Below are 288,358 nucleotides of genomic sequence, written 5' to 3'. Positions count from 1 at the left end.
CTCCGTATGCTTTAACCACCATAACTAGAGGGAGTCTCAGGGTAAAAGATGTTTGTCATTTGCAGAAGGAGCTGAGAGTTAGGACAGATTTTTCTAGGAGGTATGGCTGAAACTTGAAAAATCAGAAACAAATTCCCTGTATGCCAGGGACTGCAGAGTGAAAAATCTCCTTGAGCTTTGTAACTGGATGACTCATTCTGGAACCTGGTGCATTCATAATGCAGGGCAAGAAGGCTGCTTCTTAAGATCATGCCCTGCTGTGCAAGGAACCCTCCTTCTCTGGGAGCATGTTTTATTTCTTTGGTGAAAATTCCAAGGAAGAGAAGGCAATCCCATTTCTAGGATACTCTGGAGAATAACCGTTTAAAAGGTGCCATTAATGCTCCAGCACTCTAAGGCTACCCACTGAATTCTGAATTGTAAGCCTGCTGAGAACTCTCTCAGTGCAAATGCACATCTCCAGGTGAACCAGTCCGGTTTTAGGGAAAGAAAAAACAAAGGAAGAAGTGTAACGCTAACGATAAAAGTTTTCCTATTAGCATTGACAGCTGTGGTTAAATGGATCAAAGGAAATATTTGCCTTTGGAGAGAGATGTGTGGACAGCAAACCACAATTCTGAAGACAATCCGGATGACAAAATGAAGTTATTTACTATTCATGGAAGCTGAGCCTCTGAGTGGCAAAGTTTGCAAAGATCATGTCCTGTAATGGAAACAAACCCCTGAAAGCATGCCTGGGGGAATCCCACAACACATAAAAGCAAAATATAGCTGAGAGCTAGTAATGATGAAAAGATGACCTGTGGCCCCTGGGCATAGCTCTGGTACAGAGGAACACTTTATTAGCTTGAGATAAAAAAGTACATCAAATGATTTACTCTCCCTCTGTCCTGTCTTGCTTCTTCTGAGTGTAAACATCACCTACAGAGAGCAAAATACTCGAGGAGGGCTCTGATTGGAATGATGCGATTGAATTATGTGTGAACGTGTCACAGAGAGGATATAAATGCAATGTATGCCTGGCTATGAAACTAGAACAGGAAATGTGTGGTGATAAAGGTACCAGGCATGAGCATCAGTCGACAACTGACTCTACCTGTCACGAATTAACAGTGAGGATAGTTCCGAGCCATAAAAAAATGTCAATTTGCCTCAGTTTTCCCATCTGTCAAATGGAAATTAGATTAACAGCTATAGAAACAAAACATGTATAGTTAAAAAAAAACAAATAGAAAGCTTCCTGTCCCTTACTTAAAACTGTGAATTATGCTGAAACTCAAAGGAAGTTTCATAAATTTATTCCCATAGCCTCTATGTCTATTAGAGTTGTGATTTATATGGTACATAAATACACAAAATCATGAAATTTACAAGTAAATGGCATGTACTTCTCAGCTGTTATACTGGGTAAGGTAACCCAGATGCAGAAAAACAAATGTTGTGTGTTCTTTCTTATTTGTGGATTCTAACTGGAAGTCTTCAGGAGTGAGTCTATAACCTAGAGTGACCACAGGAAATAGAAAATAAAAACAGACCATGGTACAAGGAGGCTCTAGAGAGGAGAATCGTAGACTACAGGTGCTATGAAGGAGGAAATGAAAAAGTGGACAATGAGGTGGGACTTGAAATGGGGAAGGGTAGAGAGGGAAACACAGGAGGGAAGGAGAAGGGGGGATAAATGATACTAAGGACGTTTGAAAACCCATAGGGAATCATACTATTTTGTTTACCTAAAATTGTGCACATGTACACATACGTGTGTGTGTGTGTGTGTGCAAACCATGTATGTATATATAAAATAGAGGTATGTAACTTGAGGTGTTAATGCTTACCCCAAGAGCCATAGACTATGAAACAAAATTCCATACCAGGTATGGGTCCTGGTTTGTGGTCCTGGTCAAAGGCATTTAAGGAGCTCCTTAAATGGTACATACTATTGTCATTGCCCTCTAGCCTTCCAGAAATCTAATGTAAGTTCCTATTCCTGAAGATACCACATACTGCAGAGCCAGGTCCTGGAGGGATCACAGTGGCTCTGGCCTCAAAGCTGGCTCCCTGAAGATTAGCATTTATAGTGCCAGTCCTATGTAAACTACAAACGGAGAAAAGTAACCAATACTCCAGCCCAGCATGATGCCTATGAACCACAGTAATGACCAACATAGTAACAGTGCAACTAGAGGTAATAGTGACACTCCTTTCCTGGCTGTACCCACAGCTGTCTAATTAGAGTCAAGGCTCATTCAGCAGGAATAGATCATGCCTGGTACGAAGTGTCCAGAAAACTACTCATGGCTAGTGAGATCTTGGAACCTAAAGGAGAACCTACTACTGCTACTTTCCTGAGGCAATATAAAATTTAACTATAGCCTAAATAGTTGTTCTTATACCCACAGGTAAGTGTAGCTCTCCACTCTCACAAAAGAAGCTTCTTATTGCAGCAGACGGGGGCCATGATGGAAAGCCACAAAGAACTGAGCCTTGGATCCCCAACACCAATTGATAAAACCAAACCATAATCCCTACACACAAGTCTCAGGTAACATTATAGAAGAGAGGGTGTGATGATTATAAGAGTCGGAAGATCAAGACATCTGCTGTGAGATTGTAGATAGATAGATAGATAGATAGATAGATAGATAGATAGATAGATAGATAATGACCAGAGAAGCTGTATTCAGGAAGTCTCAATAATATAACATAATAAACAAGATCTGAACAATAGCATCAATTGACCTGCCAATAGGGTTGGAAAAAATCATACAGGTATCTAACTCTAACGAAGGGTTAGACTGAGAGAGGGAGACACGGTCTTCCCGAGGGATGAGTCCTCTCATTAGTTACCTAATACCAAGTTGTCAGCCCTGAAAGCAAATGCACATGTGAGGCACCATATTAGTCATTTATACATATAAATATATATCTGTGTATGCAACAATAATAATTAAACAATAATATGCCTTGGATCTGGGGAGTTGGAAGCACAGAGGAGGGACTGGAGGGAACAGAGCATGGAAAATAACATAAATACACTCCACATATATGATGTTTTAAAAATAAATTAAAAACAAATAAGTAAGGTTGTTGAATAAATATACAATAAACTGCTCTTTAGTCACCGAGTCACACAAGAATTTTCCCATAACACAACCCAAATTCACATGTTTTCAAATGTCAAGTGGAATCAGGGATACTTTCACTGACTTCTAGTTTGAGTATGAAAGCTTATTTAAGTAAGAAGCATAAAATCAAAATTACATCTTGGTATGCCATAAGATAAAGGGATAGGGAAAATCTGTTTGTTAAAAATAGCTTAAAATGGACAAGTCTAGTAGACATTCTGAAATCACGTTGCTTCTTAGTGTTATTAATGGCATAAAATTAGGCTGTCAAGTCTTGCTTTATGAAGTCAGTGAGGAGGAGAAAGAATCACAAGGGACGAATCACTGTCATTGGCAGAAAGCTACCTGGCAGTCTAAGAATGAAGTTCACTCTTCAGGGCATGTACTTCTCAGCTGTTATAAATATGCAGAATGTCTCTGTCAGCAGGCTCAATAAAGAAGCTGCCCTCACCAATATGGTGTTTGTAAGGAGCAGGCAGCTGCTCACGAGGAGAGGGAACAAAGACATTTTGTTTCTAATTATTGTCACTTTGCCTTTTAGTTCAGCGGAGCAATTTCATCACCAGCAAGACAGAGAAGATTCTGAATAGTGGAGTAGCTAAACAAAGTCTCTCCAATTCAAGGAGACATGGCTCTTAAGGGCAGAGGCTACCATGAGTCTGGTTTACATGGAGTCAGGAGCTTAGCCTATTGTGTTAGGAAGTATTTTGAACATTGAAAAACTTCCCTGTGGGCTGGTGCTGAAATCTGTGCTACCAATGCATTTTCTCAGAGGCCCACTGGTTTATCAATCCTTGTAGTGTGCACAGTGTAAGTAGGGGTCTTTGGGATGATCTGTGTCTTTTATAAGTAGTGTAAAATAGCTATTTTTCTGGATCCATTTTTCTCTCTGCTCCTGCGATGAACTATAACTTACCTTACTTACACTCTTGGCATAAGGATCAGAAAATGATTCACAGATATATTTATATCTGAGAATACCCCAGGTTTTCTATCTGTCAAGTCATAACAGCAGTGTAGCCATGTTTCTGTAGCAGTCAGATTACGGCTGTCTTTTTCACCCCAGGTCTGAGATAACTGACCCTTTTGCAGCTCTAAAGTCTCAGAACTCCAAGGGCTGGAGCAGAAAATAAATGGCGATTTCTACCTAAGCAGTCTCCATGGACTACTAAACAAATAAAGGGGATGTAAAGATTGCCAGAGATCATGTTCTTGTCATCATTTTTGAAAAAGCTATAGCTATTGTCCTAGAATCTTTCATCAGAAGCCACAGAGCTGATACTCAGCCCAAAACCATGACCCATGAAAGTTCCTGTAGTATCATGGAGGATACTCAAAGTCAAATGCAAAGGACACATTGTTAATTGGATAAATAAACATAGCATAAAGGTATAAAACGAAAGAACACACTGTCTAATTTAAAACATTTCTTGACAGTGTCTCTATTTGCCATTTTCTTGTTCTACCACTGACTGACTCCAGACATTGAAGGGGCCGTGAGATGGAAAAGACAGTTTTAAAGATGCTGATCTTCAGATGGGGCCCTCTCACTGGAAAGACTCAGACACTCTTCCAAATAGAAAAATGGCTACTTGGCAAAGGTCAAAATGCATAAATAAAAGGAGAAGACTCAGCTATCAAATTTAATTCAGGGAAGAGCTCTGAGGTTCCTGATGCTTATTCTGGGTGTACTGAAATTTAATTTACCTGTATGCAGAATTGTGCTGCAAGAGACCATAGTAATATAATTCTGTAATTAGTACCAGGAAATAGCTCTCCTTGGACTCCACTTAAATGACAGCTAATTCTAAACACTACATTTTCTCATTGGTGCACACAAATTTTATGAGACTTTCAGTAAGCTATTTCCATGTTTATCCATTTTTTTTCACGTCTTCTCTTTCCTTCTAACCATAAGGATATTTTTTTAAAAATGAGTGCCTTATGCTGACCTCTTGAGAATCTCTTAAGAATTCCTCTTGCAGGGACTTAAATGGTCTCTACCTTCTAATACCTGAATATGTCCTCCATGTCTTACTCTACTCCCTAAGCAGTACATGGTTCAATCTAAACAAATCAGTCAGGAGAGAATCATTTATATTGAGAAGCTTTATCTGGCTAATAGCATCTATGGTGATTGGTATTTTATTCACACCCAAGTTAAGGCAGAATGCTTCAGTAATGATCTTCCTATTACAATTGTTACTGTAAGTTCTCTAGAACCAGAAGGAAGTTTAGTTTTAAAAGCCTTGTTGTACTATCATCTAGAATACTGTTACATTGTAAATACTGTTTTTCAGTTTTTAGTATGTGTTTTTTATTTGTCTATCTGGATTTTCTGTTGTCAATGTTTTTGTTTGATTGTTTGTTTAGTTGTCCAGATAGGGTTTCTTGGAACCCAGGCTGGCCTTGAACTAACTATGCAGCCAAGGCTAGTCATGGACCCCTAAACTTCCTGCCTCTGTCTTCCAAGTACTAGGATTATAAGCACTGGACATCAAGCCTAGTTTGCCTGTCAGCCTTTGACTGATTAACCAAATGAATAAATTACATAAGCAAATTAATAAGTCAATGAACTTGCTTTGGTCTAGAAGAATTAGCTCAATCAGGGAAGTATGGGTTAACTTAGGTCATAAAAAAAGGAGTTTTAACTCCATGTATTCACCATGTCTTTGCCAGTCATACAACCTAAGGTTGAATAATTTGCAATGTTCCCATGACAACCTTGTTCCAAGGATGCTTTTGTGGAACCTCCTTCCTTTCAAGCATACATTACAACTCCAAGCTTGAATTAAAGTGAAGGCTAATTGAACAGAAGTGGATCATATCTTCATTTCATTATCCTTGTGAATTATTTTTGTTAAAATTTCTAAAATTCTGTATGAGTCGATGGTAATATTGGCTTTTTCTGTGTTCTCAACCATTAGACTGTGTACTCCACAAAGACCAGGACATTTACTTGTTGTATTTAATTACATGTTACATTCATCCATTAACAGTGCCTTGCAGACAATGACCACTAAGTAATATTCCTTCATTTGTCAATGTCCCATCTATATCACTTAGATACAACACTGATGCTGTTGATATGAGATTCTTTGCCTATTTTCACTCCTTGAAATTAAACTAGATACTTCATTTTCTAAGAATGTATTCCCTGTTCAAAAGCTGTTTTTGAAAAGAACACTATACAGTATCCAGTGAAGTCATTTAGTCATGTTTGGAATTCTTGCTTAGTTATCCTTTGTGACACATTGAAAGGCTCTACCCCCAGGTTCTGGAACAGGAAGATGTCAAGGCAAGACAGAAGAATTATTAGAGTCACATTAGAACTTCTGTGAACCATACCTTTTGTTTTTATTCAGAGGGAGAAGCTGCTGTTCGCCGTCGGACTTGCCTCAGATACACAACACCAGTAGAGATGTCCCTATTTTCTTGTCCTTAGAAATTTGCTTTCTATCTCATTTATTAAGTTCAAATGAACCCCATGGAGCTGTGTGCCTGCAAAGTTAAAGACAAACAGATAAATACTATCAGACTTGCCACCTTCTGTTGCTGCCTCATAGATTTAACCACAAAACAACAGAACAAGATATATTCCCGTGGAAACAAGCCCTCCAGTGAAACAAACATGCATCTAATAAGAAACCAAAAAATTCTGAGCAGGGTAGAAAAGTACAAAATGGCATAGGTGGACAATCTTTCTAAGCAAGAAGATAATTGTAATTCTGCAGGGATGCTTGCCCTAGCCCCAGACCAAGCAGATGCTCTCTGAACCTTCGCTATACTCTGCTCTGCATGTCCCTGAAATCAGTGCTTAGAGCTTGGGGGGAGGTTCTTCAACTTCTCACCAATCATGCTTGACATCCAGTTGGTACACCTTTCAGGAGGTGTCTATCTGAGACTCTCTAGGTCAGCTGTTCTCAGTCAGGAGAATATCAGTATTTAGATGTTGCCTAGGGTTGTCATACGAGTTACGTTGCATAGTCTGGAAACCCTGGGATATCTTATTTGCCAAAGGGACTGGGTTTTCACATGTACCCATGTCCTTTAAGGGAGGTGCATTCAATCTGAAATTAAAAAAACTAAATCCTTACAGCCTCTCACTTGCTGGGTCAATTTTAAGACCCTAGGAGGAATCTTGCTATTGCTCTGACTTAGTTGTCTTTTCTGTATGATCAATAAAGCTGCTATATTCACCTATTTCACCTACAATTTCACAGTATCTCCCTTTGGTTATGCTGCCACCTTTAGAGATGTCCAAAGGTAGATCAAACCAGTGATAAGTTAGTTCAAGTCTAGTGAAGTTTGTCTGTCTATGGTAATCTGGAGCATTAATGATTTTTAAGATTATTTGGTTACTGTGCACATTAAATGCAACTTAAAGACCAATATTGATTTGCAAAGAAAAAAATAAATTTTCTCCATTGTAAATATCAAGCGTTACTCTTTTGGTCAACCCTAGAAAATGAGACTTAATCACACATCTTCTCCATAGAGTGTGATGATTGCCAAAGATCAGTGTAGGCAAGAAATATGTAAAAACACATCACAGATGTGTCTCAGGCATTTTGTCAATAAAGACTTAATGCTCCCTTTTCAAATCTTTTGGGGTTTTGTTCATTTTTTTCTTTTACTTTTTGACCTGTTTTCAAAATGCATACTTTGTTGTGATTTTGCTTCCATTGAAAGTTTAACCTTATTTTGATACAATTATGCTACTTTTTCTAAAGGACTCCACAGAATGATACAACATTCAGTCTCTGTAGAACTGAAGTTTGCCTTTGCTGGAGAAAACTTTTTAAAAGAAAACATAGATTAATGCTCTGTTCCACAGATCCAAATTTCAGGTCTTTCAGAATAGCACAAGGGGCCTCCTCTACAAATATAGAAAAAATGAAACTCACCTAGAGCTAAAGGAATATTAATGCACTCCCTCCCTGCCTCGGGACTTAGCCTAGGAAGCCCTGGGGAGTCAGAAATGTGACATTATATGATGTTCTGTGGTTTGGTTTCCTTAGGCAATCAAAAATAATATAGACAGAATTCTCAGAAAAGTTGTTCTCTACAGAGCAACATTTTTATAGTGAAGATGCTGGACAGCTCACCAGGGATGTGATCCAATACATTCTCCAGAGAGGGTAGAGAAATGGCTACGGGAAAGCCATAAGGAGTTGGCAGGAAGAACAACCAGAAGCAGACTTTCTAAAAACTCCATTGGCAAGCCCCACAGTAGCCAAGGGCCAAAAGGCATTCTACTTGTGCTATTGATCTACATGCTGCCAGAAGCAGAGGGAGATCTCAATGCAGAAAGCAACAATTCTCAGTGAGAACCGTATCCCTTTTTGTGACTGGTTTGGAAATTTGTGGGAATTTTTTGTTGTAATTATTGCAATAATGGTGAAACACTCGACTTTATTGGGAAAGATTTTAGATAATTTCCAATGTACACAACAGTCAGGGCTACTAAAAATCTACTCTGTGCTCTGCAGTGGTTTATAAAGCTCTGCTGGATACGACACTGAATGGGTGATAACACCGCTTACTATTTGAGCCCTGTCACATAAACATAAAGTACTTGTTTTAATATACACTGAATGTGATACTGTGTAAAGATGAAAATTTGTTTATAAATTCCCCAAGGCTCATCACCTCACAATACCATGGCCCTGCAGTCAAAAAACAATGTGCCAGTTCTGTTACAAATAGACTGTATCTGATTTATTCTGAGTATACGCTTGTGACATTTATAGGGTTTGTGCTCACACACAATATTTACTTCAAGAACACTTGCTACAATTTATCAAATTTAAGAAAAAAACTTTCTAAGGTTATTATGGGTCTGAGGTTGCTCAGAGTTTCATCATGACCACAAATAAATTGCAGTAAGATGAGTCTTCTTATTTAGGTCCTGGCATCCTCCTCTACCAGGACTGGACCTGAAAGAGGTCCCAAGACAAGGCTGTGTCATCTCAGGGGTTATAATAAAGGCAAAACCCACAAATGACATGTATTTTGTTTAGATGTAAGCAGAGTCTTATTTTAACATATATGTCTTGCAGTTATTCTAATTGTCCTTTTTAGCAAGGTAAGCAGGTTTGATTACAAAAGCAGAACTAGCAGATAGTCATATGATCAAATTGTATAAGATCAGTCCATTTAAGAATAGTCCTCAACATCAGGGGAAAGGGAAGTAGGCTGACAGGGTATACACTCTGTTCAAGGTGGTGGTTGTGGCGGAGTGTGTGTGTGTGTGTGTGTGTGTGTGTGTGTGTGTGTGTGTGTGTGTGTGTTGTGTGTATCTTACGTTTAGTAATTAAAATTAAAATTAATGTCAACCAATGCTGAGTCTTCAGGCCTGTTCTTCACAAGTATGTGCAAGTGTATATTTCATTATTCATTTATGATGGTTCTTAAACATTTAGATGCTGTATAACAATGCAAAGATATTACTTAATTTACTTAGTTATTTTCTCCAAATAAAATAAGGTTCTCAAAGAAAGAATAAAAATTGACAAGACCAAGAAGTAATGGTAAAATCTGAAATTGTAACTGGAAGAGTTGGACTATTGTCTCAGTTAATTCTTGTTTATATGACTTTTTGACTAAGTCTGTTAATAATTAACATGGACATCAGTTTAAGCCTTCTGGTATAGATAGAGCAATTAGGATATGAAAAATTCAGTTATTTATGGCTTGTCTAGAAAGTCTTAACTGTCATAAGAACAGGCATACATTGTGATTATCTCTATTTGCTTGGCCACCATTTTCTTTATTGGAATTTTAAAAAATATTAACATGTTATGAATTGCTTCACTTTTATTTTATATGGTATTAAGTATATACTATGGAGTTTATAAGAACTAAGTAAACATATGACTTACATTATATATAATTTTTACATAAATCTAAAAAATAGGGTTTATGGAAATTTTTACTATAAAAAAATGAATGTTGATTTGGACAAAGCTGCAAACACAATCAGAACATTTGGCAAAGGCATTCATAAATGGGGGCTAGCATGGGACTTCCCTGAATAAACAGATACTTTGAGTGACATGGATGTTTAGCAAAAGCATCTCCAACACAAGAGAAGTTTAATTCATATTTGACAAATGGATGCATGAATTTAAAATAAAAGTAGGCTTCACAATCCCCATGTACTCTATTTTGGTTTTGCTTTTCTCTGTGCTTGTTTGTTTTGCTCTGTTTTAAGTGAATGACTCATTAAATAGAACAGTAGTTTTAAAGTTTGCCACCACATAAGAACTGCAAGCCAATGGGAAATACTCAACATTTACCAATCACCCCCTTCCTGACCCTAGATTGGCCCAGGGAAGTTCCATAGAGCATTTTAAGGCCAATTTTAAAATAAAATTTTGATGAAATAATAGAAGCAGCTCTCATATGCTAGGTTTTAAAAAAAAACATAAATTCTCTGTAGTTTCTGGTAACCCAAAAGTAACTAGATTGGGCTAGATATGCATTAGTCAAATTATTTGTCTTTGTAACAGAACTCAAAATCCAACCTGGCCTTCTCCATTTATAATCACAGACCTTTCTCATTTCCCATTACCAAGAACTGCACCAAGGTTCCCCTTAACACAGTGAAAATTGCTTTACCTATGTGTGTGTGTACAGTCCTGTGTGTGCATGAACAATCATATCTGTACATAATACATACTCTTCACAAAACCATGCTTCCCTTACCAATAATAGAAATAATATCTGAGCTTTGAATAGTGCATTTTGGTAAACATTTTTAAATGTCATCATATTCCTCTGTAACAGTATAAAAGTAATGCTGAGAGAAATAAATAAGACCCAGAAGACTGTACCCCCTGAAACTCATGTCCACAGGTACCCAGTAATTTTCTTTAAAGATCATTGGCTAAATGAATGCTCTAATCTGTGTGATTAGACAGAACCGCGGAGATGTTCTGTCTTCAAAGTGGTTAACCCTAAAATCATATGCATATAAGCAACATAAAAAATCACGCTTGGTAGAATGTATGTATATATTTGTGCATTTATGCAAACCTATTAAACTACAATGTTGAGGAAAAAGAGAACATCAATCTGATAATGGATAAAGTCTCAGATGATGAGCTTGAATGAGGGGACATAGGTCAGAGAGAGCAAAGGGAATGGAGAAGTGATGGAATTAGATTTTAATTAAAATTAAAATCCATACATAAAAAATTCCTATTAGCTTTCCATAATACCAACTGTGGTGGTTATAATTTAAAATTATAGCCTAGCTTAAAAACATCACAGATTCCAACAACACACAAGAGGAACAACAGCGAAAATATTTGTTAGAGCAAAAAGAAGTAGCATAGGCTCTCTATTTATATGTTTTCAGAAGGTTTTCCTTGAGCCTTAAAATGGCCACCCTACTTAACAGAACCAATGGCCAGGCAAGATTCTTCTATCTATATACCAAGAAATGAATAAAAGAGAACGAGTGAACAGAAGTGGATTTTTTGATGTAAACATGCTTTAATCTTTCTTTCGCACGGGCAGCTGAGGAGAGGCAGAGACAACACCATGCTTCAGTTCAGCTTTTCAGCATGGCTGGTTCCAGATGCTAGGATTACTTGGGAAATGTAATTAGTTTCAATTAACTAACATCTGGCCAAACATAAACATTATATTTGAGATTCAGGTAAAGGAGAGCTCATTTCTATAGGGCAAGCTTGTTTATATAATGGGTTGAATAAGGTTGAAAATTCCTGTTTAGAGGTTGGGGAGATGGCTCTGGGAGTAAATTGTATGCTGTTCAAGCATGACAACCTAAATTTGGATTCTCAGAAGCCAGGCAAACACGCATGTGCACCTACCCCACCCCCACCCACCACAAACACACACACACACACACACACACACACACACACACACACACACACACACACAGAAATCCTATGTAGAGCACTGAGAAAGAGCTAGGCTAATAGAAGTTTCTTTAGGGAGCTACCAGCCAACATTGTAATGCCCGCTCCATGAAATCCATACATGATACTGCTTGGATGACCAAAAAGCAGAGACTAGATAACCCAGAAACCCAGTACTAGTACTATTACTAGTAGTAGTCTTTAAAACAACTTCTAGTAGTCTTTAAAATAAAAGAAGTAGGGATAAAATGATTCCTGATAATATTCTGCTACACTCATAGGTCCTATGAGGTTTTATTCAGTCACTATCAGAAAAGCTTCCTCCCACAGCATATGGGTAAAAACACAGATACCCACAGCCAGATATTATTCAGAGACAGAAAGTGACCTTGGAACATACAGCTCTAAGTGGAAAGTCTTCATCAAATTCCCCCCTTCAGAGCTCAGGCAACTCTATAAAAGAGGTGGTGAAAATGTGTATAAGAACCAGAGGGGATGGAGGACAAAGGAAAACAAGTCTGTCTAAATCAACATATTGTAACTCACATATGAACTCAAGCTATAACAGCACTGTCTACACCAGGTCCTCTGCATATATGTTATTATATGCAGTTTAGAATTTGTTGGGGGCTCCAAGTGTGTGAGCAAGTGAATTTCTGATCCTTGTGCCTTCCCTTGAATCTTCTTTCTGTTCATTTGGGTTGTCTACATGTAATAGGTTTTGTTTTATTTCGATATATTTCATTTTGTTATATTTTGTTGCTACATCTTCAAAGCCTGTTCTTTCCTAATGAGAGACAAGCAGGGAGTGGATCCAGATGGGAAGGGAGGAGGTAAAGGGGGAAGGGGAGGAGTAGATGGAGAAGAAACTGTAATCAGGATATATTGTATGAGAAAAGAATGTAATTTCAATAAAAGAGGTAAATTTTCTGTGATTTTTCTCCATCTCTAGGTTTCTGGATTAGTTTCCAATAGAATTACGGGAGCCAAAAATCAGTCGCTGTAATACCTAGTCATATTCAAGCCAGGAAAATACCAATTCAGCTGTATTCTAAGCAAGTCACAACCCAAGACAAGAGTTTGCCTATTTCAAGGAAAAAAATCATTCTAAGTCTTATATTAAATAAACAAATAGCAAATGATTAGCTGAAATAGGATTGGCTTATCTAGAGCTTGGCCTTAAGATAAATTTTACATTTGGAACTGTACATCAAAATATAGATGACAAGTCTTTCAATCAATGAGTCACAGGTATAGATCACCCTGAGTGCACTCTCAGTGTAATCGTGACTCACTTCCTTCCTAGAGCCTGGTTTGCTCCTGTGCTTATGTACACATCAGCAGGATCCACTTTTCTTCTAACTTGAGACCTTAGAGGTTGTACAACTGTCTGTGGGCAGAATATTGTCAACACAGAAATGAACGTTTGATCTGTAGCTATAATAATTCATATTTTGTAAGACACACATGTGGAACCTTTGGATTCCTTTTTGTTACCGTGTTTATAATATTCAGATACACATAACTTTAATTGTAATGCTTAGTAAAGAATCGACTGAAAGTGCTCTGTCTCAATGGTTTGAAATCATGATGCTTATAGAACTGCGATCACCTACTAAATACAATAAAGCCTTTGCCATTCTGTTCTTGCTTTTATACCACAATAAAAAATAGACTAAAAACAGATAGCATGTTGGCTTTTTCCAAAGTACCATTTTTACTTTTCATATTCTACGTGTATAAGACTTCTATTAATGACAACTTTCTCTTTTATTTTTGGAAGTGTAGATGTTTATTAATATTATTTTATTGAAAAATATTTTCCTACAGAATATTCAGAGCTTGCATGTCTGTCCACACAATTTCTCCTACATCCTCTACTTCCCTATCCATACAACTCCACATCATTCCATGTTCTCTCTTTTTTGGGTTGTGAGACTAGCCTTTAACGGCTGAGCCATCTCTCCAGCCCCATGTTCTCTCTTTCAAAGAAAATAAATGCAAACAAGAAACACACATCCAAAAACCTCCTACAAAATTAGAAATCAAAGTATGCAAGCAAAAGACCAATAAGATAAAAAAAATGTCCAAACAACGCAATATGAGACAAAAAAGTCTACAAAAATACCATGGAATCCATTTTGTGTTGGCCATCTAACATGGGGCACGCAACCTACTTTGAATTGTGGTAATTCAGACTCTGTTGGAGAAGACTAATTTTTCCTTTTTAGGCATGTACTTACCAGTCACAGATAACTTCCTGATTAGCGGTGACAGCTCATGTTCATTTGCCCCTCTCAGCCTTGGGACCCAATGTGGCTTAAGCCTGTGCTGCCAATCCCTGGGGGTTCATATATGCCTTAGTCGTGTGTCTGTAAAATACTATTTCCTTAGAGTCATGTATCAACTTGTAGTCTTATAATCTTCCTGCCTTCTCTCCTTCCTAGGTCATTAAGCCCTGAGGTGGACATCAGAAGATGTCTTATGTCAGACTGAGTGCCCTGGTATCTTTTCTCTCTGTCCAACTGTAAGGCTCTGAGTAGTTTCCACCAAATGCAGGTAGAAGCCTCTCTGGTTATGGTTAAGAGAGACAGATATTTATGGCTATAGCAGAATGCATTGGCAGTCATTCCATTGCTGCTTTTCTTTAGAGGAACAATGGTATTTGGTTTTCCCACAGAGCCATCTTCTATCCATTCTCATGTTCTTGGCCACCTGAGTACTTACAGCATTAGTTCCATCTTGTAGAGTGGACCTTAAATCCAAGCAGAGAGTGGTTTGCTAATCCCACAACATTTGTGCTACTATAGCATGTCTTGTTGATGCTGTTATCAATAATTTTCCATCACTGAACCTGAACTGTACCCCTGGGACTTTTAACCCACCAAAGTGTGAGCAAATACATCTTTCTTTTCTTTCCAAGTAACCCAGTCTATTACCAGTATTTTAATATAATGATGAAAGGCTAACAAATTAAGTCTCCTTTTATCAGTTATATGGGAAGAAACTAAGACTGCTGATTAATTTTATGAAAAATCTTCTGTATCCATACAGATTATAAGTCTTGCAACCAAGCTGCTTGCTTTACAGAAAATACTGCAGTAAGTGTTAACCAAAAGAAAACTAGTCCAGACAGACAAACTGTCTGGAATTTATATCTCTGTAACAGAATCCAGCTTCATCTTCAAAGATATTGAACTCAAAAACTCACCACAGCAGCCTCCATGGGATCCCTGCTATTAAGAACAGACATTTCAGAGTCATGGACTCAAACTCCCAGCCAAAAACACTGCTGTTTCTAATCCCATCTCATTCTCTACCCTGCTTGAACCTCACCCCCTCCCAGTCTACAGCTTATCATTTGTAGCAGTGGTGTTCAGATTGGGTTACTGAAACCCCAAGATTTTTCTGGAATTACCTCAGTGATCCCTGCTGGGGAGAGGGAGGAACTAATAAATCCTGGATGGAAAAATATGAATTGTTGTCTAACCTGTACTCTCAACACATGAGTTGTTTCCCTTCTTAAAACAACAGAAATACCTTCCCAAGACACAGACTCTTCTGCTACCCTCTTTATCTTTATAGTCCAGTAGCACGTTGCGCAAATCATGCTGCTCTGTTATGTTTTTGTTTGATCCCCATTGTTTCCTCTATGGAGAATGTCCCGCCCACTTCCCTCTGCCAAAGTAAGATCACTCATATGTGTCATGTCATTCCATATGACACTCTAGGACAAAGTAAATGTTCATCCTTCCCACAGTTTATTATCCAAAATATATCTACCATCATGGCACAACAGGTCATTATGATCTTTGGTTTAGTGTTCCAAGTTCATTTGCAAAGGAAGCGTTGGGCTCACTTCCCTGTCCCAGTAACCAGGGCAGGTGTTGACATTAGCATTCAATAGACACAAGTGCAGAACTCACCAACAAATGCTAGCTGAAAGGAAGAAAAGGAGGAGAAAGGCAATAGATGAATGTTCTTCTTTAGCTCCCAGAATATGCTAACTTCTCTGTATACATATCCCATTTGAGCTTTACTGGAACTCTCTGAAAAGAGTTTACAGTTCCCAGTTTAAAATAAGTGGAACTGTGGATCATAAGAGTTTGGCAAATCATGTGGAGATGGTATGAAGGAAGGAGGTGAAAAAATTTTGATTTCAGTGCTACTTGTCTTCAAACTCTTAATGCAACAGCACACATAAATAACATGTCAATATGAATTAAATTGCAACAGCAAAGAAGTCTCTCTAAGGGAGCATTCACACTATGAAATTATACCATAATATTTCAGCTTGTTTCAATTTTCCAAACTTAACTATCAGCCAAGATTAAAAATAAAACATGCTTTTCAAAGAATAGCGGTCTATCTCTAAGTATATGCAACCGACCCAGTCACTTTACTAAACATTTATTTAGCACATACTAAATGCAAGTCACTGCGCAAAGCCTTGGGGAAGATATAAAATGAGGAAGGTATGGTCCTTGCCCTTCAGGGGCTCATAATCTAAAAACATACATTAGCAACCCTGCATGTAGGCAGATGGCAATAAGTGCTATAATCGAGGCACTTACAATGTGCTAAGGAAGTATAAAGCAGGGACATATTAATTCCAAATGTGGAGTAATAAAACACCTTGGTAAATGTATCTTTCACTACACACCAACAAAAGTCTTTTATGACCCAAGCCAAAGGATATATTTCTTCGTAAAATACCAGAGCTTATTCAAAAAGAAAAAAAAACCTAATAGACATGGCTTTTGTGAGAAATAATAGAGTTGAGATACAATGGAAACAGGCTTACCTGTATGTGTTTCCCACCGCAAATGGAAGAAATCGTTGGGTCTGCTATTTAAAGTGCTTTCAGTCTATTCAGACGAGACCACACGTGTATCTGACTACAAAACTCTGCCCTTCCATTCATGGCATTCCTTTTCAGCTCACGTGTGCACTTGCAGAGAGATTCCAAAATAGGTTTGTAGAAGTTTCAGCTATCAAAAGAAACATCTGACCTAACCAAGGAAGGATAAAGGCAAGATTTTTTTTTTCATTTTTAATTTTAAGCAAGAAGCAACTATGTCTTAGCTCGTTGATACCTTGCTTCCAAGTGCTCAAACAACAGTGAGTAAACAAAGCCGTGATGCTAAACAGATTCCGCTCTGTGCTAAGCAGATTTATGACACACCAACACTGCTGTAACAGCTTACTGGTTAGACTGGGAGAAAAAGTGGAAGCCCAGCAAATGCAGAAGATCACGCAGAACAGTATCAACAGGAGACCCTTGCTTCAGATGTCCATGCATGCTGTACAAACACACACACACACACACACACACACATACACAAATGTTATTCCCCTTAATAATATTGCAGAGTGAAGAAGCCCTATGGAACATATGAGTACATCACTCACAAACTACTTTCAAGAAGTTAAGAGCTTTCTTCGTGAAAATATATTCATAGGAAAGGTGCAAAAGAGCAAAAGGTCAATGCATTATTACGTCTAAAAGCCATCTTCCTTGTAGAATATGCATTTCATAGAGAAAAAACAAGCTGGGATTTGCCAAAAGCTACTGAGCCGGCAAAAGGTTTTGTTGTGTGAAATCTCAAATCTACTTTAGAGAGAACAAGAACCTGATCAGAAAGTATCTATGACCTTCTTCCCTCCCAATTTCTTCCAGCCCCATCTATTTCAATTACTCCATCTCTCAAGGATCCTCAATCTTGCATTATATAATTTTGGCTTCCCTTAGTTTCAGATCTGAAAATGTTCTTTGTGGATTGAGAGAGAAAATATGTTACTAAAAACATTATAATTGTCATTGTTCTTTTTTTCCTTTTCTTTGGGAATGACAAGCAGTTCATATTAGACTTATTCCTTCTCCTATATTTAATATAAATTTTGTGGCACCTAATTCCACAAGAAATATGTTTAGTGTTACCAGCTATATACTGTGTGTGTGTGTTTCCTGAAAATATATAGTTTTTTCTAATGCAAATCCTACATGTTTGATGGAAATCATTTTTTCTCAATTTCTTTTATTTTTCTTTTCTTTTTTTTTTTTTTTTTTTTTTTTTTTTTTTGGAGCTGGGGACCAAACCCAGGGCCTTGTGCTTGCTAGGCAAGTGCTCTACCACTGAGCTAAATCCCCAACCCCCTTTTCTCAATTTCTTGGCAGCTTCCTCTGAAGATGATGCCTGTGATAAGATTGTGGGACTTCAACTATCCTTTGTCTTGAGTCTACCCCCGAAAAAGATGAGATATCATAAACATGAAAAGAAAACCAAGCTCTTCCTGGGTTGTGAGGCTGCCTGCAGAGGTTCTCTGCTTTCTGCCATCGAAGTCTTGCCTACAGGACTCACTGTCACTAGACAAAACTGGCTCTTATCAAGTCAACAAGTCGCCCTCCTTCTGAGGTGCCATTACTTAGCAGGCGCATTTGTAGCTCATGTGTCCATGAGCAAAGTACATTGGTAAATTGGTTATTTTAATATTCTTATTTATTTTTTGTTTGCTGTTTTACTAGACACTTAGGTATAAGAGGGTATCCCTATTAGACTCCAACATGACTTTTGCCCTTTAAAACCTTCCCATGGCTTGTAAAAGATACTTTTGATTCTCTTCTCACTTCACTGATTTTTTTGTCTATTGTTTTAAAGAATTACCCTTTCAGCATTTGACATAATCTACACTCCTTCATGGTAAAGGTCCTGGAGAGATTAGCGATTAGGAATACAAGGAACCTTCTATAATAAAGGCAGTTTATAGCAAGACCATAGCCAATATCAGCTTAAATAGAAAGTCAAAACAAGTCTACTTAATCAGGAGCAAAACAAGGTTGTCTGCACCCTATATGAGGAGTACTTGAAGTCTTATGTAGTACAATAAAACAACTCAAGGAGATCAAGGAGATACATATTGGGGAAAGAAGAAGTCAATGTATCTTTATTTAAGTAGTGACCCAAAAATTCTACCAGGTCCTAGAGCTTTCAACAAAGTAGCTGGATACAAAGTAGCTCAAAAACAAAAACAAAAACAAAAACAACAAAAACAAAAACAAACAGTAGCCTTTCTATATACAAATGACGAAAAGACAAAGAAACAACACCTTTTACAGTAGTATCACGTAATATAAAATTTCTTGGGGGTAACTCTAACCAGGCAAATGAAAGAATTGTATAATAAAAAATTCAAGTCTTTGAGAAAAGAAATTGAAGAAGTTATCAGAAGATCGAAAGATCTCCTATGCTCATGTAAGATTAACATATTAAAAATAGCCATTCTACCAAAAGCAACCTACAGATTCAATGAAATTCCCACCAAAATTCCAAGACATTCACAGATATTGATCAGATTGGCTTCATATACAAATACACACACACACACACACACACACACACACACACACACACATGCCCACACATACACATGCACACACAAAACAAACAAACAAGAAACCCAGGAGTAGTTTGTAGAGTTTGTAACTATACATTTGGCTACTTTACTGGATTCTTATACCTACCATTTCTCTACCTGATCCCTTCCAATCCTACAACACTAGGTAGACAAGAAAAGAAGTTTGGAGGGGGGCAGGGTATAGACCTCTTTAGACTAAGTCCTGCTGATTAGTAGCATCGAGTTCCTTAGAGTGAGTCCAATCTTCTTCACAGAATATCACAAACCAACAACCAGAAATCCAGCAAACAGCAACAGGAAGGACAGCAACCATCAATCCAGAAAACATCAAAAGCAGTAAGCCACCATCAAAAGCCGCAGTGGGAACCTGCAGTAGCAGGGGAAGCAGCAGGTACCTCAGCCTCTCTAGGCTCTGGCATTTTTACACCCTCTCAAGAATCCTCAGAATTCCAAATGTAAACGATCTTCAGCGGTCAGAATCAAGCCCCTGTCAGAGCACGAGACATATCATAGTTAGCTGCTGTGGACAATCTGAAGAATCCCCACATCCCACACCTGGGATTAAAACAAAAACACATTTACATAGCATAACTGTTTGGGGTTTTTTTTGTTTGTTTGTTTTGTTTTTTTTTCTTTTTTTGAGAAACCAAAATTCTCACTACCGTAGCTAAAACAACCCTGAATAGCAAAAGAACTGCTGGGAGTATGACTATTTCTAGTATCAAGCTGTACTACAAAGATACAGTAATAAAAACACCATGATGCTGGCACAAAAACAGACATGTTGATCAATAGAACAAAATTAAAGACAGAGCCATAAATCAGCACAACCATGAACACCTGATTTTTGATAAAGAATTCAGAAACACAAAAACACAGAAGCTGGAAACAAGACAGCTTCATCAACAAATGGTGCTGGTCAAATTGGATGTCTGCATGTAGAAGAATCTAAACAGACTCATCACTTGGTCAAAATCCAACCCCAAATGAATCAAAGACCTCATTATACACTGAACCTCAGTAAGAAAAGATGAGGAATAGGCTTGAACTTATTGGCACAGGAAAGGACCTTTTGAACAGACCACTATTATATTAAGCACTAAGATCAACAATTAATAATTGGGACCTCATAAAACTGAGAAGCTTCTATACAGCAAAGGACAATCATTTGGACAAGGAAGCAGCTTACAAAGTGGGGAAAATATGTAGTTTTACCAACTATACTTCAAATAGAGTTAATGTCTAAAATATCTAAAGAAACTAGGTACCCAGAAAACAAATAATCCAAATGAAATACTGGGTACAGATCTAAGCAGAGAATTCTCAAACGAGGACACTCAAATGACTGACAAATACTTTGTTCAACATCCTTAGCCATCAGGACAATGCAAATCAAAACTAAATTGAGATTTCATCTTTAACTTGTCATCTTGACTAAGATTAATAAAACAAATGACAGACCATGCTGGCAAAAATGTTGAGTTAAAGGAAAGCTCATTCATTGATATTTGGAGTACAAACTCATATATAGCCAGTATGAAAATTAGTGTGGTGATTTCTCAGGAGGATGGGAATTAATCTACCTTAAGATCAATATACACCATCTTGGGCATATATCCGAAGGATGCTTTATTCTAAAACAAAGGCATTTGCTCAAACATATTCACTGCTGCTCTATTCATAATAGCCAGAAATTGGAAATAACCTAGATGTCCCTCAACAGAAGAATGTATAAAGAAATATTATACACTTAACAATGGACTATTACTCAGACATTTAAAAATTATGACATGGAATTTTCAAGCAAATAGATGGAACTAGAAAACAATCAACCAGAGTGAGATATTTCAGACATAGAAAGATAAATATTAGCTTATATGTGGATATTAGCTGTTAAGTCAAAGTTAAACAAACAACAATCCATAGAACAAACTATTTAGGGTATGCATAGAGTAAGGGACTAGAGAGTGCAGATAAATCTCATTGGGAAAGCAAACTAGAATAAATAATATGGATAGATGGAATGAGGGAACTGAAACTAGAGAATCAAGTGAAGAGGGAATAAGGAGAGAGGGTTAATAGAGGGAATAAAGGGAAAGACAACCAAAATTAAAGGTCATTGGAAGGTAGTATGGAAACCTAATACAGTAGATGCTTCCTAAGATATATATAAAATATATGAAAGTGATCTAAATGAAATCACCAAATAAAGGGAGAGACAGTGTCATACCCTGCCATCTCTTATCACCAAATGAAGTTTCCAGTACCAGGATTGAGTTACACTTTATTGAATTGTTGAACAAGAAGACTCATAGGAATCCCCAAATAACTCAGGCTGTTGCCAAGACAATGGGTTGCTCTCTGCAAACAGACAGCAAGGCCTACTTGCCAAAGATAACATGTATATCACTCATCAAACATGAAGAAGTCAAAAGCAAAAGTGAACCATAAACACCAAGCCAGCCACCCTGTGATCTCCAGTGCTACCCTATGTGAAAGATATACAGGGCAATGGTGGCAAAACACGTGTGGGGAAACCAACCAATAACAGACTTGAAATAAGGCTCACTCTATGAGATGGAACCCGTACCTGACAGTGTTTGGAATAACCAAGGACCAGAGACTAAATAGCCCAGGGACTCAAGCTATCTAATATTGGTGATAACAAGGAAACATTATAATAAATAACGCCTAATCATATTCCTCCATACTTATAGATCAGTGCCTGTTCAACTATCATCAGAGAAGGTTCATCCTGCAGCAGATGGGAAAAATACCCAAAGCCAGACATTTCACAGAGAAAAATAAACCTTGGACATAAAAACCTTAATGGGATATCTCCATCTAATCCCTTCCCTCAGAGATCACAGAAACCCATAGAAGAGGAGACAGGAAGGGGGTGGAAGGAATGGAGGACACCCAGAGAACAGGTCTCTCTGAGCAAAGTTCACTAGAAACCACAGAGACTGAAACAGCAAGCACAGAGCATAAATATTAGCATATATACACACATATATATATTATAGCCTCTTCATTTAGTGTTTTTATGGGACTCCTGAGTGGGTGAATGAGTGTCTCTGGCTTTTGTGACTTCGCTTAGACTTTTATCTGTTGGTGTGTCTTGCCCGACTTCAACGTGATAGTTTTTGCTTTATCTTATTTATTTTATTTTGGCATCTTTTGTTATTGTCTCTTTGAAACTTGTTTTCTAGTGAGAGACAGAAAGGGAGTGGATTCAAATCGGAGGGGAGGTAGGAAGGAACTAGGAGGAGTAAAGAGAGGGGAAGCCATAATCAAGATAAATTATGTGAGAAAAGAATCTATTTTCAATAAAGAGGAAATGTGTAAGCAAACCTTAAGCTATTATAATGAAATATATTTTAATATAAACATGTTAGTTTTGTTATGATTCTTTCCATAATAAAATAGCAAATTCACCAGAAATTCCTTTTCTAACAAACGTGTTATGTTGAATATACTATTTTGTTCATTCCTTTCTCTCCCTCCTGCTCTCACTCTTTCTACATGTATACATATATAGTTACAGAATGTCTTATAGCATATAATTTACTTTATATACATATACATTCATTCATATGCAAAATACAAAGTAGATATAATTATGCATATGTACTTGTGCATGCATACAGAGACTCTGTTATGCTATATGAATAAAAATGATGTCTTGAGGAGAAAAATACATTATAAATTACCTATGATTGCTGTTATTGTTATAGGCTTATTTCTCTTCTTTAGTGGTAAAAAGCAATTCATATAAGCTGATGCTACTTTTTCATAATCATTTTGTCCTTTAATATAGTCTGGTAGTCTTTGTGCTACATAATAATATAGTTCTAAAATAATCTCAGTTTTAACACGATATCCTTCAGTTCTGATTGAGTCTTCCTAGCTCTTATCAAAGTAACATGTTCATACAATGCCTCACAAATTGTAGACTTGGTCCTACTTGGTGATGCTATTGTGAGAGGTGCTAATGCTATATAAGGTGGAGGAAGTAGGTCATTGATGGTGAAGTTATCTACTCACTGAGACCAATCATAATCAGTTTCTCTCTCTCTCTCTCTCTCTCTTTCTCTCTCTCTCTCTCTCTCCTCTCTCTCTCTCTTCTCTCTCTCCTCTCTCCTGTGTCCTGAGAAGCTCTTCCTCTACAATCTTCCACTGCTATGATAGTCTACTACCCAAATACCTAAAACCAATAAAGTATATACTAAACCCTTTGAAACTGTGAGTAAAATAAATCTTTTCTCTTTGGTACCTACAGGACGCTCACTATCTTGTCACTATATGGAATAAATCAGCTTGTGATTTGCAATTAAAACAGCCATTAAAAAGGCATTTGGCCTCAAAAAGAAAAAAGCGATTTATAAAAAACAGGAGTGATAAAATAAAAGGAGGGTGGGCGATCTTAGGTGTGTGTCGTGCAGTTCACTGTGTCCAAGCACTTTACAACAATTTATTTAACTCACCAACAATTTTCAGGTCATGGTTTATATAGCCTCAGTGAAGCAGTTTTCAGGAAATGCTCCTGCTGGTTATGAACGCTCAGTCTACTGCTGACATGGCATGACATTACATGAACATGAATAGCAAACAGAACAGACATGGAATATTCAGTGTCTCTAGGGGAACAAAGCCCATGGTACCAGGAGAAAAAGAGGTGAGGGTGTGAGAAACAACCAAGAAAGTAACTGACACTGGTGGAAAAGTGAAAATCTCACAGAGGATTCAGTACTAGGCCTGGAACATGAGGGTATGACTGAGATGAGCTGATAGTGAGTAAAATCTGCAATTCTCTTTTAAAAATTTTGATATCGAGGGGCTGGGGATTTAGCTCAGTGGTAGAGCGCTTACCTAGGAAGCGCAAGGCCCTGGGTTCGGTCCCCAGCTCCGAAAAAAAAGAAACAAAAAAAAATTTTGATATTATAGTATATAATTGATATAATAATATCAATATAATATGATAACAGTATAATTATATCATTTCCATCTTCCTTTTCTTCCTTTAAACCCTCCCTAATAATCCCTCTTTGATCTCTTTCAAACTTAGGGTCTTTTAAAAAGTTAATTGTTATTACATACATATATGTTTATTCAAAACCCAATCCTAAGCTGTTCAATCTGTAAAATGTTACTTGTTCATATTTTTCCAGGAATGACCACTGGATGATTGCTTAGTGTGTTCTTCCCGGAAAGACTGTTTCTCCTGCTCTCAGAATTCCTTAGTTGTCTGTAGTTCATGGGTAGGGTTGAGGCCTCCTTGTCTTTCCCCATTAGAATGTCTATCTTTATAGTCCTTTTAGGCTCATGTTTAGGCTTATGTTTGGAAGTGTTGGTACGACTTTATGACTATAGATTCAAACATTGCTAGGAGACACAAATTCATAGAAAATGTCCTGATTTTACAAGCTCTTTGCCCTGCCTTCCAAATGATTCCTGAGACCTTGGGTATAAAGGATGGATAGCTGGTGAATTCATTGGGACTGGGTTCTACAGTTCTGCATTTTAATTAGTTGTGGTTTTCTGTAAAAGACTCCTATAAACACAAACAACCAACCTCTCATGGTGCAGTGGTGGCATAAGTACCTTGGTGTTATCCAGCAGCTTTTTAATTGGATTCAAGACCCACTCAACAAAGGGAAATCATGCCTGATACTGGAAGCCTAGACTACCCATGGCTAAAGAAGTCATGGATATCGGACAGAAACCTGCAATTATCACTTTACTACAGCACTATAGTAGAACAATCAATTTACATTCAATCACAACTAGCTTACAAAGAAATGAAAACACAGCCTATGGTTATTTTATTTGGCTTTGACAATTACTGTGGGGGTAATCCCTAATCTACTTTTCTAACTGTTGGCCTGGATACCTCCCCAGTGATGTACCCCAAATACTTGCTGTTTTTCCTAGCCATGTGCTCATGGTATATCTCCTCTCATGGCTCCTCCTGTCTCCTCATTCGCTCTTTCTCTTTTTCTCAAGCTCAACCAGGTAACTAAAAACCCCACCTACCTATCACCACCACTAATTGGCTGTAGCCATTTGCATTCAACCAATAGTTTTAAATTAAGGAACAAAATTTGCACAGCAAAAGCTGGTAGATGTGGAATTCACCAGTAGGCCTAGACATTAAGCTACAGAATTTATCATTACAATACATAACAACAGACCATACCTCAACACAGTATAATTCCCAGTTGCAAGTTAAATATTTGTCCTCATACCCATAGGTAAGTATAGTACACACCGTCATCAGTGAAACTCTTCTTTGCAAAAGAAATTGCAATTTTTTAGACTAGTTCTTATGTGTTTATGTTTCATTTCACACACACACACACACACACACACACACACACACACACACACACACATATATATATATATATATATATATATATATATATATATATATTCAACCTTTCAATTCAAGGGCAAGTTATTACTGTTAAAAAATTAAAGAAAACTAAGTATATTCACAATACAAATTTGCTTTTTAGAAAAATGATTGAAGAGATTATCTTTATCACAATTATAAAAATTTACATGTCAGTAAACAGTTTTAATTATATATGTGTGTGTATAATATATATGTATAAATATAACCAAGAGGTCTAAAATGAAGTTGCTGCAATAGATAACATATGACCTTTCATAGCATTCACATTATAACAACTCATTTGAACATTGATGCAAAGTATGAGATTTCTCCATGGCTATTGATTACCAGACATACTGCCCTTCAAGCAAAAATGATGAATATAAAGAAAATATAATTAAAAGTTCATGAAGTCAGAGGCTGAGCTCAGTACTCAGAGAAGCTTAAACTTGTATTATAGATATGATTTCTCTGTCCTCACAAACCTTAACCCTCTTTAAATGTAAAAAAAAAAAAAGTTTGTCACACAGTGACAGCTGCCTCTGCATGGTCTTCACACGTGCTCCCTGAACAGCATGTAACTTTATCCCTACATTATTCAGCAGTGTGCAGTCATGGAGTCTTGTATTGAGGGGGACTTAAGGATTAGCTCAGAGTTTCTTCACTTATCTGCCTTATGTTTTAAAGCAAGTTCTTAATTATATCACTGCCTTTAACTCCCTCCAGGACTTTCCATTTTTAATGTATGAACTCTTTTTTCGAAAAATAACAAATTCATGATCTTAAAACCCATTCTAGAAACTCAAGAAGCTGATGGAATTGAAAGAATGGAATTTATTTAAAGCATGGCTAGGTCAAAAGCAACTTTCCACTCATACCAGACAGTATACAAGTTTTAAACTTTTAGTGAATATGAACATTTTCATAGAGATGAAATGAGTAGCAAATTCTCATTTTTGTTAAAGCAGGATTTTAAAATACCGGACCCAGTTGCTATTTTGCTTGATGTTTAGGCATTTTCTCATCTTATATGTTGAGGAACAAGTTTAGACTTTGGAAAACACAGCCCCGGTTTCGATCTAGATTTCATCTTCATTGGTGACTTGGTGTCTTGAGGGGACTGCTGTCCAAAAACTACAGCTCATTTTCCTAATACTAGCAAAGCTTTGAACCACATAATTGAGAATGAAAAATGAATACACAAATTCAACTTGCTAGAGCTTGTATTACCAATCAGAGAAGCAGAGAACAAGAAGAAAAAGTGAAAGTGGCCTTTTCCCTGTGGTTTTGTAATCTAAAGCTTAAGATTTAGAAAAATTACCTTAACTTCCATTGACACAACAAGGAAACTGATTCAGGAATCTGGCAAGGAAGGAGTGTGGCCTTGCACACTCGCACCCTGGCTACTGCTCAGTCTGAGCTGTAACACATGGCCATGTAGATATTTTCTCTAAGATCATGTGCTAAGTTCATTTTGCACACTACTGGGCAATATTTGTTCTGCAGAGACAGAAACTTTTGAGGTCGTTGTACTCATGTGTTAACACAGACTGGGGACAAAGGGTGCACAAAGAAATTGTCCCTAGAATTTCCCATCTTTCATCTGTTACATCAGAGACATCAGTGAAGGTAAACAACTGTATTCGTTTGTTTCACGTTGCTGTAATAAACACAGTGACCAAAAGCAACTTGGGACAGTGGGGGCTTTGCCTTATTTCATCTTACAACTTGCAGTCTGTCATGAAGAAAAAGAAGTCAGGGCAAGAGCTTGAGACAGGAACCTAGATGTAGAAACTGAAGCAGATGTCATGGAGAAGTGCTGCTTATTGGCTTGCTCAGTTTGCTTTTTGAAAATACAACATAGGAGGATCTCTTGCCCAGAGATGGTATTGTCCTCCATGAGCCAGTCCCTCTCACATAAATCATTGATTAAAAAATATCCCACTGACATGCTCACGGACTGTCTGATAGGAACAATTCTTCAGTTGAAATTCACCCTTCCGTATATTTCTAGTTTGTGTCAAGATGATTTAAAAAACCTAACCAGCACATTTTCCCCTGATATTACCAGGGAGAGAACCCCAATATAATCTAATACAGGCAGAGAGAAAGAAAGAAAGAAAGAAAGAAAGAAAGAAAGAAAGAAAGAAAGAAAGGAAGGAAGGAAGGAAGGAAGGAAGGAAGGAAGGAAGGAAGGAAGGAAGGAAGGAAAGAAGGAAAGAAGGAAGGAAGGAAGGGAAGGAGGAAAGAGGGAAGGAGGGAGGTACGGAGGGACGGAGGGAGGGTAGAGAGAGAGAGGGTGAGAGGAAGGAAGCCCTCCTTGTTGCTTGGGGAGTCTTCACTCTGTTAAGTGTACCACCCCCACCATAGGTATCTGCTTGGCTTTCTGTCTCTGTCAACTTAACTCTTCTTCATAAACTACCTCCTCTCTTCAAACCCCAAGTAACCTCCCTCCAAAGAGCAATTAATCTGTATTACCCTTCTGCAGACTCATGCAGTCACAGTGGTCACTGACAACATATAAAACTGTCATCAGGTGAGCGCCATCAAGGAGGCCCAGAGTGCCTGTCAAAAGTAGCTCCTGGAATTTAGCCTGGAGCCTAAAATTGCTCTAGATTATAGGAGCTCTCCCACTCTGAGGGAATTCTTACCTAGGAGTTTCCTTGAGGATTAACACTTTCTAAAACAGCGTCCTTGGACTCCTCACAGGGGAAGCAGCTGCCTATTCATTTGTCCATAGTATTTAATCTCCTTGAGTATGAGTTCCTAGTATGATCTATTATCATAATCCCAGAGGGAATGAGAGTGTTACCTGTTAACGCCATTAAAGAACACCCCACGGCAAGTAGCAAGATGCTATTCTACAGCAAGATTGTGACTGTTAGAAACCCCAGTCTTGTCAGCATTTCTTGTTTCTTGGAACCACCACATATCTTTGCACTGCTGGTCTGAGAACAGTGCTGGGAGGTTTCCACAGGGCACTGTGCCCTGTTCAGAGTTCTTTCTCCAATTCACAAGTGTTTTAGGTACTAGTGTAGTTTCATAAATCATATCAGTCTATTGACCTTTAGAATTTTGGTCTTTTTCTGACATGCTGGTAAATAAATTTAAAAAGAACCAGAGGCAGTAAATCCTCAGTATGCATCTCAGAGAGGAACACTGAAGGCATCTGGCCTAGCCTGGGAAGAGCGAGTGCCCTCATCTCTGCTCACATTCCTCCCAAAGGGTAAGCAACAGAAAAAGTGGACCAGGACCAGTCTCTTCAGCTCAGAACAGAATAGGGGACAGGATCCATGAGGTACAGTTAATAAGCCAGCACAGAATGCTTGCTGTAAGTATATATTTTATTTTTAAAAAAAAGGAAAGGAGAATTACACAACGAGCCTCTAAAAGGGAAAATAAGAGTGAAAATACTTATTCTCTGTATCCATTTATTATTATCATTATTGTGTTTTACACTCCAGATTTGATTCCCCTCCTGGTCCACCCTCTGACTGTAACACATCCCATACCTCCTCCTATCCATTTTTATAAAGCCTGTAATTTCTATACCAACTATAAATTAATACGGAATATGGAATCTTATAAAATACCATTTATGAATACTTGGTAGTAAAAAAAATAATAAACATCACCCAGCTCATCAAATAAAAAGCCAAAATGGACAATCAAAAGATTGTCTTGATTGACGTCTGCACTTACTGAAATCTGGCAGAGTTTATGCATCATGGAGTAAAAGTTATCCACATACTCCTCGAAATGAACAAACAAATAAATTGGCTCAAGCAGCAAGCAGAAAGAGCATAGCACATCTGTTGTCTTCCCATATTCTTATATATGTTGTTTAGCTCATTCACTTAAAAAATAAAAAACAAAAAACAAAATTAAACAATGCAGAAACTTATCAGAGTACTAAAATACTTGTTCTTAAATGATAGAAAGCAAAGGGAAGAAGGATAAATGCAAAGGCCATAGAATCTTATGAAGCAAGCCTGCTTTGTATGTGATGTTGGATTCTGGAGAAGAACACAGCAGCATGACATTCTTATAATATTCAGGATACATTTTTATCTCTGGGTCATTCTTAATACTTTGAATAAGAGGCTTATCACCTGGAAGACTGAGAAGGAAGAATAGGAAATGAAAGAGACATTTCTATAGAGAAAGCAGAAGGAAGAGGTGTTGCCTCTTGAAAGGAAAAAGGCAAAGAAAAGAAAAGAACCATCAGAATAAGAGAGGAGACGTAGATGTTTCCATTTCCTTTCACAAATTCCACAAACTCATGGCATCAGAAGGAATTAAGGGGAGGAGGGACATGCTACAGCAGCAGATACATGCAGATGTATTTAGAGGAATTCAAGAGCATGCAGGCTAGAACCTCCCCTATCTTTTACCAAAGTGGTTGAGTGGGGTAGTGGGGGAATGGGAGGGAGGCTGTTACTGTAAATTTGATACAAGCCTTGCTTTTGTCATGGCTTTGTACTCAACATGGTTCACAGAGCTCTCTTTACAATAGCTTTGTCTTATCCTTAGGTCGTACACACTCCAGATGAAACCACAGTGAAACACAAGAGCCTCTGTAAGAGCCTCTGTGTCATGTGTTAGGGGACAATAAGGAGAGCATTTGTAGACTCAAGTCCTGACAAGCCAGTGGACCAGGTAGGGTAGGCTAAAATAGACTAGGTGTCAACATGGAGGCGTCTGAAATTCTGGCTTCTCTAGAAAATGAATTTCTTTTTTTCATTGTTTTTTTGCAAATGAATTTATGTCCACAGACATGCCCCTAAATTGCCTGAGGTTGGTTGCCTTAATGGAAACCTGGCTCTTGCTGGAGGATACTCCTTTATCTCCTCTTCATAATGCTGCCTCATATTATAACCTCAACAGTGTATATCTCCAGCTTATCAAACACCCAACTCACCCCACTGGTCCCGGAACCCACAGACCCTAAAGGAGCCTGGCCTTCTTGTTTGTTTGTTTGTTTGTTTGTTTTTGACATTTCCACAAATAGTGCTTATATAATACGACAGATAGTGCTTTCAATAGACTCTTTTTTTTAGGACTTTGATCTGCTCTTTAGTGATGGCCTGTTTCTATAAATAGTCATAAAAAGAAACACTTAAGTTTTACCTTCCCCTTCACAGTGAGTCTGGAGCATAGAGATTAGACTGGCCAACTTGGCAGTGAAATCTAAGGATCCGCCTGTCTCCACTTCCCTAGCACTGGGACTATCACATTGGAGTCACTGAATCCTTACCTCACATTTGGGTGCTGTCGATCCTACCTTAGACACTTGAGTTCAGACACCAAACACTTGACTTACTGAGCAATCTCCCTAATTTTAATTTAAAAGTTTAATTATAACAGATAAAAGACCAAGTTCTTAGAGGATTTTCTTGGATATTGGTTTGACCAGTTTAGTCAGAAGCTGATAATGAGCTAAGCATGTGCCTCAGCAGTTAAGGGAACAGCTTCTCTTGCAGAAAGCATCGATTTGGTTCCCAGTAACATCAAGCCACTCACCTCCTCCTCTAAGTTCAGTTGCAAGGGATCTGATGCCCTCTTCTGTTTCTGCAGGTACCTGCATGTGTGTAGTACACATGTGTGCATGCAGGCACAGACACGCACATAACATAAGTAAATAAATCTTTTAAAAAGAAGCTGATAAATGACATTTTTCCTAGGGTCGATCTAAGTGAAGTTTATGATCACCTTAAAAATTTTGCTGTATTCAGCACTGAAGGGTTTATCTGTTACATCAGCTGGTAGTGTTTGAATGTCTTGACCCGTGTTAACCCGGGCAAGAATGCAGCACTCTGTTTAGCATACAAGAAAAGGCTACAAGAGCATCAGAAAGAACAAGAGAATAATATAAGAGGTCTACCTAGCTTTGCTATACTCTGAAAATATGCCAAGTCTCGACAGAAAGATTCTGGATGAAAACTAGCCCCTAATATAGGTCAATGCATTTTAAAAGACTGTGTTCACATAAAATGGCCAGGAGCCTCTTTGAGGCTTTTGTGTGTATAACAGATCTTCCTGAGTGTGTTTCTTTCATTGTTTTCTTCTGATAACCCCAGCTATTAGCAACTCTGTAGTACTCCTTATTGTTATAGCCTCACTACAATAATGTATAGTGCGTTGGCTCTTTATGTAATGTTGAGCTTCATGCTTCTTTTTTTTCAATTTATTATCTTTTTTTTATTAACTTGAGTATTTCTTATATACATTTCGAGTGTTATTCCCTTTCCCGGTTTCCGGGCAAACATCCCCCTCCCCCCTCCCCTTCTTTATGGGTGTTCCCCTCCCCATCCTCCCCCACTTGCAGCCCTCCCCCCAACAATCTAGTTCACTGGGGGTTCAGTCTTAGGAGGACCCAGGGCTTCCCCTTCCACTGGTGCTCTTACTAGGATATTCATTGCTACCTATGAAGTCAGAGTCCAGGGTCAGTCCATGTATAGTCTTTAGGTAGTGGCTTAGTCCCTGGAAGCTCTGGTTGCTTGGCATTGTTGTACATATGGGGTCTCGAGCCCCTTCGAGCTTCATGCTTCTTAATGCTGCTTGCTTTGAGCAGCTTCATGGGAAAACAGCTGGGCGGTCACACAGGCCATACACTTAACTTACCAGTCTAATGCTCTTTTGCCATCCTCCAAATATTTGTCAGGATTTAAATAAGATCACTTGTTCTTATTTGCACCGAACTTCACAAATTGAACAGCTAACAGTGCTTTAGTGCTTCTACTAATTACAATTACACACACAAACACCCACACTGTACACACACATATGTATGCATGTGTGCGTGAGACACAGTCAAGCATGCACATACACACACACACACACACACACAGTGACAAAGTGACAAAGATTTTCTCTTTGACCCACTTTAGTAGGGGCATCTGTATGGTTTCCTGTCAACTAGGACTTGATATTGGTCCCTTCCATGGTTTGTATTTTTTAGTTTGTCTCTCACAGCTCATGTGTTGAAAATGTTTTTCCTCAGAATACAATATGAGACATGAGGTGGAACTCAGAGGATTTAATTCAGTTATTGGGGTGCTGCTCTAGGGAGGGACAAAAGCAGGTTTCAGGAGACTCTTAGTTGTCAATGAGGAAGTGATGACAAAAGACAGGCTCCATGTTTGGGCTTCTCCCCTCGTGGTTGCTCCTTCTCATACCTGCACTTACCCTAACATGAGTCTGCCATGAGGCCTTCACAGACAGGAGCTGTGCCAGTGCTAGGCCCTCAAAGCTGCAGAATGTATGCTAAATGCAATTCTTCATCAGAAGACCATGGAGCTTCAGCATTTTATTTTAGCAATAAACACACTAATACAGCCCCCATCCTACTTGGATCTTCCATTCAATTCACAAAGAATTCTGCAATTGAATTTAGAAAATATTCCCCACCCTTAACAGATCAATATTCTACTCTCAATAGTCAAATTCTGGACCCACCTTTATCAAGACTCGTATTTGCCAACTTCAGGAGTTTGGGTGAAGAATGTGCTTAACATCCCCAATAAGTTCAGTCTGTGAGCTCCCAAGCACTCGTTGGTTGTGGTGTCTGAGGGATGTCATAGCATCTCTAGGACTTGCAGCCTTTCTGAAGGAAGTGTCTCACTGAGAGTAGGCTTTGAGGGTGTATGGCCTTCACCCGATTTCTCATTCATTCTCCCTGTCTCATGTTTGCAGTAAAATGTGATCTCCACGATTTCTGTTCATGCAGCCTGCTGCCATGCTCCTACCCCCTTCCTCAATCCCCCCCACACACCATTGTAGCCAAAAGCCAAAATATACTGTCTCTTTTATACACTGCTTTTAGTCATAGTGTTTTATCCAGCAACAGAAGGATAATTGATAGACCAACTATTTCAAGAATGCCTAGAACTGCCATCTCTTCTTGCAGATTTCCTGTGGACCAGCCCTAATACTCTTCAGTTTACATGGCTTTCCTGTGTTCAGGGCTGAGTCCAATGCCTCTCTCCTATTGCATTATTTGAATTAAACTTTACTTAACATTTTATAAGAGTCACATTTTTTTCTTTAACAGCATATACATTCATCACACACATACACACACACACACACACACCACGCACTCACACACATGCATTTTTATTTGATTTCATTGTGTCCCTTTTAGAGAACTACTGCCACTTGGTAAAGTTCAATGTGCTTATTCTTGATATATGTTTAGCACCATATCAAATATTTATATACATCATTCCATTTAACTTTGGTACATTTTAATAATAAGGTTGTGTTATTCCAATAGACAGGAAGTCAATATAGGACAGAACTAAGACTGAACTAAGGTTTGATCCACTGCAGTCTAACTTTTACTTTTGTTAGGCTACTGAACTCTTTACAGTAGACTTTAGGTTTTACGTTAAAAGAAGCAGAAGCAGAAACTCCTTGTACCCTGATCTACCTTCTGCTAACAACCAACACTGCTTCACTTACTCACAGGCCCACTGTGCAGTCCATACGACTATCAGAGCCACAGGTAGCCATAACCTTTCTGAGTGCAACATAAGGCCACATGGCCTCTGGAAGAAAAACCAATCTGTCTCACATTGTACTCAACTAACATTCTGAGGTAGCCATGGAAACTAAAATCTATTCACAATATTCCCCTTAATCTTCCTAAATATCAAAATTTGACTCACTTGGTTGTTTAACATTCCAAACATAATGCTATAGGAGTTGAAGATGAATTATTAATCAGAGCCTGAAAAAAACATAATTACATATTTATAAAAGTAATCCCTATCTTTGGTTCTACAGTTGGAGAGAAGAAAAGGCAGCTGAGTCTCTGAGAGAGGACCCAGCTGGCAGCTCCTCTCATTGCAGTCAGAAACAATTGCAGATGCGATGGCTTTTAAATATGCTTAAAGTGCACATTTAAAAAAATACTTTGATAGTTCCAAAAATTCCACTGAGCAGTATTAATAAGCTATAATTTTATTTACATCAATCCTTTAGTATCAAGCAGAGGCCATTTACTTTAAAAAAATAAAAAAATTGGTAAATTTCTGCCAAAATCTTGAATTCACTGCTCTAAACATGCTATTCTATGTATTTCTTTCTGAGAGTAATAAGGCAAAAGCATCCATATGTCTACCAGAGAAAAAACAAACAAAACACAAAAAACAAAAACCTTTCTCCATACTTATTCCTGTCTACTGAGGAGACTCCATCCAATCCGTGTTCCTTATCCTTGTCTTCCGGGAATGAAGCATGAGCTCCCTATCTTTTACAGTTGCGTTCAAAGTATGGTCCATTATGACAGGAAAGACAAGGCCACAGGGGCTTGAAGCACTGTCTCGTATCCAACCACACCCAGCAGAGAAGGGTAAACGCCATTTTGCTTTTCAGTCCCCTGTCTCCATCAATATGATCTGGGATCCCAGTTAGGGGAAGGCACCACCTTGTGTGCAGTCTTCCCACATGATTAAACCTACAAGATACCTTATAGGCATGCCCAAAGACTCCCAGGTGACCCCAGATCCCAGAGGGATAACTAACCAACACAGAGCAATGTCTCACGCCACCTTTTCACTTACTGATTAGAAGACACTGATAAGGTAAGACAAAAGTCTAACAATAAATAATAATTATTTATCATGCTTCCTTTTCTTATGATCAGATAGAACCTCAAGGGGATATTTATTCCAAATTTTGAGAGTGATTTTCTCTATTCGTCATAAATGACACAACAATTATTTTGTCACTGTATGTTGAATGTCACCACAGTCTTGCACCTTTGACAGTTACTTGTTAGAATCACCTGGCAAATGATTCCCATCTTTCCAAAATCACTTCCCTCCGAAACAGCTGCCCTTAAGAGCCTCTGCCTACTTCCATCAGCCTTCAGTAATCACAGTGGGGAATCAAGTTGTTTTAACCTCATGATGGTCTGTTCATACTGTCTTATGACAACCTAATATTAAAAAAAAAATGTTGTTTGAAAATGGTGAAGAAAACAGAAAATGCCTAGGAAGTGTTGCGAGTTACTCTTGTGCCTATTGTATTCTTTACATTCTGTGTCATGGATCAAATCCCTAGAATTATTAGCTGACAATTTGACAGTGGTACCAACTCATAGAGATTGTGAAAAAGATCTCATGACTGAATAGCAGCATTGCTGGGAGCGTGCTCCTGTTGTGCATGCGGGCAATGTTAGAGTGCATAACCAACAAATTAGTATCTGAGGAAACATCTCCAGAGTGTTCTTTCTGACTTTACAGTGGAGCCATGTTCGAAGGGAGGCAGAAATAAATTTCCTGTGTTTACATATACTACTCATACAATTAGATGACAGTTAATTCTATCATTGTGGTCGCATTAAATTAGAGCTTGGTTTGGAACAAATAAGGTCACTTACAAACTATTTACAGTACTATTCTGAAAGCACTGTTTGAGGCTCCCTCCAGGAAGAAGGGTCCCTCTGAAGTCCAGTTCGTATCCTTTATCCCTTCAAAACTGTACATGTAATTACAGCCCATAAAGTATGTCCTAGAACCAGTTATGATGGCAGAACCACCCCTTACAGGCGTTCGGCCTTCTGGAAGTCTCAGTTTTATCTAAGCTAGTAAATCCTACTTATGAATTTACAGGTAAAGAGTCTTAAAAATGTTGGCAATAAATTAATTTTATAAAAGGATGAGTTTTAGTGTTCTTAATATATATGTGTTTGAAATAATAAAATGTTTATCTATAAAATAAATTATGAGGAATGATCACTCAAATATTAAATTCTCATCCTCTTCTTAAACTAAATACCACATTTCACACTAACAAAATAATGACTAAATGTTCATAACTATCGTGTCATTTTATATATTCTGGTGAAGTGGAAGATTCTGGATATGTCAGGTGATTCAGACTCACATGGTGTTTTGCTGATACGGACTTGTGGTTTTTTTTTTTTTTTTGCTAAGGGAAGAGACAGAATAAATAGGACTCAAGGGACAGTGATGGCATTCTTCCACAGCTAGCTTTGCAAAATTTCGTTGGTCTCTTCACTTTGTTGAAAGAGGCATGACAGAGAACTTCTCCTGGTGTCCTATCTGGACCTGGTTGCCCTTGCGGACTCATGCTATTTGGTAATGGATGGTGCCACCTCTGCTGATTGGTGTTGGGAAACCTGATTCTACCAAACTACATTGCTGGTATCCTGACAACAAAGCTTAGAATTGCAGCAAAGAACTACTTCTAAATAGGTCCACATCACCTTGTCCCATTCACTGTCTTTTCTCCCTACCTTGGCTAGAAGTGAGGGTTGAAGCATTTGCAAACACTTATTAAAAGTAGGTTTTTAAAAAGTCTAAGCCTACCTTCTGGAATCAATTTTGTCCATGACTTTGATAATGGTGACTTTTTCTTTTCCTTTGTAAGTTCTATTAAAAGTTATTTCTCTCTTGAGATATTATTATATTAACCAAAATTATTAGCAGTGGGTTAGCATATATAGTATAAATGAGTAACTGAAAATATAGGCCCCTAAGAGTTCTGAAAACTCTCTATGAGGCATGGGTGTTAGGTTCTTCGGAAACAAAGCCAGCACCACAGAAATGATAAAGATGAAGAATGTTTGTTATCTTGTTTACCCATGGTCAAATACTTAGCAAAACAACTTAAATGGAGGAAGTAATTATTTTGGCTCATGATTTCAGAGGGGTTGTTCTACAGTTGTTTTGCCCCATACACTGAGTCAAAAAAGAGTGCAAGTGGGGAAGTGTGTTAAAGAAGTACCTTTCACCTCGTGGTGGACAAGAAGCACAGAGAAGAACAAAGTCTGTGGAACTGCTGTGACCTTCAAAAGCCAAACATCAACTTCCTCCAGTTAAGCCTCAAAGTCTCTGCCACCAACAGCTAGGGACCTGAGATTCAACACATGACTCTCTATGAGGCATCCCCTACTCAAAACATATATCATAGACTTACATAAGGAAGTCGTGGGAACTTCCTACTGCAGGTTCTACACTATATACATACTAACAGCCTAGACAGAAGGCTTCAAGTCCAAGCTTCAAGCTAAATTAACAAATCAAGGATGGGTGTTTTACTGCACATGTGCTACTTAAATATGCAACGCTATAAGGACTCAAAATACTTATGAAGATTTATTTACTTAAAAATGAGCAACAATTACCTCCAATAACAGAAACCATAGTGTAAGTCTGAGAGGACATCTAAATCCACAAGCCAAGCTTTGAGATAAAACATATGACTGCTTTCCAAACAGTTTAAATATTGCACACCTCTACAAGAATTATTTCCATCCCATTCATTGAGAAATTGGGACTACGTATATGTATTGTTCATTACAAATGGTGAAATTTTAACAAATTAGTACATTCATTTTATTTATATGGTCTAATCATCTGTTGTTTGTAGTTTACAAAATGGAAAGAGAATTTAATTTAACGTCTCACCAGTTTGGCCACTGATCTGGATTCTATTATATGCCAGTCATTTTGATAATATTTGCTCATAGAAAACAAATATAAAACTTGTCCTTGAAGGATCTATAAACTCATTTGTATGAGTACTCACCCACAGCTTATGACCGTGATGCAGCTTCACAAATCCCAAGAGTGAACAGAGAATGAACAGAGAAATTAAATAAATCACAAAGGCCAAATCAAACTAAGCAAATCTCTCTTCTCACTGAGTTTTATAATAAATTCCACAAGGTCATCTGATTTAGTCTGAGAACCTGGGATTATAGTAATGTTATATACTAACCTCCCCTGTTAAGCAAACCCTGTGTTCTCCCTATTCACTTTATAACAAGGCAGGATGGCGCAATCGGACAGTCTCACTGGTTGGAAGAAAGATAACCGGGTATCAAAGGAGTCATGAGTCATGGCTGGTTTGTTTCATGCTTCTAAGAGGACAAAAGTTTGTTTCTGAAATTCTTACTGGGGATGAAGTTGTAAAGTTGATTGGTACAACTAGGAAATTATAAGCAAGAGGACCTTTCTGAACACAAGGCAAGAATACATACCTGATATTTTGGACTCCTACAGTATGTTTCATACACAATAAGTTGTACTTCAAAGTGACTGCTCTCTTTGCTTTGAATTTACTCCACCATGAATTGTATCCTATGAATAAGAGAGTCTGACGAATGTAATTTTCAAGGTCTGTTTCTGAAAGCCTCCCCATCTTTTTCCTCTTGCACTTTTCCAATACCGAACAATTCTTAAACATAAGACCAAACCTTCTTCCTTGATTAAAACACCCATGACCAGAAACCAGAGCACATCAAATCAGGCCTAAGTTTAGTTTCATACTTAGTTAATCTGCATCCAGTTTGAGATTTCAAGACTATGGTTAAGTATAGAAATTAAAAAAAAAAATCACTGACTGAAAAAGGTCTGTTTTCTTTGCCAAGATTGTCTTTAAACCATAGAGAAAGCAATATTTTCACTGTGATTTCTAACCTCTGCCTCAGAAGTCACTCCATAAAGTGTATCCACACTGTAATAAACAACAGAACATAATAAATGACCTTATTTTCAGATTTACAATGAGTGTTTCCAAAGTTTATAGAGTTCTCACTTAAACCCAGGATAACAAAAACTATTCTCAACAATAAAATAACTTCCGGAGAAACACCATCCCTGAACTCAAGCTGTAGTACAGAGCAATAGTGTTAAAAACTGGTATTGTCACAGAGACAGACAGGTAGATCAATGGAATAGGATTGAAGACATAGAAAAAAGATAAGATGGATGAAGCTAAGAAGTACATACTGACAGGAACCGGATACAGACCTCTCCTGAGAGACACAGCCAGAACATGTCAAATACAGAGGTGAGTGCTAGCAGCAAACCACTGAACTGAGAATGGGACCCTCATTGGAGGAATTAGAGAAAGAACTGAAAGAGCTGAAGGGGCTTGCAACGCCATAACAACAACAATGCCAACCAACCAGAGCTTCCAGGAACTATACTACTACCCAAAGACTGTTCATGGACTGACCCGGGGCTCCAACTGCATATGTAGCAGTGAATAGCCTAGTAAGAGCACCAGTGGAAGGGGAAGCCCTTGGTCCTGCCAAGGTTGGACCTCCAGTGTAGAGGATTGTTGGGGATGGGTGGATGGGGAAGGGAACACCCACATCGAAGGGGAGGGGGGAAGGGCTAGGGGGCTGATGGACAGGAAACTGGGAAAGGAAAAAACATTTGAAATGTAAATAAGAAATACCCAATTTAATAAAATGGAAAAATTAAAGAGCTAACAAAAAATGAGAAAGAAAAATATTTTAATTGTCAAAAATTATTCTTTGAAAATTTTATAAATGTATTCAATAAAATACATATCCTCAAAAAAAAGAAAGAAAGAAATGAACCCACCTACTTATGGTCTCTTGATCTTTGACAAAGGAGCTAAAATCATCCAATGGGGAAAAAAAAGATAGCATTTTCAACAAATGGTGCTGGTTCAATTGGAGGTCAGCATGTAGAAGAACGCAGATCGATCCATTCTTATCACCCCATACAAAGCTTAAGTCCAAGTGGATCTAGGACCTCCACATAAAACCAGATACAGTGAAACTAATAGAATAGAAAGTGGGGAAGAGTCTCAAACACATGGGCACAGGGGGAAATTTCCTGAACTGAAAACAATGGCTTATGCTATAAGATCAACAGTAGACAAATGGGACCTCATAAAACTGTAAAGCTTCTGTAAGTCAAAGGATACAATGGCAACCAACAGACTGGGAAAAGATCTTTATCAATCCTACATCCAATAGAGAACTAATATCCAATATATACAAAGAACTCAAGAAGTTCGACTCCAGAGAATCAAATAACCCTATTTTTAAAAAATGGCATATAGAACTAAACAAAGAAATCTCAAGTGAGGAATGCCGAATGGCCGTGAAGCAGAAATGTTCAATACCTTTAGTCATCAGGACAATGAAACAGCCCTGAGATTCCACCTCACACCAGTCAGAATGGCTAAGATAAAAAAAAAACTCAGGTGACAGCAGATGCTGACAAGGAAGTGGAGAAAGAGAACACTCCTCCATTGTTGGTGGGATTGCAGACTGGTACAACCACTCTGGAAATCAGTCTGGAGGTTCTTCAGAAAATTGGACATTGCACTACCTGAGGACCCAGCTATACCACTCCTGGGCATATACCCAAAAGATGCTCCAACATATAACAAAGACACGTGCTCCACTATGTTCATAGCAGCCTTATTTATAATAGCCAGAAGCTGGAAAGAACCCAGATGCCCTTCAACAGAGGAATGGATACAGAAAATGTGGTACATCTACACAATGGAATATTACTCAGCTATCAAAAACAATTATTTCATGAAATTCTTAGGCAAATGGATTGGACTAGAAAATATCATCCTGAGTGAGGTAACCCAATCATAAATGATAATGATAACCCATGATAATGTACTCACTGATAAGTGGATATTAGCCCCAATGCTCAGAATACCCAAGATAAAATTTATAGACCTTATAAAACTCAAGAAGAAGGAAGATCAAAGTGTGGATACTTCAGTCCTTCTTGGAAGGGGGAACAAAATTCTCGCAGGAGGAACTATGGAGACAAAATGTGGAGCAAAAATTGAAGGCCATCCAGAGGCTGCTACACCTCAGCATCCATGCCACAGTCACCAAACCCAGACACTATTGCGGATGCCAAGAAGTGCATGCTGAGAGGAGCCTGATATAGCTGTCTTCTGAGAGGCTCTGCCAGAGCCTGACAAGTACAAAGGCAGATGCTTGCAGCCCTTTAACGGACTGTGTACAGGGACCTCAATGGAGGAGTTAGAGAAAGGACTGAAGGAGCTGAAAGGGTTTGCAAACCCATAGGAAGAACAATATCAAACAACCAGAGCTCCCAGAAACTAGACCACCAACCAAAGAATACACATGAAGCGACCCAGGTCTCCATCTGCATGAGTAGCAGAGGATGACCTTGCTCTGCATCAATGGGAGGAGAGGCCTTGGTCCTGTGAAGGCTGGATACCCTAGTGCAGGAGAATGTCACAGCAGGGAAGCAGGACCGAGTGGGTGTGGGAGCACCCTCATAGAAGCAGGGGGAGGAAGGATGGGATAAGCAGTTTCCAAGAGGAAACCGGGAAAGGGGATAACATTTGAAATGTAAATAAAGGAAATATGAAATCGAAAACTATTTTTTAAAAAAAGAATTATACAACTGAATCAGCTTGTTAAGATTTTCCAATGCTCATGCTAAAAGTATGTTTGTCTTACATTAAGGCCATAAACAAACCAAATCTTAATAGATTTAAAAAAAGAAACATTTAAAAATAAATTTTAACCCAGGAAAATATACGATTATTTAATCAATATAGATTGCACTAAGCCCCATTTATTCATTCAATGACTGTACATTCAGCAAGTCTCTGCTGAGCAGCCCCCTCAGATCTATCCTCTTCTAGGTCTAGGAATAGTACAAACAAGGAAACCCAGGAATGACCCATGCTAGTTTTGAATTAACATCCTATCAGACAATGACATACTGAATAAATATACAAACATCAAATAATAATCAATACCAAATGCCAAAATATGAAAGGTAGACAAATGAAGTAATGAAAGGGGACTGGGAGTTTTAAAATGACTACAGAGAAAGAGAACCACTACAGAGGGGTCAGATGAGCAAACCATTGACCATATAGAAGCTGTAAGCATTAAATGCCTATTCTGGGCAAAGAAGTCAGACCAAGAAACAGAAAGAAAAGATTTGAGGGGTGAAGAGGAATAAGAGCAACAGACAAGAGTGAGTGAGAAGCGGGAGTGATTCTGAAGAAACATACTGAGACTGCATCAGGGTTTACTCCCAGAGAGGAAAGGTAGCTTTGATGGGCTTTAATCAAAGGGGCAACATTATTTGTCCTGGGAATCCTTGTGGCTGCTGTGAGTAGTGGGAAGTTTTAAAAAGACCATGACAGTGCTACCTTGCTGTCCAGGACTGTCAATCAGAACTTTGTGCTTATTTTCTTCTCTGAAGAAAACTTCCAACATCTGTTTCCTCCTGTGACAAAACCCGCAGCGTCCCTATCACATCTTCCAAAGGGAAAGTCATGCACAAACAGCAAGGCAGCTTCCGGTATGTTAAGAGTCATTCCATCAACTTAGCAAAGGCTCCCTCTGGGCATAAATGCTTCAAAAGTGCTTCTTAATTGCATCTAATTAAAGAGCATGTAAACAATCTTAATTTGAGATGTCTGTGTGAGGACGGTTTTTAATTATTTAATATTAAATTTAAAACCTCTGCTCTATAAGTGGATGGTTTTTTCCCATATGAAAGGTTGATATAGCAACATTCTCTGGGCTAGACATATGGTGAAGTTGTTTCATAGCCAGGAAAAAACAAGCGATTTAAATCTGGTCCGTGCATAGGATTCCATTACATCTTATCAAGTACAACATCATGTATATTTAAAGTTTAGGATTACCATAAAAATATTTTGAAACATCTTTTTGTTTGAAGATTGGAAGCCTTTTAACCTACAAATTGAATCTCGGTAATAATACAACTAAATAGAAAGCTCTTGTGGTGAATTACTAGTATGTTGTTAATACATTAGTAGAATGTAATAATTGTTTCTAATATTTCTAACCTGAGGTATTCGGGTTCATCATAAGAGTTTCTGGAGTTGGAAAATCTGTGTCATCAGGCTAAAAATATTGTTTGTATATGCGTGCATGTGTACGTATACTTTATTTTTTTATTATGAGAAGGTGGTTATGGATTTTGCTAGGATTTCCGAGAGCACATTTACTCAAGAAATTCATACATGATATAATCAGTATGAGGAAATCATTACAATTACAGCAAGTGAATAAGCTGATATTTTACTATTTATTCTGAAAATTTCTTTAGTCTCCTAAGCACAGAACTCTACTGTAACAGCAAAGAAACTATGCCATGCTCTTATGCTCCCAGAACTTGTGCCTTTCACTAAAACATAACTGAAATCCACATACATCATTTCAGGAGCTAGAGCAGTAAACTAAAGTTCAGTCCATTGAGTGAATACAACAATTAAACAAAAAGCAGGAGCATTACATGGTCCTCTGGTGGCATAAACGTGAGCAGGTTCATGTCATAGGAACTAGGATGCTGTCTCATGCTTGCCTACTCTTCTCTGCTACTATGCAATATATCTGCCCACATATTGACTGCCCACCTTCAGCAAACTTATAACTCTTGCTTCTCCAAACATTAGAGTACAACTGGTTTGAAATTAGAGTGAGATCCATGCAGTCGCTCTGATTCATCAACCGTCTTCAAGCTTCAAAAACAATCTGATTCCTTCTCTACTTCTCAAGACTCCATCAGTTTTCTAAAGAAAAGGATTTGAGATTACTATTTTGGATTCTCATTACGTTGTACAATCCTGTCCATCAAAGCTGCCCTTTAGAACAGGGAATGAAGCCCCTCAAAAGACAGTTACACAACACAGGCTGACTCATCCAACCCACTTGTGTATCTCAGTAATCTAACTGTCCTGCATGATTGGTATTGGTTTGGTCTTTAGTTTATGAAGTAACTAGGATATAATTAATATTTTGTAAATATTAGCATTTTGCAAAATACTTCCTCCCATAAAGTTTATAATCACTCTTATTAAACAGCTACTAATGAGGTGTCCCCTTGTACTAGACAGCTAAATAAGTAAAGATAGACATTCTTCTACTCAGGTATATTCTTGTGTTCTAGTCTTCTATAATGAAAAATATTCATTATACCATGAAAAGGATGTGGCAAATGGGTGATACATACAGAAGAGCTAGTTCGAACATACTTGACATCAGAGTTATGTCAGTTTTCAAGACATGACTTTTGGATGTAGCAAAAGTATTTTCAGCAACATGCATCCAGGTAGCTTTGCTAATACCAAACCTTTAGTAAATATCGCATACTTCTATATAACATCAAATTTGGATGTTCTTATATATTAGTGATGCTAGAATATTTTACCTTATACTTAGTGTCATTTTTAATTAACATATTTTATTGATTACTTGGAAATTTCATACATAATACACCCTGATTACATTCACTTCCCAGTCCTCCCAGGTCTACCTCCAACTCCTGTGACCTCCCTCAAAACAAAAGAAAAAGAAATAAGAAAAAAATACCAAGTCCAATTTGTGTTGCCTATATGTTCTCATGGTCAAACTCCCAACGGCCAACCCTTTAAAGAAACCACTGGTGTTTTGACAATTCATGTGTCAAATTGGCTAGGCTGTGGCACCCAACTATTTTGCCATATATCAATATGTGTTTCTGCCAGGGAATGTTTTAGGCATGATTAACATTTAAATCAGTAGATGTTTTAAAAGCAGATTATCATTCGTATTGTGGGTGAGCATCATCCATTGAAAGTCATAAGAGAAAATATTGAAGTTCACCAATGAGGAGAGTTCACTTTGGCTCAGACTGCCATGACACTCAGACTTGAGATGTGCTTATTAGTATATACAATTTGTTATGTGTTATGCATACATATATACACCAATAGAATGTATATAAAATTGGATATACAGATAAAATATATATTGGAATTTAAATTTGGATACATAATATACATACATATCGCTACAATTGGAGAAATGCACACACACACACACACACACACACACACACACACACACACACCCTTTGTGTTTTTCCTGAGAAACCTAACTAACACAGAGTTTGGTACTGAGAGTGGTTCTTAGACATAAAGCATCTCAAGGATGTGATTTCTAAATCAGTCCTGAGACTTATGAAGTTGGTTCTTGACTCTAATTAATTTTTTATGTTACTAATGACTTCATTTCTGATAATTGACTACTGACAGGTCATAGTGTCATGTGGTCACAGATATATGTGAAGTATTGCCCCTGGCTATACTTAATTAAATACTTATAGAAGTAAAATTCTAGGTGACCATGTATTTGATACATTAAAACAGTTTTGACAAAATAATTAATATAAATGGATTGGCTTGTCACTCTTAATTATACTATAAAATGGAGAAGGATAGTGATGAGTTCAGAAATTCAAATTCACAGCTTATGTAGCACATGTATTACCTAAAAGTTTATGTCTGCCCTGAGAGGCTCTTTTATTTCACAGAACAATAGAGCAGTGATTAGTTAAAACTAATCTGAGAATCTCATCTGCAAATTATCAAATGCCAGCACAAATTGGATGCCCACCTGCACCTGGTAACTTCTTGTTATGGAACACTGAAAATTAGAGTGGAAACACGTGCCTCATTCTAGAAAATCTCTGCCCTGTGCTCTTAGTTTCAGTTGAGGATTCTTTGTTAGAAGTTGCTCTCGTCTCCAACTAAGAGGCTTAGACATTCTTTACCTTCATTCTCTCCACAGTCTACACAGTCTATCAGCACTACCTCTAACCCTTACCTTCAACACTCCAATTTCAACAGTCCCAGAAAAGTGTATGTATAGCATGGACCCTATGGACGCTACTCATATATATATATATATATATATATATATATATATATATATATATATATATATATGAGAGAGAGAGAGAGAGAGAGAGAGAGAGAGAGAGAGAGAGAGAGAGAAATCCAAAGGCTTATGGAGTTGAAAGATTGGTCTAGATTTAAGACCTATTCATCTACCCAGTAGTTTTCAAATGACAGACATCTTCAAATGCTAAACCAATAAGATGGTGAAAAATTAGCTTGCTAGGGGCATAATACAGTGAGACCTACTGCCCCTTAATTGGAAACCTAACTACAATGGAGAATCACTACACATTTAGTGTCAGATGGAAAAAAAGCATTTAATCACCAAAGGGAAGAAGACTGTGGTACTCAGAATAGTCTAGTTGGTTGAAGCAATTCTAGAAGTAAACTAGGTAGTCAACTGAACTCTTACTTCGTCTCTCAGAGTGGCAGTTTTGAATCAAATGACCGAAATGTTCAATGATAAAAACACAGCACCCCAAAGATTATTCTCTTTCTAAGAATAGTACTGAGTAGTACTGTAGCATAAAAAAAAAGTGCCCCAATCAGTTTTCTAGAACTGTGGCTGCCTTGAGGAAATAGTCTACCTTCATTGTTTAAAAAGGAAATTGAGAGTCAGTAAATTAAAGTAATTTCGAAGTCTATACATTATACAGTTATATAATCCTATGAGTTTAAACTGGAAATAATTCCAGACTCCTGATTGCTTAATCTGCTAACTTCTAGCAGATGGCATAACCTATATAATATCTGCTCTATATTTTGAGAGAGTATGCCATAGAATTTAAAATTTATTTCTACATATATTTTTACTTTAATTATACTCCAATAATTATGAGAAGAATGTTAATTCTAGTGTCCTAACAAGTGGTAATAGTAAAGTTTCTAATAAAATTGACTTGATGGAGTGGTCAGTTGAAAGCAGAAGGGAAACAGAGAGAAGGGAGCCGCCTTCTAACCAGAGTGGAGTTTTGCTAATAGCATCTGATATAATAATACTGTGTTGCAGTATTGTAAGATGAGAGCTTGTTGTGTGGGACAGATGGCTCAGCAGTTCACTGGAATTGCAGAGAACACGGGCTCAGTACCCAGTTCCTACATCAGGTAGCTCAACAGCCATTTTAACTCCAGTTCCAGGCAATCTGATACCCTGGAGATCCTGCCAGCTTTTACATATACACGGTGCATATAAACACACTGCACACAAACACATACACACCTGGGTACTGTACATTTTTCTGCTAATAAATGCTGATGGCTCCTGATTTATAATAACTAGACTTAACAACTTCCTGGCTTTACAAAGATGTGAACGTAGTCAGAAAGAAACACACTTCGAATTTTGAACATGATTTTTTTCCTTGGAAGAGAAATCTGTGTGCCGTGTTGTAATCTCTAATAATGCTGAACAATGGCAGGGAGCCAGTGCCCAGTTGTTCACCTAATCACAAGGGTAAACAACTGGCAGGAAATGCAACTTGCCAGCATTTTTATGATGTCGTCTACAAAAGGCCCATCTGTGCTAAAGATGGTCAACACTGGGTTATAAAATAGGTTTTGTATTAGATGATTTTCTATTGATAGACAAATATATGCTTTCCAAATACCATAACACAGATTAAACAACACTGGTTGGATTAAGTGTACCAATGCTTTTTTTGACTCTCAACATTTTTAACTTACACTTGGTGTACCAACCTTTAACTATATTAAGTTAGAAATTATCAGTGTAATATAAATGAAGGGTAAATTAAAAGAAGAAAACCACAGTTTTAAAAATAAAAGGATGAGATGTGCCATCTCATCCAAACTATTCTTTTAGAAAAGTTCTTTCTCCAAGCTATTAGATTGAAGTTTGTCTAGCATGAAGCTTAATGTAAAAGAATATAAAAATAACTTGTTCTCATTCACAAGCTTAAGGCCATAGATTTTTCCTTGGGGTCCCTCTAAATTTCTTGGGGAAAACCCAGAAGATATGCTTGGTTCATTTGATGGTGAAGTTGAGTAGTAGGCAGCCCATTTTCTTGACCATTACATCATCAAATATATCATAAAATGCTGCTGGAATAACAGAGACTTACAAAGGAATCAAGCAACATTAGCATCCTAGTAAGATTAGGATCATTGTCAAGTGACACTTCAATGAATATATAATCTATATTTTCTGACAAAAACAGTAATTATGCACTGGCCAACAAGTAATTGTTAGTTTATAAGGTACAGAGGCAAACTATAATATACCAGGATTCTTAGACAGTACATGGCTTAATTTAAATGATAGTTCTCTACTCCTTCTGAATGCTTATTTCTCTATATTATTCATCTAAAGTATTATTAAATATTAGTATAACTATGTACTTTCTCATGTACAAAGGGCCACCTATAATTTTCTTTAAAATAGAGCTATATCTTGATTCTTCATTACAATTGTAGTATTTTCCACGTCATGGTTTGAAGAAAATTTTTATAGATGTTTCTTTAAAATTCATATGTTGGCTAAATATTATCATATACCTGCAGTCCCAGAATTCAGAAGACAAACATCAGGGAATTATGAGTTGCAGACCAAACAAAGCTACATTATGATTCTAGCTACAGACCAAGACTCTGCCTCAAAAAATTCCAGCTAAACCACAGCATAGAGGAGATATGATGGAAAAATGGATACATGATCCCATTACTAGTTAGAAACTATTGGAGTTGATAGCTAATGGGAGAAGGAGGGTCAGCTTCCTATAATAATGTAACTCCCCATAGACTGATGAGACAAAAGGGTAGGCTCTAATCCCAAGACTACGTGGGCAACGCAAACTTAACATGATTTTTAAAAAAAGAAAAAAAGGGAAGGAATTGAATGGAGAAGGTAGTAAGGAGTTGTGAGATAAATATGATCAAAACATGTTATACAAAATTCTCAGACAATACAAATATTACATATATTTATATGATATTCTAGGCCCAGAAATAGGTGCTAGGGAATGCAGAATGCTCCATCCTGATGAATGGGATTCCTGACTGCTGAGCTTGTGCTCTCTAAGGCTCACTGCAAACCAGGAAGATCTTGCACCTGACTCCAGAACTAGAACTAGCAAATTTCTTTTGTTCAGAACACCCACCTGTACCTGCTTTAGTGATACTAAGACAGAAACACATACCACTTCTAGGGTGTCACTAAAACATCCAGATGACTTCTTAAAATTATATCTCATCCAAATAGTGTACATAATAACTCATAGTAATCAGTATTTATGCTTACATTTTATAGAAAAATATATTGTAGTGACTGTAGCATTTTAACTGTAGACTGAACATACTTTTATTGAAGTGCAAATATCTCTAGTGACAAGATAGTTTTGGAGAACGACTAAGAAACGGAGATGGGAGAGATGTTAAAGAATGAGGCCAAAGGCCAGGCAGTTCATTTGGATGATAAAAATACTTGCCATACAAGTGTAAGAACTGAAGTTCAATGCCCAGAAAATGACCAAAACAAGGCAAAGTGGCACACATTTATAGTTCCTGTTTTGGAGAGATGGACATAAGCATCACACTGCCACATAAAACAATGTGCCAGACTCTTGATGACAAGTATGTCCTCTAGGCTACACATACACACACACACACACATAAACACACACACACACACACACACACACACACACACACACACACACAGGCTCCCTTTGGGATATAGCTAATGAGGTTGAGTCAGAATCTCTATGTAAGCTAAGTGAAATTTTCTGTATGGGTCAGCCAATGCCACATATTGAAATTTTTAAGGGAACTCAGAAATTCAACTATCATGTTTCTTTTACATGTCAATAATGAGCTTTCTAATACTCAAAGGTATAAAAGGAAATTTACCTCTTTAAGCCTGTGGTCACTGGCCTGTAATTTCAAGATTAAATGACACTCACAAATAAGTTTTTAAGTTTATTCTACACAGCTTTATTAAAGTACAGAAAACTGAGTGCTATACACCTCAGATAGTCAGATATAAAATCAAGAAGTATGATTTAGCTTGAGAAAAACTAATGTAGAAATTAAATCCAATTCCTGTTGTAAAACTAGACAAAATAATTGCAACATTACCTTACCCAAGAGCGAGATCAGGGTGTGTTTATTTTAATGAGGCGAATGTGTAGTGTTCTGACAGGCAGAACATATTTTACAAAGAAAAATATCAGAAAAAAAACCCACATAAGCAATATTGTCATGGTCACAAACTATTTAAAATCCACACAATCAATCTGCTTTAAATAAGCAATAAGCAACTAATTAAACTAAGAACCATAACAACTCAACAGTTAAAATTCTTGCAACCAAACAAGCTATTTTTTATCTACAGATAAATCTTGGTTTGACATGCTCATAAGTTATATCTTCTAGGCTTCCATGCTCCCACCTCCCTTCTGGAAAGATAATGAAAACATGATTTAAGTGTTTCTTAAGTATAAAAATTATGACATTTAACCAATTAGAAGTTTGGGCTGCTTCTGAAGTAACAGTTAGAGGCTTAGTTTGGGAAAACAGCTTTATTATACATTCACATACCCTGCCTGTGGATGACCTTAATATGTGTTGTTTCCCTCTGGAAATAAATATTTTATCATATGGGGAGGCTGGCATGACTATCAACTGTTCCTAAACCAACTCCAATAAATTAATACCTTCCCAATTGTGATACCTCTCTCTCTCTCTCTCTCTCTCTCTCTCTCTCTCTCTCTCTCTCTCTCTCTCTCATTTTTCTCCTCCAAACCCTCACATATAGTCATCCTTTCTTTCAAAGTCATAGGCTCACTTTATTGCAGTTATGTGTGTGTGTGTGTGTGTGTGTGTGTGTGTGTGTGTGCCTGTAATAGAGTATTACTATACCATTTATCACCTGTGTTTCCTTATTTGTAAATAACTACTGTATCACATTTGTCTTCAAACCAGTAGGTACTTAGGAGGTAATGGTTTGGTCTTATTTTTATGTTGCTATCCCTTGACAATAGAAGATGACTACACCATGTAACCCTTCTTACTGCAGGTTTGAAGTAACATTTAAATGTAGTTAAATATGAAAACCTAGAGATTTAGAGGCACAAAGCAAGCCATCCTTTCCCCTGCATGTTTGTAGTTTATAACTTACTTCTGGCTACAATGGCCACCCAACGATTTTATAGGAAAATTTTATTTTTATGTTTACTTATATAGAATAGCTTTAGACTTATTATTTGCTGAACAAAAATCTATCCTAAAGAAAATGAGTGAGATTATAATGTGAGAGGTCATAAGACAGGAGCAATTCTGTGCCAATAATTTACTGACTGTCAGTTCCCTAGAACATGGCTTCTTAAAACTTTTCTGCTGATGATATGTTTACATCCAAGAAATGTTTCATGATCCCAGGTATATAGGAATATAAAACAGATATCAAAGAAAACATTTAATAATAATAAAACATAAAACATAAGTGATTTACTTCACTTACAGGAATTTTTACAATTAATTAAAGCAAATTTACCTAGTCATGACATGGGTTGCTTGTTCAGTTTGTATAAAGAATTAAGTTTTAATTAAATATTTGATGTCGCAGGACACACAGCATCCTTGACATTTTTAGAGTTAATATTGTTGATGCTGAGAGCACACTTTGGTGTAAATGCACGATACCAAATAGCAGGAATATATTTAGGGCCCTTTCAGCAATCGTTGAAAATTGTAGCCTAATCTCAAGCCAAAACTCACTCATTCATTTATTTTTAAAGAAGCTCAAGTAGAACTCAAATACCAATTTTAAAATCAAACATTCTTACAGAGGCCTACCCAAAGCTATTCTCATTTGACATTTCCATGTCAAGGAATGATGGAGTGCTAAGCAAAGTACTGAAATATTTTGTTTTCTGAAGTAAGACCAGGATGCTTCAAAAGGAGGGGTAACTTTATACATACAGTAATAGTGCACTTCATAATATTCAGGTCTCGAGTACGAGCCAAGCAGTTTCAGGCAGTGTTGACTGGGCTGCAGGAGAGTATACAGAATGCAGAGCAAGCAGACTGTACTCAGAACTAAGGCTGCAGTGAAGTGTCATGATAAAGCAGGGCAAGCAATGTCAGAAAGATTTTGGGTTCAATTTTTAAGTGATTTGGTTTTTCCGCTTCAGAAACCTCTTCCTATTATCAAAGTATTCACACACACTTCCCACATTCAATTACATGACCACATAGGGTTACTTAAAATGAACAGTTTAAGAAGCGGAGTAGGCTCTGGACTACAGGTCTCAGAATACTGTCACAGTCTTTTCACACTTCCAGAGCTAAGAGCAACACAGCTTAATACTTGACAGATACCCTGCACATACCTATTCTTTTTCATTTTTTATTGGATTTTTTATTTACATTTCAAATGTTATCCCCTTTTCCAGTTAGCCATCCATAAACTCCCATCCCTATTCTTAAAATAGTGACAACCAATAATACATCATATGGAAATTAAAACGACAATGCTCCCTTAACAAACTCCAGTAAAATACATAGGCAAAAGTCTTCCAGCTAGGCAAGGTAGTAGTGGCTGATGACACCCAAATCTTGCCATGCATTCTCAACAACAACAACCAAAAAAAGAAGTTTCTTTCCACTGTAAATAGTTATTTTCAGATTCTTCTACAATGTAGAAAACCTGGAGAGAGAGAGAAAGAGAGAGAGAGAGAGAGAGAGAGAGAGAGAGAGAGAGAGAGAGAGAGAGAGAGAGAAATAGGGGCAAGGAGTACTAGTTTCTTTTAGCTGCTGTGATAAAACTTAGGGTAGGTAAGGGTTTATTTGGTTTATAATTCCAGGTCATAATTCATGATTCTGGGAAGTCAAGGTAAACCCTGGACACAGGACCTTGAATATAGACCTGTTTACTATTCTGCAGAGCATGACTTCTGACCAAGGAATTCATTTCACAGCCAGAGTACAGCTGGATGGCAGGCAGAAAGAAAGGCTTAGGACACGCCAGCTCTTTAGACCACCTGCCCAGACAATGGTGCCATCCACACTGGCCTAGGTTCCTCTGCATCACTTAAGAACCAGGACAATGCCTCATACATGTGTTTATGGCCAGCCTGGTGTAGGCAACTTCTCACTAATGTTCTCCCAGTCTTTAAGCTGTGTCAAGTTTATAAAGATAAATAGGGCATGACTGAAATGAAATATAATCATACTGACAGAAAACTCAACACTAAGGAAAAAACAACATATCAAAATTAAGACGAGAATCAACATGGCCTGCATACATCAAAACATTGGTCATAGAGTCATGTTTTAAAATACCATGTAGAAATGTATCTCTCTCTCTCTCTCTCTCTCTCTCTCTCTCTCTCTCTCTCTCTCTCATACACACACACACACACACACACACACACACACACTCTAGAGGGTGTAACTACATTAATCATTGATTAATTAAATTAAGTAACTTTTAAAAAGTTAACTTTTAACATGTGTTTGCACTGAGAAAACTTACTGAATGACATAGGCTTGTTAACAAAAATCTCAGGGTCATACACAACATAACTTCCAACAAGTTATTAACCAGAGAGGCCTCAGAGATTTCCAAGTCAATGCAGGCTGTTATGCAATAAAATTTAAAAGCAACAGCAAACAAATCTCTATGTAGCATAAGTATGGATCATAGAGATTAAAAACTCATGAACTCACAACTCTAGTTACCTCAACAAGATTAAATGGGTCAAAATCTCTATGTCTAACTGAAGAGTTATTTAACTTTATGACTACTGGGAAGAGAGAATCTGTTATCTTTGGGGTAGAGCCACTGATAGGTAACTCATGGTCCAGTGGGTACCCCCAACTCATTTTCCCATGGGCAGCACTAGGAGGAGTCAGTATAAAGAGAATAATAGGACATGAATTTTGGAAGGGGATGTGTTGGGAATGTAAACAGTCTAGGGAGTCAGAGTGGGGAAAACAGGCAGGAATATGATCAAAATACATTGCATACATGGATGAAATTCTCCAAGAACAAATAAAAATGTGCTAATTTAATGGTATGCTATCCTTTGGTCTTAACACAGATGAATATGGAACACAGGTTGCACATATTTTTACAGAAACAAAAAATTATTTTTGAGGAGCTCACATGGTAGCTCAGAGGGTAAATTTGCTTGCCAACAAGACTGACCAACCTGAGTTTTAGACCAAATACTCCCCTGAGAGAGAAAACAGAACAAATATGTAAACACACATGTTTAGTTATAGTTGCAATTTCTCAGGATTTCACTATTTAATTTTACTTGTATTTTAAATTGTTGGTGAAATTATTCAGTACTTTGTATGTCTACGTGAAAGTTGGTATAATTATGCTGACAATTATTCTTAATAACTACAATAGCACTTCAGCATAACAATGTTGCATGTACTGAAATCACATGAATCATAAGAAAAAATCATATACTAAGCTCTAAAAACACTATTTATAATCAATTGTTATTTTTCTCAGCCAATTTATTTTTCATATTTGGCATGTATCTAGATGCTCAGAAATTAAATCAACTCACCCAACAGACGTTTTTAAAGGGTGAAGCATTTCAGTTCAAAAGTACAAACCATAACACTGGCTGGACCTATTTAGTTGACTTGGTCAACCTCGCTCTAACGAAGATAATCAATGAAAGGAAATAAAATGTTTGAAAATGTATCGTTTTCTAAATCTGAAAGGACACTGCAGTTTCAAGCATTACAAGTCAGTCTTGTTGCTCTAATTATGGGGGGTTGTTATTATTACCTACAAGGCCCCAGAATAAACACACAGTATTAGAGCTGAGGACAGCTTGTAAGTGTTAAGCTTGACCGTTCTGCCTAACAGATGCCTTATAGCCATGAGATGAATCCAGCAACCTATCGCTTAAAGAATAAGAGGAAGTATATTTTTAAACCCAGTAGTTTTATGTCTGATAAAGATGATTCCTGGGGAACATGTTCCATTGTAAGGCTTCAAGTTCAGTAAGAACATGCCTGCTGCCACCATTGTAACAGAGCAAGCTAAGAAGCACTTCTTTATCCTGCTCTAATCCAAAAAAAAAGGGACTTATCTTTTCTTGAACTAAAATAAATCACTCACCACTGACTTTGACACCAACTACAAAAGAAGGCAAAGACTTCTTTGGGTTTCAGGAAAGAAAAGAGGTGACATCTTGTTCTAAGGAGTGCCAATCTCAAATGATTAATGAATCAGCACAAACAGATGGAAAGTAGAGTAAATCATCGGAGAAGCGAGTAGTGTAGTTGCCAAAAAGTCATTTGTTATGATTTCGTGGAGGATTTTCCCAGGGAAGATCACAAAGTAACAAAGTACAGAGATTGCAGATATCGGAGGTGTGAAACTTCTTCAGACTTCCTGAGGCGCTGTCTACAGTCCCAGTGGATGATCCTGAAAGTTCTGTGCTCGTGTGCTTCCTGATCTTGTCAGAGACTAAGGTATTTTGAGATTGATTTCTCTCTATCCTAGTTCATTGCACTGGAGGAACAGATCACACGCTGCACAGAAAACAGCCGTCGTCATGTGAAGAGAAGGATACAGAAAGAGTATGTTGGAGGCTAAAGTCTTTTCAGAACAATGCCTCAGATTTAATGGGGTACCGTGTGCAGAGGAATGGAGTTTTTAAAAACTCTTCAACAGTATGTGTGAGCCCCAACTATTCGCTCATCAAATTTCCAATCAAAGCTTTTGGAGGTATTTTTTACTGCCCTGTGATGTAAGAGCAAGGGTGCAGTTTGATGGATGGGGTCCTCACACTCCTTACTAGAAGAACGAGACAGCAGGCTTCAATCCTCATAGAAGTTATGAGAACCAGTAACAGTGGCTAGATAAAACTGGTCAGAATAGAGTCTGTTTTATTTTCATGTGTAAAACAGAGATTCTTATTTTTGAGGTTTAGAGGACTCCATTTAGGTGCAATAAAGGATACAATTATGTTGTTTTACTATTAATAATTCTATGTCACTATAAAATTGAAAAAATGATGTTATTACTAATATTAATAATATAATACATATTCTGTGGCATTAGTTATCACTGCCGGAGCTAACTAATAGTAGTTTCTTTGACTACTATTTTCTTAGTCTGACATCACATGTTTCAGGCTTGCCACCTGCATTTTATGCCATTTGGAATCAGCCATTTGTTTAGGAAACTTTACTTCCTGTTTATCAAGTAATGCCTAGAAATCAAGATCTTGTATCAGATATGCTCAATGTTGATGGGGTAACATTGCTTTATAGCCTTTTAAGCTTACAGAGAAAGTGTATGCATAACCTCTCTTGGCACAGTCCTATCTAACGGGAACAGTGGTGGTCATAAAGCCAGCATAGATGCTTGATAAAGATCCAGCAAATCTGAGCCAAATGATGCAATTGCTGTCATGCAATCTTCCACTTTTCGCCATGATCTCCACATGTCGCATGATTAGGAGGCTTTTAGTATTAGTACAACTAGGGATATTGGGTTGATAGGAATTTTCTTATGAATTATTTATGCCTTCTCCCAGGAGTACAGCTTCTAAGCTTCCCCAGAAAAGTCCTTAGCATATTACTGCTCCTGTTTTTAGGGATATATCCTTATCTGGCTATAGATCTTCCTAAGGTTGTGACTCAAAATAAACATGCCAGAGGTCCCCTTCTAAGGCTCTGACTCCAAGATACTCTTGGATCATCTGCCTCTGTACATGATCAGGAACAAGATAATCAGAACAATGTAAACTTAAAAGGTAAACAAGATTTAGTAGGTTAGAGAAGTTGGGAGCAGATCATATTGAAAGCTTCTTCTTACTGTATACTCTGACCATTAAGAATTAATAATGCATTATTGGGACATGAATATCTGCCCAGGCTAGTTGGAGACTTTTTTCTGTCTAGTCTGTCTAGTGCCCTTGAAACCACAAAATTCTTAAATATTGGGTTATAGGATTGATGAGGAAAATAATTGTAGAATATAACCCTGTTCTATCACTGATTATCAATGATGAATAAGTTTATTCATAGAAAGCAATGGTGTCAACAGATACTGCTGAAGGTCCAGAGAGGCGATTCAGTACTTTGTCTTGAAGTCATTAATTCAAGGGCAAACTGATATAATGAACCTAATTGCAGTAGAACTTAGGAATATACTTAATGACTTGAAGTATGGGCACCCCTCTTTCCCTTTGAGAGAATATGACAAGCCAGTGCCAGTGACAACATAAACTCCTCTTCAAATCTATAAATTTTTAAGATGTCTGTCACTAGGCTGCCTTATTACCTAAGGTAATTTACTTTGTAACATGTGTTACTAGTGAAAGAATTCATTTGGTGGATATAATTCGTATCTGGCTTATCATATTTATCTGGATATCGAGAAGGACGTTGGAAAATTCTAGTTTCAGGGGTTCCCTGAAACTTATTGACCAAGAGGAAGTTAAAGCACATGTCAGGGACAAAAACAATATGATCTATGTTTTAGAACAACATGAGTCTATCCTTGTCTACTGAGTTCTGCATAAATAAAGAAGCACTATGGCTGCCAGGCAATTATGATGCAAGATTCCCCCCAATTCCTGCCCCTGGCTAACGCCGCCCTCACCAACTCCTAATCTCTTCTGCAATAGCAAGACCTGCCCCCCCAACACACACACACACACACACACACACACACACACACACACACAGAGCTAAACACAAGTCATGGGATTGTCTTCAATCCCATGAGCACACACCACTTCCCTCGGTTACCTGTAATCTTCCGCTCCAATAGTAAAAACACGTCCCTCCCACACGTCATACACCAATGTGTTTGGAGGCATTAGGATCTTCATCTCTGTTTCATGGGAATTATATGTATCATGCAGTTCACAGAGTTTACATGAGGTTTCTTTGCCTTGGTTTTATAAGCTTAACTTGTTTGCAGGCACCCCTGCCATGTCATATGGAAAAATGATGCTTCACCTCTGAATTTCCTTTCAAAGACTTTAATATCAGTCTAACCCTAAGAAAATACCCCAACTCACAATATTGGATAGTCTATAAAATATGTGTCAGTACTCAAAACTGGCAAGTAATAAGAAGCAAGTCGAAAGGATAACATGACAACTGTCTTGGCCAGGTGGAGCCTAAAGAGACCTGGTGACTGAGTGTTTAATATTTCTAAGACAGAAATGTGACAAGAAACAAAATCCAATGTGTATGAACAAAGTGTAAACTAGGTGAAATGCATGAACGTTGCCTCCTCGTTCTAAATAAGCATGCCTGATGTTAGCAACTGAGAGAACTGCATGGAAGATATTGGCCAAGAATTGTCTTTATGTTTTGGTGAATTGTCTTGATTTTTCATTTTTCTATGACCTTAAAACTACTCTGAAATTAAGAAAATATTAAAAAGCAAGAGTTGATTCAAGGAAGACACTTCCTATCAGACCTGAAGAAAAGCATGAAGTAGTAGGATTCTGGAGAGCACTCACCTCAGGAGAGAACTTAAATAGCAATAACATGATTCAAACCCAGCTACTCCCAGCATCTTCCTTTATCTTCCGCAAAGTCTTTTTTTTTTTTTTTGGTTCTTTTTTTCGGAGCTGGGGACCGAACCCAGGGCCTTGCGCTTCCTAGGTAAGCGTTCTACCACTGAGCTAAATCCCCAGCCCCTCTTCCACAAATTCTTAATCCCCAGCTTTTATGTAGGGTTGCCATTTTGAAGACCAGTCGATCTTCAAATGTGGGTAGTTTCTGCAGAATAAACGCCCTTTATCTTTGCATACTATTGGAGTCTGAGGTCTTCCTTCAGACTTTTGGACCCTTGCATTACATTTTTGATTAGTATACCAGCCAAGAACTGAAGCAACAGGAGCCAAACGTACAAATCAGTTCAATGTAGGTTTATTTCACTCACACAGAAACAAGTTAAATGAAATCAGGCCAAGTACAGTAGGTGGCTCTGCCATCTACCATACTTGGTATTTAATATGGATCCAGGGTAGTGGATTTTGTTGCCATAATTTCACAGCTGGTGGGAATGTTAAATAGAGTAGAAAATAAGATACTTTTCTATTTTTTAAAATATGTAAAGAGTTGCACACCTGATTTCTACTTATATCTCTTTATCTGTCACGTCTCACCAAAACATTTTGCTTCCTGCTGGAGTACATAACAAATTGCCAGTAAAAGTTATAAAGTATAACCTCTAGGCAGGTGTCAACGAATCAACTATTAACTGTAATATTCTATTTCAAACAACAGGGAAGTGACACCAGGAATCATTAGTCAGCTTTCCCACAGCTGATCATCCTTAACCTCTTGCCACTGTGGGCAATATTATCTGTGTTGATTAATTTGCCTTATTAATGTTGTATGATTCTCAACTTCCTGCATTTTATCATGTCCAGTAGAAACTTGAAGTTCCCTTTTATCTTAGCTTTTTTTAAAGATACTATGTATTGGCCTTCTATGATATGATTAGAATTGGCATACTTCACTGTAGTCATAATGTAGCCTTAATGCAACATACATGCAACGGGTTTTATAGTTTTAGAATCCATCTCAACCCATCACAGCTAGAAAGCAATGGTGTCAACAGATACTGCTGAAGGTCCAGACAGGCAATTCAGTACTTTGTCTTGAAGTCATTAATTCAAGGGCAAACTGACATAATGAACCTAATTGCAGTAGAACTTAGGAATATACTTAATGACTTGAAGTATGGGTACCCCTCTTTCCCTTTGAGAGAATATGACAAGCCAGTGCCAGTGACAACATAAACTCCTCTTCAAATCTATAAATTTTTAAGATGTCTGTCACTAGGCTGCCTTATTACCTAAGGTAATTTACTTTGTAACATGTGTTACTAGTGAAAGAATTCATTTGGTGGATATAATTCGTATCTGGCTTATCATATTTATCTGGATATCGAGAAGGTCCTTGGAAAATTCTAGTTTCAGGGGTTCCCTCATTAACTGTCATTGATTGATGTGTCTCAGTATCCGAAGGGATCACAAAGAGAGATGTCTAAAGGAAACTAGCAAAGACAAATAACAGAAATGGAGATTTCACTTTAATAGTTGACTCATTCTCAGAGTTCTTATTATAAGAATGCTCAAAGGCAGCTAAACCATGAACAGGTTAATATGAATGGTTTTATGTAACATCTGGATAGAGATAGCTGAAGTAGACTTGTAAAGGTTCATTCGTCTGTGCTATAGTATAAAATGTTATCCCACCTCCTTGATATCAGAATGCACCACGAACCAACAGACTATGGTTTTAAGTCAGGTAGCTCATTTAGATATAATGAACCTAATTGTAGCAGAACTTAGGAATATACTTAATGACTTGGGGTATAGGCACCCTCTTTCCCTTTGAGAGAATATGACAAGCCAGTGCCCAGTGACATCTGGTTCCACAGAGAACATGTCTGATGTTGACAATGTAATGTAAGGATAAAATGAATAGATTTCAAGGCCAAAAAGTAGCAGTCAATGTTTAAAACTAAAGAGACAGCAGACAATAGCAACAGAAACTACAGAATTATGGGATAGAAATAATAGGGGAGCAAAGGGGAGGTGAGGTTAGACAGAGTAAAGGAGATGGGAGAAGAGAGAAAAAGAGAGGAGAGCCAAGATATCTAGAAACACTTGAATAGGTCCTCATTTTAAGTGGGGTGGGAGTATGGTCAATGCCCAGGGACATTTAGTTCTTACTAATGAGACTAAACTTTTCTGTGAAGGTAAATACAGTTCCCTACTTGTCTTAAACACTGTCTACATACTTTCCTTACATTTTTCACATAGAAATGGTCTGTTGGTGAATGGATTTCAATTCAGATAATCCCCAACCCAAACCTCTTTATAACATATCGCATCCCCCACAATTATTTCTTTTTTTTGTTTTTTTTTTCAGTATTTGTGGATTGCGGTTGAGGTGTATCCCAAGCAATTGACTAGAAAAGCAATGTTGGAATTATATAATCTATCTGAATGAGAAAAATTACAAAGGCACCCATGTACTAAATCTATTAATTTCAGGCCAATTTACATTTTCATTGCTGAATCATTAGAGCCTGAAGAAACACAAACTCATTAAACAATTTGCCTCATATCTCTGATGCTGACAGGTATGATTCTTTTCATCTAATGTAAAAGAACTAAGCTTGAACATTATCCTTAAAAATATAGCTTAAAATTATACATAGATTAACAAGAGACCAAGTATCTCTTACAAATTGCTATAAAGAATGTGGGGTGGTACATTCTTCTCCTCTTTAGTAGGGAGAGGATATTTTAGTTAGTGCTAGGAAAAGTTAAAGAAGAGGTTAAAATATAGCAGTTTCTTGTGGGTCTAGATTTACAAATTTAGCACAAAGTTTCTGCCTCCAGAAGTGTGGAAGAGAAGTCAAGTACAGCTGTGTACTTCAGCAAAGGGGATCATAACTTTAGAGAAACCTGTAAAGCCAACTTTGTCTACATTAAGAAAAATGAGTAAGCACTGAACACATATTAGAAGGCTCCCCAAATCCAAGTAAAGGCTATAAAAATGCAGTCACTTGTAGGTATCAGAGCTGTTTGTGGTCTAGAGGGCATAGACTTGTCAAAACCATGAGCTGTGAACATGTTCTATCTTTATTTATTAAAACACTGAAATTGCAGGGAGAAAATGTTATGAGCCTAGTTTAGTGCCTTGATTAGAAGGGCCAGAACATCCCATGCAATGGTTGGACTGTATCACATACACAGAGAGCACAAGCAATGTGCCACCGAACACTGGAGCTCTGCCGAATAGGTTTCAGCTCATTGTAAAAGCCATACATATCTCTTCCTACAGTAAGAAGTCCGACTTGGGTCCTAAACAAGGTCATTGTTAATTTACCACATCTCTCCCTCTCCCTCTCCCTCTCCCTCTCCCTCTCCCTCTCCCTCTCCCTCTCCCTCTCCCTCTCCCTCTCCCTCTCCCTCTCCCTCTCCCTCCTCTCTCTCTTTGTGTCTGTCTGTGTGTCTGTGTGTCTGTCTCTCAAGAAACAGCAGTTCATTTCTTTTCTCTTTGTGGACATAAATAGACCCAGTAAGTAACCACTCATCAGATTAATAAAAGATTCCCATGGTGGCTTTCCCTTGTAGATGACCTAATGATTACACTAGAGGTAAAGGTAATCTGAGAGCTTAAAATAGATGAATCTACTTTGAAAAGTCTACTATTGGATCAAGAAGTGAAGGGATCTTACAGGGCTGTCTTACTGTAAATTTCTATCAGAGCGGGCATGACCTTCATTTTCTGAGCTTTCTTATATAGATCAATGTGGATTAGATAAATGGTCATGGATGTGTGTGTGTGTGTGTGTGTGTGTGTGTGTGTGTGTGTGTAACTATTGCATGTTTATATACCCCTTGTAGGTCTGGTACCCACAGAGTCTGAAGAGACTGTGGGAATCTCCTGAAACAGGAGATGCAGAGCTACAACTTAGATACCAAGAATTGAACCCTCTGCAAGAGGGTCCTCTGCAAGACAAGCAAGCGCTCTTAATTTTCTTCACTTCGGCTCAGTCCACAGACATTATAATAAAGAAATAAAAATGTACTCAGAGACCTGAAAAAAGAATAACATAATATTAATCATTGTGGGGGCTGTTCTAGCTTCCTTTGGACATTCATATCCATATTAGTGTCCCTTTTCCCAAGAGATGGTAGAATGAGCTTTCAGGTACACTCCTACAGCAGACACTGCTCATCCTTCCAAAGTATTTGTTTCACCCTCCTGCCATAATAACGTAGCAACCAGGCAACCAGAGTTAAAGCTGTTTCTTAGCTTTTCACAAGCCTCATGTGCGGGAATACGGAATGCTGAGATAAAGTCTCATGAGACATCCCTGAGGATCAGATTGGCAAAACTTGAGTGGAGGTTCTTCACCTTCCTGCCCATGGTACTTTGTCGCTGCTATACATGTGGACATTAAGATCAGAGCTCGAGAACCAACGTTAGACTCTAAATTGAGGCCTTCATATGTCACAATAACAAGAGAGACTAAAATTGATCTCCTGAGAGTTTTGTGAAGCCACAGTTCTCCTGGCTTCCTGTGACATTTAGAGTCACTGCTATGTTAAGACATCTAATTCCAAACTTAATAACTTCAGATGCAACCACTGATGCCAGCACACCCGACCCACTATAGCTTCTTCCCCAGTGAGGTAGGAGGGAAACCCAGAATAAGCCCAAACTCAGTTATATCAGTCATTGTCCTTTACATAGGGAAATGCACATAGCTCCTATATATCATATTGCTGGTTGGACGGTAGGATTTGTTTTAGTCTCTCTACATCTGTGTCACCCCCTACAGTATGAGAAAAATGGGAAATGGTACAGAAGAAAAGAAGAAATAGAAAAGTTTGTAGAAGAACGTATGAACCAGCTTTCAATTACCATGACAAACATCTGGGGTAAATGTCCTTAAAAAGAAGAATGATGTGTCCATTTCATGGCTTTAGAGTTGTAGGTCCATGACCAATTGACTTCACTGACTTAAGTCTGCTGAAGAACACCGTACTATGGTGGGTGTGTGGCATGATCAGAATTGAAGAGAAAGAACAAAGAACCCAACTCCACAGTCCCCTTCAAGGATACATTCCCCAGTGATACAAACCTCCCATTAAGTCCTACCTCCCAAAGGTCCTACCATCTTACAACAGAGCTACAGGCAGGGGCAAACAAGCCTTTTACACATAGGCCTTTTGAATACACCAACACAATTGCAGCAAAGAGACAGAAAGATGTCTAACATCATATAAGCTTCTGATACTAACTCTATCCATAGATTTACTAAATCAGCTTCAAAGGAATCTGACAGCCTTGTAGAGGACACAGAAAGAGAAGACAATTGTTCAGTGTTGTGTTAACTGAAGTGATATAGTCAGGCATAGGACAGTTTAGAAACTAAAAAGATATTTCCCAGCCAAGTATGCCAGAAAAGACAGAAGAAATAAGAGAATCATGATGTTTGGAGTGGCCATTTCAAAGTTAAGGCTTAGCTAGGGTTAAAGAAATTAGACAGGATATCAAAGCAGAGGGCTCTGCTCTAGGGAATAGAAAAGCAAACAGCAGCATGGTATATGGTGGTTACGTTGGAAACAAGGTAGAATCAGGAAAGCAATAAAAGAGATTTGTTCTGGTCATTGTAGTAAGTATGACTGTGCCTAGCATGTGAAGCAGAGATAAGAATGGAAGATTCTAAGCAAAACCTAGCATGATAAAACCATGCTTTAAATGTGTTCTGTGCACAAAGACCAGAAGTCTTAAGGATGATAGGAAAAAATCTGTTAGGAACCTATTTTCGAGTTTAGTGAAGAAACAATGTAACTTGTAGAAAGGTGGGTATGATGAGAAATTTTTTTGATGATTGCACTCACAAAGTCACTAAATGGGAGCTAGACCCATCATTTTTACCACAACTGGGTTACAGAGATAGAATTTACTGGTATGGGAAAGGATTGAAGAAAAACAGTTTCTAGAAGACCACAAAGATTGTGTAAGAACATATTAAGGAAGAGAGGACAATAAGACATTAAAATAAACATTATGTTGCAGTTGGAGGTAGGTATTAAGTTAATAGGAATGCACCACCTGCTTATATAAATATGGATAGAGTTGCAATTTCAAGATACATCTGTCTAATATGATCTAGACTGAATGTAAATGGGGAAAGCTATGAGTATATAGCATTGTGAAGTGTTTCAACACCAAGAGACTGGGGGAGACAATACATCAATGGAGACTGGAATGAAGGGGCTGCCAATGAGATGGGAAACGGCCAGGTCTCGTGGGCAAGACAGAGCATGATTCTTGTTCATAGGAGCTCTCTAATGTTGCCGAGAGTGTTATTGTCAAATGTAAGAATGAAAAGTGTTTCATGTGCCCCTAGCCTTAGCCCTGAGTCTGTCAGTTATTATACCTTGACACCTGACAACTACTTATTTCCCAGACAATGGCAAAGTATTCCTTTAATTCTTTGTATCTCTTCCCAGAGATGAGGCAACTAAATCATATTTAATATGTATCGGGGGAAATAGCTTAATAGTGCAAGAGATATCAGAAGCAAAGAACAGACTCCAAAGGCAATTGTCTTGGACATAAAATTAGAAGTTGTTTAAATCAGGTGAAAAGATTATAGTCCTTTGGGCTTTTCTAGTCATCTTGTTGCATCCATAACTCACCATGCCTGTAACACACATGGCTCAGAGATTACCCAATTTGGGAGCTTCAGTTCTTCTTGTTCTGAAAGTAATTCTGATTGATAGTATTAATATCAGAGTATTGAATCAGAAAAGCTATCAAATATTCATTTTTGAGAATTTGTAAAACCTATTTCCATCATGTGGAATGATGATCAAAATTATGTGGGACAATACAGGCAATTTTCTAAACAAATTCTAAGCGCTATCTAAAGTCTTACTGATTTAATTTTGGAAGCAAGAACCTGAATATCACGTCACTTAAGCAACTGACTCTTTAAGTATAGTCCTTGATGCAGCATAAGCCCTTATTATCAAAGACCATTGTCAGACATACACATCTTTGAGGTCCAACCAAGGTCTCTCAAATCAAGGGCTCAGGCATGAGCATTGCTTTCACAATCACCACTGGTAATATATAGAAAAGGAGCCTGAGAGAGTAGGTAAGAGAGTACAGAAACAAGAGGTAAAGATGGGGAAAAAGGAGGGAGCAGAGGAAAGAGAGAAAGAAAAGAAGAGAGGGAAGAGAGAGAAAGATGAGAAATGGAAAGAATTTGGCAAGGGAGAAACTAAAGAGGAGAAAGAGGAAAAGCAAAAGAAGTGGGCTGAAAGGGGAACAAAGAAGAGAATCATTGGATCCTTTGATAGGGGACTAGATGCCCATCATTTGGGAGATAATAATTACTTCATGGTATTGTTAGAATTGCACAAATCAAGAATGTTTCAAGTGCCTTGGCATCTAATAAATATGTCTATAAAATGATATGCAAAACAGCTCAATATTAAATAGACTCAGCACAGCCATTCTAAGAGTCCTTACTTGCTGCATTATTAAAGATGACTACTTCACTTTGAATGTATTTGTCTCTACTAAATCTCATCTTGGAGTCTCATCCAAATTTGAAATGTTAAGAGCTTAAAGATCAACAGGGCTGTGATATTTAGACACAGAAACTTTGTGAAGCAGAAGATTAAAGTCATCAGTGTGGAATCCCAGGACTCAGCATGGGGAACTTTACATGGAGAGAGATGGACCACATAAATTTGCTAACTGTTTCTTGATATCTGTACAAACTCAGTACTGTGTGACAGGGAAGGCCAGCACTGAAGGATAACCTTCAAACTTAAAACAGAACCATGAGGAAAAATAAAACTTTCTTAAGAGGATATTTTACCTAGCCTGTAGCACTGTGCTATTATCAAGAGGAAAATAGACCAAGACGATTCTTCTAGGTATTTTCCAGCTAGGACTTATATCTCTCTTGAATTCATCTAATTTTGTTTCCATTCTAGATTCTTTATGACTTCTGTGAAACCCTCTTCGGAGCTTGTATTTGAACTTGTCCTTCTAAATTCCAGCAGATAGAAAACACTGAAATGGCATCAGTTGAGTGGTGAGAGTCACTCTGCCATGTTGTGCAATTGAGTCCTGTCAGACAGTCTTGACAGAGAATAGCGGATGATATTGATTCTCCTTAAAACAAAGCAAGAATGCCTTCTGCTAAAAGGAGAGAGCCCAAGAGAGGCAGAGCCAAATGTTTTTTCAGTATCATTTGGCTTCCTTATGGAGACTTGAAGAGTTCCTGTAGTTTTATTACCGACAGAGAGCACCTGAGAGGCCAACTAATTCCAAAGATTCAGCTCTTCTCCATTGTTTAATAAAAGCCATAAAATCCACCTGGGTAGGAAATTTAAAGATTTAGAAAAAAACAACTAATTAAACTTAATTGGGTCAGTCTGGGCAGGCTGATTATCCTGTTTGATTGGTCCCCTGAGGATTCTATCTTGGCTTCACCAACTGCAACTGCAAAGGAAAGTGGAAAGTGATGCTAGAATGCAGCCTAGCTCATGAGGTGTCATTTTTTAGTAAGAAATACAAAGGGGGAAAAAGAGGCTGAGAAAGGAGGTGGTGTATGTGCACTGGGATAACACACCACCAACTTCAAGCGAGCCTTTTAGACTCAGCTTATTTTCTCAGAAAGTATTACAGGGACAAATTGGAAATGTTTGCACAGCAGGCTTCTATTAGAGAAGGCCTTGCATTTCTTTCAATTGGATCAACCAGATACATACTATCAGACTTTCACTACAAGTTCTTTCTTGCCCACAACCCAGAAGACATGAAAAGAGCTACTTGGAATGAGTCCAGTGCATGACAGAAGTTCAAATTCGTGGCTGGAACCTAAAAGTCACAATCCTGTAGCAATAAGAATACTGGGTTTTGGAATTGGGATGGGATGGGGCAGAATGCCTACAGAAGTACAAGTCCAGAGTACTGGGCATTCTGGAATTCCATATTTTGAATTATGATCTAGTTAATAGTAGTTTGATGGCATCAAAATGAAAGTGAGTCTCTCTATAGAAACTACTTTTACATCTAGAAAATCTCTTTGGACTATCAGTTTACATTTTGCCTTAAAAGTAAGAGGACATGGAATTTAAGGAAATACAAATTCATGTTTTTCAATGTGGCCTGAACAACTGTCTTAAACTCAAGGGTTAAATGTACAAACATTTTTTTAAGTGCCAACATAGGCTACTAAAACAGAAACTCTTATAGTAGTTCCAGGGGAAGTGACATTTTAACAATACTGATTTCAAAGTGAATATTGTTCACCCTAAAACTGATGAGTGCATATCTCTTCTCTCCCTGAGCATTTATGGTAGTAAAGAGTGTAAAAGCCAGCTACATATCAAGTCATTGTACAACCTCGCTGTACCTTGTTACAAAAATGACAGTATCAAGAAACTTTTCTAAAAACACTGCTACAAGAATTAATATATAGTAAATGTCAGCACAATGCCTAGCTAATAAAATTTGTCTTTTTATTATTAGGAATATCATCTCAATAAAGAAACTAAGCAAAAAAATGTGGTGTCTCAGTGAAATCCAAATGATGGCCTTCATAGATGCTTGCATGCTCACATGGACAGGAGCATATATGGTTGATGTCTGGATGTCTTCCACAATTATTTCTTTGCATTATTTTTTTCTTTTCATTTTAATTGTTTATTTGTTATTTATTTGCACCCCAAATGTTGACCCATGGTCCCCCTCACAGAGTTCCTCCCTGCTTCCCCACTCCCCTTCTCCTCTGAGAGGTTATGTACCCCCTATCCCCAGAGCCTGGTGCATCAAGTTTCTGCAGGATTAGGCACATCCTCTCCCACTGAGCCCAGATGTGCCAGCCCTCTGCTACATACATGTCTGGGACCTCAGACCAGTCAGGATGTATTCTTTGGGTGCTGGCTCCGTTTTTGGGAGCCAGGGGTTCAGGTTAGTTGACACTGTTGATCTTTCTGAGGGTTGCCATCTCCTTAAAGGCCTTCCATCCTTCCTCTAACTCTTCCACAGGGGTCCCCAGCCTTTGTTCAGTGATTGTCTGTGGGTATCTGCATCTGTCCCAGCTGCTGGGTAAAGCTGCTCAGAGGGCTGCTAAGAAGAGTCCTTTACTGAACCAGAGCTTGCTATTCTACCCAGACTGGCTGGATAGTGACCACTACAACTCCTGTCCCAATTCACTTGTCTCCCCCCAAGAGCTGGGGTTGCAAGTACACACTTAGCTTTTACAAAGGCACTCCCAATCAAAGTACTCATGGTAGTCTAGCAAGCACCTTGCTGACTGAATCATCTCTACAGGCCCTAAGATCTTCAATAAACACTTTTGTATCGTTTTTTTATTTTTATCTTCTATTTTTGTCTGTTATTAGACTTCTAGCATGCAGCCACAAAGTGATAAAAGAGGAAGAAATGAATAAATATAAAGATAAAGAAATTTTCCATAGCTCAAAGACATAGCAAGGGTAAAAGCTCAGACCTAGATTTAATAAAGTTCTAACTATCTGAAAGAAACACCAGTCCATGACTATAGAGGGAAGTCTCCATATTATCATGATCTTCAACCCCAAGTATACTACAAGATGGCTAATAATCCAGAAAGAATAAGCACACAGACATAAGCAAAACTTGCACAAATAAATCAAGTTAGTTCTAGCTGATCAAGTTAGGCTTATTTCTTAATACTTAAAATAGGTGGATTATCTGTCACTGAGAGAGACAACCTTAGGACCATAATGAAATCATATTAGGAATAGACTTTGTCCAAGCTATCGCAGCTTCCTTGACCATGACCTCTATCTATAGCAAGTCTCCGTATTCTGGTGCATGACTCTTTATTTAAGTCTCAGGAACCTGGCCATGAATATATCATACCATGAAGTCCCAGTGAGGTTAAGGACACTCCTTGTGGTCACACTCCACACTCAATACTTAAATGGTGACAGTTATTTTATGCTCTAAAATTCTCATCTTCATCGCATGGCCCAAGAAGTAACAAAGAAGCCTAGTGCATATTCAGCAAAAAACTTGGGGTTGCAAGCACAAGGACATTCTCTCATAAAGCTTCTATCCTAGAAAACTGGGTTGGGGGGATGGAACATGGTAACAAATACAAATACCATGAACCATAATCAGAATAATTTAAAAGGGTGGAGTGGAGCCTATCAAAGAAAGACCAGCTATATTGGGACAATGTGGAAAGTGCATGTAACCTGACCAAGAACCATGATTAAAGTCAAGAGAAAGGGAAAGTATTAGCAGTGAAGGGAACCTTATGTTTAAAACACTACAAAGTAGGATGTATCCAGTAAGTCCTCCATGAACTGCAAATGTGGGCAAAGGAGAAATATTTACATCTTGGTGGGTCAGAAGAGGCTCTGGACATTCACTCTATGTGTTTACTTTTTTTCCACGTTATTATTTGGAGATGGAAAGAGGATCATGCCGGTTCTTGTGTGGGGAACTCAGAGGACAACTTGTGGGAGTAAGGTTTCTCCTTCCTCTCTGTGAGTTCTGAGAATCAAACTCAGTTGTCAGGCTTGGCGAAAAGAGCTTTTCCTGCTGAGTCATTTTGCCTGCCCTGGAAATTCACTCTAAAGGCCAAGGGAAAAATTCAACCAAAAGATAAGCAGATCTCTGTATTAGCAGGTTTTTCTCTTTATAAGGCATCCCTGTGTCAGTGACTGGTACAGCCTGGCTGTGGTCATAAGGCTTAAATACTCTTAACATTGCTGTAAGCTTTAGATCCATGGCTTCCTTAATTCTACCCTCCTGCCAGCTCTTGCCAGCTCAACTAATGCACCACACATCCAATAAGTACTATAAATATAATTTCTACTAAACTGTAGCCCTTAGCACCACCTCTTATCTTGATCTCAAGATGTACATCAGCTGCTCCTCTCTTGGCTTATTGTCTACAGCTGTATAATAACAACACCCCAAGCACCCATTAGAGTCAATTTTATTGGTAACTTCTGCCTGCTTAGAAAGATGATCATCCATCAGCTACTGGAAATCAAAGGCGGCGGCAGCTTCGGTGCCAACAGATATTCACAACACACAGAAAGGTAGGGCCTTGTAGATAGAAAGAAAGAAACATCTTTTAGAAAAGACATTAAAGAGTAATCCCCTTTTGGTGTCAGGTTGATAAGTCATGAGCTGCCTCAATAATTTTTTGTTAGAGTCACTGTGGACAGCAGTGTGAAGCCCTGCGTGTTAATCTTGGTAGCGTCTCTGCCTAAAACGGTCCTTGCAAGTTTAAAAAAGCTCATTTTTTAGCTTTCCATTAACTAATTAGCTGGAGATTTAAAAGTAGGGATCTGGGTAAGCAGCCACACTGATAATACTCCTCTTTTGATTTGCTACTGAATTGTATCAAGGTATGAGTATTTCCCCTAAGCCCTCTTGTTCCTAGGCTCCTCCTTTCCTGCAGCCCGGCATCTGTCTCCTAACATCTCTCCTTGGTTCACTCAGCCTGCTCCTTTCCACCTTTCTCCTCCGGAAGTTCCCCTTCTACTGTTTTGAAGTTTGAATATAGAACTAAAAGTTTTTTCTAATGTTGTACCAAGCGCCTTGGAGGAAGAAGCCACCAGAATGTAAAGTAGAAATGGAAGATAAATAATGTATGTTGTAATTTGATGTTATGATTCCTATCAGAGACTACAGAGCAAATACAGCAAGATTGAGGCACGGTCCTGGGAGAAGAGATTCAGCATCAGGGAAGCCTGGAAGAAAACAGCCAGCGGGCTCTTCTGCCTCAATGGATTGCTGTGCTGGCAACCACCACTAGCTGCTCTGAAACTGAATGAAAACCATTTCCTGACATTGAGTCAACCACACACCTCAATGTAAGTAGATGATTTGGGTGTGTTGGATCATGGCTGAGATGATGAGATGCCATACCCTTCACTTTAGATAGCAAAGGAGATGACACTTGGATCATTATGTTACATGATAACTGCTTCTGACCAAAAGAAAAAGAAAAGAAAAAGAAACGTGAGAGAGAAAGCTCCTGCCAGCCTTAAGGTGAGCAGCCATAGTGTGAGTGGGTTGACAGAGAAGCCTGTGCAGCAAGGAACTCTGGAAAGCACCACTGATGAGAGCAGATACCAGCCAGCAGTAAGTGAGAGAGGGCCTCAGTTCCACAGAGGCACAGAGATGATTCTCTAACAACCATGTAGGGTGTAGAAGAAACTCCCTCCTTCAAGGTTTGGACAAGAACACAAATTCTTATTCCTAAACACCTGTATTACCCCATATGAGACCTGCCCAATTGGGTCTCTGAATGAACTGAGCTAACCTGGGACTCTCAGGATACATACAGACCAAGATAAATAGCTGATTTTATTATTTTTCTTCTCTTTAAATACTTCAGTAACAGTCTACTGACACTGGGTTTCTGTTGCAAAAAGTATGACACAAAAATTGATTCATCTTCATGGGTGTTCTGACCTTGTTCTTTTAGAGTTCTTAGCTTTTTCTTTCTTGTCCTAAACAAACTGACATGTGGAAAGATTGCACTTTCTTCTCAAAAGAGACACTTCAGAATGGCTTCACTCAAATTGTCAACAGTATCATGAAACCCAGGAAATGAGCGTGGCTGCCAAAAATAATTGAAGAGAAGCCTGAAACATTTAAAATCACTGACCATTCCTACCCATCCAGTACATGCAGAAATATTTAAGACATCTGGGCAAGAAAGAAGAAAGTCTGTTGTTTTGAATTATTCGAGTTTCTCTCGGATCATTGTGACCAAGGCTGAGTTCTAGGCAAGAAGAGGACTCTGTCCCATTGCACAGACACTCAGATCTCAGGTATGAACTACAGGTGGTAGAGCAAGCAAGACCAGGACCTACCTCTCCTTCTGGAGCTCTTTGTACCAGAAACTATTCCACAAGGACAGTGGCTGAGCACTTTAAGACTCCTTTGTTCTACAAGCCCTCTCTCAAAAGGTAAAGGCCCTACTCCAGGATCAACAAAACAAAATGGATGTCCCATGCCCTTGTCTCATGTTACTTATGAGCAAGAGAGAGGTTTTATGGCTAAACTGATAAACGAAATGCGGAAACTTCCCCACAGCACACCATGTGCAGAGAAGGGACATGAGTTCTCACCAAGTATGTCCCCCAGCTTTGCAGTAATGATGGAAAGATCTTGCTGGTGATTGAGAGCACGCCGGTAGCTCCATCAAGTCAACAACTAAACTACAGATTAGGCAGAATTTGACAGAGTTAAGGATGAGAAAGCTAAGAAGATCCTTTCCAAGCCGAAGATAAATCTCAAAAACTAGCTTCAAAGAGCACCTCTTCAAAGAGACTGACATTTAACCAGACAAGACTGGGAAGCAATTTATGCTCCAGGATATTTGGAAACAATAGATGGATTGGAGAGTACTTAGTGGGGGCCTAAGAGCTGGGCTGATATTACCAAAGACAGTCAGTCTAATAGAGATGGTAAAAAAAAAAAGTCAGTCCACAAGAACCTTGATAAAAATCATCATCATAACAAGGTGACTGTACTATGATAGGCTGCACCCTTTCAAGCAACATTAATAATGGAAATAATGGAAATAGAAATAAGCCTTAGTGAGAATAGCCCAACAGTGAATGCTAACAAGCACAGCATGTATGTGAGATGATTGATCGAATCTGGAGGAAGTGGAGTCATCATAGCTGGTAAGAATATCAAATGGTGCATACAGTCACATTGAAAAACACTAGCTCCTCCTCCATGGATTAAGCGTTATGTGAGTTACCAATCCTCCTATTCTATGTATATTTCCACCAAATGAAAAAATTCTCCCACAAAAGAGTATCACCACTACCTACTTACTTTCTCCAAGCATATGATAGCATGGTAGAGGAGAGTGGCAGAAACAATAGAAGATGCAGAATTTGAGGAAGAATGCTGAAAGATATGTCTTCTAGAGATATATTTCTGCATGTGTGAACTCATGGCAGGTGTGGTTGCCTATGTAATGCCTGAATATGATTGGGCCTGCCAATATTTTATCATGCAAGAAAAAAGAATTCATGAAGCCCTATCTTCCATGACTATTGGCATTGAATTATACCAGGGGAAGAAATGTCACTTTCTTTGTGTAGCCAGTGAGGAATTACCCAGATCCTAGTAGACAGTCTTTCACCCATGCTTATGTAGGCAACTCTTTTGAATATCAGTGATTGTACATGCCTTTAATCCTAGCATTCAGGAGACAGAGCCATGCAGAGCTCTGAGTTCAAGGTCTGTCTACAAAGCAAGTTCCAATACAGCCAAGTTTAGTTAAGCAGTGAAGGAGTTGGAAACAGAAAGCTGGTGATAAGGGGGCCATGTTCTAGCTCTAGCAAGCTGCAGAACTCAGCAGCTTTGACTATGTGGTTATAGAGTCAAGTGGCTAAGGTCATAAACTGACTCATGGGATAATCAAAAGGGAAACTGGGGTAAATGATTGACTTTATATGTAATGCCTAAGCAAGCAGCTTATGCAAAGTAAAAGACGAGACTTTGGCCTAGAAGAGAGTTATCTCGAGAGAGAGCTATCTCTAGTAGAATACAAAGTTGTCAACTTGCATCCATCACTGACTTGGCACCCATACACCCCTTCCTCAGGACCCAGGACCCTCTCTCAAGTTGATGCTGATTTCAGCAGAGGTCAGAAAAGACAAAGTAATGTGGGTGGTGAAAAGAACTGAAATTCAAGGAGTGGTAAATACCTGTCCTTGCAACACTCCAGTAGACATAGCCAGGAACATCAACAGTTCAAGGCTGCCCTGGTTTACTTGAAGAGTATGAGACAACCTGTCTTAAAAGTCATCTTGTTTCAAGAAATAAACATAAAACTTTAAAATTCATAATATTATTAATAATAATCAAAATAGATGCCCAAATGGCCATCAAGTGACAAATTAATAAAAAGGCATATGTTCTTAGAATAAAATATTACTTGCCAAATTAAATAATGACATATATATATATATGTATATATAGGTGCTCAAATATGAATCTTAAAACATTATACTAAAGAAACTAGTCAAAAAGTTCACATATTCTGTCCAAAATGACAAAAATAGTAAGGCTTTATTAATAAGTACTGATAATGTTGGAGACAAACCCAACTTAAACTGTGCCACAACAGGACAACAGTTGTGGTATTCTTCAGAGGAAGGTAAAGGACAAGGGTCATTAAGTACAGAGGGTCAGGCAGCCTTGTTAAACTGTGGCACTATTAGTCCATATCTTGGATCTGATTGAACAAAACCTGGTGGTACCAAAAGAAGTTATTATTTCTGCAGGGCCATATTATGTCTCCACAATAGAGGATATCTACAGGGTGCCAGTCCTAAAATTTAAGACGGAGTAAAGGTAAGAAGTAACCAAATAAAGAAAACTGAAAAGAGGGACAAAGTGGGAGTTAGGACACAGAGAGGTTCCTCCTTCAGGGGGATTAAAGAAGAATTACAAACATGCTCCTTTAACATGCTGATGAATGGTGAGCTCTTGAAACCACCAACATGACTGAATTATACAATCATTGTATACTTAGTGAGATGTCTACATAAAACTATTTTTGTCAATCTGCAACGTGGTTCCTTTGCTAACTGAACTAGTATACTTACACTAAGATTTTTCTGAAAATTCATGTTTGCCTGAAGAAGTTTAGGGCAGTCCTTAAGCTGTGTATAGGAAACTGGAGAATTTTCAGTTATTTCATTCCTTTACAGTATTTGTTAGTTTCCAAAAGTAAAGTATATGTTGCTTGAAGTACCTTCCCAAGAAAGTCAGAGGTTAAGTGTCCTTTGGTAATATGGGGTCTGCATCAAATGATTCTGAGAGGCGGCGAAGAAAACCCACAATTTTCTTTCTGTCTCCAAATCAATGGTGTGCTTGATTTATCCTTAGTGAGTCTTTTCTTGATCCACCTTGCTTTGATACCCTGGAATTAGTGAGAGATGTCCAATCATTAAAACTCGGTTCATTTCCTAGGCAGACATGGTGGACCAGTAACTTCCAATCACTGCACGATGTCCAAGCCTTTTAAGAAGACTGACTTCAACTTTTTGTATCTAAGACAGAGTAAAATAAATCTTTTGTTATTGAATCATACTTTTATTGAACCAAATGCATATGAGTAACATTAACAAAAGAGATATATTCTATAAAAGAGAAAGCCTTAAAAATCCATTTTATTATGAATTAAATAAAATATCGAGGGACCAACAACTTAGTCCCTTTTTTGATGCTCTAGATAACCACTTAGAACTAAGTGGTTTGTAAACAAATGTCTACAAGTTTGTGGACTGAGAAATCCATAACATGGTTCTAATGTCTTCTGGGCTTCTGAAGACAGATGACTTGTTGCATAATATGGCAGAGGATGTCATCTTGTAAGATACAGAAAATGTACCAGTTCAAAGATCTAGTCTGTGACCTTACCCAATGCCCATCGACATGTGCCCCAGTAAGGTAGTCCCAACTCACATTTCTGGGAACTTTACACCATTGCAAACTAAGATGTTTGGTTTTTAGAATAGTCTGAATCACATATCAGTTAGTGATTTTCAAAACACTCCCCTGAGATTTAGTCTTCTGTCTTAGAAGGTCTAGATGCCCCATTTCTCTTCTCTCTTTCCAAGTATTCAAGTTACTAAAATTAGCATTTACTTTGCCACTGTGGTCCACATGAACTCCACACTGTATATCCTACCACATCTCTAGCAGACACCAGAAGCTTGTATACCATTGTACTTACATTCCACACTTGGCCAAGGGTACTAAGAGTCTGCTTTCATGAATAGAAGCACTCTCTTTTCTTTCTTTCAAAGCTCCTCCCTACCAGCTGCTATTTCTCCTTAGATGAAACCAGATACAGTTTAATTAATATGTATCTGTTCATGTTTTGCATAAAAGGTAGATACCAGAAAACAATATTAAATATTCAGAATGACAAGTATTCCCTAGGTTTTCATAATATTATGAGAACAATTGAAACAAGAATTTAAATATTACAAAATGCTGTTGCTTTGGGAGATGCTTCTAACATGCGTGTGTTTAACCATGCACATCTGACGCATGTACTGAACTCTCTCCTAACTGGTGGCAACAATAACACATAATTGATGGTAAGGATGGATCATTAAATTTTGGTAATTAGTGGGCTATTATTCCTTCTATCAAACATGAAGAATAATACATTAATCTCTCAATTTTGAGATTTGTCACATTAATTTATTTTTCATATCTCATTAGAAATCTTCATATGTTCCTTACATGAATATTTCAAACTTAAGAGCAATGTAAATAAGTAGATATGTAAAATTCCAAAAAATATGTTAATGTACCAGCCTATCTGGTGAATATGAAGAGAAATAATTTTTTCATCTCTGAAAGTGTTTATTACTTGGGTAAATGGAATCTAAATTTTGCAAAGATACTTTTAAAGGAAACAGGACAGGTATAGTAAGTTTGTTGATCATTGAGTCGAGTCTGTTAAGCAATGATTTTTATTTCGGTCCCAACATTCTGACACACTAGATATTCACATTGACTCTTTAATGCCATCATTATATGTAGAGATAAAAATAAGAAGGTTTCACTTCTTCCCAAAATAAACATTTCAACACAGTTTGATTTCTACTAGCAAAGGTCGTCTTTGTTTTGATGTGGCATTGTGAAAGAAAGGCCTTAAATTATTCACAGAAATATTTCCTAATGCATTTTTATAACCAATTATAGGTTTCTACATTAAGCTGTCATTTTTACTAGTGAATATTGTATCAACTATAATATGACCACAATTTAAAAAAATTTAACCTCCTGAACCAATTACAACTTGAGAAGCAGCATCCGCTTTGTACATGAGGGAAGCAAGAGAGTGGCAATTAGAGGAAAAGTTTAAGAATATAGTAGACAGGGTATTTGATTCTGGTTGGTGGCTATTTTTTCATTGTTTCATAATATCGGGCAGATATCTTCACAACAGATTATGTACTTGACAATGGATATGTGGCCTCATTCATATACATCTCAGCCCACTGTAATTCCTCACTCCACAAACCATTCATGCCAGGAAGACTGCTCCTGTACAGAAAGAGAGGTGCTGACCTAGAACTCTATACCAGTTTCATCTCTGGTAGTTATCTCATCATAATTCCTTCTTCTCTCTCCTTTGAAATTTGATTAAACAAAGAGCAAATGTGTTACTACTGAACCAGGATGACACATTCATTAATCACAATACAATTTACAATTATGAGCAACATTTGTTTATTGTGCTAGAAAAATAGCTGCCACATGAGGAACTAATCTGACGATAATATTCTATTAGAAGAATTCAGCGCTGCATTATAAATCTAAACTACTGAGAGGATCTGAATGGGGGAGTTCGTCTACTCTATGGTAGGTGTTACAGATTGATTATTTTCATAAGATGGTCATGGGAAATGTGGAAGGCACAGATTCCATTGTGAAAATACCTTTACAAAAATACACAGAAGAAATCTCACCATAGATCCTCATAGCCTCTTAATGCCAGCAGTAAAAGCTCTTATTTAAGGAGTACAAGAAGGTATAGAGTTATTAAAGCAATACATTTTATGATGTGTGCCTGGAGATAAAAGTTACTACAAATACCTGATTTCTAACTCGTGCTGATAGTTAAGAATTTTCTCTTTCTAACAAATTCATGTGTCTTGTAGATAACAAGCTTCCCTGGGGAGGAAGGCCCTGGAGAGAGGAGAGTAGTAGTTATTACTGAGACTTCACAGAGTGCTAGACTCTATTACCATTTCCCAATCCCTTGGAGCCGATCTCTGACAGATCCCCAGGCTCAGTGCTAACCCACTAACATAGCGGGTGGATGATGCCAGGTTATAGAAAAAGGGTTACAATCTGGAATTAACACAAGTTTGAAATCAGACAGATCCAGATTCAAATCATGATTCTGACTTCCACTAGATGTAAGGTCTTGGACAAATGGTAACCTCTTGAGATGCAAGTTTCTCACAGAGAAAATGAGTATAGTACTATGTCACAATAAGAAAATACAGCATACATAAAAGCTAAGTCAAGGTTTTAAATTACTTACAGTTAGTATTCATTTGAAATATTTAAAGGATACAGTGTAGCAGGCACCATGCTGAGAGATGTAGCGAATAATATAAACAAGGAACCATAATTTTAGCAACTACCCCAGTTGCACAGAACATTCTGAATTTTACCACAGACAGTAACATATCCTAACCATCAGAAACAGCAGGACAACTGGTCAACTACCCCAATAGTTACCCTAACAGACATTAGCTAGATGTTCAAAAGAATATGATCAAAGTGCAAATGAGTTGCAGATACTAGCCAAAGAGAGAGCAAAATTGTCACCTTTAATTCCTGAAGTGAGCATAAGAGTAATGGAATTCTATTGATTAAGGAATAGACTGTAATAGAGTGCTAAGAAACTTGAGAAAACAAACAGCTGGATGAAGCAGATAAGATGCCTTGAATCTCTAAAGTGCCTCAGAGGAAACCTTTTTGAATCTGGATATGTCCTTCAGCAGACAATCCTTGAATGAAGAAGGTAAAGAAGGGATCAAATGATTGCATAGGTAACAATGCCCCAGAGAGGAGCCTTCTCGTGCCATGGCTGCGCTAATGTTTTAGAGAACATAGCTTAATGAGACCACAAGCTGGAGATAGAAAATGCCTGCCAATGGCCTGCATTTCAGTCAGCAAGTTCATGCTCTAGGCTTTGCCCTCAGTCTCATATTCTTTAAGTGTGGCTCCTAACGTTGTCCTCAGTCAAATGATGCTCCAAGCGTTTTGCTACACATTTCCTCCTTGGCTGCCCACTCAGTGGAAGCTCTCTTTGTTTCCCTGGAGCTTTATCTGTTTATTAAGGATTCCCATTACATTTCTTTCTATGTACACAGCTCCTCATGCTTGTCTCTATTTCACTCCTTTCCACTAGCACCTCCAACACTGGCATTTATTCAAACAGTGAGGGAGAGATCTAAGACAAACTCTGGTGGTGATCATCCCCAACTTTAACTCTATTAAAAAGTCCCATCAGCCTCTTCACCCAGGCTACCTCCATAGTTCTCAGTGTTCTTCAAAAAATATAACTTCTGTGTACTGCCAGTGATCTACCAACAGAACACTCTTTGGGATCATATATTTCAGGATAACTGTGAATTGACATAATATTTCTTATAGTGGTTCCCAAATTTCTAGCAGAGAACTGTAATTTATGTTGCTTACTCAAAGTTAGCTGTAACTGGAAAGTTTTCTCTCCCAGAACTAATCCCCCTCAAAAGAATTTTGAAGAATATTGCTTTAACCTCATCCACTTCTACCCAACTCCATCTCATATCCTTTACTTGATATATGTGGCACTTCTGAAACTTATACTCTTGACAAACTCACATCTTTGTAGGGTCTGATTCCATTTCCCAGAGTGTTCTTTTTTGACACTTTCTTCTACCTAATTTGCATAACTTCATGGTTCAGTTCAAATACCCCATCTCAAATACCAAAGCCCTTAAGCTCATTTTACTCAACACTCTGTTTTCTTACAGAAGTAAGATTTCTTATTTATGGTATTAAATTTCATGCTTAGTATCTGATCGATGTTTGATAATTGCTAAATAAGTAGGATATTGAAGATGCATAGCAGAAAGCATTGAATCAGACTTTGGTGGAAAAATCAATAAGACACAAAAGCCATCCTTCTGGAGAGCTATACGTGTAGGAAAATGAACTGTCAACCTCTGGGGTCTTCCAACTGCCTTTGGAGTCTGAAGTTCTGGGAGAATAATACATATCCGTATAAGTTTGATCTATCCCTTTCAAATGGATTTATTATTCTTTATTTAAATAATGTATGACTTACCTTTCCAGCTGAATATCAATCAGAAAAATAAATCCTAAGTTAAGTTTCCTAATGTCTCCAAGTTAGAGCTGCATTCGAATTCAATAAAATTACAGTTGGTTGAAAAAAATCAGTCGATATCCCCCCATTTTACTTTATTTGCATGGTTTGTCTTTTTCATGTTTATTTTAACTTTGTTTTAAAATCCTTTTACTGAGATTCTAAATTCTCCTTTCTTGGAATGTTTAGTGAAAACATTTGAATCTATAGATAAAATCTGTGTTTATAACCATCTAGTTTTCCCTTGGCAGACACTTTTTTCTTCTCCTTTTATGCCTTCTTAGCTCACTAATCCAGTCTGCCAAGGATTTTGATAGATGGAATATGTGATTAGTGCCACTTTACATCTCAATGTATAGACCTAAATTTAGTGACAGTGCTTCTAGTTGAGGATTGGGTTTGTCAAAATATTTTAGTCTTAAATAAAAGCTACCCACACATTCCTTTTACTAACATGGTTCTTGCACACAAAAAGATTTGCAGGTCCTTGCTCCTCAGTGATTCTGAAAGGGTCACCTAGAGTGACTGAAAAATGACAGGTTAGCTTTCACTCTCTTATCTCAGCTTTGAATTTGCACAGTGAAAGGTTTTTATGTATAGTAGTACTTAAAACTCAATAAAGGGACTAACTTTTTTTTTTACCTCGTAGAAAGAGCTGTCTTGCAGCTTTTCTTAATCCACTCTCCTAACAACACACTTCAGCATGACTTCCACTGCAGCACCTCATGAGAGCACTATTTTAAATGCATGTTAACCTTTGGGACACTTCTCAGCATTGATTGATTGAGAAGTAAGGAATATCTTAAACATCTTGTACAAATAATTTAAAACGAATTTTTGAAAAGTAGAATATAGACTCTATTAGTTAACCAAGCAAACAAGAAAGATGAAAAAAGGAAGAAATAGAAACATTAACTCTTTTTTGTATCCATTAACATTTATTATGTAAGAGCACATGAAGATAGTCACTTCATTAAACAGAAATGTTATCAGAATACCAGTAAAAAACAGAAATTTCTAAACCTAATTTGTCATAGACATTTGCATTCAAAAGCTCATTGACATGGACATGATTCTAACCACATATTAGTAGATTAACCACATTGTATAATATTAGATTATTAAATACAATATTTAATAGGCTAGCATATCTTGAACATTTCAATGTAAATAGTAAGAAAAGAGTCTGAAAAATAACTTTAAAAGGGAGTTGAAGCAAAATTAGACTGGACGAGTAGAGAGTATTGTTTCTTCAAGACATGGGAAATGAAACACTACAGTATGAAGCATGAGATGGTTTATTGTTTGGGACAGTCCAGAGGTCTCCAAAACAATATAGGCTACTGCCATTGCCATTGGTTACCCACTGTCACTACATAGTAAGATCCTGCTGAAGTCACCACACACTTTGGCTGCAGGATATACAGAACTGACAACTGTAAGTTGTCCTCAGAATTCCACCCATGTGCAAACCTACACACACACACACACACACACACACACACACACACACACACACACTAAATGGATATATTTTATTTTATTTTTGAGATTATAATTTAATCACAGCATTTTCCCATTACCAAATGGTATGAGTTCTATTTACATAATAGATATTCAAAGAAGATTTACAACCACCACTTTAGTAAATGAGCATCATCCCTAATATACTCTAAATCTTTGTCTTTATTCCCAGAGATAAGTGTAGTCCTCATCCCTCATTAAGAGAACTTCTCTTTACCACAGATAGAAGTGGTTGCAGGAAACTACACCAATAAACAATGCACAACATACAGAGTTGTAAATATTACACAGTCCCAAACGATACATCTACAAAACACTCTCACAGCTAAGCCTCATGGAACATTTAGGAAGATGGGTGAAGAGACTGTAACTTTCTGTGAGACTGTATCTCCTGAGAGTGTCGGAAGCTACAGCAATAAATTCTCTTCAACATGATTCCCTAAACGTGAGGTGAACAAGGATGATACCAATAGCCAAAGTGGACAGAGGGAAGCCCATGAGGCCTCAAGCCTACATGCACAACATACACACACACAAACACACACACACACACACACAAGATATATATATATATATATATATATATATATATATATATATATATATATATATATATATCACCGTCTGCATATTTGAGCATGTTCTCCCCTCGTGCTCAATCCAGGCCCTCTTCACTGTGGCATGCTACTATAAGTTTTCACCATTTCAATACTTACATAGATCTAAGCCAGTATCATATGCCATCTAGAATACTGCAGCAGCCTCTCATAAGTCATCTTCATTTCCTGGAATATTTTTTTAAATCATTTTCCTGCTGAGTCACATTTATAAGATAGAGCATTCCATCCTCCTTAGCCTCCTAACAGTCGTCTCGTACAATAGGAAATAAGCCCCTTCTTGTCATTCTCAGATATACACAAAATAGTATGTAAGATATAGTGCCAAAGTCAAGAAATATGAAATAATACAATAATATGCCAAGAAGAGAAAGTTGTCTACACTCATCCCAAAGTTTTACATGTTTTCTCTCCCACATCCTACTAATCTAATGAAGAGGATGGCAACCCACAAAGTTCAAAACTAAAACTACTACTCAAGTTTCTGTTTTTTCTTTTCTGAACCTATTTCAAACTGCTTGGGCCTGAGATCAACTAAGTAATATGGAGCACATGACCGAAGTGCCTTTCCTTACCTACAGCCTCAAACTGACTTTGCCTAAAGGTAATCTCCTAAGAAAGGGAGATCTCTCCAGTCTCCATCTATGCCCACAGCTAAGGTCATCCCACAGCCCTCTGGACCCAAAACCTGCGCAGAGAGACCTGGTCTCCCAGGACTGCTCTCACTCCTAAGCCCACAGGTTTGACCCCACTTTCACTCCCTCCACTATTCAAAGAGGGACCTGCCAGGAATGCACAGGGCACAGGACCCACAAAGCAGCTTGAAACAGCATCCTTCCAGTCTCCACCTGTGCTCAGAGCTAAGATTATCCCACAGCCGCCCAGACCCAAGCCTGCACAGAGAAAGCTGGTCTCACAGGGGTGCTCTCACTCCTAAGATCACAGGCTCACCAGCCCACATGAGGGACAAGCTCCAGTCAGAGACACCAAGACCAACTAACATCAGAGATAACCAGATGGCAAAAGGCAAGTGCAAGAACCTAAGCAACAGAAACCAAGGCTACTTGGCATCTTCAGAACCCAGTTCTCCCACCACAGCAAGTACTGGATAGGCCAGCACACGGAAAAACAAGATTAGGATTTAAAAATCACATCTCATGATAATGATAGAGGGCTTTAAGATAGACATAAATAATTCTCTTAAAGAAATGCAGAACACAGGTAAATAAGTAGAAGCTTTTAAGAGGAAACACAAAAATCCCTTAAAGAGTTACAGGAAAACACAACCAAACAGGTGAAGGAATTGAACAAAATCATCTAGAATCTAAAATTTGAAATAGAAACAATAAAGGAATCACAAAGAGAGACATCCCTGGAGATAAAAAACCTAGGAAAGAGATCAGGAGACATAGATGCAAGCATCACCAATAGAATAGAAGAGATTGAAGAGAATATCTCAGGGACAGAAGATACCAGAGAAAACATGGCCACAATAGTCTAAGAAAATGAAAATTGAAAGAGATCCTAATCCAAAACATCCAGGAAATCGAGGACACAATGAGAAGATTAAAGCTAAGGATAATAGGTATAGAAGGGAGCAAAGGGTTCCAACTTAAAGGACCAGTAAATATCTTCAACAAAATTATAGAAGAAAACTTCCCTAACCTAAAGAAAGAGATGCCCATGAAAATACAAGAAGCCTACAGAACTCCGAATAGATTGAAACAGAATAGGAATTTCTCTCATCACATAATAGTCAAAACACCAAATGCACAAAAGAAAGAAAGAATTTTAAAAGCAGTCAGGGAAAGAGTTCAAGAAACATATAAAGGCAAACCTGTCATAATTACACCATACTTCTCAACGGATACTATGAAAGCTAGAAGACCCTAGGCAAATGTTATACAGACCCTAAGAGAACAAAAATGCCAGCCCAGGCTACTATATCCAGCAAAACTCTCAATTGACATAGATGGAGAAACCAAGAGACTATATGACAAAGTCAAATTTACACAATATCTTTCCAAAAATTCAGTCTGACAAAGGATAATAGATGGAAAACTCCAAAACAAGGAGAGAAACTATACCCTAGAAAAAGCAAGAAATTAATCTTCTTTTAACAAACCCAAAAAAATATAGCCACACAAACATAATTCTACCTCTATCAACAAGAATAACAGGAGACAGCAATCACTATTCCTTAATATCTCTTCGCATCAATGGACTCAATTCCCTCAATGAAAAGACATAGATAACAGACTGGATATATAAATAGGACCTAGCATTTTCCTGCATGTAGGAAATGTGCCTCAGTGATAAAGACACTACCTCAGAGAAAAAGACTAGAAAAAAATTTTCCAAGCAAATGGTCCCAAGAAACAAGCTGGAGTAGCCATTCTAATATCAAATAAAATTGACTTTCAACCAAAAGTTATCAAAAAAGATAAGGATGGACATGTCATATTCATCAAAGGAAAAATCTTCCAAGATGAACTCTCAATTCTGAACATCTATGCTCCAAAGAGAAGGGTACCCACATTCATAAGAGAAACTTTACTAAAGCCCAAAGCATATATTTCACCACACACAATAATAATAGGAGACTTTAACACCCCACTATAATCAATGGACGGATCATTGGGAACAGAAACTAAACCGAGACAGTTAAACTAATAGAAGTTATAAACCAAATGAGCTTGACAGATATCTATAGAACATTTCACCCTAAAACAAAAGAATATACCTTTTTCTCAGACCTCATGGTACCTTCTCCAAAACTGACCATATACTCAGTCACAAAACAGGCCTCAACAGATACAAGAAGACAGAAATAATCTCATGCACACTATCAGATCATCATGGACTAAAGCTGGGTTTCAATAACAACGAAAACAACAAAAGACCAATGTACACATGAAACTGAATATGCTCTACTCAGTGATAGCTTGGTCAAGGAAGAACTAAAGAAAGAAATTAAAGACTTTTGAAAATTTAATGAAAATAAAGGCACAACATACCTAAACTTATGCAACACAATGATAAGAGGAAAACTCATAGGTCTGAGTGCCTCCAAAAAGAAACTGGAGAGAGCATACATTAACAGCTTAACAGCACACCTGAAAGCTCTAGGAATAAAGAAAGAAATACACCCAAGAGGAATACATGGCAGAAAATAATCAAACTCAGAGCTGAAATCAAACAAATAGAAACAAAAAGAACTATAGAAAGAATCAACAAAATTAGGAGCTGGTTCTTTGAGAAAATCAACAAGGTAGATAAACCCTTAGCCATACTAACCAGAGGGCACAGAAACAGTAGACAAATTACCAAAATCAAAAATGAAAAGAGAGACATAGCAACAGAAACTGTGGAAATTCAAAAAATTATCAGATCCTACTACAAAAGCCTGTGCTCAACAAAACTGGAAAATCTGGAGAAAATAAATAATTTTCTAGATAGATACCAGATACCAAAGTTAAACTGGGATTATATAAATCATCTAAATAGTTCCATAACCCCTAAAGACAGGAAAGCAGTCATTAAAAATCTCCCAGGCCAAAAAAAAAAAAAAAAAAAAAAAAAAAAAAAAAAAAAAAACCCTCAGGACCAGAAAGATTTAGTGAAGAATTCTTTCAGACCTTCAAAGAAGACTTAATACCAATACTCTTCAAACTATTCCACAAAATAGAACAGAAGAAACACTGCCCAAATTTTTCTTTGAAGCCACAATTATGCTTCAATCTAAACTACACAAAGACCTACAAAGAAAGAGAACTTCAGACCAATTTCCCTTATGAATATCGACGCAAAAATACTCAATAAAATTCTCGCAAACCGAATCCAAGAACATAGCAAAATGATCATTCACCATGATCAAGTAGGCTTCATCCCACTGGTGCAGGAGTGGTTCAATATATGGAAATCCATCAACATAATCCACTATATAAAGAAACTCAAAGGAAAAAAAACACATGATCATTTCATTAGATGCTGAGAAAGCATTAGTCAAAATTTAACACCCCTTCATCATAAAAGTCTTAGAAAGAACAGGAAGTCAATGCCCATACCTAAGCATAGTCAAAACAATATACAGCAAACCAGTAGCCAACATCAAACTGAATGGAGAGAAATTTAAAGCAATCCCACTAAAATCAAGGCTGCCCACTCTCTCCCTCCGTATTCAATATAGTACTTGAAGTCCTAGCCAGAACAATTAGACAACAAAAAGAGTTCAAAGGGATAAAATTGGAAGGAAGAAGTCAAAATATCACTATTTGCAAATGATATGATAGTATAAATAAGTGGCCCCTAAAGTTCCACCAGAGAACTTCTAAAACTGATAAACAACTACAGCAAAGTGGCTGGATATAAAAGTAACTCAAAAAAATCAGTAGCCTTTCTTTACTTGAAAGATAAACAGGCTGAGAAAGTAATTAGGGAAACTTCACCCTTCACAATAGTCACAAATAATATAAAATACCATTGTGTTACTCTAACCAAGAAAATGAAAGATCAGTATGACAAGAAAGTTCTCTGGAGAAAGAAATTGATGTAGTTCTCAGAATATGGAAAGATCTCCCATGTTCATGGATTGACAGGACTAATATAGTAAAAATGACCATCATGCCAAAAGCAGTCTACAGATTCAATGCAATCCCCATCAAAATTCTAAGTCAATTCTTCATACAGTTAGAGAGAGCAATTTGTAAACTCATTTAGAAAAACCCACAATAGTGAAAACTATTCTCAATAATAAAAGAGCTGCTAGGGGAATCACCATCCCTGAGCTCAAGCTGTATTACAGAGCAATAGTGATAAAAACATCATGGTATTGGTACAGAGACAGGCAGGTAGATCAATGGAATAGAATTGAAGACCCAGAAATGAACCCACACACCTATGGTCACTTGATCTTTGACAAAGGAGCTAAAACCATCATATGGAAAAAAGACAGCATTTTCAACAAATGGTGCTGGTTCAACTGGTGGTCAGCCTGCAGAAGAATGCAAATTGACCCATTCTTATCTGCTTGTACAAAACTCAAGTTTAAGTGCATCAAACACCTCCTCATAAAACCGGATATACTGAAAGTAATAGAAGAGAAAGTGGAGAAGAGCCTGGAACACATTCTCACAGGGGAAATTTTCCTGAACAGAACACCAATGTCTTATGCTCTAAGATCAAGAATCAACAATGGGACCTCATAAAATTGCAAAGCTCTTGTAAAGCAGAGGACACTGTCAATTGGACAAAATGGCAACCAACAGACTGGGAAAAGGTCTTTATAATCCTATATTCATTAGGGGGATAATATCTAATACATACAAAAAAACTCAAGAAGGTAGACTCCAGAGAATGAAATAATCCTATTTTAAAAGGGGGATAACATTTGAAACATAAATACATAAACTATTCAATAAAGAATAAACCAAGAGAGATCAATAGTAAAAACAAAAAAATGGGGTACAGAGCTAAACAAAGAATTCTCAACTGAGGAATATTGAATGGCCAAGAAGCACCTAAAGAATTGTTCAAGATCCTTAGTCATCAGAGAAAGGCAAATCAAAACCACCCTGAGATTCCACCTCGCACCAGTCAGAATAGCTAAGATAAAAATCTCAGGTGACAGAAGATTCTGTCAAAGATGTGGAGAAAGAGGAGCACTCCTCCATTGTTGGTGGGATTACAAGCTGGTACGACCATTCTGGAAATCAATCTGGCAATTCCTCAGAAAATTAGACATAGTAGTACCAGTAATACCACTTCTGGGCAGACACTCAAAGATGCTCCAACATATAACAAGGATACATGCTCCACTATGTTCATAGCAGCCTTATTTATAATAGCCAGAAGCTGGAAAGAACCCAGATGCGCTTCAACAGAAGGATGAAGACAGACAATGTGGTACATCTACACAATGGAGTACTACTCATCTATTAAAAACAATGACGTCATGAAATTCTTGGGCAAATTGACAGAACTAGAAAATATCATCTTTAGTGCAAAAACCAAGTCATGACAGAACACACATGATATGTTCTCACTGATAAGTAGATATTAGCCCAAAAGCTTGGAATACCTAAGATACAACTCATAAACCATATGAAGCCCAAGAAGAAGGAAGACCAAAACGTGGATATTTCAGTCCATGGTAGAATGGAGAACAAACTACTCATGGGAGGAAATACAGGGACAAACTGTGGAGCAGGGACTGAAGGAAAGGTCAACCAGAAACTGTCCCACATGGAGATCCATCCCATATGCAACCACCAAACCCAGTCACTATTGCTATTGCCAAGAAGTGCATGCTGATAGGAGCCTGATATGGATGTCTCCTGAGAGACTCTGCCAGAGCCTTACAGACACAGATGAGGATGCTTGCAGTTAACCCTTGGACTGAGCATAGGGACCCCAATGAAGGAGTTAGAGAAAAGACTGAAGGAGCTGAAGGGGTTTTCAAACCCATAGAAAGAACAACAATATCAACCAACAAAACCCCCCGAAGCTCCTGGGGACTAAACCGCCAACCAAAGAGTACATGGAGGGAACGTTGGCTCCAGCAGTATATGTAGCAGAGGATGGCATTGTCTCACATCAATAGGTGAAGAAGCCCTTGGTCATGTGAAGGCTTATTTTCCCAGTGTACAGGAATGCCAGGTTGTTGAGGTGAGAGTGGGTGGTTAGGAGTGGGAACGTCTTCCTTGAAACGAGGGGGCGGGGAAGCAAAAGGGAGTGTGGGAAAAAGGGAATAACATTTGAAATACAAATACATAAAATATCCAATAAAAATATTGGCAAAGGAGAAAATATGATTGAGACATAGATTGACAGTTCTTTACCAAAAGACCACGATAGTATTGTGATATCAGCACTTATAACTCTCTGGATCACTGGCTCATTTCTTTATTTTCTTAAAAGATCCTGGCTCCCTGTTTGTTGTTAATCTTATGGTAAACATCGTCCCTTGATGCTTTACCTTATAAATGACCATCCTGTTTAAGGATACTCTATATTAATTATTTTCAGTCACTCTATTTATATGATGTCCCTGATTTTTCACTGGGATTCCAAATGATTTGCATGGTTTATAATGTTAGAAAGACAGTAAGTGAATTGGGGACTGGACTTGTTTTAGTACAAATTTGACTATACAGAATGAGACACAACATTGTTATACAAATAATGTGTAGGTGAATTTAGAAAACAGAATGAATTATAGTCCTCTTTGACTGCTGCAAAACTAGTGGTTTATGTACATCCAGGAGGCAAATAAAAGCTAAATAACTTACAGACAAATAAATCTTCACCAGATACAATATTGTCCAACTACTGCCTCGTGCAGACATTGTGAAAAGTGTTGACACAAATGCAATTCATCACCTCAATCAAGAATAAGTTAGATTGAGCTCTCTGCTCCCAAACCCTGTGGGAGAGAGACCTCACCGCCTGGTCAGGTGGGCACTCCTGAGGCTTCAGAGCCGAGGAGACCACCAACACTGCCCACCCCTGCCCACATCCCTGGCCCAAGAGGAAACTGTATAAGGCCTCTGGGTTCCCGTAGGGGAGGGCCCAGGAGCGGCAGGACCCCTGTGCCTGAGACACCGCCGGAACCTGAAGGAAACAGACCGGATAAACAGTTCTCTGCACCCAAATCCCGTGGGAGGGAGAGCTAAAACTACAGAGAGGCAGACACACCTGGGAAACCAGAAGAGACTGCACTCTGCGCACATCCAGACGCCAGAGGAAAACACCAAACGCCATCTGGAACCCTGGTACACAGAGGCTCCGAGAAAGAGCTGCGCAGACCTTCTCGGTTGTTGCCGCCACGGAGAGGACTTAGGCAGTACCCCACAAGCACACTTGAGCCTCGGAACCTCAGGAAGGACCAACTTTTCCCCTACAAGTGACCTGCCTGGTGAACTCAAAACACAGGCCCACAGGAACAGCTGAAGACCTGTAGAGAGGAAAAACTACACGCCCGAAAGCAGAATACTCTGTCCCCATAACTGGCTGAAAGAAAACAGGAAAACAGGTCTACAGCACTCCTGACACACAGGCTTATAGGACAGTCTAGCCACTGTCAGAAATAGCAGAACAAAGTAACACTAGAGATAATCTGATGGCGGGAGGCAAGCGCAGGAACCCAAGCAACAGAAACCAAGACTACATGGCATCATCGGAGCCCAATTCTCCCACCAAAATAAACATGGAATATCCAAACACACCAGAAAAGCAAGATCTAGTTTCAAAATCATATTTGATCATGATGCTGGAGGACTTCAAGAAAGACATGAAGAACTCCCTTAGAGAACAAGTAGAAGCCTACAGAAAGGAATCGCAAAAATGCCTAAAGAATTCCAGGAAAACACAATCAAACAGTTGAAGGAATTAAAAATGGAAATAGAAGCAATCAAGAAACAACACATGGAAACAACCCTGGATATAGAAAATCAAAAGAAGAGACAAGGAGCTGTAGATAGAAGCCTCACCAACAGAATACAAGAGATGGAAGAGAGAATCTCAGGAGCAGAAGATTCCATAGAGATCATTGACTCAACTGTCAAGGATAATGTAAAGCGGAAAAAGCTACTGGTCCAAAACATACAGGAAATCCAGGACTCAATGAGAAGATCAAACCTAAGGATAATAGGTATAGAAGAGAGTGAAGACTCCCAGCTCAAAGGACCAGTAAATATCTTCAACAAAATCATAGAAGAAAACTTCCCTAACCTAAAAAAAGAGATACCCATAGGCATACAAGAAGACTACAGAACTCCAAATAGATTGGACCAGAAAAGAAACACCTCCCGTCACATAATAGTCAAAAACCAAACGCACAAAATAAAAAAAGAATATTAAAAGCAGTAAGGGAAAAAAGGTCAAGTAACATATAAAGGCAGACCTATCAGAATCACACCAGACTTTTCGCCAGAAACTATGAAGGCCAGAAAATCCTGGAGAGATGTCATACAAACCCTAAGAGAACACAAGTGCCAGCCCAGGTTACTGTATCCTGCAAAACTCTAAATTAACATAGATGGAGAAACCAAGATATTCCATGACAAAACCAAATTTACACAATATCTTTCTACAAATCCAGCACTACAAAGGATAATAAAGGGTAAAGCCCAACATAAGGAGGCAAGCTATACCCTAGAAGAAGCAAGAAACTAATCATCTTGGCAACAAAACAAAGAGAAGAAAAGCACACAAACATAACCTCACATCCAAATATGAATATAACAGGAAGCAATAATCACTATTCCTTAATATCTCTCAACATCAGTGGCCTCAACTCCCCAATAAAAAGACATAGATTAACAAACTGGATACGCAACAAGGACCCTGCATTCTGCTGCCTACAGGAAACACACCTCAGAGACAAAGACAGACACTACCTCAGAGTGAAAGGCTGGAAAACAACTTTCCAAGCAAATGGTCAGAAGAAGCAAGCTGGAGTAGCCATTCTAATATCAAATAAAATCAATTTTCAATTAAAAGTCATCAAAAAAGATAAGGAAGGACACTTCATATTCATCAAAGGAAAAATCCACCAAGATGAACTCTCAATCCTAAATATCTATGCCCCAAATACAAGGGCACCTACATACGTAAAAGAAACCTTACTAAAGCTCAAAACACACATTGCACCTCACACAATAATAGTGGGAGATTTCAACACCCCACTCTCATCAATGGACAGATCATGGAACCAGAAATTACACAGAGACGTAGACAGACTAAGAGAAGTCATGAGCCAAATGGACTTAACGGATATTTATAGAACATTCTATCCTAAAGCAAAAGGATATACCTTCTTCTCAGCTCCTCATGGTACTTTCTCCAAAATTGACCATATAGTTGGTCAAAAAACGGGCCTCAACAGGTACAGAAAGATAGAAATAATCCCATGCGAGCTATCGGACCACCACGGCCTAAAACTGGTCTTCAATAACAATAAGGGAAGAATGCCCACATATACGTGGAAATTGAACAATGCTCTATTCAATGATAACCTAGTCAAGGAAGAAATAAAGAATGAAATTAAAAACTTTTTAGAATTTAATGAAAATGAAGGTACAACATACCCAAACTTATGGGACACAATGAAAGCTGTGCTAAGAGGAAAACACATAGCGCTGTGTGCCTGCCGAAAGAAACAGGAAAGAGCATATGTCAGCAGCTTGACAGCACACCTAAAAGCACTAGAGCAAAAAGAAGCAAATACACCCAGGAGGAGTAGAAGGCAGGAAATAATCAAACTCAGAGCTGAAATCAACCAAGTAGAAAGAAAAAGGACCATAGAAAGAATCAACAGAACCAAAAGTTGGTTCTTTGAGAAAATCAACAAGATAGATAAACCCTTAGCCAGACTAACGAGAGGACCCAGAGAGTGTGTCCAAATTAACAAAATCAGAAATGAAAAGGAAGACATAACTACAGATTCAGAGGAAATTCAAAAAATCATCAGATCTTACTATAAAAGCCTATATTCAACAAAACTTGAAAATCTACAGGAAATGGACAATTTCCTAGACAAATATCAGCTACCGAAGTTAAATCAGGAACAGATAAACCAGTTAAACAACCCCATAACTCCTAAGGAAATAGAAGCAGTCATTAAAGGTCTCCCAACCAAAAAGAGCCCAGGTCCAGACGGGTTTAGTGCAGAATTCTATCAAACCTTCATAGAAGACCTCATACCAATATTATCCAAAATATTCCACAAAATTTAAACAGATGGAGCACTCCCGAATTCCTTCTATGAAGCCAAAATTACTCTTATACCTAAACCACACAAAGACCCAACAAAGAAAGAGAACTTCAGACCAATTTCCCTTATGAATATCGACGCAAAAATACTCAATAAAATTCTGGCAAACCGAATCCAAGAGCACATCAAAACAATCATCCACCATGATCAAGTAGGCTTCATCCCAGGCATGCAGGGATGGTTTAATATACGGAAAACCATCAACGTGATCCATTATATAAACAAACTGAAAGAACAAAACCACATGATCATTTCATTAGATGCTGAGAAAGCATTTGACAAAATTCAACACCACTTCATGATAAAAGTCCTGGAAAGAATAGGAATTCAAGGCCCATACCTAAACATAGTAAAAGCCATATACAGCAAACCAGTTGCTAACATTAAACTAAATGGAGAGAAACTTGAAGCAATCCCACTAAAATCAGGGACTAGACAAGGCTGCCCACTCTCTCCCTACTTATTCAATATAGTTCTTGAAGTTCTAGCCAGAGCAATCAGACAACAAAAGGAGGTCAAGGGGATACAGATCGGAAAAGAAGAAGTCAAAATATCACTATTTGCAGATGATATGATAGTTTATTTAAGTGATCCCAAAAGTTCCACCAGAGAACTACTAAAGCTGATAAACAACTTCAGCAAAGTGGCTGGGTATAAAATTAACTCAAATAAATCAGTAGCCTTCCTCTACACAAAAGAGAAACAAGCCGAGAAAGAAATTAGGGAAACGACACCCTTCATAATAGACCCAAATAATATAAAGTACCTCGGTGTGACTTTAACCAAGCAAGTAAAAGATCTGTACAATAAGAACTTCAAGACACTGAAGAAAGAAACTGAAAACCTCAGAAGATGGAAAGATCTCCCATGCTCATGGATTAGCAGGATTAATATAGTAAAAATGGCCATTTTACCAAAAGCAATCTACAGATTCAATGCAATCCCCATCAAAATACCAATCCAATTCTTCAAAGAGTTAGACAGAACAATTTGCAAATTCATCTGGAATAACAAAAAACCCAGGATAGCTAAAGCTATCCTCAACAATAAAAGGACTTCAGGGGGAATCACTATCCCTGAACTCAAGCAGTATTACAGAGCAATAGTGATAAAAACTGCATGGTATTGGTACAGAGACAGACAGATAGACCAATGCAATAGAATTGAAGACCCAGAAATGAACCCACACACCTATGGTCACTTGATTTTTGACAAAGGAGCCAAAACCATCCAATGGAAAAAAGATAGCATTTTCAGCAAATGGTGCTGGTTCAATTGGAGGGCAACATGTAGAAGAATGCAGATCGATCCATGCTTATCACCCTGTACAAAGCTTAAGTCCAAGTGGATCAAGGACCTCCACATCAAACCAGACACACTCAAACTAATAGAAGAAAAACTAGGGAAGCATCTGGAACACATGGGCACTGGAAAAAATTTCCTGAACAAAACACCAATGGCTTATGCTCTAAGATCAAGAATCGACAAATGGGATCTCATAAAACTGCAAAGCTTCTGTAAGGCAAAGGACACTGTGGTTAGGACAAAACGGCAACCAACAGATTGGGAAAAGATCTTTACCAATCCTACAACAGATAGAGGCCTTATATCCAAAATATACAAAGAACTCAAGAAGTTAGACCGCAGGGAGACAAATAACCCTATTAAAAAATGGGGTTCAGAGCTAAACAAAGAATTCACAGCTGAGGAATGCCGAATGGCTGAGAAACACCTAAAGAAATGTTCAACATCTTTAGTCATAAGGGAAATGCAAATCAAAACAACCCTGAGATTTCACCTCACACCAGTGAGAATGGCTAAGATCAAAAACTCAGGTGACAGCAGATGCTGGCGAGGATGCGGAGAAAGAGGAACACTCCTCCATTGTTGGTGGGATTGCAGACTGGTACAACCATTCTGGAAATCAGTCTGGAGCTTCCTCAGAAAATTGGACATTGAACTGCCTGAGGATCCAGCTATACCTCTCTTGGGCATATACCCAAAAGATGCCCCAACATATAAAAAAGACACGTGCTCCACTATGTTCATCGCAGCCTTATTTATAATAGCCAGAAAATGGAAAGAACCCAGATGCCCTTCAACAGAGGAATGGATACAGAAAATGTGGTACATCTACACAATGGAATATTACTCAGCTATCAAAAACAACGGCTTTATGAAATTCGTAGGCAAATGGTTGGAACTGGAAAATATCATCCTGAGTGAGCTAACCCAAACACAGAAAGACATACATGGTATGCAATCACTGATAAGTGGCTATTAGCCCAAATGCTTGAATTACCCAAGATGCCTAGAACAAATGAAACTCAAGACGGATGATCAAAATGTGAATGCTTCACTCCTTCTCTAAAAGGGGAACAAGAATACCCTTGGCAGGGAAGAGAGAGGCAAAGATTAAAACAGAGACTGAAGGAACTCCCATTCAGAGCCTGCCCCACATGTGGCCCATACATATACAGCCACCCAATTAGACAAGATGGATGAAGCAAAGAAGTGCAGACCGACAGGAGCCGGATGTAGATCTCTCCTGAGAGACACAGCCAGAATACAGCAAATACAGAGGCGAATGCCAGCAGCAAACCACTGAACTGAGAATAGGACCCACGTTGAAGGAATCAGAGAAAGAACTGGAAGAGCTTGAAGGGGCTCGAGACCCCATATGTACAACAATGCCAAGCAACCAGAGCTTCCAGGGACTAAGCCACTACCTAAAGACTATGCATGGACTGACCCTGGACTCTGACCTCATAGGTAGCAATGAATATCCTAGTAAGAGCACCAGTGGAAGGGGAAGCCCTGGGTCCTGCTAAGACTGAACCCCTAGTGAACTAGACTGTTGGGGGGAGGGCAGCAATGGGTGGAGGGTTGGGAGGGGAACACCCATAAGGAAGGGGAGGGGGGAGGGGGATTTTTGCCCGGAAACCAAAGAATTATTATTAAGTATTAAATAAATTAAAAAAAACAAAAAAAAACAAAAAAAAAGAATGAGTTAGATTAGGAAAGAATGCAGCCCAGAATCATTTTATTTTTAATGCTTTAAGAAGAAAGAAATGAGAAAAACAAATAATAGGACAAAGCCATAATCACTGGAAGAAAATATTGCCAGCAAGCAGATGAAAATCTTAGCCAAGATGATTGCCATGAATTCAAAGTAACTGAGTGAATTAATCAAGTCATTCAAAGAACTGCAAGGAATCAGAAAAATAGACTGGGAGAGCAGAGGGAGTTGAAATATCATTCTATGTGGCTTAGAAAGAACTGGGAAGGAATCACAAAAATGACACGAACTGGAGCAGCAACCACAATGAGATGATAGTGTTATGACACAAAAATGGAATGAGGAGACTTAGGGAAAACAGTGACAGGGACAAAATAGAGTTTAGAGGTGGAAATTAAGGAAGCATTGGACACTAATGTCCTCAAATTTCATATGCAAAGAATGAAGTATATTATTTGAACTTAGTCAAGGAAAGGAAATAACTTGATTCATAGGAAGTCTTCGATAGGAAAATCTAAGAAGAACATTGTAACTCATGGCAGGCTCATAACGGGAGGTCATGATTAGAAAAGAAGAAAATATATGCTTGTTTCATTGTTGTTCATTTGTAAATGTGAAAAACCAGGGAGATTAGGTGTCTATGTCTAAATGTAATAAAAGTAGACCTGCAAACTTTCTTATATGCATATCAATATATGTATATATAATATGCTAATATATTACATGCGAAATATTTGTTAATATATTATTATATAATATGTTTCTTTAATAGAAAATCTTGTCTTATATAACTTTACAATAGATCTCAATTTTAATTTTAAGGCATTAATATAGCATAAATATTAGTCAGACCAAATCAGGAAAAAGGCCGAATAATCTCACTTACATTTTTATAAACCTTCTGTCTCTCGAGTGAAGCTAGTCAACAAGTTTTATCATAGTGGTGGTTAATGAAAAGATCCTAAAATCATCTACAAAATGAATGAATATTAACACATCAGTTATCACTAGAGTTGATAGTAATTCTTCCAGAATTAGCTCAAAGAAATATCAGTGGAACACGGGAAGAAAAAAATAACCTAATATATGATATGCTACAGATTCCCAACAACTGCAAATACCAAATAGTAAAGAAAAATTAAGTAAAATCTGTCTAAAAAGGTAATATGCCCACATATAAACTGTATAGACTATATAATGGGAAAATACATATTATTCTACACAGGTGATTGTGAAAATGCCAACCAGGAAAATTAAGTATTTTCTGTGGGAAACATTAATGTTTACTGAAAATCCCTAAGAAGACTAGAGTAAATGGTACGGCAACACTGTTCTTGAATGCCAAAGCTCCACAAACTAATTTATAAATTTAAAGTGACTCTAATAAATTAAAAATAGGCACTTCAGAGAGGAAAGGGTGCCCTTTTCTATGAACAGAGCCAGGAAGGCGATAAATCTTACTGCTTGCTTCACACCATGTATAAAAATAAATGCTAGGTGGATTGAGACTGGAAACGTGAAAGAGAAAACTGCGTTCGTAAATGAAAAGCATAGGTGAGCATAACATGACATTTGGGCAGGCGGGCAAAACTTCCTGAAATGTATACAAACTATGTTAACCAAACTTGAAAGCACGGTTGAATTTCATCATTCAAATTTAGAATTTATCAAAATACACTATTAGATTTCTGGGAAGGAATACCACAGAATAAACAAACTTGGCAGTACACATACCTACCATGCCCACAGACACAGTCAGCTATATTTCACAAAAGGCTCAAACCCAGAATATATGATGCTGTTGCTAAGAAATCAGAGGACTACCTGAAATAGAATTAAGAGTGGATCAAGCAGCTCATAGTTAATGTCCTAATGGCTAATAAATAACACCAAAATTATTCATATCGTTAGTCCCTAACGAAAAGCCAAAGTTCAAAGGGAGTATAAGAAGATGAAGTTCACCCACTGCCAAGGGGAATGAACATTGTTGAAAAACAACTTTGAAAATGTGGCAGCCTATAGTAAACCTGACCACATATGCACACTCTGACTCAGTAATTCTTCAAGATCAATGTCCTTTATGAAGAAGCACATATGTTCACCAAGGGCCAAGTATAAGGAGCTGAGGGGGTTTGCAACCCCATAGGAAGAACAACAATACCAACAAAGACCACTCCCCAAAGCTCCCAGGGACTAAAGCACCAACCAAATACTCCATACGGAGGGAGCCATGGCTCCAGCTGCATGTGTATCAGAGGATAGCCTTATCTGGCATTTTGGGGAGGGAAGGCCCTCAGTCCTGTGGAGGCTCAATGAGTGACCCAGGGGAAGGGAATGCTAGGGCACTGAGGCAGGGGTGTGGGTAGGCAGGTGGTAGAGCACTCTCATAAAGGGAATGGGAGAGAGGAAGGATGAGAGGGGAGAGGATTTGTAGAGGGGAAACAAGGAAGGGGGATTACATTTAAAATGTAAATAAAATAACCAGTTAAAAATAAAGAAAATAAAAAAGAAGTAAATGAAAATTTAAAAAAAGGATTATTTACAGGGATCTTATCTAGAAGAGGCTGGGAGTGCAGCTGGATTGTAGAGTGATTAGCTAGCATGAATAAAGTCTGGGTAACACACACACACACACACACACACACACACACACACACACACACACCAAAGCAGGTTTCTTCCTGTCTTTTTTTTTTTTCCGGAGCTGGGGACCGAACCCAGGGCCTTGCGCTTGCTAGGCAAGCACTCTACCACTGAGCTAAATCCCCAACCCCCAAAGCAGGTTTAATAGAAAAGTCAAAAGTAGACACAATCTTCTGTCTATTAGAATGATAACTAAGTAAAGGGTAGTATAGTCATGATTCAGAAATAATACACAGTTCTGCATGACAATATGATGAGATTTACAAGCATAATTAGGGGAAATGACATATTCATTCAAGGGAAAATATGAAGAAGAATACTTATGAAATAAAGTTAAGATCATCACAGCTCATCTCTTTGCCAGAGGTAGATGACAGTCCCCTGTGAGGAGGTAGAGCCCATTATTTTGCTTCTTGATCTGGGGGAGAATTTTATAGCATGTTCGCATTTGTGAAGATTCATCAAGCTATATACTTAAAGTCTGTGTTCTTCCCGGTATGTAGATATACTTTGAAAACAAAGCTTTTTTAGAAGCAAACTTTTGGGACAAGACCACCAGATAGTATTAAAAATTAACTGGAAAATGCTAAGCATGCTAATGCGTTCATACCACAGGAGCTGGGAGACCTATGGGTACTAAGCCATTTGGTGCTCCATAGTAGACTGTCTCAAAAGAGAAAAGAATTAAGTTGGAGATTATAAAAGCTGAAGGAAGAAGAAGCAACCTTTGATTAAATCCTGTTGATTTACTCTGTAATGTAACAGCTCAAACTGTTCATTGCTTAGCATGCAGATTCTTGATCTACTTTTTTCCTCTACCTTGCTTTTTTTACTCTGAAGAGGCTCAGAAAAGGCGCAGAAATGAGTCATCAAGGCAAACTTGTGATTAGATTGCATTAACAACATAGGTGCCAGCAACAGACTGGAAAAAGGTGTGAGGAAGATGGCGGGTATGGTGCCTTTTACTCAAGCTCCTCTCTGGGGGCTGTAATTTGGGAAGTGGTTGAGTTCTTCTATGACCACACGTCTTTAGTTCAGCTCTCCAGTGGCTGCTGTCACTGGTTTGGGCAGCAGTGGTCCCTCTCTTCTCTCTTTAGGGCTGTGGCTTAAAATCTCCCCACTGTTGCTACTTCTTGTGTGCTTCACTGCTCCTTTCTGAGTCCCTTAACTCTGTCCTGCTGTATGATGACACCACTTCCGTTCTCCTCAAACAACTTTTCCAGTGTACCATCTGTCTCCCACCAGAGCCTTGACTGGCGCCTAAGCTCAACTAAATGGAAATACAGATCTCAAAAATACAAAAACAGATTATCAGAACAAGTGAGGAAATTAAGAAGTGTACGGGATAAATGTGGGAAACACATCACACATCGTGGGGAAGTTCTAGAATTCTATAGCCAAGTCTCTTTTCCCATCTCTAAAATATAATTCCAAGAAACATCTCGGAGGAACCTCCAATCCATTCTCCAAATAATATCAATCTAGAAAACACTGTAGCTCGGTGTTTTGCCTCATCTTGCCAGATAGAGACCAGGGCCTGAATCCAAACCAGGGGCATGGTGCATTATAACATCATAGTTTCTTAGAAACATAGCTGGATGTTTGCCAAACAAGTGCAAGAGCCTAACCTGGAACATCTTAGATTAAAATATTACATATTATATTATTACATATACCTAATACTTTTACCCTGTTAATAAGATGGCTAAACACCTTAAGTCCTTTATTTGTTAAAAAACCTTAGAGTAGATCAGTTATCAAATTCTTAATCTCAAAAATACTTTTCATCAAGAAGACCCAAGAAAACTATGTGATTTCTACTGGATTCCTTGACAGGTGAGAAAAGTAAATCTCCTCTCCCTACACTAAGCCCACAGAACAACAAGTTGTCTGGGTATACTGTTGTTGTGTTTAATTGTCTGATGGTATCCTGATCCTGTGTCTTATTATCTGAGGGCATGGCTGGTATACTGATCCTGTGTTTTATTGTCATCAACTAAGAGTGCCCTCAGTTGATAACTGACCCTGTCACCTAATTACTGTCAGAAAGTATGGCTTCATAACACCCACTGTAAAGTCTTAATAACCATTTTGGCAGTCCTCCAAAGCATAATTGGCTTATAGTTAACAACTGTATATATCATAGGCCAATTCATGTAGTTACCAAAGTTATAAATTCATAACTGGTTTACCTTGGAGATGTACTGGTTGCCTTGCTGGTATTTTCTCTTTTAAACTTATTGGTTCTTTGTGAATTTCACATCATGTACCCCAATTCCACTCATCCCCACATACCTGCCCTCTACCCTTGCAACATCCCCCACAACTGAGAAAAAAAAATCTCATTATGGAAGCTGTAGTGTATCACAGTGTGTCCCACAGTATATCCTTTTGTTCACACTTTTTTACTTGCAAATGCTTTTTGCAATGACTTGTTGCTCTTCCATGAGGTCTCTACTGCTGCTACAGGGACATCACTGGGACTCCTCTCAAATACTCTGATGTTACCCTGTGTCATACAGATCCTGTACTCTTGGATCTGTAAGATCAGCTCCTTCATGCACTCCAACAGTTCATCAAAGGGATAGATGTTGGGGTGGGCCAATTCAAAGCCTGGAAGGAATCTGCTCTGGTCAGCCTACCAGCTCTCCCTGTGCTCATGCCCTCAGGGCTGGCTCACCTGCAACCAGGGCCAGTTGTACTCTGCTGTCCAGGCAAGATACAGGGCCTACTTTTCCAAGTGCTGCATCTAGCGAGGGACAGTGCCAGTTCTCCCACTGACGTAGGTGGTGAGGGATGAGTGATGGCCAGGGAGCATCTCTGCTTCATCTGCACCACTGCACAGCAGACAAGAAGCCCGGCTGGCCCTCCTGTGCTCATGTCCTTGGATCAGCTCTTCTGTAACCTCCATATCCAGAGCCAGGCAAGCGCTGCAGCTGATGAGGGGCAGGGCCAGCTCTCCTGATCTCCTGATCCCAGGTCCAGGTTTCTCACCTACTGCATGTTAAAAGGGAGAGGACATATCTGTCCCTCACCCATGCCATTGCACAAAGGGTGAGTGGCAGGGCCATCTTCCCCATACTCATATGCTTAGACTGACTCACCTACAACTCCCTCAATCACTGCCTACCTTACCAAATTCTGTAGTGGAATATAGGTGAGTTAGACTCTCCAACTTTCAAGTCCCCAGGTCCAGCTCTCCTACAACGTCCAGGTGAGGATTAGGGCCAGTTGTTCACAGCACTCAGACACCAGCATGTTCCTTGACAGCAGCTTAGACCAGGAACATCTGCCTAGACTTTGGTTTTAATAGACCCCCTCCTGCTGCAGGGCCATCGACAGACAGACATGATCCCCTTGGTGGTACCACAAGCTAGGATCCCACCATGGTGCCCAGTGACATCAATAGTTACTCATATCAGGCTGTTCCTCATTATACTCGAATCTCCAGTTCTATCTCTCTTCATTGTGACCACATCCTTCTATGTCTCTTTCTCTTCCATTTCTCTACCACTTACTCGCTTCTACTAGTAGTGTCCAGGGTTTCTTGAGTATCTGGAGTTGTCTCAGGAGTGGTCTTAGGAGTGTTATACCCAATTCTTGCATTATGGCACTGGGTGGGATTCATTTTGGGCATGGTCTGCCACCATCACCCAGGCCTGTGTGGCCCTGGACTGGTGGTCATTTCAGGCTTGCTTTATTTTTCAGGGAGTGTTGTAACTTTAAGTTTTTCAAAACCTATTTTAACGACGATTCTTAAACGTTTTAACTCCTTTAGCCCACCACCCACCAGAAGTAGTAGAAAAGAAAGGATATAAGGGAAGTAGAATTGTTTAGAAGGGTTCTTTGGAGCAACTCCCATCTATGTTGTCTGGAAACCCAGGAGTTCAGTTCACAGGTTTGCAGTGGCAGCTGGATCCACTCAAAAATACTTCACAAGTACATCAGAAGCCCAATTCAGTAGAGTCAGAATAGCAAACACAAATCAGCAGTGATGGCACTACCTACTAGAGACAGCCAGGCCCCAGTCTCAGCACAAGTCAGCCGGAGGAACCAGGAGGGATGCCAGGAGTTCTCAGCTGTGCTTCTCTCAGCTAATCAAAGATCAGCAAAGATATGAGACCAACAAGCATTGCACAGCCAGCTCTATAAGCAAGCCTAGCTCAACCTCTGTCACTGTCTGTAGAGTTCTATTTATATCCCACTGAACGTCTCTTGTTCTCCATGGGTCTTGTCTCAGCATGTGAGTCTGTCTCAGCTGATATCACTCTACCCATCAGCCTGAGTCCACAGAAGCATCAAGAAGCTGAAGCACACCACAAGAAGGTGTTTGTTTGTTTGTTTGTTTGTTTGTTTTGGTGCATTTCTTTCTGTTGAGAACTGACAAATGAGCTCAACTATGAAATGTAAGAAAGACCAATACATGTGTGTTATTAGCAAAGAATTCTTCATCACATGTCTTTTCATGTGCTTGCTTTATCAGAACATCTCTTGTGTCTGCTTCAGGTAAATGCCACTTCGGGAGTCTGCCTTAGCCTTTCACCTGTGTCCACTTCAGGAAAACACTCCTTCCTGTGTTTGCTCCAGCAAAACACCATCCAACACAACTGAATTTCCAAAGAACCCTTATGTTTCTATGTCAGAGTGTTAGGCTACTAATCATTCAGATGTTCATAGGTCAGAACAGTGATTGAAGAGACATAGCCTCTCTTCTCTGCCACCTACACATATGATACAACAGTCACACCTACAATTCCTCTAGGGGCAGGTGCTAATATTTTCATGCTTCTATAATAATTAGGAACTCCTGATTTCACTTTTTTCTATGATAAAATAATGAAGATCATATAATATAAATTTCTGCAAAGTTCACCTCTTTGGCATATCATTTTGGAAGCTATAGTGCCCTTTTATAAATTTGTTGGCAAAGACATGACTCTACAAATGTACTTTAGTATCACATGACTGTTAGATAGTCTACCTAGTGTTTTTTTATGTGTATGAATGTTTGCCTCTGTGTGTGTGTGTGTGTGTGTGTGTGTGTGTGTGTGTGTGTGTGCGTGCGTGCATGCGTTACCATGTGCTTACCTGATATCCATAAAAGCCAGAAGAGAGCATCAAGGCCCCAGGAGTTGGAGTTACAGATGACTGTAAGTCACCATGTTGGAGCTGCGTTTCAAATCTGGTCCTTGGAAGAGCAACAGTGCTCTTCACCACTGAGCCATCACTACAGCCCTTCTACCCAGATATACCCAGATGAGAGGCAAATAACAGCCTTGACTTTAACATATTTTTAAAGAGAGAATATATTTAAGTTATATAATTAATGTTCAATATTTTATCATTGCTTGGCTGGGTAGCCAAAAGACCTAGGATAGAACCAAATATGACTCACAAGAAAAAGTCAATGAAATGATTCCTTGTAATATTCTGCTATATATTTAGATCAGTACTTAGCCCCAATCATTATTCAGAGAGACTTCCTCCAGCGATGAAGGAATGCGGAGGCCCACAGCTAAACATTAGGTGGAGATTAATGAGCTTCACAGAAAAGGAGAGAGGAAAGATTGTAGGAGCCAGGGGTCAAGGACACCACAAGAATATAATCAACTAAGCAGAGCTCATAGGGGCTCACAAAGACCTAATCAGCAAACATGAATCCTACATAGGTCTAGGTAGGTCCTCTGCTTAAATATTATGGTTGCATAGCTTACTGCTCTCGTGAGGCTAACAATGGGAGCAGTAGGTATCTCCGATTCTTTGGCCTTCTTTTATAATCCTTCTCCTCCTACTAGGTTGTCTTGGTCTTACTGTATCTTGCTATACCATATTCGGTTGATATCCTTACGAGGCCTGCTCTTTAATGAAGGAAAAGAAGGGTGATCTGGGGAAGAAGGAATGAGATAGAGGAAGGAGGAGGAGTGTAGGGAGTGGAAACTGTGGTTGAGATGTAATGTATGAGATAAGAATAAAGAGAGAGAGAGAGAGAGAGAGAGAGAGAGAGAGAGAGAGAGAGAGAGAGAGAGAATAATTCAGACAATCTTATTCTAAGTAATATAACTCATTTCTCATTTCCCATAATATCCAAATGTCTTGCTGTAGGTTTTTCTGCCTGCTTTGCTTTTTTTTTAAATGTGTTAGGGAGATATGCATGGAATACAGGTACCCATAGACACCAGAGGGTTCAGCTTGACACAGAGCTGTCGTTGTAGGTAGTTATAATCTGGGAATCAAGCAGGGATCCTGTCAATAATAGTCCACACTTTTAACAGCTGACCATCTCCTCAGCACAACTCTAGCTACTTCCACCATCTCAATCCTTCATTTCCTATCCTGTGCTCCAGACATAGCAGCAGACTCCAGTGTTTATTTTCCAACTCTCACACTGTTTTCTTCCCTGAGACCTGGTAAAATTGTCCTTCTCCATGCCTAGAAATCCTTGTTCATCTCATCTCAGGCGCTACGTCTCAGCTCACATATCATCCATCTACCCAGTTACTTACTGTCCACAAAATAATCTCTTTGTATCATCTCCATAACACTCCATTCTTTGAGATGGTTATTGATTTATTACATGATTTCTAAACATTATGTCATCTCTGACACATCATTCGTCTTGTTCATCAGTTTATCTCCAAGGTGCATGGCAAATTCCTAACATTTTAAATACCTCTTATTTGAATGCATAAGTAAATGCAGCTAAGTTAACAGAATTTCAAGACAAGCAACCATGAGTCTATATAATATTAAATATTATATAAATGCTTTCAAAATTTATTGTACTCTGTCCTATCACATTTAAAAGATTTATTGGAAATGTTCATCTTCAGTATTTATACACAAGCATGACTAGGACTTCTGTGATTCATCTGAAATCATACATCTCTTGTACTAAATTCTATTTATGTTTCTGGCTACCGAGAAAATAAGGCTCAAGTTGAAGACCTAGTTTCTTATTTTTAAAGATTTTTTTATTAGTTATTTTATTTACATTTCAAATGTTGTCCCCCTTCCTGGTTTCCCCCTCCCCTGCCTCTATGAGGGTGCTCCCCCACCCACTCACCACTCCCACCTCACCACCCTTGCATCCCCCTACACTGGGGTATTGAGCCTCCATGGGGGACAGCTATATCAGGCTCCTGCAAGTGCTTCTTAGCATCAGCAATAGTGTCTGGATTTGGTATCTACAGATGGGATGGATCCCTAGATGGTGCAGTCTCTAGATGGCCTTTCCTTCAGTCTCTGTTCCATTCTTTGTCCCTGCATTTCCTTTAGACAGGAATAATTCTGGGTTAAAATTTTTGAGATGGGTGGGTGGCCCCATCCCTCTACCAGGGACCATGCCTATCCACTGAATATAGTCTCTACAGGTTCTATCTCCCCTCTGTTGGATATTTTTGGCTAATGCCACCTCTGTTGGGTCCTGGGAACCTCTTGTTTCCCTTGTATCTGGGACTTTCTAGTATCTACCCCCAGTTCCCCTAGTATTTATACACGAGCATCACTAAGACTCATGTGATTCATCTGGAATCATACATCTCTTGTACTAAATTATGTTCCTGGCTACCAAGAAACGTAGGCTCAAGTTAAAGACTTAGTTTCAAATGACAGAAATATATGGTGAACATCTGAAGTGTTGTAGTTACCCCTGGGTCGCATGTGATATTTATTTACATATCTGATAATTTTATTTTAATGTTCTTATTTTATGTTCTCTATGAATACTATTGCAAAACCTAAAGTAAGTTAGTAAAATCAACAACCAAATAAACTATGTATGTTCATTTAACAATGGACAACATAGCTTAGAAGCCCATCTTTACAATTGTTTCAAGTGTTTCTCCCCTTTAAACCAAGGTGACTTTTAAATTCTTTTGACTATAAATCAAATTTTAATGAAACACTCTTATAGTATAACATAATTAGTTCATAGCATCAATCCAATAAGTAAACCCTCTATCTGTGTTTATATACATTTTCCAAAATATTAAGACTAGAAATTAACTAGTCCAACAATAAATTTGACAAAATAATCTGCCTAATAGACCTTTATTAAATTCACAGGATGAACACATGACCTTTTATGACTTAAGACTCAGTGAAAGAGTAAAGCAGGTGTTAAAGGCTGTGGACAGAAACAAAATTGATCCAATCCTCTCCCTAGTCTGGAGTTATACCTGTCCACAGTCAGAAGCTGCAAAACTCTTTATATAACGGGGGCCCCCTCCTTACAAGAACAAAGAAAGCATCAATGATACTCAAGTCCATAAATATCAAGAGACAGTTTGTGCCATGCTTCTAGGATGTACAATTCTTCTGGGTACAGATTCATCAACTGCGTGATGCTTTTGTATTGATTCTAAAGTGTTTTTTGGATGAACTTTGAAAGCCATTTGCTGAGTGTGGGATTCTGTAGGCTTGGGGTTGTCAATAGGCATGTTTTGCTGCAATTAATAACTATATGCTCATGCACCTGTGGAGAAGATGAAGCATCTTTCTAATTTCATGTTCGGCAATAAACATGAGCGACCGTCTGCATGATTCCTCTTTTGATTCCAGCTGCCAACAGCTTGGAAAGCTTTGAGGCCAGCTAACTCTACCCTCACTCATTAGCTGGTGTCCCCATTTATTTTTCTGCCTAAATGGGTAGAGAAGTCATTTTGTTTAGCTCATTCGGATCTGTTGAGAAAGATACCAGCAAATCAACACCTGTCACTTTTCAGTAAATCCTAAGAGGAAATGGGCTTTGTAGCAGCATTGCCTTGGCAGCACACAGAATGCTCAAGGTTTGAAGTAAATGCCTAGATTCTGTGGAGCAGCCATCCACAACTCCAAGCCAGGGAGGGGGTGCCTATGTGCCTATTATGGATTATAATTAATCCAAATCACTCAGAAGACAAATAAATTTAATTATGGGTTCTTAGTTTCTAAGAACTCGCCAATTATTGTTAATAGGCCTTGCCTTGATCATGGCCAGTGAGTTAAATCTGTTGAAGCTATTTTTCCAACAGTTAATTTTTTTAAAAAATCGTTCTATCTTTAGTTAAGTGGGTTTTATACAGCATTGCTTTGCGGTAGCAGACAAAATGCTCTACTGACCTCAGTTTAGCCCCTGTGTTTTGAAAAATAATTTAAGGTCTCAATTTCTGGATGGTTTTTATGTAATTGGCATTACCTGCATTCAAAGAACATCTAGCCCATCTATCTGTCATAAGTACTTCCTCTCTTATCATGGGACAGTTGGATAGCTCCTTCTCCATTGAGTTTAGGTATCACTGTGTCTGAGAACACAAGCATGGCAAAGTCTTTCAAAGTTCATATTGATTTTATCAGATCCTATAGTGATTCCATCGTGGTTCAATCCCTTCAATGTGTATTAACAGGGGGGTTATGGATCTAATGATCATTTCATTCACAAAGGACTAAGCTCTCCCTAGCAATCAGCAATTTTAAAAAGGGTATTCAACAATGTTTATCAAGTTTTTGTCACATGCAGGTACATGTCTATAAGAGTCTCCATGACTTATCTTACTTACCTGAACTACACTTCTATAAATGAGCTGTTGTTCTTCATTGGCTAACATCTGGGGAATCTCAAGGATTTTATATACCTTGATGAACATTAGCAAGTCACTCTTAACAACAGACGTCAACCTCAAGGATCCTGCATTTTATCCATTAGATCTCCCACTTAATTAAAAAAAATATGTACTTAAACAGAGGGTCCTATTTCTTTAAAACATCTCATGTTCTTACTGTTGTAGAATATGACTAGTGGAAAATTATCAGATGTGCACATACATAATGTGTAGTTGCCTCTTAGAAATAGGATATCAAAATGTTAGAGACATGGTAGTGGTCATCAATCCAGGAGTGTAGTCAGAGTTCTCTTCTTGTATCTTTGAGGATTCATCCAGATATCTTTCCTGAAATAATTGTTTTGCTTTTGAGTCAGTCAAAATTACCATCATCATAGCCCTTGACCCCGATTGAATTGAAAGTATTATGTAGCCTCTGATAGCAAAACATAACTTTGTGCCATAGAGAAGCTGGGTATGTCCTGAAAAAAAGAAGATGCTTCTTGATTGCTGATGATGATATTTGTAATATGATGATTATAACTTGGGTGATAACTGAAGGAGAACTTCTACAAGGAAGCAATGTAAATTGTCTGTAGGTTATCTAACTGGGGTTAGGCATTAATTAAAGATGTGTGTAAATTCTTGGTTGAGCCTCACCTTGAAAGGAAGAACTCCACTCCTTTATCCTTAAATCTGAACTGCCCTTAGAACTTGAAGTGTTTAGCCAATGGAATACAAAGAAGAGATGTCCTGAGAATTCTAGGACAGATCCTAAGAAGACTGCCTCCACTACGGTCTCTTGAAATGCTCACTCTGGAAGAAGTCAATTTCTATGTCTTGTCCTAGAGCCTGATTTATTAGAGACTTCAACTGAAGGCACTCTGGCCAAAACCCTGCCTTGGCTTTGGAATTATACCTGTGAATGAAGCTATCTTGGATCTTTAGAGGAGGGGGTTGTTTCGTTTTAGGGTTTGTGATGGTATGAATATGCTTGGCCCAGGGAGTACCACTATTAGGAGGTGTAGCCTTTTGGAGTAGATGTGGCCTTGCTGGAGAAAGTATGTCATTGTGGGGATAGGCTTGAAGAACCTCATCCCAGCTCTCTAGAAGCCAGTCTTCTATTTGCTTTCGGAGCAAGATGTAAAACTCTCAGCAATTCCTAAACCATGCCTGCATGGATGCTGTCATACTTCTGTCTTGATGATAATGGACAGAAGTTCTGAACCTGTAAACCAGCCCCAATTAAATGTTGTCCTTATAAGAGTTGGTCATGGTGTATGTTCACATTAGTAAAACCCTAAGACAGGATTTGTCTTATTTTGTTGGATTTGTTTTTTGGTTGGTGCTGTTCACTTTGCGTTGTTTTTGAGAGAGCAACATTATAGTTCTAGCTTTGAACTTACTTTGTAACTAAGGATGACTTTGAACTTCAATCCTTTTCCACCTACCTCCTTAGTACTCTAATTACAGAGTTGTACTACTAAGCTCCTTTTGGAGGTAATTTACTTCTGATATAACATAGGCATAACTGACAGATAACTGACCTCTTTCTACTCTATACAGATGCTAGCTAGTCATCTTCATCTAGATCAGCAGTTCTCAACTTGTGGGTCTCAACACATTTGGGTGTGTTGAACACTGGATTCCATATCAGAAATCCTGATTTTACCCAAACCATCAGAACCAAGCCATTATAAACACGATTGTTCAATTGGTTACTGATCATTTCTCACTCTTGATCTGTGTTCCTCTTTACTATTTAACACTAAATATTCCTATTGCATATATTCTTGCGATTTATAAATTATATTTCTTCAGGTCTCCTAGTACCATTAAAATATTAAAATAACAGCATTGTGTGACTTTTAGGGAGGAACATGGTTAATCACAAATAAATGTTACCATAACCATATTTAAAACTACTAGTGGGAGAGGATGTGTTTAGTCCTGCTTTGACTTGATATCCGAGGGTAATCAGGTATACAGGGGTTTGTTAGGGTGAGTCTGAAAGGAGGTAGGTGCTGTGACCTAGATGTAAAGTGAATAAATAAATAATTAAATAAATAATAAAAAATTCCTGAAAATCAGATATTTCATTATGATTAATAATAGTAGCAAAATTAAAGTTATGAAGTAGCAACAGTAGTTCATAGTTCAGGTCACCACAATATGAGTAACAGTATTAAAGGGTCAAAGCATTAGGAATATTGAGAACCACTGGTCTAGATACTCTACAGAGTAATAACAACAATCATAATGGCTACCATGTATCACAGGTTTCTCTGTACTCAGTGTGATTTCAAGTTCATCACTCATATTTTCTCAGTCTGCAATCACAATAATCTTATAAGTAGGGACCATTGTTCCCATGTTATAAGAGAAGCTAAGATAGGAAATATAAGGATAGGAAATATAAGCAACCTGCTGAAGACCACGCATCTGCTAAGCATCAGTACCTAGATTCACAACCAAGAAAACAATATCTACATCTAGCTGTTAATTAGTTACACACCTAAAACATATCACTTTCAGCTAATTCTAATTCCTAAGGGATCAAAAAATTAATATGGTCTCTCAAGCATACTCTCACCCAAAAACTAGGGCATTTTTTCCTCCCAAACATAATGGTAAAATTTGTTTCTCAATCCTATAGTATTTCCAGAAATCTCCAAATATCCCAACCCCATCTAATCTCTCTGTCTCTGGTTCAGATTCATTTTCTTTTTAATAATGAAAGTAAGCGTTCCAAAAGTTCAAATATAACTATATTGCCTTCTGCCTTAGTTATGGTTTCTATTGTTTCAATGAAACACCATGATCAAAAAGGAAGTTGGGAGGAAAGAATTCATTCCCCTTACACTTTAGTAATGGTGGTCTCTTTCTAATCACCACTAATTTCTTAGTTTCAGCTAACTAGCATCAATTGTCCCAATAATATAAAAGTTTCTCTTTAGTAGTTCTGGTGTCTTCTTAATCACAGTTGATTCTTAACACCCAAATAACCAGAACCATCGAACCCTAAATCAAAATAGCCCTGATGGAGTCTTTAATTCTCTTTCTGAAATTTCACAAGCCAGGTCTCCACCTTCTGTACTGCTCTCAACATTATCTTCCAAGCTCCTACAGAATTTCCCACAGATTTCTTAACACTCAATAGCTTTTCTAGCCCAAAGTTCCAAAGTCCTTTCATGATTCTCCCAAAACCATGATCAGGGATATCACTGCAATACCCTACTACACTGGTACCAACTTATCTTAGTCAGGGTTTCTATAGCTGCAACAAAACACAATGACCAAAAGTAAGTTAAGGAGGAAAGTGTTTATTCTGGTTATACTTGCACGTTGCTATTCATTACCAAAAGAAATCAGGACAGGAACTCAATCAGTGCAGGAATCTAGAGGCAGAAGCTGATGTAGAAACCATGGAGAGGTGCTACTTACTGGTTTACTTCTCATGACTTGCTATGCCTACTTCCTTATTGAACCCAGGACCACCAACCCAGGGATGGCAGCACCCATAATGGGATGGATCCTCCCTCATTTATCACTAATGAGAAAATCCCTTACAACTGAATCTCATGGAGTCATTTTCTCAACTGAGGGTCCTTCCTCTCTGATAACTCTAACTTGAGTCAAGCTGACACACAAAACCAGCCAGTATACTTTCTAACTTAAATACTTCAACAGCTTCTTATTGCCCTTGGCAAATGTTAAATCCTCAGCATAGCTTACAGGGCTCTTGTGAGTTAGCCCGATTTTCCTAGTCTCTCCATGCACTCTTTGAGCTCAATGCTCCAGTTATTCTCGGCTCTCTTTAGTTCATCAAACATAGCATGCTTTTCTCTTCTCTGAGTCTTCATGCCCAGTGCTCTCTGGTAAGTCCCTTCTTGTCCTCAGAGATTTGGACCTGAATGGGGCAGTGATGGAATAAAAAAAGGACAGACAGACAGAATGACACACAGACATGCTAAATTTAGATGATTTAGGTCTCTGTTCTAAAGAAACTGCAGCATTCTTGAAGCTTGGTTGGTTTAGTATAAAGAGTTGAACAGTAAGGAAGGATGACTTGATACAGCTGAACAAGGGAGCAGGATTATTACATAAAGATAAACAAGGTGCTAGGGTTTATAGTATATAGCTGGATCAAGGAGACAGCTTTAGCTAATCTTGGTAGAAGTAATCTTGTGGGAGAGCAATCTTCAGGCTGCAAATATATGGGGGAGAAATCTATAGTTTGCACGCACAAAGAACAGAATAAAAGGTTTTGACATGGGGTTGGGGATTTAGCTCAGTGGTAGAGCGCTTGCCTAGGAAGCACAAGGCCCTGGGTTCGGTCCCCAGCTCCGGAAAAAAAAAAAAAAGGTTTTGACATTCTCCTGAGTCTGAGGCTATTACGTCCTTGACATGGCCATCACCATGTCAACAGCCTCATTTACCTCAGGACTTCTCTCTCTCTCTCTCTCTCTCTCTCTCTCTCGATGTTGGGGGGGGTTAGTAGATTAATATGTGAGCTCTCAGTTGTTATTTTGCTCTGGCACCATGGACTCTATCTGAAAGCATAAGCACAAAGTCAATGCTTTCCTTTGCAAGTCACTTTGGTCATGGTGTTTTTTCACAGTAACAGAATGTAACTAAGACACACTCCCATTGCTGTGTGCATTGACTCTTCCCCCGGATACTTTCCAAACTACATCCTCTAGGTTTTGTTTTTTGTTTTTTTGTTTTTTTTCCAAGAAATTCTAAGGCCACATTATGGAAGAATTGCATACAGCTGGCTGATGTGGCGAGCTGGATACTCAGAAAAGTTTATGACCTCCCTTCACCTTCGTGCCAGAGGAAACAGCAGCAGCCAATAAGCCCAGTTATGATGATCTTTGGCAAAAATGGTTCAGCTAGATTCCTAAAGATGGTGTTAGTTTAGGTCAGAAGATAATCCTATACCACCCCATCCCACCCCCCAAAAATGTTATAGAAATATATGTCATAGGAAGTCTAAGAAAACTTAAAAAATAGAAAATGGCTATGGGCAAATGATAATAAAGAAAGATGAAGTGACAGTATGGATGTGTTTTCAGTGATTTGTCAGCATACTCTTGGCATTGAGACAGACAATAGCATTCATTAATTTACAGGGACAGTAACTAGGATCTAAGATTCCATGTTGATCCACACATATTTTTAATAATAGGTTGAAGATTTGAAACAGATATATCAATGTTTCTTTTCTTTGACAAGAGCTAGACAAGTCTGGTCTGGCCATGGTAGGGATTGCATGACATGGTTCCAACCTCTGGAACAGAGCCATCAGGATGTGGTCCTCCAAGAATGTTGGTGGTTGCTGTAAACATAAAACTTATTTGTATAATAATGTACATATTTTCATGTTCCTCCTTCAGGGACTACTCTCCCTGTTAATGTTAATAACTCCATGATAATTACAAACAGCATGTGTCCAGGAGGTAAGAGGGTGTCTATGTCTCAGCAAAATGGTAAACCCTGAGACCTTCAGAACAGCTCTTAAGGCTGTGGGAAACCATGAAACCATCTCTGAAACCATGAGTTCAAAAAAACTATAATTTCTCAACTATGCAAAATATAAGGATGCAATGTGAATTGTATAAGGAACTTCACAGATCTAAGAGAACAGAGGGAGCTGCACCATAAGCCAGCTTGTCAGAAATATACTAAGGAAGGAGATAAAGAGATTTAGGGGGTGGTGATCACAGGGCAAGATCCCATCCAGCTACTTTTTTGTTTTTGCTTACAAAGGGAAGCAGACTCCTGAGTTCAAGGTCAGCCTGGGACAGAGGGAGTTTAGGTCCAGGTCTCAGTGCAGTAGGAATGGTAATTTCAGGGCAGAGTCCCACCCAGTTAGCTTATTGTCTGTACTTAGCAAAGGGAACCAGACCTTTGAAGTCATTTGAAATGAAAAAAAAAAATTCTTACTGTCTCTTTCTAAGAATCAAGAGGCTGGGGATATGGGATGCTGATTTATGGGATAATCAAAAGAGAACTTGGCATAATGACTGAATTGAGAGATAAATAAAAGACTGGGGTTTTTGTCTGCAAGAGATGAGCTATCCAGAGAGGAAGTTTTAGAATACCAAGAGAAAGCAGAACATAGAGAGAACAATCTAGAAAGCTGCCTTGAAGCGAATATAGATCATCAGTTTGTAACCCATGATTTGACTTCCAGTCATTTGTTTCCCACTCCCAGACACCCCTTCCTCCTCAGAACCCCTCTCCAAGCTGAGACTGATCCTTGGCAAGAGCACACGAATGGTTCTAACTTATGAAATGCATAAAAAATAAGGTTGAGAGCCCAGGCACAAAAGAAAGCATGGCTCATATTCCTATCCAAAAAGAGATGACAAGATCTAGCAACTAGAAGACAAAATATAAATTTAATTTCAATGATCAAACACATAGGATGATGTCATACAGGTGAAGGCAGGTACAAGACAGAATGAGGCCTGTCACTGGACGAGAAGGAAGGATGGACAGGAGAAAAGTTTTAGAGAGGGGAGAAGATTGGGACCAGAGAAGGAGGAGCAGCCGAGAGAACATGGAGGCAGATGTTAAGATTTCTCCCTGCACATTTACAGGCTGTTATGAATATTTTTAAGGGATGGATATTACACGGCTTTGTATGTCTAGGTGGGCAATTACATCCTATTGATTGGATCAGAGTTTATTGTGTTGTGTGTTCTTTCATATGGTGATTTAAGTTCAAGAGATTATGTGGTGGCTGGAGACACTAGGCCACCACAGAATTGGGATGTATATTTCTGGCATGGGGGCAACATGCCTTGGGAACTAGATGGGTAAAGAGATTGTTGTCAGGCTCAGAGAGAAGCCATCAGCAGTGTGATATGGGAGAGAGCAAAACAGGTGAGAGGCTTTGCTGACTGAGATGATGATGTCTACCACATATCTTGGGACGCTGCGGTGCAAAACCTAGGACAGGGTAAAAGACACCCATTTTTATTACTTCACAGCAACACAAACACATCTCAACACAAATATTCTTTTTTCTTTTTTTGGAGACCATAACTGTATTTTAATGACATAACTTTCTGCTCTCTAAGCACAGGTCAAGTCTAAAAACTTAAACTAGAGGGAATACTAGGAGAAAATACATTGACATTCACAAATCTCAGGCTTACTCGACAATGGGCGTTGATTCCTATGTTTTCCTTCATCCAGAAAGGAGACGCCTAAGGATTACAGTTATATAGGTAAATGAATTCATATATATATATATATATACATATATATATATATATATATATATCCATGCCTCTAATAGGTAAGGAAACTACTCTTTTCATATTTTGATGCCCAAATACTTTTTTTTTATTAACTTGAGTATTTCTTATATACATTTCGAGTGTTATTCCCTTTCCCGGTTTCCGGGCAAACATCCCCCTCCCCCCTTCCCTTCTTTATGGGTGTCCCCTCCCAACCCTCCCCCCATTGCCGCCCTCCCCCCAACAGTCTAGTTCACTGGGGGTTCAGTCTTAGCAGGACCCAGGGCTTCCCCTTCCACTGGTGCTCTTACTAGGATATTCATTGCTACCTATGGGGTCAGAGTCCAGGGTCAGTCCATGTATAGTCTTTAGGTAGTGGCTTAGTCCCTGGAAGCTCTGGTTGCTTGGCATTGTTGTACATATGGGGTCTCGAGCCCCTTCAAGCTCTTCCAGTTCTTTCTCTGATTCCTTCAACGGGGGTTCTATTCTCAGTTCAGTGGTTTGCTGCTGGCATTCGCCTCTGTATTTGCTGTATTCTGGCTGTGTCTCTCAGGAGAGATCTAAATCTGGTTCCTGTCGGTCTGCACTTCTTTGCTTCATCCATCTTGTCGAATTGGATGGCTGTATATGTATGGGCCGCATGTGGGGCAGACTCTGAATGGGTGTTCCTTCAGTCTCTGTTTTAATCTTTGCCTCTCTCTTCCCTGCCAAGGGTATTCTTGTTCCCCTTTTAAAGAAGGAGTGAAGCATTCACATTTTGATCATCTGTCTTGAGTTTCATTTGTTCTAGGCATCTAGGGTAATTCAAGCATTTGGGCTAATAGCCACTTATCAATGAGTGCATACCATGTATGTCTTTCTGTGATTGGGTTAGCTCACTCAGAATATTTTCCAGTTCCAACCATTTGCCTACGAATTTCATAAAGTCGTTGTTTTTGATAGCTGAGTAATATTCCATTAACACAAATATTCTTATCATGAAAATTTTGTGAATTAACATTTTTGAGTGACAACTGTGAATTCTGCAAATGCTAAAGCCAATAAAATAGTTCATGAATTTCATAGACTTCAACAACTACCAGAATTTCAGGATTGTGTTCTGGGCTATAGGTTGTTATAGGAAAGGGGTTGTTAAAATTACCCAAAATCACTGTGAGAATAACCTAACTGCATCAAAGAAAACTATCATTGACTAAAACTAAACCTTTAACGTTAACACTAGTGCCAAGATTAGTAATCAAAGAATTTAAGTTCTCACCTATGTCTGAGACTATTTCATGTACATCAGCTTCCCAGTGCTTGATACAGCAAAACACAATATGGTAAGCCAGGGACCATTCTCGAGAGGGCATTCTGTTTTCATTAAGTCCCCGGGGCCCTAGCAAAGCCTGATTTCAACAGATCTAGGCATTAGGATTAGTGAGGGACCTCTGAAACTAACAGTACTTTGCAGAGGGCCTGAGGCAGGTAATAAAAGATTGAGCACAAGGTGATTGCTTGCTCTGGAAGGCTTTCCTGATGCTGAGAGACTCAAGTTAGTGCTGTTTATTTCATTCTGATCTAGTAAATAAAATTTGAGTTTACTTTATATGAAACACTTAAACCTCATGGCGTTTCTTTTACTTCTCTGTTAACTCCTACACACTCATGTTTACCCAGAGAAATACCTTTGCCTTGAAGCTTCTCCAATATTTTAATTTGAGAATAGAAAAGAAAGTGTACCAAACAAGAGAATAATGTGTCAACAGGGCACTACATAGCCATAGTTAGAGAGCAGTTTTTAAAAGGATCCATATGTAAATTCTGTGGAAGAGAGGTTTAGTAAATCTTGTAGTTCAAATTATTTCATATAAATTTATTTTGCAATATTCTATTAAAATTTTGCAAAGACATGGAAAATGCTTCACTAGGATTACCCTGTTAAAAGCATGACAGTCTTGCTATCTTTCAGCTTTCAATGTATTATATACAAAGTGGGGGAAATTTTGCTAGTTGAATTTCTGGGAGCAGGCAGGCTAGAGATTAGTGATTAAGAACACCTGATTCTCTTCCATAGAACTCACTGTCAGCTCCCAGCACCTACATGAACTAGCACACAGTCACCTGTAACTCCAACTCCAGTGACTCCAACACCTTCTTCTGGCTTTTGTGGGCAACTGCACTCCTCTCTCTCTCTCTCTCTCTCTCTCTCTCTCTCTCTCTCTCTCTCTCTCTCTCACACACACACACACACACACACACACACACACACAAAAGTCTTTAAGAAAATGAGAATGAGAATAGGTTTCTGTATGTCTTTAAATGTCAAAATGGAAAACACTTACTGAGTACTAGACATTAGGATATAGGATATATTCTTTAATAATGAATCCAAATAAAAATTTCAAGTTATTCCTCCCCTTCAATAGCTTTATCTATACTTGGCTTCTCTCTCCCATTCCTGCAAGTTAATGACATCCTATGGGGAAGTGTCTTTGGAAGGCATAAGCATCTTTGACTGCTCTTCCAGAAGGATGTGTACATTGTTTGATGAGCAAAAGCTCCTCCTGGTGGTTTATGGGTCTGTTCTAAGCAAAACTTTAAAAGGAAATAATTTGGTAAGCTGGCAGTTTCTAGAGAAATGGGCCCTTACTATTGCTGGAAAAGACTGATTTGTTTTATTTTGGAGAAGGATTGATCATTTTCCGTGTGGATATAAATCCTTTACAAAAGAAAAGTTGTGAAGACCTAAATATGGTCTTTAAGCAATAAAAGGCAAACACAAATGGTACTAATTTTGACTCACCGAGGGTTTTTATTTTCCTATCGCTGTCTTGATATCAACAGCTGCAGGTACTTAAGTTCTTTCTGAAGCCTTTGCACCCTCCATTATGCAGGAGAGAAGACTGAGAAACAATTATTACCAATTTTTTCATGAAACCCGGGGAGCCACTTAGAAGGGCACAGGCATTCTCCCTCCTGCTACATTAACTTCACACTCACCAATTGCCACATGTGTGACAGAACAGAAAAGTGATATTTATATTGGAATATAGAAATTTTATATATAAGAACAAAGGGGGAAGAAGCAGTAATAGAAAAGAAGAGAGAAATAAAGTCGAGCTGGTCTTTTTCAAGTTAAGAGTATCTCGAACAATCTGTAATGAAAGGTCTTTGTGGATTTGATTGGGTGTGCAAGAGCATGTACAGCACGTGTGCCTGCAGGGGGCCGCACCAGCAGCCAAATGGTAACGCTGGTGTGTAATTACAGAGCACTTAACTGCATTCAGACATGGTTTGTTTCTCTGATAATTTCCACTTTCATTGTTTGAGAGGCTGTGGACACTGTAGAAGCTGAGGTTCAAGTACCTGCAGCTGTTGAGACAAATGACTGTTGGAGCTGTTTTGCAAAGTTTCTATCAGGAATTCTGCCTACCAGGAAAATTTCACAAAAGTACTTTTAAAATATTCCTCTTCCCTTTCCAAAGCTTTAAAATTCCAAATCTATAAATGGACCATTTGTTATTCTTCCTCGTCTCACAAGCTGGCTGTACTCCCTTCCTCCCCACACAGAGAGTCCATCCTTTTCAAAAGCTATTATATTCTTAATATGGAAATAGCACTTCAGTTTACTGCTTGCCAATATGACTGTTGTCACTGTGTTGACTGCACTTGTGATGTACAGCAAGCTGAGAGATCTAAAAATGTGTTAGCTTGTTTATATGAAAGAATCAATCTGTACAAGAAGAAAATCCTTGCTAAATCTGAACACAAGAGTCTCCATTTCCTTGCATTTCTCTCTTCCAACTAAATATCATAAATGCAATATTTATTTGCATTTAAGTTTTATTTAGAAATAAAACATCTAAAAACAGATGATGACAAAATAATGTGTTATCATTTTCAGCACCATGGAGAAGACATGTTTGGTTCACCCCTAATATAGAACTTATTCACAATTTGGTTGTTATTAATGTTCTCATTTTATTGTATTTTACAAATGATTATATATGAATATATAATTCATTATCTTGATAGGATTGTTTAAGTGTCTTAAGCATGTCATTTGACTTCTGTATGTCTAGTATCTATAGGGATTACTCACAGGGATATTGTGAGGATTAATGAGTTAACTCATGGGAAGTATTTAAAACTACCTTAAAAATAGTAGGGACTCCATAAACTTCATATTAGACTTGCAGCTTTGAAACTACTAACAAATTGTTTATTAATAAGAAAGCATTAGGATTTGTGGGTCCATGATAGTAAGCATTCTACACAAAATATTCTGGAATATTAAATATTTGCAGTCAAACAAAAATAAATATGAAATAATAGAAAAATAAAGTATGATGACCTCATCCACAGTTACTGGGACAAGAGATAGAGAATCTGCAACACTTTCCTGTAGATCTGTACAAAACATTATCAATCAACTCTAGGATGAAAGAAAATATACAAATTAGACATGGTATCTTCATCTCAGAGCCATCACAAAGCTTTATTTTATATTCTAAGACTAACTTTAAACATCACTGTACCCATTGGTACTGTCTTCATTGATGTCGGTAAGCCTCTGAATTCAGTTACTGTTCTCTGTGTTATACAAGAGATTTTTAAAGTTTATCATAGTTTTAAAGTTGATCATAGGTATCTATCATGTGGTAGAGTACATGCTTTGCATTGGAGTCTGTGCTCTACCAAACACTGCAGGATCTCATTATATCTGCATGGCGGCATTTAGTAACAGTTCATAGACATACATTTGCAAAGATTCAAATCAAACATACATATAACTACATAACCATACTATGAATGTCATATTGATACTTAGAGCAAGACATCGAAGGGTAATGGCCGCAACGAGAGATTATTTTGTCATAGCTATGTTTGTGGCCTGTGTGAAGTTGTTTCAAAAACTAAGCAATGGTATCCTGGCTCCAACTCCTTTTTATCATGGAAATCATAGATTTTTGTATGTCAAGGTTATTAACAAATATAAGTATCCAACTACCTTTGGCGAGCTAATTTTACTATGTTTAGGTATGTTTAGGATGCCCCTTTCCATCCCTAATCTCTGTAGGAATTTTGTCATGAAGGACTGTTGAATTTTGACAAAGGCTTCTTATGCATCTAATGATATGTTCATGTGGGTTTTCTTTCAGTTTGCTTATATGGTAGTTAGATTTATTTACGTTCATATATTGAATCATCACTGCATCTCTGATTTGAATCCTCCTTGGTCATAAAGGATGCTCTTTTTGATATATTCTTGGATTCAGTTTGCAAATACTTTATTGGGTATTATTACATCTATGTTCATAAGGAAAATTGATCTGGAATTCTCTTATTTGAGTTTTTATTTAGTTTGGGTATTAGGATAACTGTGGCCTATAAAATAAGTTGGGCAACGTTCCTTGTGTGTTTATTTTGTGTAATATTTTGAGTAATGTTGGCATTAACACTCCTTTGAAAAATCTCATAGAATTCTTTGCTGAAAACATCTGGCCCTGGGCTTTGTTTTGCTGGGAGATTTTCAATGATTTTCTATTTCACTAGGGATTATAGGTATTTTCAAATTGCTTATTCACATCTAATAAAGGACTAATATCCAAAATACATAAAGAACTCAAGAAACTAGATATCAAAAAGTAATCCAATTTTTAGAATGAATATAGATCTAAACAGAGTTCTCAGTAGAGAAAATTCAAATGGCTGAGAAATATTTAAGGAAAATGTTCAACATCCTTAGCCATTAGGGAAATGTAAATCAAAACTACTTTGTGATTTCATCTTCTACAAGCCAGAATTCTAAAACCAAGCAATATTTCATGCTGCAGAGAATGTACAGTAAGGGGAAAACTGATGCATTGCTGGTGGAAGTGCAAACTTGTACAGACACTATAGAAATCAATATAGTAGTTCCTCATAAAGACGAAAGTCCAACTACCTCAAAATCCAACTATACCACTCTGGGGCATATATCCAAAGGAAGCTTCACTCTATAATGAGAACACTTGTTTCCATGTTTATGGCTGCTCTACTCACAATAGCTAGGAATTTAAAACAAACTAGATACCTCTCAACAGAAAAATGGAAAAGAAAATGTAGTGCATTCATTCACACAACACCGCATTAGTCTGTTTAAAAGGAATAAATTTGCAGGCAAATGTATTGAACTAGAGAAAAAATCATTCTGAGTGAGGTTATAAAGACCCATTAAGATAAATATGGTATGTGTGCTCTTATATGTGGATATTATCCATTAAGTAAATGATAACCAAGTTACACCCTATAGACCCAGAGGGTTAGCTGTAGAGGAAGGGACAAGGCAGGGACACATGGATCTCCCTGGGAGAAGGAAATGGAATATATTTTAGGGTGGACTTGGGGAGGGGGTATGGAATGGAAGGATAAGGTGGGGAGAGACTAGAATAAAGGGCGAGTTGAGGTGTGGTGTGGAAACTTACTAAAACGTATGAAGATGATCCTAATGAAGTCTCCAAGTAATGACCAAACCCAAACTAGTCATCTCTTGTCACAAAATGTAGCTTCCAGTACTAGGACTGGGTTACAGCCAATTGAGTGGTTGGCCAAATAGGTCCCTTGGAGATCTCCAAGCAAATCAGGCTGATGTCAAGACAATAGGTTACTCTCTACAAACTGAGAGCAAACCTCCATTGCTGAACAATACCCACATAACTCATTGAACAAAGAGAAGTCGAGCTGGTACCTACATTGAATTCCTATGTTCTAGAGTCTTTGATAAGGGAAAGCACTCTGCAGGGTACTCCCCTCCCAAAAAAGAAACATAGACATCAACACAACCACAAAATCCTTGGTCTAAAATTCTGCCCTACCTAGGGAACTTGTCTGATTTGACTTAAGGCCTACTCCATGAAATGGTACCAATACTCAATGCAGCGTGAAGGACCAAGAACCAGAGACTGCATAGCCCAGAGTCCTAGGGTAAACCCAAATATTATTGGTCTAAAAAAGACAATAAGATGATTCCTGATGATATTCTGCTCTACTTCTGGATCAGTGCCTTTCTCAGACATCCATCATCAGAGATGGATGCTTTCTCCTGCAGCAAATGAGAACCAATACAGAGAACCACAGCCAGACTCTATGCAGAGAGGGAAGCCTTGGAATACACAGCTCTAAATGAGATGTCTTCATCAAATCCCCTCCCCACAGAAAGCTCAGGGATCTCCACAGAAGAGGAGGTAGAAAAAATGTAAAAGTCAGAGGGGATGGAGGACGCGAGAATAATAAGACTCTCTAAATTAACTGAACAAAGTTCACACAAACTCACAGGGACTAAAGTAGCAATCACGGAGCAGACACGGGTCTGCAACAGGTCCTCTACATATATTATGGCTTTTAGTTTAGTATTTTCACTGGACTTCTGAGTTTGTGAACAAGTGGGTCTCTAATTCTTGTGCTTTCTCTTGGGCTCTTTTTCTTTTTTTTTTTGTTTTGTTTTGTTTTTTGACAATTTTTTTTATTAACTTGAGTATTTCTTATATACATTTCGAGTGTTATTCCCTTTCCCGGTTTCCGGGCAAACATCCCCCTCCCCCCTCCCCTTCTTTATGGGTGTTCCCCTCCCCATCCTCCCCCCATTGCCACCCTCCCCCCAACAATCTAGTTTCTGCTGATTCACTTTGTCCAACTTCAAAGTGATGGTTATTATATTTTATTTTGTTAAATAAAAACAAATCAACTACATTTTCACTCAATAGTATTTTATTTAAAAGTTCACAATTAAGGCACAGTAATAAACAAAACACTTAAAAGCAACAAAAGCTACCTTGAAAGAAAAACATCTAGCATGTCAAGGGATGGAGGCCATATGCGTAATATGTGTGGAATGCAGAATGCAAGTGAGACTCAGAATCCATCATACAAAAGGAACAGGAACTTCTAAAGTGTTCCAAAATTTTAGCCAAAGGCAAATATCATGAGTCTATATGTTTCACTTGGCTTATGTTAAAATCTAAAAAGAATATCAAGAATATAACCACTTCTGTGTTCTCTGACATCTGCTGACATCCTCCAAAACCTCAAGCAAGGATCTATCAAAGAAATCCAATCTCACATTGTATATTATGGGAAGAAGAAATGCTATTTCTAGGTTGGCTATGTAAATGAGAATCATTTCCCAAAAAATACCAATACACAAACATCATAATGCCATTCATAAATTAAATCCACATTTTATTTTAATGAAATTTCATGGTAATCTGTCCAGTTAGTGGACTCTGGGTGTGGCAGAAGCTACTTTAAAAATGAGAGTATGTTTAGAGTATAGAATTTAGGAGATAGGGCAGCAACTATTTTTACTTCAATTGTTGTTAACCAGCACCATGAAATGTTACAAGTCGGTCTACAAAAGATAATGTATGAATGGTTGGATTCCTTGTGAAGAACAAGAGACTTGGGAAGAACCTGATGGTTTTGAAACAGTGACTGACAACAATTCAGTGGTTAAAGATACAGACTACTAAGAACAGGGAAACCAAAAATAAGGTTTGGCAACAACATCCATTTCTGGCGATAGGCTGGGACCAGTCCCTTTGGTACAGTGTGGCTCCTGCTGACTGAAGGATGAATTCACTAGACCAGCATATTGCTCTATGCTGCCTTTCCAGCGCTGTACTGCCTGTAGTGGAACAGACTCTTGGAGTCCACAGTACGAGCTTTCTGCACAGCCTCAGCAAAAAGTTTGGTCACCTGAAAGAAAATGTCAAGAATGTTAGCAACCTGTAAGAGATGAAAGTGAATGCAGGATGAATCAGGAGTGAAAAGTCACAAGTTCTGCTCCCAGTTTTCAAAGGGGTATGGAATGAAAGATGTGATGCTGGTTCTTTCAGAGCTCAGACTTCGGCACGGATCAACTTCTCCTACCCCCAGTGAGGATAAAAACTAACTTAGGCAAAACCTACAGTACACAGATCATTAGTTAAACTCAGATATGTGGTTCTTTCTGTGAGAACTCTGGTAGCTCATAGTCAAATAAAATTGAGTGAGCTTCATGCAATCTTCTGCGTGTGGTGTGATGTGGAAAAGCATGTGTATTATAGCTGCACCTTTGATCAATAAGCTATTGCTTTCCTGCAGCTGCTTTCACTTGGAGACAGGGAGACAGCACCTCCAATCTTCATCCCATATTGTACTATAGCTTTGTACTCACAGGATAATTGAATGGGTGATAAAAGAACTACTCTTATTCCTGACTTTCGATTATCTCTAACTTTTTCAGTGAGGCAATGATCTACCATATTAACACCATTGTTTTAGAGTCTATTAAAATCCCTCTCTGCTCTGAATGCTGTAAGGAGAGAGAGAGAGAGAGAGAGAGAGAGAGAGAGAGAGAGAGACAGAGAGAGAGAGAGACAGAGAGAGAGAGAGACAGAGACAGAGAGACAGAGACAGAGACAGAGAGACGGACACAGAGAGACGGACACACAAAGAAAGAGAGAGAGAGAGAGAGAGAGAGAGAGAGAGAGAGAGAGAGAGAGAATGACTGATTGATTTAAGGAGTCGTTAACATTCCTGAAGGGAGACCCAGAAGTAACACCTACATATGGCTTGTATTTAAAAGAGGAAACACACCTGGAAATTGGTGAGCAGAGCAATTCCACTGTCCACAGCTGTCCTCCGAATCACATAATTATCATGGACAAATTTGGTGTTGTTATTGGGGAGGTTAATCACTAGGTCAATGCTTCCGTCTCTTATCAACCTAAAAGAAAAAAATAAATAAAAACCTACAGTTGACAACACCTGTTTTATAGTTAGCTTCAAGATTGCTAACACAAATTTCTCTCTCTCTTTCCCTCCCTCTCTCCCTCTCTCTCTCTCCCTCTCCCTCTCCCTCTCCCTCTCCCTCTCCCTTTCCCTCTCCCTCTCCCTCTCCCTCTCCCTCTCCCTCTCCCTCTCCCTCTCCCTGTCCCTCTCTCAGTGCCATTTAAACCAGTGTCATACAGAGCTGACCACTGCCTGCTCTTTTCTACCTCTACACAGATGGTCAAGCTGCACTCACCAGGGAATTATAATTTATATCTTGTTGTTGAAGGAACTCTGGTGAAAATCTGTCAGGATTCAAAACTTGTTTGCTCTTGAAAACACTGCCCAATATAGCAAGAATTGACAATCTGATAGACAATCACTTTGTTTCTAGAAAGAGGTGATCCCTCCAGCATTGAAAGCCCAAGCAGAATACTGCATCTATCCCTCTGCCTGCTTCCCACTACTTGACCCAAGAAAACATGAGAATATCTGGTTGTGAATTAACCTGTGTCACATTCTGTTGTTGGACTGATGAAGCACTCAAATGCCAAAAGCATGAAGCAGAACTGAATTCATTTTACAAAAGTCTAAGCAAGGGGCTCATAGCATCAATGGAAGGCTTCTAAGGTCTATACATGTTATCACTTTTTTCATTAATTGCAAAATGGTTTCTTGACTTTTAATAAATGCCATAGTGCATATAATTTGGTATATAGTAGTTATTAGGTAAACGATAACATCCAAGAGTAACATAGAAGGATCTATTGTGCCCTTGCACCATGTAACTTTATAAAAACATATGCACCATTGTTTCTGAAGCCTCACACAGTATGCCTTACAAATATCAGGTGATAATGTGGCCTAAGGAACAACCATTTTGTTAATAACATCATCAAAATGCTTACGCCAGTTTTCTCCATTCAGTATATTGATTGATCCTTTGATGCACAACCTCAGCGAAATGTAGATGATCAGTCACATGTATTTGTATACAGTCTATGTATACATACAGAAAGCATTGCAAGAAATACTTCATAATTTTACTTGTATCTGTCAAGCAATCTTACCAGAAGGACCTGAGGGGTGCTTTCTAACACAGGTGCACACATACAGTAATAATACTTTTTATAAGAATGAAACTGTTTCCCATAAATGGGCTCATTTGTAAATTTGTTAACTACACACACTTTTGAAAAGATTTGAGAGCAAGTGAGATGAGACCTTCATACTGTGCTAGCTCCCACCATTAACCTCCTGCTTTTCCTTCAGCTTTTAGGTTTAACTTTTGTTTTCCCATCTCGGAAAACAGGCTATTCGGTTCTTACTTTCTGATGGAAGAGAGGCTGGGATTCTGTCCTTCCTGAGATGGCCAAGCCACTGGGGTGGCAGGAACATTGTTGGCGTTGAGCCAGTCTGATGTGGCTTCTGTGGCAAAAAGCTGCATTTAAAATAGAAAATGCAGTTACTATAAAGAAGGAGCCTTTGTTAAAGAAGTTGACAGAAGATCACTTACAATAGAAAGAACAGAAAGAATCATGGGAAGAAGTATGAAGCTAACAGTAGCCATTTGAATTCAAAATTTGGAGTACAGATACTCTAAATAAGTGTAAATATTTTTGGTGAGGAAACATTTAAGAGTCTCCTTTGAAACTGCATTCGTAAAAAAAATTAGTCATTGTTTCGAAATTATTTTATGTGAGGTCACAAAATCCATAATCATAGGCCCAATCTGAGCTGTGGGAATAACCTTGTTTTACTGAATTAGGCTGTGTGCAGAGCAATTTGCTACCAAGACACTTTGCCTGTAACTATAACAGCTGGAAACCATGACCTCACACAGAATCAAGGAAAGGAAAAGATCCAGAAATACACTGGTGTTAGTGTCTAAATTATGTTTCATCTAAAGCTACCGAGATTTTGAGCTGACAACTGCTATTGAGTTTGTAGTCATTTTGATAAACCTAGTCTTTCTAGTTAGTTTAGTCTATGCAAAGTTTATTTTTTAACTTTTATTGTTTGATAGTTTTATGTGTTTATATAACCAATTGTAGTTGGTTTTAACCGTATTCCTTTCTCTGCTCCTCCTCTCTCTCATGAGAGCCCTTCTTCTCAACGAGTTCTCTCCTATTTTCATGTTTTCTTCTATGTGTGACTCACTGAATTTAATTAGAGTTTCTCACTGCAAGGTGAGTAGGATGCTATTTACAATAGACTAGACAGGACAGCCTACCAGTAACTACAACACTGAAGAAAGTGATATTCTCCTTCTCCAACAATCATCAACTACCAATAATCCTCTGTGGAAGTTTTGAAATTATCAAGTTAATCAAACTTTCCAAATTAAGAAGTCAGGTTTCCCGTTTGTGCAATATTTTATTGTACGGACAATTTTCAGTGATGAAAGAAAGCTATGTTTTTTGGGGGGTTGGTGTTTTTTGTTGTTGTTGTTTGTTTGTTTGTTTTTTAAAGAGCTAAGAGAGTATACCTTGAAACCTTCATTGTGTAACTGCTCAGCAACACCAAGGAATCTTGGACGGAATGATTGCTGGAAAAGAAATTCAGAGAACTCACTGTCTAGATAAATATGGTCTTTGTTAGACATATTCAACATGGTCTCCCTCCCACCATTATAAATATGAGACTCATATGTTGCTTTTCCCTTAGTGTGAGTTATTTATTCTTCAATGTAGGCGAGATTCCATTTCTGTTGTCTTCTTGTCTGCCTCCTATCTAGCTTTAAACCCTTTCATTCACATTGAGTCGTCACCATCTTTGTCTAGAGCCACACAGTGTCTTTGCGCATGTTCTGTTGTTACTGTTTGTCTGTTTGCTTTGTTTTCTTTTGCCTGGTCCAGGAGATGCTGTGCTGAGATCTGAACATCGAGTCAGCCCTGCTAGCACCTGGTTGTTTTGCTCTTTGAAACAGCCTGCTCTCGTTGCTGAGTTCTACTTTTACACTGCTTTTAATACCTCATTCATCAACCTGGAAGTTCATGTGCTAAGAGCCCCTAAAATGTTAAGTTCCTTTCAAACCCTGGCTTTGCCATTCAGTAGAAGTCTATGCTCAGCAAACTTGATACCTCTGGCCTCACTTCTTCTAAACGGATGATGATAAAGATCCTCTTGCTTGAGGCTCCACAATTCACTCATTTGTGTTTCCTAGTTTAGCTTTGCTTTGAGAGAGTCTCCTCATCCCTTCAGTACAGTGGCCATAGTACTTGTGTTACTGGGTCATTGTCACTGACCAGTAGGAAAAACTCTTAGCAATCATTACAGAGTGCTAATACTCAAGATCAGCTCTTTCTGGGATAATAGCAGTTCTCCTGAAATATTGATTAATACTAACATCTTAAGATAGTTGCTCTTTTCCAGCTTCTCGGAGATAAGATTCCTGTCCCTGTATCCTACTTTTCAATCCTGGATTCTTCTTCCATTTATTATAGCCCAAATCAACTTTCTCTCTATATGCAATCATTTCCACATGGGTTTTCCTAATGGTCCAGCCCATTTTTCCAAGTTTCTATCAGTCTGCTGTTGTATCCTTCCTAGGACCCCAGGAAGTACCCCATTTCCCTAGAGTCCTGCCCATTGCCACCAGATGTTGCCCTTCTAAAAATCCCAAGTGTTGAAGAGTTTAGATTTACCAGACAATGTTCAGGATGACATAAACAAAGATAAGTCTCCTATTCACACATTAAATTCTGACCTTGCTTTTATTATCATGAGTTCCTTAGTCTCTGAGCAGCTTAAAATTTTATATACTTAGATCATATCTGTTCTTCCTTCAGTGAAATAATTTAGCAAATTTTACTTTAAAAGGTTTTGTTTAACTGAAGCTATACTGTGGCTGTTCCTGTAAATGTCTTCTGGTCAATTTGGAAATCACATTAGTGAAATTTAAAAAAAAAAAATGGATAAGATCTTATTTCTAGTGCCAAAATTAAGAATTAAAAACATATCTGATTCCTTGTACAATTTTGATGATGCTCTACCCATAAATTCCCCTAATATTTGCATGCAAATGTTCTCTGAGAAAAGATCTAAATTCTAAAGAATGACTCCAAAGACTATGTTCAAACATAAATTTTTTTTGTAGATTCTGACCCTCTCAATCCCAGAACTGCAGTTTTATGAGAAGAAACTATTGGCAAATAGAAAAGATAAATGCAGTGGAATGACCTGAGCTAAGGCAGGCACAGGGGTTATTCATGACAGCCTTCTAGAACACGAATTGTCACTGTGCCCCCAAATAGTAGCTTTATATTTCCACTCTGGAATAAATGCATTTAGATACCATCAGTTCACGGTTCTATATAAAAATAAAATAGAATTATAAAATACAACAGAGAAAACAGAGAACAGAATAACTTCTACTGACTGACAATAGGACAGTTGAATGCAGTATGAAGCAGTCTTTCACATATATACTACACAGATCAGGACACACGCTCCTGTGGTCTTGCTTGGGAGACAAGGATAAACGAGATGATCTACATTAGCCTCCTAGTTTAAGGTTTCTTGATATGAAACATGCAAAATGGATCTCTTCCTTTTACCAAATCTCCCTCATAGGTAACATTTGGACTTTCCGATAGACACAGGATAGACTCAGGCTTGTACTAAATGAGAGGTCTCAGTTAATACCTGGGTAATTAGTGCGTTCATCACGCACTTAACTAATGACTTGCAATCTCTTAAACATTCGTTTAGCAAAAGGCCACTGAGGACACGAGGGTAATAATGAAATGACAACCCATTTTTCTTTAGGTCTCTAAAATGAACTGCTACAGGTAAGGCGGTTCCCAGATGTCCAAAGCAATAGCATCAGCATTGTCTGAATTTATTAAAACTAGGGAACTTTAGGCTCCACCCATTTGGATTGCATCACGTGGGTATCCTGGTCATACACGGTTTCCAAACTCTGTGGGTCATCCTGAGGCATGCTTAGTTTAGCAGTGGAATCAAATGAGGCTGTGGATGTTATCCTTGACTCATTTTTCAATTTGAGGTCAAGATCCATTAACCTTGACCAAAGTCACAATGAAAAGCATTGAGAGACGAATACCATAATGCATTTTTTTTCCTCTGCCACTTTAAACTAAAATAAGTCAGCAAGTCCTCTAAGACCTGCAGATACCAGGCAGGACCTCATTATGGAGCTGTTTCGGTGCCATCCCCCAAGTGAGAAAGATAAATATCCAACATGACAGTATTGGCAGTTCCCGGCCAGGGAACCACTCTGCCTTCTGGTGTGGGGTGTTGGCTTTCATAGTCACATTATAAACTTCTATCAAACATGTATTGAACACTTGTGACACATAAAACAGCCTCTCTACAAAAAGAAATTACCGCTGTCAGTTTGCATCTGAGTAGCCTCAGATTTAAGAGCTGATTGAAAATATCTGCGTAAGAATCCACTCCTTGGTAAAGGTGAAAACACAAGGTAGGTTATGTTCTTGGAAATAGTTATAAGGAAAAGGTTCTTTTGAGTGTGGAATACATATCTATTTCCTTCAGTGATCATTTTTCACACTAATCCAACTTCCGACCGCCAAAGGGAAAGCCAAGTAAACGCCAAGTGATGTCTGTGGATGCTACAGGGTTTCCTGGATTGACAACTGTGTGGTTGTTCCTAATGATGCCTCTTAAGATAAAAGGTTATTCATGTCACTTGGAGACATGAAATGTCTTTTCAAATAAACGCTTGCTTTGTGTTTCGAAGCAGTGCCGAAGCCCAGATGTCAGGCCTTCGGGCCGGTGCTTACCACTTCCCCAGCATCACTGAATAGGCCAATCAGAGGGCGAAACACAGAGAGAGCGCTCCATCTCCTCTAGAGTAAATCACTCATTGTCAAAGGGTGTTCTAGAAACCCTCAAAACAAGGCAGATTGCCTCCTCATAGCAACTAAAAATACATCGTGACAGGATGAAAGGTGACTGGAATAACTGCAGAGAAATCAAGGCTGATTCTGTTGAGTCCTAAACCCATGTTATGATTCTTAGGTTGCAAAAGTAATGGAATGTGGAAGACTTCTTAGTAAAGCCCGAGTGCACAGGGCAATCAAGCTGCAAACAGAGATGCTTGGTTAAAATCTGCATCCCAACTCTTCCTTTCTCCTAAATCCTAGGTACACAAGATTGATGGCACAAATATTTCAAACTTCCGGGATGATTTGATCCTGGAATCTGACATAAGAAGGGTCAAGAGAGAGAATGCGTGAGCAAAAGATTACAATGGGAAAGAGAAATATAGATTGAACAAAATGCCACATACCTGCAAGTACACACACACACACACACACACACACACACAAACCTCTGTACATATTTCAAAATCTGCTAGTAATAGATGCTTATTTTTAAATGTTTTCATCCTATGACAGTAAGTGAAGTCATTCTCCATCTCAGAGTCACTTTGCCCTCTACTTAGAGGCTGTCTGTTTTCTGTTTTCTCTTGGAACTTGTATCAACTGAATGAGTCTAAGTTAATTATTAATTATTTCTGCCCAGAACATGTACTTAACTCAGGGGGTGTGACAAGGGAAAAGACCTTCACTATAAATGGGACGGAAGCTGAACAGCCTCTCCACTGCTTTGAGGAGGAAGGATAAAGGAACTTCTCACCAATGATACGACTCTCGGTGTTCTCTGAAGCCTGTGGCAGCGTCATAAAATGTGGGTGACCACCCTAAGAAACTGAGATGCAGATGTGAACTCCTCCCTCATAACTTAATTGAATAAATCCCCCAAACAGGTGCTTTCAGACATACTTTCTAGCCCTGGTCTTCATTTCTATATTGATTTTATGTTAACTCATTTTCCATTCTGACCATATATTTGAAAGAATTATGATGAATGCCTCTGATCCAGTGATAACAGGCTAAAATGCTTGCTCAAAGTGTATCTTGAAATACAAAACCAGGTGACTGGATCAAACCGTGAAGTCTAGGTGAAAATACGAGTGTAGAGTAGATCCTTTTCTAGCTGAGATAGTTTCTCTAAGTCCTAAAACTGTTGGCTCTCTGCCTAGTCTATTCTGCCATGTTTTCAGTGTAAGTGATCAGACTAAGCACTTTTTAAAAATTACTGTGAATTACAGAGACTGCATAAACATTAAATGTTGGGAATTGTAGGTGTTCCTTGCCTCTCATCAAATAAGTAGGAAATTATATTCTTTCTATTTCTAGAGGCTACAGTTGTACTGATCAATTTCCTCAGTTGTAGATATTTCAGTAAATATATTTTTAAATCATTTTTAAACTACATTTAACCTTGTACTAAAATATATTTAAAACCCCAATGATTGCCATTCAGACACAAACAGAATGTTCTTTGTAATAACTCAGGTAGCTGATGAAAGATTGTTTTAAAAAGAATGTATTCAAAGGCAGAATTTTAATTAATAAAATCTCGTTGCTCAGAAAATATTCTTCTCCCCTCCATAAAGTTCCTCCTTTTCCTACAAAGCAAAATTCTGTTCACTGATGCCCAAACCCCACAAATATTTCATAGGAACAAATTAATTTTGCGGCACATTTCCCTGCAGCACTGGAAACAAACAAGCCACAATTTTATACATCACTGCCTCCTTAAACTGCTATTTGAAAATGTTAGCAGTGTTTTGATTAGTTGTGAAGATAAGGGCTAAGGGCATGGTCTCCTCTGAATGTCCCCAAGTCTCACATTAAACTTTAAGCCATCACTGGAAGTTGGGCCAATATTCTCCTAGTTGGGACTTAATAATACTTAGTACCCATTTATAACACAATGAGCCCCTCTTATGATGTGATTTGTCTCTAAACTGCCATTAAGCCTCATGTAACAAGTCATCTTGTTAGCCTCTGTTCTGAGTCCTCATCATCGTCCTTCTGCCACCTTCATAAAGCAAAATCTCAACTTAGTCTCCAGTAACTTCTCTAAAGTGAGTACCTGCACAGCCTCCAGAGTCCAATTTGCTAATATTAAGACACCCTAATGAGGCAGCATTTATAATAATCACCCACCGGCTTGAGAATACCTGATTCTGTACTAATTATGTTTTTATTGATTTTTTTGAGAACCTCATGCAGGGTTTGAGCTTATTAAAGTCACAGCAGGGGAGGTATATATGACCAGTCATTGTTTTTAAAGGGTATAAGAATTGCTAATCTCAAGTCATAATGAATGACCACTTGAGAAGTATATACAATTATTTTTTTAGGAAATAAAAAAACATGTATATACTGTTGCAATAATTACTTCAAAAAGTTCCAGACATTTTATATTCAAAACTTTACCCTGAGATATATTTACACCTGGTTTGCAATAAACCAACAGTGCTTTTTTTTTATTGTGTTAAAATATGCATATATAGTCATCTTATCTTGCTTTGGCCTATAGACATAAAAAAGGAGCACAGACACTTATAAGCTCAAGCCAGACAAAATTGCAGCATGAAGGAGGCTTCCCTTCTTCCTGAAGTTCATACCTACCCAAGGACTTCTTGGTAACTGTTGGGATAGGGAACACTAATTTGCTTTAAGAATGTAGCCCCTGTTGGGTTGGCCACCTTCATTGAAGACCCCACATCCAAGAATATATGGATAGCACAAACTATAATTAGGAAGTTTAAAAAGATACAGAACACAAAGTTGGGGAGGAAGGAAAGGAGGAGTGGACCTGGATGGAGAGAGGGCAAAGGATGAGTTTGACCAAGTACATTGTAGAGCCTTCTAAATAAATTGATAAAAATGAGAAAAATACAGAGAAAAGGTCTAATCAAGCAATAAGTGGCCATTGCTTTTCTAATGTAGCCCCTTCCAAAATACATGTACCTTCATTGGAGACATTTTTCTTTCAGTTCCTTAGTTTATTTTGTATCTGCTGCTGTTGCAGGAGAATACCACAGGAGCAAAAATAAGAATTTTCCAAGAAATGTAACCAATCTCCCTTGCTTTTATGCCATAATTAACATCCCAGTCACTATCAGTGTGCTACCTGAGGATGAGAGCAGACACACACCACTCACCTGGATGCCAATCAGAATGCCCTTCTGAGGTATCTTAAACCCTGTGGACAGCATTGCCTTTAGGAAGGCTGTATGAATGCCCTCACCAAAACACGCCACCTGTTTAGGATTAAAGTTAAAAAAATAAAATAAGATAAGGAAAGGGAAGAACAATCTAATACACTTGCAAAAGAAGGAGAAAGAAAAAAAGAAAAAGAAAAACAAACGAAAAGCAATGTACTGATAAACTCCTTCTCCAGATTTTATCAGTATTTTCCAAAGACCAGGTAGCCTGTATGCAAAGATTGAATGGCTGGCCAGGACAGATGTATCTTACGTTTTTAATTAAGCATAATGAATGACTAAGCAACCCCTTTCCAACTCAACAACACTCAGTGGAACAACACACTGGATTACTGGATTATACTACAAGTTATTTGGATACAAATCACAGCTTTCTGGTGTGTAATGTGGTAAAATTCCAAATATTAATGTGAGTTAGTGTTTAAATAACTGTAAACTTCATGTGTACCATGCAGCAGTGTATGAGCTCAGATGAGGAATGACGGCAATGACAGACTCCTGACCCACTGGTGTAAAAATCACCCCTGACACCTCGGGAGAAAGCCGCCTAAGAAATGCTATAAGTATATGAAAATCTCGAGAGTTTATTCTCTTTTATCACTCTCATAAACGGAACCAAAATATCCTGCAGTGCATCAAGCCACACGTAAAGAAGGGAAAGGAAAAAATGCCAAGCTCCCACAAATTGGTAGGGTCTATAGAGATTTCCCTAGGGTAACTTCTGTACACTGTAATTACAAGTCAAACGACCGCCATAACTAGAGGACAAGTGGTGTATTTTAACATGATGGGAGTCAATTCTGCACATATCATCTGGCACACATTCAGAGTCACCATTATAGTAAATAATGCTGACGGCTGAATTCACTCTTTAAGCAAATGACTCTAACGGGGCACGGAAAGTTCTCATGAGTATAACCTTCAGCTGACCACAAGTATATGCCTGCTTTTCACTCCACAGTGAACATTTTAATCAGTCATATACTGGCCAATCAACTCGAGCAATGTCAGTGGAAGTTAATGAGTCTCACTTCCACGGAAAGGAACCCTGCAGTCTGATCAGAAGTGCAAGTACCCAAAGCTGGTAACCCAGCAAAGTCAAAAAGTCCTGTAAATATCAGGATCGCATCCTCGCTTTACCCCTATAAAATAAAATGCCCCTTGATTAGATAAGAAACTGGGTGCTTATGCAGCTCTGAAACAAGCCACTTAAATACTATAAAAGTGTCTTTGAAGCATAGCTGAGATTTCTAAACTAGATTTATTATTCCGTGTTCAGTTATGAAACAGAATTTAAAACATCATACTTGATGACACCTGGAAATACGACTTTAATATTAGAAGAAGAAATCTTTTTATGGTTTAGAAAGGAGACAACAAGTCGGACCAGCTTCTAGGTGGTTCCTGTTCTCCTCATTGTATAAACGGAGAGGACATAAACCCCGAAAACAATCGTGTCACCCTAGAGAAGCAGGAGAAGAGAACGAGACCTCTCCCTTTCTTGCTCTGCATCCACTGAAAGCAGAATCATGGGATCAGAATGCACCTGAAACAGCATCCTTTATCTGGGAATAATGTGATACCAACAGTACACAGCTAGGCCTGTTTTCCAGCTCAATTAGAAGATGTGGGAAAAGGATCAAGAGCCACTTTCTAAGAATGCCACTATATCATCACAGTCACGCATCCCTCACTGCCCATCTCCTGGTCCCACTTGGCTTCTCATCAAAGCTCCTGCTTGTAACCAAGCAACCATATAAAATATCGTGCATTCATTGCAATTAAATATTCCCCTATTTAGATTCTTTCCTTAATGCTAAGAGAGAGAATGATGCTTCATAGTCTGGTGACGCCACTCCAGTGAGCACAGATGAGAGCTGAAGGTGGGAGCGAGTACATCTGTCAAGGGCTAGGTGATTCATAAAATGTCCTGACACTGACATGTAGAGAACTTTCTAGAATCTGACAGCTCTCTATGAGAAAACACATTTCACATTCTTAAAGAAACCTTCACTTGACACAATTCCAACACAAGAGAAGAGGGACATCCAGTGGCCAGTCCCATTATAGTTTTTTAGACCAGTCTCAAGAGGTTGAAGCTGGCAGTCATCTTTAAGGTGGGCTGGGATTTTTCATATATTCACAATTTCCACAATTCACATCTACAGCCTTTATAATGATGACATTCTACACATTTGTAATAAAGACATGACACTCTGCTTCAATCATAGCAAGCCAGAGGCTCTGTTATTACAGAAGTATGTGAGAACTTTAGAGAGAATGACACAGGATATACTCATATGTCTAGAGAAATACATGACTGTTGTTCATACTGGGTAATATCAGGATTGCATCCTTGCTTTACCCTGATAAAATAATGAATTAAGTACACTTGTATTCTCAATTCCCAGGTTCACACAACTTGTTACAAAAGGTAGAAGACTTTTCTTTAATCCAAACTTCCTATACCTTGAGTTCTCTGAAGAGGGTAAAGCTTATGAAGTTTATGTTTCTCTTGCCAATGATGACTTTCCTTACATGGCCATATTTCAGATCATAGAATAGATTTCTAAGTCATCTTAACAAAAGTACTCATGGATCATTAACTATTTACCTCTCCAGTAGAAGCCATCTCACATCTCAGAATAGGATCAGCATCCCTCAGTCGGGGCCAGGAAAACATGGGAGCCTGTCAGACGCAACAGGGAAGGAAACCATGAGATAAAGGGATGAAAGGACTCATCTCTCACAGGATTCATCAGGCCAGGGTGCAGAAAAAATAAACTCACTTTGGCCCGAAAATCTGACTTGAAAAATAGCTTTAAAATTCTGTTCCAAGAAGATGTTTGTACTCCTTGCCCAAAAGTTGGGTGAAGTAATCACAAATGATTTCTGTAAACGTATCCCCTGTGACTAGTCTAGACCAGTACTGCTAATCTGGCCTGCATATATTCTTATTGGAGCTATTTCAAACAACATCTACTGGGCATGAGTCTCCCAAACACAGAGTTCAAACATATTTTCCTTGATAGGCTCTTGGAACATTCCTCTCCTTATTTATTTGAACTTGTAGCAAGCCACCTTGCCAGACATGGCTGTCTGTGAGCTGACTTCTGAGATATTAAAGTGTTGTTGACGCCTCTTAAAAGCTTTGAAAAACATTCTGCTCGGAAACATTTTTTTCTCTCCTTTTTTCATTCAAGCAAGAACACTGAAGTGCTTTCTTTTCAATTATTTTATCAGTGTGGCTCCTGAGGACTGAGTTCTTACTTCTTAACATTTGCCTGTTTATCTGGTCTAGACGATCCTTCCATTGATAGCCCCACTTTCTAAGTCATGGGAAAAGAGCTTGGGATGAGTTTACTGGATGATCTTAATAAAGTTATTATATGCTCCTATCTTCCCACTTTTCTGTTCTGCTGTTGACTCTTTCCCATCAGCCACACTAGGTCTTCTAAAATTGACATCAAATAAGGACCTTGAAAAAAATAATGTTTGTATACACTGAAATCTATGAAGGAAGAGGTAAAATCAGTGGATTTTGAAATTTTCCTTAGTTGAAACTATGACATATTCCTATAAATGTACATAATTTATAAAAATAAGAAATTTTCCTGTTATTAATAAAAATATTTTAAAATATATTAGTGTCTATAGTGAGAAAATATTTTTGTTGACTAATACCTTCTGATCTTAAATTTAAAATTCATGTGTATTATGTGTCTTAGCAGTGAAAAAAATACAATCTCATCTTCACACACCATACAATCCAAAGAATCCTAACTCACTAACTTTTTATTTTTGATTCCTAGAAACAACTTAACCTAAAGTCAGAAGTTGGTGTCTCAGCAGAAGCAGAATCATGACTGGAGCTACCAGTACATCTAAGAATGGAATCTTTATAAAGCAGTGGTTCTCAACCTTCCCAGTGCTGTGACCCTTTAGTACAGTTCCTCATGTTGTGGTGACCCCAACATAAAGTTATCTTTATTGCTACTTCATAACTATAATTTTTCCCTGACTATGAATCACAATGATTTTCTGGATATCTAATATGAGACCCCTGTGGAAAGGTTATTTGATCCCCCCAAAGACATCACAACCCACAGGTTGAGAACCCTGACTTTAAAGACATCCAATATCACATAAATTACACATCATAGCCAATGTCGCATAAATTAACTATATTTCACAATGTCAATAAATTTCATTATGTATGTTTTATCTAAGAGATTCAAATGTATTTGTCTATATCATAAATGCTCATATCTGTCCATCAAAGCTTTCATAATTATGAGTACAATATATATACTGAGGCAGCTAGAGAAATATAGTGGCTTTATGATTAAAGTATTATCAAACTATAATTTTAAATCTATCGCCTTCATAGCACCACTATAAACTGTCATTTCAATTTTCCAAAAGGGAAAATCTGTACCACTGAATAAAGTACAAACTAAGAAATGGCAGCCAAGGTGGTAAGAATTTAACCAACCCCTCAGGGTAATAACTTTTATAGACTCATGAATTCTTGGAGTCTATTCACAGTTCATCCTTGTCCTAAACAATATTGCCTAGAATTTTGAGTTGCTAACTAAACCAGCACCAACATGTATCAGCTGCAGAAACATGGGATATAATCCACCTGGCTAGCTGGTTTTGAGGTTATGCTAGTTTGATGGTTGTCAATGTTTCTCTAAGTACAAATAATCCACAGGCCATTTCTGCTTATAAAATTTCATATCTGCATATAAAATGGCACACATTGCAAAATATTACCTTAATGGCAACATAGTCAGAGGGGATGATGGGTTGTTCCAGTGTGGGTAGATGCTTCTCATCAACACTCTCTCCGATCATCACCTTGGTGGCCACATCAATGAAGTCCACCCCAAGAGTCTTGGAGACAAAGGGGAAGGATCGAGAGGCTCTCAGATTGCACTCAATCACCTAAGGAGATAAGTTCAAACGGAAGAAAATGATGAAAGCCAGTAACCACCATCTTAATGTTGATTTTGTCCCTTGCTTTCCTTCAGTTTCTAACCCTCCTGTAACCCCATCCCCTTTATTTACACGGCTTACACTTTTTGACTAGCTACCTTCTTGCGGTCATTATCTTTAAACTGTGGCTCTTTTCCGTCCCATTTCCTGGTTCAATCTCTGTGTATTTCTGATGGATTTTATTTAGTGCAGGGGTAGGATAATGTGAAACTTAAACATTGCCATGGGAATCCTGGTGGCTTCATATTAAAGCCTAGCTGGTCAAAGACTTGTGTCTTCTCGTCTCAATATGTATCTCTCTTCTCTTAAACCACTTAAATGGTTCAAGTCCTATTTTCCAAGATTCCATTCCAGTCCCCATTTAGAAATATACTTTCTCTAAGCATAAAGACTGATGAATGAGTATCTCCCAAAAGTGCTAGTTATTCAGTGTTGTAGACGATCTTATAACCATGTGTAACACCCTCTCTACCTTTAACTTACCAAAATTTGAGTTAGTCTATAAATTAAAATTCACAATATTAAATATTTCTTGAAGCCTTTTATTATTTTCTCCATATTTCAAAATGTGCAAATATGTGCTCAATATATAGAGAATATATATATATATAATATTAAAATATGATCTTCCTTTTTAACTCCAAAGACATTTACACTCTCAGCAGCTACTAAAGCTATTTGTACACTTCTCCTTCTGATCCTCATTAAGTTAAAAATATCTGAAGGTGGACAATATACCTCATTCATCACTGTAATCACCCCTTCACTTCATGGTAAATAATGAACAGATAATGGTTGCTAATTGTTTGAATAAAATAAAATAATTGGAAACTATCTAATTGGTCTAAATTATATTTTGTCTTTCAAATGGCTTATAAAACAACTTTTTCCTCTGGGTAAGGAGCAAGTCAAACTTCAATGAAGGAATTTATAAATACATGTGTTGTTCACTGTAAGGTATGCACACATCCATATGTACTTCATTATAGGTGGGATATGGTGATTTTTCAGTACATCAAGTACTTTGAAAAGCTGTGAGTGTGACACCTTAGTGCCACCAAGAGCCTTTAAACAGGAGAGACATTATCCACTGTGTAACATCCCTCATAGAGAAACCACTGCCAGGTCACAGAGATCAGCAGCACAGAGCACTGTCCAACCTGACCAACATCACCCAACAAGATGGTAAAGCCCTCTAAGAACATTAATATTTCTTACCAAGACATCATTTCCTTTGACAAGAAACTGAACATTGAATGGCCCAGAGATGGCAAAAGCCTTTGCAATCTTTCGTGTGGCATCCTTCACCTATAGAAAAGGACAATAACATAGTATTTAAGAACATAGTATAGACTTAAAGAGATGCAGAATTCTGTCTAGATAGCCTTTGTGTCTCTTTGTAGTGATCTATATCCTCTTTAATAATGATAATTAATAGCAATGGTGGGTAATATTAAGGGTCAAGAAACAAATATTTTACAAGAGCATCTGTCCTCTGTAGAGCAAACTCTTGCAATTACATACCCTTTTCTTCTACAGAAAGCTAAATTAAGTCTTTCCTTTCTACTTCCTCCAACACCGAAAACAGCAGTTCAAACTATCCATCAATCTAATGCCCTATCTACTGAGAAGGGTAGGCTCTCGAAATACATGGTTCTGCAAAGCAGCCAGGGAGATTTCTTCTCTGTTGCTTTTCTGTTACCCTAAACTCTATGAGGGTGGATATTGTATTCAGAAAGAAATAGCATTTGCCTGCAGGGATGCCTTGCACATGTATATGTCCCAGGTAGGGGATACTACACCCAGCAAGAAATGGAAGCTTCCCATGCCAAGATTGACAATGATGACAGGAAGCAAGAAGTGTCCACTCATGAAAGATACAGGAGTGGATCAGCAAATTAACTGGGTTTGGAAGGAAGCCCAGTTTACGGCATGTTCACTCAGAAAGACTGGAGAAAATCTGAGGTTTGTGCTTATTCACCCTGACATGAAAGATTGAATCATATTTTAAATCAAAAGACTTTTAAAAACTCCTGTGCGATTGTTATTACCAAGCACTGTATCACCTTCAAATTCTAAAGAAAATGCCTTCAGAATGCACCCAGCACAGTTAGACCAGCACAAATTCTTACAGCAGAACAAAGAGAAGAAGCTCTATATAAAGGCTGAGTCAACTCAACTCCCTTAAGTTCTCTGACTTAGTACGACGGGGTCTATGTAACTTGCCATGCATACTGGGTGCTGAGACTGCTGTGTTTTTAAAGGAACTGCTCTCAAAGAGTGGTCAAGAGTCATATCACAAAGTGCTGGCTTGAAGTGGGGCTGAGAATAAAGAGTGAGAGCTCAAGTACCAAAGCGTCCCAAGGGGCCGCTGCACGCCTGCCTCACCAGCCTTCGAAAGCACCGCTTTCCGTTGCTCTTAATAGTCAGATATCAGAATAAGTTCAGATACCAGAATTACATGTGGTATTCAGTCTCTAGATCTGGTCCCTAGACCAATGGTAATTATAACTCTAAGAGAGTTGGTGAAAAGGAAAACTCAGAGAAGTTTCCAGATTAATGGCATCAGACCTTTAGGGTGGAGGCGGGTATTTGAGTGAGTCACCTGGATGATCTGGATGTCCACTAAAGGTTAAACTAGCACACAACCAAACAGGCTCGAACCACAGTGAAAGAGATCATCTCTAAAACACTCTGCTGGTTAAGGGAAAGAAAGTCCCTCATTAAATGTAGCCTGGAGTATGCCTGGCATCAATACTCAGTGCTTTTTTAAAACTAAAGGATTCTTCTGTTGCTTATGGTGGCGATTTCTCTCCTTTACGCTTTCTTGCTGCCCTCGTTTCTAAATGATGACCTTTTCAATGGCTCCTTGGCTGATGGTCTGCGTAGGTAGCATCAGTGTGGCATCCCCTGAGTGGACACCTGCATCTTCAACATGTTCAGAGATGGCATGGGAGATGACCTGTCAAAAGAAGAGTTTTAAAAAGTTGTGAGACGCCTACTTCCGGCACTACTCCATCGACTCCCCTTTGGTATTTAGCCAGTTCTGACACCATTACTGAGCAGACCTGTTAAGAGCAGGATAAAGCTGAACCACTGTCCAGACCTCAATGGCCAGTGACAAATAGCCTCTACGGGAAGCAGAGAAGGACAAAAAGACTTATATTTTCTTCCCACAATTGCCAAGAGTACAAACAGTAGAAAAATAAGTCAAGCCATATAAGAGGTTAGGACAAGAAATTACAGTGAAAACAGCTTTATCATTTAGACCTGGGAAGAAGAAGACAAGAGAAGGAGATGACTATGTAATGAAGAGAATGGCATCATACAACACACAGCACAGAAACTCTGTTGCAGAAAGATTGATGATTTGGTCCAGAGATCTTTAAAGTGAAGATTGAGAGGTAGAAAAATACTCTTGTTCTGCTTGAAGGAAGCAAAGGCCTTTTGTAGACGGACTAGTCAGGTGTGTGTCAAGTTCATGCTATTGAAAGAAACTCAAACTCTTGTCTGTCAGATTCTGAAGCCTATAACCTCAGTAACTTTAGTCCATATGTTAATAAGATATGTTGCTCAGAAATTTATGAGGCTTAGTTATGGGAGGAATAATTCCATGGCTGTATGAGACTCATAGGAGGCATGTAGATTTATTTATTCATCAAATTTATAAATGACTTAAAATTATAGTGTCATTGAGCTTCCATACCTCTGATGTCAGTTTCAAGCTCTGGACCTAGACAAGGCTGTGTGCCATTGGTTTCTCAAAAGGGGAATAACAAGGGTGCTTATCTTCATAGAAAATTTATAAAACACAGAATGCATATGAAGTGAGTTCATGTGTATCCATGCTTGTGTGCGTGTGTGTAAGTCTATGTGTGAGAGCACATGTTTATATGTATGAGTGTAAGTGGTGTGTGAATACATGAATGCACATGTGTGTGTGTGTGTGTGTGTGTGTGTGTGTGTGTGTGTGTGTATGCCCATTTCTGGGGGTGAACTTAAAAATTGTTAGAGTAGCATGAAACAATTCCAAAAGACAGATTATGGAACAATGTGCAAGGGTATGTCAGTAAAAACAGAAGTCCGCATTCCAGAAACCCAGACCAAAACCAAGCCAATGAGCCAGCATAGGCTCCAGTAGAAGCACAGTATGTGAACAAGCCCGCTTTTCCAGGACAGTTCTCACTCTCTATTTCCATAGATGGACAACCACATTCCTCCTACTTTCTATCCCTGCTTCAAATATTAAAGGTAGGAAGTAAGGGGAATTTACTGTATAATCTAAAACAGGAGATTGGGAATGAGATTTCTCCAGGGTAGAACAGTTGCCTAGCATCTTCTGGGTCAGACATGAATAAAAATGAAGGCAAAAACGATATGTAATCCTAAAGTGAGTTGTACTCTTTGTCAGCAACTTAAAAGAATCAGATGAGTGCCCTCTGAAGATGTTTCAGCAAAAATTCCTGTCCTTGAAGACAGGAGACTGGAAATACTAACTCTGAACGCTTCAAATCACTATTATGAGATTCCGAGGTTAGGAGAAACGATCATGATTTTAAAATAAAATAGGAAAACTCTACTCTGCAACCGCTAATCTATTCAGAAAAAAATAGATTTGACATATTTGGTAGTGTTTTGAAGCATTTTCAAAACAAAAGATGAAGGCCAATTTTCAACTCTCTCCTTGAAGCAAATAAAACAGCGTGCCCTCTGCTTTATTAAAACAACCAGCAAATTTGAGTGAAACATGCTTCCGTATTCGTTTTCCTTGAAGTCTGAGGCTCTTGGTGTTATAGCCATTTCAGATGTGATATAGTAAACTAATTTTACATTATTCTTCTGCCTACACAATTCTGTTTGGTTGCCTTTATTAATCCAATGAAAAGGAGAGGAGAGAGTGGGAAATAAGAGAAGAAGAATCAGAGACTCGATTAGAAATCTTAGAAAGCAAAGTGTTTGGGTGTTTTTATAACACTCGCTGAAACATAAAAGGAAAGCCACAGACAAAAGAAAACGAGAATGAAAGATCTATTCAGGAATGAAGAGTGGAATCTGGTAATTGATACTGAACGTTATCAAAGAGAAAGGCTGACAGTCTGAAAGGCAAGGAATACGATACCCATGAGAAGTCAACTCAGTCTTCAGAGACTTTGAGAGCTGGCTGGCCTTCAGGGTTTTGTGTTGTTTTTGTTTGTTTGTTTTGTTGGTTGTTATTAGGGAAGTGGGGTGGGTGGGATAGGAAGTGTTTGTGATAGTGTCTGTAGTTTTGATTAAACAGCTTCCCCTTTATGGTCAGATATGATTTTTAGAAACTGTGAATTCTAATCTGTGACCACTTCAGGTTGCCTTGGATTAAAAAGACAAAAATTATAAAAAAGGTTAAATAAATAAATAAATAAATAAATAAACAAACAAACAAACAAACAAACAAAGATAGGAGAAGTAAGAGAAAGCACTAACACATACCCGTCCTTCTTTGCCAACAGCGTCCATCTCCACTTCCCGAGCCCCCTCAATAAACTTGGTCAGCACCACTGGGTGTTCCTGCCAACAAGAGAAACAGAAGCAAGAACTTGAAATTCCGTGTGTAATCTCAGATAGCTGTGTAGCTTGGGTAAATAACGAGGCAAGTGCTTGCAGAAAACCTAAGACTCAGCGTACAACAGGAGCTCTCATTAGCCAGTCTGTTTTGTAAGAATAAGGTCATGTTCTGCTTACAGTAGGAGCAAGTGTTTTTCTGCAGCTCTGGAAACAAACAGACAATGAGTACGGAAATGGTGAACATTGGCTTCTGATCCAGTTTGAGGAAAGAGAAGAAGGCTAAGGATGAAACGAATACGACTTCCTTCCCTCCATCAGAGTCACCGATATCCCTCTGTGGATTTTGTACCTCTAGGTGATTATTGTGTCTGATTCTCTATTCTCATTTGTTTCTGCTAATGCCGCAGCCTCCATGCTCAGAAATGGGAAGGAAATGTGTATAAATCTGAAAACGCTGACAGGAGAGCAATGATGGTCAACAGGGAGATTTTGTTGTTGTTTTCTTTTGTTTGAGGACAAAAATCCTTTGTCTGAAGTTGATATGCCTTATCCTGCTTTTAGAGTATGCAGCTGGCAACTGGAAATCAAATCTATTTCTCTATTACCCTTAACATGTGCATCTTTGGGCAGTGTTCTGGACTTCTTATCGATCTTGAATTGCTTCCTGTACTCAATTGCCCTAGGACAATGTTGGGTGTCCCTGCATACCCAGACTGGCAGGGCTTCCTCTACACTAAAGGAAGGGGATGCCTGGTGATCTTCCCAGTCACTGTAAGCCTCCTGCCCTATGCTATGGGATCCTGCAATCTGGGCCACTTGTTACATTTACCTGCCTTTGTAACTGCTTTCCCTGTGTGACCTTCCTCGTTTTTCCTCTAGGTAATCTTGTATATTACAGCTCTCCCTCAAAGCCTAGGTCAAATGCTACCCTCTGAAAGATTTCTCTAAGCCCTTCAGGCGACTATGCCAAAATGCAGCATCTCGGGCATGGGTTAGATTTGACATAGATCCTGGAACAGCGTAGATAGAATTTAAATTTACAGATACGCTTTTCATGCTTCTTTCACAAGGCTCCTCATCATTCCGTATTTTCCACTGAGCCCTGGAATACTGGTATCCACCGGGTGTCCATCTAGCTGTTACTGTCTTCTGTCCTGACTCATCAGTGATTGCCTTCTCTCCAGAGCTTTACTTTAAAGGATAAGCTATTAATTTCAAAATCAGGATTCATGTCTCTATGACTACCCATCCTCTTTCCTTTAAAATCTACTTTATTTTAATCGTGTGTGTATGCACTTGGGTCTGTTTGTGGCTATATGCATATAATGGTCATGCCTGTGGAGGCCAGAGGTGATGGATCCTCCTGCAGGTTTTTGGCATGGGTGCTGGAAACCAAACTCAAGTCTTCTTAAAGAGCAGAGCATACTCTGAATCACTAAGCCATCTCTACAGTGCCATCAATCCTTCTCCTGGTCCTAGGTTCTAAGCACAGCCCTCTGCTTTGTATTATCCCTGTTTAGATTCCTCATAGGCTGCCCCATTCAAACATAAAACACATTTCTTCTACTACACTCTCTGCTTCTATAGCGTGCCTGATCTCTGTCCCTACTTTCTATCCCTGCTACCTGCTCAGTGCCATCAACCCTCTGACCTGCCAGAATAGCCACTAACCTTTTTCCATGAATTTGTTTGGCTATGTAATTCACCTTTTCTACACTGTGGTAGTATACTCAGTGATCTATTATACTCAGTGATCTACTTTGTGTCCAAGCTATGGAATGAATGCTTCCTCAATTTCTAGAAACTCTAAGGCCTTTCTCACCTTCAGCCTTTTTTCATATGCTATCTCTTTCTTTCTACTCACCCAACAGACTTCCACCTAATTAACGCTGAATTAATCATTTCTCACACGTTAAGGTTAATAAAGAAATAGATTTGATTTGCACTTACCTTTCAAATCCCTCCTCAACAAGTGAACATCAAGCTTTTTACAGTCTCCCTCAGCAGCCTACTTTTTCTCTATTGTAATGCCTGTATGTAATTATAATTATTCCATGATTTGATGTTACAAGCAAAGAAAATATGTGAGAACAGTACATGTGAGTATATACACACAGATATTATATACATATTTATACGTATATATGTAGCTCGATATACGTAAGATCGATATATAGATTATCTTTTCAGAAGTATATCATAATATATATGAATGAGCAGGCAAAGGAACAATTAGCAGCCCTAATTTTACTCTAAGTATGTTAAGTTGAGAATCATGGGTTCTACTATGGCATGATGGAGAGACTTGAGCTAGAAGATATTCTGTCAGGACGTCTTCCTTATAAAACTGTGGTGTTGTGTCAGCTGACATCCTAACAGAAAGGTAAAATTAAGTCTTTACTGATGGAAGTCCTCTGAGGCTGAAATAAAGATAACCGTAACCCATCCCTCAAATGTAGGGTATAGTGACTGGCCTCGCAGAGCGGGAACACAACAGGATCTTAGCAGAGATTATAATATGAAAGTCAGTTCACTGACTCATTCAGGAGATGTCCTTCAGTAACTGACTTTCCTACCAATGTGAGTTCTAACCCCACTAATTTCCTTTCTTTAGAGTTATCATTCTCTTCTCGCTCATTCTCCTTCTCCCCGATCTTCATGACCAAGCATCCTTGAAGAAGAGCTGTCATGGAGAAAAGGGGCCAGGGTTCATGTGTTCAGAACATTCCATGCTTGTTTTCCCACTCAGAAATGCCTCTGACTCCATTCTTCAGCTCCCTTCAAACTCCACTTGCCTAACATCAAACTCTCCTCTGAATTGTTCTAAAAAAAAAAAAAAAAAAAAAAAAAAACCCAAGTAGCCTTTGAAAGCTTTTAAAGGAAAACATTACTTTCATCCTCCACAGGGCGAGGCCTGCAAATCAATAACCCTGCTGGGTAAATCTTAAATGGATCGCACCAAGGTAACACCAAAGGAGGAAGTGAAAGCTTGGGGGCAGTTAGGAAGGGTGTCTTCAGTCACTACAAAATTATAAACATTTTTATTAACTCGCAAATGCAGCGTGCCAGGATGGAAAAGGAAATCAATAGGTGAACAAGGCGACTTACTAATAAAGTTGTGTGGTAGATTAAGGCCAATCCCCAGGTGCGAGGATGAAAAGCAAAGAAAGCTTTCACCTGATAATGATAAACATGGCTGCTTCTTCCTGGAGACTGGGAGCCCCTGGGATATCTTGACCAGCATGGAGCTCATGAAAAGGACAAGATAGTGATTAAGCATCCATCGTGGGCGCTTCTCCATTCACACTCCAGGAGAATCCAAACAAATCAATCTGATGGTGCTTCTTCCACCATCAGTAAGAATCCAGTCATCACTTAAAGATCTTTTTTTTTCCTTTTTAGGTTTTCATTGTCACATGTAAGAAACTAGTACACAGAAAAAAGGGGACCTTCACCCCAACAACTTCATGTGAAAACAAAACCTGCATAGAAAACAAGATACAGGGTACAAAACAAGATCGCTCCAAGTCATTGCAAAAAAGAAAATGGGACACTACCTGAGAGACTCGAGTGGCCTCCTCAAGGAACCTTTTCATCTCATCCTCAGAGAATACCACGTTCATGGCAGACCCACTGGAAAGGGTGAAGGGAAAAGCAGGTGAGTGTTTTTTTATCAATTCAGAAGTAAGATATATGACGTTTGATTGAACAATGTCAGGCAATCTCTAGTTCCAATACAGAAGAAACGTGTCTTTTTCTCTAAGCTGTGTTTTAATTCCATATAATCACAAGGTCAGTAAATCAAAGCAAAAGGTCTAAAAACTTAAGGGTGGGACCCCCAAAATCCCTACTGCTCCCAGCAATTGCTATAGCCTGTGATTATGCTGTCTGCTTCACAACATCAACATTTTCTGGGTTCTAGGTAAATCTTAATGGTTAACAGGATTCAGTCCAGACCATAATTTGTCTCACCCTGTTTCTTCAGTATTCATTAACAATAGCTAATCTTAACCCACTGGCACTATGCAAAACAGGTCACCATTTCCCCGGGTCTCTATAACAATAGAACCGACTCTTCAGGAACCTGTGTCAATAGGACGTGCCAATATGTGACTGAGATGTATTCAACTGTATCCTTCCTTCCAAATTCCTAAGGAAAAAATGCTCTTAAGTAGATTTGCTCTGAAATTTGACACTTTGGAGATGCATTGAGAATGTTGGAAATGAGGAGCCCTCAAATAAGAAAAAAAAATTACTTCCCTCCTCTTTTAAAAAGTAACATTTTATTTATGTTTTCTAATTACTATAAAGTTCTGCACAACACCATTGCTTTATTGGCTTGAGACACTGGCTGAAGCAATGACCCTGAGGATTCAGGGTATGGGAATAGAACTCACAATATTCAAAGACTTTTTCTTCCAACCTTCTTTAAACACATGCCCATTGCCTAAATTGATTTACATTGATTTTTCAAAGTGGCATTATCAGACTGGTTTACACAAAATGTCATTTCAATGAAAGAGCGCGCTTCCCCTTCTTTTGAAATTTTTCATTATCTTAAAGGATCCCATCTCAAATCCCATTCACACTTCCAAATTGTGCACAGCAAATGTGTTTCCCTATTATCCCTTGTTCAGTGAAGTGCTTTCTTACATGTGGTAACATCTGAAGGGACTATAATTCACAACTTCTCCTTTGATGATAGAACTTAGTTTCAACGTTTACTATAAAAGCTCCCCGGTGCCCACGCTCCTCGCCATCCTATTTCATCAATTACAAAATCTGATCTCAAAAGCCCCAAAATTCAAAACAAAGACAATGTCACAAGGTATTGATAAGAGTCAAAAAGAAGAAGCTGTTGTTTCTGTCTAAAAAAAAAAAAAAAAAAAAAAGATAATGCCAAAAGATATCCCACGTTGTGTTTTAATGTTGTCTATATAAAAGCATCCTCTTTAGTTTGGTCAGGAAATGCCTTTAGCTGTGATACTTCTAGATGATGATGCTACCACTCCCGGAAGTAAAATTAGGCTGAAAGAGTGAACATTTTTACTCAAGCTTTCTGTGTTGCTCCAGAGATTGTGTCTGGATTAACAAATTCCTGCCCACCAAAGCCTTGTGTTCTTAGCATGCCACACGTGTTTCTGTCTCTGCCAGTTTTTGAAACATTGTTCCGGAAAACAATATATTACCTCAAAACATAGGAAGGTCTCAGTAAGCAGGGATAGCCCACAGAGTTTGCAAATTCCAGCGCCTCGTTCTAATTAAGAGGGGGAAAAAGAGAACAACACAAAGGGTGTGAATAGTTTAAAATATGCAATAAAAATGCAGACTGGTGTCATTAGATCAAGGGATAACCTAACTCTTTTTATTCCTCCTCTCAAAAGACTCCATTAAAATGTAAATTGGACACCGAGATACATAAAACTCCTAGTTTCTCATTCTACATATCAAATCTAGTTCAAAAATAGTTTGAACTTCTTTTCATTGTCTGAATCTTAATGAGAATGCTGCTGTCTCTTTATAATCGGCATTTAAGTGCAATCATCAAACACAGCTACTTTACAGTAAATCTACTAAGCGTGTTGCGCATTCCACCTGCCCTCTAGTTAGCTTCCCTAGTAGTTAACATTCAGGCTAGGACGCTCCAAAAGAGAACAGTAAAATGAAACACGTGTTGCTCTCCTTACCAAAGTGTTAACAGCTTTCCAAGGAGCCTGGGCCACCTTCAGCTCATCTAAGACAGCCGAGAAGATGGAGCGATCCTCAGCCCTATCGATCTGCAGAGGACTGGTACCCATGATCTTGACACCGTTCTTGTATAGCGGAACCGCCAAGTTGTTTGGAATCTGGCCCCCGACTGATATGATGCAGCCATTACATGCCTGGAAGAAACGAGCCACATATCAGCCACTCGAGTAACCTGAACAGGAATGGATGGCTGGGCTAATAATATTGACAGCGTTTCCTCACTGAAATATTTATCGTGATGGTGAGGTTTTCATACTGTTTAGCAAAGCAGAAGAGTATTGGATTTTAAGCCCTCGGGTTTCCCCAGGGACTAAACCACCAACCAAAGAGTATAGATGGATGGACCCTTGGCCCCAGCTACATATGATGCCTTATCTGGCATCAGTGAGAGGGGAGGCCCTTGGTCCTGTGGAGGCTGGATGCCCCAGCATAGAGGGATGCTAGGGCAGTGAGATAGGAGTGGGCGGGTAGATGGGGGAGCACCCTCATAGAGACAAAGGGGAGGGGAGATAGGATAGGCAGCTCGCAGGGGGAAAAGTAGGAAGGGGACAACATTTGAAATGTAAACCAATAAAATAACCAATAAAAAATTTTTCTTTTGACTTTGCAGCATAAAATCCATGTAAAAACTCCACAGAGCAGCTTGGGAATACCACTTAAAACATTTACATGGACTTTAAAAAATAAAATGGATGAAGTGTACATTGGCTTCCACTCTTGTCATTCTCAAAATGAGTGCCTATTTCCAAGTTGTTCCTTTTACCTGAGTTCTCCCAAAGTACCCAGAGCCTAGAGAAAAAGTTCACTTCCCTGCCACCCCTGCCATTTCAGTCTTTCCTATCTTACCCATCATTGCTCCTCACAGCCCATAGAAGCTCACTGGCTATCAGTGAGACTATTCATCATCTACAACCTATGTGTGTCATCACTAACCAGTTCTTTACGGCACCCAAACACCTCGGGCTACTGCTCTTCTCCTTCTATACCCTCATTTACTTAGCCTCTGACCAACTCTAAGTTCAAGTCCATCTACCCCTACCCTGACATCCTAAATATCAACTGTCTTCCTTGGCTGTCACCTTGGCATCAGTTCCCTGTACTCTACAAATCATTTATGTCCTATTTCCTTCCCCCCTGCTTTACATATGCATATACACACAAATATATGTATCTATTCCTTATAAGCATATATATATATATGTTCCTTTATTTATATATGTGCAATATATGTATGTGTATGTATATGTATGTATGTATGTATGTATGTATGTATGTATTTGTTATTAAGGCTTCCCAGTGCTCTTGCTGGACCAGTGAGAAAGAGCTGAGGTGGGATAATGGGGAACTAGACACAGTTAGCAATCCCTTTCCCTATCATCTCATACTATTTATTGACCATTCACCCTGAAGTGCCATCATTTGTCTATGACATTGTACAGAAGCATCATTCTGATTCACACAGCTGATACATGGATTAAATAAGATTATGGAGCCTCAATATCTTATATACATTGCATTTATAAATAGTAAGATATTAATATCAAAAATATGACAGCCAATAGGTATTTGTCCTAATGACCTATTAATGAAAATTGATGGAATTGTTGAAGTTATTGATCCATGCCAAATAATTTTATCGTGATTTTAAATTGCTTTTGGATTACTCTTATAAGGAATGACTCTAACATCTCTTCAGTGACAATAATTACAATATTGCCTAAATAAACATACAGCAAGTGAATTCTTAAAGGCATTGTAAATGGTATTGAATATAATAACCAACCATCTTTCTCACCGTCTAAAAATGCATTCAACATACATCTTTGCAAAGTCTTTTAAAAAGTTATTCTCTTTACAATCATAACCCTTGTTTCTGACTATTTTGAGTTTATTATAATTACCATTAAGATTTTGAGGCTTAAAAACCAAATTTCCCATTAAGCATATACATACATAAAGCTTCCATATAAAAGACTTCAAATAAATTAAAAACAGGACCCATTTTGACTAAATTAGAGCTTGAAGTTGAACAAAATGGCTTGAATGAATATACCAATATTTTTAAATTTTCTATTATGCTTATTTCTCTTTTTCTAAGAAATTAACAAATTAATAATTAACAATATAGAATAACATAGTAGCTACTATTCTTTACTTAGCCCTTAACTGTGCATTCTGAAATTCTCTTCGATCCTTTCAAAATCCTGAGGGAGGCAGTTATTACTAACTCAGTTGTGTAGTTAAAGAAGCTGTGGCCCAATGAAGGCCACAGGTCTTTTCTACAGCTACCTCAGAGCTGACACGTGAATTCAACCCTGTAGAGTGTGAAGCTACACTTGTGTAATATACAAAATATCTGAATGCTGGACCAATTCGACTAGCTGTTTTCAAACAGGGTTGCCCTTAGAGGATAAGGAAACTATTTGTAAAACTTCTGGAAGATAGTAGGCAAAATACACCTTTCCTTTCCAAACCAAATACTCATCCCTCACTGGAAGTTGACTCGTGTCCACAGGAGAACTACGGAGTGAAAATGTGACGCTTATGCACGGTTAGTTCATGGAGCAAAAGGAACTCGGCGTGAAAGCGTGTTTGCTGGTTAACGGTGATAGAGAACCATTTCACAGAAGATACTAACCTCAATCAGATCAATGTTGCTCAACCCCCTTTGGTGGTTGAGTGACCCTTTCACAGGGGTTACACATCAAATATTTACATTAAAATTCATGCCAGTAGCAAAATTACAATTATGAGGTAGCAACAAAAATGATTTTAGGTTGAACGTCACCACAACATAGGGAACTGAATTAAAGGGTCTCACAGTGAGGAGAGTTGAGAACAGCCACTGATGTGGGTTGTTCCTGGCTCTCAGTACAAGAATTGGAAGTGTATCCACAGAAAGAGAATCCAGGCATTCCCCACTGGCCAGTCATCCTCATTATGATCACTCACCAGTAATATTCTAAAACATGATACACTAAAGAAGATTGCACTACAGATATTTCTACACTATTTATTCTCAAAGCAACTCAACAGGCCCTCCGGGCTCCACGGTACTGAGAGCAGAGCTGACAGCATGAAGCATGAGGAGCGAACGTATTACCCTGAGCTCCGTCTCTAGCTCTAACTTTACCTTCCACTTCATTTCCGACTTTAAAACCTGATATCCCTAAGTTAAGGTAACATGAGGCTATTTCTAAACGTTATCGAAGCTACAATCACACCAGCAATTATCTTAAAAGCCCAATGAAATAAAGGAAAATGATTCAAATTTATTTGCGAACGTTTTAATTTCTTCTAACCCTTAATCACATTGGTCAGCACTGATTAAATGCTGCAGTTGAGGCATAATGCAACATAAGAAAATGTAACTTATTTTATTAATAGAACCAGCTTTTGCCTAATTAAAGATAGCCTTGATTTCTGCAATTTCATGTGTTATCTCCAGTTTACAAAATTACACCGTGAGAAAGGTTATGCTTTACATTTTGGTACTTTTCATTTTAGGTAACATATTACACTTTATGCAGAACCTTGGTGCTATATTTAATTACAACTAAACCAAATGCTAAAAATGATTTCTATTTAAAGCCTTTTATTCCCTAATGAGCACTGTACATTACTAGTTAATGTTTGTAAGTCATTCATTTAACTCTTTATGTTACAGAAGCACCATTGTCCAACTAGACCTGTAGCGTGAAAACTAATACAATTTAAGCAGAATACATTTTTAGGAAGTGCAGTCCAGAAAAAGGATGCATTGTGAAAGTGCAAAAGTTTTGCAAGGAAGACTCAAACAGTCAGCGACATTAAAGATATTGTCTTGTTTTTTTCAGATAGAAACTGGGATGTGTACGTGTGTGTGTGTGTGTGTGTGTGTGTGTGTGTGTGTGTGTGTGTGTGTGTGTGTTCAGACCAAGTTTTATATGTTGACCAAGCTGATCTTAACATCATGAACTCAAGTTGTTTTTTTTTATTTCATTTCTCTAAATATCTGGGAGCACAGGTACACGCTACCATGACCACCATAAAAAGCATATATGTTATTAAATGAATAAATATAAAAGTATTGAGGAAAGAGTCTTAAATGGGGCTGAAATATAAACTAAACTTACTGTTTTTAATCTGTGCAACTTTTCAAACACTAATCTTGTATAGAATAAAGAGATGTATGAATTTAAACCCATTGTAGCCTATGAAGATTTCAAATAATAGTCTGTGCCATGCAAATAGATCCATTAACAAGAAGCATGGTGGGCTTTATGATTTCTAACAATGTAACACACCCAAGTCATTTATTTCAAATGACTTTGAGAACAGTTTTCCCCTTAAAGGGGTTGTCGTAAGCAAAGCTGTACCCTAGGCAAGACACCAGCAGCAAAGCTGTGTCAGTGGTGGACACCAGCATCTTCTTTCCTTGATCCTCGGCACTCACACTGTTGTTAGCAAGCAATCAATTTCATTATCAAAATTCAGATCTCTCCTCCAACAGAGCCTTGACACATGCTCAGGAGAAAGTAACTAACCGATGCTCTTGGTCAGTCTGCAGAATGAATGTTCCTTTTCTAGAATAGTTTCTAGCAAAAAAAAGGAAAGGACGGAAAGAAGGAAGGAAGGAAAGAAGGAAGGTAGGAGGAAGGAAGGAAGGAAGGAAGAAAAGTATAGTTAAGTGAGAAATAGATGTCAACTCTACCTTAAGAAGAGTTTACCTACATCCAAAAATGTCTTCAGTGGATGGCTGCTTCACTCACTGGGCAGGACACTTCTTAAATGTTTTATTTTATAAGTTTAACCATAGTCAGTAACTAGACTAAGAAACCTATCATACTTGCTGTTACCCTAAGTAATTATGCATTCCAGAAAGAGACATTGTCTTTCAAAATGACTTAAATGTATTTCTGAAAATTGTTACACAGGTTTTCAATTTTCTAAAAATAAAAGAAAATAAAAACTATGTAACATGCTAGGGGATTCAACATCTTAAAGGGAGGATGATGGCAGTCTCCTGCGTTGGGGTTACACCCATTATCAGATGTAATAAAGTAGTATTATGGAGCCTGATGTAAGGAAAGATGACAATATCATGAGAGGAAACATATATGTACATTGTTGTGTATGTTACATGATACACCATATAGGTTAACCTAAATAACACATAGATGAAATGTTGTTTATATGTTCTCCAACATAATAGTATATTCTGATATGGTATTGTTTATTTTAGGTGTCAATAAGTTTCAGTGAAGGGGCAATATATTCATTTTAAAATCCTTCAATTATATTTAGAGTTTGATTTAAAGTTATGTATAAGAACATCTAAAAGCAGTACAGATGTTTCTAACTATTCCTGAAATCATCACACAAGGAAATAGTGTAGAAACTACATGACACTATTGCCTATGATGCTTCTTAATATATTTTCAAAAGCTATTTAATTTTTCATGATACATCATGGATCCCAGTTTTAATAGTAATGCATTGAAGGTAAAATGTCTATTTTTTTTTATCAACTTGACAAAGGCTAAAGTCATTTTGAAAGAGGAAACCTCAATTGAAAAAATTCCCCACCAGATGAGCACATAGGCAATCCTGTTATGTATTTCCTTGATTGATAATTTTTGTGGTGGGTCCATCGTACAGTGATGCCACCCCTCCAGGTGGGTGGTCCTGGGTTCTATAAGAAAGCAAGCAGAGGAAGCCCTGAGAAGCAAACTAGTAAGCGGCACTCCTCCATGGCCTCTGCATCAGTGCCTGTAGCCAGGTTTCTGCCTTGAGGGTCTGCTTTGACTTCGCTCAGTGATAAATGTTGGCTTGAAGGGTAAGGTGGAGTAAAACCTTCTACTCCCCATGCACTTTTTAGTTACAGTGTTTGACCACAGCAATAGAACCCTAATCAAGACATATCCTTCCTGCTAAATGTGGTATTTACAAAGTGCTAAAGAAATAGTTGTAGCATGTACTTCTTTTTATGGTCAACAATCTATCTGAGAATATAAAGGAGCCACATGGAAAACTCTTTTCAGTGACAGTGCTAAATCCTATTCTACCTCATGGATTATACGAATGGTATGATGAAATGCCTTTATACTGTGTTGAGATCAACAGGTCAGACTTCAGCAGACACTTGTAAGTATACAGAAGATCTAAATTTATCTATTATTCTTTGTAAGCAAGAAGTCATCACATTTCTTCAGCTCCATCCATAATTCTACCTCACCTTCAGAGTACCTGCATCCTTATATTATTCCTTAACAAAAGGATGGATCAAAGAGATTTCAAGAAACCCACACAAGACAGTTTTTCAGCCAAAACTAGAATTCAACCCCATGGCTCTGAATCAGTGTATTTCTCTCATATATATATATATATATATATATATATATATATATATATATATATACATAGCCATTTTTGTGGTGAGGAATTAACAAAAATTATGTCAAAGGATCAACTATTAGACATCACCATGGAATTTCCAACAGTTATTAATATAATAAAAAATAACCTGTTTTTAAGACTTAGAGTAACCTTACATCCCTAATCCATGAAAAATATATATTCAATAAAATTGTCGTGAGGATAGGTCAATTTTAACTGTAAGAGAAAGCCTCTCAGGAACCAGAATCATTTGGAATAGATTGACTAATCTCAACCTGAAGACTAATGATAATGGTTTCATCTGATTGAGTAAGGAATGAACTGGTCATTGGCAAACAACTTGACCTACCTCCTCTGAGAACTGTTCATCATTAAACCACATCATGCATGAAGAGACGACCTCTTAAATCATTTCAAAAGATATGTATGGAGACTCCTTTATGCTAGTCAATATGTGACTGGTATGTGTTACTGAATTTTCACTCTAGTTGGAATGCATACAAACAAAATGGGGAATATTTCATGAAATGACCATTCTCTGCCAAGATATGAGAATTAAAAAGTCAGGGCAATTGTTTTGTGGAGTTTCTGTACAAAATTAGACAGTGGAGAAGACTGGAAATATATCCTAAGAAGAGTTACACTATAAATCTGAACACATGAATACAATTACATACAAGGTGTGCACTGAATAAATCTCTTCTTTTTGATTGTTTTTTCCCACTTTTTACCTCCTGGTGGTAGATATCTAGGATTCTCTCCAAAGACAGCTCTTCAAAGTAGAGTTTGTCACACTCATCAAAGTCAGTGCTCACAGTCTCCGGGTTACAATTCACCACCACCGTCTTCTTGCCAAGTTGGCGCAGTGTGCGGATACTGGAGACAGCACACCAATCAAATTCCACACTGCTGCCTGCAGAGACAAGGATATTAGGAAAAGGAGTGAGAGGAGAAGAAATATTTCTCCAGCCAGTGCTGGTGAAGGAATTCAATGCTTTCAGTTAAATTCTTAAAAATAAAACTTTGAACCTATTTACAAATTCTCTGAGTATTAAGAAAAGTGAGGACTGGTTAGACAATAATAATAATATGTTGGCTTGAATTATACTTAAGCTAAGTAATACATATCTTCATGTTTGAAGAATTCAGAGCCTCAATGTCAATGGAACTATAAAAAGATAAACTTTATTTAATGAAGGAAATCAGAGTGGACACTCTGACTTCAATGTGCTAAACAGCTAGGCCAGCAATTAGAACACTCGAGGTCTTGCTTTAACTCTCACATAATCACTCTTAGAGGGCTAACCCAGCAGTCCCTGATGTAACTTGCAGCTCTGACATATTTTCACTGACTGAAGAGTCTTACGTTTTTAAAGAGTGAGTGACCTTCTATGAGCTAATCTAAGCATAATAAACACCTAAATAGCTCAAAATATCTCTCTGCTGGAATGCCATAGACTCAAAAGACACATACTAATGCTTTGCATTAGGACACTATCTTCTAAAAAGTCCTAACAAAATATGTTTATCCACTTGTAGCAGTGTGCTCCTCATTGTCAAGTACATATATACTTGATCATCAACTTTGCTATTCTGAACCACAATGTAACATGACAGTAATGAATGAGTCACATAAAATCAAAGGTTAAATAGAAATGTTCTGAAGAGAAGGGCTTAGATGGCCATGAAAGGTTGTACAGCCATAAACCAAATACAGAGAGGTGATGCAAACAGGTGAAGTCCACATCAGTGTGTTGGAAACACAATCCTTAACCTCTTTGGAGGTGAGGCTTTGAAAAGTGGTGCCCTTATAATTAGATCCATGCCTTTGGATCAGCCTGGGGAGAAAGTTTGATCTGACTCCTTTGTGTTTTCTTCATCAACAAAAGTGAAAATCATGTAATATAATGAGACGAAAGGAGGTGAAATTTGTAGTTGAGATTTGTGCTTGAATCCCGCCTTTTTGCCACTAAATCACTTCATGGGTTTAAATATTATTTCTCTAGATCTCAGTTTCCTAAATTATAAAAGCATTTATTTGTTTGATGAGCTCTTAGAAAAATGGAATCAATATTTATAAAGGGTACTAGAAAACTATAGTCTTATATAAACATATTATCACATTACCAATGTGGTATGGGCCACAGCCCAGCACCATTATTCCATGTTCATCAAATTTGATGTCGTGCTCCTAAGAGGGAAAAGAAAAATATTGTAATTATGCCATTATTCCATCTAATTAAACTACTTGCCCCTTCTCTAAGTGTGTCTTTCTCACATGCACCCCTATCAGTCTTAGGAAATCCCTAAATATATGGTGTTAGAGTCTCACAGAAACTCTTTATTTTTAAGTTGACTTAGCTCAATATTTGTAACTTAGTCATGAGAAAACAGCATATTCTCATATTCTCTTGCTTGCTTGATTCCGTTGTTAGGGGAATTCCTAAAGAATAAGTGCAGGCATTCCTTACAGCATCTTTCCCACAGGATGCCACTTCTATTAGCAATATCAGTGGATAATCAGAGGTGAAAACTACACCCTGATAGCCTGCCCTAAGGTAGGCCAACCCCTGAACCCAGAGCAATCTACATGTGACGATCTTTGTAGTTCCTACCTGGCCATTGTAGGTAACATACAGGTAATTTGTCACTGATGGGTATTCTGCAGCCAATGTATCAATCTGTAAAAGAAAATGGTTACATGATGGTTACTCTTTACAGTTTTTAAAGACTAGGAGTTTTGTGCTATTCCCACATTTCTTTAATGTTCAGTACTGTCAAATATAAAGCCAGGAACAGCTAAAAGTATATCCAAGGCACGTATTAATTCTGAAAACCAAAGAAATAGCAATATAATCTAGTGGCCATTTGAGCAGTACATAACTAGACATTGCTAAGTGCCTCCTTGGAAGCCTGCAGTAGTGACACCCACATAAAATGTTCATAAGTCACAAGGACCACGTACTTAACCAGGCACCTAAAGTGGCTGTGTATGAAGTCCAAGTCAGGCCAAAATGCCCTACATGGAAGGATGATTATGGTTTACCAATTAATGTATAGGATTTAAGTTAGTGATAGTACTAATGGGTAACACAGATACCAGAAGTCCAAAGAGGTGGTGGGGAATCCGGATCTCATTGGACATAATTGGAAAAAGTAAATCAATTCTACTCTCGAGGGTCACTGGCTCAGCTTAGTGAGCAAGAATGTGGGGCTGACAGGGCAAGCTGGTGCAAAGCTGGTAAGAAAAAAGAAAGGTAATAATCGCTGAGCAGAAAATATTTAGAATCCAGCTTGTGACCTAAGGGCTTACATGTGCGCCTTAAACCCACAGCGAAAAGTCAATGATTGTAAAGGACAAAAAGCAGCTGGTGGTACTTTAAGCCAAAACACTCCTTCCATTAAAAGGAAAAAAAAAAGAGCCAACCAAATGGCATACCTATGAATGTTCATGTGTGATTGTCACGAATGCTAGATGAGATCATTACGTCCAGCCCCACCACGATGAATATGAATGAAGCATAATAATGGAGCACTTAAAATAAAGTATTGACCTTTTAAAAAGTTAGTGCGCAAAGAGATAATGATTTTTTTCCACAGGCTCGGGCCCTGTGCTGACCCATATATTATTACACCAAGATTTCTATCCTTACATATATGTTTAGACATAGGTCAAAGGCAGATATAATTTTGGTTACTGTATAGCATAGAAATCATGTTTTCTTTACAGCCCACTGCCCCTTCTTCCTTGTCCCTTCATACACGAGTCACCCCTGTGCTGAGTGTCATGAGCTAACAATGTCATGGGCGTCCGTGAGATTAGCCGAGGAGTTGTCTTCTAAGCACCCTTTGTTAATGATTCCTACATGTCAAAACAGAAGCCCTTGAGAGAAAGAAATGTTGCGTTACCTGTTTAACCCAAGGGTGGATGTTTTTCTTCAATCTCAGCTCTCTTGTCTGAGCCTCGGTCAGTCCTAAACATTTTGAAATCTGCTTGTCTGAGAACCCAATCTCTTTGGCCTGTCTCAGAGTTTCTTCTGTAACAGACTCACTGGGATTTAATGGAAAAGAAAGATTTAAGCTTAAACCAAACACAAGCACCAAAGGAAACAGTGAACTGTTCCATTTCAAATGTACTAAATATGCTCTTATATTCTATCTCCAAGCATAATCATGTCTCTTGTCTTTAAAAAATTCATAAACATATACTCTTCAAGCCATTGGGAGGCCTCTGGCATTGGCAATGCTAACATCTCTGTAAACTTCCCTTCCTTTCAACTTTCCTCCCCCCACCTCTCTCTCGCTCTCTCTCTCTCTCTCTCTCTCTCTCTCTCTCTCTCTCTCGCTCTCTCGCTCTCTCTCGCTCTCTCTTTCTGTTTCTCTCCTCCTCTGTCTCTGTCTTTCTCTTTGTCTCTCCCCCCTCATCTCTTTAAAATCTTATAGCTATGGTTCTAATGAATTTTTCCTATGGTAATCACTAGGGAGCTCCTATCATACAGCCAGAAGTGACTGTATAAAGCCGGTGTTGCCCCACTGGCCACTCACCCTTCTCACCCTGTTTTACGTCCACTGCAACTGGAGCAAATTTTGTCAAGGCTCCGCCTTTGACACCTGTTCCAATCAGACTGCATTCTCTCCCTCTGTGTATTTAGTCACTGTCATGGGCTCTATTAGCCTAGTGGCATAATGATTCCTAAATTTGTGGTTTCTTTTTCAATGCTGGACTTTTACTCTAGGTCTTCATATGTGTGAAATGGGCACCTATTTGAACTGAGTTTCCCAACTCAAGACTGCACATTCTCTCCACAAACTGCTTGCTCGTTTATCAGATTGTCCCCAAAGCCTGGCACATTATCTGGTCCATAGACAAGCATTTACTAAATAAATGAAATTATTAGTCTAATTTTCAGTGTAACAAAAAAGACACAAAAGTGATTAAAGCCACTCTTTAACCTAAATTTCAAAACCAATAGAAAAATTATTGGTAAAGAACCAAGGTGCATAAAAATAAAATGCTACTATAAACCATCTATTGCCCAATACCTGAGGGCTCCTTCCAGCAATAGATGACACAATAAAATTAAATTACTATGGTTTAGTATTTAATACAGTAAAACTGAAATATGCAGCTGTGATATCAGAAGATCTAACTCATAGTAAATAAAACGTTTTCACAAAACTCGAATAGTATATAGTTGAGGAGGAGGATAAGTCATTTGATTCAGTAGAATAGCTACTGGTAAATTACCCATGTTTCAGTAAATAACCCCAACTCAAATTCAGGCAAGCAGCCATAATTAAAGGCACATGGAGTTTAGAGAGAGTGTGGGACGAAAAGAAGAAACAAACAAACAAACAAACAAACAAACAAAGAAGCAAAGGAAGAAACAAAGAAAGCAAGACAGCATGGAGCTGGAGAGACGGCTCAGCGGCTAAGAGCACCCAACTGCTCTTCCAGAGGTCCTGAGTTCAATTCCCAGCAACCACATGGTGGCTCACAACCATCTGTAAAGCAATCCGATGCCCTCTTCTGGTGTGTCTGAAGACAGCTACAGTGTACTTATATATAATAAATGAATAAATCTTAAAAAAAAAAAAAAAAGAACTCTTGCTGCCCTTGCAGAGGACCTGGGTTCGGTCCCAGCACACAAATGGAGACTCAAAACAGTGTCTAACTCCTGTTATAGGACATCCAATGCCATCTTCTGTTCCCTGCAGGCACCAAGTAGGTACATGCCTGATATCCATATATACAGGCAGCTAAAATACTCATACACACAGAATCAAAGTAAATATTTTTTTAGAACTAAACATAAGGAACTTTGTGAAGAAAGAAGTATGTCAACAGGAGAGGGTGAGGATAAGAGAGGGTCATGGAGATAATAAAAGTCATTAAAATATACCGTGTACATATTTGAAATTGTCAAAGAATAAAAATTTTAAGTATTTTTCAAAGTAAATTATTTCAAGTGACAAAGGAACAATATAAACAAATTTTAGATACATCATTTAGAACTTTGTGCAATAAAAAAAAGCGTTGTTACTATTAAACGATTGCAATACATGCCACAAATGAAGTGTATTAAAATAGGCACTGAACGTTTTACACATTTTGTGTATGTCCTGGGTGTACTGTGCATTTTAACATGAAACATATGCTCTATGTCCCCAAGACACATGGGAGCTTTTGAGGCTTTTACCCACATCTCCCTTCTGTGTCTTCAGTGCCCAGACACTGTTCCAAGGAAAGTAGGTATTTATCAATACGTATTTCATCCTCTTCCATGGGTGAATGGGTTAAATCAAAAATTAACCATGTCTAAACGATTTGTATCATATAAGTTTGCTTTGTTGTATCTTGGAGGCCACCCTCTGAACATGCTAGAGACTATCTACAAGAAGAACTCAATTATAACTGTATTAGAAATAAAATTATTTTCTTTCAAATAAAAAGAATATAACTTGAATTAAATCATTTGTATTTTACATGTTTTAATCTTTAACTTTCAATTAATTTATGTCCTAAGTTCTAAAAAGAGAGTGACAGGCAAGTGTGGGTGTGTGTGTGTGTGTGTGTGTGTGTGTGTGTGTGTGTGAGAGAGAGAGAGAGAGAGAGAGAGAGAGAGAGAGAGATTTTGGAAGATCAAAGATTTTCTAACTGCTAGGTAATTGAGCATTCTCTCTCTTTCTCTATTTCTCTGTCTCTGTCTGTGTCTCTCTCCTCTTTCTCTCCCCCTTCCCACCATGTGTCTGTGTGTGTGTGTGTGTGTGTGTGTGTGTGTGTGTGTGTGTGTGTGTGCTATTTCCCTAGGTTTTAGTATCTGTTTTGCTATAGATTATTTTTGCTTTGACTTTCCCAAGGCAATTTGTTTTCCTATTAGACCTAAAGCCTCTTCTGTCATTCCTCCCAATGACTTGAATTTGTTGTTTAATTGCTATTTAGAGTTTTAACATAAGCAGGTTTTGATGTGTATTTCATCCTAGCAAATGCATTTTCTGAGAAAATTATTTAATTACTTATATTTCTATTGTTACACACTGAAACATATCAAGCCCTTTACTACACATCAAGAACTATGCTGTCCACGATACAAGCCACTAGCCATCTGGCTGTTTAAATATAAAGGTTTTTTTTTTAAGAAACTCAAATTTTACATCGATAGTCAGTCACCTTTCAATTTTCTTGATAACCACGCAAAGCCAGTAGCCACTCTATCCGACAGTGCAGTATAGAGAATATTCTTCCTAGAAATTTCTACTGGAAGGCGACGCCCACGGAAACGTGAGAGAATATTTGACACAGAGGAATGGTGGGGATCTACAATAACTCACATAGGGATGTAACATGTGATCCAAGAAAAGAGATAAAGTGAAGGTGATTGCATGTAAGAAATGCTACAGCAGCAGGGGGCTGAGAAAATAAATGTAAAGACAGCTCAGCTATATAAAGGTGAAGGGTGCTGGTGGCTGTTCTATAAGTAAAGGCAACCGTGCAAAGTAACCTAGAGCAGCCATGACAGATGTGGAAATACACTGAGAGTCTGTAGCTAGGCGGTGCACAGGAACCTGACCGGGGACGGCAGAGCGGGTCACTGTTGTGTGTTTGTGTTTCCACACTTGGTGAATCTGTGCCCATTTCGGGAGTGAGCAACAGGAGAGAAAATTTAAAATGTTTACCTACAAAAATGCCTTAGTGTGTTAGAGATGGACAAACAGCCATTAGTCTGTCTGTACTATACCAGAGCTACTCTCAAAGGCACCCCCGCGTGTCATACCAGGTGAGAATTTTGCACCAAATGCGTCAGGCTAGGTGCACAGTGCAAATTGTAGGGACAACAAGCGGATTCTTAGAAGAGGTGTAAACAAATGGATTTTAACACGGACTATCCAGCAACTTGATCAACAGTAGACGTGATGTTTCTGGCAGGTCTTGAAAATTAGAACTCACTGAACCAGACTGATTATTAAATCAGTGTTCGTGCTGTAAATGAAAGCAAATACGAGGACAGCTGGGATTTTGTGTGAAGTCCACAAGAGATTTTTCTGAGATTCCACCCGAGGCCTCTCTGCTGTTCATGTCTGCTTTCAGACAGGAAGCATTATAAAGCAATTTTTCAGTGAGAAATGGGGGCTGATTCTGACCCACCGTGGCAACTGCAAAAACCAAGTTAGGTTAGATCCCTTCCCAAGCTGGAAGCTGCCCGATTGCCAGTAGACCAACCCCCAAAGCAGGGAGCAGACTATCTCTGTCTCCCGCTGCTGTCACTTCTGTGCAAAACAAACCTGGCTGACATGTATCATACTTGGAAGAAAACTGGCTTTACTCCAGCCTGTTCTGATACAAACCTTCATTTTGTACCCCATTACAATAAGGAGAAGAAATGGTTTAAAGACATGACTTAGTAGCTTAGGGCCAGTGAATCAGATAAGGTTAAACTCCCTCAGAGTCCAGGTAATCATATCTAAATAGGTCGTTCTCAACCTGTGGACTGCAATCTTTTTGGGTCAAGAGACTCTCACAGGGGTCACCTAAGACCATCAGAAAACACAGATATTTCCATTACAATTCATAACAGTAGCAAAACTACAGTTACGAAGTAGCCACAAAAATAATTTTATGGCTGGTGGTCACCACAACGTGAGGAACTTTATTAAAGGGTCACAGCGTTAGGAAGGTTGAGAACCACCATCCTAAATGACCAAGACCTCCTTTAACAGCCTCAGATGCACCTCCTCTTCTGCCCACACCTACATTTTTCTAAACAGGACTTCCGCCATCATCACAAGAACTTGTTTTTACTTTTGCTTTTTCCTTTTCTCTCTCTCTTTCTTTACAAACTAGTTAGAATTATATTTTAGGAAAAGGCAAAGTAACTATTTTATTTTTCCTAAGGAAACTAAAAATCTTCATTTGGAACATACACAAAGCACAATAATTGCTAGAAGAAATATAAACGCTGAATTTGTATTCAAAACTGTATTTTGGATCCTCGGTGGGGAGTGCTCCACTTATGTTATATTATAAATCAAGGGAGCATTTTACCCAGCTAGGAGAGTGATCGGTTGAAGGGAACACGGCACACTAAAGCACAGGCTTTAAAACACGTGCGATAAGTGATCCTTCTACTATTGGATGTCTGTGTGTGTGCTGGAATCTGGTTTATTTTCATACTTTTAAAACACATGTAAATTAAATCTATATTGCAGAGCTACCTCTTCTAAAATAGGCTGTAGATACAACTTTTATTTGCCCAGCCTGCTTTTCCTTTCAGAGTTCAAAAGAAAAGTCTTCAAAGACTGGACTTTCATGGTGTCATAGCAAAATCTACATGACAGTTTCACATCCCATGCCTGGGACACAGCACTCACTCTCAGAATCCCCCAGCTTCTCTCTATTTAGCAGCGCAGAATAAACGACTAAAATTTTAGGAGATAAAACATCTTAAATCATGGGAGTTTTACACACTCCACTGGAATCTTTTACTGGCTAGACATCATGGTTCAGCTTCTCCAGCAGGAAGTGTGTTCTCTGGGTTATAAACAATACAAGCTCTCCTCTCTCTTCCTCAGACTCCCAGTGTGGATCTTGTTGTTGTTTAAAATTCTACCCTGTAATCTCAGAGACTTCCTCCACTCACATTTGGTCTTCAATAATAAATGATGAAAGGAAATGGAATAAGTTCTCCTTAATGAGGAAATTTTCACCTGGGCTCGAGGAGCTGGGGCAATCTATTAAGGGACAGGAGGAGCGCCTGCAGCATCGCAATTACCAGGGGAGCTTTGCACTCACACTCACGGGGTCTTCTCGGCCACTTGACTGCTTTTTCTCTGATCCAGCAACTCACAAGACATACTAAACAAATTTCCCTCCATATTGCACGAACTCTAATGTGGAAATAAGCACTTTACCCAGCCTACAATTATGAGATGGACCTGCAATCTTATTATTGTCCTTTCTCTTAGGAAAAACAGAAGGCAAAAGCTGGGTGCGCTAGTCCTGATACTCAGTAAATGACGCCAGGTCTAATAAGAGCAGAGAAATGAGTGGCTTGTTCTCATCCGCTAACCCTTGCCTACTTCTCCCCCGGGTTTGCACAACATTGCTAATAATTTTTGGCATTTCCAATATTAGTTCTATGCTGCAATCATACTATCACCTCTGGTGGGAAGATTATTTCTCATCTCCTCTTTTCCCTTTGGGGGAAGAGGCCATGCCTGCATCCTTAAGAGAACTACGGAAGATACTCTGCGAAATCGTGAGTGCTGATCAGAAAAGCAAAGGACAAAAGGGAGACCACAAGCTGCCTCTCTTCATTTCTGAAAGGATCACGGCACGTTCCTCTGTAGCAGTGGGGTCTTTGGAGGAATGTCAGACCTTCATATTTGCACACGATACACAGGCACAGGGCAGACATGAGCCACACCAGTGTCCATGAGAAAGCATAGCATCTTGAAAGTGATTTGATGTGGCCTGAGTCAAGCTGGCCTTCATGATTCCATAGTATCTGAAGTACTGTTCTCAACGGACAGCATCACATGAAATGGTACTTTAGCTTGAAAGACAGAAACTACACTCTCAGCCTCAAAACTTCATGGGAAATTGATACTGTAGCTATTTTAAATAGTCTATTTCTTTATTCTACATGATTACCTCTCACCCTTTTTAGAATTTTCTGTTTATTTTTGTGATGCCGGGAACTGAATCGAATGTCTTGGGCATGCTAATAACCATATTATCACTAGTATCCATCCTCAGCCACACATTCATTTTTAAATAAATTTCAGAATCCCTGGTTGTTCAGAAACACTATGATATTAGTTTCAGTCTGTTAAGGCTACCCATACTCTGTGAGGTTTAATAATATAATTTTAATTAATTTGAATATTAATACCAAAGTACTAATTATTTCCAGGGGTGGTGGTACATGCCTTTAGTTCTAGGGAGGTAGAAGCAGGCAGATCTCTGTGAGCTTGAGGCCAACCTGGTCTACGCAATGACTTCCGGAATTGTCACAGCCACATTATAGAGAGACCCTGTCTCCATATGTTCACATGCCTCTGCCTGCTTTGTCTCTTCCCATCCTAGATTGCATTCTTGTATACAGCCCTCGAGACAGTGGTGAACATCTTAGTTTTCAGTCTTTGAAAATGGAAAATGAAATTCTGAAGGGAATGCTCCCAGACGTTTGGGGTAGCAACATGAGGCATGGTCATCCGTACACTCTATCTCTGTGACTTTTATGTACTGTAGTAGCATCGCGGGTATTACTTACCAGGTAAGGATAGCCTAGGGGGCAACATTCTCTATAATTTTGCCAGTTTGATTTTCATTCTCCGCCCATACCTCAATGTGCAAGAGGAGGTTTGTGCACTGTTTTAAATATATACATCTTAGTAAGTATGTTAGAAGTTACTATTAATAAAGCAAATGTTTTAAAGGATATCCTCTGAGATCTTCGTGCATTTAAAAATTCTGTTTGCATCTTCTAAAGATGGCCTTTGGGGCTTCTTCCCTGTCAGGCTGCCTGGATGTTCCCCCAGAAGAGCTCTGGAAAAGGGCATGTTCATTACAATACTTCTGCTCTAAGTGAGGTCAACTATTCATGCAGGAAAATGTGCATCTCACAGCATGACAGCTGAAGAGACCTGATCTCCAACTGTCTGTTTAAAAGCTGTGTCTCTATAAAGCTTTGAAAGGGAGTTGTTGACTGGAGATGAAGGGGCACTGAATTGCAGTCCTTGACTTTGCCTAACTCACATGACAAAATGATTGCAAGCACCCTGGTGTGACTCAGTTTCACCATCTACAACATGTAGGACCGGGCTGTATCATACATAAGACCGATGTGCTTTAAGGTCTCAAGAGAAATACAGATGTCTCCATTGAAAAAAATCTCTGGGTTTTGCCTCGACCTTCTTTACCAAATAAACCAGTTTTGTTAGCACAATCAAAAATATTCATGAAAATTTCTCATCAAAACTTCAGAAATGGGGCCAGGTGGGGCAGCACATGCCTTTCGTCTCAGCACTTGGAAGGTAGAGAGAAGCAGATCACTGAGTTCAAGGCTAGCCTGATCTACATCTTGAGTTCCATAACAGCCAGGGCTACACAGAGGAAACCCTTGTCTCGAAAAACAAAACAAAACAAAATGTCCAAAAATGTACATTTTTGCAGATGTTGCCTATTCACAAAAATGTGGTAATAAAAACTTCACCCTGAAAGTATCCTGGTCCTTGTGTGTGATCTCTATTTAATGATACAAAACAATTAGATAAATCTTATTTTATTAGTAAACGGCTCATCTAGAGCCTTCCTAGATAATTAGAAAGAGATTGGACCCTAACAATGCTGATTTATGGCGTCTCTCACCACAGTCAGCTTATTTTTCAGATTGTCCAGCTTACAGTTAGTAATTTGGTTAGTTTTTTTTTAAGCAACCAAGAATCATGTGTTTTATTTCCTTCTCCCTTCTTTGCTACAACTGAGAAATTTTGACTTTCATTAAATTCATAATATTTCTGTACTTAATTGCTATATTATTGTAGTAGTAAATAATAAAATATGAATTCACCAGCCCACGCTGTTGCGGGCTCCGGCAGGCCACATGGCATCTGCGGGGTATTTTCATCTCAATCAGCAAAATGTCTCCACCCCACTCATTAAGTTCTCAATTTCCATCCCACATTGTGATGGCTACTCTCTGAGCCCTGCAGCGATCTCACCGTCTATCTAGTTCCCAAGCAGGGTTGTTGCCACACCAGTCTTGAGGCTCTCTTGTATATTCTGCTCACATTCTCAGCAACCATCCCCTGTGGTTACAGTCACAACTCCCAGTAACCCGTTAAAATCAAAACTCGATAAGCTTGTAATTTATCAATCAGATTTATATCAGTAAATTCTCACTCCACAAAACGTCCACACAATAAACTCACAACCAATTGATAATAATATAAACTGCCCACCTAGATAAGATAAATTTTCCTGTAATAATCCATTTATGGCCACACAGATCTGGGCCAACCTTCTCTGCCCTCCTTCTTGGTTCTTCTTCCCTTTCTTCTCTTTCTCACCTCTTTCCAAAACTCTGTGCCTGTCTTACTTTTTCATTGCCCAATCACAGGCCTCGCCTTATCTTTGCCTGCCCTCCCCTGCATATAGACAACAATCTACATTTCACCCTTTCTGTCTAATTAAAAAAAAATGAATGTTTCTCTCAGATGTAAGCTGAGCACAACCATTACCATTCTGTAATCTATGAAGTATAAAATACACCTAACACCCAGTCTATCATTTTTGTCAATGAAATAGTACATTCTGTTACTTAGCTTAAGAAAGGCTTAAAATCTATGTGTTATATCTTGGCTAGCTTAAATACTATCTGAAAACTATCTAATTAAATATGTATTATCAATGTTAAATAGCCTGGGTGGACTATGAGACAATAATTAGTCTTCAACCCCGTCAGAAATCTGAGAATGACCAACACTATCTGAAAATAAAGGAAGCCTAACATGGCTTCCAGAACTGAGACAAGTTGGAGAGACAACTGCCTACCTATACGATCCTGTCAGCAATACATAAGAGCATCAGTCTTCTCTGCAAATTTTTATTAATTTCTCACGTTATGCTGAGTCCCAAGAAAATATGAAATAGATCATTCTAAATCATTTGTATCATTCCAGTATCTGTGCTCTTCCTTAGAATGCTGACTCTATTTTACACCCTTACAAATCAAGGAAAGTTCTTACTATGAAACAACCAATGCAAAAGTATATTAAGGAAATGGAATGGCTCAGCAGGCAAAGGGGCTTGCCACAAAAGCATGAAAACCTGAGTTCAATCCCAGCATCCACAATGGAAAGAGGAAACGCTTTCTACTCTACTACTCTAACTAGACACCCCATAGCATGTGCTTTTGCTCACACACAAACATCACACACATGCACACACACGTACACACACAAACAGCAAATTTTAGCTTAAATTGTATATTAAGAAATTTGCATACTTACTATTATCCCTAGTGGAATTTGCCATTTCCTTTCGAAGGTGATGCCATATAATAATTATAGAACGCTAACACTGTGTAGCCTTAACTATTCCAACTGGTGGCCGAATAGTTGGCCGACGTCCAGTTTAATCCTACACTGTCTTCACTGAAGAGTTAAGACTCTCACTTACATTAAACTTAACATAAAAAAGTACCAGCAATCGTAAGTTCTCACTTCCTAAGTAGAATTCAGCTACTCTCCCACTACACGTTTCTCATAGCAGACCTATCTATGACTTCCCTCCTTTCTCCCTGGAATTGACTGCGCTGGACTCATCCAACTGCCTTCCATTATTATCTCACAACCCCCCCATGTCACACCAGACTGTTGAAAGTGTCCTCTCATTGATTGATTTCATAAGAAAGTTTCTCTTCAAGCTGCTGCTGTCATAGCAATGGGATATTTAAAGCAAAGCACACTTGCCTTGGACTCAGACTTGACGCCAGCATGAACCGCTTGTGAAACCTTGGGGAATTAAGCAATCAGGGCCCTCATTTACAGAGTAAAATATGGAGGAAGGTCTTCCCAGACCACTCATGTTGAGCTATGAGATTAACTAAGAGTATTAGTCCTATACGTTTTAGTCTTCATTCAATTTCCCTGAATTAACATTTTTCCTATTTACCTTGTCCATCAATGAATATGATCCATGTGTATATTTATATAGATTATAAGCACACTGAAGATTGGTTAATAACTAAAAATTATTCTTAACAAATGAAACTGGACCTAGTACAAGACCTTGTAAACAATGGGTACCAAATAAATATTCATTAGTAATTGCTAATAGATGAACATGGTTATTAATAAAGGAAGATGACATCAAGTAAATGCCTATTCTATCATGCTGCAATTAGACAGACTGACAATATCAATAAGCCAGTAATTATTGATGACTAATAGATTCATACACACTTTGAGTATATGTGCTTTTTGATCAACTTAAGGCTTTTAATTTTTCAGACATAAAACTAATATTGAGAAATATGTAATGTAGTATGAATTATTTGAGTACTATTCTGACAGGCTTTTAAGTAAAATATCTTGCTCATAGCAGAATCATAAGAATGCTCCTATACTTGAAAAATGCACAATTACTGTCAAACTATGACATTCTTACTTAACTAATAAATGAGGTTTTCTCAGGACATTAAATGTTTTGTGTAAATTTTTGTATCATGTGTAATTAAACAGATTATTACAATTAATAGAGTCATAGTACACCCATGAGATTACTTAAAATAACTTACCTAGTCACATAAAAAATAAAATCAAGTTAAAATATAATGCACTTTTGTATTAGTTCTGAGACATAAGATTTCCCAGAGCATTACTTCTATTTTAAAGAAGAAATATCTTGTTTAAGTATTCTTCAATTTTAATACCCTCAAAGAACTTCATAGCCAGGCAAGATGGCACACACCTCCAATCCCAGCGCCTAGGAGATAGAGACAGGAGCATCTAGAATTCAAGGCCCCACTCGGCTGCCCAGTGAGTTCAAGGCAAGCAGAGTCTCCTGCAATCCTGTCTCAGAAAATCAAAGGAACAAGAGAAAAACAGAAAAAGGAAATCCTTTCTGTAGATGGCTAGGAATGTGAAGACTAATGACACAGAATACTAATATGTCCTGACTGGAAAAGTGGATTTCCTGTCAGGTTTAGATCTTCAAACATCACATATTCAGCACCTTGTGTATCAGCCTAGTAAATAAGAAGGGAGCATGTGTTACAATTAGGACTAAACTAAGAAACACAGTAAGTTGGTACTGCTGTAAACTAATATAAGGCCATTTCCTGGGAATAAAATCAGAATTACACTAAATTACCCTACCGCCTGCATCTTGTTTCTACATCCAAAGGAATAGCATCATAAATATGCCATTCCAAAATGAACAAATCCTAACAGGTAAGTATGTTATATTCACATAAAGTGTCCCCAAGTTATTTCTACATTTAATGCTTTGAGCCAGAAATTACAAATTAAAAACAGAAACCAAAGTATAGGCAGTATCACTCTTACGTGTAAGTTCTAACAACGCTTGGGTGACACACCCCCTTGAAAACTTCAAGCAAACGAAAGCACAAAGTGTTCTTGTCTGATTTTGCCATGCCTTGTGAGCAAGTTAAATAAAAAGTCAATAGGAACTAGCATGCGTAGGAGAGGGCATTCAAAGGGGCTCTTCCAGCTAAGGTGACACCTGCATTATTACATCAGCCAGGAGTTTGTGGCTGCAGGGAAATGGCCGACTTTACTGAGCTCAATTTACCACTTGAATGCCCAAGCAGAACTCACTAGGCTTGCCTGAGATTGTTTCCCTAAGCAATCCGCCTGCCTGTGATTTTTCAATACCCACCAATGGGCATAGTTTATCACACAAACATAGGGAAGTTCAGATGGAAACCGGACCCTTGCAAACCATCGTCTCCCCTTCTTCAGTTCAATCATTACCGCAGTAAGGGGAGATGAAGAAAGGAATCGAATGTTCATATTATCAGAATTGGTGTGGCATAAAAAAATCACAGAAACCCATGGAATATTGGATAAAAGTAATTTCTGCATTTTCATAAACCAATGGCAAATCTACGTCAACCCTTCACAGAGAAAGAAATCCAAACCTTAGCTTCTAAAGTCTAGACTGTATCTCACTAGATATATACACTACGTTTGAGCATCTGAAACAGTGGGAAACAAATTCCTTTAAACGGTTACCTCCAACATGACTAATGTAAGTGACATCGTGTAAGGTGAAAGCCGGAGGGCAAAATAGGCTGCTCCAGGAAAATCACAATTGCCATAAATGGTGGGAAACCTTCCATCTGCCAGCATAAACGCAGACAGGCTGTTTCTCCTTTAAAACACTCACTTGAAGGAAAACTGCGAAGCTTCATGCAGCTTCGCTGTGGCCAGGTTTTTATGTAAATTTCTCGAAATTATGCAAGTGTAGCACCATCCCTGAAGTGGAGTACTACACACAGAGAATGAGTCCAAAAGAAGAATGGTGTTTGAAAACATGCAATTTCAGAGCAGCCGACAGAAGATACTGAGGTGATGCTTATAATTTTTCTGACCTGTTCATATTTCTTTAAATATTATGGTTGCCTTTCAGTTGAAAAATGTTCAATTCGATTTGACGCTATAAATAAAATGTTTGGGACTTAAGGTCCTAAAGTAGTCCCTGCTCCCAGATGAGCCTGTTTACACTTCATTACAGCAATACCATCCCAGCTAAAGGAACTTGAGTCTACTTTTTGTCTGGCCACTGCTAATACAATTAAAATGATTACCATAGGCCCTGGCTATATGGAGATAAAGCTACTGTGTCTCCATGGTAAATGTAACACTGCTGGAGACCTTCATTACATGCAGTCTGAGTTCTTCTGGATGGTATCGAGCACACCTGTAAACTATGAGCATATGCGTGTCTGCGTATGTGTGCACATTTAATTCCTCTAGAACTTCAAACAGTCTTTACTTCTCAAACTCCTTGCAGATAATCGATCAATGTGTAATGATCTGATGTTGTGCGGTTAATAGCTAATTTGGTAAGTACTAGACCTTTAAATTCCAATTCCAATGCGTACGCACATACACACACACACACACACACACACACACACACACACACACACATCCTGTGTGACAACACATCACATTCAGTAGCAAGAAACTTCTCGGCGCCTAAACAAATAACGCACATCAATGATGTCACCTTGTGTTGCTTAATGGCTGTGCATAATTTGTAAATTTGATGGACTGCCTAGCGAGTTCTTCATCAGCATTAAAAATAAAGACAACATGAAAGTCAGTGAACACGCATGGAAAGGGGGAAAGTTTGTCTGAAGGTGCCTAGATAATTGCCGTTCCCTAAATTAGTAAAAATGGGCATTGTCATCAAAGCATCATCTATGTCACCATTTCTGTGCTCATGGGTTGGTGTGGTGAGACGCTAATCAGAACTGAGTTCTGGAAGGGACACGCTCAGTGTTAAGACACCAATCCGATGACCACAGCCCAGATCACCTCAAATGATCACACTGATGATGGCTGGGATTCCTTGCTGTAATTTTTCTATGCAAAAGTTGCAGAAGGATTTAAGCACATGGGCATCAGAGATATGCAGTGGCAGGAAAAATCTGGACTCCTCTCAACATACATCAAATAAGTAATTACCTCCTGGGCCCACATCCAAAGTCAGATTTTCCAACACAGGAGCAGTTAAGAATTTCGAGCAATGTAAACCATAAGCAAATGTGAATGTAAAAAGAACCACGGTTTTTTCAACCCTTATCCAAACTTGCAACAAAGTCTACCCCTTGATGTCCACTGACGATAAGGGGTTTCTATTACTTTGGGAATTATGCATAATTTGATAACTAAATCAGGACATTTAGAAGTTTCTGAGGAAATAAAAGATCTCGTGGCCCGGGATAATGGTAAGAACAATTAAAAGTGGGCCAGGAAACTTGAGTCTCGAGCACTTAGAATCAGTCAACTTTGATATCCTTTTGAGACCCTTATACATCATAAAAGGGTCAAGAGAGCTGGGTTCAGTGGCCAAGCAGTCTCCTTATTTATATAACATTTATAACAAGCATCATACTGCTATGTGCTTAAATCACTGAACCTCATTAAGAGAGCGAACAGAATATACAGTATCTCCCAGACACTAACACAGAATTTAGGGTTAGTGCTATTTGAGTCTCACATCAGATGTTTGGATTTCATGTTGTAATACCCATCAAAACTATTTACACGGGCTAGATGACGCTTTTGAACCTTTAAAATTATTACAAGCTTTGAGGTAGCTTTATACAGATCGTTATGAACAAATGAAAGAATATTATTTAATTATAAATACGCCTATATTAGAAAATGGAAACTAAAAGTTTCAAATTATCATCGAGCATATGCAACAGAATTAGTAGAGATACTCTAAGTCGCCTACAGCCATGGGACGTTTCTACTCTCCAACGACCTTTCCCTTTTTTCTATCAAAATACACTTTTGTCTGCCTAGTTGTAATCTTAGCCTGACTTCTAGTTGTAACAAGAACTATTCAATTAAAATATTAAGCTGACCCCCAAACCCGTGCCCGCAAATTAGGCCGCATATCAAATGCACACTTCGATCACAATCGCATCAGCTATTCTTCACGCGAGGGCTGTCTGGCGCACTGCGAGTTTCTAGCGCCCCCGTGTGGTTTCACTGGAGCGCTTTCATAAGGCTTTGAAATCTGTTGCCTAAAACTGAGCAGTGGAACAGACTATATATAATTCAACATGGAAGCTTCGCTGGTGTCATAAACCAAGAAAAGAAACCCTAAGTCAGCAAAACCCTTAGACAAATGTATATGTTCCACCTCTGCCTTATTTGCTGACTACTGTTCATTTTACACAAGCTCTTAAAAGCATTGCTACAGGCAATGGTGGCCAGTCTCATCCTTGTTTGACAAAATCCCTGTGTACAAAATCAAGAATTTAACATGGGTAAAACCCAGGAGCAACCCCCTTCCTGTTCTCCCATTGTCCTCAACATTTTATGTAATTAAATTGTCTGCATTCCCCTAAGCCATTTGAAAAGAACATATACTACCAAATCTTTCTTTCTCTAAATATATCCCTAGGCTTAGAGTTGAGATTTCTTTCCAATGTAAGCTGAGGAAGACCTTATATCCTAATTTGGTAATAGATGATCCTCTTCTCAAAGATGAATACATAAAACCTGTCTAAGCCAGAGACAACTCAATAGGCAGTCTTCAAACAAAACTTAAAAGAATTGACTTTAAATATCTGACATTATCAGAATATTCTAAACATAAAATAAAACCTATAAGTAATTGGCCATGAAAAATTAAAATGTAAGTTAGTTAGAGGCCAGGAGGTTATTAACAGACACACAAGTATAGCTCACTTATATGCCGAACTAAAAGTCCACATGTTGATAATATCAGTAGAAAAACAAGGAGAATAAATTCCCTATCAATACATAGTGATTTGTAGGTTAATATTAAAATCAGAACTAGGCTCCAAAATGGAAAAGAAAGTGTACATAAAATCGGAATATAACTTGTTGTCTTTCTTTCTAACAATATGTAAAACAATAAATATTTGTAAATGTTCTCTAGTTACTCTGAGCTCTAAAGACTTGGTTTAAACAATCACAATATTTGACGTCACCAATGAAAGTATAAAATGATTCAAAACATTGAACCCTGTGAGAGGCTGACAGTTGTCTCCTGGCATTTGCTCCCTTTTCCTAATGTCAGCATCGTTTAGCTCGGTGAGGCAGCGTCTTGGCCAGCTGTACGAAAGGACAACCGAAACATTGCACTGAAAATCTATAGAGTGGTTCAGAGCAATCCTCTTACCTGTTAAGCCCTTTCAGTGTCTTATCCATGTTTAAAATGTCACGCATCTTATACAAAAACCACTTGTCAATGGATGTGAGCTTCACGATTTCGTCAAGGGACATGTTGTTTTCCAAGGCCTGCCAGAAGAAGAAAAACACCTTCTGTGGCAACCATTTTCTAAACGTCTTGTTTAACTGAAAACATAACAGCCATTCCTTTCCGTGGTATTTAGAGAGACTGGGGCCAGACTACCCCTGAGATACGAAACTGAATCATTAATGGTCCTTGAAATAAACGCTGGATGCCGTTAACTGCACCCCCAAATGTCATACAGAGAAAGTACAAGAGAAATGTGTGCTCACCACAGTCTTAGCAGGTCCTGCCTCCTCCTCCTCTTTTGGCTAGGCTCCTATTTCCTAAACTATATACTTGGTAATAAGAAGAATCGAATGGCAATAGAAAGGCTCTATCGGCAGCTCCCCATCATCTTCTTATGCTTACTTTAACGATCTCCAAAGCAAAGTGCTAGCTACTCACTGAGCTGAGTGCACTGGCAAAGCTGCATAACTCCCCAAACCAAACCCTCCCAACTCAAAGCATGTGCACTGGTATCATTTATATTTATACAAATGTGCATATTCCCAGTGGAAAAATAATAGACATATAACATCTATTTCAAAACTATTTTAGAATGACATTTTACATTTTTAAGTTCAGAAGAGAAGTGCAGCTAACGAGTAACTCTGGTGCTATAGTCCACTCATAAAGTTGAGGTTTCTTAAACCTTTACTTACTCTACTGTAAGAGAGTCCATGATCGTAAGCTCTGAGCTATAGCATGGCACACAGGTCACACGACTAGAATAACACTTAATAAAAACACTCAAAGCCATGTTTGTTTTTTTTTAACTTTATCTATATTACTCTTATGTAATTTTTCACAAAATCACAATCCTATCCCTAAGTTCTACATTGGTCTTAATCCCTGAGAGACTAAAAGTTGCAAAGCATTAGCAATAGAAGGAACATAGAAAGTAAGTGATTCATGTTTTTTACAGATTAAATAAAGATTACATCCGGTAATGTAAAATGAACAAGGACCCAGAGTGTGGTAGCCACTTCCCTGAGAGGAAGAAAAACCTACAGTCAGGTCTGCTTCCATTGTGAAGCGAGCCTGCCAGTCCCGAGACATCATCTTCCCACACTGTAACTATGCCACCTTACCCCCACTGGAATGAAGTCCATTATGACCCCAAATGCATTTGAGGCTGGTGAAATGCTCACCAAATCAAAACTAATGCCTGCATTCTCCCCCAAATCAAAAGAGGTGGTGACCCAGTCATCCTGAAATAAGAATTCTGCAAAAGCCAGACCTCAGAGTACCTTGCCCTCCTCTGAGAATCATGAACGCCGGTAGGGAGTCCAACCCTCCCTCCATACTTTTTCCCTTTCAGCCCTGCACTGTCCTTATATTCTTTGTCAAAATTGCCGAGTCGCTGGTTGCTGTGGAAATGAACAGTAATGATGACCTCAAACAAACAGGAATCAGTTCCCTGTTCCAGCACTCGGGCAGACAATAATTTATCCCCGAGCCTGCACTTCTTGCTTATACACAACGTGCTCTGGGCAGGATGAACCTCCACACGTTTGCCCTGCATCCCCACCCTTTGTGAGTCTGTTAGAAAAGAATGAGAGATTTGCCTGAGTTTTACAGCCTGGCTGGGAACTAGGAAATGCTATCCTTTTTCATCTGTTTCAAGTGGCAGGAACAAGATTGCTAGACTTGAGGAAAAAATCCATTTACTGCCCTTCCCCTGAGGGAGAAAATCATATCTATATATGTGTCTATATATTTACACATCCACACCCACACATATGAATATCCTCCATTTCTTCTTAAATAAAAGACTAAGAGAAGGACAGAATACACAGTGAAATGGCCTTCTAGGAAAATCTCACTTTGTTGCTGTAACCCCACCACTCCTGACATCAGTCTTAAAACTCAAGATTAGAAAATATTCATCAAAGATAATAGTCTCTCCAAGAATTTCAATAGGACTTAATTATTTTAGAAATGAAACCCATAAGAATGAGGAGAGTACATATCAGATGCTCTGAAGGAAATATTTCTTGGTCTTAGTCAGCTCTCTGCAGGCCTGTCACTAAATGCTAGTAAGAGTTACAGTGAGTTCAAATCATAAAATGCACGTTTCTGTTGCTACAAAGGCACTATGTAAGTCAGATTTCCTCTTTAAAGATACAATTCCTATTTTCACTAAAACATCCCACATGCACACACACAGACAATGGCCAAGGGAGCTTTGTGAACTCGGGGTGGTTTGACACTGTTGGAGAATTAATGCCGGTGCTTCCTTAAATGTCAAAAAGCCATTTAGGGATATCTGACCAGACAGATTCCAGCTGCCCAAGTCACCTTTCATAAAATCAGATGAGCTGAAATTTCAAAACTCTAAGCACAGTAAATATGAAGGGAGATTAAAATGGCACTTCATTTGCATGAAAGGGAACTAAGGGGGTGGGCCTGAGAGGAGGGGCTTTTTGTTCTACAAGTAACCCCTCCAATAAGATAATTACATGGGAAAGCCTACTGTCACAGTCTAGGTTGCCTGATATTTAAACACAGAAAAGAGCAAAAGGCATTACATTACGGACTTTGGTAGGATGTACTACAGGATACCAGTGTATCACTTCTCTAATACAATTGCATCCATTTTCAGGGAGCATTTGATACAGGGTGACAAGAAAGAACAAATCAAAACTATAAAATCTTAAAGTCTGGGGCTGTGTATACTAAAAGTGGTTCATTTTGGCTGTGTGGGTATCTTTTAAAAGTGCATTGTGCCCTTGGGTCCAAGCTTCAAGTTAAATTTTAAAAAAATACTTATTACTCAATTAGAAGAATGTCTGATGAAATTCAGAGAAATGTTGCATGTAAGATAGGGATAAGAAAGAGGTATGTTTCTATGTGTGAGAGGGACAGGAAGTGCAGGTGTGTACGTGTAATGGCTCCCAGGAAGAGGCCAGAGGCACTTTACAAACACTAGGCTGTAAATTCTGAGGCCACTCCAGTTAATCCCTTATTACCTTAGCAATGGCATAGATGCGGGTGCTGGAGGGTTCAGACAGCTCCTTCCTCAGATCCAGGTTTGCTGGCCATTCCTTATTCATTGGGAGACGGGGAGTGAACCCATCCACAGATGGATGGCACATCCTCAGAGCCTTCTGGAAACTTTCCTCAAAGGTGCGACCAATGGCCATGACCTGGGATACAAACATAAGAGCTTCACTCGAAAGAACAGCCTCATGTAGTTTTGCTTTCCCACAAAATTCGATGTGCAATATTTCCCAAAACTTGACAACTGCAAAAGGACTCGGAGAACATCCACAGATCTCGAGCTTCTGTTCCATAGTCGCTCTTACCCTTTCTCCGTGCTTTCTAACGCAACGAGTCTTTAACATATGATTGGTTTTTCCTAGCTAGTGACTGTAGCTGTATTTCCTGAGAGTAACGAAGACATTGCCTGCACCTGTTCTGAAGCATAATAGTAATAAAATGAGGAACAAATGGCCAGAGCACAGGGACCGCCCTTTCAAAGACGTATGCCAATGTCCTTTAGAATACTGAACAGATAAGGAGAAAACAGACTATTTGAAGGATGCCAGTCAGTTCTCTAACTAAGTATTAATATTAGTAGACCCCTAAGAATCATAACAAATACACATAGGTTGTGATTTTGGATCTAGATAGAGGTTAAATTTCACCATGACAAATTTTATATGTCTTTGTACAATATTTACAGCTAATTGTGTCTAATATTTTTAAAAAAGGACAATTTAGTCTGAACCAGTCAATACCCAAAACTAAATTTAATCTGGCCTTGCAGCCTACCCAGTTATTTTAGTGAATGAACATTGCCTTTGAATCTCTCCACGGAACAGTAAATTACTGTGCAGTTTTGGGCTCCAGTTTAAAATATCAATGGTTACAATACAGCCTTCAGTAACTTTTCCCAATACCTCAGATAGGCTCAAGTTCACGTTAATGACAAATTATAAAATTGTGTGTCAACTACGTGAACAATACATATTCAAATACCACTAATTTCGAGCAGATTAACCTTTTACGCTGTCCCAGATGTAATTAGAAGTAAAGGGAGTTTCTGGGAAGCAGGGATAAACAAAATATCAGGACCTTTCAGTTCAGCGAAAGGGAGATTAATATTCCACTGTGCTTTCTCAGATTGGAAGAGTCGTACTTGAAGGTTTGTGGGAGCTCATGTTATCAGCCTGTCTCCTATACAGATGCGGTTATAGGAAGTATAAAATAATGAAGTCACAATTCACATGGACTGAAACCAAGTATTTAACTTCAAGGCGGTTGTCTGGCTTTGCACATTACACAATATTTGGGCATTTGTACCTGTGTGGTATATTCGTGGGTAAGCATGTAGGTGTGTGGCGTGCACTTACTGATCCACGTGCTGTAGAGACCAAAGCTTGATTTGGGGATGGCTTCCTAAACTGCTTCTCCATATTATTTTTTGAGGCAAGCTCTCTTATTGAACCTGGAGCTTACCATTTAGCTAAGTTAGGTGGCCAGGGGACAGCCAATCAGCAGTCGCCACACTCCCACCTTCTTACCAACCCTATCCCCACCTCGTGCTGGGATTGCAGACACACATCATCACTCCTGACATGATGAGTGTCCTGGTGACCCAATCAAGTCTTCATGCTTACGCAACAAACATTTTACCAACTATTCCCAGCACTTATATTATCTTTTATACTGCTTTATTTTCTATATTTGATTAAAAACAAATCTTATCTCAGATACATACATATGCTTTTTATATATATATGAGATGAAATTTGTTTTAGTCAAATATAGGTATATATCTTATATATAGTTGATAGATAGGTAGATAGATAGAGATATGTATGTGATTGATATATATGGAACTTTGAATCCATAAAAATATCATGTAACAAATAACATAACACTGTTAAAACACTAAGGAGGAAATGAAACTTCTAGTAGCCAGGAAAACAGTATCCAGGCAGCCTTTTGACTGTCAATGCTATCAAGGAGGCGACAAAAGTACTAAAACCAAATCTCGTGTAAATGAAGTACTAACTCCTACACTCACCTCGCCTACACTTTTCATTGAGCTACCAATTCGGCTGGATGTTCCATGAAAACGGTCAAGGTCCCAGCGAGGAATCTTGGTCACCATGTAATCCAGGCTAGGTTCGAAGCAGGCTGAGGTCTTCCCAGACACAACATTCTTGATTTCTGGAAGTGGGATTCCTAGAGCGATCTTTGCTGCGATGAACGCCAGTGGGTAGCTGTAATAACACAGAGGTAGCGTTAGCCTCCCTTCATTGGTTGGCTTGTTTGTTTTTAAGTTCAAGCAGTAAGCACTGAAAACAACTCCAAACTTGAACGAGGCTTTCTCTACAACTCTGGCATCAGTCTACTTCAAAATGTAAGACACGCCAGATACGTCCTCCACATAAACATTTCCTGGCCACTTACAAAGTAGTGTGGTTCACCATAAAGCATGCAGCCGCGGAGAACCCACTCTTAAGCCCTCTCTTGTATTGCTACAATCTCCAGCCTTCATCCTTTCAATTCAAGATCAATAAGTTTCTTGATAAATAAGATTTTTCCTCTACTGCCTGTGTTTAATGTCCACTTAGATTAAAATCTGCAAAATAATCTCTGAGAAAAAGCATTCGAATTTCTATCTAAAGAGACAGCTGGAGTTCAGTGTGTTATACATGGTCGGGAAATATGGGCTTTGCAAGTCTGTCTCCAAATATTTGAACTTTGGTATCTTGTTAAAAATAAAACTTAACACCCTATAAATGTGGCCACCCTCTGGAATGTCACTTCAGATAATTTTATTTGGTAAGATAATTCACAGAACTATAGAATTGGATATGAGTTCTTTGGAAAAAGTGCCTGTCTTTACAGACCAAGAAAGAGGTAAGTGTCATGCCCAAATTCACTGTCTGTGGATGAACCAAGCAAGAATCAGGTCTTCTGACTTCTGTAGAGAGCGCTACAACCTTGCACTACTTCATAGCTACATAAAAACACTAAAGAAGTAAATATTTTCCTAATTTAAATGCCATACAACTTAAACACCAGATGCTAAAAGTATCAATAGAAACAAGAGGTTTTATTTACTTTCTTTCCAATTATGCTTGCTAGCAGCTGTTAAATGGACATTGAATTTACTTATTTAGTTCTCACATTTACCCATGGAAATATCCTATATTGTTAATTCCTCTTTGTTAAAGATCATTAGTTAGTGATTGGGTATGTTTTATCATGTCTATTTCCAAAATCAAAATGATCTATCCTGAAGTGTTAAGTTAAATAAAGTATTTCTTATCAGCCGCTTGTGTGGGCAGTTGAAAACCAAAATTAAAGATTAATGCTCACCCTTTAACAACATCTGCTAAGTGCAATTAAGAAGCTTATTTTTCATGGCCTGTTTTGGCCACCCAGATTTTGATTGGCTTATGATTAGTCAGCAAACAGAGTTACCTAATGATCCCACTTGTCTCAAGCTGGCAGCAAGCTCGTTAATAACCGTGCCTTTGGGGTTTCTCTAAAGCTTCTGACACTAACACACAGGAAATGGGGGCAAATTTTATAAAAACAGAATGGTCTTCTGTATTGACAGGCAGTCAGTTCCCCATTTCTACCTACAAAGAGATTGAAAACATACGCTCCATCACGATCTTACCCAGTGGCCTTGGAGGCCAGGGCAGAACTCCTGGAGAGCCTGGCATTCACTTCAATGATACAGTATTCCATGGAAGTGGGGTGAAGAGCAAACTGAATGTTGCATTCACCCACAATGCCCAAGTGGCGAACAACATTGATTGAAGTGCGTCTCAACATCTGGAACTCTGCATTGGAGAGGGTCTGGGCCGGGGCCACAACAACTGAATCACCTGTCAACACAAACACTCATTATTTAGTGTTATATTTCAACAGCCAGCTTGACTGACTTAATCTACTAAAAGAGATGCAAGGCATAAAGCAGACTGATGATTTAAGGAAAGGATTAAAATCAATATTCACATTCATATGAGTGAAATATCAGGTATTCTCCATAACTCTTATATTGTCCACGTGATTCTGATAATTTACTTATAGAATCACCCCCTCCAATTTTTAGCCACATTTATCTAACTGTTAAAGTTTAATTATCAGCTTACTCGATTCGCATCAGGCCCTTCAGCATCTCTTTCTTCCTCTCAAATGGTCTCTCAAGTTTTCCTTCCACAGAACATCCTCCCTCTGTGCTAGATGACTTGAACCCCCTCCTCTCTCCCTTCCTGATCTCATTCTTCTCCAACGTGAGGCCTTTGAAGTTTTCATCCCAGGGCCCTACCTTCTGCCTGGAGACATGATCAGCTCTCCTTCCCTCAAGAAACCTATGTCCAACATTGTCAGACACACACACCTCTCAATTTCTCTATCACTAAACATGGTGGAAGTTCGTCAAGGTCCTTATCCCTCCTTATCACACAATCCTGCTCTCTGTGTCTGTTCCATCCCTGAATTGCATTATCTCATTTTTTTCTTGTGAATAGCTAAGAACCCAAATTAAATCTTTATTCTTGACCTAACATAGGAACTAATACTGCTACAAAGAAAGATCTTTTGTAAAATACGTTCTTGCATTGACCTAGTTGATACTTTTTCCACCTAATTTTCCTCAGAACCCTCTATCTCCTTTGCTTTATGACCGATTTTCTTTGTCCTTCCCTAGAAATTGAATTGTTTTCCATGATTCAAATTTTAACTCTCTTCTTACCTCTATCTATGCCTATATCCTTTAAAAGGTATGTGTGTCTCTAGTTGCAATTATCTCTTCTACACTAAATGATTTCCAAGGATCTGTATCAACATTTTCATTTCCGTATTTCCATGTATGACTTTCTACGGTCGCAACTCCTTTCTCCAAATTTCTCCCATCATCAATTTAACATTTCTGGAATGTAAGTCATCATTCTGTCCTGTAGAACCAAATAATTTAACTTGCTAAAAACCTATTTTTCAGTACATGGGAGACTATTTTCTCCATCACTAACACTTCAGTGTGCTTTAAAGTTTTGCGAGCCCCATCTTTACTTCTCAACACTGTCATGGCTCAAATTCACGGTTTATCTGATCTTCCTCCATTGAAATCAGGATCACAATATCTATCATGCTGTAGAGGAATCCTGGGAATTCCAAACTAAAGGTGAGAATATTTTCAGTGCTATAAAATACTATGTCTAAATGTTAAGTGTTATAATCAGTCCACCAGCTAGGACTGGTAAAGTACCTTATACAGGGTGCTATGGTAATCCAAGTCTGGAGCCAAAGGCATGCCTATAATTCTGGAAGATTCTTTGCCTACCTGTGTGAACACCCATGGCGTCAACATTCTCCATGTTACAGACTGTGACACAGTTATCATCCGCATCTCGGACAACTTCATATTCTATTTCTTTCCAACCTGTCACTGACCGCTCCACCAGGATCTGGTTGGTCATAGCAAATGCCTGCAGATGGATGGCAGAGATACCAAAGATTTAAGGAAAGGCTGCAGTTTAAACAGGGACATTAAAGAAAGTACTCTGACCTACATCCTGGTCAGCACTAAAGTCTTAAACCTCATCTCTGTTCTCCCCCACCTTCCAGAAAGCATGGGGGGGTGTCTGAAAATCAGTGGGACCAGGAATAGCATCCTGCAGTGAATGCTCTTGATTTGGGTTATTGAGGCTTGCCATTCAAAGTGCTGATATGACATTAAATCAAACTAATTTAGGAAAAAGAGAAAATAATTGAGCAATCAGGCAGAGGGAAATGAAATTATTTCAGGAGCTAGGCTTCTGTGAAACCAGAAAATGTGATAAGTACAAATAAATGTGAAAAAAAGATAAGTCTAAAGATTTGGGCTTTCTCTAAAATAGCTGAGGGTGCTTTGTACAGTGGCATACACAATACGAGTTCACTGGTGCTGATGAGGAGGAGAAAGAAGATGATGATGCTTGTAGACAGTCATCCAAGATGGCAAATGCAACGTGGGAATTAGAAGAATCATATGCAGTTATTATTATGGTTAATCACTGCCTAAGTGCTTAAGTACCCTGAGTCGTATATCATACATGGCTGATTAGACAGATATGAGTTAGTGTAATTACCATTTCATATTTACTGCGTACCCACAGTATGGCAGAATTCTGAACTCAATATATGAAAGAGGCGATCTCTGACCTTAGGACATGTGGTGACTGACAACGGAAGACAAAAATGTCCCTTTATCTCACAACAGATTTGATTTTGGATGACAGTTAGATGAAAGGAATTTTCATTTTTATTTAAAATGATTAGCAGGCTGCATGATGCGGTGACAACTCAATTTAAATTCTCCGTAATGGATCTCAACACTGGGTGTTTTGCAACCACAGTCACTCTAGGCTTAAACACAGGCAACTAAAAGTGTGACTCCTTTGTCCCCACATCTGCCCGTAATGAGGTTCTCAAAACTGTTAGAACATTCCAGAGCTGCTGTTAACAGGTGAGTAATGATTTCATTTGTCCTTTGGGTTGTTTGCAGAAAGAAGAAGACTCAGAGACAAAGGGCATAAATTCTGTATTTTAGTAAATTAGGATAGAAATTTAGATACAGGGAAAACTGGCTTCATTTCTGTTAACCTCCTAGCCTTGTTTTTAAATTCTTTCAAGTTTCCAATTTTACTTCAAAGTTAACTTAAGTACCTAAGTGACCTAACACAGCATCTAGTGGCTCTAATTATAGCATCAAATGAATAAAGGGATAGATTAGGAGGTAATGATATGATTAATTAATCTCAAGGAGAAAAAAAATAAAGATTCTCAACAAGAAAAATATTCAACAACCACTGATTATTTTGGCAGAGTAGAAATAATTGAAAAATATTTCACTCCAAACTGTCTTCATATTGTAAATGTTCTAAATAAAAAAACCTGGTTCTAAGAATGCTTTATTTTTATGGAGAAAATATATTTAACACAGAGAAGAATATGCTGTCTCTAAGGACATTGCTAATTTTAAGAATTCATAACATGTAGCATGCTACACTAAATATATTTTATAACTACATAAACATAGTTTGCTTTAAGTAAATAACTCCAAAGTCCTGAATGTGAAAAGGCACCTTTCATATTAAATACGTTGCTTTTTGTGTTTATAATATGGGCAACTTCAGAAACACTAAATCTAAGTTGTTGGCTTGTAAACCTGTCACTTACAAGTGCCTGTGTCTATTTAATTGTATTTATCTGCTTTCAATTTTTCAATATCAACAATTTAAAACCTTACTTTATTTTAATTCAAAAATAAAAAATGAAGACCTATAAATTGTGTGAGACTAAGCTCCCCTACAAATGGCTGTGCAATGGTGGTCTCAATCCATCCGCATGCCATTCGGTTGTCCTAACTACAGCTGTTTTCTCACTGAAAGTCATCACTGAATCTCAGTACTGCCAGCTATGGTCCTCTAGAAGCAGAATATGGACAAACAACTCGGGAGCAAGGTGTTGCGTGTTTATCTCTGTTTTGTGTTGAACATCTTTTCTTAGTGAAGATAGTTGCATTAAATCGCTCATTCGTATTTAGTGATGAATTAAGGTGATTTTGATAGAAAAACAAACTATAAGAATCCAACCATCGCTTGCATTTTTATTTGTGTGTTGGCGAAATCCATTCCTATTATTAAACTTGGAGGCTTATACCATTTTCCCAAAAATAACGTGAAAAACAAGGCACTTTTATTCTGCTCTTCTCATAGTTAGTAAAACATATTTTAGCAATGTGATTTGCTGGATTGGATTGTGGAACACCGGTGGATGAGGTGTACCTCCACGAAGTCGGTAGCAAAATGAAAATGGACAGGCAGGTAGAGCGACCTCTGGTTTACGTAAAGTCCTATGGGTTGAAGATTTGTGCTGTTTCCTTCTCGATATCCACTTGAGGATAGAGCTTTGCTCAGAAAAAAACTTACCTTTGTGCCAAGATCCATTAAGGTCTCCTTGTTGGGACAGATGCCGGAGCCTAACCCACCCAGAGCATACGCAGACCGAATCATCACAGGGTAGCCAATGGTGTCTGCTGCCTTCAAGGCATCCTCCATCTGTGAGCAAAACACGGATACTGAAGCTGAAAACCCAACCCCTCTACACCTCTCTCCCTCTCTCCCTCTCTCCCTCTCTCCCTCTCTCCCTCTCTCTCTGCTTCTCTCTCTCTCTCTCTCTCTCTCTCTCTCTCTCTCTCTCTCTCTCTCTCTCTCTCTCTCTCTCTCTCACACACACACACACACACACACACACACTCGCGCGCGCGCGCGCGCCCGCACACAGAGTCACAGTCACAGTCACACCATGAGATCCCAGAAACTCAGGTTAATTGGTTGATTTGCACAGAGGGGAATTGTTTTATTTTTCCCCTCATCTTCGTCTGAAAAAAGAATGTCACTCTATAAAGTAAAGTAAAATGTGTCTGTAATATTTTTTTACTTTTATCGGATGAATTTTTAAGTTGTTTTTTAAACCCTGCTACACCATGACCAAAAGCAGAAGTGATCATCGCTTATTGTAGAAAGATATGCAGACAATGGTATTTTTAGCTTTAGTTTGAAAGTCTATCATTTAAAGAGAAAAAAAAAAAGGATGTTTTCTATTCCCAAAGCTAACATGGCAATAAAACAGTGTACCACTAAGAATACTACATAAAAGAAGATATTTCATTTTTCAAATTTATTCTGAGAATAGTCTCTCCAACCTGGAATTTTTTTTAACTTACCGAATACAACATATGGTGGCTATATTTTTCTGTCATGGAATATTATTACACCACCAATGGGAATGTAATTACACCTTCCCCATATGCCGGTTTCTTATCATAGGGAAGCAAGGACATAATTATATTTGGCAATGAAAGTATGAATGTACGGCAAGAGCTTCCCAAAGCATTCAGGAGAGCTCCCATGGGTTGCTCTTGATTGACAGCTTTGTAGTCTGCATGTACTTGGTAGCATGCTTTTCTGAGACAGATACACCCAGTTTTAGTGATGACAGAATTACTTGACTCATTCCTAAAGTTTTGCCTATTTCTACAATGGGAAGCTTGTGTTTACGGCTTCCACTCTCTACTTCAAAAATATGTGTCTAGGGGTTGGGGATTTAGCTCAGTGGTAGAGCGCTTGCCTAGGAAGCGCAAGGCCCTGGGTTCGGTCCCCAGCTCCGAAAAAAAGAACCAAAAAAAAAAAAAAAATATGTGTCTAAAATCAAAATAAAATCAGGGCAAAAAGAGGTGTATAGCTAGTTGATTTTTTTGATGTTTGGTAATATCCTAAAAATAGGCATAATGTATAATGGAAAATAAGTGTAGAAACAGGAAACCCAGATCTATATCAAAAATATGCTCATCCAGGATGAGTCTTATTGACTAAGTTCATTTCATTCTTAAATATTTATTTCATTCCAAAGATCCAATTTTCAGGGCATTAAGGCTTATACTCAACATGTGTGACTTATTGCAGAAAAGAACAGAAGGCAAAAATAAGTCAGCTGTCACAAATCTGTGCCGTTGTTATTTTCAAGAGATCACGGGTGCTTCAACCTCAAGCAAAGAGGTTCACCTGCAGGTTTATATTTTCCTTTGCTGAGTAAAATACCAACCTCTATTTCTCAAGTTTTAGCCCTGAGTGCTGCTATTAATCCACAGTGTTTCTGTGGGACTAAAATACCTATGAGGACAATACATATAAATATGAAGATTTTATATATAATAATTATCAGGCATGATAACCATTGTCCATGCAGTTCAAGACTAGCAATGTGTGCCCGTCTCCCAAGAACAGAGTGCCTTACTGATTCCACTGCAAAGCTAGGAGCAATCTTCTCGTTGATCTCATTCAGCTTGTCTGAGAAAAGCTGCCTGTCTTCTGTGGCCATAATGGACTCGACCGATGTTCCCAAGACCTTCACACCATATTCCTTGAGCACACCCCTCTTGAATAGTTCCACTCCTACAGAAGAATTAAATAAAATGGGATTTCTTAATCTCAAACTCTGTGCCTTCTTAACAAACATTGATGACATTAATTACAAAATAAATAAGTAGATAATTGGATGAATAAATAAACATCCTGGGGCTGAAGAAAAATGGCTCAGCAGTTAAGAGCACTGGCTGCTCTTGCAGAAGACCACGATTCAGTTCCCAGCACCCACATATTTCTAAACTATACTTCTAAAGTTATCTGATGCCACCTTTTGACCTCCTAGAGAACAAGGTCCAAGTGTAGCACATATACATGAATGCAGGCAAAATACATATATAAAATAAATGTATCTAAAAGCAATTTTGAAAGAACTCCTAAAATTGGATCCAAGTATAGATCTCTCCTGAGAGACACAGCCAGAACCTGTCAAATACAGAGGCGAATGCCAGTAGCAAACCACTGGACCAAGAACGGGATCCCCATTGGAGGAATTAGAAAAAGGTCTGAAGGAGTTGAAGGGATTTGTGACCATAAGAACAACAATGCCACCAACCAGAGCTTCCAGGGACTAAACCATTACCCAAAGACTATACATGGACTGACCCTGGGCTCCAACTGCATAGGTAGCAGTGAATAGCCTTATTGGGGCACCAGGGGAAGGGGAAGTCCTTGGCCCTGCCAACGTTGGACTCCCAGTGTAGGGGATTGTTTGGGGGGGAAGTAGGGGGAGGGTGGGGAGGGGAACAACCATATAGAAGGGGAGGGGGAGGGTTAGGGGGCTGATGGACAGGAAACGAGGAAGGAGAATAGCATTTGAAATGTAAATAAGAAATACCCAATTTAATAAAAAATGGAAGAAAAAAATTGTATCCAAGGAATCACCACAGTCAATAATAGAGTTGTAAAGTCAAGTCTACATCGTCAGGTGACAGACAAATGCCACAGCACTGACTATGAAACGAACATTAATTCTCATTTTTCATTCGTAATAGTTCTCGGAGTTTCAATGATAGCAATTTCCTAAAGTGAAGAATGAAACCCACTAAATCCATTTGGCCACGTTAGAGTCTTAAAGTGAATATTTTCCTTTTTCCTACTACTTTGTGCCATAAACGATACACTTTACTACATGGTACTGTAGGCTTTTGTTGGCTATTTCCTTATACATTAGAATAAAGGCTTTATGGACACACAGAACACAGCTGTTAGACGACTACAAACAGCATGTATTCCACACTGATTCATAGAACAATCTATACCTGAACAGAGAAGGACTCACCACAGTTCAGAGCTGTCTGGCCACCCATGCCCAGAATTAACCCATCGGGCCGTTCAGCCTTGATAACTTCTGTGACAAACTGGGGGGTGATAGGGAGAAAGTAGACTGCATCTGCCTGCTTCAATCCCACCTCGTTGGTCTGCACGGATGCAATGTTCGGGTTCATCAGGACTGTTTTGACGTTTTCTTCCTGAAAGAAGAATCAAGTGTCTGAATTTATGGTCTAAGGTAGGTGGTGGTTACTACGCTCAAATGAAAACTAGTTGGGAGACAAATCTTTTATTCCCTGGATCAGCTGCAGGGATCAATAGGACAAGTCAATAAAAACTTTAAAACTGCCAAATGAAGGAAGAAAACACTTTAAAATAATGCTTATAAGAAAGAAGGGTGAGGGTTCCACAAGATGGTCACCATGAATCCTTCTGTAGGGCAGGTGGCAAGTCAAACTGGAAATCATTTCTAGAGAGACTGTCCAGAAATCTGCTAAACTTGATTGATCTTAAGAGTGAAACAATCAGAAACAAAACTTAAAGTGAGTAAGCACACTATGGAATTAGAAGCAACTTAGATGTTTTTCTCTATATATCTTGTCTCTATATATCAGCACTGAGTGTGCATTTCCAGGGCAGTATAATGTGTCGTATTCTTGCTAGAATCACTAAGAGCCACCTGCCAGCTGTTCACCAATGTTTGCTGCCCTGTTCTCCATCTGATGTCACTGCCCTGCTCAGTGCTTGCCAGGTCTCTAGTGAATGCCTGAGGCAGGGTTGCAGACCCAGTGGTTACACCACCTCTGGATGGCCTGGTTATCACCAAGATGTAGAGCTTGTTGGAGACAGAATTAATGAGAGAGCAAGTTGCCTCTGCAGAAGAGTGCTTTAACCACACCAGATAGTTTCTCAAGGCTGGCTTTGTTAGGATGACAGTGGGGACCTTGGTAAATGGAAAAATCCATTTATCCTCCCCAAGAAGTGTCAAATAATCCTTTCTACTTGAAAATATAGCCGTATCATCCAGTTTGCAAGTCATCAATAAGTGGATAGGATTATCTCGGTGACAAGTGATAATTTTGTAGGCTTGAACAAATGTATTACTGCCCTTGCTCACCCAGCTAGAGCATCCCACATCCACCACAGAAATGCCCAAAGTATCTAAAATAGGAGGTGAAGTAGCCTAAGGTCCAAACTGCCTCCTTCACATCCAACAGGGGCAGACTTAACAATGTATTCCAGAAACAGTAAAAGTTCGTGTTTTCAATGTAGAGACAATAGTGTACATAATCCCAACCACTTTATCTGGCGGATGTGCACATTTAAAACAGTAAAAGTTTTGGTTTTGTTTTGTCCCAACTTTTACTGCAGAGTTCCACCAATAGCTAAGGAAAATTATTATAGCAACTTTGAGAAGAAGTATCATAAATCTAAATTACAAGATACTAATTAGACTCATTAAGGAGAGCATATTAATCCTAGGAAAGTTCGTGCTCTCTCACCTTCATGGCTTTTACAGCCTGAGATCCGGAGTAATCAAATTCACCTGCCTGACCAATGGACAGGCCTCCTGATCCTAGGATAAGGACCTTGGAAACCTGTAAACAATAAGAAAGAAACATTACTATCACTGCTCAGTACTAGAAATAGGGTATTTGCAAGAGGAAACAAGCCAAACTATGTTATCTGAGTTTATATAGTGATTTGCAAGAAAAAAGATTAACAACTAAAATACTTTAATTTCAACGCCCTGTCCAACACTCATGAACAGTTTTGTTAAGAGAAAAAATTTTTGAAAGAAGCTGATATTTAGCTTAAGAATATGCAAATACCAAATGCATCTACTCTACACAAAATGTGTATAAATATATTTGCATATATGTATTGTGCACGTTTTGTAAATAACAATGCATTCTTATAAAATTTATAATATTAACAAGGAATAAAAGCTTTATCATATTAACATGAAAGTTTAAATATATAATGATTTAGGTTTTTTACATATTAATCTTTACCCACTTGCCTTTAGAGGTAAAATAATAAAATTTTATTTACCATATTAAATAGCGATTCATCTAAAATATTCTACCAACTGTATCAGCTGCAGTGATTCTAAAGTATATGTCAGGCTTAAAAAGAAGTATGATTTATGATGGGAAATGGAAAACACCAAATTGTAAAATATAGGTAACATGATTCTTTAGTATGTTGATATTAGTCTAGAAGAAGGGAATTTTGGAAGACAGTATTTTAAGTGAAAATTCCTTATTCTCTGCAACTTGACCAGGTGTGAGTCTCTGTGCATGTTCATTACCATCTGTTGCAGGACAAAGTTTCCCTGATGAGGGTTGAGGAAAGCACTAATCTATGGCTATAAAAATAAGGCATTGGAAAAGGTTTAGCACTGTGTCCATTTAGCAGAATAATAATGGTAGGATCTCCCCTAGGCACTGTGTGATTTGTTTAGACAAAAGCTCTGTGCAGAAAATAGAGAACTGGGGATATTCAGCCCTAAATGGGATATATATATACATATATATGATATGTATCTTGTATGATATATGTATATATATATATATATATCCCATATATATGTATCTTGGAATGTATATAGATATATATGTATCTTGAGATATATATACATATACATATGTATATATACACATATTCATCCTCCCAAGGCTTGAAGATCGTTGTGCAAAAGGGGCAGAAAGACTGTAGAAGCCAGAGCTGTGAGTGGCTATAGTGAAACAGTTTCACAAATACAATAGGGCAGTTGTACATAGGAACTCATGATGGTGACAGCATACACAAGACCTATGCAAGCTGAAGAGAGACAAAACTGCAAAATGGAAGGAGAATGTAGACATGGAGTCCCATCTTTAGTTGAGGAGCTGTTGGGACTTAATTGCTGCGAGGAAAGTTAAATTTCTTTATAGGGGCCACAATGAGTAAACGGCCACACATACAAGAACATATGGGCACAGCAAATGGTATTTAGTGGGCATAAAAACACTGAGGACACAAAGCTGAACCAGTAGACAGGAAGGATGGATCTGGGAGAAGTTAGGGAGATGTGTCTCATGATTAAAATACACTATGAAATGTTCAAAGAATTAATAGGAATCTTTTAAATTTTTAATGTAAATTCCATTGACTTACCAAGAACAGATAATAGAAAAATATAATATTGGTGTTTATTTTTCATAGGTGTTAGTATAATTTACATCATTTTCTTTAAAAGGTTATCACATGAGAGAATATATGACTCACAAACCAAGCCCACATCTACTAACCTCGACTCGAGATGCCACCAATGCTGGCTTGGGCAGAACTGAGGTAATGGTGGTGCCTTTGCCCTTCTTTATCAGCGAGAAGAAGGAATCAAATAGGTACTAGAAAAGGAAAACAAAACGAACTAGTTACACACTTCTGAACATAAGAGGTCTCTAACAAGTCAGCTGATACTCGGTTGAGTGGGAACTTCAGGAGATCTTTGTGGGGTTTGTTTGTTTCTTTGTTTTACTGTAAGTTCTTCCATGAATATTAGAGGTTTTGTTTCTTTTTTTTTTTTATTATTAACTTGAGTATTTCTTATATACATTTCAAGTGTTATTCCCTTTCCCGTTTCCGGACAAACATCCCCCTCCCCCCTCCCCTTCCTTATGGGTGTTCCCCTCCCAACCCTCCCCCCATTGCCGCCCTCCCCCCATAGTCTAGTTCACTGGGGGTTCAGTCTTAGCAGGACCCAGGGCTTCCTCTTCCACTGGTGCTCTTACTAGGATATTCATTGCTACCTATTATGTCAGAGTCCAGGGTCAGTCCATGTATAGTCTTTAGGTAGTGGCTTAGTCCCTGGAAGCTCTGGTTGCTTGACATTGTTGTACATATGGGGTCTCGAGCCCCTTCAAGCTCTTCCAGTTCTTTCTCTGATTCCTTCAATAGGGGACCTATTCTCAGTTCAGTGGTTTGCTGCTGGCATTCGCCTCTGTATTTGCTGTATTCTGGCTGTGTCTCTCAGGAGCGATCTACATCCGGCTCCTTTCGGTCTGCACTTCTTTGCTTCATCCATCTTGTCTAATTGGGTGGCTGCATATGTATGGGCCACATGTGGGGCAGGCTCTGAATGGGTGTTCCTTCAGTCTCTGTTTTAATCTTTGCCTCTCCCTTCCCTGCCAAGGGTATTCTTTTTCCTCATTTAAAGAAGGAGTGAAGCATTCACATTTTGATCATCCGTCTTGAGTTTGTTCTAGGGATCTAGGGTAATTCAAGCATTTGGGCTAATAGCCACTTATCAATGAGTGCATACCATGTATGTCTTTCTGTGATTGGGTTAGCTCACTCAGGATGATATTTTCCAGTTTCAACCATTTGCCTACGAATTTCATAAACTCGTTGTTTTTGATAGCTGAGAGGTTTTGTTTCTTGATGGTTTTAGTTTGGGTTTTGGGTTTGGTCCAGTAACTTAATGCCTACTCTTATCGAATTAGGCCAAATAAAAACTTCAGGAAAGACTAGAAAAGTGTCAATAGATGAGGGTTCAATTAGACCATTAAAAAAAAAAAAGCACACACATACAATAAATCTTTGGAGGCCCTCTGGGTTCTGTTCACCTCACGTCCTGTAAAGGGAATGTTTTCTTCAGTCAATAAACACGCCCCATACTGCCTTCTAAGGGTATCGAGTGTTTGCCAACCATTCGTGTGAACAAGTTCTAGCTGAACAAAATTTGAAGCTATACTGCATGCACCTTAAAGTTGGAAATACTGATATTTCTAACTTCCGTTGGCTTTAAAATATGACCCTGAAAGATTATTCTTAAACTTTACCAGTGAGTTTACTTCTGTCGCTTCACTGGACACGACAAATGTCAACAAAAGTATTCAGTTTGCAATTATTTGCCAGGACCAAACAAAAAACAAAAAAAAAAAAAAACAGACAAACAAAAACAAAAAACAAAAAAACCCCCAGTTAATCATAGTGCTCAAATTATATAAAATAACTTTCCTAATCTGAGGGGTTAACATGGTCTTACATCTAAATTTTAAAATAAAAACAAAATATTTAGCTTGAATTACATGAAGACAGCAACCACATTTCTGCTTGTTTTTTTTCCCCAGGTTCATCGTGAGTAGTTAAAACCATACTGGGTTTGATTACTGTGATCTGATACTTCCAAATAATAGAGGGACAAAAAACAGGCATTCAAATATCTAAGAAGCCACCCCAAGATGAAAACACAGGAATTTCAGAAGGAAACTCTGTTCTTCTTCACATTTTTCCTGAGTGATTTTTGGGGAGTATCTGCTGACAGTGACGGCCAGCACTGCTCCTGGATGCAGGAGAGGAGTCACTCCAGACCTTCTAGGCTTTTCTATATAGGAAGCATTGTGAGCTTTGGTTGGACGGATGTGCTTGAATACTGAACCAAGAGCTCATATTTTTTTTAAAAAAAAGAAAGAAAGAAAGAAAGAAAGAAAGAAAGAAAGAAAGAAAGAAAACAAAACAAAATAAAAATATCTAGGTTAGAAACACACTGCTCTAAGCATCCCTTTGGGTTCTTATTTTTAAAGTCACGTAAATCATGTGACCAAGCAGGCTGCCTTTTCTCCTGCACGCTGCCCTTTTTCCTGCCCCTGCTTCTGTTTATTCTCCCTCTGTGGATACACAACCAGTTGCCATAGGGATTTTTTTAAACTCACAGATGGGGGATTAAAATTTCATTCCAGTTATGAGATGGAAAGAGCAATAGGGAATTCATTTGCATAGCACAACAATTGTAAATTTCAGAACTAAATATATTAGAATGACAATGCATAAAAATAGCATCATAGCATTGCTTCGAGCTTCTTAAGGGCTTTTCCACTTTAAAGTTAAGAAAAGATTAAAATTTACTCCATGATATTCATGGGGGAATTTAATACAAAATGCATGGTACCAAAACACACTCCCTGAGAATATTATGAACCAATTATTTTGGTTTCTTGAGTCTTCACACACAAGCATCTCCAATTTTTTTTTCAAGTATACAACAGACATCTTCTGGCTGGCATACCTCAGTGTCTGTTGGCCCCGGGCTGACCTCTGGGTGGAACTGCACAGCGAAGAAGGGTTTGCTCTCATGCATAATCCCCTAAAGGAATGAGAAACAGGGAGAAATTCCTTCTATGACAACAAATGTCAAGTATGGCAAGGTATTATTCAGGAGATAATAAAATTCAAATGGGAAACCAAGGTAAGTGCTTAATAAAGTTCTGGGAAATTCCCAGTACTATTAAGTAACATGACTGGAAACATTAAAGATTCGCCTGTCTATTTAAGTAAGAATACAAAACAGCCCAACCAAGAGGCATCTGTATGTGGGTTCCATAATATAATAAAAACCAACAAATTTGGTCTATAACCTTTGAGGCCCTTCTGGGATCTCGTCAAAATAAAACAAAATTCTCACATCCGACATTTAAATGAGTTTCCCAAAGTTCTTCTTAAAGGGTTCTCCGGTGCGAAGTGAGACTCAAGGACACGTGGAACAGGGCTGGGTCCAGACGGATGTATAGCAACTGACCCCTAATTATGATGGATGGAGAAGGTGGATTCTGAAGGAGGGTGCAAGTGCTGGCCCTTAACAAGTCGACTAATTAGAAAGGAAGAGAGCAATTACTTTTTTAAAGTGACAGGCTGTCTGGGGAGATCGTTCCATGGCTTAGAGCACTTGACCTACAGGCAAGGATCTGAGGCCAAGTTCCTATCACCTGTGTGAGAAGCTAAGCATGCCAGTGCATGCGTTTATAACCTCAGCGTTAAGGAATGGAGCTGGTCAGTGCATGCGCTATAACCTCAGGGTTAAGGAATGGAGCTGGTCAGTGCATGCGCTATAACCTCAGGGTTAAGGAATGGAGCTGGTCAGTGCATGCGCTATAACCTCAGCGTTAAGGAATGGAGCTGGTCAGTGCATTCGCTATAACCTCAGGGTTAAGGAATGGAGCTGGTCAGTGCATGCGTTTATAACCTCAGCGTTAAGGAATGGAGCTGGTCAGTGCATGCGCTATAACCTCAGGGTTAAGGAATGGAGCTGGTCAGTGCATGCGTTTATAACCTCAGCGTTAAGGAATGGAGCTGGTCAGTGCATGCGTTTATAACCTCAGCGTTAAGGAATGGAGCTGGTCAGTGCATGTGCTATAACCTCAGGGTTAAGGAATGGAGCTGAACGCTTCCTGAGAGCTTATTTATTGACCAGCCAGCCAAGCCAAAAGTGTCCAGTTCAACGAGTGGCCATGTCATACGACAATTAAGTGAAGAACAATCCAGGAAGAAACCGGGTGTCCTGCTCCGGGCTCCCCATGGACACACATGGGTGCACACACCTACACAATAGACATGCACATGCACACACACGAGTGTGTTCACATGCACATGCACACCACATAGACATGGGAAAGAAGTATAAAACAGACTATGAAAAGCCATAACTTCTTACTTCCACCTGAATGGATTGTTGAGAGCGTGTACCTCATTTGTTTGGTCATTGACATTGACAAACAGTGGTTTCCAGCCAGCAGGGAGGGTGTTGTCCAGAGCATAGCCATGATTCTGAGCAGTTATGAAAGCCTGTCTGTTTGTGATATTCAAAACAGGTTGGTTCTGTCCTCTGGAGAGAGATGCAGAGAAAGAGCAGGAGGAAGGAAGAGTGAAGAGAATGTTAATGTTACTCATAAAGCCATATTCAGAACTTTCAACTGCATTAGTGAAAATCACTTCGTGAAAAGAGTCACAGATTGTTAATCCCAATAATTTCAGTCTCCAAAAAGAAAAAAAAATCAATTCAGGAAGCTTTGTTGAGTCTTAAGTATCAGGTCTATTAAACTTCTACAATCCGTTTTAGAAAGGTACTCATAACAAAAGGAACTGCATGCTGGCTTAACAGAAAGACAAATAAACAACTTATTTTAAAGGAGCCGCAGTGATTTTAAAGCCCGAGGAGAGCTGTCAGAGTTAACCAACAGATGACTGCTCAGATCAGACTTTCTGAGGTACACTATGTGGAGAGAGGGAGGGAGGGAGGGAGGGAGGGAGGGAGGGAGGGAGGGAGGGAGGGAGGACATCTGGTGTTGAATAAAGTCATCCCAGGGTGGGGATGGGGTGCAAAGAAGCAAAACAAAGGATCTGGTGTTCCCTCAGATCTTGACTCCTCCTAGCTCCTTAAAGTGTTATCAATGTGCTTAAATTAAGCTTAAAATTGGACCAATTTCCCTTGGAATACCACCAGATTGAATACTATAACTTCAATTCATGTCGTGAGGAGGAAAATAACCTTAAACTATAGCAAAGTTATCGTTAGAGAAGGCTGCCTCTCAGAAATGTAATAAAAGTGGTATCAGGTGGTCAGGCAACTGTGAACTAAGTAATACGGTGGCTGTCCTTTACTCTGCAGAAACGTTATGTAAATTCTCTAAGCCTTTTGTGTTTGGTTACCGGTGGTATTTCAGAGGTAGTCCGACTGCAAACAGTCATAATGCCTTACCTGTTGGCCATGGACATCTTGTAGGATTTGGCGCCAGCAGCCAATCCTGTTATTATGTTTCCTGTACTGATTCCAAACAACGGCTCTTTGCGGTCACTCTCCAAAATCTAGATCAGGGAAGATCATCAACCCAGTAAGATGAGAGTAAAAACAGTCTCTGAAAGATCAAAAGCTAAAGGATCCCCCACCCGACATCAGTTGATGGGTCTGGATCTGTAGCATTAGAACTCAGTAAGACGCTCCTGCCATTCTGATTATACTACACATAATTTAACATTTTAAAAACCTGAAGGTCTGACAGGTTCTGCATAGAGATAAGGGGCCTGGGTTGTCATCTTGCAATTATGAGGGACAGTATAGGTGAAGCCTAGATTCCAGTCAGCTACTTTTAGTGGAGGAAGCCATGTCAAGGTTACTCTACCCAAAGGCAAGCTAACTTCTAATTAGACTCCTCCATTGTTTTTCTCCAAAATACCTAAGCTAAAATTGCCTCCTATGTCCTAATATAAGTTCTAAAAATGCCTGAATAAGTGAAACACAGCCTCTTTAGGGTAGATGCCCTTCACCCCCACATCTCCACCCCTACCCCAACAGTTACACACAACCCCAGGCTCCCAGCACCTTCTTCACGTTCTGAATTAGTGGCTGTGCCAGAGCTGGGTTCCCAGGTCCTCCAGCGATCAGAAGTCCGTCATAGTCCATCTGGGTGAAGTCATGATTCCAGGGGACCAAATGCACTTCCGCTCCTCGCTGGGGGGAAAAATATAAAAAAGAGGAACTAAACATTGGTTTGCTAATGTGTGACTCCCCTCTGTTTTCTTTTGGTGAACCAGCCCCTAAAAGAAATAAAAATAGTGTTTAATCGAGTCTGAATAAAACGTTATGAGAGTAGCCCGTTGTGCTTTATGTGACATAGGTATACCTAAGAAACAGATGAGGGACGGCATTGAAGTTTGAATCGTGATAAAAACAAGCGGCACACTCCCGTTCACGGCTTCAATGGCTTAACTCCCCATCACAGGACAGCAGGGCCGTTTACTACCCCGGTAGTGCAGCACAGAGCTGCAAAGAGGACCCATCTCTGCAAATGTGTGACCACATCCGACCCTTTCACTTTCTCCTCTTTTGTCTGACAAATTTTAAGTTAGCTTTCCTTCCTATGGCTTTGTCTACTGTTTATATTCTGAGAGAAGAAACATCAAAATGATTTTCATAAAAGTAAGCAGGAGAGAGAGGAAGTGACCTTGAATAAAACCCTTGTCCTTCTGACAGGATTACTAAGTGCCAAGACTTGCTACACAAGCTGCTGGGGAAGAAAGTCATCCATGGCCTTACCCAGCACTCAACATTGTATGCTTCGATGCTAACTGGTTGGCAAGATGTATCCACTTTTGTAATAGTGGTATTAAGTTTATGGAGATAACCAACTGCTTGTACAAGAGGGATTTCATGACTGGTACTATAAACCTGGTCAAAATCTCGTGCCTGAGGAAATCATATCCCTAGCAGGGACTTAACTGTTATTGTTTCCTTAAACAATGATGATTTCAAATATGTATGTTTATTCCCACAGATCTGTGCGACTCTCAAACTTTGGTCAGAGAAGCTTCTTTTAGCATGGGGTAGTGGTTACTACAGACACTCAGAAGGTCTCAAAACACCAAGTATGAACAACCCTCTGTGCTCAGCTCTAGATGGGCCATGTACGTCAGCCTCCCACCATCTGAGGTTCATGACAATTACATAAGAGGGGCAGGAATGAATGTAAGAGACGGCGAATGGAAGGAAAGCTATGAAATGCTGACTTCTAGAGACCGCACGGCTGCTGGACACATCAACTCACAGGAGCTGTGATTACCTACGTAAGACTGGCTTGTTCGTGGTCAAGCAAGTTAAAACTCCAGTACAGATGAGGGAGGGCCTCCGAGACCCCACCACCGTGAGAGAAGCTTTGGGCAACTGAATGGGTATTGAATTGGCAACTGAATTGGGCAACTGAATTGAGGGAGGAAGAGTGGCTCTCCTTTGGTCTAGCAGGACGTAGCCATGCTCCAAAGCACAGAAAGGCACTCACATGCAAATACGCACTAATTGGACTGGACTGAATTAATAACAAAAACAAAATCAAATAAAAAGATGAGATAAAGCAGAAGGGAGCAAGGGAGACAAAATGAAGCTGGAATTGTGGTAGTGGAGGGGAAATCCTATCGGCACACATGGAGAGAACTTTCCAAAATTGAAACTATTACTATAAAAATATCAAAGACAAAGAGAAATGGAGAGTAGATGGAAAATAAAGAAAATTCCAGTACAAAAAAATTAATTATTTAGTATCTTTGAAAATTCTCCCTCTGAACTCTTTGAATGAGTTCAAATCTTCATTCCCTGAGATGAGGACTTGAAAGTTTATTTGGGAGGTTTTCCTAATCAACATGAATGGGATTGACAAATGACATCACAAGACACTCCAGTACAGTATACAACAGTTACCTCAGTAGACAACCAGAGTGTGAGCTCAATGATAAGCTGAAGCCAGCATTGAATATTGACCCAAGCCTGGGGAAAGGGAACTTAGTACTGGTTCTATGGTCAATAGCTGTGGAGAGTTCTAAGGAAAGTCCTATGTATCTCCGGGCACCAAACAGGCTCTAGCCAACTAGAGCAGACCTTGGTTAATGAGACCTATATAGTTCTTGCAACTAAAAACTGAGCAGTGTGAATTAAAATAGCAAAAATAGGAGCAGACTATGAAAGGGCCCTTTGTGTGTCTACCACTAAAAGATTCATGAACAGTTTTGCTAATAAAACTGATCACTTAAAATCATAATTTAAGTATTGCTGATAGTCTCTGACAATGAGAAGATGAACTGAAGAATTCCTCCTGTATCCACATTGATTTGATGTTATGCAAATATGGTTAAGAATGTGCATGTATGTTTTTAGTGGATACATGTGTGTATGAGAGAGAGGAACAAAAACAGAGAGAGACGGAGAGAGGGAGAAAGAGAGAAACTAAAAGTGGGAAAGTTATAAGGAGAAACTCTAGCAAAATGATACTTATTAAAATGCTGCTATGATGTTGTTAAATTCTCCTTAAGGATTTTAAAGTTCAATTTTACTTTGTTTTCTAAGAGTTTACATAAAGCTCTATAGAAGTCTTAAACAATATCAGGACATAATCCTCACATAGTTCATAATAAAAGTAGTCTAACACAGGAACTGTCAGACAAATCCTGGCTTTCTTCAATTTCCAAACTTCAGTGAAAGTAAATGTGAACTGTCTCAGAATAAAACAGTCAATCCAGGCTCAAAAGAATAGCATATGGGTTGGGGATTTAGCTCAGTGGTAGAGCGCTTGCCTAGCAAGTGCAAGGCCCTGGGTTCGGTCCCCAGCTCTGAAAAAAAAGAAAAGAAAAGGAAAAAAAAAGAATAGCATATGCTCTCTATCATGTGTGACTCTTAACTCCTCCCTGTGTGTGTGTGTATGTATGTGTGTGTAAGTGTGTGCAGATGTAGATGATATAGATGTAGATTATGTGTGCACACATGTGTATATATACATATATGCATATGTATGTGTTTTGTGCTGGAATTCACATGAGTAGAGGTTGGAAAATATGAGAGAGAGAGAGAGAGAGAGAGAGAGAGAGAGAGAGGCCAATGAGGAGGAAATGGGAGGCTTTACAGGAGGAATATGGAGAGATTAGAGCATATGTGTTATAAAGGAGGAAGGAGGGTACTAGAGTAGGAAGGAACAAGTGGAAAAGAACAGGGAGGAAGGGACAGCAAAAACTGAGCATGCACCAAAAGGCCTTAGGAAAACCCCATTCTTTGCTAACTAAAAGGATAAAAAAATAGATAAATTAAAATCATAACAAATAAACGGTAAGAAACTTCCCTTTTTCCATGGGTTTTTGGTTCTTGGGAGGTGTTGTTGTTGTTGTTGTTGTTGTTGTTGTTGTTGGGGGTTTTTTGTTTTGTTTTTTGTTCTTGTTGTGTTGTCTGTACCCTTTATTTGAACAATATGTGTTGTCTTGTGGCTCAAAGGCAGCAAGAAGAGAGGAGATCTACATTCCCAAATAAGCCTTCTCTCTCCTAAACAAAGGGAATCAAACAATACATCATCAGCCCTACAAACTTCCGCTTCTCCAGGGAAAGGATCACTTACCTTAACTAGCAGGCGGATGACATTGTTTTTTATCCCACAGTCCACGGCTACCACTTTCGTGGGGTTTCCTTTGCCAAACACCTTGACATCCTGCCATTTAAAGAAAGCAGACACTGAGAGGAGATTCCAGCAGTACGTGCCAGGCCTGGACAGTAAATTCACTGAGGGTGTTGGGTACTTAGATGGGTAACAGATTGATTGTTAACTGCTTGGGAGTGACTGGCAGTTAAAAATCAATTTGTGTAAGAAAAGCACAGCAAATACCACAGACTGCATCCTTTTAATGAGAAAAGAAAAAGTACTTTGCCGTTTTATATAAACTGTTCATTACAGTGATGAGAAAAATCTTTAAGAAGTTGGCTGCTTCACCATCCTCGTGTTTTGCCTCGTTAGCAATGAAAGTTTCAAGTAGTATTATTGCCCGATTCAGTTGGAGGCAGACGAGGTAATAGATACATCATGCCTTAAACGCCACTTGATCGCCGAATTGCAGTGCAGATCAGATTGGGTAGCCCTGAGTCACTGTATATTAAGCTTATGCAGAGAGGCTGAATGGGCAAAATCAGTAAGAGTCATGAGAACTCATCCGCTAGTGTAGACCAACTGGTCCTTTTAGATTACCATAAAGTCGTTTGCATTTAAATGGTAGATTTCATAAGAAAAGAACCCAGAGCATGTCATAATCATTATCTACATCTTAAGTACTGCTTGGAGGCAGATCGATTTTCATAGGCATCTACAGAAGAAGCAATTCTCCAGTCATAAAAGAAAAAGGGAACAAAAGAGAGAGAAAGAAGCCTAGAGCATTTGGTGGCCACCCTGGTCCTGGCTTCAAGAATTAGCTAGAATGCTCTGAATTTAGAATGACTCCATGGCTTGCCAACGGTATTAAATGAAAGATGCAACCTGGATATTTGAAAGAACATTCACTTTAAATGGAATGTCTATCTCTCCACAAAGTCTATATAAAACATGCATTCATAATCCTGATAGTATGCTTGAGGAAAAGCTATAAAAAGGATGCTGGCCATTTACTTTTCCCCTTCTGTGGCTTTGCTGGAGAAAACACTGAATCTAGGGAATTATTGCTGAGCTGATCCATTTATGCTGAAGGTAAAGCCTCTCCTCAGACAACTTGGAGAAGTACTTATTTAGTCATAACCTTGGGCTCCTGCTATAAAGTACAACAATGTTACCATCCACTTGTGACTACATCACACTGCACTGAGTGACAATGAGTTAAAGGATCAACATTTCCAAGGCATATAATCAAACAAAACTCACAAAACTTATATAACTTCCTGGCACAAATGCACATTTTATCACAGCTGTGATGACATTATTCAATTACAAGGCATTAACAGAACCAGCTGTTGTCACTATGATTTTCCCCTTCGTTTGACATGGATTAAAATATAGAGATGGTGAGATGATGCAGCCCTTGCTGTAAACCCCTAAAGAACTGGGTTCAATATCTGGACCCCTATATAAAGGTGAAAGGAGAGAACAAAATCTACATAGCTGTCTTCTGGCCTCCACATACAATCATCACACACACACAGAGGAAGAATTATTAATTTAAATACTCATTTGTATTATTCTCCACTTAAACAGACTTTACATTTATCTAGCCGTTATCATTGCAAATAGTATCAGACACTCTGAGTACCGAAACCCACAGATGCTGAAAGCCCCTTTTCTAAGACCATGTGAAATTCTCACAGGACTTGCACACTCTAAATGATCTCTGGCTTGCTTACTCACAGCAACTAATAAGACATAAATTTCATGTAAATAGTCATTGCACTGCAGAAAATTGTTAAGAAAATGGCAAGGAGAAAAAGAGGTACACGTTTAGTATATCACAACTTTTTCAGTAGTTTTGATTCATATTTTGTTAGAGGCACAAATCTGGAGCCTGCACATATAGGAAGGGTCAATTATATGTTTTTCCCATATCAAATGGCAGATGCTATACAAAACATCACAGGTACCTGGATGTGTGGATTGGCCCTAGGATGCTGATAATGAACAGATCATATAGTGCTTTCAACTGACTTTGGAATTCTTTATAATGAATTTCTCTAAGCCAGTGTCCCTGACATTTGGAAAAGAACCATGATTTTATTTTCAAGATACTTGAAAATCTGTTCCAAACATGCCGGATGAATTTCCCATATTTCCCAGTACTGCTTCAGACAATACTATGTTGATGGATGAACCTCTCTAGAGCTCATACGTATCCACTCGACATCCACCAAATTTATTATTCATATAAGTGACTCCTTTGCTTCTACATATCAAATTATGTGTAACTCATCAAACATACCAAGCTGCCCCAAGTCTCTGCCTCTGAACACATGGCATTATTCTGACAGAAACAACAGCTCTGTTTCTGTTTCTCTTATCTATAGGAGCTGGCTCTTTGTGTCTGTTGGCAACCTGAGCACCTCCACTAGGCCGTCAATGATACACCTGTCTCATTTTGCTACTGCCCCGTGCATGGTCTTGCCTTGACCTGTGAGCACTCCAAGGATAGCCTTTAACACAGGATTCTGTACATGCTGGCTGGCTTGCTTGTCTGCCTCTCTCACCAGACTCCCATGGTCTCTGAGGTCAGAAGGGGTAGCACATAGGATTCATTTATACCTTTGTTTAAAAGACATTCAATCAAGACCAAGAGGCATGAATCTGAAACAAGTTCTCTTCTGCCACATAAAACCTAAGTGTGCTCCACTTTGGAGTTGCTTAGACATCGTTGTGGACATTAATTATTTTGTTCAAATATAATACAGTAAGTCTTCAAGTAGAGGGATACTTTTCTTGCACAAATGACCCTAGCACTTTTATCTAATTCTATCTCCCTTTGGAGATTTTAGCTCTGAGTCCTGCTCAGTGCCACATCTACCTCTAACAGATCTGGGCATTTTCTACTTGATGGGCTCTAAACCTTAAACAAGTAAAAGAGAAGAGGGGCACTAAAATTATAAGGGAAAGTCTCTAAACAGTGGTATGAGCTCTCCAAGAACGTCTACAAGAGAAGGCTGCTGACTCTGCACGAAAAGACTTGATAACATTTGCTTCCGTGGGGCCATTTTGCCCCTTTAAGACTGGAGCTGGGGGAACATGACCTCTACCAAGATAAAGATTTGATTATAAAAGTGGATGAAACAAAACTATAAAGGAAGAAGGAAATTTCTCACCTTGGTTGAAACCTCGGCAATCAAATTCTGCTTATTAGGATCCACAAAGTCCACAGACTGGCCCTCAAACTCAATCTTCCCAAGCATGGTACCCTATTGAATGAAAATATTTATAAAACGGAATGTAAGAATGTTGTGTTGACAGGAGAAAGCCTCTGAGACGATGTACAGCTGTTCTGTCATTTGGACATCTTTATAACAACTCATAATCACCACCAGTTTTTGTCTTCTCAAATGGAGCTGCAAAGAAGCTGGCAGCTCCATTCCAAGAAGCGCTTGAGGAAATACAATTAGTTCTTTTTCATGTGAGTGGAGGAAGGAGGTAGGCAGGCACATACGTGTTCACATCAGTACGTGCATGCATTCATGTACAAACGAAGGCTAGCTGTCACCTTAAGGTGTCATTCCTCAGGTGCTATCTCCCTTGGAAACAGGTCTTTCCTTGCCCTGGAGCTTGCCGGTTAAACCAGGCTATCTGGTTATTCAGCCATAGGATCTGCCTGTCCTCCTTTCACCGCCATTATGATTGCAAGTGTGTTTAACCGAATCCAGGATTCTTTACATTGGTTCTGGGAATCAAACTCAGTTCCTCAAAGATACAAGGAAAGCATTTTACCAACTGAGCTATCTCCCCAGTCCCACAGGGAGATATTTTGGAGCAAAGGCCATTGTCTTGGATGAGCAACTTTAAATGGCATCAGAATTCAGGTCACCTGGTTCCAAACTGGTGTAGATTAGTCAGAGACCCAGAGACCTATATCCTTAGTTCATGGGACCTAAAACTATTGCACAGAGGAAGTAGACAAAACAATCTGTTGAAAAGAATATGTGAAATCTAAAAAAAAACTGCAAAGAAAGCAAAAGAACCCATATAGCTTGATAGTAAATTTGGGCCTCAAAAAGAGTAAAGAAAATGAAATTTCATATGTCAGAAATTTGTAGACATCACAATGAAAGTATTTCACTCTGGTAGACATGTTAATATGCAGGTATCCCAAACTGCCTGATCTATTGGGAGTGTTCAACCCTCTGTATTGTTTTCACAATAAGCCCTGCTAGACAGAATGTGGCAACATTGTCTTCTTTTATTAGCTGTAGTGTTTGCCAGGAAGTCTGCTTTGAACTGTCTTGAAAAATGGCATGCTATACCTAGTTATCAGGAGTATTATTGTACTGAAGGAAACAAAAGATTTATTTCCCTTTTAAACTGATTCCTGGGAGAAGTCACTATGTGAATGGGGATGGAAAATGCCAGCCCACCATGGAAGTAGGGTGGGTTTCAGGCTATTGTTAAAACCAGGGTGCTGAACCAAAGCCTGATTAAACAAAACCACCATTTGCTTCACACTGGAGTATGTGCTGGTTTCTGCCTGTGTTTAAAATCCAAATTACATGGTCCTGTATTTATTCATCCCAAATTTTGAAACTTGTTTTTCTCCTTTCTGTTAAGACGCGCTGTGTGAGATGCAATTTCAGTTTTCGATCTATGAGTAACAGAAGAAAAGCCAAAATACACATTTTTATCACGAGCCAGTATCAGCCATAAGTAGATATAACAGGTCGTGCCGCTAGGTGCCTATACTATTAATCCAGATTTTTATTTAAAAACCGAAGTCCGTATGACAAAAGCAGAGTTCATCTGAGACCAGCACATGACAGAGAAGGCACGGTGCAGACTTGGAAAGAGTTTTCACAAGTCATCGTGCCTGGCTACATTCTATCCAGCCTGCATACTTCACTTATACTCCTGGTCACAGAGGCTACATCATCCTTTATCATCCCCATACTCTGTTTGGCTAAGGAAACACAAGAATCCACCTCCAATGCACAATCTCTCACTAAAGTCTCTTCTCAGGAAAATCATAGACAAGATAATGTAAGCAGAATTATGGCAGCATGAGCTCTAACTGCCTTGTAGCCACTGATGCAGCCATGCTCTCCTGTCGCAAACCATCCCTCCTTTCTGTATGCACACACCCTGTGTCAATACACTTGCCTTTAATATCCTTGGGGTACTTGTTCCAGGAAGCCCCTTGAATACTCTAACCCCTGGCTCTCACATCCCTCCTATAAAATGGTATCATATGTCTGTCAAATCTCTATCTATCTATGTCTTTGAATCATATCTAGGTAGCTTACAGTAGTTACTATAATACGAGTACAATGTGAGGAGCCACTACCCTGTATTGGGGGGGGAGAAACAAAAAAATGTTTTAAAACATTTTAAGCACCTTCACAATAGTTTGTGCAAAACATATAGGGGCAGAGGACTAACATATTCTAACAAGGAATTCCCAACTGGTTTTCTGGAAGGATCTGTGTAAGTTTGGCTACAGAATGGCATTGTTTCCTTTTTAATGTATTAAAATCTGGTGAGAAAACTTAGTTGCCCTTGGGGAAATTGTTAAACACCGGTGAGGAAGTGTTTCTTTCCAGTCTGGCCTATGAAGATGCATGGAGCAGATATTAGCACAAGGAAGGAGGCAGGTGGTGATGATAATCTCAGATGGGAGGTCAGATGCTGTAGCCATCAGACAGGACAGCGATCATAGCTTCTTTTTGTTTATTAATACAGTCTTAGAAAATGCTCTGTAGGTGAGGTAGTCCACACTCCTGGTATAAAACAGACCACTAATTCTTCCAGGATACCCAAGTAAACAAGCGCACCAGTGCTGTGAAGTTTCTGATTTGCGTGCATCTGTTAAATGCGTTGTAAATACTTCTTCGATTTATTCCACTAGCTTAACCTCTCTCTCTCTCTCTCTCTCTCTCTCTCTCTCTCTCTCTCTCTCTCTCTCTCTCTCTCTCTCTCTCTCTCTCCCCCCCTCTCAGAGTTGACACCTTGCCTTGTTGTCAGATCAATACATAGTAGGCACTCAATACATTCCTGCCAGGTAAGTTGATCTCAGGCCCACCCAGATACAAACATCATAATCAACTATGCAGTCAGAAAAGTAAAGGACTGTGTTGTAGAACTGAACAGAGAGAGCTGACCAGATTTTCCTCGTGTGCTAGTGAGTCCTTCATGCTCTAGAGGGAAATGAGAAGAGACGTGGATTCAGCTAAAGATGATGATTATACCTTATCCCGAATTATTTTAGTCAGCATTCTTGTATCCACTCCATAAATTGCAGGGACCTGTAAGAAAAAAGTCGCAGTGACAGTGAAAGGAGAGGAGATTAGAGCCAGCATACTGTTTTCAAGTTGCACGCTTAGCCTCATCTATCTTCTTGAACAGTAAATAACTCCCCCATTCCTTCTCTGCCCTGACCCAGGGTGACAGTGTTGTCAGTTGCAGGGAGATTGCTACTCTACTTAAGCACAAAACTCCTACTGGGAAAAGCATCCTAGGAATAAAGAACAAGGAACTCCGTGTATTAATCCCTTACAGCAGCTTTTCTGCTTAACCTCAGATATTAAGTAAGTCACATTCTATACAAATATTCATTTTGAAATAATGAGATATGTGCACGTGCATATATATTTGAGAAATATGTTTATGGTTTTATGTAAAACATACATTTTATTTCATCTGCATTATAAAAAGTCAATCGGTGAACCTAATAAGAAATAATATGCAAATTTTTTGAGCCAAATATTCCTGGCACTCAGTAGGTACTCCACATATCTTTTCTGAAGGCTTGTGCTGTATTGTGGGTTTTTTTAATATTTGTTCATCTTATTCATCAATGAGGCAATACTCCACTGGTTTTCTTTTCTTTTTTTACTGGGTTGAATAAAGACAGACTCAGTATATATATATATATATATATATATATATATATATATATATATCGAAAGCACATTCTAACAAGCCATGAGGCAGTTTGAAACTGAAATTATTAATTCTAATATAAGAAAACAAGGTACACTAAATAACAGGGGGAGAGAGACAGAGAGAGAGAGAGAGAGAGAGAGAGAGAGAGAGAGAGAGAGAATATATCAGTGTGGGAGAGGCAAAAGAGGGAAGCAAAAAAGGAGCAAAACAGAGACAGAGAAAGGAGTAAAAGGAGAGAGATAAAGGAGAAGACAGAAACAAAGACAGGGAGTGAGATAGACACAGAGAGATGGAGAGAGGGACATCAAGTGCTAAAAAACCATTACAGAAACTAGCTGTCTGCCAAATAAAGATAACTGGTTTTAATGGTTGAGGTTCTTCAGTGGTGACCCAGGCCACAATGAAGTGCCATCCTACCTTTGTGTTTTAGGAAAACTAGGACCTAGGAACCAATAACCAAGATCTTCATTTTTATTTTTATTTTGTCACAAAGGGATAACATGGAAGCCAATAGGTAGACACTCATTGGAAAGCAGACCTTTCTGGGTACTTGACAGTATTGTAATTGATAGTATTCTACATTACAGGATCAGTCACAGTTAAACAAAAGCAGCTACAGCAACAGTAAAGATGAGACTAAACACAGCAGGTGTGTTAATATTAAGAATTCCTAACACTTAAGGTGAATACTCTGATAAGAAATTGACACTTAAACTGTGGAAAGGATGCAAGGTTCAACCTGTTTCCCACATTACTTCAAACGAAATGATAGCCACATAATTTGTCATAATATTTAAGGTACAAAATACTTGAGAATCTATATTATACTTGTAAAGAATTAAAGATGACAAAATAAAATAAACCCTATTGAATGGAATGATTATGTGCCCCGCGCACAGAGCTCACAGCAGACCTTTACTAGGACATAGACATGGAGCTAAATTGTCGATGAAAAAGTGGAGGTGAATGGTATTGCCCAAGAGAAGGCAAATTTCTAAAATGTTCGCTATTGCCTTTTCAAAATAAGACACGCTACCATTCGTGTGTGGGCGCCACCTAGTGGATGAACTGAAAATATCTAGGTCTATGTATTCAGAAAATGAATTCTGGAAAACTTGAATAGGATGCAGGTTTGTTGTTCGTTTTGGTGCTGTTGCTTAAAAAGAAAAGAGAAGAAAACCCCTATCTACAGCAGCGATATCCAGAAATCCGTAAGCTCCCAGGTACCCATAGATCTATTTGACAACTCACCTTCTCCTCCTGCAGCCACTGACCCAGACTCTTGGTGGCCAGCCAGTGGTTGTAGTCATGACTGTAATTCAGCACCAGCAGACCCGCCACCTAGGAAGACAGCCAGGCATTTGAAGGGTGATTCACCAAACAGTATGTGCTTCTTGCGACTCATCTTGAAGGTTAATTTTGCATATCTAAACTGTTTTTTTTAGCACTGATAAGACATTCAAATTTTGGAAGCATGTTATAAAAAAAGGTCGTCAACACTTGTATTTAAGTACACCATTGTTTCCTTGCTGGTACTTTTGGAAAGTGGGTTTACCTTGCAGGCAAATCCCCAAATGGAGAAACTGTCTCTTCTAGGCACGCTGTGCTTTTCAACCATTTATCAATGATGTTGTTCACGATTACTTATTTGATGCAGATAATTGATAAAATAATTTTCTTAATATACAACACAGAAAAGACTGAAAACATTGTGATAAATAGTTTAGTTGTGAGGACTAAACATGAGACGCAATGTCCTCTGAAACAGAATATAAAGAGAGTGAAGTAGCCATGTACGTTTTAAATCGTTTATATGCTCCATATTTCAAGATCCTATCCGAATATCCTTGACTATGTAATCTAAATGTGTTAACTTCCTATTCATCATATAAATTATCTTTTGCTAATACTTAAAAGGCAATAAATAACACACAGTTGATTATCAAACTTGTCTCGAAAGATGAGTCTTCATCTTCTCTTGCCTCATTATTTGAACTTGTAACAATATTTTATGTATTAAAATAAGTTTCCGCCAAGGCATTAAAATCCAAACTGTCCTAATAAATAAAACTTTAACTTGTCAAGTTAAAGATTGACATATGGTACTTGGGAAAAAGATTTAAAACATGGACTTAATACATAGTATTGTGAGAGAAGCTTCGCCTTTCTTATAGCCTTAAAAATCAGTCAATTACACATTTTCGGAGAGAGACTCTTAGCGCATCATAGCAGGTGCTACCTTGATTCCATCAGACTCCATGTACTTATTCAGTCCCAGTTCATCACGTGCCGTTGTATCAGGGGCCCCACCATTCCCAATGATAGGGTTGGCCATGGTGAGGATCTGCCCCTTGTAGGCAGGATCAGTAAGTGCTTCCGAGTACCTGGGTAGACAGGCCAGAGTATTATCATGAAAGCACATTTATAAGTGCAAACTTATTATCTATATACATATGCTGAGCCATTGAACCCTTCAATAAAAAATATGTTAGGGTTAAACTCCTAAAATCTGTCTCTGGACTTTAGCAATCCTAAAGAAATTTCATGAGAATGCCAAATTGTATCCATAATATAACTAATATGAACAGTAAAGCTCATTCTGATACGAAGGTAATTTTTAAGTTGTTATTGTTTCATTAAAAAGAACTTAATTTTCTCAAATAATATTTTAATTTTTGTATGCTGCTACCAATTTGATAATTGCAAATATCATAAAAACTTCTCTAGCCTACTCTATAGACATTGAGTCAAGATCTTATACTTCCTGTCGACGGCTGAACATTTCACAAACATACCAGCCATCAAAAAGGTGAAAATAACTTTTCAATATACGTTATGACCCTGAAGAATAGCCAACTAATAAAAGTGTGAGTACATATTCATATTAGAACTTAGTAAATAATTAAACTGTTATGTGTGATAGTAGTTAATGCGCATAAAAGAATAACTCAAGGATATTGGTTTTAAGTTATTTAGCTTGAGCATACAAAATGAAGCATACAACATTGCCAGCTATTACAAAGTGGAAAAATGTTGCTCACCTGAAGCATTACTGACTTAAAAATTAAAATTCAAAAAGGATATTTTAGAGTCCTAAAAATAGAACTGGAAGGGAATGCAGAATTTTAAAGTTGGAGAGATGGGAGGGGGGGCACATAATGCCAGGAGGGGAACATTTTACCACAAATTCTAGGAACTAGCAACACTTAACTCCATGCACTTGAAGACATTCTAACTGATTTCTTCTTTCCTGACCTCTTACATTTTGTCTTCCTGCAGACAGAGTTCAACCAAATCTTTCTTGTGGATTACGACTGAAAGTGAATTTAGGTGCTGAGCAGGATGGAATCGACAACCTTGAAACCAATCCAATCCAGCGCAGATAGCAGTCAACATAAATTCCTCAACCCCATCCAAACTAAGTCCTACCAGAGCTAGCTTCGTCAACAGAACACTTTGTCTTCCAGCTCCACCATCCCCAGGGGGATATGGCGCTCACAGCCTCTCCCAGCTTATTTCTCAGATGCCTCTCACCTGTCAACAACTGATAATTTTTAACCAAGGCTTCTACACAATATAGATGTGTTTCTTGAAGATGAAAAAATTTTTAATTATCAACCACCTTATTGAGTGAGCAGACAATGGTTGAAATCTACATATCTCAACAAAACATAAGGTCTGTGGACTGACCCAGTTCAAATGCCTTTCCACATCAAAAGAGGCTTTAAGCTAATTTTATCTTCCTAGACTTCTTTGTTTCTTTAAAGGACCTGACCTTTCCCTTAAACACGAGCTTATGGTACTCTCTAGTGGGTCCATAAATGTAGCATGTGCCGCAGCGCTGCAGTGTTGGAAGCAAATTAATCCATCAGGGTCCTGTTTGACTTTTGTGATGTGACAAGATTTATCACCTGTAATCCATCACCAGGAAGAAAACTCGAGTGCCCTCCATCATTCTGATCTATATTAAACAGTTGTTTGCTGGCAGGTATATTAACACAGCTAGTAATTAGTGCTGTCGAGAAGCTTAAGTAATTGCCAGGCAAAGCAAAACTGTGCAAGCAGATTTTATACACTGTAATTTAATGTCCTCACCACTGGGGCTGATTTTTTAAACGACCTAATATTCTTCATTTTACCCAGAGAGGTGAGGATTATAGAGAAGATGCACATTAATAACACGACAGGCTTGATTTATCAATATACTCAGTATCAGTTAACCCAATGTTCCTTTCTCCTTTCAAGGCTAATGTGAATTTCCCCAAAGTGTTCATCAACTATCTCGTGGAAGGGCAGTCGACTGACCCTCTAAAGGAAACCTTTTAAGATAATCAAGTCATATTTTTCCTAAGACGCACGTGGTTTAAGTCTCCAGCTGTCAATTATTTTGTAATATAGCCCCCTCACTTTTTAAATAGGAAAACTGAAACTCCAAAAGATTAAGCAATATCTCAGTATTGTCAGCAGTTACATCCCGAAACCAGAAATCCAGCCTAGTCCCCAGATGAACAAATGTTTGTGGTCTGGGTAAGAGACAGCCACCTGAACTATCTATGAATTCTCATACTCATTGTTACCCATTAGTAAAACTTAGATACTAAATTGTGTCAAAATTGATGACTTTTAAAAATGCTAGGCATGACAGCTCAGAGGTTAGGAGCACTTACTGCTCTGGTCAAGAATCTAAGTTCCGTTCCCAGCAGCCATGTTAAGCAACTCAGAATTGCCTGTAACTCCAACTCCAGAAGGATCCATTGCCTCTGGTTGCCATGGGTCACACACACACACACACAGAAACACACACACACAAACACACACACAAACACACAAACACACACATACACACACACACGCACACACAGACATAGAAACACACACATAATAAAGACAAATTTTTAAAAGAAAATTAAACATGTGTGCCACTTAGCTCCTTTATCTTACCAGTTCATTTTTTGTTCAAAGGCAAAATGATACAAACTGCTCAAGTGTCTCTTGCTGTGCAAAAAACGGGGCTTAACTTCACTGACAGAATGGCCCTATATTGTGATGTTCCACCTCCCCATGCTTCAAGTCTCACCTTCATCAGATCAACACTTCCCATACTGATGTCTTCCTAGGATTGGTTTTGTTTTGTCGGAGGGCCACCTAAGCTTCCATATTGTATTTCTTTTTCAGGAACAGGAAGCACGCATCTACACCTGCCGTGCAGGCTGGCTACAGTAGGTTATGCACAAAGCCCCACATAACTACAATATACAATTCAATGATGCGCTAATTTCAACCTGTTACCGTGACCCACGCATCCTTCCACGTAGAGGGATAATAAAGTGTTTGGGCAGGAGCATACTCACCCTCCTAAGCCAGTATTAAAAACCACTTCGCCAGCAACCGAGGAGGGATGGCCAAAGGAGTAGCCCTTCATCTTAGTTCCATCTTCCAGAACAATGTGTGCTGTCTGTGCCTAGAGAAGCAGTTACAAGAGTCTTAAGAGCAAAATACGAAACACCAGACACACAACGAAAAAAATCTGACAATAAAAATACCCAAGCATAAATAAACGCGCGGCAGATTTCCTGAAACCTTCCCACCCAGGTGTGGAGTTGTTCTGTGTTATCAGTGACTTTTCCGCAAGTGGGTGGTACTGTCGCTGGTAGGTGTTTTGTCTTGCTTTGCTTCGAAGGGTAACGGAAGCATGTCAACGGGTTGCCTATTCTAACTCTACTTGTAGAGTTGGTTACAGGCAAGAAATAGTTCAAGGTGGCTGCAAAGCTACAGTTGGTAACTTTCCCTTCTTAACATTCCCTAGCGTTGCTCCAGTATACCTTTAAGGGATCTTCGTGAGCTCACAAAGGCATCGGGAATTATACTGTACCGCTCATGTTCACCCAGAGGTTTAGAGCTAGAAGGAGTCCTCAAGATTACCTATTAAATTATGCTCCACGGACTTCTGGTATTTGATGGAGTTGTCCCCGGGGCTGCCCTCTCCATACGGTGGTACAGACATGGGAAAGCTGGAGTTGTATCACTCTGTTAATACTAATACAGCAGCAAGCAGTGTGGAATATTCTAAAAGCAGTATTGTATTTTGCCTTTTATTAGAGTTAATTATATCCATGTCTGGTTCTTGGGTTTTGGCTATGGGCATCCCAAATTCGATTACTTTGTTGTCTTAATCTTTGAACTAGCTTCTATAAAATTCTTGGCTAAAAGAAGGAACAATTAGAGAGACCTATCTAAGAGGCAAGCAAAGATCAGCCGTTCCTCGTAAGTACTATAATTCTATTCTTGAAACAATTTACATCTCAATTTCCATAGAGGTCAAGGGAGAAGAAAAAATGTGTTAAACCACAGCTCAGGGGGCAAAATCTGTAGGGGACACTGTAGCTCATTGTAATATGTGGTCATAAAATACTCCATAGCTACTGAGGAAATCAGAATGACAAATTGGTACTTGATTATACTAGATATAATCTGTTAGGATTAACGACAGTATTAGGTTATGCAGTTAAGTTTCTGTATCTTTTTAATAAATGCATACTGAGATACTAAATCATAGCATACTATATCTGAAATTTGCCTCAAATAATTATAAGTCAGAGAAGTTGATACGATTGTATATGAAACCAGTTTGGCCACACACTGAAGTTGTTGGAGAAAGGCTACTGTGAGGTTAAATGAGGTCATAAGAGGGAGAAATGCACCAATTCTCTACTTTCTGACTCTTAACCATTTTAGGGCTGGGGTCATAGTGTCTAATCTCTCTGTATCTTGCTGTCCCACTAACAAACACACACACACACACATATATTTAAAACCATTTAATATTGAGTCTAATGAACTTTGCTTCTATATGCCTCTAGCTTGGTAGCACTCTCAGCTTTTCAAGTGTTAAAAATGCAGAAGATTGTTACTTTTCAATAATAATGTCTGCAGAAGTACGATGCTTCCTTTACACCCAAGGTACTCAAATCTCTTGCCATTAGAATGATTGTTCTTACATGTAAAATGATATTTTGATTGCCTTTCGTCAAACACTACATTCCTAAATCTCAATTATGTATGATTGTGTATATACAGTATACTTATACATAGGACTATTTTAGTATTTCCTGTTTGAATCACATCCTTTAGAATGGGTAATTTATTCATTTTGTTTTAAATTAAAAATATAACACATGGATTTCACATTCATTTCTTGAGAAAGACAAAAGAAGTTCTCTTCTACTCATTGGAAAGATGTTGGTATGTGGAAATGTGTGTAGAGGGGAGTGGGAGTCACAAGCTCAATGGTCCCTTTGATTAGTTATACTTTGTTTTTCTGGACACTATGTTAAGAAAAGTTTGAAATTTTTTCCATCACAAAAATAACCCCAGTGATTGGCATCGTCTGATATCGGTGGTGATGAGATTCCTGTCAGGGACTGGCGTAGTACACATCTAACCTCACTCGGTGCCTAGAAAAATCAGCTCTGCTTGTCACATCTAATAACACCTTATCGTTAGCCCATAATTCATTTTGATTTTTCAGTTACTTTTGTGTAATTACAATTCAAGACAGAGGTTAATGATTTTAGGAAGTTTGAGGGCTAACGTTCATTGTATTTCCAAAGAGTGGAAAAAGACATTCCACAGAGATGGGTCTCAACAGGGGTGTGTTTATTGGCAAAACTCCCCAGATAACTGGGACGTGTTTCACTAGATGAAATCCTTTGGTCCGAGTAATGAAAATTTACTGTCACAAAAAATTTTCTGCTAGAAATGTTATTTTCTGATGGTGAGGAAATCGTGTGTAACTGACATGCCTCCAGAAAATGGAAGAAAGAGAGTATGGTCTTAAATAATATGTAACTTAAAATAATTGTACTTAGGCAAGCTTGGCTGTGAACTCCAAATCCAACTATTATCTGTATTCCAATTTATCAGACTTACCCTGAGCTTGTCTGCCTAAAATGTCACCTTTGTTTACGTTTTCCTCTTCCCTCCTCTGACCTACTCCCAACTAGAGCTTTCTGATTATTGTCTGATCTCTGGGTTAGATGACACTATTTTAAAGAAAAGTAAGAATTCACATCAGCAAATTCATCTCTTATTACCTTTTCCTACAATTCCATTCGGTAATTTTTTCTCTCTCTCTGTTCTCTTCATGAAACTAGTTTCCTACGCTGCTTTCCTTTTTCTGAGATACATTTGAAGAGACATTTACTGCTGTCTGAAATAGTCCCAGAGAATGTGTTCAATATGTCTTTTGCTCCCTTAATTATATTTTTTTGTGTTTTTTGGCAGTTTTTATAGATCTTCCAATTCTCGTTCCCACTACTCATTACATTGTTACAAGACTTCTGTTTATTGCCTGTAGTACACTTTATATTCCTCTTAACTATACTAGCCTCCGATGACTAAAATGATGAGTGCCAATTGACTTCTCTATGAATTGATGAGGAACTCTGAGCAAGGAGCTATTATTTAGAGTCCTCTCTCCTGGATAACAGTCTCCCCCGAATGCTGTTTCCTTCTAGAGACTCCATAAGAATTCACCTTTCACCATCATAAGATATTTTTGGAGCCTCCATTCTGTCAAACCTAGGATAACCTAGGAATTAGATTTCTATTATTAACTTATAATTTAAATGCCCACTGCCGGGGCAGGTTAGTCCCTTAAAAGCTGAAAATATGGAGAAAGTCTTAATTAAAAGAAGCGTGTATACTTGCAGAATGTCATGAAAGGTTAAGAGAAATCAAGGACCTTTTTAATGATATGGTCCCTTTGTGCTTAATAAAAAAAGTATATGCTGATAGGACAATTAAAACAGTCTTGTCGCAAACATCACTGAGCCTCTCCCACATGCTAAGCACTTGTGCCTCTGGAGAAGCATACTGAGTGTCCCTAGACTATCCGTGCAGTAAAAGAACTAGATAGTTTCCTAAATTGTAAAACGAAGAAAACCTTGAGAAACGTAAGGTGAAAGTGTGACTGAAATGCCTGGGAATATAAAGTTGCCTAAAATAGCATTCTTTTCTAGTCCTGCTGTGACTTGATGTCCCAGGGCAGGGTGGTACCCAAGGGAAGTGTCCCTTTCTCTGAAGAGAAGGGGAGGGAGAAATGGGGACAGGGATTTGCAAGGGTGGAATTGGAAGAAGGGAGAGCTATGATAGGGATATAAAGTAAATGAATTAAATGAATAAATAAGATAATGAAAAAATAGCATCCTTTTCTTTGGCAGATTCTTTTCATAAAAGAATTCATGTATTCCTCCCCATGCTTAAGATTAAAGCCAACTTCAACAAAGAATGTTTAGCAAATTTTGTGTTTTAAGTTCCAAATATGAAGAGTCCTTCAAGTGCTGTGCTTGAATGTGACATTTCCTGTAGGTCTCCCCTGGTCCCTGTTTTTAAGACTACAGCTTTCCTCTCAAACCTCCAGGACCTTGGCCAGGACTTTTGTCATACTTTCTCTCACTTTCCAAAAGCCCATGCATGAAGTAACTCCTTTGCTATCTTATCTTATCCCGCTAGGAAGCAAGCTTCATTTGAGCAAAGTGTAACATCTGTTTTACTCCCTCGTGTGTCCCCAGATCATCTATTTTATTACTGAAAATATTATATTTTTTCATATGATAGTCTTCATTTTGAGCATTTCACATTCTTAATTTGTCCAATTTTTGACTGAAGTCTTTCAAAGGGAAATAAATATCTAATGCTATAAGTTCTCCAGAAGTGGTTATTGTTGCTAGTATTTCAAACTCAAAGATATTAAACTTCTTAGAGTTGCAAGTCTCTGCCTTCATCATCTTCTCATAGCATTCCAGAAGGAGCCACTTTTGATTAGCATCTGGTCCTATAGGCTCAATAATAAAGTTATTTAAATAGTACACCAATTAGAAACAGCTCCATCTTAGCCCCTAATATACAAAAATTAATAATGATGATGAAAAGCAAATGAATAGTCACCCATTTGCTTCTTTATTTAACTCTACATTACATAAAATCATGCTGCTACCCAAGAGAAAAGACTTTCCATTTGCTATTGTGTCCCATCAGAAAAGCTACCGTCGATGTCTCCCTGCTTCTTCCTATCCTCAGCAGTACAGTTGGGGCTTTCTTAATGAAGAACACTAGTCTTCATATTAATCAGTTTGCATGTAGGTTCCTTTTCTTAGGACATTTTCTACATGCAATACATCAGTTCTTACTCTTTACGAGTAAATACCTTGCTTGTGTCCCACTTACATCCTGGTTTTCTTTCCTAGTGTACAGGCTAGGCCTTCAATGATTGGACAAGTCAGAATTAATGCTGATTGCCTTGTGATCCGGTTCCTAGCATTCTCTCAGTGTGTGTTGATGATGGTGATATGCATATGTACGTGTGTGTGTGTGTGTGTGTGTGTGTGTGTGCGTGTGTGTTATAAGTTATGACTGTTTAATGTATGCTCTCTACCTCCTAGTGACCTTAACAGAAAACCTCAAGCCTAACCCAACACTGTAACCCTTCAGAAAGAGCTGGCTGTGATCACATAAAGTTGCAGTCAGTCAACCTTAGGGATGCATAGAAACTGGAGTTTCATGTTACAATGTTTGAACACTACCAGATGAGATTGTGAAGTGGTTTTGATGCCCACTGGATTCTGGTCATCTTATCCATCTTTACCTTACCTGAATGAGGACACACATGCTACTTAGGCCAATACTAAAGGAAGGAAGGGAGAGGAGAATCGAATGAGACTGGTGATAACTCTTGGCTGCAAGCAGCACCAGCTTCACACACCATTCTGTGGTGTAGGTAAAGCTGTCAGAAAGTTCTAGAAGACTTCTCAATCTTATTTTCATATTTTTCTGTGACTTGAGTCCACTGGAAATATTAATAACTACCTATGCCACCTAGGAATCAAATCCTCCATCATTAGCAAAAAGGAATAAAATTAGATTCGGTATACATAACCCAAACTCTTTTATTTACTTTTTATGTGAAATGCTTGCCAGCATCTAATTATTAAACATTCATATGTAATGGGAGGGTTGGCAGTAGCCAGGACACAAGAAATAGGCTAATGAGGTTGAACAAGATACTATAGAGAACGATTCTTTGTCTTAATTCACTAAAAAGGTCTCCTACTTGAAATATTGTGTTTCAATACCAAATTTCTAAATACCAAATAATTGGTTCATTTTTCTCATTCCATTTAAAATTGAATATATGTTGCTCTATCTTTATTGTTGTCAAGGTTTATGGAGAATGCTGATACATCCTTGCCACTGATAAATATTGCCATAATTAAGTTTTTAAAATATTTACTGAAAGAAACATAAACTTGAAATTTTCTCTAATGTGACTCCATTTAGCGAGATGCCTCTTAAACACTTGTGAAAGGGAAGGATCACCATTTACTAAGATTGTCTTTTAAAGGTAACTGAACTATCACTGTTATTAGATGCCTACCTTTGACACAGACTGAATGAGAAACTAGAAGAATATAAACCTACTGAATGTAATTGTCTGTCTTAACCAAAGACTATGTGCAGTCGCACAAACAAATTGGCTAGAGAAAAAGAAGTGTCTTCTGTTCAGGTCAAGGTACAAAAATTCAAATAGTCATGAAGTCCTGTTGGAATGACTATGCCTGAGAGAATTTTGTGTCACTCAGAACTCCATCTTGATGGCTCCTGAGACAGCCTCTCTACAGTGGTGGTTAACACGAATGTGCAAGGGACATTTCTATAGCTGGTGGATTTCCTCATCTAATCCTCAGAGAAAAACAATGAGGTTGGTGGCATTAAAATCTCTGTTTTACACTTCAGTTGACAGAGCCTACGGAAAACAGAGATCGTCACAGGAGTAATTGAAGCAACAGTCTTTTCTGGTGGTTGTCAGGTTTTTTGTTTTTTCTTATCCCAGTCTGTCTTACTTATTATATCCTTCTCCTTTCTGCTTTACAGTTTTAAAGAAGAGATTAGAAGTAAGATGGAAAGATCTCCCATGCTCATGGATTGGCAGGATTAATGTAGTAAAAATGGCCATTTTACCAAAAGTGATCTACAGATTCAATGCAATCCCCATCAAAATTCCAACCCAACTCTTCATAGAGTTAGACAGGACAATTTGCAAATTCATCTGGAATAACAAAAAACCCAGGATAGCTGAAACTATCCAAAACAATAAAAGGACTTCCAGGGGAATCACTATCCCTGAACTCAAGCAGTATTACAGAGCAATAGTGATTAAAAACTGTATGGTATTGGTACAGAAACAGACAGATAGACCAGTGGAATAGAATTGAAGACCCAGAAATGAACCCACACACCTACGGTCACTTAATTTTTGACAAAGGAGCCAAAACCATCCAATGGAAAAAAGATAACATTTTCAGCAAATGGTGCTGGTTCAACTGGAGGTCAGCATGTAGAAGAATGCAGATCGATCCATTCTTATCACCCTGTACAAAGCTAAAGTCCAAGTGGATCAAGGACCTCCACATCAAACCAGATATACTCAAACTAGTAGAAGAAAAAATGGGGAAGAATCTCGAACACATGAGCACTGGAGAAAATTTCCTGACCAAAACACCAATGCCTTATGCTCTAAGATCAAGAATCGATAAATGGGATCTCATAAAACTACAAAGCTTCTGTAAGGCAAAGGACACTGTTGTTAGGACAAAATGGCAACCAACAGATTGGGAAAAGATCTTTACCAATCCTACAACTGATAGAGGGCTTATATCCAAAATATACAAAGAACTCACAAAGTTAGACTGCAGGGAGACAAATAACCCTATTAAAAAATGGGGCTCAGAGTCAAATAAAGAATTCACAGCTGAGGAATGTTGAATGGCTGAGAAGCACCTAAAGAAATGTTCAACATCTTTAGTCATAAGAGAAATGCAAATCAAAACAACCTTGAGATTCCCCCTCACACCAGTCAGAATGGCTAAGATCAAAAACTCAGGTGACGAGGATATGGAGAAAGAGGAACACTCCTCCATTGTTGGTGGGATTGCAGACTGGTACAACCATTCTGGAAATCAGTCTAGTGGTTCCTCAGAAAATTGGACAATGAACTACCTAAGGACCCAGCTATACCTCTCTTGGCCATATACCCAAAAGATGCCCCAACATATAACAAAGGCACATGCTCCATTATTCATAGCAGCCTTATTTATAATAGCCAGAAACTGGAAAGAACCCAGATGTCCTTCAACAGAGGAATGGAAATAGAAAATGTGGTACATCTACACAATGGAATATTACTCAGCTATCAAAAACAATGACTTTATGAAATTCATAGACAAATGGATGGAACTGGAAAATATCATCCTGAGTGAGGTAACCAAATCACAGAAAAACACACATGGTATGCACTCATTGATAAGTGGATATTAGCCCAAATGCTCGAATTACCCTAGATGCACAGAACATATGAAACTCAAGAAGGATGATCAAACTGCAGATGCTTCATTCCTTCTTTAAAAGGGGGACAAGAATACCCTTGGGAGGGAATAGGGAGGCAAAGTTTAGAAAAGAGGCTGAAGGAACACACATTCAGAACCTGCCCCACATGTGGCCCATACATATACAGCCACCAAACTAGATAAGATGGATGAACCAAAGAAGTGCAGGCCAACAGGAACCGTATGTAGATCTCTCCTGAGAGACACAGCCAGAATATGGCAAATACAGAGGCGAATGCCAGCAGCAAACCACTGAACTGAGAACGGGACCCCCGTTGAAGTAATCTTAGAAAGGACTGGAAGACCTTGAAGGGGCTTGAGACCCCATATGAACAACAATGCCAACCAACCAGAGCTTCCAGGGACTAAGCCACTACCCAAAGACTCTACATGGACTGACCCTGGACTCTGACCTCATAGGTAGCAATGAATATCCTAGTAAGAGCACAAGTGGAAGGGGAAGCCCTTGGTCCTGCCAAGGCTGGACCCCCAGTGAACAGATTTCTTGGGAGGAGGGTGGTAATGTGGGAGGTTGGGGAGGGCAACACCCAAAAAGAAGGGGAGGGGGAGGGGCTATGGGGATGTTGGCCTGGAAACGGAAACCGGGAAAGGGAATAACATTTGAAATGTAAATAAGAAATACCCAATTTAATAAAGATGGAAAAAAAGAGAGACATTAAAAAAATAAATAAAAAAGAAGTAATTATATAATGAAGTCTTATCTAAGTATAAGAAAATTTAGTTCAAATTCCTATGAATCGTCACTTGTCAGAGTGAAAAATGGTCAGTCATTGACTTCATCCTATAATCTGAGAATGCAACGGGTGTTGACAATTAGTCACACTGATTTCACACCCTGAATTTTCAAGTTCTGAAGAAAGCTAGGACCATAGATACCAAGGGAGGTCAGATATTTTGTCACTCTGCCTTTCTTCCAGTAAGGACTTGTTGCCCTACTGTGAGAAACAAGGTGAGGGGATTGTGTCCCACTCTTCTTTGTGTCCCAATCTTCTTCCTAAAGATTTTTACATCTGGAGACTGAGAACCAAGAAGTAAGCTCAGCAAGGGAAACTGACAGATCACAGCTTCCAATTGGCTTGACTACAATTTTGTCAAACTTGTCTCCCAATAGATCTCTTACAATGCTACTTCTGGAAACTTTTATTCATGGAAGCAATTCTAAGTCAACAGCAGCCTCCCTGGTATTATCCCAATGACTTTCCAAACAAACCTAACTGACAAGAGGCATTTTAACCAGATCACCCATCCAGGCTAATATTAGTCTCAAGCTGGCCTGTATTTAAGAGTAGACACACAATTGGACACAATCGGCATGCAGCTGGATGTGGTGATGCACACATGAACTCATAGACTCTGAGAGACAGGTGCAGAGTGACAACGAGTTCAATTCCAGAATGGACTATATAGAAAACATATCACATAAGACAAAAAGAAGAAAAGGAAATAATAGAGGAAACGTAGGTATCTATTTTATTTGTATCACTAAACAGAAGTACAGCATGTAACTGAGCATGCGTTGAAACAAAGTTTATATGCACACACAAAGAGAGGAAATTTTCATGATTGACCTTAAACCAATGTTCAAATTATATCTGTAATTAATATTATCTCTCCCTTTTCAAGGCCACATTTGTATTCACCTACCCAAATTATTGTATGCACAGAACCTGGAAAAAAAGATCAAGAATTTTGGCCAATATGGATCTCAAGGAAAATTTATTTAAGCTAATTTAACCTCGTTTAGTCTAACCATTATAGATACTATGAATCTGGGAGCCAATGAGGTTGTGAATAAGTTCTGTAAGGGTGCACTCAGGGTTCTGGGGAGATGGCTCAGCAGGTAACACACAGGCTGTGCAAGCATGAAGGCTGGAGTTCAGCTCCTCAGAAGCCTAGAGTATGACAGTATACATCCGAAACTCCATCACACGAGTGTGCAGACAGATAAGTCCTGGAGGCTCACTGGCCAGGCAGGAGGTTCCAGGCTGAGTGAAAGACTTGTCTCAAACAACACGGTGGAAAGCAGTAGAGAGAGACACTAGTTGTTGATCTCTGGCCACATGAATGCACATAGGTAGACATACACAAAAGTAAACCTGCATTCGAGTGTTACTTGATAGAAATCTAAAGACTTTATAAAGAAGAAATACAAAATTCCCTATGGACTAATAATATTAAATGCTAGTTTTAACAACAAACTATTACAGGAATGTCTGTGAGGCTATAGATGTTTTACCACACAAATATTTAAAACTTTAAACCATTTTAATCCTCTGCTTTATGTAATTAATCTCTATTAAACTTCAATATCCATATGATGCCCATTCTTACGTTGCCTTTAGGATGAACATTCTAAACTAAGTTCAATAATGTGTCTTCTCATATTATGAAACTTGGAATTCCTTCACCAATTAAAAGTAATTTTTATGAAAACATAATTTTGTGATTTACCTATATATTTCATTATAAATCCAATAAATTTTTGACATTCTTTGTGGCTTGCCTATATGGATCTCGGCATTGTGGTTCCACTGTATTGTAAAGTGTTTTAATCTTTTAATGACATTTTCTAAAGTATGAATATACAAAGATCATTGCCCAAACCACTCTTCAAGGATTTTAATTTGGTTTGAAAATTTAAATTCACATTGAAACTACATGTACAGGTTTATTTTCATTTTTGCATGCGGTGACTGGATAGCTTCAGAGGGCTACAAATGACCAGAATTCTCTACATTTTAAGACTTCTCGATTTGAGATCACATTTAAAAGAGTCAATGCTTCAAAGAACGTTCCAGAATTAGAACAATGTGACAAGTAATAATGGAAGTCACACAGCTAAATTTCCCCTCAAGAAGCTCTTCAAAAGTGTCCCTGGGGTTAGACTAAGCTAACTGAGAGAGTTTAGTCCTAGAAAGTGTATTCAAAATTGAAACAGAATTTATAATTAGCCTGTAAAATTTCAAATCAGTTTCTTGTTTATCACTGCTGGGCATTTCTTTGCATTCATTATGATGCTGTTTATAACCGTCCATTGATGCCCGTTTAAGGTTCTACATCCCAGTGTCATTCCACTGACTTTGAGGATATTGGTCCTTTGCTTTGAATCAGGTATTTTGTGGGTTTGTGGTGTTTTTAACCCTTTATTTCAAGACACAGGAAACAAGTGAAATGAGTCTTTGCTTGTATTTGGAAATAGACTTGGACTTTTGAATACAGAAGCACACCGGACAGGGTAAAAACTAAAAAGCAGCACCTCTTGTTACAGCCACACAACAATGACTTCATTGAAGGGGGAGGGAAATATCTCAACAGCATTGTGCTGAAATACTCTATTTGTATACTTTCTGTCACCCATACCGAGAAGGAATCCTTGTTGACTCTTTGATCTGAGCCTCTTCTAAAAGTGCAAGAAAATAAGAGAGGAAAGCACAAGGGGTGCCATTGAGATAAAATTCAGGTAGATGGGGGCTCTAGCACAAACAAGGAAATCTCAGCGAGAAAATAGATTCAGCAGAGTCTGGTGCAGAGGCCTACAGCCAAACATTAGGTGAAACTTTCATGGAATGTTATGGAAGAGGGGATGGAAGAATTGTAGGAGCCAGATGGGTCAAGGACACCACAAGAAAACCCACAGAATCGACTAAATTTGGCTCATAGAGGCTCATAAAGACTGAATCTACAGTCAGGGAGCCAGCATGGGTCTGATTTAGGCCATCTGCATATATGTTAAGTTTGTGTAGCCCTGACTTCCTGCAGGACACTAACGATGGGAGCAGGGACTATCCCTGTTGCTTATGGCTGCTTTGGGGATCCTTTTCCTCCTACAAGTTTCCACAACCTTAAACTGAGAGGAGGTGCCTAGTCTTTACTCCAGTTTGATGTGCCATGTTTGGTTGCAGTGCCGGGGAGGCCGGCCCTTTTCTGAAGGGAAACAAAGGAGGAGGAAAGAATTGGGGGCGGCTGGGACTGGAAGAAAAGGAGTCAGGGGCAGATGCGGTAGGGATATAATCTGAGAGAATAAATTAAAAAAGAAATTTTAAAATATCTATCTGGGGTGTGAAAAGGGAGGAAGAAATTTGTATAATTGTATTATAGGCTACAGAATAAAAGAGATAATAAAAAAAGAAAAAATAGCTGATATTGGAGGTCTGCTTAAAGTTCTAACAACATTTCCTGATAAACGTCTCCGTATGTAAACAAGAATGGCCTTGTTAATTTTGGTATTTACACATCTGTGAAATGGGCAGAGTGATGACACTTTTAACCAGACGTGTTAGTATTTGCAAATAAAATGCTGTGTGTGTGTAACTCTTTAAGCTGACTGAGCAACACAAGTCACAGAGGTTTGGATATAAAGCATTATAAAGGTAAGAATCCCCTTAAGCCAATAGGAGGAATAAAAATGATTTACTCCGGAATCTGTTATACCGAGGTAGAGTCATTTATCTAAGTGAACTATAAGCATATCAGAGAAAATAGAGGCTTGGTGTGCTGTTTTCATTTTCACCACAGCCTCGAGCTATATAATTTATTTGATTTCTGGACTAACTGATGTCTCATAGCTATTAGTTCACTTCGGTACTCAGCCTTTTAAAACGTATATCTGAACTAAACTATGGAAAATAGGAAGCCTCAGGACAGATTTTTTTTCAGATATTTATTATGTAAATCATACAGTAAGTGAAATCTTATCTTTTTGTTTTTGGAGCTATGCTTTCAAAATATGGGTCCGTACATTTCTACTTACAGCACAATTTGTTTATCTTTAGAATAGTTGGTGTATTTCTTTGTATTTATGGATGCTTAACACTTCGGGATGTGTGAACATCATGACTGTAGCAATCGATTAAGCCTTACAGCACCAAAGGCCCCTGGTTTTGGTTAAACATAAGCTAGTGTAGGAGATAAAAATCGCAGGTTAATTTTGAACAGCCCCACGTCCTGGGCATAGATGAGCAAAGAGCCAGATTCATGAATAATTTTGTTCTAATTAAATTTCTTATAAAGTATGGTATTCATGAAGATTCCATTACAAGTCTTCCTAAGTATATGTTTTTTTAACAAGTTCTGACTATGCATATGGTATAGAACAAATGGTTCTGTATTTGGGAGTGACCAAATGGTATTAGCTAATTTTTACGTTATATTTATAAATTAGTATGGTCTGGCATTGGTGAAACCATCAAATTCTGTACCCATGTATCAAACCTATTTATTAACTAATGACGTTTCACTACCCAACAACTTCCTTAAGAAATTTAAAAGCTTTTCAGATGGTGTTTAATAAGTTTAAAAGACTAAATAAAGGAGAGTGACCTCCAAAGTATGTTCATGTTTTGACTTTGTACTCAAGAAAACAAGAAAGTGTAGGCCAGGGATTTCTATGCTATGACGTCACAGAACGTTTGACGCTGGCCCATGTAGCCTTCTCTGGGGCCCAATCATTGTAAAGACTTTGGGAAATACCGGTGATGTCAAGGTCTGTCCGTCTCCATCTGGAGATTGACAGAGACCTCCAGCTTCATCTCATTGCAAAAGGGACATGGACGCCATACTGCCGCTCTTATTCCTAACAAGTCAGAGAGACCGAGATGCTCTAATGGAGACACCGGGCAAAGGAATGATCCCCATTTCCTCAGCAGCTGAACCTCATTTCACTTCTAAACCATTAAAAAGCATTTTCAAGGATTGGGCAAAGGAGGCCTTGAGGAGAAGCCAAGGAAATATGAATCCAGACCAGGCTAGACCCTAAGACCCAGGTCAGAACGATGATAATGCAAGGAGGTAGGGCTCAGCCTTAGGGAAAGTGAACCATGATTTGAACACAGAGCCCCTGCTTCCAGAAATTCTGCCCCCTGGAGTCTCGCCCACTACCCTCTCTCCCAGCTTTTCCAAAAGTGCTATGCAAAGATGTGCAAATGTTCAAGGCACTGTCAGTTGTAAGCTAAAAGATCTGGGCTTCCAGAAAGAGACGGAGTATGAATAACATACACAAGAATGCAAAAGAGAAGCCCCCTCCCAACTACAGGAAAACTGCACCAAAAACATATACATTTACCTCTTCTCTGAACCAATTAGACAATAACCACTTGGGACTTGAACATAATTTTTATTGAAATATTTGCACTACCATGGATGAAATCCACCCCTAACATGCATGTACTAAAAATCTAATAAAGCAGCAAACCTTGAATATGTATGACGAGCTTATCTCATCCTAATCCTTACCCCCAAGTATTCTACAGAAAGACTCCAATATGCTAATATATTTTATTTTTCGTGAATGATTCTTGAGGCGATAGCTAAAGGATTCTTCTTGTAGGATTTTGTAGTCATCAGTTCCTACTGAAGTAAAGGTAGCTCCTTGAGATTAAGCTAGAGACGCTGCCTTATTGGGATCAGAATAGTCTTACAAAATACAACTTTTCAGAGGACTCTGTCACATGCAGATTGCCAGAGAGAAAACTTGGATGTTGCCTGGCTTAATTGAACACAGGTTCCTATTAAGTGTGACTAGATTAATATTAGAAGTTAGAGGGTTTTTTTTTTCTAATCACAGGTAACTCAACCTTTTCAGTTGAATACCTTTGCTTTTCAAGTTTATAAGTACAAGGACAACTGTCCTTCAGTCCTGCTGTCTTGAAGACTTGTGAATTTAGAATTCATAAACCTTGAAGCTTATTCAAGTCAGAGACTATGCATACAATACCACCTAGTTTTGCCCATTCCTCTTCTATATTCTTCCACAATGTGCTGATCTGTCCAATAATGAATAACTAGATAAGTTGATGGATAAAATTGAACATTTTGATATACTACCTGCTTTTGACTAATAACTGAGGCATTGAATATGTGTCATAAGATTACTCCTATCTCAATCCTTACCACAAGTATCATTCATTTTGGTGCTTGAGTCATATTTGATATAAAAGATACCTTATTTAATTAAAGTATTTAAGCAAAGTAAAAGTATCACCGTAAATGTTTAAGAGTTCTTATCAGGGTTCTTCTCATTGAAACAATCTGTGGTTTGTGAAAAACCATAAAAACCCCATCTAACCCTCTAGAAGTCTTTCTTCTGAAGTGAATGGAACACAGTTTTTTAAGTATTCATCTTTCATTTTAAATTGCCTTCTAAGCTTCAGTATTGAATAGTGATTATACATTCTCTCTCTCCCCACTACTTATGGCAAAGTCTAAGTTCAGAGACTATGTGAGTTGCCAAGGTCAGAATAATATGAAATGTATAACCGAGGCAAGAATCCATATTTTATTTTATTTCTCAGCCTCAGTGTCTTCAACAGAACTGTTCCGACTGGCTGAGTATAATAATGCACACTGGGCATTTTCAATACTAATAGAAAAAAGATTATGGTCTCTAAAACTTTCATATGTTATGGTTGTTGATCATTTATACCCTTGGTACCAACTTCTTTTACAACAAGGAGCACCTTGAAGTTCTTTCTTCTTCCCCATGAGTGAAACGCAATTGTATCCACTGGCAACACACACTCTGTAAATATTAGCCACAAGCAAATATGCAAGGAAGTGTCGCAGAAAAACACGGTGTGTCACAGTTGGTCCCACCTCCCTCTCTCATTCCAGGGAGAAAAAAGTGACCTCTTCTGACATTGAAAGTGCAACCTGGCTTACAGGGCAGTGCTTTTGGATCTCAGTGTCTTTCACAACCCACTTACTATCTGTAACTAGCTGTACTGTTACTAACCTTTCAAAGCTGCTCCTATGCCGTTCAATGACAATTATGTAAATACACCCTAATGACTTTTAACTATCTTTAAAATACTGTGCCCACCTCAAAAAGAATTAATTTGGATATGCATTTCTTAGAAATTTGAGTTTTCAAAGAGAAGGCAAGGGAAAAAAGCAAGCATAAAGGACTATTTCAAAATAAGTGAATAAGGACACAGGTCCCCCTTCAACTCTGTGGGACTTTAATTCACTACCATGAAGCTTAAGAACTTCCATTTTTCATGCCTGGCATTCCTCCAAAGTTCTGGCCAGTAATGACTGTGTGTGAGTAATGGCTTGTACACCTTGAAATGATGGCTTATTCCTCCTGAAAATTTGTCATTCTTTAGCTATGAACTATGGAAGACCCTTGAAGCAGATCTACCATCATGAGCAAGAACTGCTTTCCCAAGGGTCGGTCCACATAATTAGCTCTTGTCGTTGTGTGGTAATTGCTCTGTAGAGTGCTTGCTGAGTCTGGGGAGATGACTTCTAATTATTGTGGCCTCTACTAGTTTAACTAGTCAGTTCATTGCTCTGGTTTTAGCATTTAACAGAGACATGCTCGTCCTTAGCTACCCACTTCTATGAGAACAAGAACAACAACAACATAAAAAAAATGTTCCAGATGACCCAATACAAAAATATGACAAAGCACTTAAACTGTAGATGATACTGTTGTCATTACAGTTTCTTCTCTTAGCATGTGACTATCTTCAAGGCATTGAAAACACTTAACTAAAGCCAAACCACCATTCTCCATCTATATCAAGGTACTGTGTTCTTGTTGATAGTTTAGAATATCCGTTCTCTGATTGTTGGGGGGAGGGCGGTAATGGGGAGAGGATGGGGAGGGGAACAACCATATAGGAGGGGAGGGGGAGGGGTTAGGAGGATGTTGGCCTGGAAACCGGGAAAGGGAATAACATTCGAAATGTAAATAAGAAATACTCAAGTTAATAAATAAAAAAAGAAAAAAAAAAGTAAATTGTCCAAATTGTTTGCACATAAATAGAAGGTAGTAAAAAAAAGAATATCCGTTCTCCTTTCTAACTTCCATCTTGTAATTAAAATGAATCCAAGATGGCTCTCTTAGGCTTCGTAAGAAGTTCTCAGGGTGGCAGAATAAAACTGATATCATCCCATCGATGTAAGTATAGTTGTCTTCCTCCCAACCCCTCTTCCCTCGCCCATCCCCTTTCCCTCTCTCCATCCCTCCCTTCCTCTTTTTCTCTCCCACCTGTCTTCTTATGTCCCTCTCTTCTCTTTCATTTTATTTCTTTTTCTGTCCAACTCCTATCCCTGGAAACTATAAGAACCTAAAGAAAGCGGTTGTTCCCACACATACCTGAATCCAAATCCCCTGAAATCCTGACCAAAGCAACAACATAAGCAAAAGAACTTAAGGAGCCCCACTTGTCAGCCCACTATGCACACAAACTATAAACAGAATTCCCAATGCTACTCTACCTATTTTTACACAACATTTAAAGAGGAATTTTTTCTACATTTTTATAGCTCTTTACACTAAAGAAACAGTATATTAAAGCTACCATGATTTCTTAAGCTTTGTATTCAGAAAAGAAGAGCTTCCCTTGGTCCTGTGACTCAATGACCCAATGTAGGGGAATGCTAAGGAAGTGAGGTTGGAGTGGAGGATGGGTGGGGGGAAGGGAGTACTTTCATAGAAGCAGGGGAAGGGGGATGGGCTAGAGGGTTTGTGGAGGGGGAACTGGGAAAGGGGATAACATTTGAACTGTAAATAAATAAAATAACCCATAAAAACAGAAAAGAAATGGAAAAAAGAAAAGAGCTTCATTGACCAAGTTCCCATGATGTAATTTAGACTTCTCCAGTAAGAAATATCTTGATAAAGTGACAAGAAAGGGTAGAGATTCCTGTATGAATTTCATAACCAGAGGTGGGGGTAGGAGGGAAGTTGTTCCACTGTGCACTTGTCCTCTCAGCTACAGATAAACCTGGACAGACAGATTTTCAGCTGCTGTGTGCCTCAAAATCTGATTCTGCAAAACTGAGGATCATAATTTTTTTCCTCTGATAAGAAGGTTAAGAGATCATGGAAATGCTGTATTTCTCTATGTACAGGGACCTCCAATATTAAAAATTCATAGATGTTTTCCTTCTAAACTTTTATAATCTTATATGTCTAAAAAGAAACCTTTTCAGTCAAGCCATTATATAACAAATGCTTAACACACTGTGTCGGGTGGAGGGAGGGCATTACCTTATGTGCTTAGAACCTGCTTCTTTCCTTTGACTCACATTATTAGCAATAAAATCAAGGCATAAACTAAACTATAATAACATTTTTTAAAGTGTTTCTTTTTTCTAGTAGTATACTTATATTTTATTTGTTCAAAGGAACTAGGGTCATTCTTCATATTGGGTAAAGATCACTTTAGGTTTACTCAGAGAAGATTAAAAATAGTCATTTGCTCTATCAATGGATTCTGTGGTAAAGCACTTTTTAATAACACTTTGGAATTGTATTCAAAGCTGTATTTGCTCTGTCAGCACCCTCTTGGCTTCACTGCTAAACTGTGCCCTATGTATTATCATCAAAAATAAGAAACAGGGGTGTTACCTTCACAGAAAGGAGCCTGATGCCAGGTCTAGAGAAGTCCCACTGTCGCTTCGAAGTCACATTGGCCAAACCAAAGCCACTCTTCAGTGTCTTCACCACTTTGCATGCTGTCAAAATCCTCGTCATTTTGAAGATGTTTTGTGACTAAAATTAAATCACAAATATCTCATGAGATTTTGTTGTCCAATTTGCTTGTAACCAGTGGGAAGGAAAGCTGTGTGGAGACAGTGCAGTTGGGGCTGAAGGCTGACTGCACAGCGATCTTTGACTCCCCATTCATTCTGCCATTAAATAGCCCGTCTACAGCTCCTCCCCTCCTCAGCCCCTCCTCCCAAGCTGATGTCCAGAGATGTTCCAATGGACATGTCATACAAGTTGCAACATAACAAATGGCACCTTCTCCTGTGGAAATCATGTTACTGCTGCAGCAAGCAAGCTAGCCATCAAAAGAGTTGCTTGTGTAGCTGAATAACATGACCCAGGCGTGGTAAACAGCCTTAGGTGTACTGCTTATTTGAAGGACAGTACCTCTCTAATAATACAAAAGGTCACACGCTTTACTGAGTTGGAAATGATGCTTCGTTTACTTCAGAAGATATTTGGATTTCAAGAAAACCCAAACCTGGACACGTTCTGCTTGGGAAAAGATGATGGAAACCACATCCAGTAAAGAAACTGGAACTTTCCTTCACAAATAAACAGAAAACATCTGAATTATTTGGGAAGAGGATTACTAATGAAGCAGTATACTACAGCTTTATTACAACATTACTCTACATTCCAGATTTTAAAGCTATTGGTAACACTAATCAAAACACAAGAGAGCAAAGGAAGTTATTATGTACCTCTAAGTCTCTTAAGCCTGTAAATGTGAATAAAACAATAAGAAATGACTTAATAAAAACAATAATCTTAGTTACTTAGTGATTTAAGTGTCACCTAAGATAATCCAAGATTTGGACATTTGTGTTTTGACCTAAATAAAATTACTCAGTTCATCCTTTAGCCAAAGGGTCACATTGGCTGGCAGGGTATCTCATTTAAGCCAAGGCATATAAAGAGAAGAAAGCCCCACAACATCATTGCCAGATAGCCTCAATGGCCAGAAATGTAAGCAGTGGAGACATCTTCCTTAGGATTTCCATAATGAAAGGGATGACTCAAAGATATGATAATGTTAATATTATCAATGCTGGAAGGGGGAATGTGAGCCTATAAATAAATAAGTATCAAAGCAGAGTGTATCTCCTCTGTCTTGATGCATTAGTGTAGAAACATTCTCTGGGGTCAAGCTATTTGGAAAAATGGCTAAAAGTTTTAAACTCAAGATAGAAGATTCATACACTGGGATTCCATAATCGACCTCGAGATTGGAAAGCCCATATATAATGGATAGTGAATAACATGGTGAAGGTCTTTGGAATTAAGGGCCCAGATAGACCAGACTCTACAACCAAACTGTCAGACATCACTACACAAAGGAGGAAACTGACATTTGGGCAGGGCAAAGGGGTGGGGCCTAGGACATGATGGGTAGGGATCACAAAAGCCAGGCAACAAAAATTTAAAAGAATAGTACACGTCATGATATTTTGAATTTTTCTGCATTGCTATGATTCTTTCCTTAGATAAGCTGCCTACATTCAGCTAAGGGGGAATGCATCATGGACACCAGTGATGGGAATTGTTTTAGAAAATGTACTGCCTAGAAGCCAGGCCATTGTGGGTCTCTAAGTTTATATAAGTCATTTGTCTGGGGAAATAAAATTATTTAATGCAGACTTTCCCTCTGTTACTCATGTTCTTACCATAGCTGTCACTTTATTTTCTTGTATGTAATCCCACATAGAGAAATAAAATCAAGACACTCACTACATTTGGAAGAGTTAGGAACATTCTAGTACCTTTTAATTTAATGCTAAAAAAGCATTTTATTCTTTCCCATAAATTAAAATGAAAATCCATTCTCTCTCTCTCTCTCTCTCTCTCTCTTTCTCTCTCTCTCTCTCTCTCTCCCCCCACCCCCCACCCTCTTGCTGGGGAGATGGTTCAATGGCTAGCGTTTGCTGTGCACACATGAGTGGGTACTTGAGTCCAGATCCCCAGGGCCTATCTAAAGCCAGACAGGAAGCTTCCATCTACAGTCACATTGCTCCAATGATAAGATGGAAGACAGAGCCACGAGAATCTTAGGAAGCTCATGGATCCCAGTAGCTTGGAATGTGAAAAATAGGGTGAGAGGGTGAGAGCATGTTTCAAACTAGGCAGAAGGTGAAGACCAACACATAAGATTATCTTCTGACCTCTATTCATATACTGTGCATACACGTACCTTCACTTATACACAGAGACACACACACAAATAAATATATGTGTATATGAGTATATGAGTATATGTGTAATATATATGTGTATATATAATCATTGACTAATACAATTACTAATCATCCTTTGAAAAAAGTAATAGCTTTCAGCTTTCCAAAGTATTTAAGTTTAGAAATTTGCAACTATAATACCTGTTATTGTAATAGTATTATATTGCATATGATGGTGAATTTATTCTCATTTTTATATTTAAAAAGTTGAAACAATTGTTTCACTCCCAAATATAACCTCAGTCAACATTTTGTATATTTACTTCTATATCTATGTCTATGTAAATTTCATAGCTCTAAAAACTTCAGTGGACTTGTATAGGGTTTTGTGAAGTAAAAGCATATCAAAAAGATTTACCATTGTTACAAAACCCTTTATATGTCTTGAAAAACCTGCAACGATTCCACTTTCCTTTCTTCCTATTGCTATTGTGTTACATATTAATGTTTCCATTTTGGTCAATAGTTAAGTTTCTTTTCAAAAATATGTGTCCATTTACCCACTGATTACAACTTAATCAAGGGACAACCAACCCCTTTCAATGAACACAGGCACCACCTTCCCTGGTATCTTCCCTAACTTTCCATCAGGGCAGTAAATAGCGTTTGGTTTCACTTAACATGTAGGTTACCACTGCGACTAAACACTGAGACTAAACACTGTTCGCACCACCTTTGTTCCCATTAATCCACTCATGGCAATCATTTTTGAAACAAGTTCACACAAAGCAACACTAAGGAGGCCTCCTACCAAATGTGAAAAGTTGAGAACAACTCATTGTAGAAAATAAAGGCCACAGGTTCAGAATAAATAATAGCATTAGCAATTCCTCTTCAAGTGTGCAGAAACCACCAAACTTCTGACTTGCCAAGGAATGAATATGAAACAATGCTAAGAAATTGAGCCTCTTTCAAAGACCCAATTACATAGCAAGTATGCAATAAAAGCATTATGGAAAGAATGGATGGATGGATGGATGGATGGATGGATGGATGACTAAGTTTATATGTACTGAATTCCTAGTCTGTGATAATTATTTAAGAAGTAACAAACAAAATTATGTCAATAAACCCAAGAGGATAGAATGATACCTAGGAATCAGGGGGGAAAGTACTATTACTACAAAAGTCTCGTTAGAAAAAAACTAAGCTAGCAAGTGCAAGGCCCTGGGTTCGGTCCTCAGCTCTGGAAAAAAAGAAAGAAAAATCTAAGTTACAAGTAAAGCATGACTGGAAGGCAAAAACTCAGAATAAAGGAAACTCAAAAACTCCCTGAAGAAAACCCCACTCTTGTGTTACATAGGGATGTGTTACAATAAAATACACAAGTAGAAAGGAGCCAAGTTCAATTATATGGTTCTACTAGTCGAAGAATATAACAGGGCCATTGTCACAGAAAGGACGTGGACAAGGGTGACTGTACTTTGAAAGGAAAAGATAAAGATTATACCCACATTAATTGCACTCATTTTCTTTGCTCAAAAGCGAGGGTACGCTGACAGAAAGTTCCTTCAAGTTTAAATATAAAGATTTCAACTCGCTTCCGTTGCTTACTAACATGTCAGATGTTGATAATGGCAACAGACAGATATTAAGTGGTCTGAGGAAGGTTTTTTCTAATGATAACCAGTGTCTTTGGAAACCCGATCAAGTAAGACATGCCCATTAAGAATCCCATTGCCGTTCTGAGGCCTAGAAAGTAAGGTAACAATTATGATTAATGTGGTTATCAATCTAACATTTGATAACTTAAACGTTGAAGTGATGTAAAAGAAGCTGAAAAATGAACCGAGAGAAGAGACCTTGTAAAATTGGATTCACTCAATAAGACCCCAAGGTACATGTGATTTATAACCTATGATAATAAAACAGCGATCACTTATAAACCCCCAAGTGTTTGAATACACCTTAAAGAGAACAAGCCCACTAGTATATATAACATGTACTTTTATTCAACAGTAGTATATTTTGTTGTGCTCATTGCTGTGTTTAAACATTGTTGAGGGGTTGGGGATTTAGCTCAGTGGTAGAGCGCTTGCCTAGCAAGCGCAAGGCCCTGGGTTCAGTCCCCAGCTCCCGGAAAAAAAAAAAAGACAAAAAAACATTGTTGATAGTTGAAAAAAAGTAGCAGGCACGACCTACCTTACTACAAGAGGTTTGCATGTACTCCAGGCTGACGTTGGTGCACATACAATTTGCAGAGAATGGATAGAAGTGGGCAGTTGCAAGTGAATTAGCCAAGTATGTTGAGGGCAGGTGAAATGAAAAGAAAATAGAGAGTTCCTTAGAAAGCTGATTCAGAATTCAAGTGACCTTGGAAAAATGAAGACACGGTCAAACAGAAACACAGTGGAATGAAATCCAAGTGGGTCAGATGTAAGTCAGTCCAAAAGATGAAGGAAAAATGTCTGCCAAAAAAAGCTATAGAGAATTTTTTTTTAAAAAAAGACAGATGTAGTGTTAATACTAATAGCAAGAAGTCCTAAGTTAGTCATAGCTGACAATACTTACATAAAGTATATTTAGAGCACAGAATCTAGAATAGAAATTAAGAAAATAAACTGAACACTTTTTGGAAAGTTAAATATTGAATAAAGATGTAAAAAGTACCACTTTGGTGACCACTAAAATTTAAAATCATGACATGTAGGGTTAATAAGCAAGCATAACCTTTAATGATGAAAATGGAAATTATTCAATAATAAATTTTAAAATATTACATAAGAAGCTAAGACACTAGTGTATGATTACAATATTTTAGCATATTACATATTCATATTAAAAGATATATATGAATAAATACATATTTAAATAAACTTGTTTTAGTAGTTCTAGTCATGCATAAAGTTAGGCAAGTTGCCATTTATTCTCATTGTGAGGTGCCTGCTTGCCCTCTCCGTTAAGCTTAGAAGCAATTCCTGGTTGTCAACTGCAGCTCCCGTTGTGTAGCTAATAGTGTGCCCTAGCACTGTAACTAGCTTGTCTAGCACCACACTGACAGAGTGGAGGTCAGGATCTGAACTCAGCGCCTAGCCAATGTCCAGCCTCTTCCTGCATATTAGTCATACTTGCAAAAAGCAGGTCTGATGGTGGAGAGTGGGGTGGAGAGAGTGGGCTGGGCAAAAACCAGCCTGACAGAAAGCACGTCCGAGAGTGGAAGGACAAAGAACAGATTTCAGAGCTCAGAAGCATTTATGCCATCATGTGAAATGAGGATAGTACAACTTAGTGTCAAAAATGAAAGACAGAAGAAATTGTGACTTTACTTTTGCCATTATATTTAAATTTAAAAATAACAAAGATATTAAAATAGTAGGAGAATCACACTGGCAATCTTTTGTTTTCGTAATTCAGATCAGGCAAATTGGACTGAGACTTGGCCAGATTTAACCACAATAGCAAATCATGTTCTCACAGTTTTCTACCTTATATCTTATTGTTCGCAACTTGTCATTCCAAAGCCATTGAGTTTTCATATTTGCTTGAAAATATGATCTAGAATAACTAAAAGAATAACCGATTCAGGAAGTATTTACTAAGAAATGCTAAGCTTATCTATCCATCAATGTACATCAGGAAATAGCTAAAAATTATTTCAAGAACACTGACAACATTTAAGTGTCTCACCTACATTTTATAAGTAAAATAGTATAAATTATATAGTTTTCGATAGCTAGAAAATAACCCTTTAAAATCATTTTCTGGTTCTTTCGTTTTATGTATATGAAAATCTGGCATCTGAGTAAATATATAGTCATCTCATATTCATGAGCTATTCAGTACTGAATAGCCTTCAGTAAAAGCATTTAGTTTAGTCTTTCTTTAAAAGGAAAAAAAAGGAGTTGATCTACACCTGAGTTCCAAATAATTGACACATTTTAAATAAGAGTGCTTTCATGAAAGATAAAACAATTAGAAAGATGCTAACAACTGCGTCCATTTAGCTCATCCTAGTCAAAGCATTTTCTTAAAACTTGACCAAAAACATGCTTACAATGTAAATTTCACAGGGTACGATGACTAAATGATCGGATACGTGCCCATTCTAACTAGTAAAATATTTCTACGAAAATGTTTTTTTTTTAAATACCGAATTCATCAGCAGCCCTTCTTTGCACAACGATTATTACTGCCAAAACCCTCCCATCTTATAATGTGCTGAACAGAACAAACTGCTCTGATGAACTTGTTTTTTCAACTTGTCAAGAGCAAACACTGATGATTTTGCAAGACTCGAAAGAGCAACCTTCGCTGTGAGGAGAGGTGGTGATCCGGGTCATGTGCCAGGACACTACTGGACCCTTTTAAATTCAACATGTGTGATGGTCACAGTTTCGAAGTATGTTGTGTAATGGGCTTGAAGGTGCCGACCTAGTGAAGCAAGAGAGAGCCGTTTACTTTAGAATGACGTTGAGGACTTATTAAACAGGCCATCTACGCACATTCTTAGTCCAGTCCCTTTAACAGGATATCTGATATAATAAACCAGACACCCTCTGTGGCCTCCTATTTCCAAGGGAATTTGATCTAGGAAGATGGGTTTCAGGTTCTCGGAAATTGGAATAATGCTTTCACCAACTTTAATTTCCACTTTCCTAAAATGCTATTGCAGCTCGCCAGGAAAGGAATGCACAATTATCTCTCCCTCCAATGTCGTAGGTTAAGAATGGCATTATAGTAAGCATGAGTGCTGCTGTTGTTCCAGTTGTTGCTGCTGCTGTTGTTGCTGTGGAGGTGGTCGTGGTAGTGGAGGTGGTGGTGGTGATGCTACTGTTGTTTATAGAGACTTTTTTAGAGAATCAATGCTATGAAAGGAAAAAGAACAGATAGAGAGGAAGGACAGCAAAAGGAGAAGAAAAGAGGGCAGCTTACTGATCTTTGAACTCTACTGACTGCTAACTATTAGTCAAAGTACCGCCTTGGATCTCAAATTCCTGCTATGGCTTTGAGTATTGAAGAACTGGGATTTCTTTTCTGTGTTGTTCATTGCTGTCATTCGTCCTTCACCTGTTCTTGCCTTCACTAAGATTATTCACAGCTCAGGGAGAAAAAAAAAATATATGTTCGCATCATTTGATTCTGGGTTAGAAAATAAAAGGTGTTCTTAGAAACGTCAGGAAATTCAAAAGCAAAGGAATCAATTTTTTTAAGTGAAAAACTGTGAAAAGATATCAAAATGTTGTATTTAAAAGTTACCTGACTAACTGGGCATTTGGGGATAAGCCTGTAAAATCTCAACACTTGGGAGAGGGGAAGGCCAGGAGTTCAAGGCCAGTCTCTGCCACAAAGGAAGTTTAAGGCTAGCTTGTGCCTTGCCTCAAAAACTAAATAAATAAATAAATAAATAAATAAATAAATAAATAAATAAATAAATAAATGTAATTGACTGAGGTGAGAAGCTGAGACTGAAGTAGTGTTCTAGGAATCTGACAAAAAGGATGATTACACATGTTTAAAGAGAAAGAGAAATGACATAATCAACATAATCAAAGCACTGTGTCGAGATGGTAGGTTAATGTGTTGCTTAAAAAAAGAAGAGTTTCTCAAATGTGAATAATAATTATGCCTAAAATAGTGAACGCATCCTTCAAATTATTACATATTCTGACTCAAAAAGTCACTTGCCCATGTCTGGTTTTCTACCGTTGTCTAATCAATTGATTCGTAGTTGACTGACTCAACAACACTTATCGCAATCCATCTACCTTTAAATCAAAGGGAAATAAAGGACTCTAAGGGAGTAGGCTCGTAACCTAGGAATGCAAAGGCTAGGATATAAAATGTTAACACCATCATAGAAACTAAGAAGTGGGTCCAACTCATCTCCAAATCTCAAACACATACAACTGTACAACCTAGAGACAGATTGATCCCCAGGCAAACCTTTAAATAAAAGACAAAACACTTTCAATAAAGACTTTTGTTGGCACGTTATCATTTTATTCTTTCCCTCTCCAGAGGATAAGGCTGGAACACTTGACTGTCGCAAAAGCTCCATGCCTTCACCCAGACACTTTTCGGCACTGTAATTTTTACTCACAAGTGAATCACAACACCTTGGTTGCTCTTTGAACACAGCACAAAAGATTTGGTGTCCATTAGGTTGGGAGGAAAAAGCCTTTCATTTTAGTTTCCTTTTTGCTAGACAAGGAAAGAAAATGTATTTATTGATTGTGAAGATACAATCCAACTTATCTCGATAATAAAAAAATTAAAATATTATAATGACCTGAGGACTAAGAATGCATATATGGATAAGAAGTTTTAATATTTCAAAATTATGTTCTGAGTTGTCTATGTGTACAAACTGCCTTTGCAGCTCCTTCACATTGGTGTCAGAATAACTACCATGAGAGTTATGTTGTAAAGAGGAAGCACTTCCCTAAATAAGGTTTAAATGAAGTAAATGCTTCTATAATACAAATCTAGAAAATCTATTAATTTAGCAGTATTGCTTCATTTGCATGGTTATTATTCAGCCCTTAAATTTGTAAGTAGAATTTTGAGATCATATTCTAGGTGTGGGCAGGGATGGTGACACGTTTAAAATGGTTCTTGAGCATTACCGTTAAGACAGATTTCTGGCACAGACTAGGGGAGGGGAAGGTCCAGTTCTGTGAATTCTTTCACTCGCCTCACTAGAGCAGCTGGCTGGACTCCAGACTGTTCAAGCACTCAAAACCCCAGGCGATATTTTTCTCCTCTAACCATACTTAGTTCATGACAGAGCAGGGGCAAAGAAGAAGAAAAAAATCCCAAGAAAAAAAAGTGCATGATTATAAAATAATACAGTTAAGATACATAACTGATTCTTCAAGTGGCTTGACACTCCCTGTGTCAAAAACCGTCCGCCTTTTGTTTACTGAAGTCTTCTCTGTACAAAATGGAGTTGGCAGAGGAAAAATAAATAGAGCAGACCGTGACTCGATCAGCCAACATAAATTAATGCAACACTTTGCCCTGTGACGACATCTGAAGCTGAATGACATGAACTTTCTCTGCTTGCCTATATTCTACAGAATCTTTGAATTCCTACAGAATCCTGTTCTTTTTCTCTGAGACCAGACAAATTCTTTATAAGCATCTTGTTTGGATCAACCACCACATTGCAACCTTGTTTCCTACACTAATGCTACTCTTCTGAATAAAACTGTTATGTATCTCCTCGATGCTTTCTAACTACAGTGCCAATCTAAACCATGCAATGCCTTCAGTTTCCCAAGGCTTTAGTCTCATTTCTTCCACATTTTGGTTGTATGATCCTAAATTAATCTTTTCCTTGCCTCTGTTCAGCATCAACAAATAGGTAGTAGTAGCAAGCATTACTTCTTATAATCTCTCTTTCCTTCAATGTTGACTAAAAGTCTTTTACATGCCAAGAGTGCTGCTAAAGGGTCTGAAAATAAAAAAGCACAGATGACTCTCTCTCTCTCTCTCTCTCTCTCTCTCTCTCTCTCTCTCTCTCTCTCTCTCTGCAAACTCACTCTCAAAGAGCCTTTACAGTTTATCCTCAGAAAAAGTCACATCTTTTCTAGTCTCAAGACTAAAGAATAAAGAAAGACAAAGGGAACTCTAAACCTAAGAAGCTCAAGACCTCAAAACCCAAGTACAACCAAATCAATATTCCTCTCAGGCAGCCACACGGCCATGAAGTGTGTTCATACATGTCTGTACACCTCATAAAATACAAAGTCCCCCGCATCAGCTGTCATATCCCAACGGAGTTGACCCACACCCTAGGAAGTCCCTCAGATCCTACAAGTTCTCGAAAACAAAAAGAATCAGATATTTTTAAGCAGACAATTGTGGCTGGAAGTTGAGTTATTACTACTGAGCAAATTAACTAAACTTTTAGCATATTCAGTACTAAAAGATAAACTGTAAAATGAAAATCAAATGAGTAATTTTTAAAAACAGATGTTTTCTAAAAGTATGTAAAAGAAAAGTCCTTGATCAAGTGTACATCAGCATGGGCTTAGATTAATAGTCAGGGGTAGAAACATGAGTCAAACATTTTTTTAATAAATCAACAAATCTTAAATTAAAACCCCAAATGCTCATAAAACAACAAATATTTAGCTCTTGTCCCACCCAACAAATATACCATAGCATAATTACTAATTGACAGAGAGAAAAGTAAAAGTTCATACCAAATTATATTAAAGTTATAAGGATCTGTAATCAGTTTTCTCAAGAACTCCTCATCGAAATCCAATGAATTACTCAGCTCACCACTGTTGCTTCTTCTCCAAATCTTGACCGTGAGCAGCTAAGGAAAGGTGGGCCTCATCAGAATCAAAGCAAGCACATTTCTGACCGTCCAAGCTTAGACTCAGGACGGCTGGAAACAAGACTTCCATGTCCAGGCCCACGTCAGGACAGCCCTTTTTTAATCTTTTCTTCAGACTTGCAAACTCTGTGCTGTGTCTAGGAAAATAACTACTCCGCTACCTTGATACTGGACTCCGTTTCTCCCAGACCTAAGATAAGGCACCTTTCTTTATCTCCTCTGGAAAAAGAAAATGGCTTCAAAGTCCAGGAGACAAAGCATGCAGCAGTGCCAGTAGTATCAGAGGCCTTGTTGGATCACCTGACTTAGAATTACTATAGGAAGGAATGTACTAAACACTTCAACTTTTTAAAAATCCAAAATTAGCATTTTCACTTAGCAAAAGTGGTCACAAATGTCTCACAGAATGTCACTATTAAGTGACAATGATTGCCTTGCACATTAAGTATGCTTCAGGGTGACTTAACCTGCAGAAATATGCTGCAATTTGCAACTTCATCTCAAACCTGGTAAAAATTTTCACCTTAAGGAATATCTACATTCTCACACTATTTAATTCTAATTAAACATAGTTGAAAATAACTTATAGTCCTAAAACTGTTTTAAGTAACATTTACAAATATAAGTGATACAAAGTTAAGTAAAATGTCACATAAATGTTCCTTTTACAGGAAGCAAGGCATCCTGGTTTGTATTCATCTCCTTTTGATATCTTTAAATCTTGGTGATCAGTAAAGTTAGGAGATTTTTAAGAGCAAATGTTTAAAATGAGTGTTAAAAGTATAACCATGTACTTACACAAGTCAACCATACATCTTAAACCTGAGCTTTTGTAGGAATTCATTCCCTTGCAGCTATTTAACTTGAGTTATTTAACATAGATAGATAGATAGATAGATAGATAGATAGATAGATAGATAGATAGATAGATAGATAGATAATGGTGATTATGGTGACAGATGATAGATAGACAGATAGATAGATAGATAGATAGATAGATAGATAGATAGATAGATAGATAGATAGATAGATAGATAGATAGGCAGGCAGGCAGGCAGACAGAAAACTGAGAACTGTGGCCTAACAGTGATCTCACCAGATCTGTGTATATAAAGGAGGAACAGCTACAGTTGCACATTTCAGGATGGAGCAACCAGTATCACAGATCTAATATAAAGTCAGTCCATAGATGCTTTTTGGATTAATAGTAAGTAAGCAAACATATTATACTAATCAAAAACTAGATTAGCTCTCCTGCTAACTCTCTCGTAGTTTCATTCTACTCTTAGCAAAGTCAATTAGTCAGCACAGAGTAGAGTCTAGCTTTTCTAAAAGCTGAGCAAATCAATGACAGGAGCATGGCAGTTGTACATAAGCTGCGGCGATAATGTCTATCACATTCCGTAATCTAAGGAGAAAACACCAAAGAACACCAACTCTTTGAGTTTTAAGAATTGAATATAGCAACTTGCCCATGCTAGGTCGGTGCTTTACCCATCCCGAGAAAGACCAATTGAGCAAAATCTCAACTGCAGCAACCTGTGTAGAATTCCTTCACAGACTTGTTAAGGAATAATCAGTGAAGACAAATATATTTGGTCCCTTATTGCATTTGTCCTTCTCGTTATTCTCATCTTCCATTCATCCATTCATTTATTCAATCAGGAAGTTGAGTGGCCTTCACTATAATCAAAGGTGAAACACTGACCTGCTTTCCCACCTCCCACCTCATGGGTATTAACAAACACAAGTGGATTAGGATGCTAAGGCCAGACCTGTTTCAAGTGATTCCCCAAAGGTACACATGCTGGACACTTGTCCTTGAAAGGGCAGCGTTAGGAAGCAGTGAGGCCTTTAACGAGTGACACTGAGGAGAGGCACTCACAGCCCCACCTCATCTCTGGTTTCCTGTCTTATTATTTATTCCCACTCTGGATCCCTCCATACTGCCAACCACTGTAGAAATATCACCAAAGCCTGTACCATGTCCTTCAAGCACTAGAACTATGAGCCAAATAAAGTTCTTTTATAATATTCACTCTTGGGTATTTCATTATAGTAACAGAAAACCAAGTTATATAGAAAATAGGCACCAAACAGTGACGTCTTTACTGTGTCTATACCTCAAAAGTCTGGACTCAGCTGTGAGCTATATGGTGGGCAGTAGTTAGACAAATCTAGAAGAGAAGACTAGAAAAAGCAAGATAGGGATTCTGGGTGGAAGACCAGAAAAATGGAGACCTGGAAACTGAGGAGGCTCATCAAAAGGAGGATCCTATAGGAAATTGAAGAAAAGGCTGGCCTTATTAGCCCCACTCCAAAATAACTTCACTGCATTGTACCCATGCCCAAAGATTCGGTAGAAAGCCAAACTTAAAAGCAATAAAGGACTTTTACCAACAGAATTAGCAGCAAAGCACTTGAGTATGAACATTGTTATTATTGACCATGCTTAGTTAGACTAGTAGTGAGCTCCAGGAGCAAGAGAAAACAGAGGAGAAACATTTGAAAATTTCCCAGCCTGTCTAGAGAAAGGGGGGAAGCGGGCATATTCTGGAGACTGAAACTGTGGTCATCTCAGTGACCTGTGTGCCAAAGAAATTAGCACAGAATAGAGGGGAGTCTTTAGATAACCTCGAGTGAGACTGAAAAGGCCTCCAGTGCATTTCAGAAATCTGCAGCAGAACCAGCATTGATGCTGTGTTCTGGAACATCCTGAACCGTTAGGGAAGTAATTTCTTTTCTTTATAAACGACCTCTGCTATTTTGTTACAGGAACAGAAAACAGTGTCACATGAGGATTTCGGTGTATTAAGAGAGTTTATGTGTGATTATCAACACTGCAAGGGAAAGAGTATAGTAGTGGGAACAAAACTTCTATGAGTAGCTAGTGGCATATGAAATGGGTGGCACATATTAATTAAGTAGGTATTGTGGAAAGGGAGTCATTCCAGCTAGAAGGAGAATCGTGTGCAAAGGGTTCAAACAAAATTGATGGCACCTTCTAGGAACTGTTCGGTGAGACAGAAGATGTCAAACAAGCAGGCAATGCTATCAGGATATCTCTGAGAGGGTCAATTCCAGGTACTAGAGGGATTGCTGGGATATAGTTAAGAGGTCGATATGCCATTCACAGTATAGTAAGAAGATACAAAGGATTTTAGCTTGGAAAGTGAAATTATTCTGTTTATATTGTGAAATTATAGAAAGGGTTAACAATGGCTGCTATTTTGCCTGTTTGCCTGTTGCTAGTCATTTTGCTAGTTTGCTTGTTGCCTGATGTCAACTGAATTCATGAAAGAAGGTAACTACGGTAGACCCGTGGGTGCTCGGCACAGATCTCTTTACTGAACCAATAAACTCATCTATAAGCCACCACAAATACTAGCTGCTAAATACTCATCCATGACACCTGCTCCTAGAAAAGTGTTTTCTTCTCCCATCCCAAAGGCAAGAAAGGCTGAACTCCTCTACCATTTGGCAACCCTTCCCTGTGCTCAAGATCTATCCTCTGTAGACTATGTTAAGGCCAGACTTACCTTGTGACTGTCACAAAACCAGGTTACGTGATGAAGGTAGATGTCTTATCCAAGCATATAAAAGAGTAAACACACACATATGCATACACACCACACACACATGCACACACCACTGCCACATACACATACATGTGCATACTCACATACTACACAAACCACAAATACCACTCACATACACAGATATACATACACATATACATATACACACATACACACACCACACACATACATACATATGTACATACATATACACATACACACACCATACATACAACACATATACCACACACACATGCATATATACAACACCACATATACACCACATACCATGCATCACACACATTACACCTACATGTACATACACACACAGCACATGCATACATATACATATATACACACATATATGCACATATACACACATATACATGCATATATACAGATATACACACATGTACACACTACTCACCATATACACACAACACACACATACACATACAACACACACGTACACACATATAGACACATGTACATACGCATACAGACATACACAACCATGCATACACACTCAAAGATGTCTTGGGGGAAAAGGCAGTTAAAAATTAGACACTGGGTGGGAATAGAGTTGAGCTGGCGTTATTCCTTGTCATTGCTGGTTTGCTCTCCTTGGGTTTGGGGCTTGGGGCTGTGTTTTGAGATGGGAGACAATAAGCACATATCCGGATATTTACTCTGAAAGTGAAGTTGTAAGTTTTTATGATAGAAATTATATAACCAAGGAGTATAAACTCAAAGGGTGTCCAAGGGGGATATGAAGGACATGGAAAGTAAGTCATTTCTGATCCACCGGACATATTTCCACTAGTATAACTGGAAGGCAAAAGGACTAGACAACCCTTCCTTCCTGCAAGTTGATAAATTCAGTAGTGTAGAGAGTAGAGCATGGCCAGCTCACAGCTTCCACTTTTAATGCTGTGAGGGGCATAGTTTTCCATCGAAGGTTACAAGGTTTAAGAAAACCCCTTTGAAGGATGTGACCAAACAATAACAAAAGCAAAGTCCTTAGGGAACGAGGGGCGAGTTCTCCTTAAAGTAAAATCCTTAGTAGTATCAGATTTTCATCTTCGATGGCAATGGTGAATTCATATGACATCAGAATGTCCGTGAGCATGGCTTTCATCAGCTATTTCCAAAGGCATGTGTGCAGCCTAGCAGGTGGCGTATTGCTGCCCCAGACTTCAAGCATTACCTGGCAATTTGGGAAGAAATGGTGTGTGAAATATGAGAGAATCTGGAAAAGAGTAACCACAAGAGTAGAACCTAAATTCTAAGACAAATGAAAAGATTGCTCAAAGGCGAGGAGATGTCTCAGTCAGTGACAGCACATGCCGTTAATCCCAGCACTCTATAGGTGGGTGAATCTCTGAGTTCAAGGACAGACTAGTGTGCAGAGCAAATTCTGGAACAGCCAAGACTCCACACAGAAACCCTGACACATGCATGGGTGCACAGGTGCACGTGCGTGCACAGCACACACACAAGTAAGGCAGAGGTGCTCGGCTGAAATCTCAGCACTGGAAAGGAGCAGGAGGCTCCCTGGAGATTACTGAACTGTTAGTCTTGCCTAAGAGGTGATCTCAAAAACTGATGAGAGACCCTGTGTCGAAGCATGAAATGGAATCCAACAGAGGAAGAAACTCAGCATCAACCTTTGGCTTCTACATGTTTGTGCACACACACAAACACACATACACATACGCAAACACTACACACACATACACCACATGCACACATACCACACACACATACCACACACACAGCACACACACACACAAGCACAGAGACAACACATACAACATACACACACATACCACACACATACCACACACATACCACACACACACCACACAAACACACACACACATGCACACACATACACACACACATACCACATACACAGCACACACACAAGCACAGAGACAACACATACTACATACACAAACACATACACACACACACACACATACACACACACACACACACACACACACACACACACACAGCTCAAAGAAGACAAATTCTGAAAGATCTGTACAGTGAGTACATGAATTCAAGAAATAAGGGAAAGGATGGAAAAATTAAGATATTTGAGTTTTAAAGGTGGCTTTGTTTCTGGTAAAGACAGTCTGTGTCTGCCTGTGGGAGTTCGGGGGACATAATTAAGTTGTTACACTGACAATCTCTTTTCATTGTACAGTTTGTTTCACACCAATCCACCTCTCTATGATCAACCAGCACTGGCCAAATACTATCCAAATACTATGAATTTTGTTTATAAAACATAACCATCAAGTTATTACAAGGTACTCTACATGCATAAATTATAATAAACACAGCAACTTCCTCTTTTGGCAAAACTGAATGTCACAGAAATATTAGTTAAAATAAAGTTCTAAGAGCAATCTTTGGTGGGCTTTTTTTTTCATTTTACAGGGTTAACAGCACTCATGCGACCTTGAACTTCTCTCAGCCAGCACAACTGATCAATCAGCATGTCACTGATTGCTTCATCCCTCCTTCTCCCCATAAGAGGAGAGAAACCCTTGCAAAACGTGTTTGTTCTGTTTGTTATTCTGGATAAAGCCGATAACGAGTTGCAGCTGCTGAACAGGGTGTACCGCTTGCCGAGGCCACGGCTGTAACTTATAGATAGAACAGAGCAGCCAGAGATGTGCCTCGGGCTGTAGCCAGCTCTGCAAATAGGACACACTCCGGGCTACAGTACATGCATTTCATTAGCTGCCACTTTACTCCTGGAGAAGCGTGATTGGCAACAGACTCAAAAGGAGAGAATTTTAAATATCACTACTCAGCTCAAAGAGTTTTCCTCTGTTTCTGACCTGAAGAATTGGCTTATGTCAGTCTCAATAAAGATGCCTGTAGTAGTACATGAGGCTGACTTGGAACCATCCGGGTCCCTCTGGACAGAGCGTACACCTGATGATTCCAGTCTGGGGGCAATGCCTGAGGCTGCAGAGTCCTTAGTGCTGAAACCGATCTCACGCTCAACTCAACTGAGTTTTGTGCCTCTTTGCTGTGTACTTAAGGGCTGCGTGCCAAAAAAGACACGCAGCCAATGATCCGCCCTTAACCGTTAAGTAGCTACCATTAAACTGCCCTCTAAACTGAGCTGACAGGGAACAGAGCATCGCCGTCCATTATTTACAATGGGATCTTCTACTTTTAACCTAGATTATTAAGACATGAGGAAAACAATTAATGGTCAACAGTATAAAGGATTGGGTCCAAACCAAAACATGTTTCCAGCATAAACCAGAATTAAGGTAATTCTTGTGATTGCTTTGAAAAGGCTCCCATGCTAGTTATTCTCTAGCAAGCTGTTTTGACTCTTCAGACCTCTGTTTGTTCATGTGGAGAATGGGAATAACCCTCACAGCTGTGGAGGGTTGTCCAGAGACGTCTGACAGAGTAAGTTATGTGAAATGTCTAACTTGAGCAAGGAATACTCTAAAGTTGTCTAGCAGAGATGACTAGACATGCCTAGTCTGATGTCTAGACTGAGCTGGCTGAGCCAGTCAAGATTCCTGTCACCAAACCTGAAGACTCCGATTTCATCCTCGGGATCCACAAAATGGAAGGAGAGTAAAGATGCCCACAGTTGTTCTCTGACCACCACTACACACACACACACACACACACACACACACACACACACACACATTAAAAAAAATAAGATGTAATAAAGTATGTCCCAGTGTAATTTGTCATTATGTAGTAAAATATCAATTATGTATATCCTATAGTGATTACACTCCTCAATATGTAACTTAAAGAGACAAAAATATGTGCAAATATTATATATGTATTTACAATAATGATATATATGCATTGTGCCATCAATGAATCCAGTCAAGTAACATGCTAATGTATTAGTGTTCTTTTCTGTTTTGGAATTCGTCTGACTGGCCTTGCTTGCTTATTTATCTGAACCAGTTTAGGATTGTTTCCATTGGAAAAGAAGAGTAAAACCGTTTGTGTTTCTCTTGTAGTTTACTAATGGTATTTTACCAAGAAGGCAATAGTTATAAATAATCTGACATGTCCAGGGAGAAAGGACTTTTGTTCCCCAAGTGTTAGTTTCTCATGATACAGCCTAGAAAATTCAGATGACATAAAATTCTTTTATATTGCTATGAGGCTAGATGCTTTCTTCCTGTCACCATTGCAAGGCATTACAGTAAAAGGTATGAGGAGATGTGGCTTAAAGGAAGCGATGGAAGCCATGGCCCAAATTCACCGCTTCTGGGTAGTGAAGGGAAATGAAGACGGAAACACGAGTGTCAGATCAGTTTCTTTATTTACACTCCTGAACCCAGCCCTAAACAGGGGCGATTCTTCAAAGTAACAATGGATATTGATGCCGGTGGCATCCTCAGGCCTAGAAACAGACAGGGTCCCAGAATTATCCAAGACTTTAGTGTCATAACCTAGAGGTTCTAAAAGAATCAGAGGAAGTGTGAGGCCTGGAGTCCAGGCGAAAAGACTCCGAGAGGCAGATCAGCCCAAACACACAACTTCACACTGCTGAGCAGGTATCCAGCATCGTGGATGGTCCAGAGCACACCACCGGTCCCGAGCACCTTTCGGTTCTCTAACACTCAATCAACCACATGAGCTAAACTAGCGTCTTGAATTGGAATAGCGAGCCAGTTCACTAAATGGAGTACTCGGACCACAGAGCCTGCACCTAAGAAGAGAATTTAGCACGTTAAACGAAAGGTGTGTTTCCAGTCAATGAAATAGATCAGATTAATTATTTAAAAACCTTCAACTTAATTGCACATTTGAGCCGACTGTAGGGAATTCTAAGCCTTGCTGCAAAGAAATCAATAGAGATATTTCTAGGTAAAAAAAAAAAAAAATAGTAGGTTGGCAAGCGCGGTGGCACACGCCTTTAATCCCAGCAGTCAGGAGGCAAGTGGAACGCTGAGTGTGAGGCCAGCCTGCTCTACAGAGTGTGTTCCGGGACAGCCAGAGCTACACAGAGAAACCATTTCAAAAAAAAAAAAAAAAAAGTAGGACCATGTGCTGCACATCTCACAAGATCAGAGTGGATTTAAACATTGGCGCAGCATCACTGCATAACAGCTCTGTTCCAAGGGTTTCATAGGCATTAACTGTTATCATGCTTGATACAAGATAGACGCTATCGCTGTTTCTGTTACACATCTAAGAGAACTGAAGCAGAGAGTCGGTTAAGTTGTCTTCTCAAATTTCCCTATTTATTTATGATGGGGCTTGAATTGAACAAATTCTAAGGCACATGAATGATTTTTTTAAATCAATTATTCGGAGCGATGCGTCCCATAAAACATAAGTAATGCATGCAGACACATGCCAGCATTTCATAATTTTATCGGCAAATGACTAGGACAATATCTAAAGAGATTATAAGGTTCATCATGATGCTTTCCTCTGTGCTTGGAAATATTAACATTTCATAGGGGGTTTTGTTTTTTACCTTAGCTCTGATAATGTAATTATTTCACTTTGAGAATATAGCTATGCACTGTTTACTTTATTAATATTGGGTAAAATTAATGATGCTAAAAATGAAGGCATGGTGACATTAGTGATAGTTTGCACTTCATTTGAAATATGGTTATATTACAGAAACATAAGTAAACATGGAGAAGTATGTTAGATGATGTTGAAAAACAGTGCAGCATTGTTGCCCTAACTTTCCCAGTGGTTGTCAAAGAACTACTTTCTAATTATAGAATAGGATTTAAATAGGCACCAATGACATTCTAAAGAACACTAACAGAAATAATTATTATAGACAAGATAATTTCTATTGAAAGATAAAAGAGTGGGAAGTTGATCTCTTAAATTAAATGCAGAAAGATAACTCACTTCAGTAAATTGGGTAAGTTTTCTATTAGTAGAATTATATTTTCCTAAATTATCATGAAGAACAGAGGCAAACATCTGTAATCCCAGCAGTTGGGAAGCTAAACCAAGAGAATCATGAGTTTGGAGCTAACCCGAACTTCACAGTGACCCTGTCTCAAAGCAGCAGTTCTGATTTCTGAAAAAGAGCAATTTAACCCTCATCCTATATGGTTCTATTATGCAATCTTTAGTATACAAAACAGAATAAATGATATTATTATTGTGAACTTATAAGTAAAATGGAAAAAAGAAGATAACCTTTATTATAAAATTAAATGTAAGTTCTTACAAAATTCATAATGTCCTGTAATATGTGAATGATATATTAGGACAAGAAAGAAACCTAAAAATGTCACCTTATTAATTGTGAAACTAATTTTGTTATATAATTACATTATCTTTATTACTGTTTTAAGTCCTGTCAGAAACAAAACAAATGGATAATAGACGAAAGAAGATGAATGACAGCACCATCTCTCAGATCGGGAAAACCAGCTCAGATGAAGTGGGGAAAGAACACATTGCTCGTTACCAGAAAATATATCAGGTAGACGATGAATACATTTGCATTTTTATATTGCACCTGGTCTATACATCAAGATGATACAGATAGATGATGGATGGATGGATAGATAGATAGATAGATAGATAGATAGATAGATAGATAGATAGATAGATAGATGATAGATAGATAGTAGATAGATAGATGATAGACAAGATATGTAGATGATAGAATTAGACAGATAGATAGATAGATAGATAGATAGATAGATGATAGATAGATAGTAGATAGATAGATAGATAGATAGATAGTAGATAGATAGATGATAGACAAGATATGTAGATGATAGAATTAGATAGATAGATAGATAGATAGATAGATAGATAGATAGATAGATAGATAGATGATAGATAGATAGTAGATAGATAGATGATAGACAAGATATGTAGATGATAGAATTAGATAGATAGATAGATAGATAGATGATAGATAGATAGTAGATAGATAGATGATAGACAAGATATGTAGATGATAGAATTAGATAGATAGATAGATAGATAGATAGATAGATAGATAGATAGATAGATAGATAGATAGTAGATAGATAGATGATAGACAAGATATGTAGATGATAGAATTAGATAGATAGATAGATAGATAGATAGATAGATAGATAGATAGATAGATAGATAGAAGATAGATAGAAGATAGATACAGAGATAGATAGATACAGAGATAGATACAGAGATATGAGTGTTACTCTTCTCTTTCTTTTTTTCATTTTTAAATTGGATATTTTATGTATTTACATTTCGAATGCTATCCCCTTTCCCCCTCCCATCCCCATTCCCTCCTCCCCCTGCTTCTGTGAGGCTGCTCCCCCTCCCACCCACCCACTCCCACCTCAACACCCTGGCATTCCTCTACACTGGGGAAAGGAGCCTTCACAGGACCAAGGGCTTCTCCTCCTATTGATGCCAGACAATGCCGTCCTCTGTTACATATGTGGCTGGAGCCATGGGTCCCTCCGTGTGTACTCTTTGGTGGGTGGGTTTAGTTCCCGGGAGTTCTGGGGTGTTACTCTTTCAGCCAGAAAAGATGAGTGGTTCTGGAGAGCAGTGCAGAAGAAGCAGCAGCAGTTGTTTGATTGACGAGTAAATTGCTTTAGTCCCCATGCAAGGCCAGAGTCGGCATAAGTACATCATCTGCAAACAGTAGCTGGTCAATCACATCAATTCTGTCTCTAAAATAATCACAACTGTCTAACAATTTTCATACAAAATGCCACACTATTTAGGGAAGTGGGGCAACTTGCCACAAATTGGAGACATTGGCCCACACCTTTAAATCGGGTTCCATATTTTAAGACTGCAGTTGAGCAGCGATTGAACACTGATGCTGTACCACCTAGAGAGAATTTTGTTGTGCCAACACTCCGGGCTTCCGGGTGCTGCTTTGGCAGGTGTTATTTCTGTCCCTGATGTATAGCAGACAGCACTGGTGGAGCATGACAGTTCCTTTTACAAGAGCCTCAGCAGCCCGAACATCCAACTGTTACTTATCAGTCCATCCGGACTGAACTAGGAAATTGTCATCCCTCCAGAATACATAGAAAATGTAAAAGAAAAATTATTCACATGAAAAGACTTTTACCAGTTAGAATTGCTTTTCCCCCCCTTTTAACACAAGTCCTTCTTGCCACTCATTGGTTTGAAAATTAACCCCTTAGCAAAGTACTACAATTGAACCTTTTGGCGACTTGAGGAAATAAAAATCCAAAACTGATAAATCCCCTTTAGATAACAGCTAATACCCCTTGGCAACTTATCAGAATCTCAAAGGTCAAAAGCTGAAGAAATTCTCATCAAAATGCTTCTGGCATGATTAGCGAAAATAGTGAATGCTGGATTTTCTAGCATGTTCATCAATACAATTCAAATTTATCACATACTTTTTGACCGCCATTATTTTTCCATTAAATGATGAAACAGAGAGCTTGTCTTGTGAATGCCTCTCCTCCTGTGTTCATTTGCCTTGGGCTATTTGGCTTTAGTTTACAAAGCAATCCAAAAGTCAGTCAAGGCCCTAGCCCGTAATCCGTTTTTGTTTCTTTCTCCTTTACTCTCATTTCTCTCTTGATGGATATAAGATCTACTCAGTAAATTAATTTATTTGGTACAAAAGTATTATGGCAGAAGATATTCATGCTTGGTTTCCAGTACTCTAAGGGGATTGCTAATTCACTTAATGAACTTATATCAAATCACTATTTAACCCAGAATATAGATAATTAGATAGATAGATAGATAGATAGATAGATAGATAGATAGATAGATTCTTAGTACTAAAAAATAAATTTTCTTTTCAAATCTGAAATGTATATGCAGTTTTAAAAACTGTGCTTATAAAACCCTTGTGTGGGAACCTGTCCTTTGGGGGATAAATTCAATAGTTAACTCCATTCATAAAGGACACAGAATTACAATGGGGATGACAACGCAGTTTCAGCAGGTAAGAAAACCTCAGCTGAATCAGCTTTCTCTACTTCTCTATGAAGTAGAGATCATAACAGCCTACCCTAGATGATCTATAGCAGAGCAGAGCTAAGCCAATAATGAAGAAGTATCAATGTCATTAAGAAATGAAAAATGGACCTTGAGTTCAGTGGGCAAGAGCACTTACCACTCAAGCATGAAACACTGAATTTGGGCCCCCAGTTCCCATGTTTAAAAAAAAGTCTTGGAAAAGCTGTGAGCATTTCTGTAACCCCAGTGCTTGGCACCCAGGTAAAGAAGGATTACTGGAACTTACTGGCTGCTCGTTTAATCAAAAGATGATGGACTCCACATTCACTGAGGAACTCTGTCTCAAAGGAGTCAGATGGAAAGCTATAGAAGATATTCAAGATCTCCTCTGTACACACACACACAAACACACACACACACACCACACAATGAGAGAGACAGAGAGACAGAGAGAGAGAGAAAGGGAAAAGACTCAACTCTTTTTATTAAGTGTATGCAGTAAAAAAATAATAATAAATTCCTCATAGCTGAATGCTATTTTTGAAATCATTACAAATGTGCTTTAGTCCCAGTTAGGGCCCTGTTTCATAATCTACCCATTGAATGAAATGGCAACAATGCTTATTTCCTAGAGAGAGAAAATGTAGCAGAGAGTCACACTGTCATGTCACAGCTTGACATTAACATCTGACACTTTAAAGCCAGTAACTAAGATAAAAGTATAGAATGCAAGACCCTCCCGCATTATGAACGAATGGGTTTATAAATTCCGATTGGCCAGAACTCAGATGACTTAGTGTGGTATTTTTATGCATTAAACTTGAAGCAAGAAGAAAAACGAGTTTAGTCCAACCCTTAAAACTGTCTAAGTTTTTGCATTGAGAGCCAGTAGAAAGTGGGTGTAAGAGAGTTAAAGAGGTTAGGTATATTGGAGTACGCTAACGTGGCCAGGTACTGACTACTGTACACTGTACGTGCATTTTTCCCTTCCCCTTTTTATCTCATTATAGCCCAGAAAGCACTGAGACTCCTAGGAAAACTGCTGACTCAGCTTGGCTTCAGAGCAGTGTAAGGAGAACACCATCATGGTGTTGAGAACGTCTTGAACCCCTGAGCTAGGAGATGCTACTTGGAGATCCAGAGTTCACTTTCTACACCAAAAGCAACCACATATTCCTGAGTCCCCTTAAGAAAAAACAAGAGGGTCTTCAGAGGGTGAGTCCACGAAAGACAGCCAGAGTTTAGGCATGAGGTGATAGACATCTAGCCCAGAGACCTAGCCAAGATCATGCACAAAACACCACCAGATGCTGCCTAAAAAGCTCAAAGGATGTCCTGTGGTTCGATAAAGTAAAAAAAGAAAGAAAGAAAAGAGCCAGAGGAGACAGAAAGAACAGCACTCTCGTGGTGTGGCCTGGAACCTATAATGTGTCTCCTCTAAAGACTGTCAAAGAACAGAAAAGAGACCTTAGCATGTGCCTGGACAAATTGAAAATAACTAAATCAAGTCACACTGGCAAGAGTGACTATTTCCAGCCCACCAGGCAAAGAGGAAAATGAGCAAAGTTTAATGATAGTTTCTCTTACATACCAATGAGTTAGAACTGTAGATTCAAAAGCCAGTATGACATCTTCCTAGTATTCCCAGGTAGCATCGTCCACTACAGCCTTACTATCTGATCCTCCTTAGATAATCGTAGGTGAATAAAAGAATGTAGTCGGGCCATATACCAGTGTCCATAATTAATTGCCTTTGTGAAATAGTGCTAGAAATATATAAATTCAACCTACAGGATGGAGTGATGGTCTAAGACGGTGGCTACAGGAGTGGGCACTCATGTATCCTTCAAGAACGAGTATGCATTGAACAGAGGAGAGGTGCAATGATGACTACAGCTCTCCCCCTTCCAAAGGTGCCCTTCGTTCCTCTCCCAGCACAAGTGAAAGTGCACCTGGAGGGAGCCGAGTGCCCATCAATCACTCCCAGGCTGGATGCGTGCCTAAGCAACATGTGTGACGGCAGGCAGCCCCTCCACGAGCAGTCTATTTGCAATAAAAGCATGGCTTATTTCCCCACAGGAGATCATGATGCTCCTTTTAAGAGGCTATGTGGCAACATCGACATGCTAACTCATCAGAACATGTGGCAGCAACATCCAGCACGGCTCGCCCACTCCAATTACACTTTGACTGATCAAGGAGCTGCTTGGAAAGGACAGCAGAGGACACAAAATGAATTGAACAGTCACCATCTGATCAAACCAGGGGGAGCAAGTTAAAAAAAGAAAGAAAGAAAGAAAAGGGATACTTACCTGTTCTTCAATAGCTCTGCTTGATGAATAAGAGGGATGAATGTTTGCTTCCTGAAAGAAGATAGCTTCCCTGTTTATTAATAATCACTTCACAGATATCCCTGACCAAGCCCTTATCTGTCCCAAAGCCCCTCAACTTTCTTCCTAGAAGTAAACACATAAAGAGCATCCCACGACCTCCCGCATTTCAAGCTAGAAAAGTCATTTATTTTTTTTTTTAGACCAGCACTTATTTTATCGAGAGTTGATATAAAACCTGTTCTACCAAGTCCACAGCTCTGAATGTGGAAGTTCAAAATGTTAATTGATCCATAGTTAAGAAACTCAATCTGGGGAGGTGGCTGTCAGAAAAAAAAAAAAAAGCACTTGCCGCATGAACTGGAGGTGGTTCTGAATTTGAATCTTCATACAAAAGTCGATCACGGTGACACATGCCTATAATCTCAGTGTTCAGGAGGCAGATATAGAAGGATCCCTCAGGATTACTGGCTAAATAGCCTAGCTGACAGCAAGCTCCAGAATCAGTGAGAAACGCTAAAAGGTAAAGTGAGGAGAGTTGAGCATGCTAGTCAGTTTCATGGTAACTGGAGAAGAGGGAGCCTCAGTTGAGGAATTTGCCTTCATACAACCGGGCTGCAAGCAAACCTGTAGGGTATTTTCTTAATTAGTGATTGATGTGAGAGGACTTGGTCCAATATGTATTGGGTACCCCCTGAGCACATGGTCCTGGATTCTATGAGAAACCAGGTCGAGCAAGCCAGGGTGAGTAAGCCAGTAAGCAGCACCCCACCATGGCCTAACTCTGTGTTAGTTCCTGCCTCTGGGTTCCTGCCCGGTCTGAGGTCCAGTCCTAACTCCCTTCCTTTATGAACAGTAATGTGGAAGTGGAAACTGAATAAACACTTTCCTCCCCAAGTTGCTTTGGTCATGGTGTTTTATCATAGCAATAGTAACCCTAACGAAGGCAGCAAGACAGATGCTTGGCATCAATATCTGGCCTCCACATGCCTATGCGAGCACATCGTCATGTATGTACACACAAACCACATTAGGCACAATGAGAGAGAGCTTATCTAGTCTGTATTCTGGTTCACCCACTTATTAAATATGTGAACCTAGGAAATTTGGCTAATGGTCTTCAGTATACCTGGTCTATATAACTAAAGTAAGAACTTATTGACATCAGGGTCTCAGTGAAGATGGGTGAGTGACATCTGTACAGCGTGACAAGGCTCGGCCTACCTCACAGGAAATTCCATGGACACCTTAGCCTCTCTTTAGCATTACTATTTTTACTCTTTCCATTTTCAAATCCCTTTGTAACTCTCAGCATTTGGAAAACTGAATACTTTTCCACGACTTACGGAGTTCTTCGAGGTACCCCATCCATACAAGATACTGTAAGGAAAATGGCAGTGATGTGAGAGCCAGAGGTCAGGTCTCTGTCTTTCATGATTAGTAGCTCTCCAAGGAAGCCTGACAACAGTAAGTGACTTTCTTCTCTTTGCATTGCTCTTCCAGGTTTTCTCAATTCAATTGGCCACTCGCTCTTTCCCTGTTCTGCATGTTAGCTCAATGATAGCAAAGGCTGTTCTTAGGCCAAAGACTTATAAATCACCACCAGAAAAGGGGTTCTTTAAAGATATGTCCTGGGGACAGAGGGATTGTTCTGCCTGGAATTCACTTGTCTTGCAAGTGTGAAGACCTGAACTTCACCCTCCCCTCCAAAACCTAGGTAAAAATGCCAGAAATTGCGACACACACTTGTAATCCCAGAGTTAGGAAAGTAGAGACAGGAGAATTATTGGGGCTTGTCTGCTAGGCAGCTTGTCGCTAGCATGCAGAAGCCATGTAGGGATGCTACTTACTGGCTTGCTTCCCCTGGCTTGCTCAACTTGCTTTCTTATAGAAATGAAGACCATCAACCCAGGGCCACCCACAATGGGCCCTCCCACCCTTGATCTCTAATTGAGAAAATGCCTTACAGCTGGGTCTCATGGAGGCATTTCCTCAAGGGAGGCTCCTTTCTCTGTGATAACTCCAGCTTGTGTCAAGTTGGCACACAAAACCAGCCAGTGCAGTGTTATTTTCTAAACCAAACTTTTACGTAGTTGTATTCAGCCTCAAGCAGTTTTATTCTATAGAACAATACAACATGGTAAGCATCAGAATTATTAGCATGCCACCACTTGAATTATAAAGTGAATAAATAAATTAATGAAAGAAAAAATAGAATCTTAAGCATTTGACATTTTACCTAGCAAACTTCAATCCTAAAAAGGCAAACATAACCACCAATCGCTGTGCTCAAGCATCCCTTCAAGTCATCACCTTAGTTTTAAGAGGAAATAGTGAAGGAAGTCAGAAAAGTCTACCCATACTTCATAATTATTTCAGAATCAGAAACTAACGCAGAACCAAAAAACACTACATGTAAAGGGTTTTACTTAGAATTTTATCCAGATGTCTCCTTATTCTCCACAATACTTTCAAGTAACATCTTGCCTTCTGAATGACTCCCAAGTCAAAAATATAAGAATAATAACTAACCTTTTCACTTGAACTTGGGCAATAATACAGATATTGTCACCTCACATTTAAGTCTGAAGCTGTCTTTTATCATTCACTAAGATTATTTCAACACTCACTAAATTGCCTTACAGTTCTTTGTGACCAAGACACTATTGGTGAAATGCTGGAGCTTTAATCTAAGAGGTTCTCCATGGAAGGAACAAAACAGAGATGTCGATACAACGTGAGGCTTAGCTAAGTAAGACACCTAAAGGCTTGTGGGATGTACAGTGTTCAGAGAACCACACTGCCTTTGGGATGAGTTCCTTGTGAAGCACCTAAGAAACCGTCTTTTCACTACCTTATGAACTTAAAACTTCGAACTCGACGAGGAGGTGCACACTTTCCAGTTTAAAAAGAAAAAGATTAAACCCGGTGTGTCCCTTTCATAGGAACTTTAGAAAGCCACATGCCATGCAAGGGAAGGGAAAAGTAGGTCTCAACTATCTGATTCTGCATAAATCTAATGTTTGGGTGATCTTTCACTTTTGCAAACATGCTACCACATTGTTCCCAAATTATTTTTGCTGCTGAATTATGAACAACATAAGAAACTTACCTGTTCAAGGACTGTTGTAGGACAGACTTCTACCCCACAAGCAACCTGTTTTCTGTGCTGGGGGTGTAGTCTGGTAAGAAAACACTTGCTTGGGGTATACAAAGTCCTAGATTCAATGCCCAACCATTACCAAAAAAAAATTTTGTTACGAGAAATTCCCTTTTTTGTATCTTTCCTCTCTGGGTAGGCCATGTGAAATAGCGCTTATAGGCAGAGCCTCCTCAAATTTGAACAAGTAATGAAAGCAAAGCTTTAGGTTGGATCACCTCATTAAAATGTCCCCAATCGATTAGTTTTATTGTTCACACTTTCAGTAGGCACAGAATGATAAGTACCAAAGAAATAGGAATCCTAAAATAACTAGGAAATCACTTGACAATTGAGAGACCATTTCACAATGCTAAATAGCAACTGTGGGCGCTGACGGCTGGCAGAAGAGTGGCGTTCAACTTTATAAACTGATCAGAGAACTATCTGTTTTGCAGAGTTTGTAGTTTTGGTTTTTCTTTTCCCCTACTCTGTCTTTTCCCACTGTGGCTAAAATTGATTCCCCAGGACTTTCAGCCCCAAGGCCATGATCTTTCAACCTGCAAATAACTTATTCCTTTTGTCATCTGTCCTTCTGAATCAGAAACCTGAAAATGGAAATCACATTCCAGAGAGTTTCTGGGCCTTATAGTTTTGTTACTTGGTTGACATGAGAAGCATTTATGGGACAACTTTATCAGTTTTGTTTTTAAACGTACATGCCAGACTTCCTCATATTTTTCTGATATTAACGATGGCAACTCTAGTTCAAAAACTTACTCTACATAATAGCTACAAGGAATGCTTGTTAGAAATTGGACCACACACTGACTTGACTATTCTAAGCTGCAACGACTCCCCAGGAATCTCCTTTTTTCTGTTGTTTGTTTGAGACAGGATTTCATGGCAGAACCCAGCCTGGTCTTGAATTAGAGATCTCCTATCTCATTCTCAGATTAGAGGCATATGACACGAACGCTGACTTGGGACTCTAAATTTTTAGCAAACAAATCCAGTTTTGATCCCAAAAGAGGTAGCTGTCAACTTCGTATTCAACAGAGCTAGAAACCAAATAGAGGTTAGACTACCAACAGAGAGATGGTGTTTGGGACCCATCATGAATTCCTATGTGAAGCTTCTGCAAACTAACCCTGTCTGTGCACTTTCTTACAAAATCCAGCTTTAAAAAGAGCCTGGCTAAGTCAGTTTAGCCAAAATCCTGCATCCTCAGTCTCCCTTGCTGTCTGATCATCTTGGCCATTCTCCCCCAACCCTGGGTGCCATTGTGTGATGCTGACTTACCTTAGAAGATTTTACTTAGAAGATTCCTCTAGGTCTCTATACAACAAACTCCTCATACTCCTGAGATTTCCCTATTGATTTTCTAGACTCGGTATCCCACGGGGCTCCCCACCTATAAATTCCTACTTGTTCATGGTGGTGTTAAAGTTGAGCCCTATCTTTGTCTTCCACTGTAAATCTCTTTGAGATGGTCCCAATAGCGTAATGGTCAGTAACACAGCCTTTCTCACTGTGCTTTAACAATTATCACTCAATCATCTTGTTGTTAACATTTGTGGTCCTGCTGGATGTTTTCAGAACGTGCATTAACAGCTGACTGTACCACTCACAGCCCCTATCTTAGGTTAACTCATGCAATGGTCCTTGGTATGGAATAACTGTTTTATGGGAAGTTTAGATTCTGAAAACTCAACAGAAGGCAGCTACCATAACCTGCCACCTCCTGAAGGAACACCCTTGACAGCAGGTCAAAACAAAACGACTTATTGCGCGACAAAAGCAATGATGTCTATCTTCCTGTCTTCTGTCTGCAAACCCAGCACAACTACTTTAGAAATGAGAGTCAATTCTGGTTTTCAAAGGGAGATGGCAGATTCAGAGTTGAGGAATTTCAATTTAAATTCCAATGCCACCATGTATTTGATAAAATTAACTGAAGTTCATGTCATTTGTTTCCCTCCTTTATAAATTAAGCAAGGTGCTGGGTGGGGGTGGGGGTGTATCCTTGTAGTCCCAGCACTCGGGAGGCAGAGGCAGGCAGATCTCTGAGCTTGGGGCCAGCCTGATCTACAGAGTGAGTTCCAGAACAGCCTGACCTACACAAAGAAACCTTGTCTCAAAAAACCATAAATAAATATTAAGCAAAATAATATATGTAGTTTCCATGAAATAGGCAACAGTGTCCTAGATCTGTTATTACTACATACACACCTAGATTTTGTGGAGAAGAGTGAATAACTTCATTTTGTATTTGAACATAGAAGTTTTAACATTAATAAAGATCAATGAAATTTTAGGGAAACAAGTGTTGCAACTTATCACAAATATGACCCCTCATCTATGTGAAGAATGCAGTAACACTAGATAGTAAAAATCAGATCGCATTTAATAGCACAACAGCCCATTTTGTTCATAAATTTCATCATTGTTGCCCAACTTTTAGCTAAGCCTTTTCATGCCCTGATGCAGGTCACTAAATTGCCTTCAGGAAACACCCTTCCTATCAATGAAAATAATTATAATATACTGTAGTAAGCCTTACCGAGATATTCCAATATTACTCTTTCCGTGAAATGCTTAAAGTTGAAGATAACAAGTCATTTAAATTCACCGAACTGTAGATGCCTAAGAAGAAAAGACTTAGCCGATGACAAGATCTGAAAATATTTTTGACAGAAAGTGTCTGGTACAGCATTAAGTATTACGTGTATATCTCGGGCTGAAATAGAATAGAACTGAGCCAACACAGAGAAATGAATGAGCAATAAAATGGAGAAAAATAAATGCATTTAAGATGAAAACAAATAGAATCTATATTTTATCCACAATGCTGCCTCTTCTTATCAGGATGTCTAACCTAGTTCCTACCTGAAATATGAAGAAGACAGTCAGCGCACGGCTGCTGGTTAAGTATTGATTAAGCAGTGGAGAGTAAGCAAGAATATTCTGGAATGCTGTCAGTCGAGAGTTTTGTTTTTCTTTTTTTTTTTTTTTTGTCTACAGTCAAAGGAAAACTCAGACAAAAAACATCTGTGTGTGTGTGTGTGTGTGTGTGTGTGTGTGTGTGTGTGTGTTCTCTCAAGATCATAATGTTGAGGTTTAAGTACCTAAAAAGCAGTCAGTTTTATCACCAAGGGAAGCAAATGGAAAGACACTTTTCTAAGAGCACAAATCTACCTGGGAAAAGGAAACAGTGCAGGAAGACTCTCTCATTATTGAAAGGAAAGGCTTCTACACCAGGTTTGTTCTGACAGAGCCTTAAACAAAGGCAAATGCTTGAACCAGTTCCTGAGGAAAGCTGGGTTTGTTTTTAGCATTCTTTCTCCTCTAGGCTCAATTCAACCTAATGCTACATTGACCATTTTTATAACTACTAAGCGCTAAATCTTAAAAGGCTGAAAAAATGGTCAAGACATGATTGCTATGTTTAAAGAATTGAGGAGTTAGAATTACATTAACTACAGTTATTCTATCCCATTGACTGCCCCAATCCCACCTTAATATTCTAGGATGTCCTAATGTCATCTTAGCAGTGCATTCCTCTAAAACCTAACTCCCTTGTGATCTAAGGATGAACGCCCCCCGCCCCCAGCTCCCCACACTAGGTTCATGTGTTTGAACAGTCAGCCCCTAGCTGTTTGGGAAAGTTATGGACCCTTTAGGAAGTTGAGCCTGGATGGAGGAAGATGAACATTACTGGGTCCAGGCCTTGAGAATTTTTTGTTTTTTGAGCCTGGCCCCACTTCCTGTCTTCTCCCTCTGCTTCCTGAGTGTATGTGACATGTGACAAGACAGCCTCCTGTTCCTGCCACCATGCCTTCCCTGCCTAATTCTCTGTCTTCTCTGCCATGGTAAACTGCACTTGCTCAGAACTGTGAGCGAGAACAAACTCATTTTCGCTTAAGTTGCTTTTGTCAGAGGATTTTGGTCACAGCAACAAGAAACTGTGACATTCCTTAAGAAGTTTTGCGTACACATGCCCCCATCATGGTAAATCCACATACATACAAGCCAAACACAAAATGATCTCACATCCATATATATATATATATATATATATCATAGTCCAGATGTACTTGGGGAACCTCTACTTTCCCAATCTCTCAAAGCTCCGATTAATATTTCTTTCATTCAACTCTTCTACTTCTTGGCCTTCCTCAATTAGCTATTGAATCCTACCAAATTTCCCTGAGGAGTTTACTACATAAAAATAGTTTCTCTTCATAGGAACTCCACAGGAAAACAGAATCAACTAACCTAGACTCTTGGGGGCTCTCAGAAACTGAACCACCGACCAAAGAGCATACAAGGGCTGACTTAGCCCCCCCACCTCCCGCATATATGTAGCAGACGCGCAGCTCGGGCGTCCTGCGTGTCCCTCAACAACTGGAGTGGGGGCTATTCCTAAAGCTTTTGTCTGCCGGTGAGTCACAATTCCCTAACTGTTTTACGTAGCCTGGCCTCATTGGGAGAGGATGTGTCTAGTCCTGTTGAGACTTGATGTGCCCTAGTAGGGGGATACCCTGAGGGGGGGTGTCCACCTTCTCTGAGGAGAAGGGGGGAGGATGCATGGGACTTGGGGGGATGGGTACCAGAAGAAAGGATGCTACAATCAGGATGTAAGTGAATAAATAAATTAATTAATGAAAAAATAGTTTTCCCTCAAGTCCTACCTCTAACCACATCGTGTTTCATATTGCCTTTATCAGCAGCAGTAAACAGAGTGGCAGAGACTTACCTCACCCACAGCCATTCCTAGAAATGCGCCACCTCAGCCCCGCCTAGTTCACAAGCTCCCGGCTCACCATTCATGTCTCAGGTAGCGCTGCCCCTACCTGTCCGTTTAACTTGGCCTTTTCTTCTTTGAAAGACTATGGTGTGTTTCCAATAAATTTCTTTCTTTATTGATTACCATTGCTTAGAGTCAAAAGAGCCTTAATGGAAGTAAATAGGATTAAGACTAAAATATGTTAAATCAGCCTATAACAAGAGGGCAGAGACTAGCTCAGGGCTGATAATCTTGCTGAAGGTTACTTGGTGTTCCTGAAACAATGAAAGTTTTTCCAATGGTGTGTGAGAATGGCGCTTACCGCAGGCAGGGATGTCAGAGCTTACTTCCCTGGGGAAACTCTACTAAAGCTAAACATGAGAGGTAGCCCTCAGTGACATGCTACAAACCTTTCTTACCATTGAAGACTAATGTTTAGTAGAACCTCAACACCTCCATGTCTGAAATCTCCACTAGAAGCAGAGTAGTTAAGCTCAGAGACTTACCTATAGGCACTGCTGACTAGGTAATCTCTCGGCCTGTGAGACTTAAGCCTTTGCTATTCTTCAGTGTGTTCAATCTTACTGGAGTTCTACAACTGATTGGATGTCCCTGATACATCTTCATGTAAGAAAACAAGTTATAAAGAATATGTTGCTCTATTTTAAGGAAGATAAACAGCAAAGTAGTCCAGGTGTTTTTGTTTATATAGAGTTTTGTGCACAGAGAGGGATATGCATTGGGGAAAACTCCAAAGTGTTGGGAGTAGTTTCTTGAGGGAAGAACAAGGCAGAAAGCAACAGAGAACACAAGCGGCTGAAAGTAACTGAAGAACGGCAGGGCTTAAGCAAAAGTTCAGGTGTGCAAACCTGATCTAACTGAAAATCAATAAAAATTGAAAACAATATCTTGGTCTTCTCCACATAGAAATATCACAGATAAGCAACAGTCTTGATCAACTATGTGACAAGATACAATAATTTGCACTATTGATATTTATTCTTATTTTAATATCATGCTTGCAATTAGGTACCATCTAATTTTTGTACTGATTTGGGAACAATTCCGCTTCCCAGTTTCAAAGAATCTTTATCATTATATAACTTCTCTCTTCCATGAACACCCCATATGCATGTACATTTTGTAAGGAACTTTCAGTTTCCTGAGGATTGTGATGGATTTTTCAGGGTATAGGGCATGGGAGAAGGAGGAAAGGTAAAAGCTCTTGATTTTTGCTGTGTGGTAGGTACTGTGCGAAGTACTTTTGATTCATAAGTCCATTTAGTCTTCTCAGTGATAGTAAGATAAGATTTCTGCCACCTTCTCTTTTGTGTAGATAAAAACAGAGGTAAGTCTTTTTCTCTTTATTTTATTTTATTTTTTATTAATCATTCCATTTGTTTACATGATATCCCACTTTCCGGTTACTCCTCCCAACCCCTAATCCCATATCTGCCCTTTCCCTCCTTCCCTTTACCTCTATGAGGGTGTTCCCCCACCCACCCTCTCCCACCATACCGCTCCAGCATCCCCCTATGCTGGGGCACCAAACCTTCCCAGGACCAAGGGCTTCTCTTCCCATTGATGTCAGGCAAGGCCATCCTCTGCTACATATGTATCTGGAGCCATGAATCCCTCCCTGTACACTCCTTGGTTGGTGGTCTAGTCCCTGGGAGCACTGGTTGGTCCCGCCAGCCGATGTTGTTCTTCCTATGGGGTTCTAATCCCCTTCCGGGTTCCTTCTATCAGCTCTCCCCACCGGGGTCCCTGAGCTTCGGTCTAATGGTTGGCTCCAAGATTCCACATCTGCATTGGTCAGTTGCTGGTTGAATCTCCCAAGGAAAGCCGTACCACGTTCCTGTTAGCAAGCAGATGCTTCAGTCCTACATTGAGGTGGGAACAGGATGATTGCTGGAGGTGGAGGGAGTGGGGACTTGGGAAGAAGAGAGGAGGGGGAAGAAATAAAGGGAACAATATCAAGTACTTGAGGGGATGACAGGAGAGAAGTACAGAGGGTCAGGACATCGAATAAAAATATGTAGCAGTGGAGGATGAGAAACTAGAGATGGCCGCAGGACAGTCCCAGAGGCCAGGGAAACGAGAGGCTCCCAGGACCCAAAGGGATAAGTCTCTTCCTTGAATTCACAGAGGCACAGCTTCCGTTTTCACACAGGATAGGAAAATGGCGATGTTTCTTCTTCACCCACTGGGTTTTGCCATCTACCTGCTTCCTATGTCTGTCTCACACAAGTCTCTTAGTGGACTCACACCCAAGTCTTGTCAGCTATCGTGTGCTACTTGATACAGGCCAACCTCCTCCCTCCAGCCTTCTATGTCTTCTTTTCCTTCTTCCTTTCCTCTTCCCCTCCATTCTCCTTCCTTCTCTCTTGTTCTTATTCTTGCCTCTTCTCTGACCCTGTTTTTCTCCGACATTGTTTCTTCCTCCTTTTTCTCCTCCCTAACCCACTCAATTCCTTCCTTTCTCTTTCTTTCTCTATAGTCTGGGACATGCCATTACTAGTCACCTGCATATTTTAAGCAAATCTCCACATCCTCCCTAAGGTCCAACCCAGCCATCCTCTCCTCCTCTAGTCTATGCCTGACATGACATCCCAAGTAGACTCAGAGCTCCTTTTCTATTCTTACGTTGTCTATTTTTACATCGTTCTTGCTGAGTTCATCACTGCCATATCACTTAGTCACTACCTTACTTAATCTTCCCTTTCTCCAACCAAAATGTGCTACCGTGGGACAATGACTAAATGGAGTTTCCCTTTGTCACTTTAGAGGCTCGTAGAGAATTTGGAAGAGATCAAACACTCACTAAATTCACACTAAATGAAAGAATGGGTTCATTGTTCCCCGGAGTTGAATGTAGCAATCCAGGGCAACTTAGAGACAGGTGGGTGAACAAGACAGAATGAACATGAGTTTGCCCTCAGTTCATGGACGATAACAGAGGCTTAACAGATAAGTTAACTGTCTGAGGGAGGCTTTGCCTCAGAGTAATCAGCCCGATGGTACAAAGTCTCCAAGGCATGATAGAGACCTACATACCGTAAGCTTCGCACGTTGCACCTGTAAAAGCTGAACCTTAGCTCCCTGATAACCAGCCTCTCTAACGATTTTATCCCTGGCGTAAAACAAAAGCTGCAACAGCGGACACCTCAGAAACTGGCTACTGGTTCTCAGCCACCTAATCATAGAGGGGAATCCCCACTAAAGGTTCAATTTAATGTCTTACCAGCCCAGTGGAGAAAAGGCTAAGAATTGATTTAGAGAAATGCTATTATGCTTTTTCCTTTGCCAAATTTAATGTGTCAGAATAACTGGATTCTAACCAACACAAAATTACACTTAAAATAACCTGTGAGAAATAGTGAATGTTTTGCCCTCAAGGAGCAGCCAAGGAAAGAGGCCTTTGGAACAAGTAAGGACAGATGAGTCCCCGAGGATCTAGATGGCAGGAGTCAGTGGCCTTTGCCAAAGAGCCATCTCTGTGTTGAACCCAATCCAATTATATTCAGTTTTCCTGAGAGTCTGATTGGACAAGCCTGGTCAGGTGTCTACAAATTGGCAAAGAGAATGAGATTGGAATAAGATCAAAGACTGTCCCACCAAGACCTCAGTCAAACAGAGTAGCAAGTTTCCCACAAAATTATCAGGGTATAGCAATTAGAAAATGAAGGTGCATAAGATTTGGAGATGCCATATCCATTACTCATTCACAGTCCCTACTTTTCATGATAACATTTACAATACAAGTTCAGTGGAGGCAGAAAGTTTGTGTGGTTCCTTACCATACCCTTAGAATTTCTCGCAGCTTATAATAACCATCAAACATTAGAAGGGCTAGGAGTCAGCTCAGTGATAGGACAGTTGCTTAGTCTGTGTGAGACAGTAAGTTGATCCCTTAACACCATAATGAATAAGTAAATAAATTTTAGTTAACTTATTGCTTTGTCTCCAAATAAAGTCAGTGTGGTTACAATAGACATGTGAAATCCCAACAAGGAAAAATAGGCAGTCAGTAAATTTTATGTAAAAAAAAAAGTTACAAAAGAATCAAAGTCTGAAGCAGACTCTAATGGAAAACATTAACTGAACAGAATGCCAATGGAGTGGTTCTAGAGACGTACAAGTGTTAAACAGCCATGCAGAAGGCACAGGAAGGCTGTTGTGAGGGATGATAAAATGTCTACCTTAGGGCAGCTGTTGTAAGCACTTTTGCATCTGCTGTCTCATTAAAATGGTGTGCCAAAACTCCGAGAAATATATAAAAAGTAATGATTATCACAGAATATGGACTTCTTTTGCTTCATAATCATGTTACAACAGGCCCTTGACCTGAGGTACCCTCCACTAAATACACATTTGATTTGCACAATGGGGTCATTGGCTCTGGCAAACAGCAGTGTCAACATTGCTAATCAGAAACAACAATCTCTCATGCCCCTCACTGCCCCACCTTCAAACACACCCACAGCAAGTCCTGACAAACACTTTATGTGTGCCTAACTGAGCATTCTCGCTCACTTGTGTAGACATGACAACCAGCTAGCCTTGAAAGAACTTCCCTCTCTACTGGCTTCTAACGAGAATGGAATCCAGCACACTGGTTCCTAAAATTCTTGGTGTAGAATATGAAATGTTTTTTGGAGTTTTCTTTATATATATTTAAATCTAGAAAGAGCCCAGGCTTATTTTACAGTTAACGAAAGAAAAATTCAAATTTAAATAAAAAAGTTGCTCAATCCCTCACACGTGTTAGTCCTGGACCTGCTCTTTAACCCCGGTCTTCCAATTCTGCTTCAGTTCTTTTCTCAGTCAGCAGTGTTTGCTCAGATCCGTGCTTGCTTTACGTTCTCTACAAAAGCCCAGAGACCAAAACCAAAGTGTTTTAAGTAGTTTTAACTCAAAATGCTCTTTATTTTTGCTGGTTGAGAACTCATAAACCAGCTTGATGGAATGTTCTTTCTAATTATAAAGCATTATAATAAGGTCTCTGTATTCGAGAAGCACCATCTAATGTCTGCTCTGGTCTCTGAGGATTTTATTTTTACATCAGTCCAGCTCTGTCCACACAGACATGAATGTACCTTGGTCACTGAGCCAACAGCACCCTCAGGTTAGCAAAAGCAAAGTCACAATAAATGGCGATGATTTCAGAGCCTCTTACTCCTCATCTGGATTCAAGGTCCCTGAAGTGAGAAGATGATTCTTTTTACTACTCTTTTAACTACTCTGTTACTCAGGGTTCAAAAATAGAATCACTTGGCTTTCTTTAAATAGTAGCATCGCTAATAATATCAAAACATTATTTACATAATTGCACTCTATTAACTATTTTGAGTGTATTTCTTGTGAATCATTAGGTTGAAAAAAATGTTCTGGAAAGCATCAAAAATATTAACCAGAAGATTTAAAGAATGAATTACATTCCATCGGAATTTTAAGATGCTCCACCCAAAGACACTATAAGGTAAAAAGTAATGTGAAAACTAAAGCAGAGACTTATAAGCAAATGTTCACATATTATATAATAGGTAAGAAGTTATATCCAGGCCAGATCAAGAGCTGTTAGAAGTAGATAGCAAGACGAATAACCCAACTTAAAATAGGGAAAATAGGATCTCAGTGGGGAAATGCTTGCTATGCAAACATGAGGCTCTGACCTCAGAGACCCAACACCCCTATACAAGCTACTGTGGAGCATAGACCTCTAATTCCAGCACTGGGACAGCAGGTGGGGGTGGGGGACTTGAGAATAGCTGAGGTTTCCTCAGATTCAACTAGTTTGACTGAGAGCTTCTGTTAATGGAGGAAAACACCCAACATCGACAATTGGCCTACACACACACACACACCACACACACACACACACACACACACACACACACACACACACACAGGTACAATGACACCACTGCCACAAATACAAATAAAATAGAATAAAATATTTAAAGTATCCTAAAATATACAATGTTTGATAGCTTTCGCACAAAAGAAGATAGACTGAAAACTAAAAAATCATAAAAGAAGAGAATTCCTGACACTAGAAATCGCTATAGAATTGCACATTAAAGCTGCAACATGAAGCTTCCTAGTGCCCATTGTAGGAGTTGTAACCATGAGGATAGGGAGAGGGCTCAGTATTTTACCTGTTACCCATCCCGTGGGCAACAGCAAATCCCTGGCACTGTTAGTGATGCTCAGTTGTGCTTGCAGACAGGGGCCTAGCATAACTGTCCTCTGAGAGGCTCCACCAACAGCCAATGAACCAGATGAAGAGACCCACAGCCAAGCATTAGACTGAGCTTAGGGAGTCTTGTGGAAGAGTTGGGAGAAGAATTGAGGGAACTGAAGAGGATAGGGACTCCACAAGAAGACTGACAGACTAACGTGGACCCTTGGGGGCTCCCAGAGACTGAACCACCAACCAAAGAGCAAGCATGGGCTGGACCTAGCACCACCACCCCAGCATATATGTAGCACATGTGTAGCTTCATGTGAGTCCTTCAACAACTGGAGAGGGCACTATCCCTGACTCTGTTGCCTGCCGGTCTGCCTATTACCTTACTGGGCCACCTTGTCTGGCCTCAGCAGAGAGGATGCTCCCAGTCTTGCAGTGAATTGATGTCCCAGGTTGGGGTGATACTCAAGGGAGGGCTCCCCCCTTCTCAGAGGAAAAGGGGAGGGGTATATGGTATGTGGTAAGGTGCATAGTGTTTGGTGTGTGTGTGTAATTTAAACAAAAATCATTATTTTTGACAAAAGAACTATAATAAAAATTGATAATAAGAAGCATTGATGAAGATGGAGAGAAATTGGAAACAGTATACATTACTAGTGAGATGGAAACAGTGCAGATTCTTTAAAATCTGTTTGCCAGTTTCGTAAAGTATAAATATAAATTTCTCACATGATTCAAAATTCTACCCCTAGACATTTACTTGAAAAATGAAATTCACAAATTATGTTCTTACAAAGATCTATATGTGTATATCACAGAAACATTAGTAGATTCAAGATAGAAGTAAGCCAAATGTTTATAATAGGAACATAGATAAACAAAATATAGAAGATTAATACAGAAGGCCATGAGTTCATAGTCATAATAAAAAGAACAAATGGTTAAACCTGGGAGCCAAAACCTATCCTGATTTAATGAAACAAGATGTAAAAGGCCTACATATTACCTGATTCCAGTTCAGTCCAGTTTAGAATGGAGGCTAAAGAGTTAATTCAGTTAAGAGCACTGGTTACTTTTCCAGAGGACCTGGGTTTGCTTCCTACCACTCATCAGGCATGCAAGTGGTGCACAGACAAAAAGAAATGCAAGCAAAATATTTGTATACATTTTTATTAAGTTTAGAATGGCAATTCCATGTAGACTGTGAATTTGTAACCTATCCAGGTTGCAAGTGAGAGCAGAGGTTGTCTGCATAGGAGCATATGGTCTTTGGGGATTGATGGGGATACCCGAAACTCAGTGGTGATGGTTGTGCAAAGATGAGAATTTGCCGGTTGTGCTCTTTTGTTGGTGGATCTGACATCACAGACCTGATACAAAGAGGAAATCCTGTGCTCATCTCATCTTAGTGTCTTGACTTTCAACCTCTGTCTCAGAGAGAAGAAACTAAGACACAGTTCACTGGACTCTCTGAGTCTCAGCTGGGGGAGCCGAAGGCACAAAAACCAAAGGCATTTGAATTTTCAGAATGTCATAGTAGAGTGAGCCACTCCAAGAGTAATTGGGAGGTCTACACAGGTTTTCCTCAAGTCATGAGAGCATGTATACAAGGACGTTATACAAGGTCAGGAGAACAACTTGAAAAGATCAACAAGAATAGCCAGATTAAGCAGCTCACACACCGTGAGTTGGATACAGTCATGAGTACAGTCATGAGAATCTCGCCTCAACAGTAGGAAATCATCTTAGATTAAACACAGTTATAATTTGACCAAAAAAAAATCACAGAATAAAAGGCAGAAATACCAAGCTTTTATCAAGTAAATTAGAAATGTCCTAGAACAAAACCCAAGTATATTTGTGTGCATACACAAGCTCCAGCACTAAATGGAAACGTCTGGGATCCAGTCAGAAATCACCAGGTGTGATGGTTGATTCTCATTATTCACTGGATTAGAAATCACCTAGGAGAGACTCCTCTGGGTGTGTCTGTAAGGGTGTTTCTGGGATATTCAGTGGAGAAGAGATGACTCATTCCAAATGTAGGGGACACAACCCCATGTCCTGAGGTTGTAATTAGCCTGAAAACTAAATGGAGTAAATAGTAACACAGCATCCATCGCTGTCTCTGCTTCTTGATTTCAGAAGCAATATGGCCAGCCCCTCACACTCCTGCTGCCTTGCCTTTCTGCCATGGTGGACTGCCTCACTTTCTTAAACAATAAGACAAATTTAATTTTTCTTCCTCTAAGTTGCTTCTATTAATGCTTTTTCTACAACACTCTTGTTTATTTTTGAGATTGTAACTTAATTGCATTTTCTCCCTTCTCCTTCTCACTCAAGCCTTCTATTTCCCCCTCCCTGCTCTCTTTCAAATTCATGACTTCTTTTTTTTATTAACTTTATTGCATGCATATAAGTATTTGTATATCCATATACGTCCCTAAATAACACAGGTATTTGTTCAGTCCATGTAACATTACCTGTATACATGTCTCAGGGCTGACCATTTGGCACTGGACAACCAAATGGTACACTCCTCCCTGGGGATGACAGCCTCTCCCATTCCCAGCTTTACCCAGCTGCTTACAGTTGGTTGTGTAGGGCTGAGGCCTTGTGGGCGTTTCTCCATCCAGTCTGGCAGTTTTCTCATGTGACACTTGTTCATACTGATGAAACGTTATGTATAGCTTATGATGGTACTGGGAGGCATAATCTCACAGCAAATTCCTCATCCTCTGGATCTTGTGGTCTTTCCTTCCCCTCTCCCACAATATTTACTGAGCCCCAGACACTGGGATATTTTGCAGTTATATCTTTTGGAACTGAGCTACACTCCACAACTCTGCATTTTGACTGGTTGTGGTTTTCTGTAGTGGTCGTCCTCTGTTGCTAAGGTAAGTATACTTGATGCGGAGTGACTGCTGCACTTATCTGCCAGCATAAAGATAAATGTTGATAGAATGCCGTCAGGGATTATGCTCAGTTAGTAAATTAGCAGTTGTTGATTCCTCTCCAATAACCACGACTTCACTACCACTGACTAGTTAGCTAGATTTCCAGTACCATGGTATTCTTCTTGTTGAGTTGGTCTTAAGTTCAGTTATAGAGCAGGTGGTGACTGCTAAGATATGCATGCCACTACTGACACATAGGGTTGTCATGTGATGCTGTCTGTTGTTGTGGGTCATAGGTGTCATAGCTGGTGGGTAGGATTATTGTTTGCCTCCCTCCTTCAGAAGCTCATATGCCACTCTTTCTGGTACCGTGAAACCTATTACTCAGGGAGGAGGCATTCATGTCAGTTCCAACTGAGTAGGCTCAAGGCCTTGTTTCTGAAGTATGTGATGACTTCAGCAATAGGGACTTGCCTTCCTCTTCTCAGGGGGTACATAAGGGCAACAGCAAAAGGCTTTATGTTTTCAGAAGTCTCTTAGGCAGTGCTGACCAACACACAAAAGAGAATTTCTCATGTCCTGAATTGGAGCTTTTGTTAGGACGTCTTTGACTCTCGGAAGAATCACCAAAAGACCAGATGAGAAAAGTTTATTAAAATTATATTTATATATTATATTTATGCATATTTTATACATAATGTATTATATACTTGTTATATTTCGAATGTAAATGAAATGTAAAATGTATGTTATAATTTTATACATATACTTATATACTAAATTGTTGACATTGTGAGTTTTTGAAAGGAAATAGGTAATACTATGTTTCCTTGTAGCTTTTCAACAATCTATATTATTTACCTACCTACGTCCTCCTGAATTTACTTTCCTCCCTTTCTTTAAGGGGCCTCCCTCTCTTCTCACTCCCCCAATCAGAGCAATTGCCTCCTGCTATTCCCCTTTACCATCTCCGACTTTCTTCTGCCTTAGCCTCTCTGCCCTGCCTAAGGAACATACATTTTCAGTCTCCTTGTCAGATCTCTTACATCCTGCTATTCCCCTCTGCCCTCTTCCCACATCTTCCATATGTATCTCCCTCCCTGCCTAAGAACCCCCTTTCCAATTTCCCTGATCAGATTACTTATACCCTGATATTCCCTCTCTATTGCTCCCAACAGCTGCCCCCCAAATCCTTGCAATGGATCCATTTTACTCTCCCGGTTTCCATAGTTATTCACATCTGAAGATGTGGTGTTAAGAGCCTCCAATAAGAAAGAAGATGCTAGGCTTGTCTTTTTGGTTCTGAAATACTTCCCTCAATATGATCATTCCTAGTTCCATCCATTTACCTACAAATTCCATAATTTCCATTTTCTTTTCTACTTAACAGTGTCCCACAGTGTCTGTGTGCCATGTTTGCATTATCCATTCATCAGTTGTACAACATTTACATTGTTTCTATTTCCTGGCTATTCACAAGTTCTTAAAGGTAACTAATACATCAGGCATGCTGAGAAACAGAAAATCCTATCAATCAAAAACTGACACAGATAATAGAATTGCTCTATAAGGAAGTTAAAGATGTTATAACCAATTTAAGTTCAGGAAACTAAGTAGAGGCATAGCAATGCCATATACATACGTGTGTGTGTGTGTGTGTGTGTGTGTGTGTGTGTGTGTGTGTTCAAACTTTTGAAGTTGAAACTTATAATACCCAATGTTTAAGATGAACAACAAATTGGGTGTCACAGAATAGAATACCAATGAGCTCGAGAGGTTGGGGATTTAACTCAGTGGTAGAATATTACTGTCGACCCTGGGTTCTATTACAGCACACACACACACACACACACACACACACACACACAAAAGAAAGAAAGAAAAGAAAAGAAAAGAAAACCAATCAATGAGTTCAACTCATTTTAGAAAGCAACAGAAACTACTTAAAATAAAAATGTAGAATAAAACAAGTTTTAATGAAATTATTCAAACACTATTGAATCCCTCCAGGCAATGGGCAAAGAGTTATCTTATTGGTGATGGTGTTCTTATATCAACCAATGGCAGAGCAGATGGCAATCCTTTGTCTATCTTGGCTTGATGGCAAGCCAGGTGGCCAAAGCTGTCAATCAAATCAGATCAAATCACATGAAATCCAGGCAAGACAGCATGGGAGGAAAACAGACAGCGATCTGAACACTGCAATGTCACCAAACCAACCTTCTGCACTCAGAACAGCAGGCCATTGGGCAACCACTTGCCTTCACACCATGTTACTCACCCAGAAGCCTGCCAGCCTGCAGCAGGAGCCACCACGATGTGTCAATGTGTGGTGTTCAGATAGGAGAGAAAGAGAAGCAGAGCAGCTTGAACATTATGAAGAGAGATGAGACTGGAGACTGGAGGGTAGAGAGGTGTAGCCTGTAAGGAGTGACCAGCCTTGCCACCTGGGACCACAGTGAGGTCCCAGTCCACCCTGCCACTAAGGGCCATGTCCGACTGAGTCCATGGCTATTGCAGCAGCAGAAGCTGGTGTCTATGTCCATGGCTCACATTATCACAAGAAAACATCAGGATGTCCCCGGTTGGGGCAGCCACTAGGGATCACCTAGATCTTCAGAGACTGTACATAACTGGCCCCACCCCTCACTGAATACAGCACTTCAGGATTGTTAACCCCATCTCTAGTCACTGGCAGCACATGGGAGAGTGGGACCTGCCCCCTGCTCAGGCAGCACTGGGGAGCCAGCCTTGGTGGCAGGGATGTGGGTGAGCTGGTCCCAAGGGTGTAAATATGAGAGAGCTGATCCTGCTTCTTGTCTGCTGTGAGGTGGCACAGGGCACAGAGATGATACCTCCCCAGCCCTCGCTATCATAACCTGCCCATAGGATCATAATCTCGGGAGAGCTAGTCCTGCCTTTCACCAGCTGCAGCATTCAGAGAGTTGGTCCTGCACCTCTCCTGGACAGCATAGCACAGCTGACCCTGATAGTGGGTACAGGTGAGCCAGCCCAGAGGCTGAGAGCATGGGGGAGCTGGCTCAACCATTTGTCTGCCATGAGGTGGCATGGATGCAGGAGTGATACCCCCTTTGCCATTCAGTGTCTGTAGCAGTAGGTTACAGGTGAGCCAGCCTTAAGGGCATGAGAACAGGAGAGCTGAAACTGCCTCCTGCTAATTAATCCAGGGCTCTGAATTGGCCCACACCCAAAATCTATATTATCTGCAAATATTATGGTTAGGATGCATGAAAGGGCTAGTCCTACTGTCCAAAGCTGTCCATGACTTAGGACAACAACAGGATAACTGGGAAGAGTCCCAGTGAGGATCTGATATTGATGGTGTCACAGAAGCCAGAGATCTCCAATCACACCAATGACTCATTGCAATGAACATTTGCAAGTGAAGATGTGTGGACAGAGGGATATACTGTGGGACACACTGTGACATACTACAGCTTCCACAATGAGATGTTCTCTATGCTTTGTTTGATCTTGTTGTTGTTGTTGTTGTGGTGGTGGTGGTGGTGGTGGTGGTGGTGGTGGTGGTGGTGGTGGTGTGTGGTTGTGTTTTATTGGTGGGTGGCAATAACAAGGGTGAAAGGCAAGTATGAGGGGACAGGGATATGAGCAAGACTGAGGTGCATGACATGAAACTCAACAAAGAATCAATAAAAAGGTTATTTTTGAACATCATAATCCATGAGTTTATTCAAAAAGAAGGGATAAAGAATAAAGGCAGAAATCTCTCAAAAGAACATTTTAGAAATGAAACAAAACAGGTTCAAAAGGAAGAAGTGAAAACAGTAGCCATGGAGTAATGTGCTTCAAGAAAAGTAAAATGGTCACCAGCATCTTCTTTTTTTAAAATAAATACAAGTTTATATGTAAACATATATATATACAAGTTTATATGTAAACATATATATATATATAAGTGTTCCAATAAAAAGTTAAAAAAGAAAAACATTAGTGAATCACTAGAAAGTTCAAATGGTCTGATGTACAACTATTTGGAATCCTCAAAGATAAAAGAGCAGGGAAAACAGAAAAATAGTGGTTAAAACATTCTAAATTTAATACAGACCATAAGACCATAGTTAAAGTAATTTCAACAATACATAAGCAAAACACAAGAAAGCCTCACCAAGACACATTAATTACTCAAACTTAGGGACAAAGAGGAAAACCACTGAAACAAAAAGAAACACCAAAGAGAAAAAGACAAAGACCAGGATGGTCAATGGTTTCTCCCGAAAACACAGCAACATGTTTAAACTACTGGGAAAAATAAATAAATCTGCCAACCTGTAACAAAGGTGCAGACTCCAAAAAGCACTCAGTAGAGAAACACAGCGAGTTGCTACTAAGAATGGTAGGAATCAAAGACTGCTATTCCAAATACAATCAAGACTTGGAAGGACTGGAAGCCATGTGTTGCTACTGGTCATGTAGACTATTGCCATCACCCTGGTGAGCATTTTGGAGTTGAACAAGAATTGTAGTATGCCCTTAATCACACCAGCGACTCATTATATTTCTTGAATTTTACTCACGAGAAATAATATGTCCATATGGAGACAGGAAAGTTAAAGTTATAAGAAGCCCACGTTTTAACCCCCAGAACTTGGAAACATAAATGACCTTGATAGTCACATCAGGGAATGACCAAAAGAAATTGTAGTTTAGCCAGACATTAGAACGCAACCCCAGTAATGAGGAGACGTGGACTGCTGACTGCATACGAATGAATGCAGTATGAATGAGCCTGAAAATAAGTATACTTGTGAAAGAGGCTACACAAAAAGAACTCCTAGTGTATAATTCATTTATAAAATGCCATAAACTCAACAAACTCATAGTGGCTGGGACAGTCAGCTTCCTATTGTCATAATGAAATATTTGGGGAAAGATAATCTTATAAAGAAAACTTACTTAGCTCATCTTATTGTGGAAAATAAAGAGGAGAGTACATACTGAGACTAGGTAGCACTTACTGTAAGTGTCTAAGACAAATGGCTCTGAAGTAGCATCTCTCCCACTTGAGACAGAAAGCGAACAGCATGATTACAGAAATCATGTGACTCCAGCCTAATTGACCAAGCAGGAAAGCCTTCGAGGTCTTCAGTACACTACAAGGCATTATTGAAAAATAACCTACAAGACACACAGACCACGGTCTATCAGAAAGTCAGAAGATACCTATGACAAAATGTCATAGTATAAGTTCAGAACCTCTCTTTGCTCTAGTCACTTTGTTCCTGGGCAAATGAACAGGATGTCATGGGATATCATGTATTGTCCTGGTATTTAATTGTGTTATGAAGTTGACAAGGTGCCTTAATAAAAGCTCTCTACTTAGGCAAGTAGCCGTTGACTAACAAAATACAGCATAGCCACAGTGAGATTCAGCAGATAAACTATTGAAGAACTTCCTCAAAAACCTTATGTTTTTATTAGTCAGACACAAAAACTAAAAGAAAATTGGAAGAAACATCAATGAGGACAAAAAAAGGCTAAAGTGTGTAAATGGAATAAACGCTATCATTTTTCTTTGCCATTACCTTGACAATAAACGGTTTCTATGGAAGCTCCTGATTTATGGCCCTTTCAAGGCAGTCACTGATGAACAAAGCCACATTGATTTCCCAAGACCCAAGGTGCGGCAGGTCAAGGCTGCTAACAATTGCAGTTCACACTTCTATAGGTTGATATCTATGAATTAAGCCTGGCCCAGACCAAATTTATGAATGAGGTTGATCTTGGCCTACCCCATCTTATCACCTTACAGCAAGTCATGCACAGAAAGGCACCCTGGACTTCTGACCCACGCCTGTGCATGCACTCCGGGTAGGAGAACTTAAGACTCCCTTTAAAGATTATGCACCAATAAAGTGCATTAATCTTTGATATAGCCGAACCTTCAACTGCTGAGAACAGAGCTATTACAGCAAGACAAACAAAAGAACCACACAGAAAAAAGTCCAATCTGTTTCTGCTTGGTTTTCCTTAGATGAGTATAGTATTAAAATTGGTTTTATAGTATTTTCTCCTTCATGAGACATTTTAAGGCAAATATACAAAAAAGGTAAGTATATAAAGAGAAGAGGATAAGAGTAAGTCATGCATATACGTATATATGCATATATATATATGTAATGCATGAAGAATAGAAAATGGGAACAATAAAAGGAGTGAGAAACCATTATTTCAATAAGTAGGAAGAAAAGCCTGACCAAATAAAAATGGGAAAAAAATGAAACACGGTAGGCAACCAGAAAAGTCGGTCTTAAGTATATGGTTGGCATAGGCCTTTCTAGAGTAAGTGGCTAGAGTGAGTTTGAAGGGATGAGCCCCAGGTAGCACAAGGGAGAGCAGTAAATTATCATGTGGTCTTTGAGCTTACTGAGAATCCAGCTCTGAAAGTGAGGTTGTCCTCCCCACCCCACACCCATTTCAGACCTAATTGTGTTTGCTCCAAAGTGTTTTCCAAGTCTACATGCTTAGGGATGGGACTTCCCCACCCAACTGGGTTACAGGGAGGGAAGAGAACGGCAGAAGAACAGAAGAGTAACATCAGTGTACTCTTGGGAACACCTAGAAAGTAAGCCATTTCCAATGAATGTAAAGGTGCAGGCAGCAGGGAGATGAAGCTAGCATTTCAGCCATGGCAAACCCATGGAGAGGAAGCCCAACCAGGAACTCATGGAAGCTGATGCCTCAACTTCCTCAACTGATTTCTGCCACATGGTTATTAGCCCTGACTGTCTCAACGGAGCTTCCCTAGTCAATTTATGCTAGATATTTTAAGCCCTAGTTCGACGTTTTGTCATCCATCCAACCCTTGCTATTTATTGGCATTGGCTTGCTGTACACTTAGTAAACCCACTCGTTCAAAACTCCAAGTACGACACTCATACATAGCATACAGAACAGTAGTACATATGAAGACAGAGAGATGTGCCTAGAAGCTCATCTGGGGAGCTGCATTCAGTAGGTAAGGAGGGTGTACAAAAGGAGCCAGGGTGAAACCTCCGGGCTCTCCAGACAGAGGAAGGCAGAATTTCATTTTACCCTGAAAGACTGGTGTAGCTGCTGAGAAATAATATCAAGTGTGCATCTTAGCAAAGCCAATACACCAGAGGAGGTTATATAGGAATGTGATGAGAGAGGCAACAAGAAAGACAAGATTGCTGGGATGTCACAAAAGTTGAACTAAATGATGTTTGGAAGGACAAAAGACAATGGGGTTCAAAGGCATTAGAAAATAGAGACTGTGGGTCTTGGGCAGCCGGCTGAGTTTACTCTGAAATATGGTCACCAGGAGAATGAAGAGGGGCGGGTGGAGATCCGCTTTGACGATGTTCGATTTGAGGTGTCTGTGGATGATCTGCTTACACAGAAAACTGGGTGAAGCATCAGAAATTCTTTTCATGGGTGAGGCAGTGCCTCACAAACACTAAGCCCTCTAACTGGCGTAGTACACTGATGTGAATACATCTGACGAAAACAGTTGAAAGCAGAGAGCTTCAGCAAATGCATACCACTCGAGGTTTAGTGGAGTCTCCTGTCCTTCCTCTTCAGGGAACTGCCATTGGCCCACACCATTGTGAATCCAGGAGTAGCTTCTCTGACAGCCCTTTACGTTTCTCCATTGTCCTCTTTACCCCATTAGGTTAGACTCCAAAGAGATGTGAGCTTTTTTTCTAAGCTTTGAGTTTTGTTCTTTCTTTTTCTGACTGTAGACCTCTCAGAGCCTTGGTGAGTGAACAAATTTCTTTGTGGTAGTGTCCACCATTTGAAAAACTGTATATCCCTGGTCATCATTCAATGAAAGAAATACTGTTGCCCATTTTCCTCATGCCAATATCACATAAATAATATTAAGACCCTCCTCTCCTAGGCAGAGTGAATGGCTGAGTCTTCTGGTCTTTTGTTGGCTAAAGGACCTAGAGCATAACTAGTGGGAAAAATACCAACATGCTATATCTCAGGTTTGCCCATGAGCTGCTCCTTTCCACAGCTCTTTTTAGGTAAATTGTAAAATGTAGACCTTGGCCATCCTTCTGAATCACTTGCTTCCTAAGCATGATTATGACTGAACAGACATTGGACAATGTCAGTCACAGTAAGGAAGGTTGTCCTCTCCTCTTGACTGTGTCACCAGTAAGACACAGGTGTATAGCAATACGCTTAGCTCCTACAGAATGGTGAAGAACGGGGTTTAGAGCGTTGCTCAGTCTTACACTATAGAAATACAGCTGCATTAAAAATAGTCACACCCACTCCTAATGAATATTCAGGAAGAGGCTCTCACTTTGAAGCCTCTCTGTATGACTTCAATGCATACCTCTTGGAATCATTAAAATACCTGGACTGAGACCTTATGCGCTGTGAGACCTTGAGCAATTTAGTTAAGCCTGTTTGTCATCAGTTTTCTCATCTATAGTTTGGAAATGATTGTAGAATTAAACTTGTGTCATGGAGGTGAGGGTGAAATGCCAGGACACATCAAGGTTTGAAAGCACCCCATGCTGTAAAGTCTTAGCATACATGAAGAATTCAGTAGACCTTAGCCACTCCTACCAAAAACGCTCATTCTTTTTAACTTTGCCTGCTTTTCACATGGCTGATGTCTTGAGGATTTGGTTAGCTGTTTGTTTTCTTTCGTACTAATGAAGATTAGAAATTGATGCAGTCAAATGGAAAGTGTCAAGGACCAGACAAGGGGCGTTCACACATAGTCACACGCCTGCTTTGATTCAGTGTTCCAGGCAGTGATCCATCGGTAACTGTCACTAAGGGAAGGGAAAAGCACCAGGAGATAGCCTGACAACAAGAGAGTGGCATCTCCCGGGAGCACACGCAGGGAGGGTATGGAATCTTTGAAAGAAAAAAAGAAAAAACCATATCTTCCTGTCTTGACAGTTCAGAGAGTTCAGAGAGAAAAGTCAACTTTGTAGAATAAAGCAATATGTGTGCCTTGAGACCTTCCAAGAAAAAGGGGAGAGAAGCATCCCATTACTGTGCAAACACACACACACACACACACACACACACACACACACACACACACTTGTGTGTGTGCTAAGAACTTTGGCCCTCATCTGAACTGTGCTATACAGAGAGGATTTGGGTTGTTTTCCCCTAAGGTGACATAAAATTCTTCCTTCCTTTTTGGATTTGCCTTGCGCTGCTTCAGAAGCTAAGGGCAAACATAGCATCGCAGAGCCGCAGCCCATTTTAACCTGAGTATGTTCCCCCTTCGAAGAATGTTGAGTCGAAGTCAAACATACAAATTCTTGAAAGTTACAGCAACCATGGAGGTAACAAAACAAAATGGAATTCACCGATTCATTATATTGTCGATAATAAATAGTAGTTATGGCAGAAACTGAAATAGGAAAAGGCATGGAAGGCACCAATAAAGAGTAAGAGAGAACACACCTGCCAGAAGAGAGAAGAAAAATGAGAACGGATATTTATGCAGAGGGTTCACTCCTCTCCCTTCAGACGCTAGAACGCTTATTTAATGAGTCTCTCTCTATCAACATGTCAAGCAAAACAGCTGCACCTTTTGAGTTAAAGTGGCATGTCTCCACAAAGCTTCCTAAACAGAGCTTTAAACTTACTGCACAGGGAAAAGGGAAACCCCAAATAACCAGGATCTCCTCCCTCCTAAGACTTGCCTGCGCCATCTAGTGGCAGCGTGTGATATAGCATCCAACTTGCCACTAGACTTTGCTGTAGTTTGTAGCGTGTAGGAGAGACAAAGACATAAAGGTAACTAAGGACTGCCGTAATCCCAGCATATCTATGTGTATATCAATAATAAA

The 288,358-nt window shown here is 38.8% G+C and overlaps 1 protein-coding gene and 1 non-coding gene across 3 annotated transcripts; both read right to left on the bottom strand.

The window, feature by feature from the left end:
* Positions 1 to 104,034: 104,034 nt before the first annotated feature.
* Positions 104,035 to 104,160, bottom strand: LOC120094918 (small nucleolar RNA SNORA17). Its single transcript, XR_005489607.1, has one exon. It is a non-coding gene; the product is annotated as a small nucleolar RNA SNORA17 (small nucleolar RNA).
* A 19,775-nt stretch (positions 104,161 to 123,935) lies between these two features.
* Positions 123,936 to 246,812, bottom strand: Cps1 (carbamoyl-phosphate synthase 1). Of its 2 annotated transcripts, NM_017072.2 has the most exons (39): positions 246,496 to 246,812; positions 235,971 to 236,114; positions 217,502 to 217,611; positions 214,390 to 214,534; positions 213,402 to 213,491; positions 211,454 to 211,510; positions 208,373 to 208,465; positions 205,170 to 205,259; positions 201,623 to 201,751; positions 201,002 to 201,108; positions 199,990 to 200,128; positions 198,536 to 198,613; positions 195,777 to 195,875; positions 193,983 to 194,078; positions 192,491 to 192,680; positions 191,081 to 191,238; positions 189,214 to 189,342; positions 186,585 to 186,729; positions 184,917 to 185,127; positions 183,306 to 183,504; positions 181,243 to 181,419; positions 178,157 to 178,275; positions 161,647 to 161,788; positions 160,353 to 160,418; positions 159,865 to 159,928; positions 158,469 to 158,650; positions 151,299 to 151,493; positions 150,801 to 150,868; positions 149,169 to 149,244; positions 145,537 to 145,614; positions 142,925 to 143,032; positions 141,289 to 141,378; positions 139,849 to 140,019; positions 137,684 to 137,758; positions 135,007 to 135,105; positions 128,485 to 128,544; positions 127,325 to 127,437; positions 125,823 to 125,952; positions 124,842 to 124,940 (listed from the first exon to the last, which is right to left on the bottom strand). In NM_017072.2, the coding sequence occupies exons 2-39, from the start codon at positions 236,094 to 236,096 to the stop codon at positions 124,842 to 124,844; spliced, it is 4,503 nt and encodes a 1,500-aa protein (NP_058768.1). In that variant the 5' UTR covers positions 236,097 to 236,114; positions 246,496 to 246,812. The 2 variants fall into 2 exon arrangements, with proteins under 2 accessions (XP_017452081.1, NP_058768.1); XM_017596592.3 differs by lacking the exon at positions 246,496 to 246,812 and having other exon boundaries at positions 123,936 to 124,940; positions 235,971 to 236,240.
* Positions 246,813 to 288,358: the final 41,546 nt, after the last annotated feature.

This window comes from Rattus norvegicus, chromosome 9 (assembly GCF_036323735.1).
Source record: "Rattus norvegicus strain BN/NHsdMcwi chromosome 9, GRCr8, whole genome shotgun sequence".
NCBI lineage: Eukaryota > Metazoa > Chordata > Mammalia > Rodentia > Muridae > Rattus > Rattus norvegicus.
Note: the sequence above shows the minus strand (reverse complement) of the source record. Positions and strands in the feature narration are given on the sequence as shown.

Coding starts and splice junctions, on each gene's coding strand:
- Cps1 (NM_017072.2), bottom strand. CDS start 236,096: ATGACGAGGATTTTGACAGCATGCAAAGTGGTGAAGACACTGAAGAGT. Junction 214,535..217,501: donor TTTAATACTGGCTTAGGAGG/GTGAGTATGCTC, acceptor CTGTCTACCCAG/GTACTCGGAAGCACTTACTG. Junction 145,615..149,168: donor AGGCCACTCGAGTCTCTCAG/GTAGTGTCCCAT, acceptor TCTTGTTGGCAG/GAACACCCAGTGGTGCTGAC.